The following is a 276,626-nucleotide window of genomic DNA, read 5'->3' on the forward strand; positions in this document are numbered from 1 at the left end:
ATTATCTACCCTATAGAATACCTTACAGAATAACTGGAAGGTCAGTGGTGGGACCAAATAATTCATACAGAAAAATACAAGATTCATGGTGTGGATTTCTACAGCTTATATTATGTGCAGTTGGTGAGGTTAATATGTCATTATGGTCTTGCCAATCTTATAAATAGATCAGTCAAAGCTTCTACGGAAAGTTTTGCCAAGCAGATCTTAAATACTAGTATTTCATAGAACCCTCTATTATGAAAGCTTTAATCTTACTTATGCCATTATTTAGTAATGTACCTGCTAGCAGAGGAAGGGTAAGTATTTCAAAGAATCATATGGGATTTTAACATAAATCTTGTCAAAATTAACGTCAATTTTACTGTTATATCTTTTCAAAACATGCCAGTACAGAAGATTAAGTGTCCACTTCCCATAGGAAAGCTTGCCTTTTCTTTTAGTTGTTTCTGAGTTTTGTTTCTGTAGGCAGGAAGCCGTCTCCTGAACTGTAATTGGAGCCATAACATAGTATTTTGTATTGATTATCCTGTCACAAAGCAAGAGGATAAAATGAGAGTGTGACCATACTCTACATGAATTCGTGAGATCTGAATTCAGGATGACATGCCAACAGAGGATGCAGCCTTCAGTTTTGAACCTTACCTCTGTAAACACTGTTCAAATTAAAAATCTTAGCAGAAGTAATTAATAAATGAAAGGCATTAAAGCTAATTTGAGAGTGAGCAGACTAAATCTTCTAGCAATCTAAGCGTATAGCCTGTGGGAAAAAAATGTTTCTTTTCAGGAGATCTCATGGAAATACTTTTTTTTTTTTTTTTTCATCCGTTATGAGTATTAACTAGTTTAATCACATGTAGTCAGTGTAAACCTCTAATAATCCAATCTACCATCTTGGTGTAAGCACAGACTGGTTGATTAGTGTGTGAGACCCCAAGTATGGAACAGCAGGGACGTGGCTGGGGAGGTTGCGAATGCGCTCAGTGCTCACACTGCACCTCTTGGGCTATTGCGGTCAGCGGCCTTGTAGCACAATACTCAGCAAACCCACCACGGAGCCTGAAGGTGCTCTCCAGAGCATGCCTGATGCTATATGCTAAGCAACTTTGCTTGCAATCAAGAGTATCCAGAGTAGCTGTTTGTAGACAGTCATCTAATCGGACAGCAAATGCCCCGCAGTATGCACTGTACTAATGGACATTCTTGTTCCCGCTCATGAACTGTTGTGGAGACGTAGCCATTTCACCACCCTAATGGATTTTACTCCTACATCCAGGCCCATCTTGGCCTCCTTTGCCCTAATCATCCTCACAAGGAAGAGAAGAAAGACTGAAAAAGCATACCGATGGATCAGATAAGCAGAAATTATAACTGTCTGAAAGATAAAGCCAAGAACTTCAACAGAAGTATTCAAAAAACAAAGTACTCTGCGAGCACTTAAGTGATTCAATGTTTTACAGGGGTCTTCATGTGGAGTATAAAAAGGATATTTACTTTTGGATTTATACTGGCTGCTTGCCTTGAACAGCTCAGGCTTTAACAAATCAAAAATATCTTCATTAGCCTTAAAAGCCTTCAAATACAGTTCACCTGGGCTAACATGGAGCATGAGAAGTAGTCTTTCCATTATTTATTTAATGTGTTTAGAGTATCTAACTGTAAACTTAGTACACATCAAAGTGGAAATAATTTCTTTTCCACCATTCAACCAGCACTTGACTCTAGGACCTCTTTTTCTCCTCATCTTCTTGTTAGGAAAGTGAATTTAGAGCAAAGAGACACCAACATGTAGCTGAACAATTTTCTGTCTCAAAGAGCTTTGGGATATGGGAAGGAGAACCATGTTGCCACTAGGACACTAGTCTCCCAGAAGATGCTGAGCTTTCCTCGGCAATTAAAATTGAACCACTGTGCAAAATGTAAAAAATCATTCACCTAGAGAGTATTGATCAAAATGTCATTTAATTGCATATTTAATTCATGTGCTTTCTTACAGTTAACATTATCAATTTGCTCTGATTAATTAAAGCACGTATTTAATCCCGTAGAGTGCTCTGGTATTACTTATCGACTAAGCCTCAATTAGCAAAATGCAATATATATATATATATGTATACACACACACACACATATGTAACCTATATATTTGGCACTTAGAGCAGAACAACCTGTGAAAAGTATATAGGTTTCTGGTCATTTTTCTATGAAAGCAAATTAAGAGTACCAGGCATTAATGCCCTACATATTATAAGTCTGCCTTCTAAATAACCACACTCTTTCAGGGGACAAAAGGTGAATTTCCATACAGTCAGACTCTCTCCCATCTTGTTCATCAGGGAGGAAAGGACAGAAAGGTTCACTTGGCTGGGGCTCTCAGATGAGCTGGCCAAGTCCCACCAAGCACTGCTAGTTCAGCCTCTGTACTCCAAAATTACATGAAGGAAACCAGAAGCCAGGCCTCAAACAGCTGGGCAGTATGAGGGAGAAAGAAGGGAAGAGCAATAAGGGCTCTTACGCCACACTAAGCACCAATACCTTGAAGTACAGCAGAAGTTTTAATCAAGGTTAATGCTTATATATAGCTCTCACATCAGCTGGGCTTCTAATTTTTTTTTTTTCTTCTTCTGTGAAATAGATCATAGATTGTCTCTGACCATGGACTGGAAAAAGGCTGTTCATTCTAACAGATTCGAGCTATGGTTCAGTGCAAGCTCTGGTGTGAGATACTCTAGTACGAGCCCAGTCAGACACCAGAATCCAGGAGAAAGTGCAAGAAAAGTGAATTTTCACTTTCCAAGATATCAGTGCAAATCTGCCTAAAGACATTTATCTTCAATGTGCAAAACAAGCTAAAGCAAATACCTATCAAGCCTGAAGTATTCTAGGAAAAGTAAAGTTTCAGACTCAACAGGCAGTCCAGATTAAAGCAGATTTTCTTAATTAAGTAATTATCCATATACTTTTGAGTAGCAATACCACTGTTGCACAAATCTTTTAGCATCAAGCCCACACAGCAAGACAGAATACTTGTGTTCTAAGTAAAATGAGTCACAGAAGATGAATTAAGGAATCCAAATTGTCATCTGCAAAGGATTATTTTTTTTCCACCAGAAAAAGGAATCTCAAAAACAAGTAAGATACACTGCTGTCAGCTCTGCAATAAGGATCGGTGATAGTAATTTCAGCAGTTAGGTTTTTAAACAAGTCCTGATTGAGCTTGTTTGGTAGCTGAGGGGAGACAAGGCTGCAGCAGTGGCCTCTGTGAGAAGTTGTCACCAGCTGTCCTGATGTTGCATAGAGCCAGTTCCAGGGGGTTCCATGATGGACCTGCCACTGGCCAAAGCTGACCCTGCCAGCAAAGCCGATGCTTGACACCAGGTCAGTGCAGAAGGAGGCAGGAGGAGCTCCAGAAGCCGGAGCAGAGATTCCCCGGCAGCCCCTGGTGAAGCCCACGGTGAGGCAGGCTGTGCCCCTCAGCCCAGGGAGGTCCATGGTGGAGCAGGTATCACCTGCAGCCCATGGAGGACCCCACGCTGGAGCAGGTGGATGCCTAAAGGAGGCTGTGACCTCTAGGAAGCCTGTGCTGGAGCAGGTTTACTGGCAGGACCTGTGGACCCATGGGGAGAGAGGAGCCCACACTGCAGCAGGTTTGCTGGTGGGACTTGTGACCCTGTGGGGGACCCATACCAGAGCAGCCTGCTCCTGAAGGATGGCAGCCCATGGGAAGGACCCTCACTGGAGCAGTTTGTGAAGGAGAGACCCTGTGGGCGAGACCCCTGTGCTGGAGCAAGGGAACAGTGTGAGGAGGAAGGAGCAGCAGAGATGAAGTGCTATGAACTGACCACAACTCCCATTCCCCATCACCCTGCCCTGCTCAGCAGGGAGGAGGTAGAGGAGCTGGGACTGAAGTTGAGCCTGGGAAGAAGGGGGGCAGGGGAGAAGGTGTTTTAGCTTTGTTTCTGTTTCTCACTATCTCTATTCTTAATAGGCAATAAATTAAATTACTTTAGAGTCTGTTCTGCCTGTGATGATAACTGGCGACTGATCCTCCTGTCTTCATCTCAACAAGGACATAGGGAGCTTTTTCTTCTATTTTCTCCCCTTGCCTTGCTAAGGTAGGGGAGTGAGAGCACAGCTGGGTGGCCAGCCAAGGCCAGCCCACCACAGAACTATACTGTTCACCCATTCCCACGTGTAAACCTAACATTGGACAGTCTTGCAGAGGACATATTTGCAAGCGTCACGCAAAGGATGTTCTCTTTCTACCACGACTACATGCTTTACAGTGCAAATTCTCCAACAAAGGCTTCTCCCCCATGCTACATACCTCATTTTTGACAAAATCAGTTTGTTTTCCTGCATGAGGGTCATTCTAGACTCCTATTGTTACAAAATTTTTAAAAATAAGTAGTTCTGCATGCAAAATTCAGCCCTGCTGGCAATAGCATGGTCTCATCTATCACAGTTAAGATGTAATAAATTGTTTTTTGTTTCGGTTTTCTTTTCTTTCTTGAGATGTGCTCAACTTGAATTGAACAGAACTGACATTTCTAAACCCATGGTCCCTTTTCATTATCTTTGAGGTGCAATAAACAAGTTCAATTAAAACCAAACTTAAAACAATACAACATGATTCAAGGAAAAGATTTTATTTTAGGGCTAACAAGTTGGTAATAAATAAAGGAATATAATAATGTAATAACAGATGTTCTCATGCACTTAACACATACAGTAACGCTGGCTTACACTGCTGCTTGGACAAATTGAGAAGAGGTATTTGGCAATATTGTAAGTTTGAATAGTTTAAAGATTATAGAACAAGAAATTCTTTTTGCTGTTTTTACATTTCTTTTATACAAATTCAAATAAATATTAATACACCTATTTTTCCTCAGATTTTCTGTTCACTTTTAACATGCCTGGTAACTAAGCCACAGTAATATACAACTGCCAAGAAAGAGTATTTATGAATTATACTTATTAATATTCCTAAAAATGTATCATATTTATGTCACATTGTGCAAGCTCTTTAGGTAAAATCAGATTTTAGGAAAAACTGCAGAAAATTTAAACTCATCAAAACATATCCAGTGCAAAGGCCAGTCTAGTCCACACATTATGGTACTGTAATGTAAGCCAATATAATTTAAATAATAAAACATGCCTATATGATTCAGAGGAAGCTGAATATGTTTTACGTTTTAAAGATCTGACATCTAATATGCAGATTCTGCAATATCAGACATTTTTCAAATCTTCATGAGATGGCAAAATAACGTTAAGAATTTATAATAGGCTTTTTTTTTTTTTTTTTTTAGGATAACTCACATTAACAGTACTACAGTGGCCAAAAAAGACAAACTATTATAATAGAAATCAATCTGATTAAAAAATTAAATATTCCAATTAACACTGAAAAAGTGTTTGTAATCATTATTTACAATTCATCAATGATACCAGTGTATAACTCCACACAGTCAAAGCATACCACTTTCCAAGCAAATACCAATTTTTGCATCCCCATTCAAGGATTCAACAGCAGTATGTTGTTTGTGTGCAACATATCAGTTTAAAGAAGGAGATCGATCTGTGGTCCAGAGTAATTCTATGTATGGCCATTTGGTTTGCAAGCAGCGTTTTACAGGTGTGTCGTCAGTCTGTAGCATTGGTTCTTCAAAACCCGTAACAACTGCTGTGCCTTCTACATACATGACCTGTCAAAATAAACCCAATTATGTCAGCCTATGTTTGTTTAAGAACTGAGAGATGATTATTTTCACTAGGTTAAGAGAGGATTTGTTATGATACTTTTTTTTTTTTTTACCACAAACCCAAACCCCATTTACTTTTATATACTTTTTTTTTTTTTTTAGTGAAACGAGGTATGAAATAAATGCCGCCTATCTCTTAGACTCAAGTGCCTGAAAATCCTGATGAGGCTCATTCCTTTTACTATTTACTTCAATAGACTTCTAATACTGTTGCAGTTGCAAAGTTTGACATTATTTTATAAGGACAGTGTTCCTTCCACTTAACTTTATGCAATTAGTTTTCCATAAGATGGAACTTCTGTGGCAAATCTGCTCTATTCATAAAACAATGTTTAAAATGCTATAGGCAGAATCCTCTGAAAACAAAAATTTAGATTTTCTTGATTATGTATATATGTCCAATAGTAAAGATAGACGCATCTTTGAATGCCCTTGCCTACATTTTGGGATATGAAACTGCTGGAGATACCACAGTTAAGGACTTTAAGCTATTCCAAAGTCTGAGTATATACATTTTCTCGAAGAGTCTTCTTACTTGAGGTAATTTTTGTTCCCTGGGCTATTAATGCCTTATAGTCTTCTACCATAAATGCTAATTCAGGAACTAACTTCAAAGCAGTCATGGTGTGTCACGTATACCCCTCCTTCCAAGAAAGCTGAAAACGAAACAGGTAATTTTTGTCCCACGTTATGTGGTTCCAAAAAATACTGATTTTTGATGCAAGTCTGGACTACTAAAATATTTCACAGAAAATTCCAAACATCTCAATTTAGGTGTAGGGTTACTTACAGAAGCTGCAGTTTTTCTGTGTTACATCTCCATTGTCTTTTACAGTTCAGAGCCCACTTCTAGGGATAAGCATAAGCGCTCCATTCAAAACGCTTAAGAGATGCAATCTAGCTGACCCAGTATATCAGCTAAAATATAATCAGGAGCACAAAGCAGTTTCCAATCCCAAGGATACAATTTTGGAAGAAAATTACTGAAATAATAGTTTTGTAAAAAGTCTGTTTCAAGTTAAAGTATTTTGCCTGTAACTATAGTCAGTTTTGCACGCAAGTTATGAGGGACAGATTTATGTTTCTTACATCTTACCTTCTCGTTATAATTAGATTGCTTTAGTCCGTTGTAATGGTAAATGGTGAATGACTCTGAAACCCTAGAGTCCTAGTAGAGAGAAGACAGTTAATTTCATGTGACATATATATCGTGCCTTGACAGTCTCTTTACAACTAGAGAGATGCATTTAAACAGGAAGGCTCAAGGAAGTGGTAAAAATGCACAATTTTTTTAGGTAACACCATCTTAAAGATCTCGTTCATTATACCTTTCTCATCAGAAATAAAAAACAAAAGACGTCAGTAAATTAATGGGTAATGCCCCCAAGAGCAACTCATGATTTTCTGTGTTCATCTGGACACTCTGAACTACAACTTCAGCACTGACCATGTAAAAACTGTCCTATTTTTAAAGTCAGACACCTTACATAGCAGCCATGTTCATGGGTATTTATGACTGTTTGGACGCTATGAAGTTAAGTATTTACTATGGACCAGATTCAATCTCCAGCCCTCCATTTGACAGCTAAAAGCCAAACAGTGCTGCACAACCCTTAACAAAAGGAGTCTTAATGAAGGCATTTAAAAAATATTAGTTTCACATTTCCTTGGTTGTAAAAATTAAGCCGTAATGTTTCAATGACATGTTAAGCTACCAAAGCCTCCAAAGAAGTCTCCTCTCAGCCCTTCTCTTGCCTCCACCAGCCCATCTTCCTGTCCCTGGAGAAAGCCTCTCTCTTCTGCCAGTACAAGCATTGCACTGCCATGGAACAGGCCTCCATAAACCTGCAGAGAGCTCTCACCCAGACCAGTAGCCTCTTCTGGTTTTCCACCTATCTGTACAAAGCATATCCTGGTGGAAGTGGGAGGTAGCATGAGGGCAGGAAAACGTGACCCTGGGCAAAGGGAGAAGAGCACAGCAGTGCTAACACATGCTTCTCAGTGGTGGTGCTATCTTAATGAGTATCTGGAACAGATCGAGAGTTTGAAAATGATTTTCCATTACCCTGACAGATAGTGACTTCCATATACGCTAAACCTAACTCTACCATGACTTTTTGTTAAATTGTCGAAAATTTTACATTATTAGAGATATACATAAAAATAGTTTTAAATATGTTTGTAAGCTTTTCCCGTTGGCTAGCAATTACAGCAGACATTTGTAATATTGATAAAAACAGTATGGTCATTTATTCTCAGAAAAAACACACTCAGATGAACTTTCTGAGCAGGGAACCAGTTCAGTTTCATATGCAAAACAATTATATATTTCCTGAAGTTAACTTTAGAACTACAATGTTGCTACAATGGAGTTTCCTTCCCACGTAAAGCTGACAAGATTACGGACACCTTACGCAAAACGAAGTCTACAGTTTGTTGTGTAATACAAGAAGTTATTGGCTGGTCAGCTGTTTCAAATGAATGCAGTACTTCTTATTAAAAATAACTCTATATTGTTGGAAGTGTTTAATGAATCTCAGAGACAAGAAGAATAGACGATGCTCTGCAGCACTAAAACCATATTAATTACCGGCTCAGGGAAAAATTCTTGCAGAAAGGGACCCAGTAATATGATGCCCAGTCCTTCTGGGTCTAATTTGGTCTTCATGAGGTTTACACTACGACAAAAACATTGAATATAAAAGTATGAGTAAAACATTTCTATTCTTGCATGACTAAGTAACGCAGTGCTACCACAGTACTGTCTGCCAAGTATAGCAATACTATCCTATTTTTAATCGTGACAAATGCACCAGAATGGCATGCAAGTTGCCAAAACACAGTTATTTTAAAATAAGAGTAATCTGTTATTTTAAATTAAATAAGTGATAATTCTGAAGGACTGCCATATTTGGTAAAATAATTTGAAACCCATATAATTTAAAACCAGGTTGACAGTCCAAAAGGCATTTTGCTGTTTGGTAAGCATTCTTGAACTAGATACATAAAACAGTCATCTTTTAAATACAGCTCCATAACTGCCAAACAACCTGTTTTCAAATGGAGACTTGAAAAGCCTCCAAGATTTTCTACATAGATTGTACACTGAAATAAAATTAAGTTTAGCAGATACACTTCTTATTTACATCACGTCCCTGATATCAAGGAAGCCAAAACCAATACATAATGAAAATATTAACAATACCAATCGGAAAGTCTTACTGCATGTACATGGTATAATTTCAGGTCTACAAATGAATGTTGATTCTAATTTTTTTTTTTTTTCTATTTAAGCAATATATTTCTACAGGCATCAGACTGTTTACACATTTATTTGCATCTACCTATCCTTTTTCCTAAGTTACAAGTTGTGCCGTATACAAGAAAGTCCCCATTGGGTCAAACCAACAGAGCACCTTGCTCAGTATCCTGTTTCTGACACTGGTCAATAGCGGATGCTTATGATAAGGTACAACAGGGCAAACATACAGTGATACCCTTAGTTTACCCTCCCTACTTCCAGCAGTCTGCTACCCAAAGACATCTTTAGTGAGAGGCAGTATCTAAAACACAAAGATAAATATATTTTCTTTCCATGAATGCAACTAATTTGCTTTGAACCCTTATACACTTGTGGCATTTAACAAACTCCACTCACAAAATTCAAACTGAACTATGGGTTCTGGGAATAAGTATCTCCTGTTTTGAACCTGTAACCTGATAATTCAGTTTGATGACACCTCATTTTTGTATTGTGAGAGGCAATTAATCATTCCCTATTTATTATGAAACTCTTGTTTTTAGAAACCTCTCTTACATGCCAATGGTGGTCTCTCTTGCCAAGGCTGAATGGTCCTAATCTCGTTCTTCCTTGTACTAATGCCATTCTGTACCTTCGCTTAGCCTTGTTGGCTTCCCCGTATCTTGCTGCAATGTTCTTTTGTAAGATGGAGCGAAACATCATGCATTCATACAAGGGCATAATTCCTAGAAATCTCACTCCATACGTCTATCACTGAATATCCATTTAAATCTAAGACATGTTTCCTGAATGGTAATATTTAGTTCACAGCCCAACAATGTATATATATATCAGGATTGTTTTAATTCCCGTGCAGTTAATCTACGGTTACTGTATTGAGACTTCTCTGTTACCCTATCTTCCAGTAACTTCTGCTGCTGTTCCATACCACTTTTAGATCTTGAATACTTTTGTATCAGCAGCAAACTATCATATTAATCCCTACCTTCAAATCCTCACTGGTGCCGTGCCAAACTTCACAGACCTAATACAAATTCCTGTAAAACTCCTCTAATGATCTTCCTCCATTAAGATAAAAATGCCATTTTTACCCTTTGCTCCATTATTTATCTACAAGAAAACCTTCCTTCTTATCTCGTGTTTACACGTGAAACATTTACATGTGAATTTTCCCCAGAATGGTCTTCAAATCCTTTTCTAAGTACCGCTGTTCATTTGTCACCTTCTCATTCTGGTACTGTGGCACCAGAATGGTTTACAGTGTTATGTAACCTGAAGTAGTTCAGCAATTTCTTTCTGATGTTTCTTCAGAATTTTGGTGGGTTTACTTATCTGGACACTTCAGACTCTTAAGTTGCTCTGACCATCCATAAAAAGGCTAAAGTGTGGAAACCTCCCAGCAACGTTCCCTAGTGAAGGTGAGAACGACTCCCTGGTGTCTTCCCCAGTGAATACGAAGAAGAATTCACTACACTTTTCTTACTGACTTGGAAAACGTTTTAATATTGTGGATCACCTATCAGAACTACAGACTTCTTGCAAGTCTCCTCATTCTGAGCGGCTTAAAGAAATAAAGAAATACTATCAGCTTTCATTTTATAACTTTGCAAATTAGTCTTCAGTAGATTTTAACTTTTTCTTATTTTGTATTTACTGTTTGTGTTCCATAAATGTAGACTCTTCTCTTGTTTTTTTCATGTAGGCACTACATTTTCCTTTCAGAAGACACACTCTTAGCTTCCCATAGCTGCCTCTTTTACCATTTACACCTTGAAACACCTAGGTCTCTTTTGTCGGAGGCTGTGAGCAGAAGGTGTCTTTCTAAGGTCTTTTTGATTATTGTTGCATGCAAGCATTTTATCAAAGGACAAATCAAAGTGGCTACCACTTACGTGTCTTCATTTTTAAGTAGCTTCCTTTCTTGGTCCTAACATTGTACTAGCAGTAAATTATTTGGCTTCCTTTTGTTTCTGCCTCAATACACACAGAATACGATATGCAATTCTTAAGAGTGAATCTGTTAAGGCCATTGGAAGAATAATTTTAAAATTCATAAACCTGAATGTGATATCCTATAAACTATGTTAATTTAATATTCAAGAAAATAATTCACTACTCAAGGGAAACTACAACTGAGGATTTGTAAGATACTGGACTTCAATCCTGCTATTCCTCATTCTTACTGCTCTTAAAGTACAAAATATAAGGTAACTCAGTAGCTGTCTGAAACCTGCTCAAATTCTTGAAATGCTGTAACAGAGCTGTAAAAAACCACTGTGTTTGTAAACAGAACCAAGGCAGAAAGTAAAGATAATTTTGAAAATGCACTTAAAAGTATGTAATAAAATTAAAGCAAGCTATATACTAAGTAATGAAATACAAGAACTGTTTAAAAATGCAGAGCCATACAAAATTTTTCAGTATGGACAGTGTACAAAATTAAATCAATTAAGCTGGAGGGGAGATTTAATAAAATTTGATTCCCGTGTGTTTCAGCTGAGGCTTTTTCATTCAGCAAATAGCTAATGCCATTCCACGTTACTGATACTACAGCAGAGCTACCAAAACAAGTGTATGTATGTGCTTCAGGCACTTCCATATGAAGTCTAGCATCTTAACTGAAGAGATTATGAATGTTGGGGTGATGACACTGATGGCCTTTGTACCATTATGGCTGAGCACTGCGTGGGAAAAAAGGCCTTCAGCACTGGTCAAACAGACAGATAGGATAAAATGTTTTAAACAAAGCTACACTTAGATTGACAGATGTACTCAAATTGATGCCCTGAAGAGTATTGGATGGTTTTTAGAAACAGAGCAGAGAGAGCTGGGTTCTCAGATGTATTTACTAAAAGACTAGGAAAATTTCTGAAAAATCACATGCGATGGCATTCAGTACTGGAATGGCTAACCCACCTAATTCACATCTGCTCTACAGAGTTTTCCCCTCTATAATTCTTAAACTTTGAGCAGGTCTGGCCGTTATTCATCTTGAAATTCTGAGAAGCTTAAAGCCTTGGATTAGATTATCACAAAGCATTTCCATTCAGTTCTTGAACTAAAAAATGTAAATAGTACACTTGGAAGTAATGCCTTTAGTTTTACTTAAAAACAACCAACCAACCAGAGAAGTCTATATGGAATTTGAAATGCATTATTTATACTTGTGTTCCACATTAAATAGACAGGACATCCAGCAGCATAACAGAGTAGGTCCTCAAGACAGTAATGTTAGACAAAATTTTTATTTAAGAGATGATTCAAGACTAAATATTCCATGGTCTCATCATGGCTTTTCAATATAGCAGACCTTCTGACTAGCTCTTCCTATGTCAATTTTTATTCAGTGTGCTGTGCACAATAAAATAGGCCCGGGCTATGCCACAAACACCCTGAAGGCCAAACAGCCAAATGGAAGAACTGCTGAATGCAGAAAGAGGATTTTTGCAGATTTATTGAGGCAGCAGAACAAAAAGACCAAAAGAAAGCTTCTCAGACCCATTAAACTAAGGCTTTTTTCTTTCCCTCCCTTTAAAACATCTTTTGCAAATTTCACCACTTACTGACACAATATGAATGCTAGCTTTTTTGTCTTGTATTTTCTTTTGTTTTAGTTTCCCGGGAGTCTTTTGATTTCAATTTTCACTCCTACTCTCCACAAAGAACAGCTCAGTGAACTCTGTTGTACCTTGCAACATTTGAAAGGACAGAAAATAGCATCAATCGAATTTCAGATGGCTGTGGTAAGTAAACTTGCAGTTTCCACAGCCAGTCTACAGGAACAACCAATTTAGATCCTAAGAAACTAGACTGTATGTTTACAAACCATCTTTTGGAGATGTAAAAAAGTTCAAGCACATAGCTCTCCTTTCTGGGTTAAGCATTTATTGGCAAAACATGGTAAGTTTTGACACCAAAGGTGCCATTGAATATTGGTCCTGTCTGTCCACATAAGATCTAACATAAATTACTTTTTCATTTGTTTTTACTAATTTTTTAATTTGTAATTAAAAATAAGTAATTAAAAATAAGTATTTAAAATAGAGTTTTAACGCTAACCCTAGGAATTAAGGTGTCATTTCTGGAAACAAGCGACAATTATAAACACTACTGAGTGTTGGTGGAAACAAAAATGTAACCGAAGCAGTTTCAGTTTCTAATTCTGTAGATACATCCAGTGGTGATTCAATGCTAATCTGTTTCTACCTTGATTGTTTGGCTTTTTTGTCACAGAGTTTCACCCTCATTAACATATAGAAATATATTCAGACTATCTCCTCAATATATAGTAATGCAGTAGGTCTCAGGGTTTTTTTGGCTTCTAGTTATCACTACCAAAGTTAGAGACATTTTAATTTCAATTCCTCACATTTAAAGCTGACTTTAAACACTTCAAAATATATGCCCAGAATGAAAGCTAGAAAAAAATCCAGAAAAAACCCTAAATTAAAATATGTCGTTAATTGAATCCAGAAACCCCCTAAATTATAATTAATATGTGGTTAACTGATACTTCTGTAGTATCTCAATTTTGTTATACTTACTATTCAGGATCTGAAACAAGGTCCAGAGCCTTCATTACATCTTCTAGCAGAGTGTCAGGTATAAAACCATTATCTGAAGAAGTAGCAAAGCTTCATATTAGGAAAAGAAACAAAATGCTTTACAGGAGTATAAATTCTACTAAAAAATACAAATACTGCATAGCTTTATCTCTAAAATTTTCAAACAAATGTTGGAGTTCTAGAAGGAACATAGTTCTCTCCCACTTAATGAGGGCTGCAATACAGAAACTACACATTTATCATTCATACACATAGAAGCTTAATACTTGCTAAGAATTCAGTCTCTTTATAGCAATCTCCATCTCCACTACATACTTTGGGATAATAACTGTACATTTTTCTACTTTTGATTAATTAAATAGTACCTGAACATTAGACATCCTCTGTTTTCCAAAACATAAGAAAATATCCTGTGTATGCCACATATATTCAAGAACAAAATTTCATGAAGATTGCAATCATAGTGGATCAGTTACTTTATGAAAATGTAATATAACAGAAATCAAATATACATTTAAGCTTTATGTTAATTAAAAATAACATTAGAAGGTTATAAAGCTTATGCTCCAAGAACTGTACTTCCTAGTGCACAATGTTGTACTTCCTTTAGTACAGAATTCTCAGAAAATTTCTTCATGTCACTTGTAGATTGACTACTGGATTGAAAATTTCTTAAGTACTAAGTATTTCATTCTTCTCTTATTCAGCTAAGGTATAAACAGCATATTACCCCAGCATGAAATGTGAAATGGATTTAAAAGTACAGTATTTAGAACAAATTTTAGAAAATGATGGTCCTATTTTTTAAGAGATGCCCTACACAATGCAGTATTCATTATTATTTTGAATTTGTCTCTACTGAATGTTTCAATTAAAAAAAAAATATTTCAGCAAGAAGTACAGCCCTTACCCTCAGGGTCATATGTCTGGAAAACCCTTCTAGCTTGTTCTGAAGGTGCTTCAGGAGCAACAAGGGCCATATCCTTGGGGTAGGTGGGATGGGGAGAAAAGAAAAAAAAGAACACTTTCAGAATATTCTTAATTCAGATACAGATTACTATGGAAATGTTTAGCCATACTACATAAGGTTGGACCTTAAATTAATGAAAATTTAAATACAACAGAAGAAAAATCACTGTAATTTGGTAATATTGCTGATGGTGATGTAAAACAATCAAGAAATATGTTAAAAGATTATTCCACAGACTTCTAGATACATTTTACATTGAGTCTTTTCATTAAGATGTTGTGGCACAGAAGTTAATTGGAGACTACAGGTATTATGTGGAGATTTAGATTTATAGCATCATTCTTTAATAAACACACATACATGTACCAGTGAAATGTTGTTATTGTAATGCTTTTATATGTCTGTGACTTCTTTAACCTCAAATACAATCATGATCCCCAAAACATATATGGAGGCACATGTCTATCTCCTGTTGTAAAACCAGCAAAAAGCATAGCCCTCTGGTTTTAAGTCAAAAAAGTCACTATGAAAAAAGTGAACCTGATAAAGTTATTAATGAGAAATACAAGGTGGCATAAAGGGTAAGAAATGCAGACACCTTTTAGTTTAAAAAGATACAAAGACTTACTGTTCAAACAGAACATGAAACTCCAAAATAGAGCTCCAAAAACTGCTCATTAGGAGTACTTAAAATCCTACATCTCCTCTTGCAAATTTGCAAACATCTCTGTGGTGTTTCTCACATAGAAAGTAAAATGGAAAACTTGCTCGGAGGGAAACACTGCATTTGGTGATATTCCCTTCATAGTTGTTCTTGCTATCAAAGTGAAAAGCTAATGTTACCTTCTATGCTATGAAAAGTAAACACAAAATCCCAGAAATAGCAGCATTGACATTACTCTGAATAACATTAAACCTTGGGAAACTTTCTTGTTTTCATGTTATATTAAGTAAATTGATTTGTTACAAATCAAAAAGTTACCTTAAACTTAACTTAAACTTAAAATTTATAATTAAAAAATTATATTTTTATTTCCAGTTCAGCTCAACTTTGCTTTCTGAAGATGACAGATTTTTCTTGTAAGAGAAAAATCACAACATCCTCTCATTACAACTGTATGTGCTAACAGTGAACTTTGGTCTAAACTGGCAAGTCTGTAGTACTTTATTTTAAGGAGGGCACAGAAAAGAAATCAGAAAATGTAGAACTGAAATATGCATAATGATCTACTATTCTTTTAACACATTAAGAGAACTGCTTCAGGGAAAGAACAGAAGCAAATCATATATTTGACCAGAATTCCACTCTTACTCTGTTTCTCCTAATATCTAACTCCAAATCAGCCAAGAATTTTAAGTATACACCTAATGGCATCCAGCATATACTTAAAAACTTTTCTGAATTTAAGCCAGCTGCCTAGGACACGCCAATAGGGATAACATGGAACACAATATACACCTAAAAATAACAGGCAACAGTTTTACTTTGAACAGATGAATGACGCAGCTATTATGGGTTACAGAGCTCTCCTCATTTCCATGTACAGGAGAGACAAAAATTTGGTATTACACAGGACTATAGAGGAGACACCTGTGAGGTCTTCCGAAGCTCTAGATTGCCAGCCTGTTATATACTTGCACTCCTAAGGGTTACTCCATTGCCACTTGAGCACAATGCAAACATCTACATTATGAAGCGATGCTGTGCATGGAGGGAAAGAGCAGGGTTCAACTTGCTGTGGTGTATTAAGGAGTATCCACATCACATCCTTCCTGGCAATGAAGTTTGTGCCAAACATCGATCCTAGATGCACACCATGCAAGAGCAGAGGCAGTTGCTGGAAGCCCTTGCATCCACACTGCAGGTAGGACACTTAATTGCATACAGCAGGATTCCAAGTCTAGGTGCAACGCCAATTTGCACCAAAAAGAAGCTCTTTAACATGCTAAATTACTAATATAGGTGGATCTAGTGAATAATGTCTGCTAGAATTCTCTCAGTTCCTCAGATGTGATAGACTTAGGAGGACTAAATCACTTCTGGCTCCAGCCTACTGCCTCTCTTGCAGCACAGGTGCTACCTTTCACTGTGACTGGACTGCAGAGCCCATCTTCAGGTCACAAGCAGGCTTGCCTGCAGGTAAACAAATGCCTGTATTATGTGACTTCTCCGATCATCCTGTACCCGACAGCTTCAAGTGAGAAAGCATACAGAATTTCCTTTGTCTTTCTAGTCTCTCCTAGTGAGAAGAACTTGTAAATTGCTTGCTTAATATACTGGAAATATAACCCCTGGATTTTTTAATTAATTCAGCACCATTAAAATGCAACCTTAAGGATCCATAAATATGACTAATTTGGAAAAACCTCACTATTTAATGAAAAATATTCCTGTGATTTTAGAAGTTAATAACTTGAATACTTATAGAAAATCAATACTTTAACAATGTATCTTTATGTTTACGTGTTCTAAACTTTGTTTAAAAGTACTTGCAGATAAAGACTACACTGCTTTAATGACATCTACAGCTCAACACGTTTAGTTTCATGATGCCAAACAATGTATGAAGTTGTGCAGTTATTGATTATATACTCTTACAACACAAAAGGGTCATACATACACTGTAAAATTTGATGGTATGTGACCAACGCTTAAATAATTTGGAATACTCCAGAATTGTAAAAGTTTCATTTGGAGGGGGTCAGTATTACAAAACATACTAGAGTAAGAGTAGATTTCATTATCGATGAATTACAGTAAACTACTGCAAGCAGTTCTCAGTTTAAAATCAACGATGCCAGAGCATATAAAGCTTATTAACAGCAAAATGATCAGTGATTTCAATATTCAGGATTTACCTCTAAAAAGGGGATATTTTTATGGTAGGTTCTTATTAACAAATTGGCAGCTCACGGAGCCAGTGTAACAAGGAAGAACTCTAAAAAATTCTACAGTATGGAAGGATATAACCGAAGTAACTTCCTGTCGCACAGACATATTATTTCAAATGCAAGCTACATAGTTGTACTTTGGTTTACAAATATGCAGTTCTTTTCATAAAATCTTAACAAAATCCAAGAATAAAGACTATTGTTTGTATTGTCCTCCCTCCCTGAAAAACTGTCTTGTCAATGTAGTACTTTCCATAGTTTCATGTGACGCAAAACAGGTTTTTTAAAGTAAGTCTCCTGTAACTACTAACAAATACTTTTTTTGATAGTCCAATTGCAAACAGTTTAATTTTCCAGGTCCTTAGTTATTTCAGTGCATGTTTACATGGGAAGAACTTAAAGAATAAGTCACTGAATGCATTACCCAATATTGAAAATTCTCCATGTCTTTCAACTGAAATGTTAAATATGGTAAAGCCTCCCAATAATTACATATTAATGCTTTTTATTCATTAAATGTGATTTACTGATGCTCTAAGCAGGTCATTTCAGGAAGAAACTTTAAAAAGTTATCTGCCTTGCAGAAGTGACCAAAAAAGCCACCCCTCTTATCTTCAAAATAATTCAAAGTTTTCACTATGACTGTTGTCCTATAAATAGTTAAACATTCAAGATTTTAATCAGGTATCTGTAAATCACATGTATCCTCTAGCTTTGCATGTCATTCATTTCCAGTACCCAGAAAACTTTAAAAGTTCACCTAGTCCATATATTTGTACCTAGGGGGAAAAAAAGCAACATACCTCCTTCACACAGCAAAGCTGAAAATGTGACAAAGATCTAACAAAAACGTACTTCAGCTGCCCAAGCTGGTATTTTATTATATGTGCCAAAACATATCCTGCACTGCAGCCTCATGAATTGCATTTTGATGTATCCCATACACTGAAAGTTCCATATAAGGGAATCTCATCAACAGTTAATTATAATAATTATTTCCAATACTAAGTACAACATGTCCCAAAAACGTTTCACTTGTTGGCTCTTGTGATACACAAACAAGTCATTTTATATTACTTTGAAAAGTTATTCTCATCAGTAATACCAGTTATTTTAAGATCCCATGTTTATCCTCAGAAGCAAAAAATACACTTCATAAGTTTTAATGAAAACATTCCAGAAGTTTTCATTCTACAAATCAAAAGCAGAACATAATGGCTAAGCCCCACTGAAATTCTGGCTATGAATTTTAACAAAGATCCTGCCCTGAAAGACCTGTTGCCCTTGAAAAAGAAACCTGTTCACATATGGACTGCTTTACAGTTCTACACTACCGCCATTGAGAGATATGTTTAACAATTACGTACTGTAGTACTAACTTCTTAGAAATTTGCCTAAAGATAATATAGAAACACTGATAATTTATCAACTATTTCAATTGCTAGAATTTAATCAGATCTGCAAGAACGATGATTATTTAATCGAGACTTGCATTACAGAGAAAAGTGTGTATTTTGCAAACCTATAATCAGTGGCTTTCAAGCCTGCGACTTTTCCAAAACGGTTTCCTAAGAAAATAACATTGATGGGATCTCTGAAACTGATTCCCACGTCTCCAGCTGACTGCTGAATCCATTGCTCAATTTCAGCTTTATTCAGAGGGAACAGAGTCTTACAACTGGTTGTTGAAACTGGAAATCCCACAGGGAGGAAACGTACAGGTGTGTGTGCCCACCGAGAGGGAAGGCAGAACCCTGCCGTGAATCGCTGTGCTCAGCAATAGGCAGACGACCACTCAGCTGCTGGCACAAGCCCAGACCCATGACTGCATGCCTAGCTGGTGTTGGATGGACCATTGCTGGAGACACGCGGTGGGTTACCACTGCAGGTATTGGTGTGTGGGGCAGAGGGTGAAAGAGAGCTGCAAGACAGAGATGGAAAGGGAAAGAGTATAAAAGCAGTTAAGAGAAGGTGTAGGAGACAAGCTGCTGGAAGACAGGCTTTCAGATGGTCTGCTCTCACAGAACACGCTTTGACTTGCAAGCGCTTCCATATGTAGTTTTAAATTAACATAACAAAGTAGTTGCACTCTTCACTAACCACCCAAGAGAGCAACATCAGATTTCTTTAAAGAACATTATTTTATTGAAGTCCACATCAGGGGCTTCAGAGCTGGCAAAACATTTGGTGAAGGTACAGACAGTTCTGACAGGTGTTAGGGAAAGAGGTGGCAGAAAGAGACCAAACCAGAAATCCAAAAATCACTTGATAAAAGCACAGGTCCAATAAAGAATAGAATAATAGACTGACTTAGTATAGACTTTTGTTTATCTCTTCACTCAACTGAAGTCGACATTTGAAAGGAACTGCAGTTGATGTAGAAGGAACAGATTGCTGGGCAAACTAAGATGAAATTTTGCTCTACCTAGGACGGTGGAAAAGAGTCTATTACACATTCCTATCATTTATGCTGGAAAGGAACAGAAATCCTCATCCAGTGACAGCCATCCACAATACAGTGTTGTGAAGATTTTTTGAGTCTGGAGGGATCATGTAGTTCGATCACTGTTCCTGGCCCAGATGTAATGGCAGGGACTCTGGTCAACTTACAGAGGCCCTGGTAACAAAACTGCCCCAGTCATGTCAAAACCACTGGGGTCCTGTTCTGTTTTACTCTGGTAAGTAAAGATTACTCAAGGGGCAAGTTAAACTGGTTGAAATACAACATCTGCTTCTTCAACCACACGTGCCAGCAGAAACACAACTAAGAAAGAAGTCTCAGTTTTTATCAGTATGGGAAGTAAAAAGATAAACTCAGATCAAGCCTAACACCGTGAGACTACCCAAGTGACACTTGATGCATGGTGGAGAGGTGCAAGAATGTCATTCGCTTAATCTCCCTATAGAGTTGGTTCACAAATAAATTTTATTTTAAATGTCAGTAAGGTTCTTTTAGAGATTAACTTTTGAAAGAAAAAAGACACTTCATCCAATCCTACTGATGTACTATATAACTGTATCATCACTTGGATGCAGGAGTCTTCCACACATGACCAGAATGCATTTCAAACCGGATGGTGCTCTAAAATAAGAATGTGAAGCTTCAGTTCCTCCTGTGGCTGTAATCCATTTGCAACGAATCTCCAGATCCATGAGAGACACATCCAATATCAGTACCCCAGAGGACAGAGACACACAGAGGTTTCTTCTTCAAATGGTGAAGGGACCCTGCTACCAAAGGCAGAACTAATGAAGTGCTCTTTACAGCCTGAGAAATAAAACCCCACTTAACCGAGGGAGAACAGACTGAATGCACCTTTATTTGGAGGCAAAGAGCAGAAGTGCCATACATATCACCAGATATACAAATGAGGTTGTGTGTCCTAAAGGTGTCAGATACCATTTTACTTGCAGAGACTGGCTAGAAAGTGAACCAAAGAATAAAATTTAACATAGACTGGTATCGGTTCACAAGTAGGAAAGCCATTATCAATACAAAAGTAAAAATAGGTTCGAAGTCTTGCAGTGATATAAAACGTAGTTGTAGATTCTCACAGAGTTTGAAAAGACTGAACTGAACCTGGACATTGCTTGAAATTAAGTAACAGTTTTCTAGCTTTCCGTAGGTCTTCCTAGGAGCTAGTTATCAAATCAAGGAAAGAGGGAGTCCTTAAGATCTGAAATGTGAGGCTGTTATTACTGTCATACAAAGAACTGAAGAGGTATGGGGAAAGGCCATAGATCTTGTTTCCTCCTAGGCACCATTGAATAGATGCTGAGAGTGCCGAGGTATGCAGTTACTGTTCCTAAAAATACTCACCAACTCATCTACTGTCAATTTAGGCAGACTATTGTGAAGGGTCCTAGAAAAGGGACAGAGCTGGAGAATTATGCTGTGGCAACAAATCAAATCCTAGAGCCCTTACCTGTAAAGTCCATACTAAAGCATTTGATGTTATTTGATATAAACGTAGTTTGAAAGACTACCAGTCTGGCTCTGAACAGAGAGATGGCTAATGAAGACTAACTAGTTCAAGGCTCCCATTTGTGTTCAGGGACACTAGGTGCGCCAATAGTTTGGAAGGGCCACTGCCCACAGGTGTTGCAGCGATGGAAGTATCCTCCTCAGACTGTTTACAATGTGCTGGCCGGTGGAATATGAGATTGCTCTGCATCATATTATCTTCTACTGCAGAAGGCATTAAAAAGTGTCAACTGGAAAATACCTACAAAACACTTCGAGTAAAAGATTTTCCTGCTTCAAGGCTGTATACGAAGGAACTGAAGGAAAGGTCCCTGACTTAGCCATCACTATACAAGAGCTCTGCAGCCACAACTGTTTCCACTTCAGAATGGCAGGTGTCAAAGATCATATACTGTATCATCAGCCTTGAAGAGGGGCTTGGTCTATCTGGGATTCAGAAAAAGCCAAAAGAAGATCCTTTCCTTGAATGAGAGCTGGAAAAGACACTAAAGGAAGCATGCCACCCCTAAGCTAGCAGAGTTCTTACCATGGGTCTGAAAGTAAAATACAGGTCTTCTAATTCAGACTGGCAAGAGATGACAGAGTTTATCTGAAAGTGTTCATCAAAGGGTGGAGGTGGTGGTGGTGGAGAAACATTCATGGTAAGCTATGTTTCAACAAGGTGGTTGAAAGGAAGCAAACTGACTCTAGTTGTACTCTGCCTTGTGAGTAAGAGTTGAAAGGATTGGATTTACTTTACAGTATCTGCAGTACCCTGCTGGTACTGCAAACGGAAGAGAGTTCTCAATAGAGCAGAATGAAAAGCTACATATGGACTATTTATTCGAATCCTTTTTCACTTTCACCCATACTACTCAGAAAGGAAGCCTACTTGATCCAAGGGCAAGGTAAGGCTGTGGAGGAAAAGCAAACACAAATCAGAGCAAGAATTAATAACAGAAAAATCTACAGTGAGCACACTGTCAGCCTATCCATCTGGAAAGCAGAGCTTTTAACATGCACTCAACCAAGTTACGGAAACCACAATATACGCTCCATTCCTGTGAGACAGGATGGTTTCATGAGATGGCCAACAAAAAAGCCACAGCATTGCAGTTTTTCAAAAACAAGAGAAACTCAAACTATAGTGAATAAATGTTTAACAGTTGCATTGCCACAAATGTTAGTGTTTTAGTTCAAAACATTACAAGGCGGCAACAATTCACTTGTTCACATGTGAAAAAAAATCCCACACTTCTTCACCATGCTCCCTGCTTTGATGGGCAGATTACAAGAGATTACCGTAAATCAATAAAGATTAGGTATATAGTCTTTTTTTTATTCAGTTACTAGCTTGTTTTGCTCATCATCACAGGACAAAATCTTTGTTTTGAAAACAAATACACATTACTGGAATTATAGACCAGGAGTCAGCAAATTTGAGTTTACTGGAATTTTTATCTAATTAGTAAATTACATATTACTCTCCAGTCACAAGTCTTAATTTGAACAGCTGCCCTTTCATGTTACTTCTGTCTGCCATATTTGGATATTTTATTTTTGAGGACAGAATACAGTGCTATACAACCCCCAAACTTTATTTGTAAAAGGAACCAAACTGGAAGTGGGCAAATTCCATGGTTTATGACTTCCAAAAGCTTCACAATATAAGTCACTCAGGATGAATGGTAGCTTCTATTATCATGCTGCTACTTTTATACTTAAAAAAAGTAGTATCTGTATTAGATACTATTTCTGTATCTAATACTATTTCAGCCTACAGACATGAAATGTCTGCCCTACAACCCATAGTGAGCATTAACATACCAACTGTTTGGTAATTACAAATCATGAGGTGGGAAATGAACAAGTATGACAGGAATACTTGGTAGCAGAGTTGAAAGCCAGTGAAGATGCACTGCAGAAATTAAAATCTTACTAAATACAATTCTCACAGTACTGAAAGCTGTACTCCGTGTTGGAAACCAGCTTCAAGTGTTCAGTTTCCCACTTAAAACATGTAATTCTCTCTTGGGATGATGAAAAACCTTGTGGTTTGCTTCAAACCAGAATGATGAAATGTTTTTGAAAATGAACCAGATTAATTGTTTTATAAACTCAAATATGACAAAAATGTTTCTCAAGGACAATTATTAGCCTGGTTAATTATTTAACAATAATATTTTCAGGCTTTACATGTGAGAAATATGAACTTTACGAAGTAATTAAGAAAATATATTAATAATGCCATGTAATCCACTTACTCTGTACTGCTAAGTAGTATTTTAGGGAATCTTAACATGCACATGTGTTGGTACATGCATGCAGAAAACACTAAATATTCACAAACTTTACACACTTTCACATATTATAAAAATAATGTTTCTTTTCATGTTCATATTTGGTTTTGGTATTTCAGGTAGCTAATTCCAGTAGTAGCAGAACAGAGACAACAGCCTCTAAGAAACACATTATGTTTATTCCTTTAATTAATATAAAACTTGTGATATTTTTCTCCTTAAAGCTGTCTTATACAGTAAAGCCCATCCTCAATTCACACTGATTACATTAGTTTTCTTAACTATGCATAGGCAGTCATGGACTTTGTACTTGTGAAGGATGACATCAGATGCTGTATACAGAGTCACTCGCATGTTCCCAGGGATTCAACAGCTGCCACACGCATTAAGGTTCTGTGGATCAAACAACAGCTAAAACCTCAACTGATGCCAATGAGTTTCCTGACATTTATAAAATTGCCTAAAGTCTCCTGGAAACATATAGAATCTCTACACAAGTTCAGTCTCTCACATCACTTGTTTATTAGGTAGTCAGGGAGTTTTGCAAAAATCTGAGTTTGGCATAAATTTTCAGAACAGCACTACAACAGTTACTATTTTAGAGAATATTTTTATTATTGAAACATATGTTGTCATGCTGGCAGTCTCGTTCAGTGTTTCTAGTTCCCTTCATCTATCTCAGTAGGGTTTGGGAACATGGCAATAAAGCAGGCTGAACACAGAATAATAATAAAATAAGAAGTAATCTTCCACTTCTCAAGGATACACAGTGAGCTGCTCAGAAAGAACATCTGGCCTTCAGACATTTTTTGGGGGGGAAAAAAAAATGCAGAGACAAAAAATGGCCACAAAATAATTTTCTTGTTGGTTAGCCTAAGAACACCTCACTTTAAAATCTCTTTAATAGGCATTCAATAACTATATTGAATGCCAGGCCAGGCTGGATGGGGCTTTAAGCAACCTGGTGTAGCGGAAGTTGTTCCTGCTTGTGGCACGAGTATTGGAACTAGATGATCTTTAAGGACCCTTCCAATCCAAACCATTCTATGGTTCTATACTTAAAAATCTCTATTTAATAAGCTCTGTAATACATTTATGACTTCAGGACATATTTCTTTCCAGGAAGAGAAATTCTAAAGGGGAAGAAAGAATGTGAAGAATCAGTCTAGAATAGGTATTTAAAACAGGTGACCACTGATTAACAGCCATTCATAGAGATTCATTTTCTTAAACAGAAGACATGATGGGCATACCTCATACGCTAATCCTGGAACTGTCATTCGGTCAAACAGTGAATATTAGATTTCCAATTTTAAGTCTCACTAAAAATGGGTAAAATAATAGTCCCAATATCATTATCTAGTAACCGATTTCTGCAGCTAGTAGGCTGCAATTAGATGATAAGATAAAATTAAAAGGAAGGTGGCTTGTAAAGAATGGATGGCACAAGCCTGGCATTATCAGTTTAGGATTTCTACCTATTACCCCATATAAGGATACATGGAATATGGGGAGAAGTTGTTCATTCTACTTCCCTATCAGGTCTCTTCATTGTGATATTACAAGCATACTGAATTCCATATTTTGGAAGACAGTGGGTTAGATTTTGGGACTCTTAAAAAATTCTATGTGGAAATGACTGAATAAAATTTATCCTTTAAAATTCCATTTCTGGAGTGATTTCATGAAGACAACCCCTGACCATGAATATACTATTTGCTGTACTAAATTTGTTTATTTACTGACCCATCTTGGTTTAGAAACTTTGACAATCATGCATATACACTTGTTGAAAAAGCACAGAAACCAAATACAGCTTTTTTCCCCGTTCATGTGCTGAGGCTGCCTCTTACGACTAGAACAGCATCTTTCACCACTGCTTCATCTCCTGCAGAAATACACAGTAATGCCAAAGCCTGGTGTGAACACTAGACCATACCACTGCATTTATATACTTTCTGGAAAGGAGTATTCTACTGCACAAAGCTAACACCTTGCTATTCCATTCTTCACTTGATGCCTGATTAACTATTAAGAAAGCTAATATTTTCTTACCTAGTTGTTTGCATACTATTCAATGATTTGTAAACTAGCAGGAAATTTAAGTGCACTAAATGTACTGAAGTCAAATTTGGGCTAAGACTTTAGAAGGTCTTTAAGGAACTGAAGAAGTTTATGTCTCTCCCCTCTATCTACTCACAAATACTGAATGGACTACAAATTGATTAGGGTGTAATAATACCTGCTCCACTATCAAGAGTGTTCAAATACAAAAGGATAGCAGTATTATTTTTGAGAAATATGAAAAATATCCAAATACATGCAGAAAGCTAAAGTGAAAAATAATTTTGAACACTAAAAAGCCAAAGTATAAACATCAAAATGAGAAAAGGGCTTTTGAAGCAGAGTTGTATTTTTCAGGCCAAAATCTACTGTGAGCTAACTGTTAATGCATACACAACTTGGAAGCCATCAGACACTGGAAGAATTCTAAGTTATGCTCTATAATATACAGTAGCAATAACCCAACAGCAGGAAGGTGTCTGTAAATCAATTACGCAAAGACATATATATATATATAAACAATACCTAATTTCAGAACATTACCGGCAGATTGGAATAGCTGCAAACATAGCATGTGCCAAATGCAGAATCAAGGCAGCAACTGGTAAATGTTAATGCACCAAGTGAGGTCGGTATGCTTTGTGACCAGCAGAAATAAATGAATAAATAATAAAAAAAAGGAAGGTAGCATAAGAGAACACATTATATTAAAAAAGGTGTGTTTAAAAAAACCTTCAGATCAGTACTCACTAGATAACTGTATCCTATTGCATTGCTATCTGGGCCATAGCATGAACAATACTTTGCTATTTAATATAGTCGAAAACAGAGTAATTGTGGCAGAATTGGTCAGGACTTGTACCTGTAAAGGCCAGCACACCTGACTCGTGGAAGAAGCAAATGATGGGGGAAAAAGGCATCAGCATTTTGTTTGTCACTGATTTGGAATTAGGAATAAATTTTATGCAACACTTCTCTAAATATCAACTTGATTGATATTTAAAAACTGCAATACTATTAAAAAATCTATCAATTTATTCATCATATTTTAACAATAAGCCAGGATGCCTATTCCTCCAAATTTGAAAAACAGAATATCTACCCGTCATGTGGTGACTCAGGCCCAATGTCTTCTCTATTGTATCAAATATAGCTGGACCCAACATTGGTTTCACACCTAAAAGGGATACAGAATGATACAATGATGTTCTCAGCCTTTGTTTCTATGCAGTATGTTGAATTTCAGAATTTGATACAGTGACTTATAAATTATAAAACTGCATTAGCAATGTCTTTGATGCACTTACTATTTGCAAGCCACTCTGAATATACTACCAAAAAAGAAAGAAAAACCTAAAATGTGTTTCTTTAAAAATCAGCCTTTCATTTGATAGGTTAACATACATACAAACTAGATGTTGCTTATATCCTCCTTCCTGAAACAGCAGGCTATAATTCCTTCTAGATACTAATAAGTACTCTTATGGGGTAGGACACAACCCATTATCTTCCAGTCACCAATTTCAGTTTACTTATGAAAGTTATTCATTGTAATATGAGGAAAAGGAAAAAGTAATCCTCAGGATGGCTCTGCCAACAAATGGACAGTAAATGACTCACCGTTTCTATACTGCTTTTTTTCACAGCAGTTGCTTTACACACTCACCACTACAATCTATTCCACTAAATATACAACTAGCAAACTTTCAGAAACAATGTACCATTTAAGTTATAGTCAAAATATTGTTTCATGGAGATGACTGCACATTAGTCTCAAGTATGTACCCATAGCCTACTGCTAATCTTTAAAAAAAAAAAATCACACAGAAGTTTGTTTCTTAACCAACTGAAATGCAAACTCAGCAAAGTTAACAGAGCATACACTTTAAAGCTGAAGTTGGAAAACTGAATAGCTGACTTATTCTAGAATCACTTTTCTTCCTAATTTATTTAAATTAGACTTGAAATTATAAGGTTAATGTGATATTCATGGTAATTACTTAAGCATATTTTCTTTGCACATTTTCCAATTCACAAGTGTGCCTACTATATATTAAATCGAGAGCTTAGCAGTTCATGGGAAATTTCTTCATTTTTCATTTGTGGATGTAAAAAAGGTTCTGTTTGTTGTGCTGGCTTCCTTTCCTTCCTTCTTTCATCCCTCCTTCCTTCCTTCATTTCAAAGTGCATCTCATGCAACAAGTGCTACTGTTTTATTTTGCATTTGTAGATAGAAATTTTGCTGGATCAAAAATCCTACTGAAACTGCTAGAACTACTCCTTGCACCCCTTTTACAGGTTTTCATCTAGGCTCAGAAACAGTTTGCAAAGTCATTCTCTCATCTACTTCAGCACAAAACCATATCAAAATGTGTAACATTTCAGGAGAAAGAATTCAGTGACACAAAAATTGGTCAACCCGCACACAAAAAGTAGTATCATCTAAACAGCCCTACTCTCAACTACTTCATACATAAAAACCTCCCACTCTGAAAGAAAACAGATGGATGAGAAGTCTTTTCGCAAAAGGAAATAATTTACTTATTTGCTTAGGGGCATATACAACTACATTTCATGGTCTGTACCAGCCAACCATGAACAATGTCCTTAAATGATCATTGTGAAAGCTGTATATAATGGAATGAATGTTTAAAATTTTCTAAAATGCTAGAGAACATATAGATATGACTAAATGGCAGAAATTAGTCAGAGAATTGGGGTGAACACAGCAAATACCAATTATTTGAAATTTACTGTCCTAAAATAATTGTTAGATTAACATTCAGTCTTATGTTTCTCAGTTTAATGACCTCTACATTACAATTTCTATGTCTTAACTCTAAGAGCAAATAATGCAAAACCTCATGACTGAGTTACCTCTTTATGATCTGAGGAGTAAGTCCTCATAATTGCTACTCATTATTATGGGATGCACAGCACTTCTAGCAAGAGCCACACAAGCATTACAGGACCTTTACATAATTCCTAGATGTTGTCACTTCAGAATTTTTCCCATAAATTATCAAAATGCCTACCAGTGTCCAAAGATTCATTTCTCCATTGTTCAAAGACATCAACTTCTTTACCACGCAACTTCATGAACTGGAAGACCACCAGAATGCTCTGTAATACTTTTCACATGCGATTTCCTCAGAATACATGGGTGTATTATTGTACTCCAGTCTTGATAAAAGTCAATCACGTGATCTTAGATTCCATAGATATGGCTTTCTCTTCCTAGCTCAACATTTTTAGTTACTATATTAGGCTAAAAAAAAATAAAATACAGTCTGTATAGCTGGATCTCCACTTCAAGGTCTCTTTGTAACTGTATGGCAGGGACTGAGATTGCACTCCATCCTTCTAATAATACCTGGAAACCTCCAAAATCCTGAGGAACTAGAGTCCTACCTGACTTTGGAAGATGGAGTGATGAGCCCGTATCACCAACCCTAAAAGCAGAAAATCCAAGCCAGGCACCCTAAAATCCTGAAAACTTTAGTATAGTTTCATAGCTGTTTTTGATTTAGGATGTAATAACCTATGTCGTAATCACAGTGTTTCCAGTCTACCACATTAGAATATGATTTGGCCTCTGTAACATCTGTTACTGGATTTCTTACGTCACAGTGATCTATGAGCCCTAACCTTCTAGCTCTGCAGACCAGCCTCACCTGCTCACCACTGACACATACACCTCAGTCTTCCCACTCAACTTTTCTATTTTTCTTTGCATATCTCTGCTCCTCTTGGAAGTCTGGAGTTCTCCAAAACATTTCGTGGGCCTGAAAGGATGTCAGGGAGATGGCAAAACCAGAATTAGTTCTTTATGTCTTGCATCGGAAAGGGTATACCTGACTTCTTTACAACCTTTTCTTCTTTCCCAAACCTTGGGCAAGACATGAAAAAGAACATGTTCTGTAGAGAGCTGATATAGCCACTTGGAGGAGCTTTGGTTTCTCCACTACACAGTTCTTTTAGTATAGCTGAAGTGCAGACCATCAAAAAATAAGATACAGACAGATAAGATTTTGCTTGCAGCTATCACTGCTGGCTGCTCGTTCCAGCAATGTGGGAAATGGGAAAATAAAAGGAGACAGAAATGTTTCTCCTGACCTAAGCCAAAAATTTTATGATGGCTAAAGTTTCTCATGAAAGCTACCTCTACTTCAAGCAAAAACTACATTCCCAATGAAAAAAAAATTGGAAACAAATGCAAGCACTTTGTAAATGCAGTGCTCCAGACCTGTTATCTTTAGAGAAAATAAAGCCTTTGGGTAAATTGGTGTCATTAACTTGTTTCATTACGAACTAATATGCCATCATACACTGTTGCATCACATATAAAGTTTCTTTTACTACAATGAAAAGTTTATAGAGAAATTCTATAAGTTATTTTGATAAATGCTGGTGTGAAAATCACTTACAGGAATGAAAAAAGCCCAAGTTTTCCCACAGAAAACCTCCCAAACAAACAATAAACAAAGAAAGTGCCTAGAGTGCCTGTTCAGAGAGAGAAACACACCTCTATAGCAGGAATAAATTCATCCGCAAGTAGAATTTGAGCAGACCCACAAAAAGCAGAATAAGATTTCACACTTATGCTCTGCAATCTTGCAAGGCTAGAATAGGATAGATAACCTTACAGAAGTATTTTATTTTGAGGTGCTCCCTGCCAATTATGAAACCTCAGAGTTGGCCTTTCTGCCAGGGAACGGATTTGGACAAAGCAACCCTTTGGAACTACTGCATTATTCAGAACAATTTAAATTCACTTAGCAATAGCATTTACACTATGAAACTTAAACCAATTAGTAAAGTAACTTCAGATGTCTTTGGGGGTCAACAGATCCCATAGGAAACATCCTGTTCTAACAATCATTTATAAAGGGGTCCCCCTGCAGAAAGGAGCTCTTAAATTAGCAGCTAATAGAAATATTTGTAGATTCACTGCTGATTTAGCCAGGTCAGAGCTATTAAGAACAGATCAGCATTTGTCTCCCTGCTCTTAATCAGCACACAGAAAATGTAAACCTACTTTAGCCCAGAAATTTATTTCTGCAGTTGCCTCACACATCTATACTGTTTTTATTAGATATCCAGACTGTCCCAACCAGAACCAATTCCACTTACTCATGGAAACTAAAGACTCTGAAACCACGCGCTCTGTAACCATTTCCTGAAGTGGAATTCTTCAAAATCCAGCTTTGATTTCTTCTCTCATAAAGAAAAGACTTTTAAGAAATTGATTACCTGTGTTGACCTGTCACAGGAGCAAAAACGAAAGGAAGGGCACTGATATTTTGCACTACCTTCCTAAAGTAGAAGAATTCCTAAGTTAAAGGATAAGTATAATTTATTTGGATATATGTAGGTTACTTTTGCAGAGACCAGAGTTGTTAACACATACTAGTAATGGTTTGATTTCTACAAACGCATCTCATTTTCTTTCACAGCCACTGACACTCTCTGTTGGTGTTCTGAGATTAAACACTGTACCCAATAACACACCCCCTTAGCCCAGTTCTGGTAAACACCACTGACCCAAATTCAGGATCTCCTATAGCACTGTCAGTGTTTGCTCAGGTGACCCTCTGTTGAACTTTGATGAAAAAGATTGTTTAGGAAGAGAAGTGAATGCTCTTTATTCTGAGAGACAATACTATCAAGGATGCTGAAGAAAAGCCTTGAGAATATGTAGAACAGGTTACAGTGATCAAAGTTACAAAAATAAAAAAAATGTAATCTGAAACCCTAAGTACAGTTCCAACACAGCAGAACAGGCACATTTTCCTTGAAAAGCAGTAATTTGTAACTTATTCAGATGTCTCGGCCAGGAGTTTCCTCTGCTTATCCGATTCTTCAAGCCTAGAAATACTACAATGCCGTAACTGAAAATGGATAGCCAATTCTGTTGTGGCCTGTGTGCTCCAAGACCTGGGAACAAACTAAGGGCGTATTTTAAAAACTTATACAGCTCTGAAGAGTCCCCATAGACAGTTTCAATCACCTGAAGTCAGTCACCAGACAGACACTCATTCCATGCTGTCTCTTCACTTTCAGTAAGTCTGAATTCAAACTTCAAGACCATGTGAATTTGCATGCCAGCAGACAGTATTTAGAAAGTAGCTATTCACCTGCTGTCATTCTTCCTATGGCTTACACTGACACATTTTCTTGTTATATTTCAGCCCGTTTATATTATTTTATATACTGTCTGACCATGCTCTGACATTCTTAAAAATTCTGAATAGTCTCACCTTGTCATAACTTCCTTATGTTATGGGTATCATAAAAATAACCAAGAACTGACCACACAGCATTTGATCCAAAACATCACAGCTTTATCCCTACATTAAGTGATTTAGAGCTGCCCTACTTCTCACACTCTCTTTTCCCTACAATAAAAAACCAAAACTGAGTGTAACTATAAAGTTGGGATTTTAGAGAACATTGACAATACTGTCTGCCTTAGCACCACCTGCCAGAGCATGCTGGGGTACGTAGTGTCAGATGAAAGCTTCCTTGTTTGTTCTTGTTATTCACTGAAAGGGAGGGGAGGGAAAGGCAGAAATGACGGCTGCTTGGATTTAGTTGCCTATGAAAAACCCATAGTTTTTCAGGGAAAAAATCTACCTTATTGCACTCGCAGAGTCCATGACAACTAGGAGTAACAGCCACCCTTATTCTTTCAGTATACGTTAAATTTGGACTGCTGAGCATTAAGCAACTTTCTGGCCTTATACACACACAGTTCATAATTGAAAGAAAATATGCTGGTACTAATTATGGTTCCCTTCTAACATTTGTCCCCCCTCCCAAGTATTCACAAGTTTTTTCAGCTCTATTATGATACACATAAGTATCAGAGTTCTGAAGAACTATTTTGGTAATACAGATGTTCGTATGCTCTTTCCAACTTCACTACATACTCATCTGCAGAACAAGCTGTAGTGTTTTTGCTCAATACAGTCTCCTATAGAAATTAAAATATGGAAGATGTGAGGTGAAGCTTAATTTCAGAAGATTCTATTTTCTTTTGTCTAGAAAGAACACTTCCACCGGAGTGAGTGATAGCAGATCAAAGCATTGTAATGAGTATACTCATGTTTCCATGTTTTGCATAGATTATCCACTGCATTTCAACTCGTTGTGTCTGCACAGTTGCCTTCAAAATATCTAACTGTAAATAACTGTTTGGCTGGTGACAGGTCAGCTAAGTCCCAGGAAGAAAAACTACTGATATTCTCTTCAATAAAACATGCTTCAACCAAAATTGCTATTTTAAGGAAGAAATTATTTCTTCAGTTATTTCCTTCTACGTCCAACTCCTTGTAGTAAAATGAGGCTAATAGCATTTCCGTACATACCAAATGAGTTTTGACAATCAAGATGTGGAGGTGAAGAACATGCAGACAGAATAAAATTTATAATATTTTAGTAATGGGGAAACTGCTGACCCAGTGGTAGACTTCTGTTAAAATTAGAAACTGACTCAGCTGTCACTGTTTAAGGCTATTTCATGCACCAGCAGTTACAAGAGAAGTTAAGCCCAATTACACACTTTAGTTAATTTTTATATTTTCACTTTAAACTGTAAGTGTGATCTTCAGCCCAAAGATGCTGTGCTGCATTTTGCTCATTCATCAAAATCTACCTAAACAGTAGCAAGTTTTAGAATGGCAGCTATGGACAGATTTGTCTATTTTAGAAAGTACAACTCAAAAACATTTCTTAAAGTCACAGCTACAGCAGAATGGTTCACATTTACAGTAATGCAAAAATATTCTGGTAGACAGTAATAGATGTCTGTAGTGTTTAATTCAAAACGTTCTGAGATAGATAAGCAAGGTGGATGGATTTTTCATTCCACATTTAACAAAAGAAGGTTTATTAACTGTACTCTGCATCAAACGTAAAAATCCGAGCGAAGCGCATAAATACTAAAGAACCCCAGCAGCCAACTCTGAGTAGGGTCATATGCATAATTTCAGTAAAAACTTTTGCTTATCAAACCTCCATGGTCAAGAAGAGTCCCCAAGATAGCAATGAAGATTCTGTTCCATTCCCCAATTTCACCATGCTACCTGTTCATCGTGACAGTAGCATAGGAAGATTGCTTTTTTCCTAGGTTTCTAGGCCCAATTACTCAGCTAATGACAAGTGACTACTCTTCTGCTTTGTAAATTGCCTAATGTTCTGTTTAAACATAAAGGTTTAGGCTCCTGTAAATCATATGCATCTTGAAATAATTAAATCTGTATTTGTTTTGGTTCCCCCCCCCCCCCCCCCCCCCCCCCTTAATCTGCACTGCTTTTGGCTCCAGAGTCCATTTTCCTCTTTTCATTCTGAAGATTTCTTTCTCATGTAATCGAACTCACCACCAAGTTATATCCTCAGTATCAAGCACCATCTAGGAAACTACACACACTACTTTAACAACTGTATGACTAGACACTAGCAATGAATTCAAGTTTCTTTCTGTAGTTTTTGGCATGTAGCTTCAACTGACAAAATAATGGACTGTTGACACAATTCATATTTCCACCGTGGCTGACATCTCTGCTCCACCTAAAATGCTCACCAACCTTTAGTTTAGGAAAGGGTGAGGTCAGATATGCAAATTCAAGGACTCTCAGAACTTTTACACACCTTCAGCTCCTGCCCTTTTTAATAAAAAAAATGTCTAGGAAATGCTTTGCCAATCCCATGTTGCTTCCTTTTCCTGCTTTTTAATTCCTAAGATATTAATCACAAGCTGCAGCTTTCCATAGCCTAAGTGGGGTTCAGTGAAGAAGGAGGAACCAAGTTGTATTGGAGGCACCAGTGCTGATGCGCGGTTACTTTAAACCCAGCAAATAGCCCTCAACACTATAAAAGAAACTGCACTAGAAATGGATTTCTACCTGGAAATGGTCACTGTACACACAACAGATAAGAAGGTGTAATAACATTCTGGACAGGTACACTTGATTTGAGTAACAGTGATAATGCCTATTTGCATCAGACTGCTATCTATACAGGGTACTGACTTCAATGGTCTAATTAAAAAAAATTATGGATAAAGTTTCAAAATTGAAATAAAAAAACTACTGGAAAAGACTTTGTGGAGACAGCAAGGCAGAAAAACGTTCACTGGTGGATAAGGACTTTTCCATTATCATGGAATAGGGAAGAAAGAGCACTTATCAGACACAAGGGATTCAGGGAAATTCTAGTATAGCATTTGCAACGGAGTCTGCAAAAAATATTCAATGCACAACACAGGCTAATTAAAAGGATTTTTAAAATTTAAGTTTAAAGGTAAAGAAATACTGCTACACAAACTTCCAATGTATTGTGGGGGTTTGTTCTTATAAGAAGAATCTTAGGTTTTGTGTCTTCTTTTTGAAGATTAGGCCAATTTTTCCTTAAGGAAATTAAGCCACTCAAGAAATTATGCCTTTAACTTAGTCATATGTTCTGGTACTTATTTTCAAGATTTATACCTAAAATATTGATTCATTTATAAGATATTACGTAAAGTTCATTCCTAATAAGTACTAATAAATACACTAGTAAGTACCATCTAGTTTCAATAAATATTTTTAATCAGAAACAAGTATTTCTATAGAAATAAAAGGAAAACTTACAATCTTCAACTAAACAGAAATTCTCTCCTCAGAAAATTTGGTCTAAGATTTTAAACTGAGAACTCCTCTCAAAAGCATTTTATATGTTCCACAGATTACAGTACATATCTAATAGAATAAAAGGAATTATCATAACAGACCTGATATCTATTTTTAATCTAGAACAACAAACCATGGCTGTAGATTAAAAATTGTGGAAGTACTGTCAGGGAGATTAAACTACTAACAGGCACCTACACATAATTATTTCCTTTTTATTTCTCTCTTGCACTAAAAGAAATTTAAGACAGTACTTGTCCCAATTATGGTGTTCTAATGCGTACCCTTCCCCCAGCCCAATAAATCTAGCTAGAACCAACAGACCACTAAAATTTATGAGATACCACAAAAACATGTAAAAAACTCTGCCTTCAAGGGAAGGCTTAATTAAAAGTTTTGGCGACTACATGTTTACATTAAAGCCACATGAAACTCACATTATAGCAAGATCTGAACTTTGCATCTATGTGGTGTTTTGTTTATCTGTCTGAGGTTACCAAAAATCACATCTAACATACCTTGGCAAAAAAGACTGTGAGGTGTGTTTCACTGCCAAGTATCCAAATGGGAAATTTTGGAGATTTCAAATAGGAGCCAACCTAAAAAGGTACAACAAAATCAAAACAAAGCAAACCCAGAAAACTCATGTAGCTAATGATCAAATTAATGATAATTCAGTTAGTAGAGTCCCAACTGCTCTTAAAACTAATATAAAACGTTCAATAAAACAACAACAGTGTAAAATACTTGGATGATAATTTTGATCATTGATCCGTGTCTGACTTGGGCAAGCAACACAGCTTATGATAATTAACTGAAATAAGACATCAATGAGATTGTGGTATCAACAATAGCCCTTACTTCAACCCTGGAGACAAGCTTCAAACACTGCAAATGAGTAAGTATTTCCATGCTTAACAATAGTATAATTGGACACTAAATGAGACAGAACTCCACTTGACTTATTAGCTTGTTTTGGAGGAATCTATTCAGAACTGACATTTATTTAATAAATGAAGGGCCAGTTACAGTTAGTACACCAACATCCTGCACACTACATAATCCTCTTTAACTCTGAGCTAAGTTAAAGAGATTCAGTAAAGACTGAGAAGCAAAGAACAAACAAAAAACCTTTTGAGATTAAGAGCATTAATGTTGCTTCAAAAGTAGTATTTGGAAAGCATAAAATTTCTCAAATAAAAACCTTAAATCAAGAAATTTTATGTCACAGCATCAAATAATGCTTACACAATAAGATGGATTTAACAATTTTATGATATACCTGTCCTAATATGGTATTATATTCATTTTTAATTTGAGCATACTTTAGAAGTTCTATAGTATCTCCAATTGTACACAGTAAAGCTTTTAGTAATAGTGCCAAAGAAGCCCACAACATCTTAATGGAACAAAAAAATGTAAATTATGTAGAAAACTCTTTACCTTACAATACCTTAGAGATTCCATCAATGTCAAAAACCCTACTGTTGCCTGTTTATGTATACCAAGGAGTTCTGTTGAAAACAAAACATAGAATTTATTGAAGAAAAATCTGCAAAGCCTACTTTAATTGGTCAAATAACTACAATTTTAAGAGTCATGCAGTTTTAGCAGCAGTGGCAAATCATCAAGGTATAGTCAAAAAACTACAAAGGTTTAATAATTTCCCACTCTATAAAATAAGAAGGGCCAAATGGATGGTTTTAGAAGTTTACTGTTGACACCCTGTTTTCAAAAGTTGCCATTACTCATTTAGTAAATGAGTACTTGTAACTTACACCAAAATTATTCTCAGAAAAAATTAAGAAAAACAGCCATCTTGAAGGAGAACCCCCCCACATATATACATATATATATTATACACACACACACCCCTCTTAAAATTTTTCTTAAAGAGTTCCCTGGCCATATTTATCTGGTAATTTCACATTCTGAATAATAAAACATAATCTTGCAAATAATAGTTCTGTTAGTAGGAAAGAAAGCATTCACTCTATTTGATTTTTGTAGTGACTGCCAATTACTGCATCATACAGCTCTCCAGCAAACACAGTTGTCAGGAATAGCTGAAATATTTATGTACTACTGATTGGAAGAGCGCTTATAGAGCATTATTTGGAGCTCTCTAATGAAGAATAAGTACTTCAATATTCAAGCTCAGAAACTAGTTATATGGATTTGAAGACGCTCTGGGCTTACATATGCATCTTTTAACAGTGCAAGTACCATATGCTTGGACCAGCTCTGCTAAGTCCCCAAATGCTGCCTAAACAAAGAGGAGCACATACCTGATGCTGCAAATATACATGGGAACATACACCATGATCAATTTAACAAGATCTGTATTTCTTTTTTTCAGAGAACATTGACTTTCATATTTAAAATTTCCCTCTAAAACACTAAGTCTCAACTATACTTTTTAACTTTGATCATTCATGTACAACAGCATAAAACTATGACATCTTTATCCATGGGCTAAAGCCTACAGGACCATAGCAAGTGAAATAAACTTTTAAATTTCAAAGATTTCTGAACTTCCAGAAATGAACTCTGTGTTTCATTGTAACTCACAGCACTAGGCATAGGGGCATGCTCCCTTCACCAACTTCAAGCTCACCACTGTGAATTTTGCAACAGTGCACAACAGTTACTATAGTAATGGTTTAACTTTTTCCGATATTGTTAAGCAAAATAAAACCCAACTCCAAAACCCCAAAAACTTACAAACACTAGCTTGTTCACCATGTTTGTGGCCTTAAGCCTTCCTTAAGAGTTGTCAGCCATACATATTAAAAGGCTCTTTTTGCAGTGCAAAATTATTTGATCTTGAAACTGTACTTTCAAGGATTATCTTCAAACTTGCTTGGAATTAAAACATTTGGGGGTACACTGGTAATATTTTGCTGAAACCATCTTTGAGCAGAGGGCAAGAGAGCTAGTCCAATTAAAAAAACTAGTGAAGATCCTTCAAACTAGGGAATAGATATTGTTCAGAAATAGCGCATTCATATGTGCAATGAGGGGAAATAAATGTAACAGAAGTAAACAATAGCACATTAAAGAAATAATTTTGACACACCACACATTTTAAAAAAATCATTAACAAAAGTCAACGTAAAGTTCAGTTTGCTAAACAAAACCTTCAGATTTAGGAATTGATGCTTACGACAGAACAGCAAAGACATATATAAATAATATTTACTATTCAGAAAAAAATCAGACTTAAGTATTTTGTTCCCCTGACAGACAACTAGATGAGAACTCCGATAACTAGAAAGCTGGGATCCTGGCTAAGACAGTAGCTGCAGACTGTGAATATCCTGAATAACTAATAGGCAAGCTGCATGCATCATTCATCTAAAACCTATTAGGTTAACTTTAGCCTGTAGTCATGGGTCTATCAATACCTCCTTCAGAATTAGTCAACAGAGAAGACAGACGCAAAAGCAAAAATCATTCTCAGATGACTTACGAGGAAACAAAGGGAGACTAGCTGCACTAAATCGTAGTTCATCCTTGTGAATATCCTCATCCCACAGAAAGAAAAAGCAGGCCTGGAAGAGATCTCATAACATCAAAGATCACCGAAGAAAATGAATATGTATGCCTCTTTTCAGAAAGTTAGATTCTCTTTTTTTGAAAATTACTTTTGCAAAGTACTCAAATTTCTAGAAAGGGAGAAAAACGGAGCCTTTAAAAAAAGTCAGGCCCAAACTAATGATGGTTTTAAACTGATGACATTGCTACAAACTGTAGCAGGACGGCACCACCTAGCGACACCGTGAAGCACCACCAATCCTCAGCACAAAGAAAAAGCAACTGCAACATTATCTGTATTCATATTAAATTGCTACACTTCACGTAAGAATGGCAGTCTTTAAAAAGGAGGAAAAAAATAATCTAATTCCCCATATCTTCGTCCTGTAGATAATTGTGGCAAGAGAAGATACTAGAATAAGGAGAAAGGTTTAAAAGGAAATATATAGGTAGTCAAAAGAAGAGGTATAATTTCATTGGTATTTATAGCAGTGGTGGCCAAGAACAATTCCAGTTAATAACTCCTACCCTATTTGGAAAATATGCAATACTGTAAGAGACAGAGCTCTGACTAACCTGCAAACTACCTGGTAATTCTTCAAGTTTCTAATTCAGTTCTTTGTCACTGATAAAGTTACTGATATTATCTTTGATACGATTTAAAAATAATTTTCGAGATTTACTTATTAATTAAAAATTTCTTACCTAAACAGCTGAACAAGAGGTAAACTGGCTTTGCATAACTTCTGAATAAAAATGTCAGGCAAGTGCCATTTTGAACATTCAATTTAGTAAATGTATTTACTTTTGATAATAGCATCACCTATCTAGCATTTTTTCTGTTCCTGCATTGAGGCTGAAACTTCTCACTGTTGCTGCATTGCTGCCCCTGCAAATATGCCATGAACCACATCACATCCATTGCTTTCTGCAGTTCTATAGCACCACCATGCCCAGGGATACCTTTCCTGTCTCTCAGTTTCAGAAATTCACCTACTGATTACACCTACTCACAGAAGTACCTGATATTTCTTTCCATTATGTTTACACATGGGAAAAATCAAGCAGCACTGCAATCAGCTCTGTGCGATACTAACGTCAGACCTTCAAACTTGTAGTTGCTTGGCCAGGGGGATTTAAGGTAAGTGACCAGCAATCAAACCACAAAAACACATAAAGCCAACTTCAGAAAATAGTCAGCAAACTCATTCAGTTCTTGTTATTTTGACACCTGCAATCCTTCTACATGAGAAACTCAAAGCCCTAGCAGAAAGGGAGCTGAATGCTACCCCCAAAGACAGTCAAAATACAGGAGAAATGACTGAAGGAGAAAAGACAAAGAGGATTGATAGACATAGGCAATATGACAATGTATCCAAAATTCAGTCTTGCCTAAGTAGTTGTGAACAGTACAGGCTGTTCTTTGTCCTTTTTGATAAGCTACACAAATCACTTTGTAATAGATACCGATTATAGACTTAAGACTGTGAATAAACTGGTTTTGACTGTAACTATCCCAAGGACTTGAAGAAAATGGAGGGCTCCCAACAGTAGTTAAGTCCAATTACTTGACTGGTAAAAAAAAACCTAACAGGATACACAATACTAGATCCTTCAGATGTACTAAAAATTATTTACTGCTCCTCACCTCCCTGAACAAGAGACACTTGTCTCCATGGGAGTTCTGGTTCTGGAGCTCTAGGGCAGAACTGGCTGAGAACCTAAATGTGGAATATTACTGTATGCAAAGACAGTTCAGTATTCTCAGGAAAAAAAAAAAATTCCAACTTTGATAACTAACCAATGAGGTCTACTAGAAAGATAATCTGAAAAACAAATGGAATACACTGCAAGATTTCAAAAAAAGATATAATGAATTGCAGAACAATGAATTATCCCTACGTAAAGAAAAGTTGCATGAAAAATTCGGCTTGAGTGATCATAGTCTAATAATTCAGTTTGATCATTCATAATCTAAAAATTAAAAAGAAAATTAAAAGTAACAGAGAACATACGGATAAAAATAGGAAGACTAATTATAACAAATTTCAGTTAGAAAGGGGGGATAAATGACAACAATGTTCTATACATGCAGCATGAATCTAGGTAGGAATTGACCAATAAAATACAAAACGAATAAAAGTATTCAAAGCAGTCTGCTTTCATTTGCAAAAAGGTAAATGATGTCATATACTCAAGATTAACAATGAAATAATGCTATCAGCCATAAAACCATAACAAAATTGGCTAAAAATCTGTTAAGATAGACATGTTCAAGCTTGAGGATCCTAATTAAATTCATTATATATACTTAAGTAGGGAGACAAAATAATCTCTGAACCATTAATAATTACTTTATGTATCAAGGATAAAGGAGGTGTCAGTAGACCAGAAAAGGGAAAACAAGGTACTTACCCTAACAAAAAACAACAAAAAAAGCTAGAGGAAAAACCCAGAAGAAAAGATGATTTCAACCTCCAAAGGGTCTTCAAACAAATTAGTCAATTTGCATGCACAAGGAAGGACAAAAAAAAAAAAAGGCAAAAAAGCAGCCCATATAGGCTCATCAATAATAGACTGCAGTAATCCAATCTAAAGGCCCTGATAATCTAACAGACAGGAGTGAGAAGACTTTGATACAATATCCAAATGACATTCTGGTAAGTCTGATGTTGAAGTATAGCCCGTATGGAAACATAATCAAGTGGAAGGCTAAAAAAAGTCTCAAAGATTTTACTACTTGTTCATTTTCAAACCAGAGTACTTCGATTCAGGTCTTGCATGGATCTGTCTTGAACCTTGGTTCAAGTCAGTATTTTCAGTGATCATTTAGATGATGGAAAATCCTTGTAAAAAATGTGCTGATGAACCTGAGGTGGACTATAGCAGTGGGAGAGAGGATGTGAACACTTCCAGAATTCAAAGTGTTTGTGCTTTCAGATCAGCTTCTCTGTAAGATGAAATGCAAAAAATCCAAAATAATCTCAATGGCCCTCTATTGGGACTCCATCCACTATATCGATGTCTTCCCTGCACTGGGGGAGCCCCAAACCAGGCACACCACACCAGAGGTGGTGCCGGTGATGTCAGACAGAAGGAAAGAGCCGTCACTTCCCTCTGCCTGTTGGCTGTCCTAATGTAGCCCACAATGCAGCTGGCCTTCTTTGCCAGAAGGGCACACTGATGACTCACGTGCAGCTCACTGCCCATGAGGACCTCAGGTCCTCTTCTACAAAGCTGCTTCCTAGCCACCCAGTGTGGCCCTGTGTTATTGCACAGGCTTATTCCATCCCAGATGTAGGACTTCAGTGAATTTCACAAGGTTTGTCTCAGCCCATTTCTCTAGCCTGACGTGCCTGCTCTGAATAGTGATCCTGCCTCCAGTGTATCAACCAACCTTCCCAACTTGCAGAGACTGCACTCCCTTCCATCATTCCAAGTCATCAGATACCTTATAATTTCAAGGTGTAGCTGACAACCTTGTATTCACTGATAAGAGCATCAGAGATTTTGTGCAAGTATGTTTTATATCCCTTTGAGGTCTGCTTAAATCAAAGGACAGTAAACAAGGAGACTATCAAAACAGAAATAGAGCATATTCCAAATCAGCATCTCACACTATGTAAAATTATGAACAAGTATAAACTAGAATCAACTTACTCATTCCTGAACATTCTCTGTCTCCATCCCACACATTAGAAACAGCATGCCCCGTTAATAGGAGGTTAATCAAACTTTGGCTATATAACAGAAAGAAATAGCTTATTAAAAGGGACATACAATTTATTTCTAAAAAGCAGTTAATCTCTTACAAATTAAAAAGTTTTGTACCACCTGAACAGCTAAGCAGACATTGTCTAACTATTGCTTTAATTAGCATGTATTTGTAATTCAGTGATGCTAGTATGATCTCCAATCTTTCAACCAACAACTTGATACAAGAATGTAGCCCTGAATGAGAATTATTTCTGAAAACTCAGCAGTAACAGAAGCATTTTCTCAGAACTGATGCACTAAATGGAGTAAGCAGTGAAAAGGCATGTTATGTTAAGTGTTGCTTTTAGCTATTTTAGTTATAACATGACAAAGATTGTTAAGTTACAGAAACATAAAAAATTAGCCCACTAATTTAAGTGGTAGCAAACATATTTTGCAGCTTACCTTCCATGACCATAAACAGGGTCTATCAATGGCTCAGCTGCATCTTCAATTTCATTTTTAATGTTTTCAATACCCTGCAGAAAAATTACAAACATTTTTGCCCTCTTAAGGAATGAATTGTAACATTTACAGCAATAGATTGCAATAGCAAAACATTAAAAGGCTGATGTCCTTATATGAATTGATACCTAAACACTCTTTTTTCATTTGATAAGAGATGTTAGGGATATATAAGGAAGGATGTTTCTAAAATCCGTAATTCTCCCAGATCAGAGGGGGGGGGGGGGGGGGGGGGGGGGGGGGGAAGATACCATTCCATCCATTTATCTAGATTTGACTTAGTTTGTTGGTTTAGTGTTCACCTTTTACAGAAAAAGGATTATATGATCAAGCTTTCTCTTAACAAAGAAACAAAACACACACACAAAAAGTCAAACATCCCACAAACCTTTGTCAGTATTACAGAATACAAAAAGAGCAATACTCCAAATCTGTTTGTCCACACTGAATATTGATCCCAAACTGCATCCTTCAGTTCAGGGAAGCTTTTGAATGCTTGTTTGCTAAACAAAAAAAAAAAAAAAAAAAGAAACAAAAACAAACAGACCCAACAGAAAGGGGGAATGTATTTAGATGAAGCATTAGAATAGTATCACAAACTACAAACAAGAACTAATACCTAACATGAAAATGTCCAAGTAAAAGCAGATTAAATCTGCTGTTACATACAGAATGACACAGCAGCTGTTCTGGAGCTACTATAACTGCCACAGAGCCATTAGTATTTACCCGTCAGAAGAAGACAAATAATTCTGGAGCAATGTGCAAAAATTAACTTAGTTTTTATATGCAAACACTAACCATAAAATTCCATACACCTGTGAAAGAGTTGAGTGGCTTGAACCAGTAATTCTACAAAACACTGTTACTGAAATTGCAAATAGACTATATGTCACCAAAATAATGTTTGCATTACGTAGTGTTCTGAAAGACACTCGGTCTATGAACAGCAGAAAAAAAAAGCTTCTACTTAACCAGGTAAGACTACCGTTCAGGTTTTCAATGTAATTATGACATTTCTCATGAGAATTTGATTTTGCTAAGACTAGCTTTGGAAAGAGCAAAATGTTCACAATCACGAGTGGTGTATTAAGATTTGGGAAAATATCTGGTCGTATAATGGGGTTGCTGCCTGGACAGTAAGGTAATGCCAGGGATGATGTTTAAAAATAAAAAAGTAAAATAAAAACAGAGGAAAGGAAAAGATCCATCAAGATTCCAGTGAAGTAACACATGTTCGACTGCTTGAGATATTTAGAGCTAGCTTTACTTCTAATAGTATAACAGAGATATTTAGTTCTGCTTTTCAGAACACAATTTTTATTGAGTAATTCAAACTAGATCGCACTTTCTGCTTATCTTACACAAACTTAGGTGTATTATTTTCTTTTTGATTTCTTGCACACTTTCAGTAACTCTTGTTTAAAAAAAGAAACAAACATCTGCAAAACTGTATTCATAGCTGGGTTTACTCTGGCTAACACTTGAGATTTTAAACCACCTTTCATTACCAATAAAGTATACGCGGCATACAAGGTATGCAAGGCAAATTCAGTTCTGAAATCCATTATTCAGCTTGCTCTAAAGGTATATGCCAGAGCATTCATTTCCAGTGAGAAAGACTGAGAAAAACTGGAATTGATACCATGAGTCCAAAGATGGAAGGGGTGAGCTGGAGGGAGGGGAAGGGCAGAAATTAGTGTTTTGATCAAATAAGCTTACAAAAATTTTATATTCTCCTCTTGTCTTCTTTCCTCACATGACAATTGGTTTAAAAAGCAAACTATAATTACTACTGATACAACAAGCAGTAGTTATTTCAGTTCTAATTAGAAACATTTTCCACCTCAAGTGTTTTTTGCAATTCTGTTGCTCTTTATATCCTCTTTGAGGATTTATCTATATTAACGATTACAACTGTTCAATGTGAAAATAAAAGGCTGTTACCTTTAAAGATAAACTCACTGGAACTGTAAGCTCTGTATTTACACCCCAGCAAGAGAACAACATTTAAAGTACGAAACAAAAAATCAGCCTTGTATATGAAACATTTTTATAGATGTTTCTTACAACGTCTCAAATCAGGAAAAATTACTAGATTACTTTTTTTCTAGTAGATGTGTCACAAGTATTTCAGATAGAATCACCTCTGAAGACTGTGTATAAATATTGAGGATTAACATTTAACTTAAATGTGAATCTTAATTAGCTGTGTTCATATACTTGAAATACAAAATTTGGCCAATTTCGCACATTACATTGCTCCAGTTTTATTTTAAAGCCTAATGCTCATGCTCAAAATAATATTCTATTTTAAATGATAAAATGCAAAGAAAAGCCACCAAAATCCCCAAACCGGAACTTGAAGCCTAAGTTTAACCTGATGTATAACACACAAAAAGTTCCTCAACATACCCCTTTCAGGGCTGTGAAGATCACTGTAACTTCAAAATACTGTATTTTAAATGTTCCAACATATTACTTACTGAATTAATGCATGAAATCGCTCAAAGCCAAGCTCTTCGACAGCCAAGGCAGCTATACACAAGAGACACTTTTCAGCACTACACATGGCAAAAAAATGACACAAGATACACACAGCAAGCTAGTATACTTTCAAGCTTTAATTATATTTTTGATTTTTAATCCTCCCTTGGCATTTAGATTTTTTAACTGATTAGTATAAACTAATTTACCACAACATTAAGAATCCACTATACCAATTAGTGAAAACATTTCTGTTTGGACTAATCAATTTATTAAAAGCACAAAGCTACTGGAGTGTGTAGCCTTGAAAATATTTTGTCAAATTACTAAGCTGTTGATTTTGTACCAAATGTGGCTGTCACAAAGTCATCAGGCATATGCATACTCTAGATATAATTTTGCAGGTCAACAAGTGAGTATTATTTCCTAGAAAAGCAAGCATGATTATTTGGATCGCTTTATCAACGTAGGTAAGCTGTATTTTTTCTTCAAATATACATTCTGTTACTGAAATTTTGGGGGTTTGTGTCATTTGTGTGTGTCCCCGTCCCATCCTCTCCCCTTAATGCTTATTTATTACAAACAAAAGTAGAATTATTCTGTAGTATTACACATCCTGTTTTCAAATAAATTCTCTCAGTTGTCCTTTAATAATGGATAAACAGCCTTTCAAATAAGTGTCACATCCAAGACAGAAAAAAATACAGCATTAGTGTCTTCCCAAGTTCAACACAGGCTTTATACCTTTGTTCCCCGCACAACAATTCCTAATCAAGAAGATGAAATGAACTTATAAAATTTTCTTTTACCAACAGAAAGTTATACTTGCCAGTTGTGCAATTATCAAATTCTATAGACATTCAAATATTAAGACTGTAGCAGTTTTAAGTGCTGTCTATGTCCATAAGGACTTTATCTTCCTGCTAGTAGAATAATAAAACAAATACAACCCAGATAGATCTGCTTTCTGATAAGGGCCATTTAATACTGAATATTTAAATAATGTCTGATCATCTATCTACCAAGCTTTCCTGCATATAATTAAAGACTTGAAGCCATTAGGGCTAATACTACTGATCATTCTTCCCACAAGAATTCCAGAAAGGACTTTTTATGCCCTTTCTGACTGTATTTTGGAAGATGCACTGGATTTGCCTACATGCAAATACAAGTGATTCCCATCAATAGAATACTTTCATTTTCTACTTCAGAAATAAGACAGCAGTAGTCTTAAGAGCACTAGTTTTCATCTTTTGAAAAACTACAAGGAATTGCTAAAAACTAGGTTACCAAGAGCAAAACTAGACTTAAGAAAATTTATTTTTAATAAATTTTTTAAAAATATCAATCTAAATTGCAGAAAATGCTACAGGAACTAACCCTACTCCAAGAACATATTTTTGTAAGCAGAAAGTTAGAGGGACTAAATCATATAAAGCAATCTTTGAACATGGGAACTTCCACTACTATAGCCAATGCATGGCCAACAAGTCACTGGTATACACCACAAAAGCAGATGAAAAGTGCTATTGCATTCACTAAGTGTGCTCGAATCCACCTTTTGTTCACACAACAGGATGACAGGCAGTTTCATTCTGTTACTACAGGACAGAGTGAAATAGTAAGAGAACTACTATTTGAAACAAAGGGAAAGTAGTAGAAATCCTAAAGAGAAGCATAGCTATACACAAACCAAACATGGCTAAACAAAGACAGTGCTTAGTGGAGAGGAAAAGAACAAACAGAATAGAGCATGAGGCTGTATGAGAAATACAATTCTATAGAAACTCTTTTAAAATGATACTCTCATCGTGCTGTGTCTAATAGTATTTCATGGTTTTAAAATAAATATATTCCCATACTCGGTTCCCAAATAGCAGCAGCCTGCCACATGGAATTGTATCTGTAATACTCCTCCACACACATATCTTATCACACATATCCTACCAACTATGACAATGCCTGCTTCTATTTTTGATTACAGCAACCAAGCAAGAAATAAATGTATTCCTTTGCCCTTGCAGTAACAGAACACTGCATTATTGACAGTACCTTCTCCTCATCTTTGCCCCAAGCCTAACCAGGCAAGAAACTGGTCTATAGTTAAATAGCAGGACATAAAAAAACCCCAAACAACCCAATCAACAAACCTAACAAATATGCCTTCAATCAGGAAGTGTATTGCATTATACATACAAGGTAAAATACTGTTTGAACTATAGAGTACATACAAGAGGTATATTCAGTGTCTAGCAGGGAACATAGAATATGAACAGTGAAAGAGACTAATGTTGCTCATGACAAAAGCAGATTGTTCATGGTAAACGTATCCTGCTCTTCCTAAGAGCATTCCATGGTATTAAGGATAATCAGGCAGAACTTGTAGGCTTGTACAGAAATATGAAAAGTGTAGATACATAACAGAATGGATTAGTTCATTAAGTGTCAGTGTTTGGGAGTAATTATTGAGTGTGTGTTTAAAAAGACTTTCTGCTGAACATTTTCTACAATTAAAAGTTCTTTAGGATAAGGCAATATTAATAAACAGGGCAGTAAAAGCCTATTGATAGCTAGGTTCTGCTTTACTTCTTCTTCAAAGGACCCTTCATAATATTAGCAAGAGCTTCAGAGACAATGGAAAAATTCACAGAAACTAGGAATTTCAGAGGTTAACACTGCCTTATCTTGTAAAGGAAGACAGGGTTTTTATTATTTTTTTTAAACAGAAATGTTGTAGATAAAACTTTCTGGACAGTACTTTTTCTTAATTAAAAGAAAAAATGCTCACTTTGGAACTCTTATGTAGTGACCTTATGCTTTTTCAGTTAAGTTACACTTCCAATTATTGTTTGAGCCTTCTAAAGCACACAGAGCATATTGATAGAAGCAGACGAAGACTGCTTGTATCAAAGAGCTCCAGCACTACTAATTGCTACAGCAAGCTGCGCATGTATAAAAATCTACTTGTACAATTCTTACTTTGTAGTTATGCCACAAACTGCCGAATAACATATTCCTTCCATCAAAAGATGGCACCTTTATAAGCATGTTCTCATGTGAAGTTTTTCATACTTCTTAAGGGACACATTGGGAACAAAAACTAAAAGAAAGAGAAGCTTATCTTTTAACAAGTTAGATATCTCCCATTAAAAGATTAATAAATATACATCTCTATAATCATGTATGCACAGATAAAACTTTCCATGTCACTGACTCCACACAGCAGTTAGATACGACTGGATGCAATATTTTAGTGCAGCAATGATGTTGACCAGATCCTTGATGTCAGTAACTACTGAAAGAATCAAGAAATTTGCAAAAAGCAGGTAACCAAAAAATTCTAACCTACAAAAAAAATTCTGTTGATCTACTATAAGTTGATTTGATTAAGTTGTTTTGGTACTGCATAGAATCAAACAAAGAGAAAAAGGCTACTTGTCTGTAACAGGGGATCCAGAATATTTTAGAACAGATAAAGCACTGCAGAATTTCCTACAAAAGCTCTTCTGAAATACAGCAACAAGTGACAAGTTAAAATACTCTCCAGCGTTAGGAAGTATGTGGATTTTTCCAAATTAAAGACACAGCAGGTTCTAATAAATTACAAAACAAAATTTTAAAGATTATGGAAGTTGCTCAGATTCAAGAGGAACATACATGTTAGAACTCCAGTGACAGACTGCACATTCAACAAAAAGGATCAATACCTCTAATTACAACAGACAAAAAACCATCTGTTGCTAACAGAATCACAAAGGCAAAAATCACAACCATATAATAATAAAAAGCAGTGGCCCCTCAAAAAACCCCTACATAATACTTCACTAAGTGATGGGTAATTTAGTATAGAAATACATCTTACAAGGTTGTTCCTCTTGGCGACTAGATTCCGCAGGACCTTCAGAAATACTAGCAGTTTCTTCAGTTGTTTTTCCTCTTATCCATGTTGCCAGAGAGTATGACTCGGAATTATCAGAGCAAGCCATTTCCAAAATATCACATAATGTATGACAGAGAAGGTTCTTCTGCTCCTCCTCTGAAAGATCAGAAACCTACATGAGTTCAACTGCTGCTAATCTATCTTATATAAGCTACTAGTATCTTTTTTATACATTAATGTTATCTAAATAATTGAGTTAATTACTTTATTAATTATTAATGCTAATTGCTGTTTGACTATACTGGACCAAATAATTATAAAGCTGTCTTTAGAAAAATGCATTTTAATATTATTTCTAATCCATTCCCTTTCCTAATACTAGATTTCAATATTTATAAAACACAGAAGTACTATAGACAGGCATAGACCTCAAAAATGGGAGTTTAGCAAGTATACACACTGTATGCTTCATAAAATGGCACGCTAGCACACTTAAACAAAAAGAAAGTGCAAAATACTTCACAGTCTTTGTACCAGGATATGCTTTACAAATTATTAAACCAGAAAAAATAAAGATAAAAGAAGATGTCTCAGTACCTGGACAGTCTCTCCAAGTAGACTTTTCGCTGGTAAAAAGCCTCTTCAAAAGGAATGCCTTTGTTATCAAAGCATAAAATAACAATAAAATACAAAACAATGTTAACTTTTACATTATGTCACAAGCTCTATACCAAAGCATTTTTGCATGTTATTAGGAGGGTTTCAAGCTGCTCATCATTCAATAAGAGACCCTGAGACTGCACTGTTTACTGACTTTTCCCATTCAAACGAACTACAAAGACTACCTCATACACCTATGTTCACCATTATTGAGTTTGAACCTTAAGTACACTTCAAATACACAGGCTGCATATTTACATAAACATCTCCAAACTCACAGGACTACAGCAATGGAGGCACAAATATTTTGCAACATAACTGAAGAGTAGTACAAGACAACTCCAGTCCCACAAAGAAACTCCTGTAGTAGTTAAAAAGCCCACCTTCTCTTAACCATTGCAAGTCATAATTTGCAGAGCAGAATAAAGAAAACCTACTTGTCTCCTTATCTTTGTTTTGTTTTCCATTAACACTAATGTTGCAGTTAAAAGACATGCTTTAAGTCAACAATCTTTGGGAAGCAGACTCCTGTCTAATTACTCTATTAGATGCTGTTCCAGGCATCTTAAGGCAGCACCTTAAAACCAGCTGTTTCAACTTTCACTTCTTCCTTGACAGACTCACCCTGTTCTCTCCCCACAGATGTTTTGCACACCTTTTAGTAATTCACAGCAGCACTAGGCACTGCAAGGTCTCCTTGATCCCTTCTTCCTTCCCTAGCTGGGACTCAGCTCACCTTTAAACATGTTTTAACTACTTAATTTCAAAGAAGTTGAACTACATATAAAACTGGAAGACCACTGTCTAGAAGAACATTTCATATGGTAAAGACCTGGCACTGCCTTTAAGGAGCTGGCTGGTCCTGTTCCTTACTCTCTCCATTCCCCCCAAATAAAAGACTTGTAATTCTAACATCAGAGACCAGACACTCTACATCTGGTTTTAAGATCACAGAACTACGTTACAGAGTGTAATTCATAATAAAATATTTTTCTATTGATTGTTTACAATGTAAACAAGTGGCACTCCTTCCTGTGGTACAAGTCTTTTGGTAGGAACAGCATTTAGAGTGTCCTGAAGTAACCATAACAGAGGTTTTATGACTACCACATTACACACACCAGAGATGCAAACAATTCCACAATTACACACACCACAATGCAAACAATGTCACTTGTCTGACCCAGATACCTTCCAGTTCATGGTCAGATTAACTCTGCTACGTAACTTTAGTAGGTACTCTATCAGTGGGCAACACCTCAACTCATACCTAGGCATAAACAGAACTTTATCTGTGTGTAAGAGAAGTCAAGAGCAGTTTAACAGAAAAAGTAATGTGGCCCATGACAATGTCTGACTGCCTCTACGGGGTGCTCCTAAGAGAATGAAAAGCAGTTGCAGACTGAACAAACTGCTGTAGCGGAACAGATGCAGCCTACAGGTCATGTATCTAGACAGCAGTCAGCATGGCCCCAGAAACAGTATTTCAAAGAGCATGCACATAGCCTACAAGATACAATGGAGTAAGAAAACAAAAAAAATCACAATCACACTTGGTTGAGTGTATCCAAAGCACAAGTGAAATCCTAAGCACATATCCAGAATAAAATATGGTTACTTGACATACTTTAATTATTCTGCTAACTAGGACTTCGAAAGTGTAACGTTTCTCCTTTTCTCAGCAAACCTTGTTAGGTTTGAAAATTGATTACTTCAAATATTTCCAATACAGTTAGCTAAAGCAGCTATTGTGACACAGATATTACACTTCTCAAGGACAGGGAATTTGAGAGACAAGAAAGGATTACGATTGCATTTATATCTGATCTTTTACTTCTTTCCTTTATTCTGCATTCCCCACTTCAAACTTACCTCTGCTTGGATCAACCTTCTGCATTTAATCAAGTTACTTCTGTAAAATTACAGGTCAAAATCAGCCCACCTCTGCATTTTTACTGAGGTTTTTTCTCTCCTCCACACTAATTTTGACATCAATATATAACTGATCTGCAATTTTTTTTTAATATTTTCGTTTCACATATATAGACAAAAGAACAAAATCTGGGCTTACTAATTTTGAACAATTACTGTAAGAAATGCACCTTACCTGTACAGGTGCAATCACAGCACAAGGGCCACCTTCAAATTGTTCTAATGCAGTTGATTCAGATTCACTAAAGACAAATCCTGTCAAATGAAGTAAGACTGTATTTAGTGAAATATGTAAACAAGCACATGTTTACATATACTCCTTCCCTAACAGAAATGACACGATTTATTCACCTTTAAAGAGTAGATAAGTTTAAGATTTTTTTTCCTATGAGAATGCAACAGAATGTGCCTAAACTCTCTGAAGAAAAAAAACTGTCATGAATACAGGTCAAAGCACAGAAATGAATTATTTAGCTCAGCAATGAAATCATGACCATGAAATGCCAACAGCTGGGGTTTTAAAGGATTTTTAACAGTAAACCTGTCACTAGAGCACGTGGCTGCATGTTTAAACCATAGTTTTTATTTTATTTTGGTTTATTTCTTAGAAGTCAATTTAATCTCATGTCTAAGTGATAATATTTTGTCTCACATGTAAAAAAAGTTACCTTTGAACCTTTGCTGAACATGCATAATACATTTCCTATGCCTCCCACTGATCTCATTTTTGGCCTATCAGTGCTTACTATTAAGCCTGAAATATGCTGAATAACTCAAATATTCACTTGTAACCACTGAAGCAAGCCTCATAGTGTATCTTCTGTGAAAGAACGCCATTATTTACTGAGATGCAAGATCCCCTATTTTCTCCTTCCATCTTTAATGTATTTGTATTTCAGAATTACATGTAATACAGCAAATGCTTTAACAATTACTGCAGAATTGTTTGTTAACACCTCGCCCTTAAAGTTTCTTCAAGATATGATGATTCACAGCTTGCACTTCTCATGGATAAATGCATATACATGGACAATTACCTTGATGAAGCTGACACATGGCAGGTTACTCACAGCAATATTTTGCATTATTTTTTTAAGTGCTGAGAAGATTGTGCTAAAGTGACTCTAGTTCAGTGTGATCTAGAAACCACACAACTGTAGTCAGCAACCAACCAGCAAGCACAAGCTAGTGGGGGCAGGGAGAAAGGGGATACATGCATATTTTCACAGCAGTGTCAGTCTCAGCAGAAAAAAAAAAATAATCAATGCTTCTTGCCCACAATTTCTCCTTTTCTGAACTCTGTATCATTACATGCTGCCATACCAAAGGCATTGCTAACCCCTGGATGTGAATCTGAACTGGTGAAATGCATCGCCCTGGTGCAGACTGCCACACTACTGCATGACAGGTACATCATCCCAAGCGGCACAACAGAAGACTACTGCATGTTCTGTAGGCCATATTTCATCACAGAAATTACAGAAAGTTGTTCAACAACAGCGTGAAGATTTTTTTTTCTTAAGATGGATCAATGTAGCCATGTCGCAGCAATCTCCAAACTATCAGGCTTCCTCCTCTTTGTTCCCAACGGCTCACCTTTACCGGTGTCTGATCCAGATCCCCAGGCTCTTCCCGCCTATCTCAACGTGATATGGATCACAGGCTATCCCCACCTGTCTCCACTACATTGGGCACCACCGTCACCACTCAAAACTTCAAACATCCCCCTGGCACAGCCACCACTGCTGTTGCCACTCATTACACCCAGGCTCATAATCTGAAGGTCCTCAAAAGGGGGCACCAATTGTCACTGCACTCTCCAAACTATCCAGCTGCAACAAGGTCTTTTACCGACTCATACCAACATACTCTTCGTGCCCACCCCTCTGCTGCCTTCTCCTAGTTGCTCCTCATCCCAGGCTCACATTCCCCCTTTCTTCTCTCTGCTTCTTCCTCCTCTCTCTTCCTCGGCTGCTCCCTCTTCATTAGCTGCCCAACCCCTTAACAAAACCAGCCACAGCTGCACATCAGCCAACCCACCACCCCTGAAGCCAGCCCACAGCTGTATATTATCAATGTTAATTAATGCAGCTTCATTCCTCTACACAGCCATATTTCTTAAGAAAACCCACAGGGTTTCCCCTGTTTCTGACAGAAGGCTCCACCTGTTTGGTTTTTTTTAACTCAATGCACAGAAGTACATTATAAAGATGTATTTTATATCCAAAACCCAGATGCACATCAAGCCTACATACTTGGATCCAGCACCACCAAATGAAGCTCCATTAATCCATACTTCAACCAAAGTTTGTCCTAGTGTCTTTTCGTTCCCCTGTTAACATGCCCTAATAAGAAATATCACCAGTCCTTTAAACTTTCTGAATTAGTTCGTGCAGGCTTATCATATTAAAAGGTAAGTCTTCCTCTACTTTGAAGTGTTACTGCATGCCATCTGAGCACATGGCAACAATAGGGGTTTTTTAGTAGTCTTAATGATTTAGCCACTGCTGATAAACAACATACTTGGATGTGGTACCATTAAACCACACTTAAGAAATCTTGAATTTGTTTCACATTCTTCAGTCTTCTCATTAGAAAGCATGAACTGTCTCAGCTTAAGCCTGCCCTATTTTTCAAAATTGCTTCCTAAAAATAAAGAAAATTGAGTGTGTTCCACCAGAGCGGATAAAATTTGAGACAGACAATGCAAAATCGCTATTACACAGAATCTGACAGAACACAACCATAGGAAAAAACATCTAGAATACCTAAAGGAACACTTAATTTCTTTTCACCTGAATACTGCTTAATGCTTAATAAACATTATGGTTCTAGAAGCTGTTAAGCAAAAAAATGGGCTTTAGGGTTTTCGGGTTTGCTCTCTTTTTCAATCCTTATACAAAATCTGAAGTCAGCTCAGGTAAAATTTCAGAAACCAGAAGTCTGAAGTCCATCTGGGTTCAAGTCTACCTCAGCCTGCAATCACACCTACTTACCTTTTTTGCAGTCCACAAACAAACACGTCTTGGGCAATATCTACAAACATCCATCAACCCCACACTCTTCCTTATGATTAATAGTAATGCCCTGGCCACCCTTTAAGCTACCAGCTAAGACCAGCATCTCTGATCCAAACTAATTTCTACTTACTCTCACTCTTAACAAATCATATCTACCATGCCGTTTTTTTCACTCAAGATAAAAATTCAGAAGTAAATTAGATGTAAAGCAGCCAAAATAATCTTTTTTTTTTAATTAACCTGCCTGCCTTTTATCCATGAGTATAATTATCATCACTTACCTATATGAAATAAAGTCGTATCATTATCATTCATCTTCCTTGTCATTTATAACCCTATTAAATGCTCCATTGACCTCATTTTTCCCACATCACTACTGTTGTACTGCTTTAACCTTTTGAGGGGTGGGGAATGGATCTAGATTCCTGTTGGTAGTGTACTGCCCAATATTTTGAGTTATAATGACTAAGATACTTCCAAATCTGTCTTTATATCCTTTGTCCACTATTATCACACAACACAAAGTTTTGTTCTCTTTATTTCCCCAAAATCTAGCATTTACCAAGGCCCACACTTCTTTTCTTACACCTAATTCTTAGCTCTTCTACATAGTTTGCCAGAACGCATGTATGACTTGGTTACTGACTCTTGCTTTTCATCTAATACTCCACATCATGTTCCAAAGCACTATAAAACCCATTCATTCTTCTATTATGAGCATCCCACCCCCTTCCTGCATCTGTGTTTCTAAAAAAAAATGTGGTTTTTTTCACATCCAAGACACTTCAGACATTAGTAACACTGTCGTTTTACAAACGCAAGAACCAGCTCTAGCTGAATGAGGGAGACAAGGGTGTGTGTGCCTAAAGAGCATCCAACATTAACCACATTAGAAAAAAACCCTTGCTCTCTCCCTGGTCCAAACTAGCTACAAAGATGCTGCGCTATTCATTTTTTTGTACTGTTCTCTGCTGAGCTGGTCTCTCACCATGGAACTGCACTTTTTCTCTATCAGGCAGTTTTTGTATCCCAAAACACTAGAATAAACCATTATTATGCAAGTACAAGGTTTATAGCACATCTTAATGTTTCATCCTTTCTTCAGAGCTGGTTGTAGAATGACAGACATTTTGCATATAGGTTTTTGCATGGGTTTTCAAAGTGTATCTTTATAGTGAAATAAAACTGAAGGTTTCTTTAGGGGGGACAGGGGGACAGGGACGGGACACAAACCACCAAACCATCAAAACAACTTTTTCCACAGACACAAAAAGAAAGGAGCCTTTACTACAGCAGTACCACACCAAAACTCCACTTAGTGGGTTGTAGATAAAGAGCCAGGAAGTCCTGGAAGAGTTTGAGGAAAGTATCCAAATTACCTGGCAGGCTACCACTAAACTGGGCAACAAGCTGCCAGAAAAGAAGGTAAGATTCCAACGCTTCTGCCTTTTATCACGCTTTTGTAAAACAAACCAAAAAAACCCAAAGGAGCTCTATGAAACTCCTGAATTTTGACTGAAACTTCTGAATCTGTACGCTGGTAAGAGCCTTCTATGTGAGCACTCCTCAAGACCTTTTGTTTTCTTTAAGCCTGTCAGCCTCATCCGGATTCACTAGCCCCACAGCCTTACTTTAAGAAAGGACAATGTCTTTTCAGATATTCCTTTTTGGGCCCAGACAGTAGTAAAGAGTTTTAGGGTTCACTATTTAGATAATTGTGTTAAAGGGCATTTCAAATTCTTACAGCTCTACGCAGTAGCCACCATGCCTGTTAGCCAGAAAATACAATCTTCTTGACAACTTAAGTTACAGGTTCACACCCCATTTTTTTCACATTAAATGGTATCTTCTGGTCTCCTTCCAGTTATAACAGTGCTGAAAGAGCTGTTACTTACTCATAATGACACAGTCTCTCAAAAGACTGTATTCCTGCCCCAAAGCCTAACTTTTCACTCTGCAAGCTTCACAAGGTTTTGCATCCTCCAGAATGAATTCACTATTTTAAGACAACTCTGCATTATGGAAGTAATGAAATAAACATCTAGATCTAATATGCAATAGAAAGGATTTGACAGTCTGTCTAAAACAGCAAGATGTGGTTATTTTAAGACAGCATTGCTACTCCGACATCAATAAGCCACTCCAAGTTTAACCCCAGCCGACAACGAAGTACCATGCAGCTGCTCTTTTCTGTCCAAAGACCAGTGAGAAAACAGCTTAGGTAATTCTGAAAGGATGCTGTGCTCAAACCTGCCAGGCATTCAGAGTTGCGTAGACCTGATGCTGCATGCCTTAGGGCTGATCTAATGAGTGCCTTTATGAATGGAATTTGTCTCTTGGATCAATGAAGAAAACCACTCCTAACATGGGTATGTTCAGTTGTCCTAACTCCTTTTTTTTTGTCATCATATCTATGCCAGGAAACACTGAAGTGCAGACCGAGCCTTTGCACTACATTCCTTTGTGTCAGCTTTGAGGATTCTGGTAAATGGCACCCACAAGGTTCAAACTGCAAATTCTGCTGCAGTCATTAACAAAAACATTTCTGTAAAAAAAGCACAACACAAAACCCCAACAACTGCAACAACAACTTTGTGGCCATGCCTTTGTTAAGTCAGGAACCTAAACAATACATTTAAAGTTGCAAATGAAGCTGAGGGAATTACCATCACTAACTTCAAAAGCATATCCACATTAGGTAGGTCCATTCTGCTAACTGCCTGAGAATCAGCCTGTCTTCAGTTTTGGCCAGATGAATTTGATGGTTAATGATTTTGGTGCATGATGAGGATTCCTAGAACACCACTGTCTTTACTGAGAAACTGAGTGGTTCAAGTCTTACATTTCTCAACACCCTCCATACTCTATACTTTTCTTTCCAAATGTAAATTATAGCTCTCAACTTCCCAAGGGCTTGAGAAAGGATCGGACAACATTCAGAAAGTATTGGAAATAAATACCAGTGTTGGTACTACACTCTAAAGAAAAAAAGAAACCAAAACCACAAAAAAACCACCCGAACACCAAACTAGTTGTTTGATTCTTCCTATATATATAATGTGAAACAAGGGGTCTACCTTTTAAACTTTGAAGTGTTTGGAAATAACAAAGCTTGAATTCTATCTTTGGGGTTTGTTTTAATTTTGATGAGTCAGTGTTGACAAGACTCCTTTACAGTAGATAAATTATGCAGAACTTTTTCAACAAAATAGAAACAGAAAGTTGGATAAATGTATTATGCTGCTACACAATGTAAGGGACTAATCCTGACTTTTTTTAATTCCCAGCACAAAGCCCCCAAACAACACACTAACTTATCACCATGTGGCTTTACTTCACAGAATTGACTGTATTAAAGAGCATATAGAGAAGGGAACAGATATACTACACAGCATAGTTTACAAGACTTCCCCTAAAGGCAGATAGGAAATAATTGTTCCTTTCTAGGAGCCACGAAGAACACAAGAGGCCTTTTCCATCAGTCTTCCACAGGATCACAAGTGTGGAGCATTACAACACACACTTCAATAAATTTTGAAACTGCTAAAATTTCATATACAATCTTGAAAATGTCAATTCTATTAATCTAACATTACCAGTTAGAGAAATAATTAAGGTTTTCAACACCAATTCTTTTTTGTGACTTTGCAAAAACCTTGTACTGAAACTACAACATCATACCAAAACTTAAGAGATATTTCAGAAAGTAATTATACTTCAATAAAAGTAATCAATTCACTAGGAAAAGTAATGGCTTATCAGCTCTGGTTAAATTCTAAAACTTAGAAGGAATTTTGCCTTCCCCCCCCCCCCCCCCCCATTATTTCTCACTAAATTATTTGAACACAGACTAAGGTAGGGAAAAAGGTATCAGAGTCTGGCAACGCACTCTGTGTCCTGTGATGGGAGAAGCTTTGCAGCTCCCAAATCAACATCACACATGCATCTAATGAAACTATGCAGATGACAAAACTCACACTAAGAAAAAAAGAAAAAAAAAAAGAGCAGCAAGGAACAGAGAACACCAAGAACATCCTTTTGTTTCAGCCAATTTTACCCTCAGACCTGAACACATTAATTTTGTTTTAAATCTATAAATTCTACTATCATATTAGCAGTGGTTTTATTATGATCTTCATTACTAGAACTCTTCAATGGCCATAGTAAGTTATAGACAAAGCTATTATTCCCTTCTTTCAGCCAGGACAGCTACACAGACTGATTTCTTGCATATCATTTTTATCGGAAAGTCTCTGTACTACACCTTGCAACTGCAGTTTTGAAAGAATACCAGTAAGTCTCTGTCAAGAAGAGCCTATGTGTAGGCTGAGTAATTTAAATGCAGAATAAACATCTTAGAAATACACCAGGTTCAAAGGTTATTGTTGTTTTACCTCTTAAGATACCATGCTGAAGATGGTATACACCTGCTTCAATTGCCAAAGAACCTGTTTAAAAACGCCCTGTGAATCTGTCCCAAGCCTGTCCCCCCTTTTGTTTATCCGTGACTCCCACATTCCTGCCAAAAAAACACCCCAAACAAAACCCCCACTTATGTTCATGTTCACATGAGCTATGTAAAATAATGGCACAAGATGCTCTAGAAAAATATTTAAAAAATACATTTCCTTCCCTACTCTTTTAAGTTCCGTTGAAGATTTGCGGCAGAAGACGACCAAGCTGCAAAAACATATTATTTAGCAAGTGAAACTGCTGCATCATTTTCCCCGTGGGCCACACGCTGCGCTGTCGGAGGCGCGGGAAGGCGAACGGCCGCCGCTGCCTCGGGCCGGGCGGAGGGGCCCTGCCTCCCCTCAGGCGCCCTGCGGCCGTGCGGCGGGGAGCCCGCGGGCGCGGCGGGGGGAGCCGGGTGCGCCCGGGCAGGTGGGCCGAGCGGCGGGGCGCGCCGGGGAAGGGCGCCGGGAAGGAGACCGGGCGGGCACCGAGGCAGGGGAAGGGCCGGGCCAGGCGGGGAGCGGGGCCGGGGCGCGGCGCACGCAGGTACCTTGCGCCCAGCGGCAGAAGATGGTGTCGGCCAGCCCGCGGGGCCCGGCCTTTTTGCCCCACACTAGGTGGATAAGCTCCTGGCCCGCCTCGGACATGACGGGGCGGCGGCGGCCCAGCAGCCGGGCGGGCGAGGCGTCTCCCGGCGGCGGAGGCGGCTCTGGCAGCCGCTGCCCCTGCGCAGGGGAGGGGCCGGGCCGGGCCGGGCGGGGCCGGGCGGGGCGCTAGCGCAGGAGGCGTGGCCTCGCCGGGCACCGCGAGGAGTGGCGCATGCGCGGTGGCCTCTACCCGCTGCCCCGGCAGGCCCTGGTGCTTCCGCGGGCGCAGGAAGCGGCGCGCGGGGGTGTGGCGGTTTGGCGGGCGGCGGCGGGCGCCGATCGCTGCGGCGGTTTGCCCCGCCCCTCCCCACCCCGCCCCGCCCCGCCCCGCCCCGCCCTGCCGTGCCGGAGCCTGGCGGGGAGGCGTGCCGCGCGGGGCACGGCCGCTGGCCTCACGGCGTGTGGTGGTGGGGGGGCAGCCGTTGGGTGTAGCGGTGAACACACGGGGCAGCCCGCGCCGTCAGGGCGGCCCGCACCGCCAGCCGCCGGGGTGCGCGGCCGGTGCCTCCAGCTAGCAGCTGCCCTTGGCCTTCCCCCGCCCGCTGGCGTTTGGCCCTACCGCGGCCGCCTTGGGCCCCGCTCGGTGCGGGCTGCCCCAGGAGCTGCTTTAAACAGTTGAGCGGAACAGAATGGCGCTGCGAGGAGATAGCGGTGTTGGAGAAAATGGCCTTTTAAGGCTTAGTGTGCAGCACGCAGCAGTGTGTGCAAAGACTCCTGATGTTGCATCTGTGCTGGATATACCGGGGTATCCCCAGGAATTCATTGTCATAACAGTACAAGTTACTTTATGTATTGGATGCATAGCGTCTTGTAGAAGCACTAACCTAACATAAAGTGTAGTGCTTGCATATATACACGTAATATTGTTACTGTTCTGGAAAGAGCTCTTTAGCTGGCAGTGCCTATATTCATACAGTAGTTTGGAACAAAGAATGAAAGGTAGCTGCGTGGTTGACATCCCCCAAACTTGTAAGGATTCAGATGTAGAAAATAAATTTGGTTTACCTAATCTAGTAATAACTTTTTTTTTTCGAGTAGAGAGTTTAGAAATAGAGACTGAATGCCTCTTATCAAAGATTGCTGCCATTTTTTTCTGAAATGTAATTATCATTCAAATGGGAACTTCATGAAAGTTTTGTGGTCAGTGTCGTGCAGAAGATTAACGTAGGCTTTTAACAAAATTTTTCAGAAGGGTAGTAATCATTACCATTGACAAAACCAGATTAAGGATGTTCTCTTAGAAAAAACATTTCAATCTAAAAGTTTTCTAGGTGAAACTATTGCATATGCTACTTGGAATTCTACATGTGGTGTGCAGATGAAACAGCTGTGACATTTTGTCCACCCACTTCATCATATGCTTAACTACTTTTTTGCAGATGGAGCATATATTGAAACTGTTATAGGTGCAATCATTCTGAATTAAGTATGAAAATAGCCAATATCGGAGTCTTTATAAGCTTTCTGACATGTCATACCACAAATACCCATGAGGATGGTGTGGTTGTACTTTTGATTTTTAAGAATTTTCAAGTACTTGCACAACTAAGCATTTTCTGAATAATTATTGACAAGCCATCAGTTATCTCCAGCATTCATTAACAGAATGGATTCTGGATTTGCATAAGTAATGCTTAAAATGGATACCTTGATTTTTAGCATAAAGAATAACTCCGAGTGGAAATAACTTCATTAGAAGTAAAGGCATCGTAACAACAAATTAATGTTCTGTACCTACTGTAATAAAGGCCATCATGTTAATTTTTGTGTGTTTTGAATCAATTGTGCAGTAAAATGCAAATCTTCTAGATGCAGTACTTTGAGTTTGATACTAGGTATAGCAGGCTTGAAATTGTAAACATCCCATGAGCAGGAGGAAACTATCAAAGTATATATATTTTAAAGTGTGTTGATTATACATTTGAGATATTTCAGACAAGTATTTATATCAAAATGGTGTGATGATGCAAGCATAAGCCAACTAGCTCCACAAAGTTCCGATTAGGCACTGATAGGAAGGCTTTATGAGGAGGAGGACAGAAAGCTGCTGGGCTTGTTTGAAGGAAACAAACATTGTCATGGATGCTTGGGTGCAATCGGAAAAACAATTCAGTGAACAACTGGAGAAATGAGGGGAGAATGCACTTTAAAATAAGGATGCTGAACCTAAAACTGGACAATGGTCACTGCTGTATGGAAGAAGAGTTGGATGGCACCACCCAGAGGCACCAGAGGGCTGGAAAAACTCCTCCACCTACCTCTGATGCTCTGGATTATCATTTGCCTGTTGTCGAAAGGAAGTTAATTAGGAGGAGAGTGCCCATTGATTTCATGGGTGTAAACAGGTATTCACACTGAAAGGAGTATAAGGAAAAGCTCAATCACAACTTCAGGAGTTGTGAGCCAGAAGTGCTGCAGTTTAGTGTGCTCTAAATAACCGCAACAGATTTACTTTCTCATCACAGAGTGGAAGAATGCTTATCAACCATGGCATCTGTGATTACGGACCCACAGGTGAGCTAACAGCTAGTACTCCTGCAAAGTCTGTCATGGTTTAACCTGAGTCAGTAACTTAAGTATTATGCAGCCACTTGCTCTCCCCCACTGCCCAGCCCCCAGAGGGGTGGGGAGGAGAATCAGGAAGGAATGTAAAGCTCAAGCATTGAGGTAAGAACAAATTAATAAGTAAAACAAAATAAAATAGGGAAACCCCACAATAATAATAATAACAATTGTAATGGAAAGGAAGGAGAAGGGGAGAGGAATGAAATCCAAAGGGAACAGAGAAAAAACCCCAAGCAATGCACAACACAATTGCTCACCACCTGCTGACTGATGCCCCACCAGTCCCCAAGCAGCCATTGGCAGGCCCTGGGCAACTCCCCCCAGTTTATATACTGAGCATGACACGCTACGGTATGGAATATCCCTTTGACCAGATCAGGTCAGGTGTCCTAGCTACGTCCTCTCCCAATTTCTTGTGCCCCTCCAGTGCTCTCGCTGGCAAGGCCTGAGAAACTGAAAAGTCTTTGACTTAGTATAAACATTATCCAGCAACAATTAAAAACATCTGTTATCAACATTATACTCAAACCACATCCATGTCACAGCACTGCACCAGCTACTAAGGAAATTAACTGTCTCAGCTGAATCCAAGAGAAGTCACAACAGCAAGTTAAATTGAATCTGTATTTCTAGCCTGCCTTAGAATGACAAATAGCCGCATATTGGTGAGGCTTTAGGCTGATGCCCTGTGTTGTGTAAAAATTATTTTTAAATGTTTTGCCAGCTACTGGCTATTGTATACCTCTGATATTGCTAATTTGCTCCATATAATTGGAATGCAGATATGAGGAAACATGTCTTCAGCATTACTCACTATACTGACAAAAGCAAAGACAGTAACAAGAGACACAAGATGTAATGCAATTTGACCCATCTTAATTTGGTTGGCATACAGCACACCGACTCCAATATAGACAAATAAAAATCTGAATCTGGGAACAAGGGAGCAATCTTGGGCATATGTGCCAACTGGAATAATCTGCCATGTGCTGGTTAGGAAAAGCATTAGGAAAATACCACTTAAATCATTAGCCTCACTAATACAAATCATAAAAGGCAAACTGTATAGTCAGCTGTAGCAAGCAACACTGAATAAAAGCGAATGAGACTGGATGTCAACAATTACGACTTTCGATTTCTCACTGATCATCTTTTAAGTTTTGGATTCATAAGCCAGTGATACGTTGCATATGCATACCAAAGATTGTGTGAATTTATGTAGGTAGTTGGGTTGCAGTTAGTGAGGAAGAAACTAAAGAGAAGGATTAGGAGAGAAGCATATGAAAAAACCTGGTACTTTGGACTTAGGAATGTACCAGGCCTTCTCGTTTTTCAGGTTGCTGCATGTGTTCATGGGTTTGTTCACTAAAGGAAGAACTTAGAGCTCCTTTGAGTCTAATACCACGTTGGCTTGTGTATACAGTATCTCAGAAACAGAATGTATGTGGATTGGAGTTTGAACTCTGAACAAAGAATGTGCAAATCAGCACACTAATACATGGAAATAGTATTTTCTAAAATTATGAAACAGTGGTATTTAAATCATGTTTCTGTGGACTTTGGCATGTATGAACTGTACTGTAAAGTCACACTTTGATGGAAGATAATGGAAGATAATGGAAGATAATGGAAGATAAAGACCTCTGCCTGTTGGGTCTTTACCTCCTTAAAATGTTTAGAGGTATGCAAATCAAGGAAGGTTAAAAATCACTGCTCTACAGCATTGCTTGAGTATGTTCTGAGTAGTATACACAGAGCTGAACTATTTCAAATAGTTTCTATTAAATGCACGTGTTTTCCCCCTTTTTATAATGTTGGACTGCCATCATGTGGTTAGTTTGGTGACTTAACATGCACTTTTAAACTGCAAGTTTTCTTTTTTCCTCTTAAATAATATGCACTTTTCACTTTCTTCTTTTTCTTTGAGAAATGCTCTTAATTCCCTGTGCAGGGTAGTTTGGTAGTTTTTGGGTTTTTTTAGGAAAACGTAGCAACTTCCTTTCTCTCCCTTCTATCTCTAATCCAAACTCACTTGGTTTACCTTGATTTTGTTGGTTTCAGCGTGTAACATCTTAGAATAGTTCTCCACTTACACAGAAGAAGGTAAAGAGCATAATCATATACTATGTAAGTGTGCAGCCCCTTTTGGTTTACTTACTGTATTTTTAAGCATTAAGCCTACTTATGAAAGTCTTTGGATTAATTGAGAGTTTATGGGTTTACTGCTATGAACTATTGACAGACAGCAATACAAGTTACAGACACTGTACATTTTTGCCAGACAAATCTGAGTAAAGTTCATCTACACTGAAAGGGCTTTATTTTACTTGTCTTTAAATATGCATTGTCTGGCTTGAGTGGTAGGAAAAGCAAGTATATTAATAAATGCCAAGCTACTCTAGTGCATTCAGCAGCAAAGGGAATCATGATGGTGTCTAACTAAATTGTTCTGACATTAGTGAGGAGGTAGAATTGAGTATTACAATTAAAGTTTTCTACAGTCCCCTGTTCTGTTGACTCCCTTTTAATTACCTACACCACCCCACCACCCTCCAGCCAACAAAACAAAAATCACAGCATCAGGTCTGTATATAAAAACATGTTACCAAGAACGTGAAACATTGTGCTGGGCTAGACAAGGCCATTGAACCAAATCACAAAAGTGTTTAGTTGCCTAGCTGTTGTTTGGATACCTAACTTCCTACAGGTACAAATATGTCTGGACTAGTAAAGAGAAAATGGACAATTTCTTGGTAGATATTTGCTCTCAGAATCTGCCAATGAGACAAAACAAGCTACTGTTTGTCCTGATTGTGTTAATATTTGGGATTGATATCCTTGTGGAATGGGAAGGAATTCCTGGAGAATTGTACCTTTCTGTGATAGGTAATACAGCAAGTTAAAAGTGACTTCTTTCTTGTGTCTATGCTGTATGTATTATCTTAATGCTATAGACAATTGTTTAGTTTTAGGTAAGCTGTTAAAAACTGCTGGAGCTATAACTCCATCATTTGCAGAAACACAGATGAGTGAATACCCCTATAATCATGGTACAAACTACATCAGAACATAATGATTCTACTCACTGTTGCATTTCATTTAAGACTTGTAAGTGTGGAAAAAAGTATGATAGAAAATGGGCTATTTTAGAAATGGTCATCTATTCACTTTTTGCAAATTATCATGGCATTTTCCCATTGCTTAAAGAGTCTTTTTGTCTCTCCCTAAGCATGCTGAGATTTTCTGTTATTTTCAGATAAAATGATCTTACAGGTAAAATTTACACATCCATTATCCTTGTATGGTCACTCAGTGTATGGCTCATTGTAAATGGCTTTGGATTATGGACTGCAATTTTGGGGGGAGAAAAAGGAAAAAATTGCCATTGTAATTGGCACAAAAAAGTCTGTAATTATTAAGACTATTAGGGATATAATTAAATTAAGAATGTCAAGTAACAACACAGTGATGCTAATATTTTATCTCTGGCATTATTAGTTATGAGTGGCTCAGATAAGCTTAGTGCGACATGAATGGGCTAATAACTTGCTGTGCGGTCACTGCCCTCTGCTTAATTGCAGTTTACCTTGCAGTGACAATGCACAGAAGAAAAAAAGAGCTAGTAATGCAGTTACATTTTTTAAAGGCATATGCAGTCATCAATTTCAGTAATGTGAACTACATTTCAAACTGAAAAGTTATTTGAAACAAAAGACTGAATTAGTTGTTTTCAATAAGCTGAATTCTAATATATTAATATATCAATATAATAAAATATTAATTAATATTTTGGTATTTAGATTAGTTTTACTTTTTGTCTTGGAGAGATTGGGCAAAAAGTTAGTTTTACTGGGATGTTTTGTTTTGAAGCAGGTGATGTGTTGGAAGAATGCAGAATGGAGAAGTGCTTAGATTGCTGACAGGAAAAAATGAGGATACTCAGCAAGTGGTCTGTACTAAAGGGACAGGAGCCTCATTCTCTTAAAACCATTTGCCCATTTAAGTGTCTTGCTCTCTAAATTCCTTTTCTTACTTTCTTAGGTTTTCTGTTTCAAATTCTTCTTTTCTAAAAGCCTGACACAGTGGTTTGCCTCTCTTTATGTTCTCATCTCCTTTTCATCTACCATACTTATGTTTAATGACACTTGCCTTTTGTTTAATTTTCTATCCTTAACCATTATTTTGTCTCCTTAAGTATTAATATAAATGTTATTGCTTTTTTATTCTTGGAACCTTCTGTTTCTTCCTGTATGACATTTTGTCCTTCAGATCTGTTATGAAAATCCATTATTTCATCTCTTTTCACGGAGGTAGCTAAAGTCCCATCTACTTTCATATTGATGTCATTTCCGCAAGAGTCCGGGAGTTCCTTGGGCCTGTAACATATCTGTGTCTGCAATGCATCTGCAAAATTATCACATAATCATGACATTTTAAGAATATACAAGGAAAAATGCAAGGACAAGAGGTTCACAGGGAGTCACCATGTTGGGAATGATTATTTGTTCAGAGGAGATGCTGGGCAGTACTGAGAAAAGTACCCATCAGATGAGAAACCTTAGGGAAAGGGACGTTGTGAGCAAGTTGCTGTAACTTCAGAACTGGTTTGAGATGGGTCTTTTCTTTCATCAGAAGGTGAATTCCTACTTCCCCTGTACAGAATGTTATCATCACACCAAAATAAATCACAGGATTTTATACATCATTATGGCTTATGTATAGCTTATTGTATAGACCGTAAATGTGCAAGTCACGCACTAAAGCTAAATGTTTTGAAGAATGCAACCAGTGGTTGCTTCAGATCACGGACATTAACTGGTTTACCGTATTTGACTAAAAATTCTTTGCCCGCTAGAGGGTGCAGCTGCTCTTAGAATAGCTAGAACAGCGCTACTTCGTTTAACTAAACTCAGTGTAACAAAATCCTTGGCACAATCCTGCGGTTAAGAAATTAAGGGTCAGGGAGCTTTGCTGATTTATAGCAGCTGAACATCTGCTTTGGAACACACAGAATGAAGGATTTCAAATTTATGGTTTCCCACAACAACCATGACTTGTCCCTGTTTTACATACTGCTGGCATTTTTACTGGCAACTTTTGTTCTCAAACACGTAAACCTCTTTATTCTTTTTTTTTTTTTTCTTTTAAATTCCCCATGTACAAAACTATGCTGAAAATTCTCCCCCTTTCTTACTTTCTTTATAAAAAAAGAATAAATACTAATAAAATCTAATGCCCTTTCTCCTGTCATTCTAAGTAGTAATTGATAGGCATCAGAGCTTCACAAGTTGATTGTGATCTAGAACTGTCTAGATGAATTAGGAACATATCCTAAATACCACATTCATCTCTCAGTTAAAAACTGTGTAGATTAATAGGAGCATTTCCTCAATACTACGTTCCCGAGATAAAATGGTTTGAATGATTCATGGTCCTTGTGGACCATAACTGCAAGTATTAGAAAGGGTTTTCTTTAACATTTTGCCATTAGATGGAAATAAGTAAGTTTCCCTGTTATGTATAAATTCAGTTTTCTTTGGGTTTTGTGAAATTACCAATTCCAGAAAGATCTGAACTATTAAGAGGTGGGGTGGGTTTTTCCTCTTCTTACTTCCCTTTTACCCTTTTGAAATACACTAAACAGCTTTAGGAATGACATGCTCTTAGAAAAATATATGAACTCCTGAAAAGTAAGGCAAAGAAGAAAACTGCTCATTCAGCACAACAGTGGGACTACTGCTAACACTGCTGTTAAGGAAAAATTATCAGCAGATAAATCTAGAGTATTAAGGCAACTCTCATCTTAAGATGGCTGGCTGTGGAAAACAGAGGAAACAGTCTGATATTCCAGCATCTTGTTGGATCACTTGAAATGATTGAAGTTTAAATGCTTGTTATTCAATTGTATGAAACTGGTAGTGTCAGAGCCTGTTCTGCAATTTGACATATGGTACATCCTTGCATAGCGTTATACAAAACTTAGCATTACATGAAGTGCATATGGATGAGTTTCAAAATCCATTTGTCTCTACTATCACCTCACCAATTTTTCTGTTTTAAAAATCATCATGAGTAGTTAGCATTAGTATAATTTCAGTGGCATGTACAGAGAAATCCTAGGGCAGCAATCCTCTCTTTTTTTGATAGCCTCACTCTGGAGCAGTGCAACTGAAAGCAAAACTCAGGAGATTGTCAGGAGCTGTGAATGTAAGGCTGTGCTACCATGAATCACATGACGACAGAGGAACATTTTGGGCTTGGCACCTTTTTCACAGGACATTGAAAAGAAAAATCGATATACAGCTCAATGTGGCGAAAATTTCAACAAGCTATATGTATTTCAGTGAAGAAATCTGTTCATTTCGGGCAATTAGTGTTGAGGATGTACACCCTAAATCTAGAAGCTCTGAGCTTTCAGTGTTGTTGAATTTGCATGAGAAGTTGCTACACGGACAAAGCAAATGAAAATCTTGACTCCTTTTTCTGCATTTCAGAGGGCATCATGCTTGCAGGGAGCAGAACCCTTTCAGAACAAAATGCAAGGCCAACAGGGAACTGGTTATGGCTTCCCAGATTTCTGGATGCTTTTTTTTTTTTTTTTTTTTTTTTCTAGTTTGCACCAGTTGGTGAGCAACTGGTTCCTGTGTACTCTAGCCACTCGTCTGTAATAAGCTTTCTTTAGATTACCTATATATTCTCTGTGCCATGTGGTCTGAGAGGAACTGCCTTCCATTCTGTGATGAAATAACTAGCTGAGCAGATAGGGAAGAGCTGTGGATATTGTATACCTTGAATTTAACAAGGGCTTTAACAGTCTACTTAGTGTTCTAACAGTTAAACTGGTGAGCTATGGACTGCAAAAATAGTAAGGAAAATTATCTCAACCACTGAGCTCTAAGTGTGGTGGTCAATGGTACAAAACTCACCCGGCAGCTGGTTATGAGTGCCTCAGGGATGGATGCCAGCCATGCTTGTTTTCAGTAACAACTTGGATGACTGGATAGACAGCATCCTTTGCAAGTTTGCAGATTATGTGAATTGGGAAATGTGGTCACTGGAGGGCAGGGCTGCTGTTTGAGGGACTTTGTCAGGCTCCAGAAATGGGCTGTCAGGAACTTCATGAAATTCACCAAAGGCAAATGCAAAGTCCTACATCTGGGGTGGAATAAACCTACACGACAGCACAGGGCCGCACTGGGTGGCTAGGAAGCAGCTTTGTAGAAAAGGACCCAAGGTCCTCATGGACAGTGATTTGCACAAGTCATCAGTGTGCCCTTCTGGCAAAGAAGGCCAGCTGCATTGTGGGCTACATTAGGAGGAGGATAGCAAGCAGGTAGAGGGTTCTTTCCCTCTTATCTGGCACTTGTGAAACCATGTCTCTAGTGCTGTGCCCAGTTTGGCCTCCTCAGTACAGAAAAGACACTGTCATAGTGGAGCAAGTGGAGATGCTTAGGGGGCTGGAGCACATGATGTACAAGAAGAGTCTGAGAGTGCTGTTTGTTTCGTACTACGGCTAATGCAATGGGAACAATCGTACTGCTGCATGTGACTGCCTAACAGGGGGATATAGAGAAGACAGAGCTAGACTCTTCTCAGAGGAGCACAGTGGAAGGTCAAGAGGCTGTGATCAGAAGTTAGAACATGGGAAACTCCATCCCAGTGCAAGGGGAAAACCTTTTGCCCTGAGCGTGGTCAAACACTGGAACAGGTCACCTGGATAGGTTGTGGAATCTCCATCCATGGAGATACATGAAACCTGACTGGTTTCATGCTGCCTTTAACAGCTCAATCTAAATGGACCTACACTGAGTAAGGGGGCCAGTGGTTCCTTCCAGCTGACACGATTCTAAGGGATTCATTACACCGTACTCATTGAATGCATATAGGCTAATGCCAGTAAGAGAGACTGATCTCTATTCATATTTTTGAAGTAGAAGGTACAGGTGAATGAACTTAGGTTTTACAGAGGACAATATAAAGCTGAAACAATTAAAGAAGAAATTACTTATAGATTTTCATTTGTATAGTATGTTACTTGAGTCTTAGAAGTGCGTGAACAGTATTATATTTATTCCACCTTCTCTGTGTCTTCTTGATATTTCATTTTATATCTTCTTTTCTCTCATGAGAACTTCCTGGGAATTGCATTCACTTTCTTGTTGCAGTTAATCACATCATTTAATTGTTTGCACATACTGATGGCGATCCATATGAAACCTAAATTTTTTGCTCCTCCTGATCTAACTGGAGGGATTTTATGTAACTTCTGATTCCCAGGGTAATTGTATTAATTATTATTATGGTTCTGTGTATTCCTGCTGCTGGGAGAAGTTTATTAGTATTTTTTGAGGGCTCATCTTCAGTGGAGATGTAAAGTCATTTTACTGAAGCTAAACTGTCTTGGATCAGCAACTGTGTACAGAGATAGTGTAATATATATATTGAGTGCTTTGATTAACAGCTTAGCAGTTTCATACTTGAATTGAAGTCTCTTGGTGCCTTCCTACCCCATTACTAGCTAGAAAATTAATAGGCTTTGAGATTTCCCCCTCTGACAGTCCAGTATTTGAAAGCTTAAGAAAGAAAGGTTTGTATGTAGGTGGTAATCTGTTACAGGTCATCTTTGTTCCCTCAGACTAAGGCTCCAGAGAGGAACAGCACCAAGACAAAAACAGTGTGCAATGTATATTCAAGTCTAAAGTCTGATTTCAGATAGGTTGGCTGTTGCACATTGATAATTGATCTGTTTCTAGCCTTTGTTTTCTCTCTTGTATTATTCCCCCCTCCCCATGTTTATATATTTCTTGTATCAAATAATTTTATCCAGAAATAAATGTTATAGAGACATTATAGCCTCACTATGGGATTAAATACAGACAGTTCTGGGTGAAGATGTATAAATCATAACAGTGTACTCCATCAACTTCCATTTTTATACCCATAAGATGAGGCATAAAGTACAGTTTTTACCTTGTAAAATGAAGAAAAGGAAACAGTAAGAATTTATTGCACCCAATAAACAAAAGGAAAGAAAGGGAATGGAATTTAAGAAATAATGTGCTAACTCAAAACAATCCAGAGATGAATATAAAATATATACGCTATATATCTAAAGCTATTCATTGTAATAAATAACATAGAAAAAACATTGTAAATCATGGGACCTAGTTTAGTTTCCATGCATTGTTGTTTTATGCAAGATCAAGCAGGCCTTACAGGAAACTACAAAGCATTTTTTTGTAATGTACTCCTTTGAACTGGGTTTGTGTAGGTAAAGACTATGACATAATAATGTGCCAAATGTTTCTCATACTGCCAGATGTTATAGCTACCTTGCTCTTTGCCTATAGATCTTGCTATAACTGGTCTTTAACTCTCTTTGAGCTTCTTAATAGGCATGGTCTGCAGTATTTGATTTTCCAGCTTGACTCTTACATTTTGATGTGTCAAAATTAATCTTTTAGAATACTGAACGGAATTAGGATTCAGTGCAAAAATTTGTTATTGATTTGTTGCAAATTAGGTCAGGTCTGGAAATATCATCTCCTGCAGTATGTTTTTGGAGTATTTTTCAAGTAAAATTTAAAAAACATTTAAAAAGCATTTTCAGTAAACACCTTGCTAACTCTATTGCCAGTAAGGTTTTCACAAGTGTGAAAAATACATTATCATCTTATATCTAACTACATTCTAAAGAAATACAGTAGTGCCAGTCTGTGTAATCAGAATCTTAAACTGAGAGAGGCCCAAAGCTGGATAGATTTTCAACAAACGGTTTTGAAGGGCTGCCATTTTTCTGTACTTACCTATGACTTGTCAACAAAACTGTGTTGTAGAGTATTTTTCGAGAATCAAAGCAAAACAGTTATCACTTGGGGGGAATTTTTAAATTAGGTCCTATATATTCACTTTTTATAACAGTCACACAAATACCAGTAGTATTTCCCTAGATAGAAGACAGTCTTTTTCCTGTTTCAGAATAAATGGTATAAAAAGCTTGTTTAAGGTGATGTTGGAAATGTTTTGATGTTGAATGTCAAGGACATCATACAAGTTCTTTTCAATGCTTGTCCAAATTTCTGTTAGTATGAAACTCGGCAGGAATGCCACTGCCAGACCTTCAACCTTGTGACATCTTAAGAATCTGGCAGAAACTTGCCAGATGCTCCTCCAGCAGCTCACCTGGAAGACCGAAGGTGATAGAAACTCTGCTTGGCTTTTTGAAATATAAATCCCTTTCCCAGTAAGTCAGCAAGGATTCCCAGTGTTGAATGCTGTCTTCATCTATGGAAGTTTTGGATACAAATGCTTCTTCAGAAACATCAACAGCCAAACAATGAGAGATCTGCTTTATTTCGCATCTTAAGCTAACTGAGAAGCTTTACCGAAATAATTGCTGGCATGATAACTTCAGCTCCAACTACAGCATCCAAAAGCTTCTCAAAGCCGTACTGTTATGGTAAAAGGAAAAGCCTGAAGATCAATCACCCAAGACACATAATCACCCTGAAATTGTTAATAACTGCCAATATCTGGTTTTAAGCTGGAGAAAGCAATAACCTACACAACACTAGCTTCTTTATATATTTGTATCATGTATGTTTCTAATGCAAAAACTAATGAAAAGTATACGGTTCACTGAAAAATACATTCCTCATTACACCTCATTTTTCTAAATTCTTTACTAGGTGTAAGAGAAACAGTTATGTAATTGTGAAAAGGAAAAAAAATCCCACCCCTTTATTCTAATGTAAATGTAGCAACATTTTTTCACATTGAAGGAGAGAATAGAATTACGTTGGTCAAAAGAGACCGATTCCATCAAAGAAGAAAATAGCTGTAAGACTTAAGATACCTCCAAAATCGGGGAAAGAAATGCACGAAACCTGAAAGCCTCATTAGCATCTTGTTAGGAGAAAAATAGGTTACTAGTGTAAAGGTAAACTAATTGTATGTAAAGTAAAGGTAGTGCTGTGGGCTGACCCTGGCTGAACACCAGGTGCCCACCAAAGCCACTCTGTCACTTCCCTCCTCAACTGGTCAGGGAGAGAAAATACAATGGAAGGCTTGTGGGTTGAGATAAGGACAGGGAGATCACTCAGCAGTTACTGTCATGGGCGAAACAGACTCAGCTTAGGGAAATGAGTTTAATTTATTACTATTCAAATCAAAGTAGTATAATGGGAACTAAAAATCAAAACTTAAGAACACCTTCCCCTCACCCCTCCCTTCTTCCCAGGCTCAACTTCACTCTCAATTTCTCTGCCTCCTCCCCCCAGGTGGTGCAGGGGAAGGAGGAATGGGGGTTACAGTCAGTTCATCACAGCTGTCTCTGCTGCTCCTTCCTCCTCACACTCTTCCCCCTGCTTCAGTGTGGGGTCCCTCCCGTGGGAGACAGTTCTTCATTAATTTCTCCAATGTGAATCCTTCCCATGAGCTGAAGTTCATGAACTCTTCCAGCGTGGGTCCCTTCCACAGGCTGCAGTCTTTCAGGAACTGGCTGCTCCAGCATGGGTCCCCTGCAGGGTTCACAGGCCCTGCCAGCAAACCTGCTCCAGCACGGGCTTCCCAGAGGTCACAGCCTCCTTTAGGCATCCACCTGCTCCAGCGTGGGGTCCTCCACGGGCTGCAGGTGATACCTGCTCCACCATGGACCTCCCTGGGCTGAGGGGCACAGCCTGCCTCACCGTGGGCTTCACCAGGGGCTGCCAGGGAATCTCTGCTCCAGCTTCTGGAGCTCCTCCTGCCTCCTTCTGCACTGACCTGGTGTCTGCAGAGTTGTTGCTCTCACATATTGTTACTCCTCTCTTTTGCTGCAATTGCTGTTGCACAGTAACTTTTCCCCCCTCCTTAAATATGTGATCAAAGAGACTCTACCACCATCACTGATGGGCTTGGCCTTGGCCAGCAGTGGGTCCGTCTTGGAGCTGTCTGGGATTGGCTCTATTGGACGTAGTGGAATCTTCCAGCAGCTTCTCACAGAAACCACCCCTGTAGCACACACCCTCTACACCCACTCCCCACCCCCCCAGTCTTCCCATGCAAACCCAATACAAATAGTTATGTTGTATTCTGTAAATGTTTTTAACTGTATTATTTGTTCTGGACGTCACAAGACATGTTTTGCACATTTTTCAACCTGTCTTAAGCATGATTTAAGGTTAACAGAGCATTCCTTACCCAAGCCTCTAAAGAATCTGTGAAGCACAGCCATTTGACATATCAACAAGTGCCCTATGTACCCAGCACATCCTCCACAGTGCCTAAAGTTTGCAGACATGTTCCTTTTGTTCCCCCTGCAGCGAACAGGCAGAGAGCAAGAACCACAAGTGTCAGGGGAAGCAGAAGTCTTTTCCAGTGACTGCTGGTGACACTGAAGGGTCTCCAACATGCCATAAGGTACTGTTGTGCAAGCCAAAAAGGTAAAGATCATAGGTGTCTCTTTTTATCGCTTTTGTTTCACTTGAATTCCTAAACAAACAAAATATATGCAATTATTCTTTTGATCTGTCTGCACGTCTTTCTTTCCAACTATCCCTAAAAAATTTTGAATCCTGGAAATGAATTTCAAACAATACATTCAGGGTGGATCTGAGGTTTTAAAGGTCATGAATTTTGAGAAGTTTTGTGAAAACTGCTATTTGAATAGAGATTTCCTTCACTGACGAAAAGACAAAGAGAATTTACATGCATAAGTACACGTGGAACTGCTACACGTGCAGAAACAGAAACTGGCTAGTTGGTCACCGTGTGTGATGCCAGCCAGCCGCTGCACCTTTTGCCCAAGTAAGCATAAGCTGTAGCAGGCAGCTTATCTTAGGGGTGTAATAGCTAGGAGAAAAGGGTTCATCAATTCTGTTGTTCACGAAAAAAAATTTGTTATATATTCTTATTATATTTCAATGTTAAATTTTATGATTATAGTTGAAAATATTGATATAACAGACTAATGTATTCCTTGTTTTGCAATTAAGTTTAACTACTATATTGTAGTTATACATATATTTTTATTTTAAATAACTTTTTAAAAATATGATTCTCACAGCGGGGTCCTGGCCTAGTCAGATAAGCACTTTTAATAAAATAGAAAGGCAACTGTTTTTTGTTGTTCACAATTCATATGATATCTTCCCTAAGAAAGTCATATGCTTTTTTAAAAGTGCATTTTTGATCTGGACAGCTTGATTATTTTTTTTAAATCACTGCAAACACTGTGACTTATTTCAAGTATGACTACAGTTCTCTGTTTTGTATAAAGTTAATTTGAACAGAAACTTCTTTAATCAGGAGAAGGTAGATGATTTAGTTTTGTCACATGCAGAACTATAAACTGTGTAATGTTATACTCTAGAACTTTGGTAGATATACAATACAGGCTTTAGGGACAATTTGCAGAATGTATTTGTCTAGGATAAAGTTAAACTATGGAGAAGTTAATGCAATCTATTTATAAGTTTTCTTACTATTAAAAAAAAGAAGAAAAAACAAGATGTTCTGCTATCGCTATTAAATGATTAAGTAATTTACACTGCAGAGATCCACTGCCAAACTTAAGTTCTCAAACAAAACCATTGTTTTTCAACACTGGGAGAGTACGTACAGCTCCTGGCTTCATTCTGTTTTGATGAAATATGTCATTGATAAAAGAGAGTTCAAGCTTCCCTAAACCAATTAAAATGTTTTTGCCTCAGGTGGTAAATAAAAGCACATGATAGAACTAAAGCAGACTGGGAGAGTGGTAATCAGTACAGTAGTTCAGTATTGAACAATATTGAACACTGTAACAATAACACATAATAAATCATTTTGAAAGGTACATTGGATATATTTTTTTCAAGGACAAATAAAGTATACTCACAAGGATCAAAAGGACACCTTAGTTATTTTTATGTTCTATTTTAGAAATTATTGACAGTTCCTCTTTAAAGTAGCTTTATCTTGCTTGACTGCAAAATATTTATGAGAATACTTTTGGGTATGGGTCAGTTAGATGTAAATATGTTTTATTGAAAGCTTTTTCCTTCAAAACATTATGCGACTGTAATGTTTCATTTTTAAGAGCACTATCTTGATTTTTATACCTCAAATATCTTGATCTTATAAATGTGAGATGTATTCAATCCACTTATGTTTGTATCATGCAAGCCAATGATAGAGTTCAGCTTGTGTTGTTGCTGTGCCATCTTTTCCTTTATACAACTAATTCATTAAAGAAAAAAACATAATGTTTATGAGAAAATTTTACTAAATACATAACCATATTCCTGGCAATTCCAGCAGACTCAGTATTTCACCCAGAAGGATCAACAGGGATCCAGACAGACTGTTCTTTCCATTTTTTCTGCAGGATCCTATGTGAGGGGTCAGTTCGATGCAGTTCATTCACTCAAGCCCATGAAAGATAATGGTTAACAAACAGAACGGCAAAGTATGCTGAAAAACAAATATTATATGTTTAGAATAGGAATTATTTAAGCAATGAGGCAAAGTAAAATTTGTAGTATGACTTTTGTGTTCTGACCTTGAAACCAAACTTTATTTTTTTATTTTGATTAAATTACTTTTTTATTTACATCATGTTCTCAAATATAACTTCCTTTAATTAGATTATGTCCTAATTTGGAATAATTATTGTCCATTTTCAATAAGAACTCATCCATTTTTGAGAACTGTTTGCATCTGCTGGTGAGGTGTACCCATTTAAGAAAATGAGCTTACGTTGTTTTCCCTTGAGCTGTCAAACTTTCCTTATTTGAATACAAGAGTACTGAAATACTCAGAGACCACGAGCACAAACCTTTACAGAGCTTAGCTTTACCCCAATCTCTGCAGCGGGACTGAGCTCTCCAGTTTTAAAGCAAGCAAATCTTTTACTTATTTCTTGCTTGCCTAATCACTAAAACTGTGCTTTGTTTTCTTGTAACCACTTCTGGAAGTTCTGCCATTGTCTCTCTTCCCCAGAGATTGTGGAGGGTTTTTTTGGGTAATAGATTTCTACTGTGATAAACCAAAACTGACATTCTAATCTAGATTTTGTGTGTCAGTAGATCATTTTTAGAACTATAAAATTCTAAATCATACAGGAAACATTATAAGCATCTTCTTGTAAAACTGCAGTTCTCTGTGCATGTATGACTTAATGAATGATTGGAATATTGTATGGTTTTACCTTCAGCTTTTTACGAGCTACATTTTTGTCCCCTTTGCCAAAGAAATTTTTGAGATGAGTTGCAGGGAAGAGGTGAAATGTTGAATAGATGAGAAAGCTCACCCAAAGTGTATTTTATTCACAGAGTTTAGTAGCACTGGATGTTAGTGACTGTCTGCTGAGTAGAAAACAAGCTACACCTCATCACAAGCACCATCAGTTGCTCCTTAGAATGCTCTTTTCTTCCACATTTGAGGATATCCTCCAGAGGTTTCTGAGACTATTTTTATTGAGGTTTAATCTGGTGCAAATATTGTCCATGTGTCCATTCATACATAAGTCACTGTCAAGCTATATAAGCAATGCTATCCACAGTGTTTCTATTTAAAAAGAAGCTAGAATGGGATGAAAAGCACCTTGTCCTATTGAAAATTTTTTTTAAGCCAAATGAATTTAATATTTCTTTACTGTCCAAAATTTAATATAAAATGCCAGGCTCTCCACATTAAAATATAACTGGGATGCTGAAGATAAAATCTGGAGGACCCCCGATTAGCTAAAAATTTGTTGAAGTTGACATGGAGTTACTTACGGTGTCAGCATACCTAGAGCCCCTGTGGGAATGCCTTAGATTTGGATTAAGCTCTCAGTGGGCAGAAGTCTTCATCAGAAGGCAATACACATGCTGGAAATGTAAGTGAAAGTGAGTTTGATTAGCTTTTGCTACTGCTTTGGAAAGCTAAGATTGAATTTTCTCTGTTTCCCAAAGGACAGTCAAGGTCAAGGACAATAAATATCCTTTGAGAAGGGAGTTTGAAGAAGTTCTTGGTGCAGCACTGCACTGTGTGGGATGCCCTGTTTCTATTATGTGTTAGTTGACTGCTCAAGATAAATATTTGCTTTCACAGGAAGAAAAAAGCAGCAACAAAAATATAATATTCATCATTTGCAGCTTTAAAAAGTGCAAGATAATACCCTTTCCCTTTTTTTTTTTTTTCTTTTTTTTTCCCCCAGTTACACTGCTTGGGGACCTGAAAAAGGGATGAAAGTTTCAGTATTCTGGGCACAATATGGAAGACAATCATTGTCCCAGAGAGTTTACCAGAAAATGGCTACATGTTCGATTGCCAAAGAAGTAAGAAGGAGTCAGTGGACCCACTACCTTGGCATTCCAGAGGGCCAGCTTTGGCCTGTTTCAGAGCCTGGTTGACACAGTCTCTTGGGAGACAGTTCTGAAGGGCCAAGGGGTCCAGGGAGCTGGACATCCTTCAAGAATGCAGTCTTAAAGGTGCAGGAGCAGGCCATCCCCATGTGCCAAAAGCCTGACTGAACAGAGCTTTGGCTGGAACTCAGGGAGAAAAGGAGAGTTGGAAGAGGGAGCAGTCAACTCAGGAGTACTATAAGGATGTCACAAGGTTATGCAGGGCAAAGATTAGGGAGACAAAAACCCAGCTAGAACTCAGGCTGGCCACTGCCATAAAGTATAACAAAAAATGTTTTTACAAATATGTTAAAAACCAAAGGAGAGCCAAGGATAATCTTCAGCATTTATTGGATATGGTGAGGAATATTGCCACAAAGGATGATGAAGAGGCAGAGGTGCTTAATACTTTCTTTGCCTCAGTCTTTAACAGTAAGACCAGTTACCGTCCAAGTACTCAGCCTCCTGAGCTGGAAAACAGGGACAAGGAGGAGCAGAATGAAGTCCCCACAGTCAAGGAGGAAATGATTAGTGACCTGCTGCTCCACTTAGACATGCACAAGTCTATGGGGCCGGATGGGATCTACCCAAGGGTACTGAAGGAGCTGGCAGAGGAACTCACCAAGCCACTTTCCATCATTTATCAAGAGTCATGGCAAATTAGAGAGGTCCCAGAAGACTGGAGGCCAGTGTGATGCCCAGCTACAAGAAGGGCAGGAAGGAGGACCCAGGGAACTACAGGCCTGGCAGCCTGACCTCGATGCAGGGGAAGGTTATGGAGCAGATCAGCCTGAGCACCATCATGTGGCACAGGCAGGACAACTGGGGGATCAGGCCCAGCCAGTGTGTGGTTATGAAAGGCAGGTCCTGCTTGACAAACCTGATCTCCTACAACAAGATGGACCCACCTAATGGGTGAGGGGAAGGCTGTGAATGTTGTCTGCCTGGACCTTAGTAAAGCCTTTGACACCATCTCCCACAGCATTCTCCTGGAGAAACTGGCTGCTCAAGGCTTGGATGGGTGTGCTCTGCGCTGGGTTAAAACCTGGCTGGACAGCTGAGCCCAAAGGGTGGTGGTGAATGGTGTTATATCCAGCTGGTGGCTGGTCACAAGTGGTGTCCCGCAGGGCTCAGTATTGGGGCCAGTTCTGTTTAATAACTTTATTGACAATCTGGTTGAGGGGATCGAGTGCCTCCTCAGCCAGTTTGCAGAGGACACCAAGCGGGGGGAGTGTTGATTTGCCTGAGGGCAGGAGGCTCTGCAGGGGGGTCTGGGCAGGCCGGGCCTGTGGCCGAGGCCAGTTGTAGGAGAAGTGCTGGGTCCTGCACTGGGGACACAACAGCCCCACGCAGCGCTACGGGCTGGGGAAGGGTGGCTGGGAAGTGCCTGGTGGGAAATGACTTGGGGGGGGTGCTGGTTGACGGTTGACAGCACATGAGCCAGCAGTGTGCCCAGGTGGCCAAGGGGGCCAGCAGCATCCTGGCTGGTGTCAGGAAGAGTGAGGCCAGCAGGGCCGGGGAAGTGACTGTCCCCCTGTACTCAGCACTGGTGAGGCTGCACCTTGAACACTGTGTTCAGTTTTGGGCCCCTCACTTCAGAGGGGACCTTGGGGTGCTGTAGCGTGTCCAGAGAAGGGCAACGAAGCTGGTGAAGGGCCTGGAGCACAAGGCTTATGAGGAGTGGCTGAGGGAACTGGGGTTGTTTAGTCTGGAGCAAGGGAAGCTCAGGGGAGACCTTATTGCTCCCTACAACTGCCTGAAAGGAGATTGTGGTGAGGTGGGGTTGGGTGTCTTCTTCCAGAGAACAAGTGACAAGACAAGAGGAAATGGCCTCCATTTGTGCCAGGGGAGGTTTAGATTGTAGGAAGCATTTCTTCACTGAAAGGGTGGTCAAGCATTGGAACAGGCTGCCCAGGGAAGTGGCTGAGTCACCATCCTGGATGTGTTTAAAAGATGAGTAGATGTGGCACTTAGGGATACAGTTTAGTGGTGGACTTGGCAGTGCTGGGTTAACAGTCGGACACGATAATCCCCAAAGTCTTTTCTAACCTAAATGATTCTATGATTCTAGACTATCCTGAGGAACTCTTCTGCATATCTTTCAAAGTTTTGTGGTCGCAAAGTCTGATTTTTCAGACCATGTGCACAGTATTCCTGTGGGTTCTCCCCTATGAATCACAAGAGAAAAATGTTGCTGTTTTCTGAGCTGTTACACAAAAGTGAAATCCTAAAAAGACATAAAGCTTATATGAGATTCATTTTACTATGCCATATTTAATGTACATTTCTTTCAGTTGCAGTCCTAGCTTCTGTCACCAGCACTCACTTCAAGACATTTACTCTGTCATGTGCCTCCCCCACTCCTGCGCGAATAGGTCTGGTAGTGAGGTTCCCACTGGTAAGACGGGTGAGGAAACTAATGAAGGCTGCAGGTTTTACTTTTTTTTAAAGGTTATTTTTAGGAAATCATCTGTCTGTATAGCACCAGCAGGTGATTTGCTATTTCGGATGCTATTCTGGTTTTCCACAAACCATTTTGCACCAACTAAGTGGTTTCTTGCAGCTTATTCCAGCTCTATTTTGTTTACTAAAAACTGGAAAGATAAATAACCTGAATCTTAAAGATTCACAAGTGCCAGATATATGTACATATTAAAGTTATTCAGACAGTATGATTTCCTTCAGTGCTTTGTAGTGTAGCTGTTCTTATTTAAGGGTGATGATCTTAATTGTGCTGTATTTCCCATTTTTCTTTGTTCCCATTCATGCTCTTAGAAGACTGAAGAAATATTCTGCTCTTACCATAATATATACCCTTGAGAAAACACTGAAAAGGCATGTTTGTTAAACACTCCAAGCAATATCCAAGCATTGATGCAGCTACTTTGGCCATCCCATACTTACTGATTTTGCATCAAAAAAAACAGGAAAAAGAAAGTCAATCCAAAGTGCTATTAAAAGTACACCTTAGCAAGCCCACTCTGGGCAGATATAAAACTTCTAACCATAGCTTGCTATATCCAGACCTCATTGTTCCTCAGAAAACCATCTCATGTAGCTAAGCTTTGGATTCTTTCTCTTTGATCAAACTCTCCAAGTGCTTTATTATTTTGTTGGTTATAGAATCATAGAAGTTTGGGTTGGAAGGGGCCTTTAAAGGTCTGTAGATGAATGAAGGCAGTGGGTTGATTAGCATTGATAACATGCAGCTGTGGCCTTGCCTCGAAGGCAGTGGGTCGGTTGACATGGATGATGTGCAGCTGTAGCTTGTTCCAGCTAAGTATTTAAATAGCACTGAGGAGTGTGGGGTGGGTGGGAGAGTGGTAGTGTGGTTTGGTTTCTGGGGGAAGGAAGAAACAGCATGGGTAGTAGAATCTGGCTGATGGTAAAAGCCTTATTGCAGCCTATTAGTTTGTTTGTGCTGCAATAACTGGTGCCCTGTGTGAGGCAAACTGAGTTGGACTCTGACTACAATTGGTACCCAGTGTAGCTGAGACAAGTGGGAGAACCTGTGACCCATAACAGACACTGAGAGGTGAGCTGTTGACAACTAATCAATATGAGTTGTTCATCTTAACTCAAATGGCAACTTTTGGTGCCCAGCATGGGTGGGGACTAATTGATGTGGGTGCAGAAGAAGAAAATTCTATGTTAATAATGCTTATAGATATATTTGAAAAAAGAAGTATAAAGTATAACAAGAAAGCCACAGCTGCATACTATCAATGCTAATCAACCCATTGCCTTCTTTCCTCTACACAGGTCATGCAGTGAGCAGGGACATCTTCAACTAAATCAGATTGTTCAGAGCTCTGTCCAACCTTGCCTTGAATATTTCTAGGGATGGGGCATCTACCACCTCTCTGGTCAAGCACCAGTGTTTCACCACCCTCATTGTTTAAAAAGTTTCTTCCTCATACCTAGTCTGAATCTGCCCTCTTTTAGTTTAAATATATTACCTCCTGTCCTATTGCAACAGGCCCTACTAAAGTCTGTTATCTTTCTTATAACCCCCCTTTAAGTACTGAAAGGCTGCAATAAGGTCTCCCTGGAGTGTTTTCTTCTCCAGGCTGAATAACCCCAATTCTCCCATCCTGTCTTGACAGGAGAGGTGTTTCATCCCTCTGATCATATTTGTGGCCCTCCCCTGGGCCTGCTCCAGCAGGTCCATGTCTTTCCTGTGCTGAGGGCTCCAGAGCTGGATGCAGCACTGCAGGTGGGGTCTCACCAGAGCAGAGTAGAAGGACATAATCCCTTTCCTTGACCTGATGCCCACTTGGCCTTCTGGGCTGCAAATGCACATTGCTGGCTCATGTCCACCTTTTCATCCACTAGCACCTCCAAGTCCTCCTCTGCAGGGCTGCTCTCAGTACCTTCATCCTCCAGTCTATATTGATGCCGGTGGTTCCCCCAACCCAGGTGCAGGACCTGGCACTTGGCCTTGTTGAACCTCATGAGGTTGACATGGGCCCAATTCTTAAGCTTGTCTAAGGCCCCTCTGGATGGCAACCCATCCCTCAGGTATGTCAGCTGCAGCACTCTGTCATCTGCAAGCTTGCTGAGGGTGCACTTGATCCTGCTCTCTCTATCATTGATGAAGATACTAAACAGTACTTATTCACTTAATTCTCATGTTTTACAGAGCAGGACTTGGTACCCCATGTTCTGGGATGGGAACAGGGTAGCTCACGGCCATCTTTATGCTTCCACTCTCTTTCTATGTCAAATCCATTGCAGCTTTAGAGCAGCTTAGTCACTTTGTTGATTTGACTTCTCAAGAAACATACTTTCGACCTGAAATACCTGAAACATTCCTATGCTTGTGAAGAATGGAAAATGACAGTGCTGGCTTCATGCTACATGAAGTTTCACAAGCTTGTGGAATTCCTCTGCTACCATCTTTACAAAAACCAATGTTTAAGTGCAGTCCGGATTATTTTTCACTTGTTCCTCACTGCTTTATGTAATTGTTACAGTGCTGACCTCTTCAGTGCTCCTGCTGCTTCCTGTCCTGATGCTGCATTTGTTTTTGCACTGGCCAAACCTTCCTCCCTCCCTCTGACTGGACTGCTTACTTGACATGTAGGTGAAGAAGACACAGTAGTGGAAAGAATCCTTCTATGTCTCTTGTTTGACTTGAGCAATTGGTCAATGAAATATTTCTTTTAGAAGTTGTTGAGGGAGTCAGGTGTCTTGTTATCATCCTTTTTATTTACAAGGAATGCTCAAAATGACAAGAATTAGAAGCCTCTTTCAGGTAGTACTTGGCATAACTCTTGCTGGGCTTTTTTTAGTGCTATAATCCCAGTGTTGTTCAGGACATATTGTTGATTTATTGATTCTTTCTCTTCATGTCTTTGGTCTTTTTGCCTCAATTGCACCAAGCGATATTCTGCAAAAATCCCTCCACCTGCATAATTGATGCCCTTTTGTCTGTCATATATGCTTGCTCCTAAGTTGACACAACTATTGCTTCACATTATGTTGTTCCATGAAGGAATTCAAAGGCATTTTACAGCTCTCTTTTTCTGCCTACTAAGAAAGCACTCGAGTGATCAAAGTCAAACCCTTCCTAGAACAGTAATCTAAGTCCATAGTGCACACTAAGGTGCATGGTTGGTGGGATGGATTTAAATGTTTTAGAGTAACCTAATTTTAACAGAAATATCTGATAAAAAATTGATACAGTGCTAGAGTTGGAACAAATAGGAATTAATGAACAAATCAAGTTGGAGAGGTAAAATAATGTAGCTTTTGTTTTTAATTGGAAGATAAGGAGAATAAACAAAGGGAAGAGTCCCATGTCCTTAAAAGTTCCTAGTGGATATTAGTCCAGATCTACTGAACGAAGAGACCAAGACACTTGGAATTAAGTGACCTGAAAAAATCTCACACATGTAAATTTGTAAGTATCACGCTCTTTGTATCTTATTCCAACTGAGAACAGGAACAGATGAAAAATCAAGTTTCTAGAATTTATTAGCTACTAAACTAATTACTCTATCATGTGGATTCCAAGGCTTTGTGATACAAAACTGATTTTTGTTCATTTTGAGTATTTTGAAGCCATGTGCCTTTGCCATCACCTCTGATAAGTTTTGGTGTTGCTGTTTAGTTATGAACTATATTTTCCAACAATTCACCAGGAAAGTGTGCTTAAATGGTTGCACTTGCTGCATTGCTAAGTGCAAGGGAGTGTATGCTTTGAAGCCTTTTTAATGTTAGCAAAGATAAGTATGTCACCTGGGAAAACATAACTACTTGTGGTTTAACCCCAGCTGGTAACTAAGTACCACGCAGCTGCTTGCTCACTTCCTCTCCCACCCAGAGAGATGGGGAAGAGAATAAAAAAGGAATGTAAAACTCGAAGGTTGAGATAAGAACAATTTAATAATTGAAATAAAATAAAGCAACAACAATAATAATATTAACAGTTATAATGAAAGGAGGAAGAAGGGGAGAGGAATGAAATCCAAAGGGAAGGGAAAAAAAGAAAACGAGGGATGTACAACACAATTTCTCACCACCCACTGACCGATGCCCAGCAGTGATTGGCAGGCCCTGGCCAACTGGCCCCAGTTTATATACTGAGCATGATGTCCCATGGTATGGGATAGCCCTTTGGACAGTGTAGCTGTCCTGGCTATGTCCCCTCCCAATTTCTTCTGCCTTTCCAGCCGTCTTGCTGGCAGGGCCTGAGAAATTGAAAAGTCCTTGATTTAGTATAAACACTACTCAGCAACCGCTAAAATCAGTGTGTTATCAACATTATTCTCGTACCAAATCCAGAACAGAGCACTGCACCAGCTGCTAAGAAGACAATTAACTCTATCCCAGCCAAATGAAGACACTACTCAAATATTTCATGGTGGGGTCTTTCTGCCTCAAGTCATACTCTCAGGAGAGAAATAACCTGAATTAACTCTGCAATGAAGGCTAATAGCCTGCTTGAATAGAACCTGCGGCCCTTGAATTTTATTACAGAGCTTTTATTTCTAGGCTTTTCTACCTCACTTTTTTCATAGAGTAATGTTATTTTTCAGGTGGAGGGGAATGAGAAGAAAAATACTAAACATTGTTAGCATGTTTTCTTCATCCACTTTTAATCCCATGCTCCACAAACTCAAGGAACAATTGGAATATCTCTCTGGCTTTAACTAGTAATTTTTGATCTAAATCCAACCATCACTGACATAAGCACAACTCTTACTCCTCTGTAGGAAAAAATGATAATGAACGTAGCACTGGACTCAAGTACTGCATACAAGCTTCGTTTAAAGAAATGTGCAACAGCTTAAGCACAAACAGTAGCAACAAAAACACCTAGAAGAAATGGAAGAAGTATGGCTATGCCATTCTCCAGAATTTACAGAAATTGGCTGGTTTTTATCATGTCGTGTACCAGAAATGCCTGGAGTATTAAATATCATGAGATTTTAGGAACAAAGAAAATGGATGAGATCGTTGTGTATGTCTGGTAACAACAGTAACACAGAACTGTGCTATTTCCAATTAACAGTAGAATGATACTGAAATATATTTCATTAATACACAGGTAAAGGGGTTTTACTGCTAATCAGAATGAATTGCTGCATTCAACACAGAGCTGCCACAGGTCTTTAAATTGCTTTTGCTTGCTGTATGGATATAGCTGAACATAGCTTAATACATTTTTTACATGATGTAATTTCATCTAGCTCATACAATGTCAGGGTAATAATAATGATATTCTAATATTAATGCAAGCACAAGATATACATATTGATGAATAATGGTCATATGTTTTTGGATCTCCTTGCCAACTCCTATTAAAGTGACAAATAATTGCCATTGCTTCAGACAAATGGTACAGGCTCTGTAGTCAAAAAGCACATTAGGGACCCACAGCGTCCATTTGTTATCCTTTGTCAGGAAAACATGGTTCTTTAATGAAAGTGAATGAAAGGACACTGATTGAGGACAGTGACACTAAACCTCTTTCTCAACAGGAGCCATGACATGAGTATTAATAAGCAGATTGAAAGGTTAAGACTCAGCTTTGAAGCTCTGGAAGCACAGTAGAATCTGAAATAACTACCCCCTCATAATATGGGGAAAATCACAGTGTAAAATGCATTGTATAAACCTTCTGGCCACAGGAGGCTAGAGCGAATGGAAATTGGTTCCCAGACAATTCAGGCAAATGCCATTTAAAATCTTAACCCAAATATATTTTTGTTAAAGTCTTGCTTTTAATTCTGTCTTGATAAATGATCCCTTTCCTTCTCATTATCCCCTCCCTCTTCGCTCCCAGTACTATAAAAATGTTAAGAAAATCAACCCAGGCCTTTCCCGAGCATTAGTGAGAGTAGTTGAGAAAGCAAGGGCACAAAGATGCAGCCTGAGTTAAGTGTAAAACAGTGACCTAAGCAATACCTTTAGTAAAAATTCATCATTTATGTTATTCGGAGAATAAAGAAATATCAGTATAAGAAAGATTTCTGAATGCATAACATGTTATGGTGATCACTTATTAATTACTGAGAACCTAGGGGAGCCAGTCGTGGTCATGGAAGAGTCTGAAACAAGCAGTCTCTGATCCTGCTGAGCTCTGTACACGTGTGGTCCCCACTGGAGTCAGTGGTGCAAGCAAGGGGGCAATGCAAATTTGTGTGTCTGAACAATAGTGGCTGGAGCTGCTGTGTCTCTGTTGATAAGGTTTTGCCCCTCTGAAACTGTATGATCTGCACAAATTCCGTAAGATCACTGTCTCTGACCACCTTTTGCCGGTTTATGTTCTTGTTATAGTCCCACTTTTCTATGCACAGAAGATATCTTCCAGGAATTTGATGGTTTTGGTGTTATAGGAAGAAGCCCTGTAATGCTAAAATATAATTCTCTCCGTGCCAACAGCAAAGCTGGGCAAAATGCCCAAAGTTTAGAGGTGTTTGAATGCAGAGACTGGGTCTGTTCATCACAGAGGTGAAGTGAGCTGTGATGTTCACAATTAGATTTCAGTATATTCAAACAAGGTTAGAAGAGTCTAACTGAATGTCTTGCCTTTTAAAGATATGACAAAATGGCAGACCATTGCACATTGAAGAAATGCATTTAAAACCAGGTTTAAATATATTTAAGTGGTGGTAATAATTCCAAATGAGTTTGAAATATTTGGTTTCTCTTTAGGCAATGCTAATAAATGTGTGGGCCAAGGCTATACCAGCAAATTAAGAGGCCCTAGGACTATTTTCTGATGTAGAAGACAACAGCAGGGCATAACCCATGTCCATATTATTAAATACTTCAAACAGGTTGCCTCCATGTGTGCTTATTGAGACTGCTTGCCAGCTTGTGGTAACTCCTAAACTGTGCTTACGAGTTGACTGAGGCAGCTAGTTGAAAAAGCGCAAACTTACATCATGGACTTTTCTAATAATTGCATGATAGAAGAGTTCCATTGTTCACTGGCGATGTTTTGTTTAATGGTGTATCTGTAGGTAACAGATGGATTTCTTCAGTAAAGAGTCACTGAATCAATACAAGTTGATGTTATTTCATATTCCACGTAGGGAACCAGTGGAGATTTTAAGGTTGAAATGGCCCCAGAAAATAACCTAAGCAGTCACTGTGAGATGATTCAATTTAAATTAAATATAAAGAAAATGTAAAAGTAATTTGCATTGGTCTGATCAATGGAGAGCAATAGCAACATTTTCTATCAAGCAAGGGGCCACCATCTGTTGGAAATAACTGGGGAAAAAAAGAGTAAATATGCATGTACTAGTGAAATTATGGAAATTCTCAGCTCACTGAGTCTTCTGATAAGCTACACTGCATGTATGTTGGATCCTGAAGCTTTCTCTTGGACCTCACCATTAATTCGTTCCCAGTGGAAAACCAGGTGTGTTATTAGCTAGAAGGTATAGTTCACTCTAGGAACTGCTTCTTATATACAGATAGGGAGAGCTCAGGCACGTTTAACTTCCTTTGCCCTCTGTAGCCATCAACCTTGTTTCAGAAACCCCAGTATGTCTCATATATCACACATGTCCAAACAGCGTCCTTGGTCTGACATTACTCTGGTATAATGCAATTCAGTTTCCCTTTTATGTTGGGTACCTTAACTGGAAAGCCACAAGAGAATCTGTATTAATTCTTTGGGCCACAGGAGTATCATGCAGGTACCACATGGGACCCAGCTTAAGTGCTGTGTGATTTAGACATAGTTGGTGCTCACTAGAAAAAAGGCTGCCTGTCCCAAGCAGTGGCAGGCATGAGTAATTCTGCACCATTTGTTGCTGTGTCCTCTGCTGTTACCTGTAGTAGGTACCTTAAGCAATGTGGACACAGTCTTAAGTCAGTGCGAAGGGTAACTCTGAAATCAGTTGGATGCAGTTGACTGTGAAAAGTAAGCAGTGTTAGTATATGTCAGGTGAAATGTTTCTAAGAAAGAAGGAAATGTGAATGCCGTTTTATAAGGCCCTAGTGAAATCTCATCTGAAGTACTGATAAAATTCTGCTCACTAATCTACAGTAAAGCTGAAATCAAGTACAAACAATTGCAAAGAAAAGTTGCTTGGATGACCAAGGAGCTGGAAATCGCAACAGGGTTTTGTTAACCTTGCAAAAAGTTAGCTGGAAAAGGATGTGATTGCTGTAATTACATCGTAGTGGACAGAAGGTAGACAGAGGGATTGAGAATTGCCTAAACTCAAGGGCATTTTAACTCAAAACAAAGGAGTATAGATGAGTAAACATATGAATAAATAAATTTAGGGTAAAATGTAAAGAGACATTGCAACCTTTAGGAGATACAGCTTGTGAAAATTTTGTGTGTGGGCTGTGGAAACAAAACACCTAGTTTTTCAGATAGGGCTTGAAGAATATAGGAAAGGAACCATATGACTTGGTACTTAGGATACCACAAGGCTGAAGGTCAAAAGATTGTTGCATGACTCTCTATTTCATCTATCTCAAATGTTGTAGAAATCTTGTTCATATAAAGCATACCAGTGTTACAGTTTGTTAGCTGCTTTTTTAACCTGTAAGAATTTAAATAGTTTTCATTCTTGAAATAATTTCTTATTTTTACATTGAACAAATTACCCATATGATTTCAGTGCCTAGCTCTATCAAGTCCAGGGTAAAATACAAATACCTTAAATGAGAAACTGGATGAATACATTCAGAAATGCCTCACTAACATATGTATGCAGAGTGTATTTTCATATAATAGGGTCGTGCAATTTGAACCGCAAATTTTTAAAATTTAGCTCATGATATGTGGGTTGTTTGAATAGAGTATCTTCTGCCTGAGGTTTTTCTTTTGTTTTTCTTCATTTCTGATCTGCAGTGAGGCTTGTTCTGGCAATGACAGGAGGGACAAATTGTTCATAGATCTTGTGTGCCGTTCTTGATACAGTATATTTTCAGTACTGTAGTTCTCATGTGCAGTGTTAGAAGTAGTTGAATGTAGAGACAGAACGCCAATATCTTGGTAAATAATGGACTTATTTTTCTTGCTGATAGTCTGATTTTTCTGGAGGTCCCTCCCAGAATCCCAGGCCCTAATGAAACTGGCCTCCATGATCCAATAATGGGCTTGCGTTGTGACTAGCTGTATTTTTTCATGGGGGGAGTCAGTTTTGGGAAATTTAAGAAATCAAAGTGGAGGATCTGAGGCTGGTTATATTGCACTGGAATTCACTGCAAAATGCTTTTTACATTATTATACTATAATAGTATATACTTTTACAATTTCCCTTTAAAAAAACAAGGGTTATCTTTATGGCTGTGAGGTGAACTCATTCAATGGTGAATTCAATTCAAGAAATATTCTGAGGCTTTAAATAGACCATAGCAGTCACTAAAGACATTCACAATACTGGTTTCATATCAGTTTTATATTTACAGGATAATACACATGCAAAATGTGTATTTAAATGTATTTTTTATTTATTGTTATAGCAAACAGCATCAAAAATTACAGTCATGGAAAGCAATTAGAAATGTATCCATGATTCCCTTTTCATACCTGAGAACATAAAAAATACCCTTTTCCCTAGTTAGACAGTCAGTTAGGCTTTTAACCAGTGTTTAACTCCACCACAGTTCCCCTTTGTGCTTATGTCCCTTTGTGTAGTTAGTGCCTGCTATTATATTTAACCTAAATAGCAGCCTCACTTACGATAGTTGTGTTCAGACATTTATTATTCACAGCTTATTAGAGTGGGAGTTAAAGACAGATTGCTGTAGTTTTCCATTTTTCATGGAGGTTAGGCAAAAATATTTCCTAGTGTAACCAACACAGAGTCCCACTATGGGAGATACCATCACCTCGTAAACTGTGGGTCCTGTAACTAGACAGCCCTTTTACTTCATTGCAGCTTGGGAAATTCTCCATCAGTTGAAAAGATAAGAGCATGCACATAACCATACACTGTTTTTCATCTTGGATATCATCTCCAGTGATGACTGTAAAAGTTTCTTGCCCCAGAAAAGCAGGAATATTAAAAGCTATGGGCAGAGCCTATCCTTGACTAAGCACTGCTAGCTTCCATGGAATTTTGTGGGTGGACAGTGCTTTGTCCCCAAGGCACCATCTTTATGAACTGTATAACAAATTAGTAACGTGAGCCTTTAGCTGAACTGTGTTACTCCTGCAGCAGAGAGCTAATGAACCTTACTGTATGATTAGATACAAAAAATTTCAATTTGTAAATAAGCAAATAATTAATTCTTAAAAAAACTATTTCCCAATGCTATTTTAATGGTTTAATTTTTGCACTTACTAGCCAATCAGGTTTAAAATTCATATAAAGGTAGCTTTTTAAATGCAAAAAATAGTGTCAAAATCAAGACTCAATATATTTGAATACAGAATCATAATTTTTTCTAACCAAATTTTCTAATTAATCACATAAATTCATTAAAAATATAAATTTGTTTCACCTCTCTTTATTGGAGAAGCCCAGTTCAACAGTGGCTGAGTAATGCCCAGCTTCTCAGAAAGATTAAGGTGTCTAAATATCTTTGAAGTTTGGGCAATAAATGCCTTAGTTTAAATGTGCAAGGAACTGAACAGTCTTAATTTTGCCCATGTTTACCATCATCTGCTTTAATCTTGCCATGTCTGAAATGAGGCTGCTTACATGCATAAGTAAAGCCTGTACCTAGATTAAATGCTTGCCTGAATTGGGATCAGAATCTTGAATTTTTACTTGAAGTCAAATGCTTTCGGTGTCCCATCTTGTTCCTACCTAAGATATGTTTTTTCCTGTGATTTCTGAAGGAATACAATCAGATACTCTTCACTGAGTTGAAATAATTTATACAAAAAGCATTAATTCAAGTCCATGACTGGGACAAACCCAGTGATTTTTTGGGGTGGATTTTGAGTGGATGGAGAAGTCAACACCTGTTTCTACTTGCGAATGAAAAGAGAATCCCTTGAGCTCGTCTGCAGAACCTGCTCATGTACACGCAGTCTTTGCTCCAAGTCGGAGGGTGCTCTGCATGGGAAGATAATGAAGGTGCCAGCCAGGCTGGATGGAACTGAATAATTAAAGAAGCTTGTAAAATATGTTGCCATCAAGTGCTGGAGGATATGGTCCCGCTGCAGGAAAGGAACTGGCTTTTATGTATCTGAGACATTTTTCAGAAGATATTAAGAATGAATATTGGATGCATAATTAAGTTTTTTTGAAGGTATGTTAGTACATTAGAGGCAGATCATGCAATAATTACTATTATCCTACATTAACTATACTTTGATTGAGCAGTTGTGTTACTGCTTGTAGTGTTACTGCTTATATTTCTGCATCTCTAGTTGATGTTTTTCTAGTATAAATGTATTTTAGAAAATGGAAGATTATAATCGCTCTCTACATGCAGTGTGATTTTTTTTTTTATTCTTTCTTTTTATTTTATTCCCTTTACATATTCTTTCCCCCTTGAATTTAATGGGAACCATACACAGAAGCCAGGCAGATAAATGTACTGAAACCTTGTTAGCATTTAATCTCTTTTTAGATAAATGCAAATATTGCTGTTGATGGTGCTGAGGCCTTGTCCAGCAGTCATCTGAGGAACTTGCTTATGCATTTTTCACGGTGTGCCCGTTACTATCAGTTGTTGAAGATTGTGATCCAGAATATTCGTTCTTGACGAAAACAATAGAATTAAGCCACAGGGCTTCAGAAAATTGCTTTCATATTCAAGCAGTGCTACACATATACAGACACCTTGCTGATGATTTTCCTACCCTGAAGAAAATATATTGCTGCTGCCACAAACCTGTCTTTTGGCACTTTGTCACTTACAAGTGATGATAAAATTGCAACAAAGAGACTTCTTTTTAATCTCATAGGTCATCGTTTGTACTCTGGACAGTCCTCCCTTTGTCCTCTCATTTAGTTTAGATAAGGTGGAAAAATCCTCTTAGTTTCCTCTAAACTTCTCTTAAAAATACAAAATCCAAAGAGTCAGCCCCAATGTACCCTCAAATTTTTAACCTAACTACTTTTTTCTTCATGTTTCTTTAGATCAAAAGCTCTGTGTGGATTTTAAATATTTTTTAGGCAGCTGAATTACAAGCAGCCTTTTTTGATTTATAGATTTGCATCAAACTGTAAACCTTAAGAGAGACATTTAATCCCTTTAATCTTGTGAGAACCCTAGAATCGTGATAATTTCATTGCTGAAATTCTGGCCATTATAATCACCATTTCTTACAGCTAAACAACATAATTTTTTAAATTCAGTTACCAGATTCAGCAATTCAAGGTTGCAAAAAACTTATGACTGATAGAAAGACAGAAATATTCTGAATAAATCCACGTATGTGTTTAATATTTTGGAGATACATGGTATGAAGATTTTGTAACATTTGTACAAACAGCAATTTATCTGGCTGTTATTTTTGATTTTTTTTTCTACATTTACTGTGAGATTTTTCTCATCTTTTTTGTCAGCTTCTTCTTCAGCTTTGTACCTGTCTGTGATATAAAAAGTCTACTGCCATGGGATTTTGATGCAGCAAATGCAGTAATTTTTCTCCTGTCTGCGCTCTTCCAGTTTGAGTCTCTTCCAGTTTGAAGTATGGAAAGACCAAAGAAGAAAAAGAGGCTTAAAATCTCCTGAAAAGGGCAGCAGAAGAAGGTACACTTGCAGTATGCTTTTCCTCTGTCCAAGCTGTACATCAGGCTTGTCTGTTCTTCTCCTGTACATCTGACCGCTGGTATCCAGGAACAAGATAGGGTAGGAATGAGGGGGAACCAAAACTGGTGTCATGCTTTGTATGTTGGGGTTAAACATATTGTTTAAAAAACCTCAGGGGTGTTATCAATACCTAGGACAGATACCCTACATTTTCTCTCTTATTTTGGCCCCCCAGTTACTGCCAAGAAGAGGCTGTGGAAGCATCAGATGTTCCCTAGGATGAAAGAGTCAGCTCCTGATATTCCCATTGCACACAAGGGGCGTGAAGAGTGTGTCCAAAGGAAGAGAGAGACAGACCCAGAAATTCAAAGTTTACTGATATGAGTACAACCTCCAGAAGCCCAGGATGTTCACAGTTCCTCCTATGAGAAAGCTAAGCATTAAGAAATACAGAACTGGACACTGAGGTGCCTAAATAACCATTAAAGGCCAAACCCTCTGTAAGTGTCCAGGGAGAGCAAACCTCATCACTCTGGATGAAGGGATCCTTGTGCTCAAACCAGTCACTGATGAGGATAATAAACAGATTACTTGTTTACCTGGATTTGGCCCCTAGGAATAGAAATGTCCTGGGCCTCCTGCCAGTGTCACCTTTCCTCATCCTCTAAATCATGTGGATTCACCAATATAAATGGCAAAAGCAGAATTAGCCACAATAAGCATTCTTGCTTCTTTGTGGGACTCTTCACAACACGGGTTGAACTTGAGAATAATGAACCAAAGTTATCTGGTTTAATTATACTGCTAGAAAACATTCGCAATAAGTAAAGATGCATGGCTAAATAGCCAAGTTAATAAAATTATGTTTTCATTAGGTAAATTGCCCTTTTAGAGTTACTAATTCTTTTTCATGCTTATATTTGCCTTATTAATTTTAATTTTCTACTAGGTGTTTATAGAACTAATACATCCAGACACCCTTTCCCCGTTCAGGACTTACCCTATAGTAACCTTCAAAACTAGTGGCTTAAAAAAAAAAAAAGATTTAGAATGGAAACAGATTTCTATGATATCCTGAATAACTGCAATGCTTAAGAATACTGATGCAGAAGTATCCAACCTAATTTTCACAATCAAAGAAACAGTTTACAGTGGAGAACAATATTTTGAAGGAATTATTAGGCCTGAGATGTTTGGACTGAAGATATCAAAAACAATTCCTCAAAAAAAAAAGTGTAAATGTTGCTATTCAAAGTAATTTCTCAGTATAATTATGTCACAAATAATTATATAAGTGATAGGATGTTTCTCTCAAATTCTTTTAGTACATAAGTCACCTCTTCCTAACCTTATCACATAAGATTTTGCAAGGGTATCATAAAAATGTATGTTCTTCCATGTCAAAAATAAATTTTAAAAGGCAAGAGCAAGAGGATTTCCTCAACTATAGACTATAAAATAGAAGCAGAAAATTATTGAAAAAAACCTCTCCAAAATGATGAAAAGCATGAGCAGTTTTAAGGCTCTGGTGGATGGAATTTTCTCAAAATTTTAGGAGGCTTTCAGTGTTAGTGCATTTCACAGCAACCACTGGTAGCTTCTGAATTCATATTTTAAAGCTGTATTTATACCAAGGGCTCAATTCTGAACTCAGATACAAGCTATTTTACCCTTGTGAATGTAATAAAATTAGTCACACTCTTGTTGTGCTTATACAGGGCTGCTCATGTGCCCATGGCAAACTCAGCAGCATGGCTTCATGCCTGTGCTCTGATGTTCAGCCCTGGCTGCCCTGTCTCACACAGACCTCCTGTGCCAAAAAAGGGACAATGCACAGCAGCTGTCCTGATTCAAATGGTATCTTATACTCAAACATCAAATTAATACTTGGCATTTTGCCTGTATGTAGTTGCTAATGTTTTTATTCAGTTATTTTTATTTCTGCATCAATCCTCTGGTATTTAATAATGTCTCTCTATTTTGTTATTTTCCTGTTTAGTGAAGCAAAGCTTCTCTATTACAGTCCTGAATTTCCACACTTGGGATCCCTGTGGTAACCCTGGCAACCTGGTTAGCAGGGTGGGCTACAGCTTCAACTTCAGCACCTCTTGCTGAACAAAGCAGAGCCCTTTCCTCCAAGCTGCAGCACAGCAGCAGCAAGCTACCACCTGAGCTGGAGCATATAACTGTGCTGAAATATCACCTGGGCTTTTGGCTGAGGCTGCAAGGCTGATGCCTGCAGGCAGCTTTGCATTTGCTTTTGCATGATCACATAGTCCCCTTTTTTTAAAAAAAACACTATTTAGATTAAGCTTGTAATGTCATAAGGTGCTACCACATGGTTCTTCATCAAGATAGGTGGCAGGGCTGAGCCCAAACACACTTTTGAGATTCTGTCATTATTAGTCATACTGAAAACTATAAGGCAAACTCTTTTAAATTCTTTTTCAATCCACTAATTAAGTAAACAATTCTGTCTTTGCTATAGACAAAAAGTTTTAAAAAAGGAGGTATTTTCTATCCTATTCTATATGTTTCTCAAGCACTCACCCTGTTAGCATAATTCATAATTTATTCACATAATATATATTATGTTCTCCAGTATCCTCTATTAAATTATACATCCATAATGAAATTAATATGCACCATAGAAATCTTACCTGATTTTTTTTAACAAGTATTTCCCAAGACTCCTTCTGCCCATTTCATATATGTATATTTAAAAAACATTATAAACATTATTAGGAAGGAAATTTTGGACTGATGGACATAAAATATGGGCTGTCCCTCGCTTGAGGGAAGTCAGCATTTGCAGTGGCTTCAAGAGGGTTAAAATGGTTACATGGTTAAAATTCCTTCAAACTTCTGTAAATTTTTAAAGCATAAATTCTCACTGCAGTCCTGTGTTTCAGACAATCCTGCTAAGTGTTCCACAACTTACCTCCAGTACCTTTCCATTTTGTAGGTTGCTTCAGTTTTGTTGCTTTCCAGGGTGCTAACTTTAGTATGTTCACATTTCTGAGAGTCAGTATAGTTACCTTTTTCCTCTAGATCTAGTATTTCACAAAAGATACTCCTCCAAGAAGGTTCCAAAAAAAACCAGAGCATTCAAAAGAATAAATGTTGTTTGCAGAATATCTAAAAATTTTGAAACAGATCACTCTATTTTTATGTATGTTAGTGACTTAATTTACTCTTTATTAAAATCCCAGGGGACAGAAGTTTGCTTTTACTTTTACTCTTCAAAATTCAGCATGTGAAGTACATTGATTTATTGATATTAGTTTAACCAAGCCAAGAACTTGCTCAAGTATTGGAGCTTTCTGTGACAATTGAATTGAAATTGATTTATGACATCAGATTAATGAATAATTTCTTCTTGATATATTGTTGTGGATGGGAAAGACTGAAGTGATAGGCTTACTGTTAAAATTCCAATGTCGCACAAACTTAGGACAAAACTGGAATGAGAAAGGGACAAGAAGAATTAACCTCAGAGTTGTACTTGGAATTAGGTTTGAGACTGGGACTAAGGCCTGTGTTTGTAGTTTTACTCCTTTGATCCACTGAGACCCTGTGTTGGTTTAAGAGACAGGTAAGCGTTGCTGGCTATAGCAGTTATCTATAGGGTTGTGGGCAGTGTTAAGGTTTGTTATATTTGCTTAATATTTGGATTCTGCTTATCTGCTACACTGAGGATGAGGGCTGGGACCCACCGGGTCTTACATTTTATGTGCTTGTTGGGTATGGACTTTTGTCACAAAGTCGTGTTAAAGATAGGGTTAGATGTAGGTCAGTAATGGAAAGGAGTTGCACCTTAGTTTATTTGGACACATGGAGTATGCAAGTGTGGCCTGCTTCCTCATTCTTCTAGATTTTTAAAAATTTATCACTAATTAATGCTGTTCCAAGGGTCAGCAAGATGCAGTTTAGGCTGCCTGCGCTCCAGGCCAGCTTGGACGCCATGTCACTGGTAGCTGTGAAGGGGCCCTTCCAGGAAGGTCTGCAAAGGAACCTCAGCCATGGATTGTTTGTGAACAGAGAGGGACTTGTGGGTGGTGTGATGGTCAGAGGCCATCTTGGGCACAGTGATCACAAAATGAGTTTTTAGTTTTCAGAGAAGTAAGGAGGGGATCAGCAGAACCACTGCCTTGGACTTCCAGGGGACAGACTTTGGCCTGTTTGGGATACTGGTTACTGGAGTCCCATGGGAGGCAGTCCTAAAAGGGCCAAGGAAGGCTGGATATTGTTCAAAAAGGAAGTCTTAATGGCACAGGAGTAGGCTGTTCCCCCTGTACTGAAAGACAAGCCAACAGGGAAGAAGGCCACCCTGGCTGAACAGAGATTTGGCTGGAATGCAGGAAAAAAAGGCAAGTTTATGACCTTTGGAAGAAGGGGCAGGAAGCTCAGGAGGACTACAAGGGTGTTGTAAGGTTACACAGGTAGAAAATTAGAAGGGCCAAAGCCCAACCAGGACTTAGTCTGGCTACTGCCATAGAAGGCAATAAAAGATATTTCTATAAATACATTATCAACAAAAGGAGGGCTAAGGAGAATCTCCATCCTTTATTAGATGCAGGGGGAAGCATAGTGACAAAAGACGAGGAAAAGACTGACAAAAGGTGACAGCCACCTACAAGAAGGGCAGGAAGGAGTATCTGGGGAACTACAGACCTGGCAGCCTGACCTCGGTGCAGGTCAGCAGGTTTTGGAGCAGGTCATTCTGAGTGCCTTCAGGTGACACGTGTGGACAACTGGGGGGATCAGGCCCAGCCAGCACAGGGTTATGAAAGGCAGGTCCTGCTTGACAAACCTGATCTTCTACAACAAGGTGACCCACCTAGTGGATGAGGGGGAGGCTGTGGATGTTGTCTGCCTGGACCTTAGTAAAGCCTTTGACACCATCTCCCACAGCATTCTCCTGGAGAAACTGGCTGCTCAAGGCTTGGATGGGTGTGCTCTGCGCTGGGTTAAAACCTGGCTGGACAGCTGAGCCCAAAGGGTGGTGGTGGTGAATGGTGTTATATCCAGCTGGTGGCTGGTCACAAGTGGTGTCCCGCAGGGCTCAGTATTGGGGCCAGTTCTGTTTAATAACTTTATTGACAATCTGGTTGAGGGGATCGAGTGCCTCCTCAGCCAGTTTGCAGAGGACACCAAGCGGGGGGAGCGTTGATCCGCCTGAGGGCAGGAGGCTCTGCAGGGGGGTCTGGGCAGGCCGGGCCCATGGGCTGAGGCCAGTTGTAGGAGGTTCAACAGGGACAAGTGCTGGGTCCTGCACTGGGGACACAACAGCCCCACGCAGTGCTACAGGCTGGGGAAGGGTGGCTGGGAAGTGCCTGGTGGGAAAGGGCTGGGGGAGTGACTGTGCCTTTGTACTCAGCACTGGTGAGGCTGCACCTTGAACACTGTGTTCAGTTTTGGGCCCCTCACTTCAGAGGGGACCTTGGGGTGCTGTAGCGTGTCCAGAGAAGGGCAACGAAGCTGGTGAAGGGCCTGGAGCACAAGGCTTATGAGGAGTGGCTGAGGGAACTGGGGTTGTTTAGTCTGGAGCAAGGGAAGCTCAGGGGAGACCTTATTGCTCCCTACAACTGCCTGAAAGGAGATTGTGGTGAGGTGGGGTTGGGTGTCTTCTTCCAGAGAACAAGTGACAAGACAAGAGGAAATGGCCTCCATTTGTGCCAGGGGAGGTTTAGATTGTAGGAAGCATTTCTTCACTGAAAGGGTGGTCAAGCATTGGAACAGGCTGCCCATTTTACATCCATTGTCATCCTATTTTTTCAGGTGTTGATCTTCATGCAGCAATACTAATAAAGTCAGTTCCCAGTGTCTGTGAACTCCAGCTTTACAGCTAATAGCAGCAAGGTAAAAAAAATACCCTTTGGCCCAAGTCCTTTTCTGAGTCACTGTTTTTTTCAGGATTATGTAGTCATAAGTTTCTATCTACATTTTAAAATCTAATGAGAACCCTTACTAGAGCTAATCATTATCTGGGCACAGTTAATTGGAACAGAAATATTAACAAATCATATGCTTCTTGCTCTACTGGAATTGATTTGAACATCAAGCCATAAAATTAATACGTTTCTGTGACCCTGAGCCCAATTCAGTCCTAACCCTGAACTTAAAAACAGCCTGGGACACCTCCGCTGACACAAGCACAAAATATAAACTCTTTGTTTTCCTCTGAGCATCAGCCTTCACCCTAGTTCTGAGTCCTGAAGGAGCACTTCAGCTTCTTTTATAATAACTGCCCCAACCCCAACAGTAATTGCAGCAATTCCAACTTTACTGTTAAAATACAGTGCAGGTCAAAGTTGTATTTGCACCTTTAATGAACTCTCAGGCACAGACCATCATGCTTTAGTCAGAATACATTTCAAATACAGGATTTTTTTCTGTGTTTTATTCACTTCTAGGCTCTACTTCTCAAATACTGCATAGTAAGAGGCTCAGATGGGGCTTTGCTTCACATCATTCAAGAGCATACTTACATGATCTTAGGTAATGTTACATATAGTACTGCAATAGCCTTCCTAGAGACAGCGGTAGGATTACAGATTAATGTAATCACGGAATGTAAAATGCCTCACAGTTAGAAACTTCTGGAAACAAAATACATACAGGGTGAAGCATAAAATAATTCTAGTATTATCAACTTCATAATGATGACACCTAATAACATTTGTATTTCAGTCAAATGTTTATAATGAGGAGAGCTAGCTTTGCAGACCATTAAGCTGACAATTAGTGGATATGCAACTGCAATAGAATGTGCGTGGCTGCAGTTAGCTCTAAACTTACCAGCTCCTTAATGGTCTGATCAAAATGGCACAGAGATCAGGAAACCAAATACAGCAGAAGCCAGAAGAGACAATCATTTATTAGATATGTTAAGTTCATATAAAAATTACATGACTTTACTGACAGTAATGTAGAAAAGTTTGGGCTTTTTTGTGTTTCATTGCTCCAGTGTGTTTGCTTTCTCTGCCAGGCTTTGCAGCATGGGCTTTGTTCCAGGGTAAGCAGTGTAAGTCTGGCTCAAATGTGCAGTTTTCCTACTGTTTCTTTTCCCTCGGATATTTAGCTTTTCAGGGAACCTCCAACTCTTGCTATTTCAGTATGAGAATAGGACAGTTCATCTGAATAGTATGACTCCTGTAAAACTGTCGTATTACTGATTCCTACAGTAGGTTTCGTGTTTTCTGTGTTGACAATCTTCAATCACTGAAGTATCAGGACACTTTAGTATTAAGAGAGAAACTCCCTGTAGTAGTTTATTTACAGATGATGTTTTTATTTCCTTAACAGTGTCTGGAAAATTTGGTGCCAAGATTTGGTAACAGATTGTCATTCAGGGCATAATAAACCACCTGTAGCTTGCCAGTTTCTACAAACACCAATCTGGGGCGATCCATTGTACTGGTATATCACAAGATCTTTTAGAACAACAGTGCAAAACACCTCGTTCCGGATACCTCTGTTCTTTCATTGTAAAAACCCGCAGCACAATCAGCCATGGAAAAAAACATGGCAGAACTCTTAGATCCTGTGCGTTCAATGTGTAGGGAGTTCATGAGGTGATACTTTTGGAATACAAACTGTGATATACAGCCATTGCTTTGAAATGTTAGAGAATAAGTTGGGAGGAAAAATATAAATATCCACTGTCTTGGGGTGCCAGAAGGCATGAAAAATCACCACCCAATAAATCTTGTTGGGTTAAAAAATGAGTTTGTGGCACCTCTAGGACTGAATACACAAGATTACTTGATTTATGGGGGTTATGAAGTTATCTGGTGCCACTTGAGAAGCCCAAGGCAGGGAGCTGTGCAGGTGGAAGGATAAATAGTGATTATATTTGATTTTCAATACTGAGATAGAAAGGAAGAAAAAGTTCCATCAAGCCTCAATCACTCTTTGAGACCCTGTTCTGAAAATATCTTTCTACCAGATATAACAGCATTTGAACAGTTTCCAGTACCACATCAGGGTGGCCCTTTACTGAAAAAGAGTAATAGCCAAAATCTAAATGTTTAGTGGAAAACTGGATTTCCAAGCAGGTAAATTAGGGGAAGTTTTTTCTTCTGTGAGATTAGGATGTTTAGATCCTGATGTAAGTGGAGGAGAGTTCTCCAAACCCACAATCAGGCAGTTGAACAAGGGAAGAATTAGTTTTTAGATTTGAAATGTGTGTGCATGTCATTGGTAAAGAATGATCAGATTTGGCCAAATCCTGCTTGTATTACTCTTGAAAATAGTTCTAGCACCTAATTAATGGGATACTAGACAAATGGTAGTCAACATAAGCAACTTGATTATCAAAACTACTGTGCAAAAGAGTAAGCACTTATTTCCTGTTTGTTTATTGGGAACATTTCCCCACTTTAAGATGCCATTAGCATAAAGCAGCAAGTTCATCTATTGGAGATGATCTAGGTGTAGGTACTGCTGCCCCGAGGCAGGGAATGGAGTAGAGGACCTCTGAAAATCTTGTTTTTAATGGTTACTAAAGCACTGGAAGTACAGCTTGGTTCTGTTGAATCTATCAGTCTCTTTACAAAGCAGATAGACCTGGTAAATCACATTAATTGAGATAAAAACTAGGTAATGATTAAGGTTTATTTACTGGGAAAATAACTGCATAGTCTTGTGCTTGAATTTAGGCACCTAAACAAAAATGCTCGGTTATAAGAGATGCTGAGTGCCTGAAGCTTTCCCCAACTCTCGTGGGAATGCTGGAAAGCAAACAGTAAGGGAAAACCCAATCACTTTTGTTTAGATTTCAGGTTTTACCTAAAAGAGTTTATTTTCCTTCTTCCATTTTCCCACCTCCTGGAACAGAAATTGTTTAAGAGCCTTAGATTGAAAATGTGAATCATTTGGGCAAAGCTAATGATGGAAGCTAATGAACTGGTTTCAATTGGCTGTGAAACTGCTGTACCTTGTCAAATATAAATTGCAGATGCCATAACTTCCCTCAAAACTTTTTCCCTCATTCCCTCCTTCCCTCTCTCTCTCTCTTTCTCTCTTTTTCTCTCTCTCTGCCTTTCTTTTCTTTCTCCTTCCTTCCTCCCTTCCTTTCCTTATTTCCTTTCCTAATTTATCCTTCCTTCCTTGCTTCATTCCTTTTTTCCTTCCTTGTCTTTCCCACTTACATCTTTCTGCTTTCCTTCCTTTTCAATAAAAAAAATATTTCAGTTACTTCTGAAAACAATAATAAGGGATAAGGAAATAATTGCCCCAAATTTAAAAAGCTTCTTATGTTTTTTTTCACTGTAATCCTTCAGTAAGAACTTGAAACATAAAGGTCCACCGTGTGTCAACATGGGCCACTTATTTTGAGCTAGGCTTCCCAGAGAACAGTTAATTAAATTTTAACTTTGCAAGATGATTTTTTTAAAACATCAACAGCATTTTCTGTGAAAATTCTACTTTAATAGAGCATGCTGAGTGGCTGCACAACTGTGTGCTGGGCAAATAACCCACAAGCTCACTCACTCACTCTCCCTTCTTCTGACTGAATGACTGGCCTTATACTGTCTGCTGCTGTTGCCATCAAGAAGGGTTTTCCCTGCAACAGTTCCCTCTCATGGGGGGGCACGGGCTTTACAGGAAATGTAAGCATAAAAAGTTCTTGAGAAATGAGTGTTTCCACTGCTGTTACTTATGCAAAATGTAGGTTAAGGAAGAGAACTGAGGTTTGCAAAGAGCATGGGCTGAATAGGCTGAGACTGATCAGAGCTAAGGTGAGGAAAAGCAGATAGCCACAGGGCAGATGCAGAAGGATGTTTAACTTTACTCTCCTTTCTAAATTGAAGCTGAGCCCACATTTGGGAGAAAACCTTGTTTCAAGACTTTGTAGGCAAAATAACTTGTTCTTCCTCCCCGCCCTGGCCCTCATTAGATGTCCCCATAAGAGATCACAAGCTCAGCCAGGAAAAATCTGGGTTGTGAATATGAAACTCTCCTCCTTACTAAGGAACTATTTGGGGCCAGTATGATTCTCTGGACTAAATCCCATTTTGCCAGGTTACATTAAAAGCATGTAAATATGAAGAAATTTCATAAAAAAGAAAATTAAAGTGAATATTGTAATTGCAAAATACAAAGCATACTTTATTATGCATTCTTTCACTGTGTATTCATATACAATTTTGTTCTAACACATTCTGATTTTTTTTAGAATTCCACATGTGGAATACACTTAGGTACATTTAGTTGAGTAGCTGCTATATCTTTTTTTAAACCAAGTGTCCCAAGAAGAATGAAATTTTCCTACTAAGCAGAATTAAATTTTCCTTTCAAAAACACACCCCAGGAACCAGCCCTCAGTCAAAATAAAGCTTGATGTAAAATGGAAAATCTCTGTTATTCCTGAAACTATTTAATCAAATTTAGTACTAAACTTTATTAAGCAATATTTTTTTTTTTTGTAATTTAATAGACTAGCAACTTAGAAGTGTGCTGTACTTCCAGAAGTTGTTAAGAAATCTACTTGTGCATCTCAAATAGTTCTGGCAGGTAAGAGCCAAAGTGCTGCTCTTTCTGTGGGCACCTATGTATAATTGTGTAGTGGACTTCCACAGGAACAACATGGCATTATTGAAGATTTCTATTGAAAGATTTATCTTATTCTGTTAAAACAAGTCATTAGATTTATCTCTTTCAGTATCATAGGTCTTCATTGAGTCAAATAAACCATATTTTGTTTACCAGCCTGGAAAGATATAAATGCTAAATACTCTTTAACTTTATTTTATGAGAGTGAATATTATATTCCTCTTTCCAGTGACCTTTTACTGCCTTGTGAATAAAAAAATAATTTACCAGACAGAAATAACAGCCAGAGGAAGGTGGGATTTATGAGCATGCCAACTCCACTAAAACCAAAGGATAAACATAATAGTCTCAGAATAAAAATGGTGAATTATCTACTGCTCTATTCTCAAAAGTTTAAAATAACTTTTCTCAGAAAATTGGAGCTTTACTCATGTCGTCATGGCAGAAGTAAGAGTGCCTGTTCTGTTTCTTCCTTTTTTTTTGTTCCTTGTATCCTAATGAATCTAAGAAATAATTAGATATTTTCTATGTGTAAGAAATTAGAACATGAACGAATGATCCATCCAGTCTATAATACATCATTAAATACATGAGCTGCAGAAGATCTCTAGATTCTGAACACTGCATATGTTTGTATTAGCCTAGCAGTGTTAAGTATTTCTATGTTGCAAACAATTGCATGAAGTCTACAACTTTTCAATCAAGTTTCCATGCAGGAATCTGTTCGCTCTATAAGATCTCTGATTTTGAAATGCAGTCTGCTTTGAGAAGTTACTGTAAAATGCAAACTTTAGTTTCCTGAGATCGCCTCTCAGAACTTAGTTTTACACTACACAGAAATACTATTTAGGCGGCATCATGCTGAGTTCCTTACTGAAATCCAGATAAACTAGTTCTTCTACACTTTAAGAAATTGTTATCTTCTTGAAATATGTGGTTAATCTAGTTCAATAATCTCCCTTTGCATTTTACCCACTACCCATTTATAGTTAAATCTGATTTTTCTTTCATTTGAAATTCTCACTGAAGTCATGCAGATGGACAGATCAGACTCACAGGTATATAGCTCATTTTATAATTTCAAGCATTCCTTCTGTTCTTAAATGTAAGAGGCTGGCAGTAGTAGTTTTATTACTTTTTTCAGTCATACAGTGCTGCACTGGCATTGACAGATCAGTACAAATGTTTGGCATTTATGTCATGTATTTGTTCTTGAAAACTTCTAGGATAGGAAACAGCTTGTTTTGCCAGCTTAGTTACATTTTGTACTTTGATTCACTTTCTCTAGCCCCTCAGTTACCTGATGGGATCCTTTGGAAAGGGAGAAGAGAGGAAGAAGGCAGAAAGGTGGGGGACAGCAGCAAGGCATCCCTTTGCAAGGTGCCAACAACCCCCCCTGTCTCAGGAGCCTTCAGGCTACAGATGGGACATGAAGGGGAAGAGTAAAAGGAGAGGAAAGAAGAAACCCATGCAAATTTAAGGAAGAGATGTAGTTTCGGGGGAGTCAGGAAAACAAGAGAAAATAGGGTAGTCTCTGTCTAAACTAGATCAGGGCAGGGAGCAATACCTACTGCGTAAGGGTGAGATGGATGCTTCCTCTCAGGAGCGGATGGTTGAAAGGGAAGCATAAAGCAAAGCACTCTTTATACCTTGCACATTCCCAGTCAAGTTGTAGTCTCCAGGGTACCATCTGTGTCCTGTTGACTTGAAACTTGAAAATGTTTGGGATGGAGTACAGGGATATCACATGCTACTATAGTGTATCAGGTGAGGACTTTTACCCTTTTTCTCTAAAGGTTTTTAATTTATATTAATTTTATTCTTATTTAAATTTTGTTCCTTATTTTATGATTCAGATCGGTTTTCATATAACCATCAAAATAATGCTTACTGATGAAATTTCACAGTTGCATGCATTTCCTAAGAAACATTTTCTTCTGTAAAAAAACCCAAACCACTAACTTGGTTATATCCAGTCTGGAGACAGTGCTCAGCCGTAACTGACTGAAGACGTAAGCCAGCAATGTTGCTGGAGTGGGTGGCCTTTGTTCCCTGATACTTTCAAGGGACTTTGTAGGGACTCCCATCATTATCTGCTTGGTGGAAGACTGAAATGAAAGCACATCTTTGCATATTACCTTTCTCAAAACCAGGCACAGGCACCTCTGAGTACTACACAGAATTTGCTAGCTTTTCAGCTGCACAAAATAACAAAGACAAAACCTGAAGTGAATCATGATTTTTCTTTTTGTTCATAAGATCAAATGACTATTCTACTGCCCTAAGATTTCATAGATTTTATGCTAAATTAATGACAAAAATATTTGTGAAGAAACTGTCCATTTTGCACCTGTAATAGCATTTTCTTGCAGCAGCAGCAGCTGTGTCTGTTCTATGTAGATGACAGGCTGACAAATGGAAAGATTATTTCTGTTCCTTCTTTCATTTGACAGTCATAAATCTGAAAAACGTGGAATAGATTTTTTCGTGCATCTTATAAGATTTTATAGGAAGATCCAAGATGGCAGAGAGGGCACAGTTCCAGAATATAAATTAAGGTCTGTACTGGTACCACCAGCAGTCACTCAATGTGATCTGACAGTATCTCTGTCAAATCGATATACAATGCTTTGTTGAACTAGTGGAGTAAGTGGATATGTCTGATAAAATAAACAATATGTTGTCCATGCCATTGACATGAATGCTTATTTAATAAGATCATTTTGATTCAAAGTCAGTTTTCATATTTATACTATTGCAAATCCTGCAGAAGCCGTTGTGTCAGCCATGTGTATAACCTTATATTCCATAAAGATGCAGATCTATTCAGCTTTGTCTTGAGGTGTGTATATAGTGCTACCATATTGATAGTAAATACTTGGATAATTTATATGCACCCTGCATAGGCAGACACTTTATCCTTTCTCATCAGTGATACAAAGACCAAACAAACTGGATGCTGAGTTATTGGTCAGCTCAGGTGCTCTTTGTCATGAGGCATTTCACTTGGTGTTGCTCTGGAGCCAGCTGATTTTGGGGCAGTAATTACACCATGGACCTACAGCTCCGCAGGTTTTGCTTTTTTTTTTTTATTTTCGGTGCAGCAGTTCCAATACCAAATTTTCCTCAGACATAAAGCTGCTAAATTTAAGAAAAATATAGATCCTTCCATATATATCTGTGGCAATTCAAAGGCAGTGGATTAAGTTGTATTTGTTCTGGTGAGCAGCTAAAGCCAGGGAAAATGTCACCCTGGACCACATTGCAAAGCACCTTCAGGGGACAGTGGTGTCAGTAGAAGCTGATCTCTCAGACTGCTGACACAATTAGATTGTAAAATCCTTGCTAAGCCTTAAATGACAGAGCTCATATGTAATTTTATTTAGCTGTTCTGATGACTGCCTAAATAATTTTTTAATGTTAAACCTTTTTTATTCTATCCTTTTCTTCTTCTTTTTATTCCTATACATACATACAAGCACAGGTACTCTTTAGTCAATTGAACTATTAAGATTATGTAATCTGAGGGTACTTTAATGTCATCTTTTAGTGCATGAAAGGTCATATTACAACAAGGATTTATGGTTGTCTGGTTACCCTAAGAAAGGCCTGTTATTCATAGTGTAAAAATGAAAGCCAGGCTGTGGCAGGTTCTGTTCTTTAGCTGTGTGATGATTTCTCCATCGCTGTAAGCCCTTCTTATCTCTGACAGTCTAAGAGATACTGGTTGCTGCTTGAGCATGGGTGTGCCACATTATTTTTTTATGCAATAGCTGGATGTAGCAAATCTGATAGGTCTTTCACTCTCACTAGTACTGCTTCCACAGAGCCAGGACTGTCCTCTTGCTAACTTAAATGTCCTGAAACCTTTTCTTCTTTTCATCTTCATAGGCAATGAAAATTGCCTCTTATAGGGGATCTGTATAAAGACTGACCCCTCACTTCAGAGACCTTAAGCAGGATCCAGGATTTGTGCACATGGAGCAAGCCTCAGTGTGTTTGAAATTATAAAACTATAAAATAACTGTTCTAACTTGGATGTAGAAGGCCTGCTTTGGTATAGCTCCCTAGTCTTCCTTAATATGTGAAAGAACAGCCTAAAGTGGAGGGGGCAAGCCTGTGCAAGTGGGCTGATGTCTTCAAATGTGGTGAGTGGGAGGTACAAAGCTCCCCATGTGCCTCCCCTCTACCTCCTACTCCCTATGTTCAGCATCCATCTCCAGATGGAGTGAAAAAGGGAAGAAGCAGAGAGGTCGCTCCGTTCCTCCTCCATAGTGTGGCCGCCTTCATAGGATGATTCAGGGAATCATCCTTTTTCATGCATTCCACCCTCTGGCAAGCATCTTCCCCACAGAGGATGCCAGCAGCATTTCTACCTCCAGGAGGAAGGAGATAAAATTGTAAATAACATTTAAGAGTTAACTATTTTTGGCTAGTTGCATTGGCTGGAAGTCCTATTTTCTCCTTCAAAAATTTGTTTTGTGTGATCTGACTGAGGCAAGTCAGGGAGAGAACACAGAAGACATTTCTAAAATTACAAGTGCCACAGACCAGAGAACAGTAGCACAAGTGATACTCAGGTATAATTAAAAATGGGAAATCACAAAGGGCAGAGTGTCTGCCACAGTCACAGTGGCAGGACTCCCATGCGTGCTGCAGCTTCTGTAAGATGGAGTGAGCCTGTGCTGCAATTCGGATGTGCCCCATGGCATGAACATCACACCTCCACCAGGCCAGCACCATACCAAACCAAGCTGTGACAATGTCCTCTGAGCAAGGCAGCAGCACTCTTTTTATCCTGACCTAAAAGAGAAACATTTTTGCTCTGCTCTGTGGACAAATGTGCTGAGGAAAGGCTTCTATCTGGTTACAGTCTCCTACAACCTGGTGTCTTTCTGAAAAGACACCAGTGGGTTGTGGATGGGCTCTACTGCTGGTCCCAAGTTACTAGCCAAAGCATTTTGTGCCATGGCTGTTCATCATTTTCATCTTTGCATGCTCCCAGATCTGGATACTTCATTGGGGTTTTGTTTGTTTGTTTGTTGTTGTTGTTTTTAAAATAAATGCATCTCTGTTGGCTGGTACCTCAGGTTTCAAAGCAAGCTCCCAGCTCACAGGCTGCAGTTGCTCCTATATGTTCTCTTCAGTTACCTGCCAGGTAGCAGCGCTGCACTGATGTCTGGGCTTGCACCACACCACCTTCTCTGTCCCTGAAAAAAACCCTAGGTACACGAATCAGTAAGGAATAGATTTGTTTGAACCTGATCTATACTGCATGCTGTGTTTAATTTGTAGTCTAAATATAGTTTCTGAATTGCTCCTTGTGCTCCCAGGGTCTTACTTGAGAAGGAAAAATGTGGTAGACAATAAAGGGAAAGAAGGTCTTAGAAAGCTTTTACTCATTCATAATAATTTTTAAGAGAGCACTTCACTATACTTATGGTTACAAAATCACTATGGAATTTCCCTCCTCCACCAAGGGGGATGCAAAGAGATCAGGTCTTGTCTCTTGCTGCTTCCTCTTGAGACTTCAGGTTTGGTAGATAATGCTATAATGATTTAACTGTCTAATTTGATACAGCACAAGGTTTTTATCACTAAAATATACCAGTGCAACACAAACACACACGTGAATGCAGCCCACATGAAATGCATTTAGTATCAGTTAAATATTTAAGTGTCATGAATTGTCATTATAAATAGAAAATAATGGTAAAGCTATTCTAGTTCTAGTAGTGGTTCTACAAAATATGATTCTTAATCCTGTGCTGTTTAGCACTTTCTTTATTAACAATTGTCTGGGAAAAAAAAAATCCTACTAAAGTTTGTAAATATTCCCAAAATCATGAGAGAAAACAACAAATTTGCTCATATTCATACAGCTATGTTCAATTCAGCCCCAAATATCAGGGACAAAGACTACTACATTAAAAAAACACACTTCTAGAAACAGAAATTCTGAAAAACATCTTGGGGTTTGGAGCAGATGATCTGTTGCTCAGTGCTGTGTCAAGAAGAGCCGATGTAGGTAAACAAAATGATGCTAAGTAAGGAGGTTATAGTGGGGAATATTTTGTCACTGTCTCTTGTGATATGAAACCTAGAAGACAGGATAGGAAAACTGTGTGGCATATATATTTTTTTTAAGGATTATTTTTTTTAAATGCTCCATATTTAAACTGCTACACTCATTGGCATGCAATATTACAGATACCAAAAGCTTATGCTAATGAGACAAGTTCTTGTAAGTACCTTCCATGGAGCACTCCTGAGCACGGAGGTGTCTGTGTTTGTCATAAAGCTGAAGGCTGGTAGAGGAGTCTAGAAAATATCACTCCTTTCCTTTTTTAAACTTTCCCCCAGTCATCCACCACACATCACTGTCAAAGACAAGCCATTTTTCTAGATAGACCTTGGGTCTGACCTAATACAGCTAGTCATATGTTGTTGTTCCTACTACTGCTCTATTTACCATCCTGACATATGATCAGATCTCTAATATTGTGTCCAGTTCTGATGTTCACAGTCCAAGAAGGTAACTGAAAATTTGAAGACTGTGAGAATATTTTAAAGCATTAGGAAACAAGTCAAATACTAAAGTATCTTATTGTATTTCTTCCAACAAGGGCAGAGCTAAGGGATAGTTTTCTTATAGTCCAAAAGTATCTAACTGGGAAAGGCCAAACTCTCCAGCATGTCATGCATGGTAGTAGGATTCATCTGGCTTTATGTCTATACCTGAGCTGGTCTATCTAAAAGCTCTGTGTGTCAATACAGATGTAAACAATACTCTAGGTGGATAGTAAAGCACAATTCATCTCAGTCTGGAGTAGATGTCTAAACCAGTTTAGATGAATCACTCCCTTAAAGTTTCTATTTGCTTCGCTGTCTATGAAAGGCATCTACTGGGGCTACTGCAGTTGCAGGCCTCTGCTGAAGGTGCCCAGAGCTGGTTGAATCTTACTCCTGATGTCTATGAACTGATTAGTAGAGATCAGTAAGAGTAGTGGAGCACAGATTACTGCTCAGCGTGATTAGCAACTGGAACATATTATGAATGACTGAGATGGCTCTGCTTTCAAAGACTTTCTAAAAATTAGGGTTATGCTTTATTTCCTAGAAAGTATGCCCTAGCTGAAACATGGCTGCTGGCCTTGTACTAGAGGACTCCTATGACCCATGTTGTACTGGACATCAGGCTATCAGATCATGATTCCTCCTGGCCATAAGAATCTCTGCCTTCAATCACTGCTAATGAATAGTGACATGTTTTCAATGCCTTATTAAGTGGCTCTTGATCAATACAGATGTGCCATTTACCTGCAGGGGTTTTCCCACAATTGTTAGCTGCTGCTGCTGCTGGGTTTGTTTTAAGGGATGTAATGTTACAAATCAGCTTATGAATCTCCGACATGCTGAAGTTTTCCATCAGCACCAAAGGGCAGATTTAGCAGTGGTTCAGAGGGTGGTAGACTTCCTCCTTAGCGCTCTGCTCCATGCTGTGCAGCCAGAAGCGAAGCTGCAGTGTAGCACAGCCCTTTCTATCAATATCATGGCAACATCCAGCCCTAGCCAAATTTATCCTTGTATCACTTAGTCTGCAGTGAAAATGGCTGAATTTAAAGCTTGGAGTTTAAGGACAGTCTTTCCTGACTCAGTCTTTCCGGTCACTGACAGGTTTACCTGTAGTATAGGATGCCTTTATAGCCAACTTTGCTATACATGAAGAAAAGATAATTGTGTGTGCATGGCTATGCCATGAGTGTGTTCTATGCTACCTTTGTTTTCATTAAGTATAATGACAAGCAAACACGTTAATTAAACTTAGTGTTCAGAAATACAGTTTTATTTTATATTGCTGCCATTTGGGATGACTAACCAGGACTTGCACACTGTAGTTGTGTTCTTGGGGTAGCTGGTATGAAATCACATTATGAGTCAATATAAATACAACAACAAACCCACTTTTGACTAGTCTGAATGCTTCACCAACTAATTTTGTCAAATCTATGACATGCATAGTAGTTTCTGACACTCTCCCTTCATTATTATTAGTGCTATTAGAAATCCTGCACATTTAGATTTTACTAGGGGGCTGGTCAAGAATGGCATGGGGAAGGGGGCATTGAAGAATATTACAAAACCAGAAGAATCTTTCTCATGGGCTGAACAGTGATCAGTGTCACTGGTAATAATCACTGTCTAATCTGATTTGGTTTCATCTCACAAATGAGCACAGCTGTGAAAGCTATACCTGAAAGGCTTAAATTCCTGGTTCCTAAAACTGGATCTCCAGCTGCAGGTGCTCAGGCATCTCTAAGGTACTATCAGCAAGCCCAGTCATAAATCACAAAGACTTGCTGTTTACCACTATGACTGATCTCCAAAACCAGGATCAATGCAGCTCATTCCTGAAACCTGAAAACAAGTGTATATATAAGAGAAAGTGTCAAGAAAGACAATATTAAAAATAAGGTCAAACTTTAATTCACCTTGGTTCCCAGAACCATTCCGTAAAGCCTCCTGATAAGAATAATTTCACAGCCTGTGTGGATTGCATTACGCCTACCCTTAAACTGAGTCCTTTAAAGACAGATACTGACTCATTTTTATTCTAAAAAATCTTTACTGTGGTGACGTCCCCTCTTATTCAATAAGGCAAATGCAGATGAATCAGATGTAGTTTTCAATGGTATTTTTGCTGCTAGGTGGTTCACTCCATGTTTTGCCCCAGTTTTGGGCAGTGGAGGGGCATCTTTTTGCACTGTTCCAGGAGAGGCTTGGAGAAAATCAAGCACTTTGAGGCAGCGATGCATAGAGCAGTCTATATTCTCCAGCACAGGGAACTGCCTTGTTGTGGGGAGAAGGCAAAATCAAAGCTTCTGCCAATCTAATTCCTTTCTCCTTGCACAAAGTAAAGTCATTACTCTGCAAAGAAATATCGCTCTCCCTCTCACAATCTGGTCTTTAACTCCAGAATCCAGCACTGAGACACAGGAGGAATTCTCACAGCCTTTGGCATCTCTTCGCTGTGTGCCAGCTGAACCACAATTTGTTCCTTCCTGAATACATCCTGGAACTGAAGGAGCAGACTGCTATCATCATACTGTTTAAGGTGAGATCAAATATCGTTCCAGCCCAGTATCCTGTTTCTGAGAGTGGACAGCACCAGACGTTCTGGGAAGAGCATAAGAAAAATGCAGACTACAATGACACTTTCCCCGTGTGTTCACCCTGACTCCAGAGATTTGTGCCTCACACATTTCCTCAGCTAGAGCCAAAATCTGTTCAACGCTTTTCTCCGTAAAATGTTTGCAACCAATACTGTATGTTGTTCTCCCTGGAGTTTATCCTTAGGGTAGCGATGCCGCTGTAAATCCAAAGTGTCTAGTGTTCATCTGGTTGCATTACATTCTCCACCAGTTACAACAGAACTGGGCTTTCTCCTGGCACATTGCCTCTTTTTCACTGGCACAGCTTGAAACAGGAATCTCAATAAATGGGCAGGCAGATCCTGCTCTCTGACAGGAATCACTAACAGCATATTTGTATAACTTTGCTAACTTTCATGGAGCTGGACTATATTTTCACTGGACTGTGTCATGTTTCAAAGCTGAGCTAGAACAAAAGTTTTTGTGCCTGTTACAGTTTTAGAGTAATGCTGTGCAGGCATGGCTGGGTAGATGGGCAAAGGAAACATTCACACCATATTCTGGTGCCAACTTGAACACTCAAGAAGTCTACTGTAGCCAAGAGAAAGAGAAGGCATGTACCTCGTCTCTACAATTATCCTACAGAGATCAGCCTCCTCATCTAGTTTCTAAACTTGGAGCTAAAATTCAGGCACATGAACACCCTCCCCATTACTCCAACATTTTCCACTTACCAATTTTGATTTAAAAATAAAACTAAATGACTAGATCTCTGACAATCTGCAGTGGCCCAGCATCTTGCCCTGAAGCAATTTCAACTCTGGCAACAACAACAGAACTTTCAGGAATAAAAGCTCTGACTGATTTTCTAGTTAACTTGATTTATTGTAATTAGCTTTACTTAATTATACATACAGCTGTTCTGCACCCTCAGCATAGCTCAGGGGACTGTTTAAAGTGCTTAAGTCTGAATGTCATGTTTTAGCACAGTATAGAGCACAGCATTCTTCTTCTCAGGATCTGGTGGGAGGGAAGGGCATCCAGCAGCCCATCTTTCTTTCCTTTCACTCTCCACACCCTTTCAGCACACCCTTTTCCCTCGCTCCTTTTCTTCTTAGGCAAGGAAGAGAGATCTGTTCCTTTGCCATACCTAGCCTGCTCAGTGCACTGAAGGGCTGCAGGGATCACCACTTCACCCCTCCCCAGGGCACATTTGTCTCCAGTAAGTTTCACCCAGTCCAGCCAGAGGAGGAATATGCCTCAAAGACAATCTTAACCTTGACTTTTCTGCTGACTTTACACCACTGGGATATGGAATTGTTCTTTTTTTTCCTACCACAGATAAATGGTGGAAATATTTATGCTATTGAATACCATTGTGCAAGTCTTGTAAGAAGACCTTCTTTAACGTAAAGCCTCAGAAGGACTTTTTCCACCCTGTTCACAAAGTATTTCAATGCTCCTAAAACTGGTTAATGAATTCACTGTCTAAATCACCTCAGTGCAAAAGGCAGCACAATTTCAGCAAATCAAGCACTTACATAAACAATCACCTGGACTCTTCCACTAGGTTTGTATTGTTTATTAAGAGTAGGTAATGACAATATTTGAGAGAGAGTGGAATTTTAATCTGCTTTTCTATCAGATGAGACTACGCAAGGTCACCTTCACTGCGGTTCAGATACTCGCGTGTGCACATACCCTACACAGATAACCAGTGCTGTCCAGTTTTGATTGTATTGTCATTTTACTTACCGTAACTTATTTTAATTCTTTTCCCTTTATTAATCCAACAGAGTTTTGATATCCTTATGTTTACGAGTTCTTTACTGTTTTGTCAAACTTTTGCAAGCAAGATGTAGAAGGTGCCAGAACATCTTGGGGATAATTACTCTTCAACTAATTTGAAGCAGTAATGATGATATTCTAGATTTTTATGGAGCAAATGTTTTATGTTTTATTAATTGCACTTGTTCTTTCCTTTGGTATTTTTCCTGATGTCTAATAGCCTTTCAGGTTTACTGTCTAAACTACTCCTATGCTGCACATCTTGTACCCCAAAAGGAAGCCTTTATGATAGCACTGTAAAGCCCAGATGCTGCCCTTTGGAGAAAGAAAGTATTTGTGAAGAAAACTTTAGTCAGAAGTGTGTTTACTACTTGTGATGGGGAACGTCTGGCAAATTGTGCTCTTTCACAAACCTGGGTCTCAATGTATGGATTCTGCTTGTCTAACACAATCATGTTTGTACCACCATCCTAGCCAGGTACCTCAGAAAGTCTAATAGGTATAATCAACAAAATCCCTATGCCTTTTCTCCATACCCATCTGCTGTAGATGAATGAAGGCAGTGGGTTGATTATCATTGATAACATGCAACTGTGGCCTTGCCACAAAGGCAGTGGGTTGGTTGACATGGATGATGTGCAGCTGTAGCTTGTTCCTGCAAAGTATTTAAATAGCACTGAGGCTAGTAGGAGGGGGGTTGGGTTGGAGTAGTGTGGCCCTGCCTCTGGAGGAAGGAAAACCAGCATGGACAGTAGAATCTGACTGATGGTAAAAGCCTTGTTGTGGCCTATTAGTTTGTTTGTGCTGCAGCAATCTTCCTCTTCCTTCTCTCTCTTGTTAAATTCCTCCCTCACTGCCAAGAGCATGGGAGTTCTGACTGAACAGCTGGGTAATTTTGCTTTGTGTTGGGAATGTCACATCAAAGGTTTGAGGCAGGGAGGGTGACCTGGCAATGAGCAGAGTGGTGTCCTGGAGGCTGTCTTAGAGTAATGTAGGGGCAGAGCTGTGGCAGAGCTGGTACCTCCCTGGGAAGGAATTTATTTACCCTGTGTTTTGCAAATGGTTGTAAGATTTTGCATGTAAGGACTGAGGAGCATGTAAGGTGGGGGCACCTAAGTTTGATTATGAAATGATTAAACAATTTTGTAAAAATAATTGAATATTTATATACCACTTAAAGCACCTGAATCTGCCTTTCCAAACCTTCAAATCAGTATATTAAAGGGGAGCTTGTTGCTGTATTCTTTATTTTGTATAAATCATCCCTATCCTCCATGCATTGTAAGGCACAGAATACTGCATTGGCCTTGGCACTCACATCACTCTTGGGGAAGCACCATTTAAAAGATGGGAGTAAAACGCAGAGTCTGTGGCCTCCACATGTTCTATCAAGACGTTTGTGGTGGTGCAGGGACATGCTTTCAGGCTTTAGATGCTCCTTTGACTATTTTCTCAGTACTACTGACTGGTGAGGCTGGGGAGATCAAGTTATAGCTTCTTAGGCAGACTAAGGCATATTTTAAAGTGAAGGTCAAATTCTTTTTCCAATGAAGTGTTGGTTATTTCTTCTATACCTTGCAGAAAAAAGCATAGCCCTGCACAACAGATTGCCTAGCTGTCCTGCCATGCCCCTGTGGGTCCTTGTTTTGCAAACGAACAAAAACACAGAGGCAGATATATTCCTGACTTCTGCTCAGGATAATTTCCTACTTATCTGGAGAGGCTAAGAGGATGTGGGTTATAATCTTTTCCATGATTTTGGTTGGTGTTTTGTCACATACAGGAGTCCTAAAGTCAAGTAAAAGCAGCCTTAGCTGCCAGAGGGTTTTGCAGCACAGAAATGGGCAGCAGGGCTGTGTGACTGTTATGGTGGGGGGCAGGAATATTTACTGACTTCTTACTTTAGGGGCACCTTTGTGCAATTCCATCTTTAAAAAGCTGTTGGAAATGGCTTTTATTTCTTACCACTGAATGTTATTTTTTCCCCTTTCTTTGCTATTGCAGGTGGCCTGTGTCTCATGAAGTAAACACTATGCTCTTCATCCATGGTTCTCAAAGATGCCTGCTAAAGCCAATCAGCATTCTTAACATCCTCTTTAGCTGGGGCTAACTGAAGCATAGAGAAGGCTTTAATTACAGGGATTGCCAAGTAATTAACTGGCAATCTGAAAATGGTACCCAGAAAGACCATGTCCATCTCCTATAAAGGAGGGCCAAATGAAAAGTTTTAGAGAAGAAAGTTAAGTCTCATAGAAGTCAATCTTCTTCCTCCAAATATAAAGATTCAAATACTGAGAAATTAGTTGCTTCACTGGAATTTGTTCTAGACCCTCAAACTCACTGTTTCCTTGGTGTCTGCACCAACTGTCAGGGGAAGATCTCCCCCTTTCCAATATTCTTAAACATCCAGCTGCCCAGGACTGGGGATAAGAAACCAGAGTCAAATGAGAAACCAGGAATAGCAGAGGAATTTGTCACTGAAAGTAAGAGTAATTCATTAGTGATGTATCAACTGACACTTGTAAATTTACATCTGACATTTGACTGTTACCTCATTCTCCTGGGCACCATTTCTGTATTTGCTGTATTACATCCTCTGATACTTAAAGAGTAAGGCTCACATTGTCAAAGGGGCTGAGGTACAGGTGCTGGTAGAATAGATGCTTGCTATTGCCTGAGAAGTCAGGGTCCAGCAATGCAATTCCCAGAGACAACTGGAGGTTAAGCACTCTAGGATTACATTCATGATGCCTAACGTACCCAGCTGGTCAATAGGGAATAACGCAGAAACTCTGAGAGAACTGCTTTAGGGTTTACAGTCAAGAGCCCTCTCTGAACTTAGGTACACACAACTAAGTTGTCCCTTGGATATATGCATCTATCTCAGCCTTTTCTTTGGAAAGGTGAGGGCAAGAGGAGAGGTGTGAGAGGTTTGCAGACTTACTAGCTGTAATGACTCTGTGCGTCTGAGCATGTTGTGCAACACTTAAGCTAATTTTGCCATTTCTATTTTATGTTTAGAATGTGTCCCACATCTTTGAGGATTCCCAGTGCTTCCAAGATTGAGACAAGACCCACAGCAACACAATCCCCAGTGCTGCAAAGCTCCAGCCTAAACAATAAGGTACACAGCGATATTCCTGGGTAGAAGATTTTCAAATTGGCTGTTATTCCAAACAGAAGTGTGTCACTCTGAAATCGGAAATTTCATATGGAAAAATCATGTGATTTTGCTAAACTCTTTTTGCCCTTAAATGAGTAAATTTGTTGACTTCCTGTAACAATAAAAAAACAAATATGTTTTTAAATCATGAAGTAGGTAGATATTGGAGGAAAAACCTAAACCCAATACACAAACATCTACCTACTGTTTTCTTGTTAATGGACTTTATAAAACCTGTTGGGCAAACACAATCCTAACTAAATAATGCTGATTGTACTTCTTCCCAAGAAGAAATAATTGAAAAGAATCAAATTATAAATTAAATTAATGGTGCCCCAACAAAGCAAATGGTGATGAATAGAAACACCTTGGTGTTGCTAACACTCGCACTAATGTGAACTGGTCAGTGTATAGGTATATATTATTTTTTTTTCCTTTTGCAGGCTGGTTCTTTGTGTTAAATCTGATGTTAAAGTGATAAATTAGGGAGAGGAAAGTTGTCTAATGAGCAAGTAGACAGCAATATATCAAAAACCCCAAACAAATCTAGGCTGTTACCAATCTGTAGGGGTTTATTTGGTGTTCTTTTGAAGGTAGAAAAGCATACTTGTCCTGAAGATGCAGTCCAAAATATACAAATATGTTATGTTCCTTTCCATATATGTGCATTATAGACATACATATATGCATATAATCTTTAAATACGTCTAGAAGTCTGTAAGACTAGAAGGACAATCTGTACACTTGATCAGTGGAACAGTTTGCAGTTACTTGCCTATGCATGTTTAAGTATGCAACTATACATCTGCATTTCTGAAAGTGAAGCCCTTCATGTTGTGCATGATGTATAACCCACTAAAATCAATAGGGAAATGCTTATTTATTTCAATGAATATTCGATCAAATGCTTAATTTTCTTAACTTTCAGGTAGGATGCAGTTTCTCTAGGGAATATGTTTAATCACAGGCAAAGCACCCCAATAAGTGTCTTCATCATTTGTTCAAAAAGACAATGAATAAAAAGGAGACACTATTTTTTTGTCCTACAAAAATTCAGAAATGTTGAAAAATTAAACCATATGCATATCAGAAGTCAAAATAGTGAGAATTTTCATGAAGTAATAATGTGGGTCAAATTTTCATTTCTGTAGTTTCAAATACTTCATTTTGCTTCTGAATTGTGTTTTAAGTAACTTAAATGTCAGTATAGAAGTAATTTTGAACTGAAAATCTGGCATGTCTGTTTCTTAAATAGTAACTTTAGAAGTTTTGTGCTGTCTGTGTAAATATTATTTTCTTTTTGTAAGCTAAAATACAGACCTTTTCCCATATTTTTGTTTGAACATTTTTCAGCAAGAAAACTGTTTATTAAAAAAAAATCACTACTAATTCTGTTGCACATTCTGCAGAGTCCCCACAACTAGCAAAACTAGGAGCATTTTTCCTTTTTTCCTCCTATTCATGGGTGAATTTCCTTGAAGTGTCTCTAATCGTTAGTGATGTATTGCATACAAATCTGGGCATAAATTTCTCTGCCAGCTGCCTGCTGAAAACACCCAGCAAAGACAACTGAATGAAGATGATGGTTTGCCCCAGTGCTTTCAGCTCCGTGTTTTGCTCACCATCCAAAAGATCCAATCCAGAGGTTTGATGCCTAGGAATTTTAATGGTCTTTGAATACCTGTATGAAAATCATTACAAGAAGAAAAAATAATTAAATTCTGACTCCCTGTGCTAGTAATGTTGCTCTGAAACAAAGCCTGTCCTTGGCATGATCTTTCAATTTTGTATTGAGTATTGTTGCTTTTCTTGATGGGGATCCCATTTTTTTCTGACTTTTTTTTTTTTGCTCTGTTTGGTTATCATAGGAGAACCCAGCTCTTTTTTTCAGTCTTATCTTAGGTGGTGTACACCAGACAAACCAACCTTCCTCAAGCCAACTGCAAGGCTTTTCTTTGCCATCCCCTTAGCCTAGTGCAAGAACATGATTAGGTAGTGGCAGAGAGCATTTCTGGCAGATAATACCCTAGCAGACAGCTGTGTAGGTAAACTTATGATGAAAACTTCAGAGAAATGGAAGATAACCCCCTGTGGCTGCAAAGTACCTTCTTCTCATATATCTTACAGACTAAAAATAGGTTTTTGTGTTTATCTACAATTTGTATTTTTTTATTTTCTGTGGGTTTCCTATTAATAATGGACAATAAGCTAATTAAAAAATCTGTGTGCTTTGGCTCACTTATAGCTGAGTTAGCAACTCTGGCTACATGCAGAGATGACTGGTAGAGCTGCAGGCCCTTATTGCCAAGGTCTGCAATATATTTTTCCTTCACTGGCAGTGAGCAGCTTTTCTTCTTTAAAGTTTCTCAGTAAAAGTCTTATTAATCCAAACTCATGGAAAGGGAAAGACACCCAAATAGACACCAGATGAAAGCATCAGTGAGTCCTGCATTTTAAAAAAATCCTGATTTTTTTTTTCTTTTTAATTAAAATATTCCCTTTACCCAAGTGGTTATTCTTTTTAAAACTTTAGTTGTTGCATCCAAATTTCACCTTTACCTTCCACCTCATGTTTTGTGCTTCTCCCCAGTTACCATAGGAGTGAAAGCTTTGCCATACCTCTGGGAGTTGGACAAAAGGGCTGCATTTCTCAACAGAAGCCTGAGTCTCATATGTTAAAGTACCATGTTTTACCTGCCTTCAAAATCAGCTGAAGTTCCCTTGGAAATTTTCCATGGTCGTACAGGAAATCTTTGGAGTACTTGGTGTTACATGGTCTTGTGCATGTTTGAGTGCAGCTTGTTGTCTGGACAGATGATATCTGATCTTCTTAAAGATTAGCAACTCTTCTAAGATTTTTTGTGGTTTTGGGAGGAGAGGGACCAAGAATACGGACTTACTCATATCTGGAAGGGGAATATGAACCCTATGCTTTGGATAGCATGAAGGAGCAGCCTACCATGAAGCAAAGGCTGGGGGACATCTGTGGAGTACAATCAGGGAGCATTTGCAGAGGTAATGAATCATGAAGTAAGAGATTAGATTTATTTACCTGGAGACTGTTTTCTTATATTTGCAGAGGTAGAGCTTCCGTCTGGAAACACACATTAATGTTCTAGCTGACCTGTAGTTTTCAGTTGTAGTAAGAAAGTAATGAGCTTTTTGATTTCTCAGGTACCATAAATTGGTTTTTGCCATTGGGATACTGCAGCATTACATACAGTGGGTCTGAAGACTAAGTATTAAATTTGTTCAGTGTCTAAGAGCAATAATACAGCAGATAAGTGGTGCAGGAATGTATATTAATCAGCCACCCCTATTTCAAACATTTTCATCATACTTGCAGTTTGCCCTAGGTAAATCTAGCTTATTCACATGGTTCTCATTAGCATTTCCTGTCTTCAAGAATCCACATGTGAAATGATTTCCTTTTTCTCCAGCTGCACCAGAGGAAAAGTTTGCATTCAATTACTGCTAGAGTATTTGCCACTTAAAACTAAAGTGCTCTGTTGTGCTGAGTTGAGTCATCAGTAAAGGGTATGCAACATCCATCTTGTAACCAACTGTAGTCAGACCCTTTAATTAATGGCTTGGGATTCTGCTTTGCCTTTGAAAAGGATAAAATCTAATTGCAGTTCAGATTAGGCTGTCTAATGAACATGACCACAAAGCAATTGATCAAAACTAATAGGGTGAATAGTTATGCCAACATTAAGTAAACCTCTTGTTTGTTTTGCATAAGTAACCTAAGGAAGCATTGCAAACATTATTGATGCATTATTTACTTTGCTGGAATGTTAGCCAAATACTTGCTGTGGTTCAAAGACAGAAACTCTAAGCCATATTTTCCTAGTACTAGTAATACTGCTCATTTGTCTTCCATTTAGTACAATATTACAAAGATGCTGTTCTGAGAGCTTTTTGACATGGCAAATCTAATTTTAATTCAGCTATTAACCTTGTTGCAGGCGTATTCTACAGGTTTAACTTCACACATGAAAACAAAACAAAAAAATAATTTTCTCCTATGGAGTGTTTTCTTTTTGTTACTGAAATCAAGCCTTGTCTCCTAATTAGGCAAGTTGGAGATCAAAAGATAAACTTTCAATTTTTCAGTATGTTCATGGTGTACTTGTAGGCAAGAATTAGGTCAGAGTATGAAATCCATGCTCTAAATGGATGGTAAATATTTCAAATTTATACAGTATAGAATTTAGTTTAAAGTTCTTTCTACTCAATCTTTACTTAGAAAAAACTTCTATCACCTGAGCAAGGGTTTCAAGGTAAAGCCCTGTACAAAAAACATATAAGATTAACTCTTATAGTGTAATTACTCAGATATAAGACTCTTATAGTTACATACATTCAGATTTACAAACAAAAGTCCAAGCTCCTCTTACATTTTTCTGACATGAGGCAAATTTCTTTAACATTAGACAAAAATTTCAGCATTATTCATGCAATATAATATATATCATATTGTATGTAATATTGTATAGGAAGGTCAGTTTAAGATAATCATAAAAATCCTTGAAACTAGAACAATTTCTTGAAAAGTTATGCTAAACATGTGGCACTTTCTTTAAGGGTAAGGAAAAGTTATTTAAAGAAACAAAAGAAGACATAAGAAAGTTTATTAGACTAAATATAAATGCCATGAATTGGAATAATTTCCACAGAATCACAGAATGGTGGGAAGGTACCTCTGAGATCTTCTAGCCCAACCTCCCGCTCAAAGCAGGGTCAACTACAAGTTGCTCAGGGCCAAGCCCAGTCAGATTTTGAATAACTCCAGGGATGGAGATGCCAGAATCTCTCTGGGCAGCCTGTGCCAGTGTTTGACTGCCTACAGAATAAAAAAGCCTTTTTTCTTATGTTTAAGCAGAATTTCTTGTACTTCCATTTGTGCCCATTGCCCCTTGTCCTGTCACTGAGTGCTGCTGAGAGGACTGTGGCTCAGTCGTCTTAACCTCTTTACTCCTTCCCTTCAGGTATTTGTACACTTTGATAGCATCTCCCCAGATCCTTCTCTTTGCAAGGCTGAATGGTCCCAGCCTCTCCTCATGTATCAGATGCTCCAAGCTCTTCAACACTCCTGTGGCCCTTTTCTGGACTCTGTGGTGTGTCCATGTCTGTCTTGTACTGGGGAGCTCAGGGCTGGACACCACACTGCAGAGGCATCTCACCAGGGCTGAGTAGAGAGGGAGGATCACCTCCCTTGACCTGCTCACAATGCTTTTCCTGACACAGCCTTGGAGCCTGTGGGCAAGTTTTGCCTAATGTTCAATATATGCAAAGGAAATGTTAGCATCTAATCTAGCTACCCAAAGATGTCTTTGTAATCAATGAGAGAAATAGGAACATCTATTGGAAGTAGAATGAATTGAATCCTAGAATTCTGTATTTCTTTCTATTGATAGTAGAGGGAATGTAAATGACTAACTCGTATTGGAAGCCTACCACTAAATAAGAGACACTCGACCCCTAAAGTACAACTTAGAATTTATGAAGTAAAATCCAAGAAGGGGGTCTGTCCTGCCTAAACATGTGGCACCTATTTCCATCTATCTGTATTTGGGAGTTAAAAAAAAAATCCTGATGTCAAAATTTACTAAGGATTACTTTTGTTTGGAAACATGATCAAAGAAGAAGAAAGTACTCATCTTTTATAGAAGAACCTGTTCAGCAGAGCATTCACCCAGATGGTGGAAGAAAGATCCTACTCCCTGGAGAAGTTCAAACCTCTAGCCCTACTAGCCAGAAAAATATTTGAATGACTACCATATAACCTGGTTGGAGCAGAATATTTTCCAATGCGGTAAAGCCAAATGACAGTAGAGCAAAGAGATGGAAAAATTCAGTCAGCTAAAGATCCTGATTTTCTAGCTTTTGCATAGGCATGAACAAAGTTTGTAAAAAAAAAAAAAAAAAAAAATATATATATATAGTGGCATCTTGGTATATAACAACACTTGCATAGGGAATCAGATCTCTCAAACATGACTGCCATTTGCCAACTGGTGGTGACAGGAGTCTTTGCTGCAGGAGTCCTTGCAGCAGTGTCTTTGTGTGGGTTGAGATTCCCAGAGCTGCTGCTCTGCTCACTTCTAATCTGGTTGGCTCATAGTCCTGCGTGACCACTCCAGCACATGATTATCTTAAGTAGATACAAAACAACTCTTAAATTAACCTTTTTTTTTAAAAGAAAAAAAAAATAGTATGTGACCATTTCTGTAGCTGCAAGAACAATTTCTACTATTTCCAAGTGTCTTATCTATGTACATGTTTCTGTTCTACTCCAGAAACAGCCTGGCCATTTCTAGGACACTCCAGCCAGGATGCTAATCAACACATTTGAGCATACAAATTGTTGCCTGGGGAGAATCTCCAGCACTGCCTGAAATTCCCATCTGGAGAATTCCTGGTGCAATCAAACATTTTGCTGTGGAGGAGCTACATTGAGCACCCATTTCAAACCAGTCCACTGTCTCAAACCAGCCTGTTACCTTACTGAGACAAATGACTGGCTGTGGGGTTCCTGACTAGCCAGGGAACGAATGGCTGAAGCATGCACAGAGGCACAGCCCTGATTACCCAGCTAGGCCACCGTTATAACTACAGAACAAACTCTATTTTCATACTTCTAACTCACTTATAACTAATGTTCCACGGTTCTTAACACATTGATTACCAATGAAAGGACTGTCCCATGACTTGTCCATGCTAAATGCATGAGCCATCCTTAGAGCAAGGGCCATGGCCCAGAATTTCTTTTCTCAAGAGCATATCATTCTGGTTTCCTCCCTGGGAAATGCATTTTCTGAAGCACAGTGATTCATCCTAGTAGGAGCAACAGGGCAGTTCCCATTGTGCTTGCTTCACAGCTTGCTTTCAGGGCAGTCTTTTGCAATGTAGTATATCTAGTTTGAGCATTACTGGATACCACAGAATTAAAATGTAAGACAAATAACTTTACTAGTCAGATGGCTTTAAGGGAAAACTTTTTCTTTAATTCTACAACTTTCCACAAACAGCTTTCCATCTGAATGTCTCCCTCATCCATTTAGGCAGAAATGTGTTGCTCTGAAATGCAGAAATTTCTGCAGGAATGCCAAAAATAGATAAACATCATTAAAAGCTCCACATCGTACAACTACAGTTCCAGCAATGAAAGAAATCAATATATTTCTCAAAAATATTCCTATGGCAAATAAAGGCAGGCTTTCTTCTTGTTCTGTGGCCAGACCAATGTAGAAATATTATTTTTTAATTATGCAAAAACTGCAATGAAATTGCAAAGGAAGCCAGTAAAACAAACATAGAAATAACATTTTGTTGATGTTAATTTCAAGGCTGTTCACTTTCATAAATAACTATTTCAAAATATGAAGACAAATTGATTCATTAATGAGAGAGGAAAAATATTGCAAAAACATGAGACACTATGCTGTTATGAGGAGGAGATAAGAGGAGTGATGAGAAGTAATATAGATTTTTTTTCATATACAACTGAAATACAGACTTTTTTAAGATCCCTGCAAAAAGCAACCCATGCAAAGTGAATCAGAAAAAACATTTTCCTTTCACACTAAATAATGCTAATTTCTAAAATATAACAGAATAAAAGCAATGAATCTTCATAGTAAGAATAGAATTGTATAATAGCTTAGTTAAATAACAAAATTAATATATGAGCAATAAAATCAACATATGCTGTACCTCTGCACTCATGTTAACTAACTACTTGGTTGTTGTTACCTATCTTGCAACAAAATAGAAATAGTTTCACCATTTTCTCATCAGTCCTCAACTAGATATGTGCAGTATCAATAGCAATAACAAGCAACTTACCTAACAGTTCACACAAAATTAAAGTCCTCTTTTGTGTAAATATAAAACCCACACCCAGCCTCAATCAGGTTGGGCTTTCACATGGCCCGGTAGGGTCACGAGCCATCCACTGTCTTTTCAGCGTCGTGTCTGATCATAAACCTGGGGAGGGATGGAATCATAGAATCATTTAGGTTGGAAAAGTCCTTTGAGATCATTGAGCCCAACCATTCACCCAGCACTGCCAAGTCCACCACTAAACTGTATCCCTAAGTGCCACATCTACACATCTTTTAAACATGTCCAGGATGGTGACTCAGCCACTTCCCTGAGCAGCCTGTTCCAATCCCTGACCACCCTTTCAGTGAAGAAATGTTTCCTAACACCCAATCTAAACCTCTCCTGGCACAACTGGAGGCTGTTTCCTCTTGTCCTGTTGCTTGTTATCTGGGAGAAGAGACCGACATGTCCTCATCAAAACCTCCTTCCAGGCAGCTGTAGAGAGCAGTAAGGCTCCCCCTGAGTCTCCTCCTCTCCAGGCTAAACACCCCCAGTTCCCTCAGCCGCGCCTCATAAGCCTTGTGCTCCAGACCCTTCACCAGCTTCGTTGCCCTTCTCTGGACACGCTCCAGCACCTCTACATCCCTCTTACAGTGAGGGGCCCAAAACTGAACACAGTGTTCAAGGTGCAGCCTCACCAGTGCCGAGTACAGGGGGACAGTCACTACCCCAGCCCTGCTGGCCACAAACAGCGCTGGTTAGGTCATCTCTTTCCCCACCAGAGGCTCTATTTTCACACTTTTGCAAATACCTCTGACTACACGAGCTGTCTCCATTCTGACACAAATACCCTGTTTATTGAGTTTAACATTTTTGTCACTACAAGAACATGCCTCAGTGATCTCGGATGAGAATCAAGACTACTACCTTTAAGTACCCACATCTGAAATTCAACTTGCTTTCAGACTCGCTTGCAGGAATGAGATGTTCTAGCATTCACAAATGGCCCAAGAGACAGATAACATATTAAATGAATAATTTTGAACTCAGTAGGTGGTATGTTTTATTTCAAATGTGTCTTAAGCCTAAAATATTAAGCTTCCCACAATTAAAAAAATGATTCACATATTCCAAATAACATCCTAAACTTTACTTTCAAGAAAATTCCAAATATTTTTCAAGCTTTAATTATGCTTTAATATATTATTATAAAGTAGTCTCCAAATACATAGAAGTAATTTCCAAGTAATTTCACCATCCAGTAAAATGCAAATTGCATGGCATGACAGAGTTGCACAAGTGTCTAGGACTGGGGGACTCAGAAGATAAAATCAGCATAGAATGCATCACTTAGGGACAAGACTTTCCCAAGTTGGAAGACTGTTCATGTTGAGGTGGAGTTATCTGACAGATAGCTTTTCCCTCCCCAATTCCCAGCATCAAGAGACATAATAAAAGAATTCTTATAACTTTGTAACAGAGATGGGTCTGGCACTCTGCTAGCTAGTGAGGTGTCCCCAGGACACTACAAGAGCATAAGTCTCCGACTAATAATTTACTGCTGTGACATCTATGCACCTGGGAACGCATGGCTAAGTTTTCATAATTGTGAAATACATTCTTGTTTTGTATATGGATCAGTGTGCTCAACATAGCAACAATTCAGACTTTCAATGCTCATGATTCACTGTTGCCTGCTATTTATTCCATCCCTATCTCATGCTCATAATTGTTGTAGATATTAAAAAATACATTGTTGTATCTTTCAGTGAATGATCAATGTCAAATAATTTTGCTGAAAAAATGTGATATTGCTTATATGAGGCTCCCAGATACTTGAAGGTGGAGTATGAAGAATAAGATTAGGATCTAACAGAGATTTGATCGCTGTCATCTCAACAACAAGATGTTGACAGCTAGAATAAATAACTTCTCAGGAGCAACTTGTTAAACTGGGTTAAAAGAGGATCTGTAATGAGTGGCCCACTGTAATACCTCCTGCCAATCAGATTATATTTTATTACTCAGCTGAACTATACGGCATGATTCAGTTTGTGCTAAACTGAAGGGGGTCACAAGATACAAACACTCATATTTCCTGAAAGCATTTTGGCAGAAAATGTGGATAAGAACAAGAGGATGCTGGTGTCAAGAGAAAAGAAAAAAGGCTTCAGGAGAGTTATTTAAGGCTAGCAGAGTGGTCATCTAAGGCCAGGTGGCCACACATTGCCATCTAAAGATGTCCTCTGTGCTTCTGTGGCACACATCAGGAAAACCTCTGAAAGTATTATATATACATCACTTCATACTGACATGAAATTTCCTTGAGCGTAAATTACAGGGCACCATCAGCCACCTCAAGCAAGTAAAAGTCCTTCCAGAAAAATGCATGAATGGAAAAACTTCAACTACTCAATTCAAACCCACCCAAATGACCAACAAGAAACAAATAGTCTTGGTCAGAAAAGGGTTGTAGAGCCAGAACAGGAATGGTAATTTCATAGCAGTACTAGTGCTAGTCCTGGAGAAATTATACTGTATCTTGTAGTTTAGAACATTACACCTACTTTTATAAACTGACAGAGCATATAGCTAAAAGGAGCTACTAGCTCTTAACTAATCTTTTAATATGCAGCACCGTCTGTTTGTAAAGATATATTTATATATTGTAGTCAGTGTACTTTAGGGTTCTTACTTGTAGCTGGATGCAAAGACGTTCTGCAAGTGTTTTCTCCAGCTTTCAAATTGCTGTATCATTCCTCTCTGTGTTCTCTTTCAAATCAATTTATAAGTATGTGGATATCAGGACTGAATGCAGATTTTCCTGATTATTCTGCTCATATTAGGTCCAACATCAAAATCAACACTCTTCTCTTAGTCAATGTCCCCTCTGTAAGAGAAGATATTTGCCCTTTCCGACTCAGCCTCTCTGACTTTGGACCCCCAAAAAGGCTCCCAAGTTAAGGCTGAAGAAGAAGGTACCTTCCTCTTCCACAACAGCCTGGTGCTCAGACACTCCCACTGGAAGCAGAAGATTAACTTTTGGTCAACGTGGTAGGTTCAAATTCATATTTTCAGGGTTTTTTTTAGAAACTGCTCTTCTGATTGTAGTCTAATTTGAAATTTTGGTCCCCTGAAGCTGTGCTGTTGCATTGCAACAACAACAACAACAAAGAAGACTGGGAGGTGCAGAAGAGTGCTTGGACAGCACAGCCTGTCTCAGCATGGCAAGTCACAGCCTTACCAGGAAGTCTTATGTTCCCATCTCTCCTTCAACAGTTGTCTGTTCCACACACATGGCTGTGTATACTTTTTTATTAATTAAAATGCCTGGCTATCCTGTCTCATTGCTGTTTACCATTCCACTGGCATTTGTATCAACACCGGTGTTTTTAGCAGCGATTTTTTGTGTAATCATGGATGAAATCATTAAGCAGTAAGTAAGCAATGATCCGTGAGGAAGTTCTTGTAGAAGCAAAGCCCAGTCACCATTGTTAATAATCCATGCACAAGCATTTTAGGAGATCAATCCTTGAAACTATTTAATATGTGCTTTACTACTAGAGTGGTATTTTAACCTTTTACATGTGAACGGTACTCCCCACCCCCCCAGTGTTTTTGGCTATGTGAGCCCATCTGAAATACCTGCCTGCTGAAACAGCACAAGAAAACTCAAAATCTCAGAATAAGTCTGTATATTTTGATGAGGATCCCACTAGTATTGTTTGGAGCTAGTGGTGACTGTGTTGCTGAGGCAGATTAAAGAGCACAGCACTTGACCTCATTTTTGCAGCTACCATAAAGGCAAATCTTTACCAAACTTGTTAGTTACTGAGTTGCATGCCCTTATCAGCTGGTTCCTTTCAGTTGCATTTTATATCTTTCTTCCCCTCATCTTAACCCATTCATGTCAGAGATGATGTCTAATGCTCTCAGCAAAGCCCATCATGTGTTTGAAGCAAAATTGCAAAATAAATGAAAAATACTTCTTGTGCTATCTTTCTTGCAGTTTTGCTAGGAGTTAAAGAAAAGGGAGGTGAGATGAGAGACAAGGAAACAACGTCTCCAGTGCCTTTTGTTTCTCACAGATCACAAAATGAGAGGATGGGTTAGGGAATAGATGAAAGATTTAAATGTTGAGAGGCAAATACAAAAAGGATTTTCTCTATCAACCTGCATGCAATGCCTTTGAAATCCTTTGTTTTACTTTAGCTTGGAAAAACAGCTGATTTGTAGTTGAGCTTACCCCATATTAACAGGCACGCTGGCATTGACTTGAGGAAGAAAGACTGAGAATCCTCTTCTGTCTCAGGCAAGTTATTAAGATTCACAGTCAATCTTTGCAGGAAAGGAAAACAACTGTGAACAGCAGAGCTGACTTTGCCGAAGGACTCTGGGCTGTGGTGGTGCCCTGGGGGCAACACGTTCGGGGCAGACGTGCTTGTCTGTCACCAGTCAGCATCCTGAGGGACTCCTGAGGAGCAAATTCAGGACCAAGGGATGGGAAGAAAAAAAACCTATTTATATAGGAAGGCCATGCCAGAATAAAGCAATCAGACCTCACTCTTCAGCACCAGGGTTCTCTACAGAGCTGCCTAAGCGTATTTTCTGTGATGCCCCGCAGCTTTCCAGTGCTCCCAGTGCACTAGGGCTCAGATGGCAGCAGCTGCTCATAAGCATGTGAAACCAATAGGAAAGGACAAGTAACTTCCAAGGACTTCACACTGAATTTCTAAAGGTTTGCATCCCGCTTTGACCTTCCCCATGAAAAGTCAGAGGGATAACCCTTTTCTGAGAACGTTTTAGTCAAGTGCTCCTTGCAGAACTGAGGGGTATTATAGACTTGTGATTAGCCTGGGCAAAGCCAGAGTAGTTTAAACTTTAGTGAACTTACACAGGTAATCTAGACTTTATAACTAGTCTGGGTTTTGTAAAAAGTTTTCTTTAAATTTAGAGTTAAATCCTCTAACTCATTCCCGTGAATAGACAAACTCGAGCTACCTTTTCTGGAACTAAAATTTTATCCTTCATTGCGTTCTTATTATATTTCAATAAAGAATTAAATTATCAGGCATTTATTGACAAATCAAATCTTTCTGCCTAGCACTGAGACACTTGTGTACATGAAACTCAACTGTATGCATTACTTACCCCCTTGTATTAAAAGAAGTCCCCCTTCCTGTGACCATAGATGTGCTTTTTCTCTAGCCCTTATCCTATAAGCTAGGGCAATTTCCACGTTCATTTTACAGAAATTCAGCTGAGGAAACTTGGCCAAGGTCAAAGAGAAGGTATGCAATAGAGGAATTGCATGAAATCCTTCCAGACCCAGGTTACCACTCAGGTTGTCCTTCCTTTCCATCATCATATAAATCTAAACTGGGAGACACAGCTGGTCCCTAACCCGCGTATCCACATGCACCCTCTACCCGTACCCAGGCAGTACCTTTAGTAGGGAACTCATACAAGCAGGAAAGGAAGGAGTCACATAGAGCTCTAGGAGCCTCTCCACTCTGGATATCAGAGGGTGGGATCTGCAGGCCACAATATGGAGCACACTTGCACAGCTGTGGAGACTTAGCACTGCCTCTTAAAGATGTCAGGCTGTTACAAATTTGCTAATTTGCAAGTCACTATTATGTGCTGCATTTGAAGTGAGTATATTAAGCATCAAAAGTGCAAACTCCATGACTATGCAGTAGCCTAAAGGAAAGAAATGATGACCAGCTAAATTTTTCTTCATAATTTTATGGGGAAAAGCCTTGGGCTGTTTATGAGAACCCTCAGAATTATTTTGGCATTATATTGTTTTCATCTTGTTTGGTATTAGAAATGAAAATGCTTGATTAATCCACAAAGTGAATGCTGATCCACATACAGATAGATGAGAAGGATTGGAAGTGTCCTCCTTAATTACAAAAGTCCTTCTCGCTGCTCAGTCAGCTATATCATGTAATTGTTTTCATAAAACTATCTCATTTCATCTTAAAATGTCTTAGAGGTTGGTTGCGTTCCTTTCCTGCTGTTTCTGCAGGAAGGCAATTCAAGAGCATAATTTTCTGATGGCAGCTGACCCCACTAGTGTCCAGCCTGAGTTTATCCCCAGCTCAATATTGTTCATAGACTGATAATGCCTGTTAACTTAAAGAGCTCTTTTTTTTTTTCCTGATTTCTTCTTTCCATGTTGTACCCATAGAGAGTGATCACATTCCATCTCAACCTAGATGTTGCAGGACGCAGCAAATCAAATGCTTCAGGTCTCAGGCTTTTAATCCCTAGCTGTCTCCTTAGTAGTCTTTCTCCGTATCTGTCATATGTTCCGTCATTGCTCCTGCACAGAAGTCACCAACAGCCACTGTAGTGTTCCAGATCATGTCTTGCCAGTGCCTGGATGGATGTTGATGTCTCCCTGATTCTCCTGAATATGTTTTAAGCCAGTTAGCCCTTTTCCCCACAGGTCCATTGCCACAGACACTTCTATAGAATTTGTGATCATCTGCAATACCCACGCCTTCCTCTTCCTCAATGATTTCCAAATCTGTCACACTTTCCACATTTTTCAAAACTTAACCTCTAGGGGGAAAAAAATTGTTTTAGCTTATAAGTGCATGATTTTGCCATGTATATGATTAATTTCATGGCAGTTCTTAAACTCTAGTCTTCAAGGTCCTCATGACCCTCCCTGCATTGACAATTCTTTTTACTTTCACGTCATCAGAAAATGTCATCAACATACTCCTCTTTTTCATATCAGGGTCATTAAGAAAATATTAAGCAAGATCCATGCTGCAGGTGATCCTAAAGGTCCCTCAAGTATCATACTTCTTCCCTCAAGATTAACTTTTGCCGTCTCCTATTTGCTTCGTTTCCTATGTTCCTTAAAGTCCTGCTGTTACCAGCACCGTTCTATACAGTTGCTTCTGTGGTGCTTTACTGAAGATCAGATGGATTAGACTGCCTGCAAGTCATTTGTATGGAAAAGTAAGTTGTTGAGGGAAGACGATGGGTTATTCTCATGGGATCTGGTTTTAGGATATCAGAAAAAAATTGGCAATCTTATGGTGACTTTTATCCTATCTTCTTTCTACAAGAGTGAAAGCAGCCGTGTTCTGGATGATGCCTTTGTATAGCCAAGAGCTCTTCCACCACTTCCCACTTTCCAGCAACTGCACCACCTGTGTAACACCAGCCAGTGCTTCTGGGAGGAAGGACACAGGATCCCTTAATTTCTCTCTCCTGGCCTGATAAATCCTCATCTGTTTACCTCTGAGTCCTTGATAACACCATTCTCACACCTTGTTCTTGAAAACTCCAGACATCCAGTACTCTGGGATGATTATGAACTGTAGCATCATTGCTGGGATTACTTTTCTTCTGTCCTCCCTTTCCTAAAAACAGATACCATATTTGCTGGTCTCCAGTCTTCTGATATAATCCTTGGTTTTATGAGCTGGTCAAAAGTCTTTTTCTACAATTTATTTTCTCAAAATGTTGGAAAGGCTTTTGGTATATCTTAATGAAAACTGATGACTTGCATTCATCAGTCTTTAGGCCATACCAAATCTATCTTTAATTGTTCTCTCCCACTCGTAATGCATTGCAGCCAACTTCTTTTATTTTTTTTATTATATAAATCCTTTACTCTTTTGGTGGGTTTTTTTCCCCAGTTTCTTTGGCAGTTCTAACTCAGTTTCATGTTCCAGAGAGTCTTGTTCTATTTCAATACTTTCTAACACCTCAGTTTTACTTACTGATCACTTCTTTCTTCCTTTGCTTATAGTCTTCTTGTTTAGCCCTAGTATTTCCCTCCAGGTCTGCCGTTAGGTCTGCAGCCATTCTTTCCAAGTTTTTTACCTCTAGGCTGGTATACACGTTTTGGACATTTCTTTCTCTGAGATGCAGAGAAATCTGACCCTCCTCTTACATACCAGTTCTGTTGTTTTTCAGTTATTTTGACATCTTTAGTTCCCACAGTTAAAATTATCCCTTTTGAAATGGAGAACCTTAAATACAGAACTTTTTCATTGTTGATACTATTAAACTGAGATGCTAGACGTAAGATATCCCACTAAATGATGTTTGTTTGGGAGGTAATATTAATTGGCTGTAAACTTGCCATGGGAGAGAAAAAGTAAGGCTAATGCAGCACCGTGACTCACCTCTGTACCTGTCCATCCCTGGATTCCACTGTCCCTCTCACATAAATAAGGGGCAGCAAACTGGTTGAGCAATGGGGGATGTTTTTGTAGCAGATATTACGCGTTTATTCATGGTTTTCTTCTTAGCTTGCCCTGTAGGAGCAAAGGTAAATCAGGGTACCATTTTTTAAGGAAATGAAGCATTTAGAGGATGAGCAACTTGATACAGGGAAGGAATTCAGTCTACCCTGATTTTAGACATAACTCAGATCTCCCAAGGCAAAAGTCCTGATTGAACTAGCCTCACCACCCTGGCTTGCACTTCAAATAAATACATCCCTGAGAAGAAAAAGTTCAAGCCAATGTTAGACATGGATCACAAGCTGAGTGTCAAGGATGATCAAGCTCTAGAAAATGTGATGTATGAGGCAAGAGCAAATGAACAAGAGCTGTCTAACCCAGACAATGAGGGAATAAATGATAACAGTCTCAACACAACTGCAGCGAGTAAGGGAGAAATCTATACAGGAGTAAATTGGAAAAGAAATAATGAGATTTAATTGCTGCAAGAAAGTTTTATCCCATGCTAAAATATATATCACATATGTGTGTACCTAAAAATAGATAAGAATAGATTGGCAGGGAAATCTGCAACACCTCCATTATTGGAGTTCCCTCAGAACACATTAAACAGATTAAACTATCTTTTCTCACGAAGGGCATGGTTATCACTGATTTTTCCTTAGGGATGATGAACAGACCACATGAGCCTTGGGGAGCTTTCCAGCCCCATGACCCTGCAGCAAAGACTGAGAGGGCTAGGAAAGGTCTGGCCTTTTTTCCATTTGCTCTTCCATCCTTTCTCTACCTACAGACTGTTCACCAAGGAAGTATGTAAGTCACTGAAATAAATTCAACTTTAACAAAAACAGCAGTCTGGGTCTTAAACTTGGCATATCCTGCTTTGATGAGAAAACATAGTTTGGCGAAGGCCAAAACAAAGTTGTAGGAGCAACTTCTTTTTGTACATAGTGGCATAAATAGTTCTTTTTTGCTATGTATGATACCAGCTGGAACTCATTTTATTTCCTAAAAACTATAGGATTTATTATCTTAATCTTGGTAGATTACCATTTTTATAGTGCTACTTGCTCCCCACTTCCCCACCCCCCCCACCCCTTCCCCCCCCTGTGTAATTCAGATGAAGGACAGGACTTTTTCTGATAAATTTCCTATCACTGCCTCTATTCTTCCTCTCTCAATTCATTTTCTGGGTAATTTTAGCTGGCCTTTCTAAAATGGCCTTCATTACTATTAATCTATGTCTTCTACAATATCTAATTACATACAGCTATCATACACATGAGTTTGTGTGAAAGCCTTTTATATTTAAACTCTATAACCCGACTCTATAATTAGAGCCAGCAGATCGTTTTTATCTGTCTGCCATTAGTTTCACCGTTACCAGTTCACCAACTTGCAGCAGTCAGCTGCTCCATCTCTGGGCTGCAGGCTGTGGCAGGATGGGGCCAGTGAGGTCCTGCCTGCATCACCCCACTCCCACAGGCTGCTCTTCTTGTCCTTAGGACAGACAAGGAAATTGCAGCTTGGCCTCCCCAGAGCAAAACAAGGGGCAAAACCAAGGAGGACCAGAACAGGTGATTTTTTTTTCATAGGTCTCCCCATGCTGTGGTATATTTGTGTCCTACTCCCATTCAGAGCCTTTTAACTGTAATTAAAAAAAATATAATTACCATTTCTGTTTACACTTAGGGATTTAATTAAATAATAGTTTTGCAATGGTAAAATGTTTTAATCCAAGGGAATTTTCTATAAAAGAATGAAAAATTGCTTTTTGTGGGAAATGTTCACCATTCTTTCTCTCTCTTTCAAAAGTAAACATTCCAGTCTACTTTAAATGTTTGTTTTCCAACAGTGAACAAGTTGAAAAAATCAGTCATGGATGCACTGGTAAACTGGGAAGTGCCCAAAAATTGATTGAGGATAATCCAGGATAGAGGAACAAGAATGAAAAGAAACTTAGAAAATTTAAACTTGTTGTAAATAAGGCATCCTTTTGATACACAGAACACAACTTTTAGGGCAGGGAAACATTAAGAGTCTTGCAATACACAAAATGGATGCTAAAAGGGATAAATAAATCAATTGTTTAGCATGGGGAAGGATAAGATGACATTGGCTTAATTTGCAGCAAAGATTTACGTTTGACTTTAGGAAAAACTTGCTACTTACAATAATAGAAAATTACTGTTAAGGGCTACTCAGAGAGACAGCAGAATTCCCAATGAAAATTTTAAGAACACATTTCCAGAATGTCCTCCTCGGTATGTTTAGTTCTGCTTCTTTGTGGAAAGATAACCTGACCTAATGTCGTGTCAGTTTGAACTATCTTCCCTGTATAATTTCAAGGAGAGCAAAAAGAACCTGAGAAAATCTTTCTCAAATTTTAGTTTCAGGTCAAATTGAATTATTTTATTTTTTTCTGATTAAAAGTAAAAATCTTGGAGAATTTTTGTGAAAAACAGATTGTCTTATTTTTTTCAGAAGTTTTAATGGTGATTCTCTTTCAAAATCTCTAATCCTTTGATTTATTTCCAAGAGAAGGAAAAAAAAAAACCCTCTTAAAATTTCAGCATGAGAGCCTTTTTACCCAGGCTGTAAATGGAGGTGAACTTCTCTTTCTGGGTTTTACTGCCATGGGAGCCTGGGAATGCACCACACATTTTGACTGATCAGCGTGACAAAGTGCTTTTCTCTTAGTCCTAAGACTTATACTGCAGGAAGAAAGTCTCTAGCAAATTGGATGGAGACAGCAGCATCTCTTCCAACTTGGCACCACCTCAGCCAATTCAGAAGAAACGGTAAAATCCATCAGCATAAGGAAAAAGGCAATTAGTTGGCCACCTAAAACGAATAGAAAGCTACTTCCTTCACAGCTGGAGGCACACACCACCATTATTTTGGAGATTATGTTGGGTACCATAGGGGGAGAGGTGACAAAAATCAAACAAAAATAGATTGATCTGTGATTTCTTCTGCTCTCTGCAGAATAATTCCCTGGAATTGTAAGCAGCCACCCCAGAGTACAGGTTTTCAGATGCTGCGTGTGTTGCAGCCTGGCACTCGGTGAGTGTATTCTTCCTCCCAGTGCCTGCTGACAGGTCTGGCCCTGCTACCATCTGGCTTGCGATGTAATAAGACCAAATGAAATGGAGCTTGAAGAAATTAACATTCTTTCCTTAATCTATTAATAACTGAAAAGTGTTGATTTTGGTGACAGCTAGATACTTTATTGTGAAGCAGACTGGTTAATTAGAAGCATCGTAATGAAGGTTATATTGGATATGTGTATCCCTTCAGAAACACACATATTTTTAATAAGGAGAGTCTGTTTTTTCGCACAGACTTAAACAGTCATGGAAAATGCTATGTGAGAAAAAGTCAACAAAATGAAAAAAAAAGACAATTTTCTTCAACTCTCCTTTACTGCTTTTTTGCTGTGCAAAAAGTCTGTCTATTTTGAATATGGCTACCACTAAAAGCCGTCAGCATACAAAAGCAGGCATCACGCACATGCAGATCTCTGCACCTTTGCCTCATTTTCAGAGTCCTGAGCGCGATCTTCCCAGCCGGAATAAGCACGCAGACAGCCACCTTACTTAACAAGGAAAACCATTCCCATTTACCTGACTTACCTCTGGTCACGAGCACCTCATGGGTTCATTTGTGTGCTTCTGCCACTGACAGACGCAAGACCTAGCTGACCTGCAAGTGTTTCTTAATTGTATTTAAAGCAGGTTCACATGGATTTGAAGCAGTTCAGATTAAGTCTATAGGACCTTTGGATAAATTGGAAGAAATAGAGGTTTTTCTTGATTTAATTAAATATATTTTAAGCCAATCTAAAGCCACACTGGTGCAATTTTGAATTTAGCCATCACCTTCTGGTATCTTGTTATTCTAGGAGTAGCTCATTCGCATGTCAAGGCTTTCAGATTGAGGAGCTGGCTGTTAAAAATACCTTCCATTTTCCTGGCACAGTTATTAACTAGTACAAGTCAATGCTTGTAAAACTGGTGGTTGTTATTTTAAATATCGGCCTTTAAGTAAATGTCTTCTCATTACCACTTCCCAAATGAATAAGGTAACACGAGTGCAGGCACAACTGAGCAGTTCCAGCATCTCCGGTGGACCCCTGGCATTGCCGTCTTTGACATTTTCCTGCGTGCTCCATCTCCGAACACTGTGCTGTGGTGTCAGCTGCCGGGGTTAACTTATTAACCGTGCAAAATGGCAGTTTTTTGCTTTTGATCCTTGAGCTCATGCTCCTGCAGTAGCTAAAATGTCTTGTTAAAATTTGTTGTTGTTCACCACAAGAGATGCACAGGCATTCAGGCCACTCCTCATTTCTCCTCCATCTCTGCACTGTAATGCTTCACCCCCTCTGATTCCACACCTGTACAGGCTTTGCTCTGATTTCTGCTCTCATTGAAGCTCCCACACACCTGCAATCATTTGCTTTCTCTCCACCTCTCACTTCTTCCACTTCTCACTCCAGCCCCTCCCCAGATTCTCACTTCCCCATCCTGCAAATATTGTCAAAAAAGCCAGGGGATGTTTTGGGGACCTTAGCAGCCCCTGCCAAGCCCCATGGGGCACCAAGTCTCCCAGTGGGTCTGCAGCCCCCGTCCCACCCTCATCATGCTCAGCCCCAGTGCTTGGTTTCTCACTGTTCATCTCTGACACAAAATGGGTTCAGCAGTACTAATCAGAGGAATATATTTGCACAGCACCCAATGCCCACTCGGACCAGGTTCAAGCATCCCCAGTGGCTCTGCACCAGGTGGGCCAGTGGGTCCCAAAGAGACAACACGGGCCCAGGTCTGTTGAAGGCTGCTTCTTCCCAGTGGTCCCTTCACCCTTGTACTGGCACAGGCTGCACTGCCCCTGGAAGGGCCAGTGTGGCCCCTGCCCCCTGCCATGCACTGCTGCTGGTACTGGTGCACTGCAGCAGCATCTTCCTGCTCAGCAGAAGCTTAGTGCTGGCTTTGTTAAACAGCAGTCTGTATTTAAGTAGGGGAAGCTTAGATTTTAATTGCTAAATTTGATCAGAGAACAGCTTTGGGATTTTTGTGATATTTATCACACAATCATCTATTTCTTTTCCCAAACAGCTGTTTGCATCAATATGTTCAGATTTAGTATCAATAGATTCAGATTTAGTATCCCTAAATACTATTTGATTTAGGAGGGTAACAAAGTGCTCTTCAGATTTGCAACTGCAGGTCTGCTGGCTTGTGCAAAATAAGCTGTAGTTTTCCTTGGGGCTCTTCTTCCACTCCCACAGGGACACTGGCAGCTGAGTTGTATGGCCTCATGGCACAGGGGGTGATGTTAGGGGTCTCTTTCCCTGGGGAACAGACAACAAAGTATACTTGTGTTACAGTAACGATATCAACAGGTAGGAAAATGCAACAGCGGTATCACTAGAATGACAGAAAAATATGTATTTCTCTTTCCCATCCTCTGAGTGTTTGCCTTTTATCCTCCACATCTCCAGCTTCAGGGAGAAAATGTGGGCCCAGCGCTATCAACTGGAAACATCTGCAGTTAAGGTCCTTTTTAAGTTTTTAGATGCCTAAATGAAAGTATTGGCCTGATTTCCAGGAGGGCTCAAAACCGCTTAATTTTATCTTTGTACTCCTGGAAATTAGGTATCTCATTTAGATGTCTAAAAATGGATTTACTTTTTTAATAATAATTTTTGTTTAAATACATCCTCCCAGGAATATCTCTCTTAGATATTAGATATACTACCATTGCAATATCTAAATAATAGCAACAGCATCAAAACCCAGAGTGTTTTACTCCAAGTGGAGAAGGTGTTTAAGGATGTACTAGTGACTACACTACCTGGAAGAGAAAAGCAGGTTTCAAGAGAGCATATGTGGAAGTGGACAGCTGAACTTTTTGGCATGAGAAAACTAGAGACAAAAGACCTGAAGTTTTTCATATATTTTGTTACTGTCGAAGAGACATTACAGCTCCATCAATGACCTCTGAGTAAGGATACTTTTTGTCCATAGGTGGATCTTAATTTCTGTATTTGAAGAGAACACTTCATTTTTGAAAAGAAGAGAGTGAGAACCTGAGGACATGGAACCAGAGAACCTAGCAAGTGCTGATGAAAAGAAAAACAGGAAAAAGCAACCAGTTTACAACTCTACCCTGGCTTTCTTTCTGTACTATGGTCTCCAGGAGATGTAGTGTTGCCAGAAAAGTTCTGTGGGAGGAATCATCCATTTCCAACCTTCCTTTTTTTCCCTTAGAGCTATAGTTAAAATACTATAAAACTGCCATTTGTTTTGGAGAGTTTTGCCTGATACTGCTTCTAAGCTGTGACTTGCACCACTGGTATCTTGGTAGAACATGTTCCTTGTGGTTTAGAGTAGGGTTAAAACTAAGCAAAGCCCACTGTAGGATCTCAGAGCGTAGTTCCAGAGTTCTTACTCTCAGCTTTGCCAAAACCGTGTAATTTGTGTAATGTCATGCATATAATACCTAATCCTGCAAGTGATACTCAAGGAAATAGTACCACTGACAACAGGCATCTAAGTTTAGCACCAGATTTGAAGACTGGCACACAGTCAATAATGTAGTCCAAAACTGCTGTCCAGCACTCCTAAAATAATAGCCACAGCTGAAGACTGTTGCACACCCACCAGACGTTCTACAATAACATGCCGGGGAGGTGTTCCTGCAGTAATCTTGATAGTCAGTGAAAAAGCAGAAAGAAAAAAAAAAAAAAGGCAGCTTCCAGATATAAAATATTTTGAGACTCCATTCAAGCTATTATAGCTATGCTAAAACTGGCCTTGAAAATTTTAGACATGCTACTCACGGGCATGAAAAAACATTGTATCACATACTAAGTTGAGTATTGTTGATGCATTCACAAATAGCCCTGAAAAATTAGATAATTTAATGGGAAAAAAAAATAGCGAACACTTAAAGAATTACATGCAGTGCCATCTGTTGGCTCTTTTGTTCTGATTCCATTGAATCTTTGCACATACATTGAAGGTTACTGTTACTGAGTTGCATAAACCCAGCGTGAGTAAACAGAAATGATTTATTTTGTGAATTTCCAAGTTCAGAACTTGTGAACTGCAGCATTTAGCCTTGTCACTGATTGAGCTGTTTTAGAAAGCTTTTCATTAATCTTACTTCATTGTGTAAGTTATTAATTTTAAAGGATTTGTTGCTATGTGTTTTCATAGTTCAATAAAAAATGAACAAGTTGAAGTGGAAAAGGATATGGAGCAGAAGGCCTGTGCCTTTAGGGACTGACACTGGTTATTAGACACATATCTTAAGGAATCCGAAATTCCTCCTGGCAGGTGTATCATAAACAGGGAGCTGCAACTTATGCTCTGATGGTGCTGAGCTGCTTGGCTATTATAATTAAACCTACATTAAAAAAAAAACCCTCCTGCTGTTCTCCTCTCCTTCTGGAAAGGCTAACAGTTTTCTTCAAACAATTATGACAGTATTTCTAGCACCTCTGCATCAGTTTTCAGGATATAAAAGTCATGTGCTTCTTTACATGGCCAGACTGCCAATCTAGCAGAAACAGAACAGGGAGCAGCATTCACCATTAGATATGGGGATTGATGGGAAGAGCAAGGCAATGGCAGGAGTGATCTCTTCTTCTAGTTCTAAGGTAGAGTGAAATAGCTACATGACTCTTTTGGTAAAAGGGGAAAAAAATCCAAACAAGAAAACCGTGGATTCAAGGCCATCACTTTCCTGGGTTGATCAAAGACCCATGTGTCATTGCTATGCCATATATTTAACTCACAACACGGGGGATGGGAAAGTCAAAGGTGAAGCTTCCCCAGGAAGTGTGGCTGCTTTGGTCTCTTCCCCCAGATGATCCCAGTCTCCAGTTTCAGGCTCTCTCTCAGGCTGGTTTCTGCCTTGAGTTCAGTCTCCCACATGCTGCTGACTCTGGATCTTTTCACAGTCTTGTTCATACCTTGTCAGTAAATTGCACCCTTTCCCACTCAGTCCCATTTTCATTCCTTCACCTCTTCTCTTCCTCTCAGTTTTCACCTACCTGCAGACTCCCAGTTTACTCACACATGCCAGAGTATGCATATTATTATTGAAATCGTCAGGGCATTTAGAAACTGAATTTTAATAAACCTCTACTGATCCTATGCCAAGTAAATTTTCGAACTGCATTTTGGGCAAAGGTTTGACACATACAAATGGAGCTTTCTGGCTCCCCCACGTTCCTGCTTGGGGCACTAGAAATTTTCAGCCCCTGAAATGCATTAACTTCTGTGAGGGGGCCAGCTTTTCTACAAACAGTTTTTGGCTGAATTCTCCAAAACCATATTTATTCTCCAAATAGTCATAGACAGAGCACTTATGAGTGCTTACAGCTTTGAAAAGTTATAAGCAACCAAGAAGAGGGGCTAAAATGGGAATCAATACCAAATCCTAGCTACAGCCAATGCTGGGATCCTGTCTGTAATAGCACATGCCTGGGTAGTATCTATACAGCATCCTGTCCACCTACTGCTTCAAGAGGTATTCAGCCCATGTCAGAAAATACTAGCACTTCCAATCCTTCTCCAGCCAAGCCTTCCAACTGTAAATTCCCAAAGTGCACATAAATATTTATAGTTAGCATTCATAGTGCTAATTGAAATATTAGTAGGACATACCAGCTGCTTCATCTATCAAAATACTGACATTCATTATCATTGGTTGGCAGAAATTTCAGGATTATTTTTTTTATATATAAACTTGGTGACAATGAAAGCATACTAGTGGAGTTGAGAGTGTAGGGAAATGGAGAACTAAACATGAACTCTAACTCTATGCTTTACCCCTGCCTTTCTAAAAGCTTTAACTTCAGAGCCAAAGCCTGGGCTTGGTTCCCTGGAAAGGAAAGGACTAGCATCATAATTTGACTTTTTCCAAATTCTCTTTCTCAGCTGTGCACAACCAGATATTTGAAAAAGTTTACGCTACCCGTATGGCTAGGTGTGCAGTTATATTAGCCAGAACAATGAGAGAAATGGAAAAAGAAAATCTTGGGCAGCCTTGAAAGATGTTGCTTTAAGGAAGCTTAACTCAGTCCCTTCAGGGTGAAGATATGTTTTATTCTATACATTGCCAATTTGAAGTTACACACCATTTTCTTAATTGCATATTCAAATAATTAAGAAGCACTGCTGCTAGTGTTGACATCACAAAGAAAATTAATGTAGGATCTCACTGCTTTTGGAAAGATTTGGAATGTTACTACATGTATAACTTTACATATATTAATAAGAAAATAATGGCTATTTTAGACATTTTATACAATATAGGGACAGCAGGTGCAATTCCATTATTTTATTTATGCAGCCTGATAACAAGTATAATCTTCCTTCTTTGAAAGACTGGCTATATAAATGTTATCAATCTTCTAGTGGCAATCTTGCATACCTAAGAGGACCCTTTACAATTTAGACGTCCCTGTCATAGGCATTGTACAAACAGAAGGAAAAGGTGGATCCATGGAAAACATAAATGACAACCTTAGTCTAAGACAAAAGACAGTAGGTGGCAGGGTAAAGAAAAAATATCTTTTTCCTTATAGTGTATATTAGAAGCTGAATTGGCCATTGCCATGGCTACCATGCTGTGATTTCAAGGTTGATCTTCTCTTAGCAGTTTGTTAACTTTTCATTTTATCAGTCCAGACATTTATGCTATGTACTCATCATAGTAGTGCCCAAGAGAGTTGAAGGCTCATCACAGCCTCAGTAGCCAGCCTTTGGATACACACATGGAGGAGCACTAGACAATCAAAAAGCAGAGATTTCATTCTCAACATCCTATTAGTATAACTTCAATGGTGATGGACTCTCACTCAAGAGTGACATTAGAAGGAGTATAAGATACTTGTGGCTCAGCATCCCTCAGAAACAGGTGGAAGATTGCCAGTTAATCCTTCTTTACTGGTTAACTAGAAAAGTTCCGTAAAGCTTGGAAAATAAACTAGTTATTTGGTGTCTTTGACAGTCGCCATATGTCCCTCGTATCAGAACAAGGCACACACTGGACACAGTGACTCTGATCCTGAGTGTATTGTTTTGCTGCATTAGACCTTTGTACTTTGTTTTTGGTGTTACTTCAAATAAAATAACACAAGTGAGAAAGCAGAGGAGTCCCAAAACTCCCGTGACACTGGAGTGAACTCTGCTAGTGGTGGGACTCCCCGCCTAGGCCTCTTTCCATGCATCTGCACAGGTGGGCTCTGTCACACACCAGCTGAGTGCTAGAGCTGCCTGGAAAGTTTCAGCCACTCAGTTTTGTCTGAAAACTCTCATCAAAGACAGCACTTAGAGGGAAAGCATATAGTTTCACTGAGGAAGGTCTTTCAGGTTTGAGGTAGAATTTTTAACTGGAAAGAAAGCTTTTCTCCCCAGAATTGGTCATTCAAGGCATAGAAACCATGGTTCTCTTCCCTGCTCTACCCGAAGTACACAGAGGATTTCAGCCTGCATTTCTGTGTTGTTTAGCACCCTAAATGCTAGTCATTGTTTATTTCAGGCTGGGTCAGTTTATTGTTCTTCAGTGTTTACAGTGCTTTATGTTTCATCCTGCTATGAAAGGGTGTCTTTTTTTTTTTTTTTTTTTTTTTTTCAGCCAGAACATCAGTCTGCTACTACAACTTACTGAGGCCATCAAAACTCTACCATCAGATTTTGTCCTCACAGCACATCTGTAGGAGTTAGGAAAAAAACCTGTTTTTTTAAGGTGATGGTGAAACACAGCATTGGTAGTAATGTCTGTCCAAGGCCACTAAGGAAGTCTGGAACTAAAGTAGTATTTCCTGCTTCCCCTAACCATGAGGCCATTGTAAGCCACAAAACTTACATAGGGATGTATAAAGATCTATAGCGACTCCAGATTTTGAAGGAGCTAAATACCTCAGTAGCCCTGGCCTGAGTGCTTGAACTGGACAACCTGTTGCTGAACATAAACAGCTTGCATGCATTTGAAATGGAGGCTTGAAATCTCCAATTGCAAAGACTTCTGCAAGTAGTTCCTGAAATTATGAAGGCAATATGGTCGTTCATTCTGAAAATACAGGAGCTTCGGTTGTCTTTATTATTTTATTCCCTCTCATCTTTTCTAGTTACCCTTAAGTAAATTAAAACTAGTGATTTGAAGATCAGAGACAAAATTCAATAATCTTTTCATTGAAGTTTGAAACATCTGTATAGGCTTTTCCGCTTTCACTTAAGCTGGTTTCATTTTTAATAAAATCTGGTCTGGAGAGTGAGGTTAGTAGACACTTTGTTAGCAAAACAGCAGCTTAACAGCTGGGGAAGGCAGATCATCAGCTGCCTTGTTGCTATAGAGTCTTTCTCTGGCTGTTTTGATATTCAAGTATCATGCCTTCATATTATGCCTTTTAGGAATATTTCTAAGACAAGCTTGCATCATAGTGGATTAAATCAACTCCTGCCAGTTTTTTCTCGCTATATGTAACAGCATATTATTAATTAACTATAAGGCATGAGAGCTCTGACAGCTTCTGTAATAGAAGAGAGCAAGTTCCTTAGGGCTAAAGGCTAAGGATTTCATTCTGCAAAGAAATTCACGACAACGTAGTGCTGCGGTTTTGTACTTTTTGTTTCATTTTGCAGTAACAGACTCTGCATCTCAATTCTGTAATCCAGTTCATGTTAACTGGACCAAATAACTGTATGGACATAGGGCACTGCTTAACTTTAAATGCAGCATAGAGCTGAGGTGTACATACAAAATGGAAACAAAATGTAAGGCACAGAACAAGGAAATAACTTACGGAAAACTAAGACTAGGAACAGTCTTGAGGTATGATCTGCTCCCTTCCTTCTCCCCCACGGCAGGACCAGCTCTGCCTTTGCTGTTCACAGCAGCTGGGCTCAGAGCTCCCCAGCCCCATCGGTGCCCTGGCCTGCTTCCGCTGCTTCCTGCTGCCTCGCTGGGTCACGGCCATTATGAAATTTAACCTACTGTCTCACTTCTGGGTTTTGTGCTAGGAATTAAACTAATTGCTTTTGGCAATAATCTACCCCTGTGTGATACTTCACCTGCCGCAGGAGGAAATACTCAGAAATGAAAGATTTTAGGTGTATAACTTAACAGTCCAGATGCATGGAGCCCTCCCTATCGCTCTAACGTGTGGTTATATATTCTGCCACAGGTTAGCTGCTTTTGCTAGGTTTGCAATGGCTCTTGTAGCAGTGTCAGTACTTGGTAGACACTGCCAGTGCTGTGTTTTGCAGTCACGTAGTTATTTTCAAACACATCACTCCAACAGTGATAGTGCATCACCAATTAGTCTGAATGGCAGCTCACATTCCCAGCTGCACTGATTCAGTGCTGTACCACTGCAAGTTTCAGAATCATGTTTTTTGCCGTTCCCTTTGTTCTGTGTTCTTTTTCATCCAGGCAGTTCTCCATAAACCAGTTGCTGCTGTAGAAACTTTCGCTTCGATTGCAGCAATTCCAACCACCAACAAAAACTATTTAAAAAAAAAATAAATCTGTATGGGTCATATATCTCCAGTGGGATAATATGGTTCTTGAAAGACCAAAGGAAATTTTAACCTTAAAAAGGCATGCTATAAGATTTATTTCAAGAACATTAACATTATACATCTTGAACATGTTTTAAAATATCACACTCACTGAACTCTTAATCACATTTGAATATATAATGATGATGCCAATATTTTGTAAGTTATTATAAAAATAAACTTCTTCAAAGATCTACAAAGTAACCATTGACAACCGAAGTTTCATCCTGTTGAGTTCACTGCATCAGTTTGGGAAGAAAATTTTTCCAGGCAATCATGTCTCAAATGCACTGTCTAATTAATCTATTAATATTAAAGGCAAACAGTTGCCAATCTTGCAGTGCAATTTCACCCCTTGTGCATTCTTTCTATAGCAGAACCATTATTTCAATGCAATTAAACTCTTTGAGTTTTTGCAATGATTTATTAATAGTAATTTGTAATACAGCAATTGGTTGGTGCCCCAGCAAATTATACATATACCAAGGATATTGCTAAGTTTCAGAGCTTTTATTCTAAGATTAATGTAAAGGAGGGGTTGTGGGAGACAGAGCCAGGATACCGTAAACATGTCTTTTTATTGCATGTTTTAAAATGCAGTGTGCTCAAGGTACAAATGATTTGTGAGAGGAGTGGTATTGAAGTTCCTGTATATGAGGTTTCATGCACCAGAATATAGCAAATAGTCTTTTAAACATACTTTTGTCAAAGACAGGAACTCCCAGATGTTCATATTACATCCCAGGTTTAAAAGTAATTTATAAATGTTTAGATAATGTAGAACAGAAAAGAAATTCATCAAGTATCCTTCAATAGATACACAAAGGAGTTTCCTTTCCATCTGGTACAGCCCAGTGATTCCCACTGCAGCAAACTAATAGTGCATACGGTTGCTTTTTTGAACTTTTCCCTCCAAGGATGAAGAAAAAAAAAAAAAAAGAAGGGAAAAAAAAAAAAAAGAAAAAAGACAACATCTCTTTGTTTCACCTATGTATTTATTATACCACTGACCATAAAAGTCCTGTATATTGACTCAACAATAAGAAGCTATTCTGAATATAGCTTTCCTGCTGGTCTTTATAATTTGAATGACTGATGCATCTGCCACAGGTATACATTTCTTGTAACCACATATTCACAGGCACAATTAGAATTACATATTTTGTAGTTATACTTGGAAGAAGTAAATTCCACATAACTAGTTGAGGGTAGTGATAAGGGATTTCTAACTTCCATACTGATGGTACATGAGACAGCCAATACCTGGGGTTTTTTTAATCTTTACTTCTTTCTTGTAAACTTTGCTCCCTTAATAGTTGCTATGATTACCTGTAAATCCCATGAATTTCCTTACTAGATCAAACAAACACCAAAAACCACTGAGCTTTTTAGACTTTTTAAAATTTCATTTGAAGCTTCCTTTTCCCCAGTATTTCTATACAGTTACATGGAAGAGAATTAAAGACAAGGTAGATTTTTCTGATGATGATATTCTGAACTGAAGCTTTAGGGAACACTGTGTATTACAGGCTACATGAAAAAGATGTGATACTTGGCAACACCATTTTTGTTTCATTACCATCACTTCCAAATGCAAGGAAGCTGCTCCCAGCACCGCTAACATTTACTCCTCTGGAAATCACCCAGTCCACCATCCTTCTCCAGGCTGCAAAGAAGAAAGGTGGTATCTGGAAGCAGTGATGAAAGCTGGCTGTTAAAAAGCACGCTCTGATCAGAGATTTGTTTTGAGTCAGGTGGCAAAATAAGTGTCTGCGAAGGAGGCAGGCTTCTGACGAGTCTGTGGGCAGACCTTGTTCAGGTGGTGGCAGGCTGCAGATTCTCCGCCAGCTGGTCTGGAGGCTCTCTGGAGCCACTGGAGCAGAGCAGCTCCTCTTCTTCAACGAGCTTCTAGCAGCTTTCAGTTTTACACGGGAATGAATAGGAAGAGAGCAACTACTTCTGAGCACAGAACAGGAGAATCCTCTTCTTTTCCTGGCTTAGGTAAAACAAGTGTCTCCTAGACTTTCACACTTCTCCATAGCGTGTGGCTAGGATCTTCCCCTTAATCTGTTTTTACCATGTTGTGGTGTAATGTTACTGTTGTCTGGCCATTTGCCTGGCCCTCTAAGCCACACAGTACACGCACAAGATGCCACTGTAAAAGACAACCATTACATATTTCCACTTCAGGCCTGTAGGCTGGCTTGAAGATGCAAACACCTCCTTTATCACACGCCATAGCGCAGGGTGTAATATACAGCATCGGTACTCCCTAGCAACAAAGTTGGAGGAAAAATCTTCTTATTTGAGGTTCAGAATTGGAAAACACAGAGAGCAAAAAGCCATGAACATACTGTGAAATAAATCTTCATTTTTTGATGAATTTGATGATATTTGATGAAATCAAATAAAGCTTATATTTTCAAAATTTTGTGTGTTTCTTGCCATCTCACAAGAGGAAGGCAATCTTTGAGAGGTAGCTGGGGGCAATACCAGTGGGGATTTGCTCCTGCAGTACTGGTGACTGGACCATACATGGGTCTATTTCAGGGACTACACACTGTATCTAGCAGAGTTTTAGGTTCTCTAGGGAGTAATCAGCAGTGAGGGTGCATATGAATGTGATTATGGGGACCTCAACATACCATATGTTCTACAGGCTCGATGTACGGGAAAATGATTTCCTAATTGGTAACACATATCTGAAACAGCTGCTGTTTTAGAAGAAGCAAATCCATCACTTAGGACTCCCAAGAGGAGTCAAATCATCACTTGATACGTCAAAGTGTTGGATAAACTTTTCCCCGTGAGGCAGAGTCTAACTGCTGCTGTATTTGATCCAGACACCTGACTGTCTTTGTAAATGGAACAAAGTGGTGCATGCCAAAATTAAACGGTGATTCAATCTAAAGGAAATAGGGATTTCCAGTTTTCTTGAAGGAGACATTGTGAAAGATAGAAATCTTGTGACAGGAGATACCCCATCATTTTCTGGGTAGGTGGGACATGCAAACTACTCAAGCTTGAAAGAAAGCTTTCTTGAAATAAGAGTACAAAACCCATCACTGTCAACTGAGGAAACCACTACTATTTCTAGAATACCAAAAAATGCCTATAGAAGATTGCCTCTGGCATAGTTTTGCTTAAGCCATAAAATCAAACCTGTTCTGGTCAAAAAAAGAGCCATCTCTTCAAAGTGTTCCCCAGATACTGTTTTGTCTTCTGTGGCATTCAGCCTTCAGCAGTGAACAGTGTATGTCTTCAGACTTTGGTCAGACCCTGTGAAACCCAGATAAGCAAGTAATGCAGAACTTTACAGGAAACCTTGTCCTCTTTCCAATTTGAAGACGAGGCCAAAGTAATTGATCCACCTGTATATGGAATTACAATACCTAAAGCTGAAGTTAAGATGAGCCTATAAGACATCACAACAACACAGCAATAAACTCAAGGTTTCTTTTGCATGCTCGGTCAAGAGGATCTAATTATGCAGCGACAGATTCTTTAATATTCCTGAAAAATTCTTCTTTATCAATGAGGAAGCCTGCCATTCGAGCAACGTTTTCCCTTTCAGGGCCCATTCAAAAAAACCCCACAAAATAATAATAAAAAAAAACCTAGGCAAAATTCTGGTTGAAGACATTCCTCATTTTATTGGGAGCTTTGCTATAGATATATATGAAAGGTGTTCCTATATGATGGTGATGGAAAGTAATTTAAAACTAATAGAATGCAAAGCTGGAAGGGAGCTTTGAAGAAGGGAAGTGAGGCATCAAGAGATAAAAAGCATTCAGCTCTTAGTACAGTTACCTTGCTTTCTGCATTTTGGATGGCCAGATGTCAAACAAACCTGCAACTGTCACAAAAAGGAGAGAAGTGGGCAGAGACAGACAACTCTTTCCACTGCAGCACTCTGGATTTAAGAAAGCTTTGGTGTATCCAGGGGATATTGGACAGACCATAAAGGAGAGGAACTGAAAGAAGGAAGGAAGACAGAGTTGAGGGATTTTGAGACTCACAGTTATAGATACAGATATGTATCTATATAATACACCTATCAATTTCAATAAGCAAATGGCATAGGACAGAATTGGGGTGCTGGAAGAAAAGGAAAAGGATTTGAAAATTTAGAGTCTTAGAGCAACTGAAAGGGAAAGAGGGAACAGGTAGCCCATACGGCCCAGACTATTGATTGGTCAGGTACTATGGAGATTAATTGGAAGAACAGAAAGCGACAGAAGCAAAATCTTCCTGGAATTGGAGAAGCAAGCTAATTCTTGGTCCAGAAAAAAATTAAAATGTCCAAGCGGATGCAAATAGTAGCTCTGAGACTGGTTCAGGTTGCTGGAAGCAAGAGAGGAAAGACCTATGCACGAGAAAGAAGAGAGCAAAACAGAGATGAAAAGGAGATCTCTGAGCAAGTTAATTTTAAAGATTTCAAGAAGCTTAGAGACAAAGTGGAAAAGCAAGATGAAAAGACAGTTGGGAAAAGCTTGCTTTGTGTTTACTGGGAACACTGGTGCTAAAAGCTGAACTGACAGGCAGGAGAGGAGATGAGGGACTGAACAGAAGGAAGTGATTTTATGGCTTACAGGAACAACTAGCCAGAGGGAATAAGAAGTCTTAATTGATGTAAGGTCTTCTAGTTTAATTGATGCAAGGTCTTCTAGTTTATTCAGAAAAAAAATGCAGTATTTTTCCTGTTAATTACTAGGGACACTTCTTGAAACGCAACAGCTTGTTTTAAAGAGCATATGGTAGGGGGTGCTAGGCAAATGCAGCAGACAATGTGTTACTAAAAGAAGAAGATCTCTTTTACATAAGAAGACATATGTAATCCAAATTTATCCACATCGTATCATCAAAATGGGTATTTTAAATCATGCCGTCTATAATATTAATATTCAGACTGCAATTACTCAGTAAGGTATATACAATCAGTCCTTTCAGACATTACATTAAGATGCAGCTTGAATCTTAGATGTATAGAAAAAGATATGGGAAGGGCAGCCAGGAGATTGCTATGATAAGTGATGCTAACCTGGCTGTGATAAGTGATGTGCTAACCCAGCCTGATCACATGCTGAGGCCAATAAATGGTCCTGTCGTCTGGAACCTTCTCGAAACTCTGCAGCCACAGGACTTAGTCCTTTTACATAAATATCCTTTTCCTGCCTTCCTCAAGCTCTCTTTGAATATGTGCTCATAACTTAAATTTATTTTTCAGTAATGCTATTTTTATGGCATTAGGATTTTATATCTCTGCAACATGGTTCTCTTACTGTCTCGTTGCCACCTTTTATCAGCTGCCTCCCAGTTTTATATTCTTTGGCACAGTGTGAAGAAGTATCTGATCTCCCCTTTCTTATCTCCACCCAAATCCTTTTGTAGATGAGCCACAGGGGAGAAAACTGGCAGCACTCTGCAATTTACTCATAAAATTATTTCTGTTTAAAATAAAATTTTGTGGTTTATAATAAAGTCACAAATGAACCGTGTCACAGAATGGGTGAATGGATTTTATTAAAATCAAAACCTAATTATGAATGCCCATCTTAGCAGCATCCTTGAGGGGGAGGGAGCGCTGAAGGAAAGGATATGGGGGGCACTGCCTGGCAACAGGGATGGTATGGGAGGAGAGGGTCCCACAATGGGGTCTGCTCTGGGGACAGTCATTGAGACTGCTGGCTGTGTGGGCTGGGTAAGGTATGGCGCATGTATGAGCCCCAGATTAGCTGGGATGGCTGAAGGGTGCCAGGGGGTCTGAGCGAGAGGGCAGGAGGGGCTGGCACAGCCTGCAGCTCAAGGGGCTCTGTGCTGGCAACAGGTGTCGGCAGCAGCACCCCTGAGGAAAAGTGGCTTCCTTGGCAGCTCTGTGTTCAGGTGACTGGACTGATGCTATGTGTGACCTCCACTCTTCATGCAGGCTGCAAAAGCAGAGTTGGGACGAAGAGCACAGTCCCACCTGCATGCTTTGGTTTTGCAGGGGAACTGAAAGAAAACCTGCGAGCATTGCTCTGCAGCCAGCTGGGATGCCAGCCCACAGGTTGCATGGCAAAGATGGTACAATGCACTTAAACCTGAAGTGGATTTGGGATGAGTATTTTAGGTGCTGTAGATTGAGAATGGATGACTAATATTTCCTGTTTTAAAAGTAAAATCAAAACAGAAGTCATGGCAACTTCAAAATAGCAGTAAACCCTATGTAACCTGAAGAAAAATATCGCCTTCCCAGTTTTGAGTCTTGTTGCTTCAATAATAGCAGATACTGTAATGCCTCTAATGAGCGAAGAGAGTGAGCGTTAATGTTGCCAATATTATCATTGTCATTATCTTTCTATAGGCTTGGCCCCCTTGGCTCCTTTTTCATGTGCCTGACACCTCCTCCTCCTCCTGATTGCACTGTTTCTGCCAAAGGAGCTAGCAATACATACAGCTGCTTGTAAAGAAGAACAAGTTCAAAAATGCAAAATTTTCATGAAGGTGAAACATACGTATCATACCAAGATAGTACTTCAATATCTATCCACTCCGGACTTAGCTGAGAGTGGTTCAAACAGCCCTTTATTCCACATCAAGGCTAATTTGTATAGCAGTATCTACCAAGACACTATGTGTAACGCTAAGAGGTTACACCCACAACCAAAAAATCATTCACAGCATTCCCTCTTTTTCACTCTCCTGACACATCTTCCTGCAGGATGTTGCGGTACAAAGTACTTTTTCTTTATGAGTGGCAGTTTCCATACCAACCTTGCTTTCTTAAGCACACTTAAAGAGCTGAGATGAAAAGGCTGAGGCTGAACCTGACAGCAAGTGCACCCTGAGCTCTTTACAACTGTGGGTTTGCAGCCCCTGCACATGGAGGTGTTCATCAGGAGCACAGCTCCCCCATAAAGCTCCTTGTGCCAGATTAGGTGTCTGCATCACACGAGGACAACTAGATATGGATGAACGGAAATCACTACTGAATGAGGGGAGACCTTATAATAGTCAATAGGAAATGCTAAAAAGAGAAGAGAGTTTCTTCCTGACTTAGACATCTGTTCCTTCTCTGGCCCCAGACTCGAAAAACATATGTGAGATTCACAGACCAACACTCTGTCACTTAAATCATCCCTTTGGGTACAGGCGACCAGCTCCCTTTGTTTCTTTAAAAAACATAGTCAGTAGCAACATCATTTTATCAGCTAGTCTGGTGTTCAGATCTGAGTCCTTTCCAGCATGAGGCAGATCAAGCTCATTTCCCAGCAGACAGGGCTAAATACCGATCTGTACGGCATACGGGGATGAGCCTCCTGCCTGCTACACGTTCCCTACTGTGCAAAAACAGTAGGAAGGTTTTTATGGCCAGAAGGAGAGACCATAGGAGAAAGCATGATGTCGTAAACCTGTAAAGACAGTATTTGATTCGGAAGGCCTTCAAGCCTTGCCATAACATGAGTGAAAACACATGCATTAAGTGGTATTAAACAGCTGTCATGCAGTCGCACTGCATAAAAGAAACAACACGGCAATCGAGAACAAAACTCCAGGAAACTTTATGAAAAGCAATTTCTATAAACATCTGGCACCTCTGCATCCCTGCTTCTGAGCAGAAGACCTCTCACTGAAGCCTTTTCTCCTATTCTAGCTGCTATTTCCATCTCATGCCTCTGACCTTGTCTCACATCAAAGCTATCTTTGCAGTTTGCCTTTGGCAGCCCATTTCCAGCCCCGTTCCAGTTAGAACTCTAGGCTTTCTCTGTCTTTCAACCCAACCCCTTGTCCATTTATAGGTGCTTGAACTCCTTTGCATATCTGCACCTTTGCTTCTTCAGTGATAAATACTTTGAATTTTAACTTTGGCGTCATGAGTCTGGAAAGATGTTTTCTCACTGTCTCACTGCTAATTAAAGCTGGCTCACTGAAGGCTCTGATCCACAGTCCCAGGCGGCTCCTGTCCCTTTCTTTTGGTACACAGTTATTTTCCAGGTGATTAGCTAGGGTTTTTTTTAAAATGGTTTTCAAAAGCAATGTTTGCTAGGTACAGTGCATTAAATCCACCCATCAAAACCGCGCTCATTATATTTTTAAGAGAAACTAATTATTAATCATGCTAGTTAAATTATTCATCATAATTTTGAATTGGTCTGCCACTTTGAAAATAAACAGCTTGTTTTGTCCTTTAAGCATGTTTTAGAACTGCATTACTTAACACCCAGCTGTAAGCCTGAGTAAAAATCAAAGAAATAGAAATCTGTAGGCAGATGTTGCATTTCAACATCTATTCCCACACTTGGCTCTGAAAATCTTGTGTGCAGAATTTACTTTCCTTGAGATGATTCAGTTCATAACCAATGACTCAGCATCAACAATTATCCCAGGGCAGCGAGGCAGAGTTCATGCGTCCTTTGAACTGACTCAGTGGATCATTGATCCCAAAAGTCACTCACTGAAGGCAACAGGTGGTTGGACAGTGTTACAGGAATGGGTTTATTGATTCAAGTCCTTAAATAAAACATTATGAAGAAAAGACTATTGCAAAAGATCTGCAGATTATCCAGCAGGCTTGTGGTGTGCATCTGACTCCTGATATAAAATATGCATGGTACAAATGCCGGGGGAGTCTGGTTCTTGTCATCAGGATTGTGTCACACAACAGCAACAACCCAAGCAAGGGAAAGATGTGTGTGAATAGTATGTTTACACAAGTAGGTGACTGAGCATTAATGCTGAGTTCATTCATTTTACACCTGCTAAAAATAAAATAAAAAATCTATATTTCACATTTAGCACAGGCTGAATCTTTTAATCTGTTTACACCAATTTCATATTTCCAGCCATCTCAGCTCTCACTGACTATCTAGGCTCTCCCATGCCATCTCAGGGCAAAATCAAACAGGTCAGTCGTGATTTAAAGCTGATTCTGCTCAGAAAGGAAAACTCATACAATCAGGGACAATCACAAGGTGATTTAAGAACCTGCCACCTCCCAGCTGAGCTGAGCTCCCAGGCTGTGTGATATTGGAACCAGTTAGGTTTCGGCTCAGAACGTCTGGGACGCACATGGGTGACATTGGTTATCTGTCTGGCTCTTCCAAAGATGCACAGAGGATCTGCTGAAATCGTCTCACAGCTGCAACCCTGGACTGTTGTCTCCCTTAGCACCCCAAAGGCCAGGTAACTGTTGAGGCTTAGTGCTGGTGAGCTTTCTGCAGCAGTCTGCCTAGCTGGGACACGAATGCAATGCCTCTGTAGGGCTGCACAGCTCACCCAAGGTGGCAACAAGCTCTCCAACTGCTGCTGCAGCTCACCTCCCAGTTGTATCAGGAATCACACGTTGACATGGGTTGTGGAAATGATTCCCTCGTCTTGGTGGCCCCACTTGCAAAAATATTTTTGGGAACGGTACTGACTGATAAAAATATGCACTATGGTCTATGCCAAGACAGTGGCAAATTTGCTATAGCAACATAGTATGTCTGATGGTTATGTTATTCTGAAGCCTCAGCTGTGGGCCAGGACTCCTTCACACTAGATATTGTACAAGCCCAGACTGAAAACTGTCACTGCGAATTTGCAATTAAAGTAAGTGATTTGATGAATGATGATAGCCTCAGTTGTGAAAAATACTGCTTTTAGAGTATAAATCCTATTTTTATCTTCAGTTGTTTGCTAAATATCCAAGTAAACCTAGAAGTTCCAGAGCAACGTGCTTTCTCACAAAAGATTTTGACTAATTTCTGACCTCCCTTCTATCTCTGCCCTAGAGGTGCCCTAACGAAGTCCCAACAAAGAGCAACTTTAGGAGGCTTAGAAAATCTCAGTCTTTGCAGAATATTGATGTTTGCAATGATGTTTCACTGTGAAATAAAATAAATTCACATTTCGAGTGTATTTGTTATTTCCAACCTGTTCATATATGACCATATGCTTTCTCTTCTACAGTGGAAGAGCCAAAACATAACTTCACATAAGAGTGTGTAGGTTAAGGATGACAGAAAAGGTGCAATGAGAAGCAAGAGGGTGCAGAGCAACCCCATGGGGACCACAGCTGCCTTCTGCTGTGATGGAATGTCTCCAGAGGCACCGGAGGAAACCGTTTCATAGATGGGCCTTCCTGGAACACGAAAACCTAGCAGCATCATGCTGACACAAAAAATCTGGTCATTCCTAAAGAACGGATTTCCATATGATATGATTAAATCATGCTGTGTATTTTGTTTATTAATGCTTTGAACGATTTTCTTATTTAGCTTACTTATGTTGGATTAAATCCTCTTTCCAACTAGCAGTGTGAGTAAACAGCTGGAAACTGAGGTTTTCTTCCCTCTGGTGGGAAGAAGGAAGGACTCCAGACTTAAAAGTGTGCAGCTTCTAGCTAGTGCAGTGTAGATGGGCCCCCTAGTTTCATTTTGCATACTTTTAAATTATCAAATTAGTCCTGGTTATGTAGCTTGAACTTATATGGTCACCTAATGAATCTGAACATGATATGTACATCTTAGACAGCTATTTACACATGTGCTGAATTTTGTCTTTAAAAGGCCTGGTAATGTGAAAAAGATTGATACAAAAAATATTCATTCAATTTGATAAATACGCCTCTCTGTTTCAATCCTACAATGATCTCAGGTATAAGGTAAATGGTTATATAAATAAATGTACCAAATTCCAATGGAATTTATTTAATAACATTCACATGTTTTGTTTAGCATTTTTATGAAACCATATGAAAAATGAATGAATGCTCAAACTAGTTTACATCACTCCTTAGTGATTAATTACAGCATAAACACCGTGATTCTTCTATGCCAAAATAGAAAAAAATGCCTCAGAGACATATTTAATCATTTGGATCTAGTAGTGCTGTTTATTCATTCCTTTTTGGTCCATTAGAGACTAAATTAGATTTGATTCGCTTACCCTGATTGGCTTAATTGTACCAGTTACAGATGAAGTACAAATAAAACCATAATAAATCCAGCAGATGTTTAACCTGCTCAACCAAGATCTTTAACAGTCAATTCCAATCACAATTTATCCTCAGCAATTTAACAAGACCCTTAGGAAGTTGATCTGATTTTTCTAAAAACCAGGCACTTTATTTCTGTGTTGCCAAAACAACACTGGTGCATCATACTTTAGGTACAGATTCTTTCACAACATTTTTTGTGATCCCACTTCCTCCTGTGCCCATCTGTGGGGGAACAGCATCCCCCACAGCTGGGGGGATTATAGGAGCTGATGTAAAAGTAAATCACATGGCTTCTGCCCAAGGTAAAAGCACGAAATGTCACCAGTATAGAAAACAACAATTTCAGAATAAAATTATAAAAAATGTGGTTTAATGTCTTTGACTTAAAGATCTGAAAATACTTACATCTAATGCATAATGGACTAAACTGCAAGGTTCATCAGATCACAATTTAAATTGCTATGACCTTTAAAAATACTATTTAATATGCGCATGAGAAATTCTAATACTAAATACCATATCTTAGTCAAATTGATCTTTCATGTGGTATTGAAAAACCATCTGTACCTATAGAACTAAAAAGGACAATATACACTAAAAAAACAGTCCGTGCTGGAGTTCGTTATGCCCCACCAAACCCCACCAGGGAATAAAGTAGCTTATTAACATAGAAAAATGTCAGTTATTTTAATTATAATGAGAGGTGAAAGGAATCCTCTCTGAGTGTGAAATTACTGCAAAGCCATCCATTGATCCCTCCGTTTAATCAGTCTCCCGAGAGCACCGGGAAGATGGAAGAATATCTGATCAGTGTGGAAGTGTCAGCCTGGGATGAGCTTTAGGCACCAGAGTTTCATATAGCGGGATTTCCCCTCTCCACTCCCAAGCCTGGACCACTGGCTGGTTTCACCGCCCGCCCCACTGAAGCAGGTTTACCCTCCCTGTGTAATGCCCATGGGACGACCAGAGGCTCCCCAAACCTTTCGGTTAGGTACCCTGACCAAAGGCTCAGCACACAAACACCAGGTCTTGGTGAAGAAAGCAAAACCAGAGCCCTCGAATCAGCTACTACAAGGCCATCCAAGGAGGCTGAGCAGGCCACTGTCCCTGGGATGAAACCCACTGCGGTGGGTCAAGGAGAGGTCCCCCCCTCCCCAGCCAGCTCAGGCGAACCAAGGGCCTATTGCTCGCATGGGCATGGGACTTATTTTGGGGTGTATGGGGGGAGAACTGCGTAACACTCATGGGACATTTTAAGGGGACTGAATGCAAAACTTTCTATGGGACATTTAGGGGAAGGAACAAGGTGGGAAAAGAGAGGAGTCTGGGTGGCTTGGGATCCAGATGACCAGGGAAAAGACCCACTGGTACTGGCTGCCTCCATCATCTCTCTGCAAGAGCTTGACTTCGTAGACAGAGCCTGCTTACTGCTCATGCAGGTGCTATTAGTGTGAGGAAATTAGATTTCTCTTCTCCCTGTTGTAAAATCTTTTGCTCCTCCAACCAGCAGCAGAGGATGATACTCAGCAAACAGTTGAATATACACCCATACTGAAAAAAAAAAAATTACAATCAAGGTGTAGCCTGGAATATGTTCTGAATATTCTGAATATCGAACAAATCTGTCAAAATCAAATTCTGTTCGTAGATAATTTGTGAATAGCAGCAAAAGCTAAAACCACAAGTAAATGTTTGACCTGCATTGTTTATGCTGCTCTGTCAGCATCTGAATTATCAAGCAGAAATCCTACCTAGATTCCTAAATGTGAGATCCAAATTTACTTGCCCCAAGACAGGTCTGATCTGTTCAGAGGAGGCTGAGGTGAGCTGGTCATTGTCAGGCATGTATATGCCTTGCTAATGTATTAGCACTACAATGAGCACCTCTAAGGTTGATTTGTCTTCATTACAAACCAGTTTTATGTTTTAAACCAAAGAAAACCATGCAACATGTCTGATTTTTCTTCTTTTTCATGTGTATGCATTATATTACACTTGATTATTGTGAAGTCAGAATTTTCAAAGCATTTGAATTATTTACCACCTACATTATTTTCTGCATTACTCAGTTTGCCATGAAAATTGCCTGTAGATTTAAACACACTCTCTAATAATGTTCTCTTATTGTTATCAACTTTTTAAAAGTGTTTACAAACAGCATCTATAGTTAGAACATTGTCTAGTTTTGGCTGGCATGGAGTTAATTTTCTTCACAGTAGCTACTATGGGGCTATGTTTTGGATTTGTGCTGGAAACAGGGTTGATAATTCAGGGATGTTTCAGTCCCTGCTGAGCAGCGCTCACACAGAGCCGGGGGCTTCTCTGCTCCTCACCCCACCCCACCAGCAGGTGGGCTGGGCTGGGGGGGCACAGGGGCTGGGAGGGGACACAGCAGGGACAGGTGACCCCAGCTGAGCAAAGGGATATCCCATACCGTATGGCATCATGCTCGGCACGTAAAGCTGGGGAAGAAGGATGGAAGGGAGGGAATGTTTGGAGTGATGGTGTTTGTCTTCCCAAGTAATGGTTATGCGTGATGGAGCCCGGCTTTCCTGCGGATGGCTGAACCCCTGCCTGCCCGTGGGAAGTGGTGAATGAATTCCTTGCTTTGCTTTGCTTGTGTGTGTGGCTTTTGCTTTACCTATTTAACTGTCTTTATCTCAGTATACAAGTTTTTCCACTTTTACTCTTCTGATTCTCTCCCCCATCCCACCAGGGGGCAGGGGGTGCAGTGACTGAGCAAACGGCCCTGTGGAGCTTAGTTATTGGCTGGGGTTAAACCATGACAAACATAAAACTTCTTAATGGAGCCTTGAATCTCTTAATATTGAATTAGACATCTTACTCAAACTCCATCCTTGCTTCAAACTGTACCACTTTAAAAACAAGGAGCCCTTTATTAAAACAGTATTCTTACACCAGTGGAGCAATATGGGAAGCTGTGATCGGAGCTGACAGTTGGTTTACTCTTACCATTTGATCACAAAATTTCAGTGCCATCTGTGGGAAGCCACACAGGCAAATGTGTCATCACATCTAATAATGAAAAGAAGAAACAGACAGAACGTGCTGTAGAAACAGACTGCTTTAATTACCCCCTGTATAATGCTTTGTAATATTTGCAGAGGAAAAGTCCTGTGCGGACAGGTTGCTTATGCAAGGGACAATGTCATGACAACGGCAAAATGAGGTTTGACCTTGGGTATTATACCTGAGCAATAGCCAATCTGTAGGTTCAGTAGAGAAAACCTGTTAGGTGCATGGTTAGGGTATTGCATGCCTTGCAGACCCCTGAATTTAGCAAAGCCCGGCATTCCAGGCAGCGACTCATCTCTGTGCTCCGTGAGAAAGGCAGTGCCCAGCTGCATGCACCAGCTGGCTGCCCTGTGCAGTTGAAAGCACCCACCACATGTGATAAGGGTGGGGGGACCCTCCATAGCTTGTGGAGTTTGAGTCCTGCTTAGGAAATAAAAAGGCTTGTGCTTGATTTTTACTCTAAATGGGGATCTCCAGCTGCAATGAGATGACTGGAAATATGTGCACACCTGCATCCCCCAGTGCCAGCTGGGATGAGGTATGGTATAAGGACAGTATCTGGGGGACTCAAAGTACTCTGGGGGGATGGAATCCCAGGGTACGGGGTGATTCAAGCACATGAAGCTGCTGTGAAGGACTGGCCTGTGCTGATGGGTAGAATATAGGCTCAGTTTTGGAGAACAGTTTGCTCCTGCACAGGTCATGACGCTGCTATGTGTGTAGTTTGTACCTTAGCAAAGAGACGGTGCTATGCTGGTTTATCCTGACTGCATGCCCTGCTTCCTGGGTATTCTGGGATGACCAAGAAGACGATGGCTTGTCACGCTGGTTCACAGAGCTGCTATGGGATGGAGGAGAGCAAACCTCTCGTTTCTGAGTGTGGTCTGGGCACAAGGACACAGCTGCACTGCAATTTGTGGCAAACGCCACCTGACGATGACCAGGCAGGAGGGAGATCCTATAGCGGGGGGGGGCTCATGCTGGTACACTGGGGCCCGCTGGGACAGTGTTTCAGATGGCTGGGGAAAACAACTCATGTGGTCCTCTCCTGCAAGCCAGCCCCCCGTTCCAGCACCTGCTCAAGGTCCCAGACTGCCCCTTGGCCTTTCCAGGGCTTTTGTTTCTTCCTCATTCACATCTAAGTCTCAAGTTCTGCTGCACTAACGTTTGCAGGAAGGTGGTGATACCACCGTTACTCTCTTTATGTTCTTCAAGTACTTTATCCTTTCTCCACTTCTGTAGAGGTACCCAGGAGTTGTCCCCCCCGTGACAGCTCAGCACAGCACTGGTGGTGACATCCAGGTTTGGCAGCTGGAGCTTGCAGCCTGCAGAGACCCCCTGCTGAGAAACGGGCTGCAGGCAGGGGGTATATCAGCACTGCCAGCGTGGCTCGTACTGCACCCTGAGCAGGAGGAGGCAGGCATGGCTGGAGTGCAGCTCATACCTCGTACTGGGACCCAGCCCTTTTGCCAGTTCAACACCTGGAGTTAGAAGAGGAGGGTCTGTAGTGCGGCATGGAAGTTTGTGCAGAAAGGAAGCTGAGAGCTCTCAGGAACTGTGGCAGGGCAAGCGCATTTCCCATTCTGGCCACCTTGTCCCACTGAGAATGACACTGTAACACTCTCAGTTTACAAAAAAATTACCACATTCATAACATTCCTGTGTGACCAAGCGTGGCAGCACTATGCATGTGTGCAAAATCGGACTAATTTGCTATCCTTGAATGCCACCTATAGGTTACTGTTTTCTGAAATGATCCTAATGTAAAAGCATGGAAGACAGAGGTCAAAATATAGTTCTGGATCAAAGCTGCACTGTATTCTGTGCACTTACTTTGATTTTTGTAAGGTCACTAGTGACGGTGTTGTGCTCAGGACGTCCATTGCCTAATCCCAGTTCCTCTCTATCTGATTTTCCAAATCTTCTCACTCATGGTCATAATTGCTCATTTATGAAACTATCATTCAAAGGTTACTCTTTAGCAGGAACCCAACCCTTTGGATTTATTGCTTATTGCAACAAAACCTTTAGTTACAGCACAATACTGCCACGCAGCATCCCTTGGAAAGATGTCACAGGGCACTGCAACAAATGAGTTTCAGATCATTAACAGGGAAGTCAGTGATTTACAGCAACTGTGAGTCTGGCCCTGCTTTCTGATATGAGACTTTGGAACAGCATGCGTTTGGCCATTTGCTTTACACTGTGTCCTTTCCGTTTATTCACATTTTCCTAATTGGAGCAGAAACTTACAATTTCTGAGCTCTGTAATAACACAAGGTTCCTTTGGGAATCAGTTTATTTGGGAAGTTTTTGATAAAATAAATTAAAACATCTAGAGATGGGCAGTTCATTTCAAAGAGGATTTATCTTGCAAGTTGTTGAGCATGACCTGCGCTGTGCTCGTGGCCTTCCCCCTGCACAACACCTTCCAAGGAGGGTGCCCCGCGCCCACCAAGATCGCAGTCCTTACCCCAGCGCTGGCTCAGTGATTCAGCTACAATGATTTCAGAACATATTGTAACCTGTTCCTAGTATATGCCAGCACGTATTTGGACAGTGTTGCTGTCTAAGCATTATGGGACACCCCAGTGTGATTTCTATAACTTCCTTGAAATGCTTGGAAAAAGAGGAATACAGATTTTCTTTGATTTTTTTTAGGGAGCTTTTAAAAGATGTGGATGAGTAAGGTATTATTACAAACATTTTCGTTCTGAGCTCTTCACACCTGCATGTACATAGTGTATGGGAGTAGCTGTATAATTTAGCAAAGAATGTTTATTTTATTGCACTATAATGTCTTCAGGACAGTTACAATGAGGTCAGTGCAGAAGGTGTTTGATTTGAGTCGCCGCATCTCCAGCATCACATCAATTTAAACCGACAATGTAATAACGGAAACATAACACACATTAAGAAATTCAGTTGATGCAGGAGGTCCTCCAATAGGTCTAGGGACCTAAGATGCCTCCTAAAAATATTTCCAGAAGTACATGGTCATTCATTACAATACTGTACTTAACTGATACGTGTAACAGCAGTAAAACCCAGCTGCCTCATACAATGTCAAATATATTTTTTTAAAAATTTAGATTAATTACCACAGTCCTTCCTCAAATCTTTAGATGATTTCTTAGAGAATACCTGAAAATGTGTATGCAAATAGCTTGAGATCCCTTTATCGTACAATCTAACGAACTGTTAAATGTATGAGCAAAAGTGCATAATCCTGTTGACTGAGCCTTTGTTGCTAAAGTAAATGCTCAATGGATCATTGCAAGCACATCCTTACCACACAGGCTGATAGGTTTTCTAAAGTCCCTGTTGCCTTCAAATCCTCCTGAAAAGACTTGGAAAATCTTTGATATTTCTGTAAGTTTTGGCTACAAGGGTAAATTATGTGCAAGTCATATAATACAGTAACAAAGGCAGTGGTGACCAAGAGTAAGCTCTAAAATCAACATAGCCTGATAATACTGGTATTATTATTATTGCTTTATTATTTCTTAACTGAAGTTACTTGCCTATCACTTTCAAATGTCTTTTAACTGTGTTATAATAATTAACAAATGCCTTTGAATAGAAGTTTGAGCTACTGAATTGCTGCAGTCTTTCATTTTTTATCACGTGCTAAAGATGCTGTTCAAGCATCTGTCCACAGTAGCAGGCTCAACTGCACATTTGCTCTCACACAGTCAAGAGAAGGCAGTATTTTCCTGACAATGACAACATTCCCAGAGCCATCTAATTATTTTTCCTTTGTTAAGTCTCTCCCAGGAGGTACAAACAACTTGCAAAAAAAAAAAAAAAAAAAAGCACTCAAGGTACCTTCTGAGATGACAAAGCTCAAAAAGTTAGGAGAGACATGACTTTTCCTACTTTTTTCCTCATTTCAGTATGTGCAGTGTTACTTAGTAGGGCCTCAGAAACAACGAGTCAGAAAACAACCCCCTTAAAATTATCCAGAAGTGTTCAGAAGAAATTAATGTTTTGCAAAATCCCAAGCTGTGCCATCTCCAGAGACTTCTGTAATGACTGTTCTAGAGGAGAGGAGAGCTATGTTCTCCCTTGGTCTTGTTCGTGAAAACATTGCTCTAAAAAATTCCGATCCTCAGCAACAGGGAGTCTGGGCAGGTCCAGCCTCTCCTGCTCCTGATGGTGCATCTCTCCCCTAATGGACTTTTTGGGGCAGCAATCACTTTATCAGGGAGGACTTCACTGAGGGCTCCAGTGTAGGGCTAGTGAGCAGCCACAGCACCAGTGGTTGCTACGGTCTCCAGATACCATCTCTTTGACACCAGAGCCCTTCCAAAGTGGGATGAAGAAGAGAACAAAGCGGTATCATGGGGGGGTTCCCTGCAAGGGCTGCCTGTTGCCATGGGAGAGGGTGGCCACATACCTCATTTTCAAAGACATACACATAGAGAAGCTTCTCCTGAGCCAGGAACAAGCTTGGCTCTGTCATCCCTGCGGGATCAGGGATGCGATTAGGACTCTGCCAGTGTGTGACCTGGTAAACTGGATGTTGAGATAAGAAAATGCGCTCTCATCCATTTCTGTCAACAAAGGCAGGATTTGGCATGGCTAATGACAAAAATCTTCCCTCTGAACAAAACAGTGCATTTTTATGATTCTGATGCTGGCTGTAATTCAGCTTTTCTGTATGTCAGTTGCCAGCAACTTCTTCAGACGAATCAGTTTCTGGTCCCTAAACTGAGGCAGACAGATGTTAACAAAATATCTGTGCAGTACTTAATTCCAAATACTATAAAGACAGCTTTCTTGGATTTACATTCTGTCAGGAGGACTGGTTGACGCTGTGCAAAAAATTGCCTTGGAAACAAAAGGGGCAGAAAACATCCCCTCATTCCATCTCAGACAGAAGTCTTTGGGACACTCACATAAATCATATTGCAGATGCTTTTAAGTATCTATGGGATTGCATATTTATTTTTGTTTCTACGTGATTCAGAAAATGTTAAATAAGATTCCAAATGATATTTGCATGGAAAATTCTAGCACAGACTTTTGGGCAGAAGAGCCTTTCAATTCATTTCTAGTACATGGACAAATAGTAAACAAAGCTTATTCAGCACCGAGCATCCATCTAGGTTGACAGATTTTGCAAGCATCCCACGAAGAGTGGAATCCTACCAGAATACAACTGTGCCAAGTTAACTTAGTACATCACAGAGGCCAGCATCTGCAAGTCCTCTTCCTACTGCCATCAGATACAGAAAGCCTTGGTGCTAGGTATTACATTTGGAAGAGTACTTTGGCCTTTCCACATAAAACATACTGCTTTGGCACAGATAGCTGGACCAAAGATAAAAATGCACACTGACATTATTTTGTTTAACCTTCTAGGGAATCATTCACAAAAGAGTATAAACAATTCTGTAGGGGAAACCTGAAGAATTTGGCAGCAGTCTTAAATTGCACTCTGCCTTAGTAGTTGCTTTTCCTGATCATTAGCCTGAAATGGAAACATCGTGGGAATGATTACCCAGTCCCCTGGATGTACTTTCGATGACAAAGAGAGCTTGAGCCCAACAGGAAAGCAATACCATTTTTTGGAATAGGAAAAAAAATATACACTAACATTTGCTGTATATGAAACAAATGCCTGTTTATAATGATAAGTCAGAATGTATGGATTCCACTTTATATGTCCTTAACAAGAGTTCAGTGACTATTAAGGAAGCTATTATTTATTCTTAAAATACTTTAAAGGCACAAGGGCAAGCAGCTGGGTGATTCCAAGCAGGTTAGCCAAGAAGCTTCTGCAGTACAGCTGGTGTTTGCAGTGCAGCCACCTCCAGCTGAACTGATCACCCCAGCTCCCCCACAGGGGCAGTGGAGAACAAGGCTTGACCTCCAAAGCACGCTTACGGCATGACTCACTCAACCCCTTCCACAGTCAAAACTGGAGCATCAAAACTCCAGCATTGGAATAGGCTGACCAGGGAAGCGGTTGAGTCACCATCCCTGGAGGTATCTAAAAGACATCTAGATGCGGCACTTACAGACACGGTGTAGTGGTTGGCAGTGCCAGGTTAGCGATTTGACCCAATGATCTTAAAGATCTTTTCCATCCTAAACAATTCTATGTTTCTATCATTCTAATCAGAATTTGTCTTGCTGCAATGTGAGGCTTCCTTTCACTGTTCACCTCTGAGAGGAGTCCGACTGCCCTCCCTCTAACCCTGTCACATAGCTGAAGACAGTAGTTGCATCCCACTTCATGTCTCTCCTACAGCTGAACAAACGCAGCTCTTGGACGTCCGTGTCAGGATGGGTGCAGCTCGCACTCCGCTCCCCAGCTGGCACTGCCTGCCTCTCCCTGGAGCAAGGTGAGCAGCTCAGACACAGCTAGTGACAGGCAGCAGCTTTAACGCTGTCACTTATCAACTATACATCTGCAGCTAAAGCGAAACATGTGCCTAACCCTGCCTGATGAGCGGGGCAGCCTCTCCTCCCACACGGGCTGCTCTAAGGACACATAACAGCAGTGAGCGTTGCACTTAGCTACAGCCAACTGAGCATCCCTATTGAGACATTGGGCAGGTACCGCTGATAGTCTTAAAATTAACCAGCCACTGAACTGACATTTTGAAAATATCCAAAAGTTCATCTATCAGGAGATGTTTCCGAGAGAAAAAGGCAAGAGAGGTGTAATGGCAAAACACAGCTGCTAGTGTGACTTGAGTCAAACTGTAGCTGTCATTGCCAGCAGTATGACTACGTTCACAAGGTAGGTAGTTTTAGAAATAAAAAGATTTCACCAGAACAGATAAGTGCTTTTTTAAAAATGGCAGATGCTATTTTAGCATTCATATGAGAAATGTTATAAATAGGTAGTTTTCAATATAAAGAATGTAAACCACAAGAGAAGACAGCCCCTGCTTATGCTGTTGCCTGGATTATCTGTGCTGTGACTTTGCCCCAGAATGAATTAGCTTTATCAAGGTTCTTTAACCTCCAAGAAGCCCAGAAACAATGTTGAAGATGATATAGGGATTGTCCATGGAACCTTCCCTCTCAGGTTCCCTTTAAAATCATGATGGATCATTCTTCTTTTTATGTGTTTATTACATCATATTTTACATGAAAGGCTGTAGGTGGGCATCGGATAAGATGCAGAGGGGGAGAGACACACAAGCAGGAACAGACAGGGATGCAGTCTTGCAGCTGGCCCAGCATTGTTTTCTTGGATGGGATGGAAAGATGCAGGCTTTTCCCAGGTACTCAGAAGGGTATCGGTACAGCTGTTCCTCTTCCTCTGTACTTTCACTCTGTCTAGAAAGTTTTCTGTTTGAAGTGTTCCATTTTTAGCATTAGGGTATTCCTCCCTTTTGGGGTGCTTACTTTAAGAACTTTAATCTCAAAGCCTTGGTCCATTTGTGGCATGTCACAAGAGTACTCTCTCCTTGGCACCACACTAAAGAATCCATTGATTGACCTGTGCATGAAATGGTGCTAGATATTTTAACAAAAGTGTATGAAAATTTTATACAGTATGAAAACAATCACAAGAAAGCTGGCATATGCTGGGTGTCTCATGAGGGATTTCATTTTACCAAGCAATTCTAACTTTTTTTTTCATTTGGATATTGCAAGAAAGATGAGTGCCAGGGATAAAATTAAATAGAAGAAGGCAGTAACTTAGCACTCTGGGACATGGAGGACAAGAGGTGTTGCATATGGGAAAACACATGATGAGAGATTCATGGTGTGCTGGAGCTTTGCAAAGCTTTGCAGGCACAGCCAAGAAAACTCAGATGAGAAGGAATGGACAAAAGGGACTCAGTGCATGAATCGTAAGGGTGTAATGAGGAAAAGGTCAGAAGCCGAGATCGTGTTAACCAACTGGGTAGACTGAATGGAAACAAAATCTCAGGAAGTCCAGACTCAATGACAAGACAATGTGAGTTGATGATTTGTAATTTTAATAATGCAAAATTCAGTAAATAAAATCTTAAAATAAGCAACTTTAATAATTCATTGCAACGTTTACTATTTTAGGACTGTTATTTTATAGCATATTTGATTCAATTGCTGAGTGTCATTGTATGTCCTTTCCTTGAAATCATGCCACAACTTAGACATCACAGTGTTTTGTAAATGGCTAGCTAATTGTAAAGTACTTCTGGGGTTTTCAATAAACCAGGACCCTGTCTGTCACACTAGAACACCAGCTTTGAACTAAAGTTACACTTTTGCTCACCAAGGTTTTATATTGCCTCAGGTGGCCTACATTTCTAGTAGTGCTTGTACTATAAAATAGCAACTTTATGTAGGTTTGAATATCATTTAGAACCTCAATAGTTTGTATCTTCAAAGCACTGTGTAAATATTAACCATTGTATACATACCTTAACTTCACTGAATGACGCTTGTGTTAACTGCGGGAGTTAAGAGTCTGAGTGAGGCTGCATCAAAATTTAGAGGTTACGCTGTGTTTATCTTTGCTATGTCTGTGAAAGCACTTGTAGGTGCTTTTGGTAGAGCTGAAAGTCTTGCATGCAGAAACAAGCTTCACCAAAATGTATGGTTATTTATGATAGCACTCTGTTGTACTAGATACTGCACAATGACAGATGCATACATATGAATAGGTAAAGTGTTAATGGTGGGCAAAGGATCCAAAAACTAAAAGGCATTACATGGCTGACTGCAGGCTTGTTAGCTGATCCCAAGAAATATCATGGGAAAAATTGAGGATGACATATATGTTATTGTTAAGGACTGGTGTAAGTACAATCTAAGACACAAGTATAAGGAACACTAACAAAACACTTTAATGAAAACAATAGAATCCTTGTTAAATCTAATTTTTAAATGTTAGCATTTAACAGTGAAATATTGCTAACATTTTTTACAAGTTTAGTTAATAAAAAGTGAAAGCTGATATAATACACTTAGATTTCTGCAGGTTCTTTTACTTGATGCAGTGTGACATCCTGATCAAAAACATTTAACTGAACTACTGAAGCACATACTAAAAAAGATTAAAAATTGGTTAACGGATGAATCTCAGAAAGCAGTCATTGATGGGGTCTTTTCCAGGCTCAAATGTGCTCACCTTTTTACTGAGCGGTAGAAGCCATCAGATTACTCCTACAGCCCTCCAAGGCTTAGGAGAAGACTAGCTAGCTGAGTTTCTCACTGTTACAGAAAGGAACTCATGAAGGCCCCTATATGTGCAGCCACGTACTCATATCTACTCTCTTGTTTATCTTACGCTGACATTTTTTAATCTGACTGATTCAGATTTCACAGTGCTCAGGGCAAAGTCTTCACTCCTGAGTTGAAACCGAACCGTCTTTTAGCCAGTATCAGGCTTTCTGTTAAATTCAGTGGACTTTAGCTAAGGTCCCCAGTGTGATATCCAGACAGTCAAAATTCCACCAATTCCTTGTACCTAAATAGCGGTGAAAGCCAAACTGCCTGATGCCCCTGAGAACCTCTTCAAAGAAAAGCACTAGGCACAGAGATCTGGGTGAAAACAAGCCCCCACGTATTACTAGCGCTGAGGGTAACTTCCAGCCGCAATAAACAGGTAGAACGACAGTAGAACAAATATGTACACCTTGCCCTGTACAGCAAAATACTCTGCAAACTTTGGGTGAAAACAGAAGATTTTGGCATTGCTACATAGATATATATAAAATTGTGCAGACCAAGGCCTTGTGCAAACCTGAGCAAACTGCTCTCCAGAGCCCTGCTCATGAGGTTAATAGCCTCATAGCTACAGCAAGTGCACAAACTGGGATGACAGATGCAATGGACACAGAGAACTAAAATGTAATTAACATCACATCCATGATATGTGCTTACATTAATTGCCAGTCTGATTGTTGCACTATATAATCCATGAAATAAATTAAGGGAGCCTGAGTATAAACAGAGAGATTTTATATGGGCACCAGTAGGCATGAAAAATAAATCAGAAAAGCAACAGTGATCACACAATGCTCTTTGAGCCTGTGGAACAGAAGCAAGAGGTTTGCAATTTATTATGCAGTTAAGGAGGCAGCAGGAACCCTACAATTCCTGCTGTGAAGCTGCAGAATTGTCCTGCAGTCAGCAATTTAGTCTGAACCATTTTTATTAAAATACCTTTTTGTGCTTTGCAACCTAACTTCTGCTGGAGACAATAGGTTTGAATTTAGAGTGAGAAGAGACTCCAGACTGCAGTGGAGAGCTCTGCAAGCTCAAGAGGACAGAGCGCTATTAGCACTCCAGCAGCTCCTCACTGAGGGTGATTGTATTGTAATATGCTTTCTTCTCCTGTAGGGGCTGATAAATATATGTATATATAACAGGTCCAAGACGCATGTTTCTACCATCTTTAAAGTCTGGTTTCTTACTGTGGCAATAGCTTGCTTTCTGTTTAACACGGGCAACTAAAAAATTGCTAGAACATGGGCATCTTTCCCAGTCTCTTTAAACATACTGCCTTTAGAGGAGGGATGAGGCTTTAGATGCTCCCACTACAAACAGCGTAAGGAGCTCACTCTGTCCTGTGTTGTAATAAGCTTGTTGTGGCTTTCATTTGACAAGATTACATACGTGCAAATCTCAGATAACATAAATTGTTTTAGCTTGACCTGACATTTATAGCACAACTCTGTCTTGTTGGTTTGGAGTGCAGGGAAGAGGAATCAAACAAATGGAGGCTCCATTTCAAAACTTCTGTACGTCATGGGTCTTTTTTGGAAGAATCCTGAGGAAACAGTGAGGTTCCTATTTAACTGTTACCAAGCCTTTGAAAATACCTTAAGATTTCAACAACGATTGAACAAATACATTGTGGTCCAGACCTGTAACTTTATGGCATAAAATACCACGCCAGTGAACAACCAAAGTAACATCAATAGATGGGTGTCAGAAGAGGTCCTCCAGCTCTTTGACTTTCTGAATTATAATGGGTCTTGACAGTAATTTTGAGATCCAGTCCAGTGATGCAGCATAACATAAGAATGCAAGACTGGTATTACTGAGGCAGGCCACGGGTTTGTTGAGCACTGCATCCTGCTCCTGGCTGTGGTCAACAACGGATGAATACTAAAGCAAGGGAAGCAGGCAGTTATATTCCCCCTGAGTTCTCTCCCTGAATCCAAAAATTGTAACTCAGAGACTTTCGGAACAAGAGGTGTTGCCTTTCCATTTAATGGATGCTGATGGATTTTTAATGAATTTTATCTAGTTGCGTTTTTGACACTGTGTAATTTCTTAGTATTCACAGCATCCAGACTCAAGGGGTTACGCAGATTATCTGCATAGTATGTAAAAAACACCTCCTTTTTTTTGTTTTGAACTTTCTGCTTGCTGGTGAAATTATATGCATCTTAGATCTTGTAACTGGATGTGTCAGAGCCATAATCATTTCCCATTAACCCTTTGTGGGCTATTCCTTATTTTACAGATCTCATATGTCCTGAAACTATTTTTTCCTAAAGTATATAGATCTTCTTTGAAATAGCTTGCAAGCAGAAAGCGATGTAAGCTTTAGCTTTCTAGCAGGATAGAAAGAAATCATCACGATCTTCAGACATCATAACAAAATGTGCATTGGCCATAAAACATTTCAGCAGCTTTTCTTGTCTTTCTCCAAGACAAAACTTTTCATCCAAACTACCATATTCTGAGCGATGCAACATTGTTCTTCCAGATTGTGTTCTGCAGCTGTATGCAAACAGGCTAGTCATCAGAGTTCTTCCTCCCATCTTCAGCATCCTGTACACAAATTCCAAAGAGTAAATGGTCTCCACTGACCCATATATGTTATCATAATAAGGGATTGCACAGCATGCTTTTCACATCAAGGCAGTTCTTTAAAGGTTTGGTTTTTTTCTGAGGCTGTGCTTACACAAATAAGTGGTGTTTCTTGGGATGGTGGAATAACTACCACATTTCAAACATCAGCAAGTACTACGGGAAGTTCCAATACGAATAAAAACCTTAAATCTTACAAATCTTCAATTCATACTGACTCAGCATTATCTTCCATTTCCATCATTTACAGGAAACAGACAATTATGAAGTTTCTAAGCATGCTCAGTGATCTTGGGCCCATTTCAAAACTGATTGCTGTCTTTTCTAGCCAGTCTTCTTTTGAGTAACACAGGGTTATGATGTACAATGATCAAGTATACCTGGAGAACAAATCGGTAACATGAGTGTCTTAGCTCTGGAGTTTCTCTCCAAACTGGCTGCAATGCCTTCAACCACAGATCTTTGCTCCTCCCTGACCACAGGGATCATCATCATCAGAGATGGAACTTCTGTTCAGCTTTCAGTAGCCAGGAGGTGGAGGCGTGAGGCTTCAGCGTGGCCCAACCCAACCCAGGCCACAGGCCACTTCAGATGATGTCTAGTAGAGATCTATCTTCCGAAAATGAAAAACGTAAAAACATGGAAGTTTTTAATGGATCATAGAGACCATAAAGCCCCTGAGCCAGCACATGCTTCTGAATTTGCTGCACAGACATATTTTGTGTGGTCAGCAGAAGCCAGTACTTCTTGGGGGAAAACACTGCTGGAGAAATGGTGCGGGGAAAGGAAAACAATATAAAATTGTCTGCAGCCAGCCCTGCTCAGACAATATGGATCTGAATTTCAATTCACTGTAAACAAGCAGGCCATCTCCGAGTGTCAGCAGTTTTAATGTCACATCATCCAATCAACACAGGTAGTGTTCTGGGAATCAGAAAACGCTACTGCATTCATGGGAGAGAAGACGTTTTGTCTTGTTTTATTTATTTCCTTCTACTAAACTGTACCCCACTTACCGTCTTGCTGATGGTAAAGATCAACACTCACTGTCTGGCATTGTTGAATAGTCTTTCAGCACCACAGTGAGTTCACACCTGCTTCCAGACTGCTGTGCAGAAAGGAGCAAATCATTCTCCCGAGTGTGACATTTCTTCTTCCACAATGCAGTCTGAGTGTGCCACTGGTGAACACATTTTTTTAAGGTGAACTGTCTATTTGAAATCACAATCTGCTTGAAAATACTGAGCTAGTTCTTTAGCTGCTGAAGACTGGCAGAGATCCATTTAATTCAATGGAGACATGATAATTTGAACTAAAGAGCTGACCCTCTGTGCCTACCCTTATTATATTATTATTATATTAGACAGATTGCAGATAATTATAATCCTGCATGTTTCAGTTTATTGACACTGTGTCTCTGGGTGCACTCTCTCAAAGGAATTTAGCCAGTCATCTGCCATTCACTTCAGTTACAGAAATGCACATACAGGCTCCCAAATTAAAACCAAAAAAGCCCAACACAAAAATAAAAGACTATAAAACCACAGCAACTGGCAGGGAAATTATAGGCTGGTCTCTAACATTTGATCTGCTTTCAACTCATTGTAAAAACATTGCCTACCGAGCTGGCAAGATTTGAATGACTTCTTAAAAGGCAATTCATGATCCTTGTCATGCAACATCAATCCACACACATAAGCCCTGTCCCATTCAGTTCTGGACCCGGGCTGCTCTCAACACTCTTCAGACTGTAAGGTTTCTTCTTATTTTCATTTCTCAAGAACAGATGTCTCCCGCCTGACAGCATATCACTGTGTTTGATCTGTTTGCTCTGGGAGAAGGAGGAGGTAGAGAATCACAGACTTGCCTCCTGCTGCCCACTGACCTTAGTGCCACCAGCATGGAGCCTCGCCAGCATGGCACGGCGGGGCCATCATGTTATGGAGATGCTGCCCACTGCTGTGATGGTGACACTGCCTCATTGCTGCATCGTGCCCTATCTTGCTACATGATGGAGACTAAACAGAGGTAATGTTACCTTCTGTCTGGATGTTCCCATGAAAATTGGAAGGGAAGGGGGTTTTGCAGTCTGTGTGATCCCTCCATTTTGTTTGCTTTTTCCCCCTGTGTATTCATTTCACCAGAAAAAGACTGCGACTTTGGTTTAACAGATAAGTCTAAACCCTCTTTATGTTGTTGTTAGTTCTTGCCTGTCTCAGAAAGGGAAGGTTTCATTTCATCCTACATTGTTAAACAGAAAGTTGTGAACTACACTGCACATCTTACAGTGTATGGCAGGAGAGGTACTACAACAGCCTTAGCACGCTGTTAACACAGACAAACTTAACCACACCAAACTTTACTCAGAAGGCAGACCATCTCATTTCTGGTACCTGAGCTAGCTCACAAATCACTATATTACTGTACATCTGGGATGAAATAACCCCCAGCCCAGGCTGGGGCCAGCCATGGGTGGTGGTGGAGAGGCAGCTGAACCCAGGTCTGCACTGGGCTCTTGCAGCAGGGAAGGGCAGCCACTTGCAGTGTGGAGTTGTGCATGCACAGCACAGCCAGCGGGTCAGGGGTCATACTTATTCCCCTCTGTCTGGCACTTGTGAGACCACATCTGGTGTGCTATGTCTAGATTTGGGTTCACTGGTACAGTGAAAATATTAACAAACTGGAGATTCCACAGGAGGGACATCAAGATTATGGACTGGAAGCAAAAATCAGGAGTCTAAAGAGAGTGGAAGAATTGGATTTGCTCAGTTGGAAGATGAGAAGGCTAAGGGAAGATCTTACTATCTTCTTCAACAGCTCCATAAATATATAAGGATATAAAGAAGATGGAGCCAGACTCTTCCCAGAGATGAAATGTGAAATGACAAGAGACAATGGACACAACTTGCAGCTAAAGAAATTTGACAAGACATAAGGAAAAATATCTTCACAATGAGAGTAAACAAATTCCAGAACAAGTTACCCAGAGAGTTTCTGGCATTTCCATCCTTGGAGATACTCAGAAAGTAACTGGGCAGTCAAGCAACCTGGTCTAGCTTTGAGGCTTGTCCTGCTTTGAGCCAGGCACCAAACCATGTGACCTCCAGCGTCCTCTCCAACCTGAACCATTCTGTGATGTTCTTTTGCACAATAGTGGAAGAAGGGATGTCAGGTGATGCGGGTCTCTGGGAGGCCAATGGACTCCTAAGGTCTAGATGTTACTTCTGAACCTTCCTCCAGCATCATGTGTGGACCAACCACTCTGATTCAGCTTAGGCATCATCAACTCTCAGCGAACCTGGAGACAAGAAATGCTTGTGTTGCATGAGCAATTGCCCACTGCCAACAGCAAGACATTCAGCCTAGCCTAGGATCACTCTATCATCTTTCCCAACTGAAAAACAGGGATACCTGTAGTGAGATAGATTAACTGTATTTGAAGGATACCTGCTCCATAGCTATGGAAGCCATCAGATAGGAAAGGAAAACATCGATGAACAACACATACTAACATCCGATACTGCAGAAACCCATCCATTTTATCTGCCAACTTATCTGGAATGGAAATCGGCTGGGAGGGATTGCAGTTAAATGGGGAATGTGAAAACATGATTTAAAATGTTTGGTAAGTACTTTCCAAGGCAATATTAACATTAATAATTCCTGCTGGCATTTGGACCTCCGTTGTCACCCACTCACTTTGGCATCATATCACACATAAAAACTTTTGCCATTTAAGCTAGTTAGTAATGTCCTCCAATATTCCCACTAGCACTTAACTTTCAATTTGTCATCATTTAGCATTCCTAGTTCATCTGTGTGTGCATTTTTTTAACTTCTTCCATATATGAATAAAGCCACGCGTTGGAGAGGGCAATAAGCAGAATCATTTACAGCCTATGGAGGTCTGAATTTCACTAGACAGCTCTCTGTGTGAATCTGATTCATGAGCTGTAGTAGCACCTCTGTGCAGTCTAGGATCTAGGTGCTTTTTGTCATTTAAAAATAGGAGCCATCCCCTCCCTTCGCATGCATTGAAACTGCTGTTGAAGCCAACAGACCTTGTTTACGGGAGGGATCATAACTGTGGTCACCCTGTGGTACATCATCACGGCTTAGTGGACATATGGCTATACAGTACACCACAACGCCACGTAAAAGCACCCAAATCAGCTGAAATACTGACACATTATTTTGGTGATCCATTGGGGTGATTTATCCATTTCTCACCTTTAAAAATAGGCTATATAGCATCTCCTTGCAACCATGGGAGAGGTATCTCCAGATGCTGTTTACCTTGATCTTGGCAAGAAAAATTGCTAGCAAGCAGTTCAGCGAGGTCAGGCTGACCTCCAACACAGTTGAGGTGCCTTGGCATGAGAGAAGTCTTTGAGGGATCACTGGCCAATATAAGGAACATGATGAAGCAGCTATAGGAAATGTAGCAGTAGTAATATTCCCTTTAAGTACCTAGCTTTTCATAGCTGTGAGATTTTGAGTTTACTTTCTTGTAAGAACTCTAGTGTAACTCTAGGTCAGGAGTGACCAGCTCTCTACAGACCCAGAATTAAGAACTAAAATGAACATCAGTGAACAGCCACAAGCTTTTAAAAAGCACTAGATTTCATATTTTGCTGATATTTTACCATACCTTTATTACAGGAAAACTACACAAAATCAGGAGTATGACTGACCTGTCATTATTGCATGTTTAATTTGATACCTATCTAAATAAATGCATTTTCAGTATATAGGGGGAGTTGAGGACAACACCCTTGATGGTGGGGCATGTGCCTTTTGGAGTAACTGGGGTTCAGGAGATGCTGCCTTGCACTGAGACATGATCCCAGAGTGTCTCTCCACATAGTGCTTTTCCCCATGGCTGGGAAGTGCAGAGGTGCAGATGGCCCCCAAGGCCAGGTACTACCTGTCATGCTCCAGAGATACCTCAGGGGTGGGGGCAGCAGCCCCCAGGGCTCCGTGCATTGCTCTGGGAGCTGCACAGCAAGAGACAGCCACCCAGCTACAGAGACCAGCCCGCCTCCTGGGCTCTGCACTTCTAACCAGGAGCACAGGGGAACCTGAAACAGAGAAAAGGGAGGGTAGAGGGCTGTGGTAGTCTGATCCTGGGGAGATTTTTCTTTCCGAATATTTTTTCCTGTTGGCTGCCTTTTGTATGTAAATATGTGGCGGTTTTATTAGAGAGGGAATTCATGTGTCATTACAAGGGAGCATCCTATACAATTCTTATAGTAATAGACAATCTACAAATTTATGCTGTCTCTCTTAGTTCCTTATGATTGGCTCAAAAATATATAAAATATGCAAGTTAAATATATATATATATATATAAAGGATACACAATCAGTGAGAACATACATCTAAGATCTAGTATAGAGTGGCAACCAGCACAGACTGCAAAAGTTGAAGGGCGTTATCAGTGGTGTGATCTCACAGTCCAGTTTACAGAAAATACAGAAGGGCTGGGTCTGACTTAGCAACGAGACAGACATGGGCAGAAAATAGTTACAGAAAATACTGGTCACTAGAACAAAAGAAAATTCTCTTTTAGTCCCACCCCCACAAACACTATATTCAATGCAAAACAAAAAGATGGAAAAAAGAAGTTATTATTTCAAACAAAACTGAATGCTCAGCTCTAGACCTAAAAAAAGACAGTACTGATATGGGCATACAGAAGATGCTACTTTTCAGGAAGCATTTGCCTTGCTAACACCCTGTCTATCTGTGAGACAAAAATTACACAAACATATGAGGATGTTAAAAAGGGGTTACCCACAGGGGTAAGCACATTCACAAGAGGGGGAGGCTGAAAGTCTGCATTTGCCAGTTACCCAGCACGCTCCTACTTGGTCTCTCAAAATGGACAGTCTCTGCTCCTCTTCTTAAGCCCTTCTCCTGCAGGGCTGAGCCCCTGCCTGGTTGCATCTAACCCAAGTGTGTATGGGCCTGGGGTGTATCCTGCTGCTTGCAGACACCATCTCTCCTAAGCAGTCCCACCTGTGTCCATCAAAATGACACTGCCCTCAGTCAGTCCTTGAGGATTCAGTGATCATTAATTGATAATTAATATCCATCTCCTTGCAAAGGTCTTGGAGCTGCTGTTTCTTTAAAGTCTCATCTTGAATAAAGCATGTTTTCATGCACTCCTCCTGACAGGGAAGATAAAGAATCCACATAGGCAAATTTCCCTTTTTTCCAGTGTTACGTTCTTTGCCAGTTTGGAGGGTCATTGCACCTCTTGACATATAAAGTTCTTCTCACTCTGACCTCTCATCCTTCCTTCCCATGCAACTCACTGCTCCACAGCAAACTCCTTGCCAGCACCTTCTGCAGATGAGCTCTCACTTAGGTTTTCGAGCTACTCCTCCAGAAATGCTTTTGCCCTTTCTGTATCTGTCTCATGAGCAAAGACATTTATTTTCCCAGTCTCTGAGTACAAACCATGGTCTATATCTGTTGTGGTTTAACCTCAGCCAACAACTACACCCCACATGGCTGCTCACTCACTCCCCCGCCTTGGTGGGATGGGGCAGAGAGTCAGTAGAGTAAAAGCGAGAAGGCTCGTGGGTTGAAATAAAGACAGTTAAATAGGTAAAGCAAAAGCCACACACACAAGCAAGGAATTCATTCACCACTTCCCACGGGCAGGCAGGGGTTCAGCCATCCGCAGGAAAGCCGGGCTCCATCACGTGTAACGGATACTTGGGAAGACAAACACCATCACTCCAAACATTCCCTCCCTTCCATCCTTCTTCCCCAGCTTTACGTGCCGAGCATGATGCCATACGGTATGGGAAATCCCTTTGCTCAGCTGGGGTCACCTGTCCCTGCTGTGTCCCCTCCCAGCCCCTGTGCCCCCCCAGCCCAGCCCACCTGCTGGTGGGGTGGGGTGAGGAGCAGAGAAGCCCCCGGCTCTGTGTGAGCGCTGCTCAGCAGGGACTGAAACATCCCTGAATTATCAACCCTGTTTCCAGCACAAATCCAAAACATAGCCCCATAGTAGCTACTGTGAAGAAAATTAGCTCCATGCCAGCCAAAACCAGACAATATCGCAAGAATGACAAAGCCTCAAGCCAAAAAAACATCTTAGGTGACAACAAAGCACATCTAAATCTGCACCCAGCTTCACATGCATTGGCCAAAATCTTAATTAGGGGAATAATAAGCCAATGATACATGCTGTAACCCTTAAAATACAGTCCACTAGCACGGGTGGGAGAATCCAGCCTAGAATCTAGGCATACCCTGGGGTGCTCTGAGCTACTGGCACAATTACTGCAGGTGTAGATGTATTTGTGTCAGCTTTGATATGTGTAACACAAAGGCCATAGCAGCCTGGACATCTGCAGAAGCAGTATAAACATATATGGTCTCTATATAGTTCTACAGGTGCCCAACTACTTGTGAATTTTGTACTGCAGCAACTCTAGTACTGTGGTTGCTTGGAAGGCTGATTTAAAGTCAGCTTGAACATCACTCAGACAGTCTTTTCCCCCAGGTAAGTGCATGCAGGCTGCGTGGTTCCCACTGCTGCTTTACCAAAGATGGCAATTTGCAGAGACAAAAAGGTTATGGTATACACAGTTGGTACCAAGTACAGATGCTTGCTTAACTAAGAATTGTGTTTCCATGTCCCATCTTCCAGTCCCCATCGATGAAAAAGCTCCACTCAGCTGCAGGTCCTGCAGTCCTACAGTAGCTTTCTGCCCTGGTCAGTGTCATCAGTGTTACAAAAGCAGGTTTGGTAGCAGGTATGATTTTTTTATAGGCTGTATCCAGCTCAGCGCAGTCCCAGCACAGTAGTTAAAGATGTCTTTCTGTTACACTGAAGCTCTCCCTTAAGTCTTTTTGTGCCTAACAATAGACCTCAGAAATAGAAGAATTCATCTTACAGCTTTCCCCACATGTGACTATTTTACACTAAAGAAAAGTTGCAACATGCATGCTCCACAACAGATATTCCCCTGTAAATTACTCAATGATGATATTTTTTTCTAAAGTTCTTGAAGAAATAATTATTTTTTTAATGGAATTGTTAATGTCAGAGTTATAATCTCTGATAGCGTTAGAGCTGTTGATGCATGAGGGATAGACTACTTTTCACTATTACATTACCCGCTTTGTTTATAGCAAGATTTAAAGTCTCCAGGAGAGCCACAGTGTATATGTTAATGTAAATGTACACAATTGTATTGGGTTTGCGTGGCAAGGTTTTGGTAGTGGGGGGCTACAGGGATGGCTTCTGTGAGAAGCTGCTAGAAGCTTCGCCCGTGTCTGATGGAACCAACACCAGCCGGCTCCAAAATGGACCTGCCACTGGCCAGAGCTGAGCCCATCAGCGATGGTGGTAGCACCTCTGGGATAACATACTTAGGGGTGGGGGTGGGGGGTGGGGTGGAACCTGCACAAAAAATTGCAGCAGAAAAGAGGAGTGAGAATATGTGAGAGCAACAACACTGCAGGCACCCAGGTCAGTGAAGAAGGAGGCAGGAGGAGCTCCAGGAGCCGGATGCCAGAGCAGAGATTCCCCGGCAGCCCCTAGTGAAGCCCACGGTGAGGCAGGCAGTGCCCCTCAGCCCACAGAGGTTAACAGTGGAGCAGACACCCACCTGCAGCCTGCGGAGGGTTAACAGTGGAGCAGACATCCATCTGCAGCCTGGGGAAGACCCCAGGCCAGAGCAGGTGGATGCCCAAAAGAGGCTGTGACCCTGTGGGCAGCCTGCACTGGAGCAAGCTCCTGGCAGGACCTGTGGTCTCATGGAGAGAGCATGCTGGAGCAACCTGTTTGTGAAGGACTGCAGCATGTGGAAGGAGCCCGTGCTGGAGCATTGATGAACTGCAGCCCATGGGAAGGTCTCACACTGAAGAACTTTGTGGAGGACTGTCTCCCGTGGAAGGAACCCTATGCTGGAGCAGGGGAAGAGTGTAAGGACCCTTCCCCTGAGAATGAAGGAGCGGCAGAGACAACAGGCGATGCACTGACCAAAGCTCCCATTCCCCATCCCTCTTCTGTGCCTGGGGGGAGGAGGTAGACAATTTGTGAGTGAAATGAAGCCTGGGAAGAAGGGAGAGGTGGTGGAAAGGTGTTTTTAAATGTTGGGTTTATTTCTCTTTATCTGACCCTGATTTGATTAGTAATAAATTAAATTCATTTCCCCAAGTTAAGTCTGTTTTGCCCATGACAGTAGTTAGTGAATGGTCTCTCCCAGTCCTTATCTTGACCCACAAGCCTTGCATTATATTTAGTTATACTTTGTTATCCCCATCCAGCTGAGGAGGGAAGCGATAGAGCAGCTTTGGTGGGAACCTGGCACCCAGCCAGGGTCAAGTAATCACAAGAATAAAAAGCACACCAAGTTTTTCATAAGACTGGTAAAGAAGACCAAAGGAAGTCTCATTGCTCAAAATCTTTGGCAAGACACAAAGGAAAATTTTTTTATTATTATTTTGCTGATGATAGGAGAAGAAATCTACTGTAATGTTAGTCATCCACTCACCATTAAGCCCATTTGCTTTACCACATATCCCTCATCTAGTGCAGTGTAAATCTAACTTGACTAGCCCTTCACCCAGCCTCGAAGCATCTTTCTGGAAAATCCTCGTGGTCCAGTCTTCATGTCGAAGCAGGTAGTGTGGCAACTGCTACCTCACAGAAATGGTTGCAGGTTCAGCAGCACCACACAGGAAGAGTGTAAAAAACCCAGTATAGAAAGTTGGCTGCCCAACACTTCACAACGTAGATGGGAAATAAAACCCTTTAGTCCATAAGGAAACAGGGGCTTCTTCCTCCTGTCAGGCTACAAAACAGTTCTCTGACTGGAAATTCCAGCTATGGAAGATTTTTAGAAATAGAGATCAGCAAGCTTACCTGCAGCTGGAGCAGGGCTCCCCAGTTTCTTGTTAACCACTTGTCTTCTCTGAAGTTGTATATTGACTTGTTTGTATCTTTATGGAACTCTGTTCAGAACTGCCAAAATTAATTCTTAGGAGATATGCTTAGGAAATTTTGTCCCAGTAGATTCAGTTCTCATATAGCTTCTACCAGATTATTTCAGTCAACTGAACGAAGTTTTCCATCCTTTTCAATTATTCATTTTTTTTCCCTGAGATGTTATTTATACAGCAGTGTACACAGTGCTTTGCAGTAAGTAGGTATGTCAGGCAAAGAACAATGTCCTCTCGACAGCCCTTGCAGCCCAAAGAAATTAATAAGGTACAGAACAAAACAGTAAAAGGAAGGAGGCAAGGTCACTGCAGTTCAAATATTTCATGGAACAAAAGCAATGGTAAGAACATTTGAAAAAGGAAAAATATTTTTCACATTGGGTAGGGTTTGTTCACTTAACTTCACACATCCATAATGCAGGGACCCATGTCTGAGCTTGTCACTGGAGCTTCGCTTCCGGTGAGAAACAAGTGGGTTTAGTGCTGAGATTCATCTGACTTGGACCCCATCTCTCTGTTGACTGTAACATAGCCAAGCTGACCAATTCACATGTGGATGTCTACATTTAGTTAGATGATTCCAGCCTAGATGCACGACAATGTCTCTTTTAAGTCCTAAATGAAATTTCTCCTTGACAAAGCTTCAAGCAGTGGTTGCCCATTCATTTCTACTGGGGGAAAGCTTCTTTAAAATCCCCTATTCAAAAACACTTTTTTCCTCTAGAGATAATTGCTAGATTAGCTCAACTAAATCAGCTGTATCATAGGCTGCACTCTAAATCAGATGTGGTTTGTAGGAGCCTGTTTTTTAAAAGCTGTCTCCAGATGTTTGTTGTTGTTGTGAATGGATTCCCGCATACACGCATACGTGTGGTTTAAAGCCCTGCCATGCAAAAGGCTGAGTCAGAGCAAACAGGAGTTGACCCGACTTAGGTTTTTACGTGACCAGTCACAAGCTGGAATGGGGTAACTAGAGGGAGGCAGAAACCTTTTAACTGTGTCTGTAACCTGTGGACCACTCCACAGCACCGTGTCCTCAGCCTTCAGTGCTCCCCCTCCTGTTTAACACGGCCACCCACTGGGTGGGAACAACATGGGCAGACACCCAACAGGGTTTTTTGCTTGACGCCCTGGGACTGTGGTCAGCCCCAACCTGAAACTCTCACCTTTGAGGAAGAAAGTGCAATGCAGCACAGAGAGCACAACTGCACCACATGCTGAGCACCTCCAGGTCCCTGCTCCAGCAACGAAAGCTGCGGATGCTCAGTACTTGCTCTCGCCCTTGAGGCTATGAATGCTGCCACTAGAGAAGGTACCTTTTCTTCTGCAGGTGCTGTGCTGGCAGCATAAGCCACTGGCACTGGGAGCCTATGACATTGCAATGGTTTCGCGGCAGTTGTTTCTGAAGCCCATTGATCTGGAATGGAAAGTCCTGCCTCCCATTAACACTGCTAAACCTGAATCGGTTAGTCTCCTATATAAGACGTCCTTTGTTTTTCTATTTAATAATTTCAGTAACTCTGCAATATGAAACTTTTTCAATCCAGTCCTTGTGTGTGGGAGGGTGTGAATATTTCCAGCTCATAGTAATGAATGCTTTGGCACAGGCAGTTGCAGCAGGCATAGGACTGCAAGCACCGCTTTCCAAGCCCAGCGCCAATATTCTTCTTGCTGCACCCCAGTGCTAATGCAATTAGCTTTGCTCTGTGTACGCGCCATGGTGAGGTGGCACAGGCAGAGAGACATAAGAACTCAAACGACCCTGACATTTATCTATGCTTTTTTACATACTAAAAATTAATCACAGTCCTTACATTAGGCTCTTCAGTCTGAGAAAGGCATTGTCTAAAAATCTGAGACACCCATAAAAACACGTTACTCTGCTTTAGTGGCACAGAAGAAGGTACCCTGATCAGTTCAAAACTGGTCCCCCATGGCAGGACATGGGACAGAAGGAGGCCAGTATGGAAGCTGCCTGCTCTTTTCCCCAGAAAACAAAATTTCTCTCAGCCGCATTCAGGAGGAGTTTCAATTCTCCGTCTGTTTTCAACATACATATTGCTTTCCTTTTCAGTCCTGAAGCCAGGCTTCAGTGGAGATCTGGAGCAGCACAGACAGTAAAAACCACTTCTGTTTTGCCTTTTCTGTGACTATCCCATGAATGCATTAATATTGCAGTATTTTTGCTGCATTATGGCAACATGGAACTGTTGATGCCATTTAAAATTAGTCCCAAGTAACTAATGAAGTTATTATATGTTGCCATGGTATGCAAATTAGATTTGCAGCACAAAACCTGTATGTTTAGCCAATCATATTCTTTTTTCTAAAATGAAGCCATACATTTCAAATTTTAAATAAAATGAAAAACATAAGGTAAGAGGAGAAAAAAGCAAAATACCAACTAATGAAACAAGTTGATAATACTTTATTGTGCATGGATTAATTACAAGAAGCACATTCTTCTAAATAATACAGTATATACTAAAACTAAATAGATATAGATGTTAATTCTGTTCTCCATTACAAAGATAGAGCTAATGCCAGGGATTTGAGACAAATATCACTTAACCTCCTGAACCCCAGATGAAGAGGGAGATAGATGTTTGCTTTTGATCATTCTGGTCTTTTCATGATCTGAATCGATAAGTACCCCTTATAGCTTTGAGTCATGTTTCTAATTAGTCAGCCTCTTGGGCCTGGTTTACAAAATAAAATATAAATCAACGCACATTTGTAAATTCCAACAAGCATTCTGGGCCAATGCCATCTCAATAAAATAATTAAAATGCCATCAGCCTGTTAACTTACTCTCATCTGTGCCAAAATATATATACTGTCAAATGCCAACTCATATTTGGAGTGGTAAGGAAAAAGGTATTTTGAAGATATGATAGCTGCAATAAATATGACATAAAATACATAAGTCTTAATAGAACCAATTAAAGCTGCACTTTGTCAATGTAAGGTATTGCAGAAAGAGAACTAAGGAGTACTCTTGACTATGAAGATCGTAGAATAATTTGGGTTGGAATAGACCTTTAAATGTCATCTAGTCCAACCACCCTGCAATGAGCAGGGACATCTTTAACCAGATCAGGTTGCTCAGAGCCCCATCCAACCTGACCTTGAACATTTCCAGGGATGAAGCATCTACCACCTCCCTAGGCAACCTCTTCCAGTATTTCACCACCCTCACATTAAAGAACTCCTTCCTAATATCTATTCTAAATCTACCCTCTTTTAGTTCAAAAACATTACCCCTTGTCCTATCATAACAAGCTTTGCTCTAAAATGTTTGTCCCCATCTTTCTTACAAGCCCCCTTTAGGTACTGGAAGGCAGCTGTAAGGTCTCCCCAAAGCCACCTCTGCTCCAGGCTGAGCAACCCCAGCTCTCCCAGCCTGTCTTCGTAAGAGAGGTGCTCCATCCCTCTGATCATCTTTGTGGCCCTCCTCTGCACCTGCTCCAGCAGGTCCATGTCTTTCCTGTGCTGAGGGCTCCACAGCTGGATGCAGCACTCCAGGTGGGGTCTCACCAGCGCAGAGCAGAGGGGCAGAATCCCCTCCCTCAACCTGCTGTCACGCTTCTCTTGATGCAGCCCTGGCTATGGTTGGCTTCCTGGGCTGCGAGCACATTGCTGGCTCATGTCCAGCTTTTCATCCACTAGTACCCCCAAGTCCTTCTCCTCAGGGCTGCTCTCAATCCCTTCATCTCTCAGCCTGTACCAATACTGGGGGTTGCCCCGACCCAGGTGGGTCAGATGTATATGATCCAGAAAATACTCAGTGAAGCTCACAATTAGCTTCTCTAAAAGTGAAATACAGCAAGACAATTCCACATTACAGAGCAAAATATATACAGTGGCACATTGGGACTTGAATTTTTAAAGACAACAGCCTGTGGGACCCCCCTCACTGGGTAGCATCCAGGAGACAAATTGTCCATTAACAATATGATTAATTTTCTTTTCTTTCACTTTCTGTTATGCTTCGTGTGTGGGACAAATGTGTAAGGACAAATTATCAAAAACAGCCTCTGAAATCCCATCTGCCCCTCTCTGCATTCGCAGCTTTGTGTACATGCTGTTGCTTGCTGCTTCCAACAAAAGGCCAGATTCAGGTCTCGCTGACACCAGTGAAGGAAGGGAGATAGAAATAAGCACATTAAAGTGGAAGCCAAATTCCTGCAGCTCCACAGATGCAAAAGAAGGGACTGGAATTTCCCCATGAAAGGTTTTCAGTGAACCAGTCAAGTGGGACGCGTGCCACGCATCAAAGATCAATTAATTGAACATCTGTAATTGTGAGTAAATGATAAAGTCACCCAAACGAATCAAGAGTACACAAGACTTGACAAAGAATCCTTAAGGAAGGAAACACGAAAGGTATAGAAACATAGAAAATAAGGTAGAAGTACATTTTTTTGCCAGAATAGATAATGCCAAACTATCCTGATATCTGGGTGTTTTTTATGGTAATGGCTGATGAAATGCCCTAAATTTCATTTACCTAAATTTAAGATAATCTACTTATGGTGTCCTATAAGAAACAAGTTGGAAAAGATTGGCATTGGTGTAAGAATCATAAATTTGCTAAAAAACTGACTGCAAGGGTAACGAGAAAAAAACCAGCAGTTACTGATGGAAGTACCGAAGAGCAAGTCTTAGGATGGAGCATGCTTAAAATTTTTGCTAATGGCACTGGCACAAACATAAGGATGCACAAAATGAACTGGGTGCTTCTGATCCCCCACTGGGAAGTGCCAGCATTGTGATAGGGATTCAAAACAGCACAAAGGAAAAACCAAATTACTTAAAGACCTGGAGGAGAGGAACAGAATAGTAACACAAGTGGCATAAAAGTTTTATTAGGATTTAGGAGGAGGAGGCAAAAATATTTCTTTTTTGACTACTCCAAGCTAACAGCCTTAATTCTGTAGTAAAATTTTAGCAACCACCACCCACAGTTTATCTCAGCACTATTAATTTTTAAATCAAAGTGAGATAAAGTGCTCAGCAGAGATCTTTGTTGTTCTGTGTCTGCATTTCATCAGGATCAGAAAAGCTGACTCCCTTTCTGGGCTGGGGACAGTATCCCTGTTTTAAGGCTAGGCTGCAGGAGCTCCAGGGAGACCTGAGAGCAGGACGGGCGCTGGTGCTCCCATGGCAAGCAGGTCTGCGTGGCCTACCGAGCTGCTTCCAGTGAGAACCAAAGGTCATGCTTCTAATATGTGCCCCAATTGTTCAGTGAGCTTTCTTTTTGGCAGACTTTCCTTTTTCTTTTTGGCAAACCGTTGTGCTCTCTGCAGTAATGCCACGGCTTTGATCTGAAAGGCCCAGGGCCCGAGAGCTGGGAGCACTGGAGGGATTTGGGCAGTGCTAACATCAAAATCCCCTCCCCTCTCAGAGCACCTTCAGCACTGGTCCCGAACGGGATTTCCTGGGTCACCTTACCAACATGCACAGCCATGGGGGAGGAAGGGGACGAAGAGGGACATGGTCTTGCTGGAGATCATGTTCATTTTGACAGTAGCCTGTTTAATTCTGCGTGAGTGGTTTTGGGCACAGAGGATCACAGAGGATTTGATTCAAGTGCTGGTTTGCAATTAGTTTTAAAAAATAATTGCAGTAGTGTCTACCAATGAAACCAAGCAGCTTTACACTGGAAGCAGAAGGCTGAAGGCTTGGCACAGAAGCTCTGATTTTGTCCACGCTGATGACCAAGGAATAAGAGACTGCATGGCTACATTCTGCCACTCAGGCATAAAGGCCCATGGAAGTGATATAACAGTCGCTGTTTGGAAGACAGGTAGGTGAGGATCTGCATGAAAAGCAGCACCCCTTATTTGGACAACCCCAACCTGAGCAAAACTCCAAGCTGCAAACCCCTCTGTTAATATTTTATTTATATGAACTTATCTCAGTCACATTAATTCACATATCCTTCCACGTTAAGAAGCTTAAGAATTTCTAACCATTTGTTTGTAGAAAACAATGTTTTGTAAGCACACTAAGAGCAAGAGTATAGTAATGGGTTTCTAGGTCCTTGGCCTTTGGTGGACTGTGTTGTGATAAAATAATCCTGCTCAATACCTCAGGAAGAGATGATATAATCATCTTTATGGGTAATAAAAAGGGCTAATTTCTTTGTTTCATTGTTCTCCTGCTCTGAACTTAGAGAAAGACAGATAACCAAAGGAATGCAAATTACATCCATTTCCAGCTCTCTGGTCTTACTACACTTCATAATCAGGCAAAGCAGAGTTGTCACCCACTCATTACAGAAAAGGGAAAAGAGAAAGCAACGTATTGCTTAATGGCTAATTGAGTAATCAATGTGCTTCATTGCCTTAAAAGACTGTAACACTTAGGAGAACTAGTGAAATTTAGGGCAAGAGGAAGCCTTGCAGTACCTGCTGATTCCTTGAGGACAAGGAGTTGTCAGTAACAAGGAGAAGACAAAAGTGTCATCTGAGTTGTACCTCTCATTTGTAAGATTGCTTAGAGTGGCTTAGACAATCTGTCACAGGGCAGTGATAACTACTAGTCTGAAAACAAATATGGGACAATGTAAAACTGACAAGAGAATAAACTTTCTACAGAGGAAGGATGGGTTGCAAAATACTTTATGCCAAGGCTGCACTGAACATATTCAGCCAGAAAAAATAGAGAAATTAGGCAGCGAAGCTAAATTTATGTTTATTTTTATACTGGTGATAAACACAGATTTAAATAAATATCAAATACTGGCAACACCCAAAGCAACTGGATTTCTTCTTGAGAAGAGGCCTTTTGCCTAATGGAAGATGCTGGGCAGAGACTGTAGGCCACTCCTGCATGGTGGAACATCATTAAATGCCAAATTCTAAAAATCCCAGACCTTCTACCAAGTGCAAAATCTTTATTCCATGGCTGTATTTGCATATGCAGTTTTCTATTACTGTAGGCACAAAATTAGCAGTACAGTTGAGTATATCTTTTGTATCTTATTCCTAAAGATAACTCAGTCTAGCCTGAGGCTAAGGTTTTTGAAACAGTAAAATCACTTCCCATTAAACTAATGTACTTTTCAGCTGTGATTAAGCAGTATAGCAACAAGCAAACAAGAATCTGATGTAAATACAAATATACTTAGTGCAAAATATTAAAAAAAACACATATGTATAACTTAGGATCTTAAGAATTTATTGGGTTTTTTTTTTATTTGTTTGTTAAGTACTTTAGGTGCCCAAGTCTCTGGAAAATTACATCTAGCTATTGTTTTTTGGGTTTTTTTTTTTGTAATGTTTAAATGTTTAGAAGTGAAGCACAGGGAAATGAGAAGAAAGGGAGGAGTTCAGATAGGCTGGTGGTGAGAGCCTTGTAAACACTTGGGAAGATTTCTTTTACGTTTTGCTGCTAAGCTACCAAATTACTCCTGTCACACCAGGAGTATGGGCAGCACTGTGAGGGTGTAGCGAGTGTATGAGGATTGCACATTAAGGATGGTATTTCTGCCTACATGCACTGTATGTAACCATAACCCTGCTGCTGCTTTCAGTCCCAACCTCTTCATTGTATGAGAGCTGGTGGCCAGGAACCTCAAGCACGGGAGAGAACCTATGTCTCAAAGCTCAGCTCTCATTAGAGCTTCCCTTTCGCCCAGCTGCAACAAGCCTGGAGCCCCTTCTGCTCATCACACAGGGATGCCCTGAGACATCAAGGCCACTGCCAGTGGTTGCTACAGGGCCTGGTCGTACAACACTTTTGCTTGGGACCAGCCTTGTACATTTTTTTATAAATACTTTTATTCCTAGAGGCTAAGCTTCCATCATTTGCCCTGGACTGAATAGTAAAACTGTAGCATATCATAAGATAAGTGTTTCATTCTTCAGCAGATGCAGAAATGGCACAGATTTCTCAGATGAGATTGGAGAAATTCTTTGATACTTTAAAATAATTAAAATGGTCTGGCATGCAAATGTCAAAATGGAAGAAATTTAGCAGAAAATGGAGGAGAAATGGCCAGATCTTCCTATTATCACTTGCTGTACATCTCAAAAGACAGCTGATTCCCGGCTCTGTATGGGTTCCAGCATTCAGTGATTTATTGGGTAATTCAGCATTTGCCAGTATGTCTTGTGCTAATTAAATGCATCGCACTCTATTCAGAAATGTCACAATTGATTTGTCTTCTGCAAGCACTGACTTTATTTCAATCTTCTAAAAAAGATTTTATGAGCCCCAGATAACTTATCCTGGCACATTCATCTCCCAGGGCAGCTTCTGCATCTGAGGGCAGTATGGGAAGAAACCAATGGTGAACATCCAATACAAATGTCTCCTTTGGACAGCTTATTTATCTGATATGTGCTGTATATCCAGGAGCAGGTAGCCTATATGGTGAAATCACAAGCTGCTCCCTTAATGTATAAAAACACTCAAACATGACAGAAGTTAATATACAATATTGGCAGATTTTATTGGTTGACAGACTGAGCCAAAGAGCCATGCAGACTGAGAATGCTGTAATCTGTAAAAAGGTGTTTATTTACAAGTGGGTTTGTGACTGAATCCAGCTATTAACTAAATTGCATCAAGAGGAAATGAGCATAAAATAGCTCACTCTAAATATGAGATGCCAAGCCATGCTTAGTATAATATTCAGAGTCTGAGGACTACTCTGTCATTGTAATTCAGTGGTTTCCCCCACACATTATGCATAACTGAATGCTGAGGGTATTTGCTGTATTTGCTGCTCAGTCATGGAGAATACTGTTACAACGTACAGCAGAAAAATGCTTTGTTCTGAGGAAGTGCAATTCATGACACAAAATTGTGGTTGAAATTCAATCAGAATTGAAAGTCTGTGATGTAGGACAAGAAAGAGTGCTTTTCTTGTGGCACAGGAAGAAAACAACCACCTGTTTTTAATGATTATTCAGAGAGCCAGCAGAAGGGTCAACACCACAAATATTTTGAGTATTTTACTAGAGAACAATAGTTTTCTATTACTATTACCTCTGTCCCAGACCCTTTGTTGCTTAGACTCTTCTGTGACAGGAATTGTTGCAGAGAGGACTTGCTGCCTTGATGAGAAACTTTCTGGAATAGGCTCAAATCAGTTGAGCACAGTTTGAGTTTGTCATTTGTCACATTAGCAACTGAATGTTGCATTTGTAGCAGTTTGGTGTGTATAGCAGAGGGAGGACCCTGTGTCTATTTTTGCTGCACAGGCTTCTGCTGCTGGGCCCCAACCAAGGATACCTACTATAAGTGGCTGTCTGAGATACTGCAGCGATGATGACATTTAACTGGAAGACAGTGATTCACACAGTTTACTCCCTGGTGTCAGACAGTGACTCTTTACATGTTTCCTGAAGAAAAGGCAGTGCAATGGCCATGAACATGATCATTTGGCCACAGCTGTTCATCTTGCCAAAATATGGATTGTGTTGAGTAGAACCGGACTTTTGGTTCAAGGTTCCTGTCCATTTGTAAGCCTTTGTTTTCTCTTCTTCACTGGCTTGTGTGGGAAAGTGAGGGAACATGATGTATGAACTGGAATAGTAAGGGAAGCCTTGGGTCCTTTATTTTGCAACTCCAGACAGTCACACTATACACTTCTCCTAAACTCATCATGCTTAGACTGTTGAAACTATGTGAGGCTTTTCCAGAATTTCACACACAGTTGTAAATGTTTTTCTGCTAATTCCCATCTTAAAATACATATTTATTTCTTCTGTGCTTGTTTGATTATTTTGCTTAAATAGCTCTTGTACATTCTGGCTACATATGCATTTATAGAGAACAATCCCATGCACTCCCAGTTTCCACCCAGCCAGTCTGCTAAGCTGTACCAATCAAACGTTTTAATCTCCTTTCCTCTGGTCATCCTGACTCCCTGCACTAATTCTAATTTTAATTCATCTTTTTAACACAAAGATAGCCATTTATTTCCAATATTCAATATTGTATGATGACTATGGGGCCAGATGCGATACACCCAAGGGTACTGAGGTTGCTGGCAGAGGAGCTTGCTGGCTAGCTGAGGAGGTCCCAGAAGACTGGAGGTCAGCCAATGTGACGCCCAGCTACAAAAGGGCAGGGAGGACCCAGGGAACTACAGGCCTGGCAGCCTGACCTCGGTGCCGGGGAAGGCTGTGGAGCAGGTCATCCTTAGCACCATCACACAGCATGGGCAGGACAACTGGGGGATCAGGCCCAGCCAGTGTGTGGTTATGAAAGGCAGGTCCTGCTTGACAAACCTGATCTTCTACAACAAGGTGACTCACCTAGTGGGTGAGGGGGAGGCTGTGGATGTTGTCTGCCTGGACCTCAGTAAAGCCTTTGGCACTCTCCCCCACAGCATTCTCCTGGAGAAACTGGCTGCTCAAGGCTTGGATGGGTGTGCTTTTCTCTGGGTTAAAATCTGGCTGGATGGCTGAGCCCAAAGGGTGGTGGTGGTGAATGGTGTTATATCCAGCTGGTGGCTGGTCACAAGTGGTGTCCCGCAGGGCTCAGTATTGGGGCCAGTTCTGTTTAATAACTTTATTGACAATCTGGTTGAGGGGATCGAGTGCCCCCTCAGCCAGTTTGCAGAGGACACCAAGCGGGGGGAGCGTTGATCCGCCTGAGGGCAGGAGGCTCTGCAGGGGAATCTGGGCAGGCCAGGCCCATGGCCGAGGCCAGTTGTAGGAGGTTCAACAGGGAGAAGTGCTGGGTCCTGCACTGGGGACACAACAGCCCCACACAGCGCTACGGGCTGGGGAAGGGTGGCTGGGAAGTGCCTGGTGGGAAGTGATCGGGGGGCGGGCTGGTTGACATGTGCTGGCTGAACATGAGCCAGCAGTGTGCCCAGGTGGCCAGGAAGGCCTATAGGATCTTGGCTTGTATCAGAAAGAGTATGGCCAGCAGGGCTGGGGAAATGACTGTCCCCCTGTACTCAGCACTGGTGAGGCCCCACTTTGAATATTGTGTTCCATTTGGGCCCTTCACTTCAGAGGGGACCTTGAGGTGCTGGAGCGTGTCCAGAGAAGGGCAACGAAGCTGGTGAAGGGTCTGGAGCACAAGGCTTATGAGGAGTGGCTGAGGGAACTGGGGGTGTTTAGTCTGGAGAGGAGGAGACTCGGGGGGGGGCGCTTACTGCTCTCTACAGCTGCCTGAAAGGAGGCTGTAGGCAGGTGAGGGTCGGCCTCTTCTCCCACATAACAAGTGACAGGACAAGAGAAGATGGCCCCAAGTTGCGCCAGGGGAGGTTTAGATTGGCTATTAGGAAAATTTTTCTTCACTGGAAAGGCAGTCAAGGATTGGAACAGGCTGCCCAGGAAGGTGGTGGAATCACCATCCCTGGACGTGTTTAAAAAGCACATAGATGTGGTGATTAGCAACATGGACACGTCAGTCCTGGTTTAACAGTTGGACTTGATGATCTCAAAGGTCTTTTGTAACCTAAATGATTCTATGATTCTATGACTTTGATACTTTCCTCCTTGTTACTGAAAATGCTTCGTATGCTACATTAGGAAAAAATCTGAGGTTTTCATAACTGTATGATAATTATTGCTTACAACCACCCTGTCATTGAGTAACACACCCCAGTTTTCTTCTCTGTTTTTATTTCAAGCCAATGAATTCCCCGTTTACCTGAAAAGATTGTGTTACTGTCCCTAAAGTTCAATTACATTTTACTCAATTTCCTAACAGCTATTCTATTTTAGTCCTCTGGTTGCACAGTTCCTCATGATATTCTGATCTCTTGCTTTACACCGTTTTCTGGTAGAACAATGGTCTCACTTTTTAGGGCAACATCATACATAATGGGAAAAGTTACAAGTTAGGAATATTGCCTACTTACTAACATTAAACCATTTGTTAGTAGAGAAAGCAAGTTCTACCAAGGGATTCCTTTTTCTCTATTCAGAAAAACCACAAATATGCCTTTTACATGAAAGAGAGGAAAATTACATATACCAGAAGACATCTTTGCTGCAACCATATTTTAGTATTGATTTATTTTTCCATGTTGCTGATAAAGAAGGGTGCCATGTAAGTAAATGTCCATTTACTACTGAAAGGAGCATTTGCTTCTGCAATAAAGGGTAAACATTTGTCTCCAGAAGTATTTTGAGATATCACTACTGCAAAAGGCTGAGACTGCTCACAGAAGGGCAATATTTTCAAAACCACAGTTTTTCATAACTGACTGTTGGAAAGTAAGAATTAGTTTGGCAAAGCCTTAAAAGCTGGTATTTTAGAGCACTGAGATGAAGGAACAAATCTGGCTAATGAAGAGAATCACATCACATATGGAGACTTAGCTGATTAGTAGAGTCATGGAATATGCTTCTATTGCACGAGGAAAACTGTCTGTCAGTTATGGGGTTATGTTGATCCAGAAAGCTCAAATCTAACAGTATCTGGTGTTCTGATAAGTTTTGCTTTCAGCCGCAATTGACAAGCCACTCTTTCAAGTGACCAGTTTTAAGTCATGCAGGGAATCGGTGCTCCAGAGTAAACCCCAGAGCACTTGGTGCTCTTTTGCCAACCCAAGAAATCATGGACTATTTCCACTTACACTACTGTCTCTTTCAACACAAATTTTTACCACCAGGGATCATGCTTTCATAAGGGGCCTCCAAATTTGCAAATTAAGTTTAATGTCCCACCCGTTGTGCTTGGTAAGTCTTCTGCTTTCACAAACTCGTAATGGCAAAGATGTGGTTGAGTGAAATGGCTGAGTTGGTACTCGTCACCTATTGTACATGCAGTAATGAAGGTCATGTGTAAATGTGACCTCCCTGCATGTTTAGCTGGAGACACTGACAACAGTGACAGTTCTTGGTCTGCCCATGGCACAGGTCAGCACTTATGAGGGAGGGACTGCTGGCATCTCAGTCTCTGAAGAAAGAATATCCTCATACACCCTGCTGTATCAGATTTCTCTCATTTGATTTGAACTTAACTTCTTGCTTGAGCCTGTTACATTGCATACAGGGGGGAAAAATGGAGCTTAGTCCAATTAAACGTTCTAATCAGAAGTTAGAGTCCAAATGTACAGTTAATGCCTGGAAGATAGAAGCAATGAATCTTGAATTCCCTGAGCACCTTCTAATGGGACGGTTGCTAATGTAGCTGCTTTTTCTTCTATGAATGCAAAGCTGATGCACTTCTTTACAAATATTTCCCATTCTCTTTCCTGCCAATTCATTCCCATTGGTGTCATTGGCAAAACTCCCATTGATCACAGAGGCAGCACGATCAATGCCTCCTGAACCTGGATGTTTTTCTTCCTTTTTAGGAGATATTTGACAGAGTTTCTTCTTATTAGCACACTTCTTCTGCCTACTTGAAGGTCTTCCCTTCATGGTACTGTCACAAATTAGGGTGGCCATTTAACAGAGGTGAGCAAAAGCTAGCCTCTGAATCTTTCCAGGTGGTAAGTCTAAAGAAAGAGGTAGCTAGACAGGTGATAGTGTGCATATCAACTGGTATTCAGACAAAAAACTGTGTAGAAAGATCTTGGTAGGGAGGAAAGCCTAGCTGCTGACTAGCAGGGCACATGCATCAAAGAAAAGCCTTTTCTTAGACCCCTAGGATACACATGCAGCACAGAGGAGCTGTATGTTAGAGCACTCCAGAGGTCCACATACACAGCACTGCTAGCTCAAGTCCTGGGAGAAGTCTGTCCTTCCTTCCTATTTATGGGATTGCTTTCCTCTGGCTTGGAGAGGGTGTAACATGCTGCTGTGGGCAGTCCAGATATGTTCCTCTTCTCTTCCTTCCCAAACCACTTGCCCTTCTTAGCCAGAAAACAAAGGAAATACCCTTTCTGCATTTCTGCATCTTCTTTTTGTACTCCCTCCCTCTTTGGCAGACCCCAGTAGCTCTGGTCCTGAGTGCAGTTCCCCAGGGCAGGCTGCAGTGTGCCATCTCAACTACGTTTCTTTCCAAGAATTTCCAAGTGAATTTTCACTGGGTGAGAGAAAAACACTGAAGGCAGAGGAGGATTCTCTGTAGGACTATGCAGGGCTGCTCTGCCCTTATTTTTATTTGGACGTCTGTCAAATAAAAGCAAGCATTTGCTGTCTGAGCTGGGTCCTCTCACTATGGCAACAAATGCAGAGTTTAGGGAGCTGGAGCACCTGGAAGGGAAAACAGGTTATGGAGGAATCATGTACTCAGGGCAGTGATCCTGAGCCTGCATTTAATGACTCCTTGACACCCCCCAGCTCAGAGGAGCTGTTGCAGGATCCCACGCGGCGCAGTGCTCTCCCAGCCTCCTCTCCAGCCACCCACGCAGCCACGGTGCCTGTGCCAGGGAGCCTCCTGCGCCGGCTGAGTCAGCACGCTCAGCGCCTAATGGAGAAGCCCGTTTGCCCCAGCCACCACCCAGCTCCTCCAGGCTCTGGATCTTCCCCAGGGTTTCTGAGGAGAAAGGCAAAAGACCCTTCTCCTCAGTCACTCTTGGAAGGCAGGCATTTGTCCCACGGAAACAAGAAGACTACGTTTCTTTAATTTGCAATTAAAATACAGTTTTTCAACACCACATTTTAACACAGAAGTAAAATAAACAATACATTAACAAAAACGTTGTTTGTTAGTTGAAAGAAAACTGCTAAATTCTGCCTTTGCTTCTCGCTTTCTGGAATATGACAGAATCCAGTCAGTCCCTGGGTGCCAAGGATTCAAATAAAAAATATATACATAAAAACAGACAGTTACTTCTAGCAGAAAGCCAGGATTTGTGCATGATAGACTCTAGAATAGATATTACTCAGTAGCTGCATCTGCTGAAAGTCTGGATCTTTCCCTGGAATCCATCATCTTACTTTCAAGCCACAAGCTGAACCGAGGGGTTCCTTAGGGACCATGAGCTCCTATCTGCTGTGAGGGTAAAGGTGACCACAGGTGCTCAGGACAACTGAGACAGCCATGTGCATCTAAAACACTGAAAAAATATTAGCCCTATTGCCAGAAAACTGCCAGAAATAGAATAATTTGTGCTTCTGGCGCATGGACGACCTGCTTCACTGAGTTTATTTAAATTGGCTGTACACATCTAAATGCGCTGCACTTGGCTGCATCTGGCTTCCTGATCAGTTTGCAGCATGAGATATTACATACGGAAAACTGCAAGTGGGTGGCTTGTCCTGGTCAAGGGCCTGGGTTGTTGGAAGTGACCTCAAAAGGCATTGAGGAAACTTGCCATTTCCCTGAACCCTACATGTGTTTCCGCCTTCAGTTCTTCCTCTGTCTGTTGTTCCTTTGCTGGTGGAAATGCTCCATACCAAATTTCTGCACCTGTTACTTTCATAAAATGCCAGAAATGCATTCCCTTGGTGTGAGCGTGACTATGCATGGTGACAGGAGTCTGCACAGTCCTAACCCATGTTGAGAAGACACCCACTGTAGTTGATGGATGAGGTGATTACCACCAGAAGCACTACCCCAAGGAAGGGAAAAAAGCAGCTGAGAGCTGACAACATCCTGCAGTCAAGTGGCAGCCAAGTTGCACAGTATCAGTCTCCCTTGTTAATTACTGTGATTTGGTTCTGAGACAGCTGGAGGTCGGCAAGAAAGCAATTGGGTTTGGTGGAAAATAAAAGCACTTCTGGGGTGTTATCCAGAAAATTCTTTTGAGTACTTACCTGGGCAAGGTCAGGGCCTAAACTCCACCGTTGTATTTGGGAAAGAGTTTAAATGGAGGACGGGTGTTATGGTGAGTGCAAAAAAATCCCTCTTTAGTGTTGCCTGTGACTGAAGTTTGAAAGAGAATTCACCCATGCAGCCTGGACAGCAGAAAGTGGAAAACACATTGGCAAGCTAGACATTTGTTTCTCTCTGACTTACTGTGCTGACTCTGGCAGGGAGTATGGTGACAAGCAGGAAGGACAGAAGAGATGATCAGATGTTGCCTAGAAATAAAAACAAAATGCTTTTTTTCAGGAAGCACAGAGAAATGAGTCAAACAGGGAATTAAGAGGAAGATTCAGAAAACAGATCACACACAAACAAAAGGGAAAAAAAACCAGAAGCCATTGATGCTTCAGGAGGAAGAGGGGGGAAACAAACAAGGTGGGGGAAAGGACTTAAATTTTATTGTGGTCCAAAAGAAGAAAATAACTGGCCCTTTGGTAGAAACTGATCACTCAAACCATCCATAGGTAAAAGTGATTGCAAGACGTATCTTGCCACATCCTCAGCTGCCTTCAGGAAATCAGTACATGTCAACTGAAATGACACCAGTGGAGTTTCTGGCTCAAAGATTTCAAATGGTTGTGATTAGCTGGCTGTCAATAGCAGATGTGTAACTGAAGTAAAATCCTTTCTAAAGGGAAGCTGCGAGTGTGTCATCAAAACCAAATCACAATAAAACCCAAAAGGTGGAGGAATCACTCGCATTGACTCAGTGATGTTTGGGAGATCCAACTCAGACCTGAAGACTTGGTTTTTCAAACTGGAAGGAAAAAGATTTAGACCCAGATCCTGGGAAGCCTCATAGTTTTGGGTGTGAGCAACACTTGCATGAAGCTGGACTAGCTGATCACATCCCACTAGAACAGTGGGACTATAGTAACAGTCACATCAGCGAAGTCCCTTGTTTCTGGTATCACACTGCTATCACTACGCATGCTCAAATGCCTTTCAGCAATTAAAATGTAACTTTACATTTGAAATGCCTTGTTAGAAGGAAATGAAGATGGCATGTGGGAGGTCAACCAACATATCCAGCAAAGGAAACCTCCTGCTGTTGTTGGAGAGCAAATGGTGAAATATCACAAAAACCAAAAAAAGCTGCAGCAAGCAAGGTGAGGGTTGATCAAGCACACTGATTTTGGGGACACTTAGAAACAAATCTGGCCACCATGGCAAGCTCCTATAAAGAGTCTGACAAAGCAGAGTCACTAAATGTGACTTCAGCACCATTCCTTGCTGCCTAGAATGGCCCTAGTGAAGATGGCTACTCCAGTTTGGGCTTCCAGAGCACAGCAGCAACAAATTCACTTCACCTTGTACTGCTCAGTCAGTATTTCTCACAGTGTTAGCAATGATTACTTTTCCTCAGTACAGAAAGTCTAACAGAATTCTGCTAATGACAATGACAAGAGACAAACAATTTCTTCTCTCGTTGCTAGTTCACTCCTCTTGGACAGCAGATGGACCTACATGTTGGTGAGAAGAACATGGGCTAGGGGGCTGACCACGTCACATGGGAACTTCATGCAATCAGCTCTGCATGGAGGGATAGTCCCTTACAGGACTCTGAAAAGTCTTAAGAAGAATTTCACTGAACCTAAGCACCAAGCAAATGAAATCAAAAGTGGGAAATAGTTGTTCTTTCCTATTTTGTCATCTTTTTATTTTGCCTTTATGAAGTCCTTCCTACTCTTTTAAATAGTCTTGCTTTAGAGTATTTGCAATAGTTTCAGACCAGATGGAGTCATTCATTGACAAGCAATACTGTATAACAAGTGTCCAATAATTAATAATTAACTTGGCATTTCATAATTTGTTATAAGAATCACCATACACTAATTTACTGCAATTATAAATCCAACAGGCAATTCCAGATGTCTGCTATAGCTTGGCATCAGCTCATGTTCTTAATGTACTTATGGTACAGCATTTTCATTTTAAAAAAGAGCTTTAGCAAAACTTCACAACCAAAAGAAAAGAAAAAATCACCAGTTCTTTTCCCCAAAACCAAATGTATGATAGCTTTTCTGTGTCAGTAGAGAGTGTAGAACTTCTCTTGAGAAATGTGATTGAAGTTTTGTGCCTTTCTGATGGAAACCTTGCCACCACTTCTAGAGCCACAAAAATTTCACTGTGCAACGGCAGTAGGCTCAAGTTTTACTGTCTTAAAGACAAATCGAAATTTCTGGTCCATGGTCCATTTTTTCCATTACAAGAAAAGCCCCCTAAGGATTTTTACTACTCAGGTACAAAGCTTTTGAGCTACGTTGCACAGAACGTACACGTGTGGGCTATTTTCATTGTATTTGGTGAGGTCTTGGAGTCACAGCAGAAGCTCTTTTGAAAGGAGCAATGAGAAATCTGTTCACATAACTACCATGGGGCCCTCATGCTATGTTAGTATGATACCACTTCTTAGGCTATTTTGTAATCAACACATGAACCCACATTTGCACCAGGTTCATGGCCCCTCTTTCAATGGCCCCTCCATGAAGGGGCCCCTCCTAGAAGTAGGACCAGAGTGCATTTGCAAAGGTAATCAACACATATCAGCAAGTAAAGTGGCCAGGGCCTCCTTCCCTTTGCTCTCACAGGAGCATAACTAAGGGAGCTTCTGAGACACAAGGGAGTTTCAAATACTACTGACCACGGTTCACACATTACAGCACAATGCAGTAGTACTGGGTTTAACCCCAGGTGTGAACTATTCCAAATTATTTTGCATCAGGTTAATTCAGAGCTCAGGACAAGTACTCAGAGACACTGAACTTCCTATTCCCCTAGAGATGCATACTGTTTTCACTAACCTATTGGAACTTCATTTTGGCTTATGAACTAACAGTACATATCACTGCAGCAAAGTATCTGAGAATTTTTCAGGCATGAAGGAAAGCAAGATCTAAAATTATGCTTCCAATTTTCTGTGACAGATTTTTGCACATTTCAGATAGGTCTGTGTACACTAATTAGATATAATTAACTATAGTTAATGAAGAAAATGCCTATATGGGCATGTAGATGCAGTGTCTAATTGCACGAGTCTCTGGAAGAGCTCTGATAGCACGTGGCAGGTTAAGTTTAGGCCATCAGGACATGGGCTTTCCCCTTTCTAGAGGGATTCTGCACAAGTGTCTCTGCCATGCCACCACTCCAGGCTCCCCCGCAACAGGAGCTGTGAAGAATGAGTGTCCAGGCCACAGCTAATACACAGATTTGCTGTCGAAATATCAGGAGCTCTTTGCAATATTTGGTGGTGCTTCTTAAAGCTTCATCTCCTCAAGTTAAATAGTTTCAACCAAAAATGTTTGATGTTGGTTTAAAAAACAAAACAGACCAGTACATCTCTCTTTTCCCAACATCTCTGGCCTTAAGGGGAACTGCTGAGAAGACCCCATGAACGTGATCCAAGTGCTCACAAAAACTGAGAAGCTAAATGACAGCTGAAGCTGTATGACTTCTTCTCTCAAAACCCGTGCTCCTGGGAAGGAAGGACCCCTTCTCCACACCACTGGGGGAGTCTTCCCCATGCCACTGGGGAGCAGGCAGCCCTCAGGCTGTGCAGAAAAGCTCCCCTGCTGCAGAGCAAATCCTTCGCTTACCCAGTAACTCTGTGGGCAGGAGCATCCATCCCAGCATCCCAGCATCCCAGCATCCATCCCAGCAACCTGGCTGGTCCCACTCCAGGTCCCTGAGACATAAATGTCTCAGTGTGTGTTTTTTTTATGTCTTGTTTGTAGACCTGGAAGAGCCTTTTTGAATAAAGCCTAGTTTCAGTGTATTCTACCAGTTCAGACAAGCTCTCCAGACTTTGGATTCCAGCATTTTCTTAGTCTACAGGCAAATTAGAAATACATGCACATTTTAGGAGGCTAGAAATCTCAGAGGAACACCTAAAGGGAACTGAAATGCTTTCACAGCTAAGTCACACCAAGGGATGTTACCTTTATTCAAATAACCTTTACATAAGTGATCATTTGTACTGCCTGTGAGATGTCAAAGCAGTCGAGACAATCAGCAAAATGTCAATTCTCCTGCTTTCAACAGACTTTGCTACAGACCCCAACAGAATCCCCTGCCCCTCTGGGGATAGAGTTGTCATGCTGCAGGAGTCAGAAGTGAAGGTGCGGTAGTTAATATCCTGAGCAAGGCACCTACATTGATCTCCAGTCTACTCCTGTTCATATTTCTCTCAGCAGGATTAGATGCAGAAGAGCCTCCCCAAAGACCACTTAGCAGGCAGTCTGTGATTTGAACCACTTCAGGGCTTCTCGATCGGGTTGTTACCGAAGACTAACAACCAACATTTCTCAAGCTGCTCTGCCCTTTTGCTTAAGGTTGCTTCATGCCTGCTAACCAAACTGATATCTCAATCATGGCAGATTAATGTCACTTTGCTATACCCTGAGAAAAAAAAGGGGGGGGGGGGGGGGGGGGGGGAGAAATTGTGTTTCTTCTTTCATAAAAGCCACCATGAAAAAAGTAACCAAGATGAAGTTGCACTGTCTGTTTGCCCATCTGCTCTGTACCCTGTCAGTCAGGTGTTGTGTTTAATTCCTCTTTAGCAAGAGAGATTCTATCCTGCATAGTGAAAGATGCTGGGTAATACAGCTATAAACACTGTCAAGCCTATACATGGGGCACTGAGTGATAAATAATTTCATAGAATCATTTAGGTTGGAAAGGACTTTGAGATCACCAAGTCCAACCATTAACCCAGCACTGCCAAGGCCATCACTAAACCATGCCCCTAAGCAAATTTACTTTTGTCAGAACTACTGAATCTTATTACAAGTTCAGCATTTGCATGTCCTTCTAGTCTACAGTCATGCCAGAAGAGGGAAATAATTTCAACCGTCTTATGGTTAGATATGTTGAACTGCTGTACAAGCATTGAACTTAGCACTCTCTGACCTTTTGTCCTTTGAAAGGTGACGAGGCTGCTATTATGGTGGGGCTGCAAAATGCGAAGTGGAAACTATTTCAGTTTGATTTTTGGAGAAGATTTTTTCATCAATGACAAACCGTCCCTGGAGGTTATTTATATCATCACCTGCTTTTCAACCTCCTTACAAGGCTTATTGTATTTTACAGGATCAGAGATACATGAAACTGCTCTGATTGTCTGCCGTTTCCCTCCCCACTATTTGTGTCTGTGTAGATAAAAATACATGTGGTCACAAAGAAAACCAGGTATGGGATGGTAAGGGGACCTCCACTAGTCCTGCAACCTGGTTCAGAAGTGACAGCTGAAAGGCCTGCTGTGACACACTAAACAGAGAAAACGTCTTCTAACACCTCAGGACTGGCAAAAGACCCAGGGAAAGTGGATGCACTCAAACTTCCACTCTGGGTTTTCATAACTAAATGTGACAACAGCAACAAAGAAACCTCTCCCATCTCTTCTTTTCTTCAAAAAGCTGGAAAGGATTTTTTTGCACGTTGATTCTCATCTTGATTCCAGGAAAGAAACAGCTTGAGAAAGCACATGCCTCCCGTGAAATAACCAAAACTCCAAACCGCTCCTCGCTGTCTGTTCTGTTCCTGGCCTTCTGATCTATGCTAATTGCTAAACTTTGAATATGCACTTGAAATTTTCTGTGGGCAATATGACTCTCTTCAAATAAAAATAGATGCCAGAAATTCTTCTCTAACTGAAATACAGAGAATGACATTTAATGTAAGTGTTTAATCATTATTAATTGCTTTGGTATTCACTGAAATCATGATGGGTTCATTTGAATGTACAGCATCATTTCTGAGAATACTCTGAACAAGTACATACACCAGATCAGAGTAAAAAAAGCATAGTGAAGCCTTCTAGGAATGTTATTTAATCCACAGAGGTGTGCATTGGACATGGTTAAAAATTCCAAATTTGCCAGAAGATACCTTTAAGAAACAACACCACCTATTTTACCCTATAGACAGTTTTGTTGAAAAGCTGAAGCGTAAAATATCATCAAAGCATAATTATTAAAATCATTCATTTAAAAAATCCATGTTTTAAAATATTGTTCACAACAATATTTTTTCTTTAAAAATTGTTCACAACAAGTTTTGTGATAAAGCTAAGTTTTGAATTTTGTTTTAAAAGTCAACCCAAAAAAGAAAGCACTAGCTCTAGCCCAGGTCGACAGGCACCAAGTTATCAGGCAAATTACACATGACCTGTCGGGGAATATGGCATCCCATAGCCTTGCCAAAAAGGCCACAGGGATCTCTTTTGCGAGTGCAGTGAAAACTGGTAGCAATCCTGCCAGCTGAGGGGCACAGAGACCCCAGAATATGGTAAGACAGTTTTCAGTTGTGACCCTTTCTCTGTTAAAATTTCTCAATGCAACCAGTCAGGACTCTCTCTAACCTCTTAACGCAGAGGTCTGGTGCAAATTTCTCCATTTCTCTCTTCTCTGAAAAACCCCGTTAAGATTTCCAAGTTCTTTACAACATCAGAAATACAGTGACATAAGCTGGCAGATCTAGCGAATCGGGCAGGTATAGCCACACAGGGCAACACACAGCCATTTGTTTACAAGTACATGCACACATATGCCATAAATTTAGTTTCAGAATAAAACAAGTTTAAAATTTTACTATTTCTTCTTCTTGTAACTAACACTTCTTTCCACTTTCCTGCTTATTACGTATACCATTTTCTACTTTTCAACCATGAATCCCTTAGCTGAACGGGATCAAACTTTTCAATACCGAAGTTTGCTACCAAGCCAGTCGATGGCATTGCAATTTTACTCAGTTTTCATTGCTGAGAATGGCATGGTCTGGTAATGGGCACCAAACAGAAAAAAGAAAAAGAGCCTGGGCAAAGGGAAGGAAAACAGTTGTTCTATTGGAAAATTCTATCTTGATGATTGGGAAGAGCAAATAATTTTCTTTTTAAAGTTACGTTTCTAAGCAGAGCAGGCTTTTATAAACTGCATAACTATGGCTGCAGGAATCTAGAACAATGGACACTAAGAAATCATGAGTTAAAAATAAATGTTTCTGGGAGACAATAAATCACTTTACATGACAGTTCCTATTCCCCCATTTCAGAAGGTGAGTGCACAGCTGAAGACACGTAGTGGTGAACTTTTGGGTATCTATCCCTATGTTGTACCTTTGCTACCCATCCTGTCACCCTTCCTGCACACTGAATACAATACCACAGTAATGCATTCCTCTGTCATATTAATAATTGTACCTTAGCTTCCATGTTCTACATTTACGTTTGGGAAAGCATAGACGGAGTCATCTGGCCTTTTACATATAAAAGTTGTTATTTTATCTTAATGCAACAGAAGAATAGTTATGATACTTAACCATATACAAAAGTTATTTTGAACCAAGTAGAAAGATTTAAATAGCAAAGTTTATATATTCTTTTACAAAATATAGAGATGTTTTGCTCTGCTGACTTAGAGCAGCTGAAGGAGCAAGCATAATGACATTTTCAAGTAAGAAGAAATCTGGCTTATTTGTAGAAGCAAGGCAAAAGGTGATGGGAGATGTGAATTCTCTTTTTCAAATTAGAGAAAACATTTGAAAATATATGCCTTAAACTCTCTACTTTTACATTTGCTGATAGAATTCTTGATAGAATTGGAGTCATGCTACTACTGTCCAAAAGATCAATATTGGAGTTGGTAGGAATTTTTCTGGTAAAATAGCTTTCTGTCACAAATATGTCAACTGCTCAAAACCAAAAGTCTGTGCAAAAAATAGATGTGCTTCAATAAAGATGACTATGCTGGGGGTGGGGGGGGGTGGACGGGGGTGGACATTCAGAACTAATATTTGCATCCTAGCCTTTTTCCCTCAGATGAGTGTCCAAAATACTATGTTTTCAGTCATTCTGAGGTAAGCAAGACCAGAAACAGAATTTGCAAGGGGAGGTTAGGATGTGCCCACCTTATTTTGTATGGCATGACTTTTGCTTTTAAATGTGAGACAGGGAATAAGCGTCCCCTTTCATTCCCCCATGCACATCTGTCCTGAACACAACATTTACATCTGTCCTGAATGAGAACCTGTCTGATTTTCTCATTTCTCCAGCTTGAAAACAGGTAAACATACTTGGGCCCCAAGTGGAACAGGTAATCAAGAAAACTTTTCCAAGGAGGCTGAAAAATATTTCCTATTTGGACATATTTAATATTACCAGTGGCTGAAGAGCACTTTCAGAGTCTTAAAAAGGTGTTCCAAAAAATGTTCTTTCACAGATAAGTGAAAAAAAAAAAAGCTTGACAGCAAGATAGCTGTCTTCACAATTAAAAACACCAGCAAAACTGTAGCTAAGTGTTTCAAATTCAGTTCAATCAAATGATAAACTGCAACCTGTATGAATCCATCATCAATAGCCAATGGCTTGCTACCTAACTGCATACCCTCTGGCACATAGATGCAGTCTCATAGTGAAAATAAGGCATTTAAAGGTATTTCGTGCAATTTTTTCAAGTCAGCAATGAAATTTAATTCTTTTTTACAACTGGAACTTCCCACAATGGTAATACCCCCAGTAATATGGTCTTCACAGCCATTAAGAATGTGAATAATTATTACTGAAAGAACTGTTGAAAATGCAACTGTAAACCAACAAATATGTCTGAAGCCTTCTAATGCAGTTACACGTGACACGGAGAAACAGATTTCTAGTTGTTAGAGGTGGAGGTAGAAGTTGGGTGATTTAGGCACTAAAGGATATTAAATTGTGGCTCTGTTTGAAAGTTGGTGTTCATTACACAGAAAAATGAGCTGTGATGTGTACCATCATATTAAACATAGAAGAGGCAGAAAAAATTCCCTAAATTCTTACCAAGTTTCATCATTTTAAAATTAGCCCTTTTAAGGCTACATGCTTTTTAAAGAAAATATCCCCTGCCCAGCAATAGGATTTGTAATTGTTCATCAATTCATCAAAACCAAAGCATGTCAGAGGCTCTGGGTTCTCACAGAAAAACAAGAGTGAAAGAAACTGGGTAGATATTTAAGAGGACAGAATAAAGAGAAAAAAGTAGGAGACTGTGTTTACATAAATGTAGATATATATAAATAAATAACAAACAGGGTTAAACTCAATATTTAGGACTGCAAAATCTTTACAGACTTCAGCTGATATAAAAGGTGTGTGGAAATGTAAATATTTTGGGTTTGATTGTCAGAAACATGAACATCCGCAGGTCATTTTTTAGTGTCTAAACATGAACCTCTAATGCTAGGGAAACAAAAAAAATAAGGTTGGAAATATCTGTAATGATTTTGTTTGTGCTTTACTGTATTCTTGTCATCAAAGCTAAAGTAAGTATCTAACCAAGAAGGATGGAAAGGAGGTGAGAGGAGAAGGGAAGGTATGAAAAGATGAAATAACTATCTCACTGTACACATGGACCCTGGTTTCCAGAGTCCTGGGGTAGTATCTAGCACTAGATGCATTGCCATCTTGTAGAGATCCACTTTCACTGATATATTTAGAAGCCATTAGTAGAAAGTACTAGAGAAGTGCAGAGTGTTGTCACTGAAGCAGAGCAACCAAAAGCAATTAATGGACTCCAAGAGCATGAGCCTTATGGAGCAGAGAATTTTGTCTCAGCATTTCAACACCACAATCATAAGTTTGGGTCAAATGACTAGATCACATGTAAATGCCTCCTTTGATTTAAAACCAAGATGTGGATACTTTGCTTTCTCCCTCAGTAAATTGTTAGTTATTGGTTAAAAAACAGAGCATTGTTTCTAATCTGAGTTTGTCTAGCTATTTGCCAGATAATTATTTTCCCATTTATAATTATTCTGTAAGACTTACTAAGAGGCCAAGTTGTAAGTAACACAGGTAACACCAATCTCATGTTCTGCAGTTTAATTTTCAAGTTTAAAATTGCATCTCAAGAAATTGTTACGAGAAGTAGACATTTGTAAATGTTGACATTTTCATGTCTTGTGTGAAAACCTCATGAATTTCAACAAGGCCAAGTGCAAGGTCCTGCACCTGGGCAGCCCCCAGTATCAATATAGCTGGGCAGAGAATGGATTGAGAGCAGCCCTGAGGAGAAGGACTTGGGGGTACTAGTGGATGAAAAGCTGGACATGAGCCAGCAATGTGCTCGCAGCCCAGGAAGCCAACCATAGCCAGGGCTGCATCAAGAGAAGCGTGACAGCAGGTTGAGGGAGGGGATTCTGCCCCTCTGCTCTGCGCTGGTGAGACCCCACCTGGAGTGCTGCATCCAGCTGTGGAGCCCTCAGCACAGGAAAGACATGGACCTGCTGGAGCAGGTGCAGAGGAGGGCCACAAAGATGATCAGAGGGATGGAGCACCTCTCTTACGAAGACAGGCTGGGAGAGCTGGGGTTGCTCAGCCTGGAGCAGAGGTGGCTTTGGGGAGACCTTACAGCTGCCTTCCAGTACCTAAAGGGGGCTTGTAAGAAAGATGGGGACAAACATTTTAGAGCAAAGCTTGTTATGATAGGACAAGGGGTAATGTTTTTGAACTAAAAGAGGGTAGATTTAGAATAGATATTAGGAAGGAGTTCTTTAATGTGAGGGTGGTGAGGCACTGGAACAGGTTGCCCAGAGAAGATGCAGATGCTCCATCCCTGGAAGTGCTCAAGGCCAGGCTGGACGGGGCTTTGGTCTAGTAGAAGGTGTCCCTGCTCATTGCAGGGGGGTTGGAACTAGATGACCTTTAAGGTCTATTCCAACCCAAACTATTTTATGATTCTATGTAAAACAGTTTTCTTTTTTTAAAAAAAAATCAACATTTTATGAAGAAAAAATGTTGCTCTAAAAAACTCATGAATCTCTGAAAACCATTTTCTGTGATGAATCTAGCAAATTCAGGGGCACTCCCCTTTTAAAAAATGTAACTTTAGAATATTCCTCTTGTTTTGGAAATGTTCAGGCTATTCAAGGACTGAACAATATCTTAATATCTGCAAACCAGTATCATCCATAACTTTGACTGTAACTTTGTTCAGACAGCAATTATATAGTCTGTGTCTCTGTGGCCTAAACAGACTCATATGTGTATATAGCATTATTTCAGCATGCAATTACCACTAATTATTTAATATGTCCTCATTACAAGCTGCACTTGGAAGCATGATGACTATACGCTTCAGAAATATAAACTGGGTTTTTATATTGTTTATTGCATAAAAGATTATTTTCTGGAGCTTTCTTGCTTCATAAAATCTTTTGTGATAGTATTTTTTTTTTTTTCTGCTTAAGTACCTTTAAGAGGAGAGATTACGTGAAGGAAAAAATGATAAACATATTCAAGGACAAGAGATTTAGAAAAGGTAAAAATTCTTTGTGGTCAGTCTATTAAAAGGGTGGGAACTAAAACTTTGGTCTAAGATATCTAGGAAATCCTCTTTGTCAGCATCCACTGATTCTCAGACATCTGAAATGCAGATATTTTATACAAAGATGTATAAAATGAGAGTATTCTGAGAGGATAAGGAAACAGACTTGTCATGAAAAACCACATCAGAATGACCTGAATCATACCCAAAATGCAATTTGTTTTCAGGAGAGGAATTTTCTTGAGATATTTCATATTTTAGCTGTTACTCAATTGTGTCTACATTTTTATATCACAAATGAAACCGTTTGCATGTATTTGCTCTCCCAGTTACAGAAAACATCCCTGTTTAGATAATTTGCCTTGGAAAGATGCTAGGGGCATAGGTTTAACCAAAATTAAGCACCTTTCCTACAGTGAGATGCCAAGTTAATTTACACGCTCTTGCATCACATGCCTAATGGCAAAATACACACAAGCTCTAATCTGAAACCCAAGAACTATATAACAGTGCACATCAATATTAAACCATGCTTCAAGCCTTGAAGATGAGAAATCCAAATCCATTACCAGGCATTTTTGGGCAGCAGAAGATATACCTACCACATTTTATAGCACATGCTTACATCCTTAGAACTGTAGGACTACAAGCAGCCTAGACCTAAGACCTTGTCTTGAAGTTATCTACACCAGAGCAAGCTCCCATGAACATATTAAACTGCACCAATTACTTTATGCTGCTTTAATGTAGATCTGATATATTCTGTTGGTTTGCATTGGTCCAGTTTCCTATTGAGGGAAGACACATTCCCTGGTGCTTCAGTACACCAAGACTCAATGCTAACGGATTGATGGCCTAAGAAAAAATGATGTCTCTCCTACTGCAACACTTATATACTGAAAGATTAAATAGCAGACTGCTGAGCCTGGCTCTCCCCCTCTTCTTGACCCATGTGTTCACTGACTCACAATTCAGCTGGTAGAGGATTTAGCAGTGCTTTCACTAACACTTCGGTACCAAAAAAAAATCTCTGTAAGCCTCATCTAGCTCTGATGAGGTCAACTAAGTATAGGAACAAGTTGTATCACTAGACTGGGAATCTAACTCTTAAATCCTGAGAAAAACCTATTGTGACTCTACTGATAATATTATAATGTCATAGCTCCTTCTTGGGTATTTCACTGAAATTGTAGTTTTAAAAATGCTTCTGCTGATCTTTAAAGAAAAGCAAGAAAAATCCTCCTGCTGCCCCTCTTCCAGCCCCTACTGTATATGTAAAAAAAAAAAAAAACAAAACACCAAAGCTTTAATTAAGAAACTAAATCTGGGGGCTTTGATTTCAGTTACGGCACTGAAAACCAGTTTTCCTTCTGTGTCTGCAAAATCGAACACAGATGCATTTGGGAGTATTTGTACTGCTGACTGTTTGACTGGCATCTTCAAATAAATTGTTCATGGTCCAGGTACTCAGGTATAAAGTTTACACAATTGAATTTGAAGTGGAAGAAGCAAGCAAAGCTTGACACCTGCTATATCATGGTTTTAAAAATATATCTCTTTGTACCTGAAGTCCTGTTTGCACTAGGAACGACATTTGCTCATCAGTCAGGACGTTAGCTCCTAAGTCACTCAAACAACACATGAAAATATCCTGTACCCTCAGATGTCTGCATGTTTTCATACACAAAACAGGAGCTGTGCCCTGGACTTATATTACTTTATAAAGTGTTATGGGACGACTTGATCACCACCCAACTTTTAATATTAAGCAAAAGTGATTATCAGCAGAGACCTTTTAGTAAAATAAGTATAATGGACATTGATCATGTGAGATCAATAGAGTGCCTTAGAGCAAGTAGTTAAATTAAGATAGGTAGCCTATTGTCTTCTTCAAGACCCTGTTTAACTGCCTTTTTGAACTCAGGCCTCCATAGCCATCGATATACAGCACTTCTAAGCAAACCATGCAAACACTTTCCCATAGCAAGCAACAGACCTGGAAAAATTGTGTAAGGAAACAGTGACTTGTGATGAAGGAAGACACAGCAGACAGGAGAAAATCTATGATTCCAGCTCTGAATTCCACACAGCACTGCAGTGCCTTCTGTTGAGGCAGTGTGAGCAGGACAGACAAAGACCCAGCCTGCAGGAGTCTGAACTACCTTCTCCTTTGACTGGGGTGGTCAGCTAAACCTCACGTGGCTGGGCAGCATAGCAAACGCTGGACTCTCACTGCTGATACTCTGAATGTCCTCTAGAGAAACAAAAGAAAGTCTCTAGGGCTGTTAATTTGGCACCTTTCTTGAGCATTAAATTCACACAAAAAAATTAAGAGGGGAAAAGTCCCCAACCTAGTTTAGCAGAATGACACTAGTGGTACCGAGTTGCAATAAAATGCTAAAAGTGTGAAGTGACTCTGTTCTCAAAGCAGTCGAAAAGGTACTGTTCAAATGCAGCACTAAGCATAACTAATTTATTCTGGTAGTGTCTTCAGGCTGCCAAATACATTTTCAAAAGAACCCCATTTAAAATGCATCCTTAGAGCAAAACGTACCAGTGTTATCTAATTGGACAGTGAAAGGAGCAGATCGCTGTCTCCCTTTCAAGCAAGAACGCTGCAAGAAAATATTTCTGTTGCAGCACAATAACAAAGCTGTAGGTGACAACTGCATTTTCCTATCAGTTTCAGCCCTAATAGGTCAGTACAATCACTATCACGCTAGGCTTCAGCTTGCTGTGTCAAAAAAATTAGAACAGACAGGCAGCACTTTAAGGCAGTTGATACAATTTACCTTGACTTAATAGGGTCTTTCTGTGGGAGGATGGCTAGGAGTATCAACAGTCCTACAGATATGTTCACACCTTTCTTTGGTGCTTCGTAGTATTGGCTGCTTCATGATATTGGTCACAGAGATATTTAGCTTGCTCAGAAGACTTGTGTAGTCTTTTTTGAATGTAATATCCCAGTCTTCATTCTATAAATATTAGCAGGTTATTTTTTTTTTTTTTAATGTTCGTCAGATACAGTTTTTTCCAGGTTTTTCATGGCTGCTTGCTTTCTACACTATTTAATCTGCAGGCATACTTTGGAGCTGACCTACTGTGTACTGCTTCTGCCATGCTCCCAACAGAAAGACTGACAGAGCTCTACTGGCCATGCAGGAGACAGTCTCCGAGTTCCTTCTTTTCTAGATGAAGCAGCTATTTAAGGCAACTTAGACAAATTAGCAGCAAATGTCCTGTTGTTTTACAGAACATCGTATTTTCCAGAAAGTTAAGAGATGCTTTAATATCAGTGTAAAGGTGTCTTTGTTAAAAGAAGCAACCACTTCTCAGGTTCCCTGAGGTAGGTGGTATGACTTAGAGAAAGCTGTGACCAGGATCCCCACCACTGGCTGGAAAGTTGCTAGACATCAAGGGCTGAGCATTGGGTCTCGCTGAGTCCAAAATATTGGCATGTAACATTGTTTCTGAATTGTAAGTATTCTCTCTAATTTAACAGAGGAAGCCACAATTTGATAGAACACAAGTAGCTGGATCTGGCTCTGCATATTCCTGGCAAACTGGCACCCATATGACAGATAATTACATGAAATATTCATACCAAGTTAACATTTCTGAATTGATAGCTTTTCAAATGGGAAACAGAAATATACCCAAATTTGTGAAACGTGCTTATTAATTCTGATTAATTTGTCCCATCTGTTTTGCTCAGAAAATGATCTCTCTGTAAACATGGGCTTCCATGTATGATTGTTGTCACTGGTACAAACAAGAGGAGGATTTCAGTAAGTATAATTTTCACACCCCTTTGCACAGAAGTAACTGATTATACAATCTGTATGACAGTATAGGAACTCAGGCTTACAGCTTCTGCAAGGCAATTAAATAGGCAAGTACAGTGTCCCAAGTGCAGTGTCTGAGATAATTAATATAATATTTGGAAACTGTAGCTTTTTCTCCTAAAATGCAAGCTCTTCTGATTTATCTATCACTGAGAGAGGAGAAAAAAACACTCCTGTTCATAATAGGAATATTGTGACATGAGACTTGGTATGTTGTCCAACATAAGCAAGGCAATAAATCAAAGAACACGGCAGCCAGATTTTTAAAGAAAGAATGCTTTCAGCTGAAAGAGAACTGTCCTTGACTTTCTTCATCTGAATGTAAAACTAAGATTCAACAGCAAATACGAATAGAAATAAAAACGTACATACAAAATAACTGTAGCTCTATCCTCAGAAATCAAAACATGGGAAAAATGAGAAATTTCTCCCTGTGAGATTTTGCAATTGATGAATGCTGTTTCAGGATACAAGGGGATACTGTCATCTCATAATTTAGACTGCACAAAAATTAACCAGAATAGCTCCTTTTGATGCCTGCTCCTGTTTTTGTGCATGTGTACTTCTGCGTGCATGTGTATGAGGATGCATGTGTGGCTTTCAGTTCTTTGCTACCTTTTATCTTCCTTTTTTTTTGCCTGGAAGATCAACACAAAGAAGGGAAAACTGACTAACGCACCTCATGCTGAAAGTTTCTCTCCAGGGAGAAATGCCTTTGCCCACACAGCACACCATTAGAACCGGTGAGGCTCCACATGGGAGCACAGGGCTTCCCACGTGCAACAGCCTGCAAGATCAGGGGAATTAATGATGCAAAATATTGTCTAATGCAAGCACTTGACTAAAGAGCAAAATAACATAGATCTAAAAACTCAAGGAGCTCCTTACAATGACAGAATAGAAAACATATTTTTTTCTTTGTCCTGTCCTTCTCCCACAAACATTCAATACGAGAAAATCCCTTTTATTGGTTTGCCTGATCTACAGTTGGTTATTCTTGAAGAGCTGTCAGTTTTCCCCTTTCCCCATGGCTGCATCAATTCCTGCACGGTGTGCACAAGGCAGAAGGGAAACATTTTTACTTTCAGAGCTGGATTCTTGTCACTGTTAGAAATTTTGCAACTGAGGAATTATGCAGAGAAAAGGTAAATCCAGGTCACCCTCACTCCAGCAATCCCCAGCTGCTGCAATAGCCCCTGGAAGTGACAGTAGTTAGCCTTGAAATTTCTAGAGCTATGTAATATGGCTGGAAGCAATACCATCTAGTATACAGTTGGTATCATACAAATTAATACAGTGTAAATTCTCCTACTTTGTTGCTCACCCCAGTAGCTCGCTCTTTCCCTTTCAGAAAAGTAGCTGTGCTGATCAATAACTAGAAAATCTGTTAGAACCAGAGAAAATTGTTTGCCTTGTGAAAACTGGTTCTTTCCTGTAAACATTTGCTTTTAAATAGCATGGACTGCCACTGCATCCTAGATTGAGCAAGCCAGCAGAAATTGCTCACCCTGGTTTGACTTGAAAGGGGCAGTCATTTCTGCTTCTATCAATCAGCCTCAAACTTGACCCTCCTCCCACCCAACTTATGGTCAACGCCAAGGGACTGCAGGATCAGGATCATTAAGCAGTGCTGAATGGACAAGTCCTAAAGTGAAGCAGAGGGACAGTCAATTGTAGGCAGAATGCAGCAGATTTATATCCACTAGGTGAAAGAAAAATGACTCCTAAATGGGCTGGAGCAGCTGTGAAACTAGTCTGCCACAAGCAAGGATGAAGCATGGCAATCTCAGAGAAGAGCCTCTTTGCTATCCAGCTCTAAAAGCAATTACCATAGATAAAAGCAAGTTCCTGGCAGGGCAGGCAAATTGACAGGGCTCAGTTCTTAAATAGCAATCTGATCCCAGGGGAGCTTCCAGGTCACTTGCAGACCTACCATCACAGCAGCGTTACTGACTGAAAATATGACAACAGAGTAGGAGTGGGAGAGACTGTCCCTTCAAACACACTGATGGTGTCCAGAAAGAGAGGCATTAAAGAGAGGATTCCACGTGGAGATCACTGTTCTCCATGCAGGTGTTAGGGGAAGGCAATATAGTCAGAGCTGGTAAGAGTGGCCTTCAGCTTTAAAAATCAGAAGTAAAACTCTCAGGCATTTAAATTTTTAATTGAATCCCCTTTTAGTGTGCTAAATCTGATCAAGATTAGTGTTTGGTAGTTAATTTCACGGATCAGAACAATTGTTGCATAATCTCCCAAACACAATTCTGTAAGGCCTAAAGCTGAATTACATTTTGGCTGTGAGTACAAACTCATATTATTTTTTTAATAAAAGAGGAATTAATAATCTATTACATTGTATGGGGAAGCATCTATTTGGTCTAGTGTTATGCATTAGTTTATATCAAAATTAAAAAATTAGATAAAAGATCAAGGTTAAAGTGAAGAGTTAGAGGAAGACTGGAGAAAATGCAGTATCTTTCATTTCTCTGAAAGAAAGTTTTGAACTGTGTGTCTCATGAGCCATGACAGAGAGCAAAAACTGAGAAGACAGAGCAGAGCAAGGAGCTGGACACCGAAGCATGGAGAGATGTATGCTTAGTATTACTTAGAGAGACAGGTGAAAACAACGGGTAAGTGAACAAGTGAGAATAAAAGATCAAGAAGATGCAGTCAAAGCTGAAGTGGTAGCAGATGGCCATACTGCAAGAAGGGAAAATAAAGAAACTCTACGTGTGAAAAAATATAGAGCAATAATATAAGTTTTAAAAAAGAACCCATCACAAATAAAACTTTTAGGACATAGATGGCTGGAGACAGAACTATCAAAGTTTTACTCAACAGGGAGATGGTTAAAGACATCATGTGTGTAACTTTTTCGCTGTCCACGTAGGTTTTTGGACCAGGGTAGCTTAGTGCAAAGTACAGGCAAGCTAAGGCATGCATGGGTGCATCATGATCACTAGGGGTAACCTAGATAGCATTAATAAGTACAAATACTGGAACTGAACTTCCCTTGATCTAGCGCTAACCAGTTTCAGATCCATCTGTTCCATTTTGGATAGCAGCCTGGATGTTTCGTGTTAACTTCATATGCTTCTAAATTGCCATCGGTTGTATATTCTATTAAATAATGTTCACAATTCAACAAATGTCTGGACTGAATAAGGGCAATATTCTCCTCACTAATTTCAAAAAGACTGCTCAGAGAATGAGGCATAGAAGACCTGATCTCATGCTCCTAAATTCACTCCTAGGTTTAAAGAACACTACTTACAGCATCTTTCTGTGCCCAAATTAGCAGAGAAACACATTTAAACAAAATTGAAATGTGGTTTAAGCAAACAAGCCAAAGGCTTGTAAGCCAAATTTTATCTTTTCTTAAACATAAGCAATCTCATGACCTTCAGAGGCCTTTTCCTAAGCAATGGAAATTTGAGGCTATAAAGGACAAATCTTGTTTGCAATAAAGAAAAGGGAGGTAAGGAACTGATTTAAGGAGATAGGATTTGATCCAGTGAGTTAGTGAGAAAACAAAAGTCTAGCATCTCTTTATGGTTTAGTTTGAAACTGTAGAGACATCTCCATTTCAATTCCTCTCATTAAGGAGTCTTCTCATTCTCAGTTTCTCTCATTACAGACAAAGTTTAAAAGGTGGCAACTAACTGGAACAAATTGTGTTTGTACAGTGAATTGAAATCTAGTGGCCCGAAGTTTTCCCCTCAATTACATCCACATGAAAATATTGGTAACTTTGGTATTAATTGCAAGTACAGATGGTACAAAAGTAATTTATCTGCAGCTCTTGGGATTTATCAGAAGAATGAAGGTAAAGTGGCAGGTTGAAGTGACCACTCTTGGTTTACTCATGTGTGTTATCACTGATCACCAGCAGAAACAGGCTTGAATTTTGTGCTACTGAATGAAGTCATCCTAGCACTGAGCTAGAAACAAAGCAGTAGTTGTTTCCAAAATTCCTCCCCATAGTACTAGAAAATGATGTTGAAGTCCACAGTAGTGAGTGAAACAGTAAAAGTCATTCTAACATTTTTTTGTCATGTCTGTAAAAAAATACTTATTTCTTGAAAAGAGATGGAAATGTTTATTTGGGAATCTTTCACTTTCCACCAGCAGCCTGTTATAAATTATGCAGATTGCCCCATCGTCCCATCTTTTACTCTGGCAGTGCAACCAGAGATCTTGTTCCTCTCTTTCTTCTGTTCCTCTACTGTGTAATCACCAACAGTAAGACACCTGCAGTTTGAGATTATATGTTACTGGTAAACCTGTCATTTTCTAAAAAAAGTCTGTGTAGTCATTTGTCATCTAGATTGAGTAGATTTATGTACATGTCTTTGAAAAAATTCCTCTTAACTCAGAGGCGAACATGTGCTTTTTGCTGAAAATACCTCAGAAGCTTACAGACTCCCAGGAATACTTGTCTGCATATTCTTCTCTGGGAAAAAAAAAACCCAACAAAAAAAACCAAAACAACAACCAACAAAAACCACAAAACAAAACAGATCAAACAAAAGCTTGAAAATACTTATCCCACCTTAAACATTAATCAACAAGATAACATGAGAGTTACTGTCACATAACCTGCTTACATATTCTAGACTAGTAAGACAAAGAAAAAACAGATGAAGATGCTGAGGCAATTGTATTCAACGGCTGTAAAGCTATTGCTTATTCTCCGACTTGGTCCTCCAATCTCTCTCAGTTATAAGAAGTAATTTATTCTGCATTATTTCCTTGTATTTTAAGCAGACATTAATTTCAAATATAAAGAGAGAAATGGCATTCTGAAATAATATCAAAAGCTGAATTCTGCGGACTTTCTTAATGATCAGCCTAGCTTGGCTATTTCTAAATACCCTCCGCTAACTCAAATAATAACTGAGAATGTAAGATTAAGTAAGTCTTTAGTCACAGACATTATTGTTCAGCCTTTTGCCTCCAGAAAACCGTAACACAATATTTTTCAGAGACATATTTACTTTTGCGGTTAATGAATAACTTTGTGTCATTTCCAGTTAAGTATTATGTATTGCCTACTTCTTCCAATTTTTATTTGCTTCTTGGAGCACCTGCAATTCAACACTCAGACTGGTACCTACATCTGCAGCATATCAGAATTTTTCAAGAACAGCCATTGTCATCTTTGAATAACACTGCTAAGCAAAAAAACCCCACCAACCCTCCTAAACAACAAAGACACACCTGAAGCCCCTTCCAAACAGTCACGGTTGATTTTAAAACCCTACTTACCATACAATTCATCTCCCACATAAACTGAGTGACTCCTGTCTGTTGTTCTGTCATCTAAGAGCAACAGGCATATGCCAGACTGACAAGCAAATTATTCTTTCTAACCCTCTCAATTTATGGAATCTGTTTGAAAGGCGAAGGGGGGAGCCTTTTTATCATGATCAATAAAGGGTTTCCCTGAAGGATTTTGCATATTTTACCCTTGCCAGCTGAATTTTCTCTGCAGTGTTTTGTATGTTCTGGGGTTTCTATTTATTCATGCTACCAACTTGTAAATTGTGCATTATATTGCATATATGCACAAGTGATGCTTCCCATTTCTCAATGGTATGTGCAAATGCTTATGTTTGCAATGGCCCTTGCGCAAATACTGCCTGAAATCACATTTTGCCTCTTTTTCCTTTCCTTGCTTATTATCTTTCTGAAGAAAGAATAATAGTAATCTGTGGTCTTCAGTCACTAATTTTTATTAAAGCAATCTGGAATTCTCTTTTCTTCAAGTCATACTAGAGGAAAAAATCATACACAGCATCATATTGAAGAAATGCTTGTTTTTGCCTGGAAGTTTGTTTTTCCAGTTAAGTTATTTGGCCTAGTGAATGCTATAATATTTCACTGTTACCACAGCCCCCCAAAAGGAGCTCATTTCAAAGAAGAAAAATATTGCGTTTAAGCTAGTGTAAACATTATCAATTGCTGAGTAAACCAAAACATGGAATGTTTTTTATATCTGCTGTAACACCTGAGTAATTGAGCCCTGAGCAGAAGATTTTGGGCTGGAGATCACTTGGTCCCCAGGGTCCCAGTGAAGCGGCTCAGCTATTTCCATAGTAGCTGGGTGGCAGTGGCTGTCGCAGCTTCATGTCCTGGGAAATCCCACGCAGGTTTGGGACCTCTGTGCACCCTCTGGGTACAGCCCCTTTATGGCACTTCCCTCCAAGTCACCCTGAAGAGCATTCCCTTGCACCAGGTCTGGTGTTGCACCTACTGACCTGTTCTCCTTCCTCTGCCCTTGGAAAAAGAAGAGATGCTACTGAAGGTCATACACTGCAAGTGTTTGGTCTTTATTTTGTGTCTACTGTTAAATACTGGACAGGGTTTACAACAGTGTCCCAAATGGGAAAAAGATTGGTCATTGACTTCAGTGTCCCTTTTGGTCACTGCATGGTGGAGGTGGACAAAAGCACAGGCATTTAGCCCTGAGCGGACTGTAACTTCTCCAAAAGCTACTGGCACAAGGCTTTTCTTTAGTGCAGACCTGGCAAAACAAGTAACATCTCTCCTTTTTGATAGTAAAATGCTTCTCCTTGTTTCTGAACCATGCAATACAGATATTTTAGTTTTTGATGTTACTGACAGTTGCCACTGCTATTTCTATGGCAACATAGCTAAGGGGTTTTGGGGGGGTTTTTTCCCCCCCAATTTCACGAGCCATTTAATGTGGTAACCAATTCAATATTTCTAGGAAGCCCACAGCCCGGTTTTCAGACTTGAGAAAGAGGATACAAATGCCAGATACATTACACAAGGTTGTATATCACCTAAATTGTGAATACAGTGTCATATGTATAGACTCTGCCAGCTGCTGACTTGTTTTCACTGTTCACTACACATTTGGTCTGAACGAGACAGTCTCATTACTTTATGTTTACAAGCCTCTGCTTTGTAGCAGGTTGAAGTCAAGGACATAAAAAATAAATATATAGTTCCTTACTTTGATTTGGACATACTGAAGATTGCTTTAAAGAGAAGCTCATTCTATGTGTGTAAAAATGCAGATTGAATATGGTTTTACTTTGTACCTACCCAAGTTTTAATGCTGCTTTTATATTTTAAAACACAAAAGAGATGTAGAAGTGCAGGCCTTATGTAAAATTCATCGCAAATCTTCAAAACAGGTTTGATATGGCCAGTGACAAATGATGTCCCATAAAGCACTGCATGACTATTTTTCACATAGCTCTCATACATAATTTCTCCTGCATTGATTGCACAGCAATATGAACATGTTGAAATACAAGGCATTATAAATGACAGGCTTTCATATCTCCACTTAATCTTTGCAGGACCCATACTCACTTGACTTCACATCGGAAGCAAATAAAAACAGGTGACACCAACAACTGGAACCATCCCAGTAGCTTAGGTCTCGCCATCTATCCGTACTAATCACTGTTGCATATATCTGTGGTGACTGGCTGCTAATTTGAAAGATCCTAAGTGGTTTGCTTGCTTCATCTTCCTTCATCCTTACTGGGCAGTAACTTCCCTTCCAGTTGAGATCCTAAAGTTCCAGCCTTTCCACACCAATATCACCAGTCATTGTGGACTCTGCCCCTCAGGTCTAGTATTCTCACGATGCTTTCCTTTTTTTAAAAAACAAAAATTCCATTTCTCCATCACTTTCACAAAAGCACAACTTTGCCTTACCTCCTACCTCTCTGAAGTTGTTTACTTCTGCACCCTCCTCATTTTTCATCCACTACCTCCACTTTTGTCTTTCACTGTAAGATAGATGATAGAAGGCCTGAGCTGTGTTGGCTTTCATTCACAGTTTTGCCCACTCACTTCCTGCAGCACAGGATTATCTGGGATCTGAATAAAAGCTAGGATCAGCTCCCGCAGGCAATGAACAGCTGTATTAAAGACAGGCACACCAGAATCCATTCTCGGGCACCGTGCTGCAGCGGTGAGCGCAGCTGAGGCTCTGCACAGCGGGATGTAGGGCCATTGCTGGCCCCAGCCTGGTATGAATGGGGACGGGGAAGGAGTCAAAGCAGAACCAGTTAGCAGTGAGAACAGCAAGTACTTCTCCCAGACAAGCTTTTAGTCCCCTTCCCAGATTCAGGTAACATGTCTGCACAGTGCATAGGGTGGCTTTGCTGCAGCTTTGGCTGTGTGAGGGCTGGAGGAGCTCACCATCCTTTGGGCCTTTGCTACTCATGCTGCCAGCATCTCCTGTTTATCCTTCTATAAAATGGAATGGTACCACGCAGGGTGCTGTCAGCCTTAGGGAAATGAGACAGTTTTGAGATCCTGGGTGGGAAGTGTAAGAACTTGGTGTCAGCTCTGGTTTGACTTCATACTTTGCACTTGTGTTTTTACCCAGTATCACTGTCATCGTTATCCTGTTTGTGGATACTGGGAAGCACCTCTTCACCTTTCCCAGTTATTTGCACTGCAAGGGCAAATTAGAAAAGATCACCTCCTGCAAGCCCAAGCAATTCAGCGCAATTTCCCGAACCCCCAAAGTGACTCAGTGGCTCCCGGCCCCCTCCCTGCTGGGTACACCGGGGCACAGGCAGGGCCACGCGGCATGCTCAGCGCACCGACTCCCGCTTGCCCTCGGAGCCTGCGCGGGCACAAACCGCCGCTGCACCGCACCCTCACCTCGCTCCGAGGGGCAGCGGGCTGCTGGGCAGCGCCAGCCGCGGGCGCGGCCAACGAGCGGGGCGGGCCCCGCCGGGAGGCAGCAGGGCCCCGCCGCCGCCCCCGCCCGCGGGCCGCTCGGCGCCTCCAGCCCCCGGGGCCGGGCCGCGGCGGGGAAGTCCCGCCCCGAGCGGGGCGGGAGCGGCGGGCTGGCAGCCGGGGCCCTGCCGGCGCGGCGGGGTGGCGTACTGCCGGAGGGGTCCTGCCCGCGGGGTGAGCGAGCGGGCGGGCGTGACGGAGCCGGTGCGTCTCCTCAGGCCGCTGAGCCTCTCCGCGTCCTCCCGCGGCCCCGGCCGGGCTCGCCACTAATGCCGGCGCCCGACAAGCGCGCAGGCCGGCAAACTTCGTCGGAGTCTGGCGGCGAGAGCTGCTTGCGCCCCCTCCGCTGCCGGCCCGGGAGGGCGGGAAGCGGCGTCCGCGGCGGGCGGCTGGGGCGGGCGGGCCAGCGCCTGGTGGCGGGGAGCGCGGGTCTGGTGCCGGCGCGCGGGCGGCCGCCGCGCCGTGCGGGCGGAGACGCTGGGCCCGCCCCGGCGGAGGGGGCTGCCGGCGTCAGGCGAGGAGCGGTGGCGGGACGGGGGAGGAGATGGCGGCTGGGGCAGGCAGGGCTCCTGCCGGGCCGCCCGCGGCGGGTGAGGGACACCTCCCCCGTGTGGAAGAGCGCTGCCCGGGGATGGTTGGTGGTTAACCCCCGAGGTCAGGCGGGCCTCAGTGTGTGAGCGCAGCGACGCTGCCGCTGCCGGTGCTGGTATTAAACATTTGTACAGCCATAACGAGTTAACTACTGGAACTAGTACTGCTGTCTTGTCAGGCCCTGAGGGCCGCTCCGTGAAAGAACGAATGCCTGAATCCAAAACCGGGACCTTCAAAGGCTGCCTCTCCATCTGGAAGCACCCGCAGCCCTCGGCAAGATGCTTCCAGAGGTGCTTAAGCTTGACAGGGCTCAGCAGTGAAGCTGCAGGCATGCCTGCGAGCCGGTTGGGATCTGTGCACTATGCGTTTTCTCCATGGCCTTGGGTGTGCTGCCCTTTACAAGACACAGTTGTGGCAGACGCTCTGCTTTCTCCTGCCCTAGCACCAGAGCGGTGAGCTGCCGACAGGAGCGGGTCTGAGGGAGGGAGGTTTAGGTCCCCTCGGCCAAGTGTGCTCCAGCGGTGTAGCCCAACAGTGGCCTTGGGTGTTTGGCGACCCCTCTGCAGCAGGTCTTGTGGTGAACATGGTCCCAAGGCATAGAAGCCCTGTTGGTGAGCAACATGGATGAGCATCTTTTGGCCTGACAAGTGCATGAATGCATATATGATCTCTAAGACACTTGTAGGTATAATCCTTTCTTTGAGGTGTGTCAGATGTTAAGAATGGTGTCTTCTGTATACTAGATGCTTGTAATAACTCTTGACTGAAATGAATTTTTAGCTAGAGGTCACTTGCTTGTGGAAAATTTTGTTTTGCTTGTCTGGAATTCCCCTGTGCTTTATGCTGGATACATTATTTGACATCCCCTGTCGGGATGTGTTCTGTGGTGTTTAAAGGTTGTTGCCTTCTTTCTGCTGGGGGCTCTGTTTCAGTGATGGGTGAAGCAATGCTTCTAATAGGTACTTTTGTATCATTTTGTCAGGTGCTTTGGGATTCTTACATGAAAGACTACATAAATGTCATTTCTAACTATTAATACCTCTCATGTTTTGGAATTTAACAGACATAATATTTGCCATTATCATATTCATTTTTGTGGTTATAATCAAAGGTGGCAACTATGGCGTACAGATGCTTAATTATGCTTCATATAGGTGACCAGTTACTTGCTTTAGACTGGGTAGTAAGTATTTTTTTGAAAAAAAACCAGCTGATTAATAGTTTTCAAGACAAAGATACTGAGTTTGTGTCCTCTCTCAGAAATAATGTGATGGCACGTTTTGTGATACTAAAAGACAAAACAGTGGCAGGGTTCTGTGTCTGGTTCTTGTTAAGATTTGGCAATACCTGGAAAGAAAGTAGGAGGATATGCAGGTGACCTGACAGTCTTGTCAGCTTGTGTGCGTTGCTTGTTCTTGCTGTTCTGCTCTTGCAGTCAACCAAGGGTAAGAACTTAACAGGCATGGTAGAAACAAGAGGTACTGCCTTTGGCCACTGACAAGTGGTATCAAAAAATACTCCCTAAGTTACACCTATGAACTTTAAGCTTTTTGGTAGATGACATTAACTTCTCTTGTGTGGGCTAGTTTCTTATTAGAGCGAAGTGGGCCTTGAGAAGGACGTAGGGCTTCCATTTCCTGACACAGCCATAGAGAACAGTCACAGTGGAAACCGTGAAGGCTTTTTTCAGGGTATTTTTTTTTCCAGTGGGTCTTCAGATTGGTTGCAAGTTTTGGGCTACGGTTGTTTGCAGTAATAGGAAACTGAATTTAGTTCTCTGCGTCTAACCCCATCACTCACTCGTAAAGAAAGTGGTTTTCTGAAAGTGCCTGCTTGTCCCAGTTGCTGCAGTCTGCAATCTTGAATGAGGTACTAAACCCCATCTTCATGCCATTTTCCATTGTGCATGACTTCACAGGTCTCATACGTTCTGCCACAAAGCTGATCTTGGGGTTCATTCATATGAATTTTTCTAGAAGATAATGTCCAGTCATGATCAGGAGGTGGCAATGAACGTGACTTTTGCATTGCTTAGATATGTGTGGTAAGATGGATGATGTCTGTTCTTCAATATCTTAGACCTCCATTCCTTTTTTCTTTATTTCTGCAGGTAAAGATCCATAGAGTGCTTTGATGTGGCTCTTGGTGATCACTCCACAAATGAGTGAGAATGCTCTAACATGCTTACTGAAATGTTTAAGCTCCTGTGAAAATATTTAAGTGTATGTGACCTTAAGTAGAGAGAAAACCAAATAAAGTCAATGAGAATAACAGTAAGAGTAGAGTTAGATATATGCTTGTTTCAAATTTGAAATCTTGAGGGAATGAAGACTGGACATGCATTCCTGTAAAGCACAGACTTTTTTCCTATTTCTTGTCCTAGCAAGAAAGAGAGTATGTGCTTGTAGCCCAGCATCCATGAGAACCACGTATGATTCTGTTTAGGCTTAAGAATACAAATGTATGTATCTACATGTAGGACTCAGCCCATATTTGCATATAGCATAATGTGACTTCAGATCTGATTTTTGGCCTAAAACCACTATGTGTGCATGTAAGATATAATTAATTTAATGTTGGACCCTAGGGGAGAGATTTTGTCTGACCTTTTATCAAGAGTAATATTGGAAGCTGCCCAAAATGTGAAATTCCCTGAAGTTTTTCTCAAGGAGATGTTGATGAAAAAACACTTACGGGGATGTTGAGCTCAGATCTCTCTCAGGAGGAGAAACTTCAATATGGCTTTGCTCAGAGAAGCTTAGATTTGAGACTTCTCTGCACAGAAATAAGGTAAAATAAAAGTCTGACTATTCTGTTCACAACAGCTGAACTTTAACCAAATTGGAAAAAAACCCATACGTGTGAAGTATTACATACTAAGTGGCTTAGACTTTGCCTCTGGGGCAAATCACTGTACACGTGCATACCCAGTCACATGCAGATCACATATGCTTGCTTTGATCCCAAAGGTATGGCCATACAGTGAAATCGATAGGAGAGGCTGCACTTTGTTCTGGTGTGGCTGTTCAACTGTAAGGAAGAAATCTGTTCTATATATGTCTGGCTCAAAGCCTAGCTAGAGTGAGAATGTGACCCTCAAAACATGTGAAGCTGGAAGGTCTATCTGTCTGCCACTAGCCGAGCAATGGAATGAATAGGCAGAATTTTCACTCACCCTTTCAGGTGAACGTTTAAAAGCTGTGCTTCTCGCTCCCCAGTTCCTCCCCCCTCAGTGTGCTTTTCAGAGGTTCTGAGTGCAGGGAATCAATGTATTGGCTTTTCACGTATATGTAATATTGTTTAAAATTATCTTAAAATTTAAGTGACTTCGCTTTTGGGTTGTAGAACATTGCCAGTGCCATAACTGCTGTGATGTGTGTACATGTATATTTTGCTGGGACTTCTCCTTATCATTGTGGGATCATATAAGGCTTGGCTAAAGCTCTCCTAATTTTTTTCAGAGTACATATTGTAACTTTATATAATGTCTTACTTTAAGTATCCAATCTCACTTCTATGGTTTACAGGTTTTTTTGGTTGCTCAAAGCATATATAGAAAATGTAGTGAAAACCAATATTTAGCATTTATTTTAGCTTGGCTTCTTAAGGAAATACATGTTTCTGAACGGTCTGGGGACCAGAAGTAGGCCACAGCACTAACTCAGTATTCTGTCTCCAAAACAGTGTGTTTTGGGGAAAAGTGTGGTAAGGTAGGGATAGGTGATGCTTTTTAAATAGAGTTCTCTAGGTTTTGAATCTGTTGGTCAATTTCTACCCAGTTGAGAGATTACACATATCCGAAATGGTGAGGTTCTTACTTGCTGTATGAAAATACAGCCACCCAAAGATAGGGAACTGCAGGTGCCCCATTAAGGAAAGAGCTGCAACATCAGCTCATGTGGAGTTAGACAGGAGTTCTTGTAGGAGAAAGGCGCTGTAAGTGTTCCCCTCCTCTCTGAGAAGAGCTTTAGTCAAGGCATGAAAAATTTTCTGTGTGACATTGATCACACAAAGCTGTGTCTCAGTGTTGATGCTCATGGAAGTACTAATGTGTGCTGGTTCCCTTAGTACACTTCTGCAGTAGGCAAGGGCCCATACTTTGAAAAGCTGTCGTACTTTTTACCTGATAAAGAGTATGAAGGTAATGAAAAAAAAAATCCACTGCCTCTGAATAGATAAGATTATTTTCCTTGACTCATTTTTCTGAGTTAGCTTGAAGTTCAGCAAATCATGATAATCCATAGCTCCAGCCTGGAAGAGGAAAAAGACCAATATCACTTCTGACCCATGTCAGTTCTGAAGACAGGGAAGAACAATTATGACTTCAATGGGAATAACCTGTGTCACCTTCAGAGAAGCTATCTGCCATTTCTGCAGAAGAGACAGGAATTTGCCTGTGTCTGCATTTTTTCATAGTATTTTTACCCCATTTCCGAATTGTTTCTTGGGCAAAATAACCCAAAAGCAGTATGAGATGTGCTGTGTAACACAGCACGGATACTTGCGTGACGCAGAGACAGCTAGCAGAGCTGTGAGAGTGCCCCTGTAGTAATATGGCATCACGGGCTGTTGGACACCTTTGCAGCCGTTGACACAGAGGGAATTGCTGGGCTAAATGGCAGGTAAGCCTGCATCTGTCCTGGAGCAGATGCACGTTCAGTCCTATTGCTGCTCTCACCCAGGCAGCTGTGGTGAGCTCTGCTCCACAGCCCTTGTAGCTGCACTTCCCTGATGCTGTGCAGGAGCAAAAAAGCCACGCTTATTGAAACCAGTGTGTGAGACAGCTGGGTTTCAGGCATGTTTGTCCTGTAATTAGTGCTCCTGAATAAATTTTTGGAGAAGATAAAAGTAGATCTGGCACCCATCTGTCAGAGAAGTTAGAAAACTTGCTTGTCTGGTGGGGAAGAGATAGAACCGTGCTAGCAGTATTGATTTCCTTCCACCCTGTAAACCTCTACAGAGTTGGCAGAAGCATAAGGTAAGAGGGAAAGAAGTTCATTTTTAAAATTCTTCCTGACATAGTCTACACATGTTCTCTTACTCTCTGCCTCTCCTCTTCCTTTGTCTTGCTAACTTCTTTCTTCATCCCAAAATGTTTACATGTGGAGAATGGTGGGATAACACTGCATAGACTAGCTAATGGTAATTTACTACAGATGTGCATATATTTCTAATGTGGGGCTTTTCCATGCTTTGTAGAGGTTGCTCAAAGTAGAATTGAATGCTGAAGGCTTTTTCTCCATCTTTAAATATATAGCGAACCTATATATATATCTACACAACTGTGTTTTATTTCCTAGGACTGCATAGTTATAAAGGAAAGACCCTCTTACAGTGCTTTTGATGCAGCCAGGGCAGCCTTTGTTTCTGAATGACAGGTGTGTTTAACTTTTTCTGAATATCATAAGCACCTATTGAGCCATTCTTTTGCCTTTTTTGTAAATTTTATGTCACAGCAACCTGGATTTAGCATCCCTGTAATCTTATATTGTAATGTAATGGCAATAAAATGATTCCCATACAAGTCTAGAGAGAATCTGTACTAATACCGTTAAAATGTGCTTATCCAATCAAAACAAATGCGGTGTTAGCATGTGGAAACTGTGTTTATGTGATTATAGTGTTTCAGCAATATGAGATTACTGTGGGAAACAACTAATCCAAACCTAGGGAGAATTCCCATTACAAGACCATTAAAATGACACAATGACTGAAGCGCAAGTTTCAGATGGGAAAAGCAGAAACACAAATCTTGTCATCAGTATTCAGGCAAAACATCTTCTGAACTCAGTGGAGTTTTTACCGGAGTCAGAAATGCAGTACTATAACCTTTTTAGCAGCAAGTCTCTTTACTCTTAACAGTACCTCTAGGAAAAATACTTACTTCACCTGTATTTAATAGTTGGCTAATAGCGAGAGTCATATTTTATGCACCATACAATTGGTGGTTGTAAAGATTTGTCCAGAGTTTATTACAGAAATGTTAAGGTATTGTTTCAAGGCTGTAGTGAAATAATGCAAGTTCTGGTTATATTTTAAAAATTAGCTTTTTTTTTTTTTAATCTGAATATCTAATTTTTAGGAAAAACCATTTATTTCTCTGTTTATACAGCATCTGGAGCAGAGGAGCCTTGATCTGTGCAGGAGCACCGTGGTGATACCAAGCTTAAACTGGTGATTTCCAAAACCAAAATGCCTGTCATTGTCAGATGAGATCGTACCTGTTTATCTTTTGTCATAGGAATTGGCACCTTTCCCCCTCCCCTCAGACTGGGTTAAGATTCAGGAAAGACAATTCACATGTCTTATGTAGGACCATCTAAAATATATTTGTGTTGTCCAGGACTCTTTCTTGGCTTCCTCTGTAGTCCGTGGAATGAGGCTGATATTACAGAAAGTAACTTGCCCTGTCCTATTACGAACATGCAAAATGGGCTGGATGAGTTGCCTATGGATATGTCTTTCAATCTCCGCTATGAAAATGGTCTAGACAATTATTCTGTGGAAGACATACATCATTTTAGATAGCTAAATGAGGTGATATGAATTCAGTCTTTGGTGTATGAAAAAAGAAACTTTCTCAGAATAAATTTCTGTGTAAAGCATGGCATGCATGTTATTAGTAAAGCACATGAACATTGATTTCTGTAGTAACATACATGGTTAAATTAAGCAGCAGTGCTTATTCCATTTAAAATCTGTTTTCACCTAAAATCTGTTTTAAAGACACTAATTAAATTCTGGTTCCATCAGGTGAATCTTGTTAGGAATAATGTATCATTATAGCATAATCAGGGAATGCTGTCTATGTAAATGACAGTAGGGAAGATATCAGGACAGTGCTTTTAAAAATTCCAGTCACAGGTTGTTGGCTGTCTTTATTTTTCATAATTTTTTTATTAAAAGCAGTGGGTTTCTAAAACTGTGTTAGTAAGCAGGCACAAACATTAATATTAATCATATTTTTCATGCAGATAAAATTAGGCCTACTTTAAATGCTGTTTGTGTCAGTTTCCGTTTTTGTGATGCTGAAAATCCCTGGCCTCAATCAAAAGGTTCAATAATAGGCACTGGTTCTGTAAACTCTCTGTGTGCTATAATCTGAAAACTAGCGTTTAAAAATCAACAGATTGGTATCTGCTACAAGAGGAACCAGGCCCTAGAACTGGTCATTTTAGAGGTTTCCTGTAGTTACAAATCAGGAGACAGCAGCCCCAGGCTGTAAGATCTCATGAAGGCAACCATAGGTCTTTGCAGTGGGCAGGCCAGATGAGGGTAATCTAAATTAACTGTGTCAGAAAGGAATTAGTGGGAACCAATGTTGAAAGTCAACTTTTCATCAGAGTAGTAATCTGAAAGTGAACAAAAATTCACATTCAATGACAGTGGCCTTTTTGACTAACTGCACTATTAAATAACTAAAAAACTGAAGTGGAAACTTGTTAAGGAAACAGACTTGTAATCGATTTTTGTCAAGTTTTAGCAAAAGAACTTCAATACTTACACATTTAATTATATAACAAAATATTTATATAGGTTTGTTCTCCTAACTTAATAAATGGATTTGAAAATTGTCAGTTAACATGGGGAAAGGGAAGTGTGTCTCCAATGCAGAGAGTAGTTATCACTCTTCATGCTGTCAGGGTTTTACTGAATACCAGAGTGTAGACATTTAATATTGGGAAAAAGGAAAAAAAAAAAAAAGCAAAGGTAATGCAATTATCTTAGAATTATGTTAGTCTCTTTGCTGCGCATATAAAAATGACTCAGATCATTGAACTTTCTCCAAAATAGTGGGCTGCTCTATAGAGCACCAGCTTCGTTCAAGGATGGAATTAATGCCTGGGTTGGACAACTTAATTGAATTGCAGCTAGCAGCAGTTTCTGACTAAGGCAGGTATTTTGCTTTTAATTATTTGCTCAAGAATAATATTTTCTGAAATAATGCACTTCTCAATTTATTTGGCAAAAAATAAATCATTATATTAATCAGCCAGCAGTCTGTTCTATGAGAGTAATTATTTTTCTGCCTTCTCAAACAAGTCAACACTAGTCAAGAAATGAAATTGATAAGAGAACAGTTCTTCCTAAGTCTGCTTTCACACAAGGCAAGAAGGCAGTCAGTCAGTCCTTACTCTTTCGTATGGATGGCCAAGTTTTCTTATTAAAGTAACTGCCAGCACTACAGACTTCACTAAGGCAGGTGATACCTGCCTTTTGCAGGGGGCTGGGTCACTTTCATACATTGGTACTCTGACAACGGCTGATTCTTGTGAGATGAAAGTATCCCCAAATTTCTTGTGCCCTTTGATATGTAGAGTTCACTGCCCTTCAGATTTCAGTTTTTCTGACATCCTGGTAGATTAACTTTAGCAGTTAAAAGGAAAATGTCCTCAGAGGGCTTCACCAGTAACAAACCCATGTTTATGACATTATTCACTAAAAAGGGAGACAGAAATGGGAAGGACCTCTCTCTTTAATCAATAATGCATGCTCTAGTTAGTCCTGTCCTCTGGACATGATTAAACATGTATTTTGTTTCATAACTGATGATTTTGGTTGACTAGGGATTATAACTGTATATCCTCAAGCCTTTGCAACTAGCATCAGGAAGATCTAACATGAACTGGGTAGCCAGCTATGTTTAATTTTAATAGAGCACATAAACAAAAAAGACTACCCCCACTCCCAAAAGAAAGAAATACCCCAAAATCCCAATGGGGAGAACTGCAGCTAATTCTGCCCTGCAGTGAGTCAGACCAAACTGGCACAGGGCAGATGCCTTTGACGTGAACCAGCTGCAGACAGTAGCCACAGTGTATGTCTTTGTCACATTCATTTGAAGTTTTGGGAAATAACGTCGTATCATTCATGCTAAAGATGAAGAAAAAGTCTCTTAGAAGCTGAGTCATATAAATTGTTAGGTTAAGGCCTGTTCTTAACTGGTAAAATATTTGGCCAATGAAGTTGATGGGAAGAGCACCTTGGCTTCTACCCCACTGGCTGAGGGCCACGCTGTATCTTCAGTAACTGTTGTCAGCCTTGGAAAAGTTGTCCAGGGCTGTTCCGGACCTCCACAGCACAGCTGCCTGCTGAAGTTGAAGGAGCAGGTGATCACCCCCATCCCCGAGCTCCTCATGCAGAGGGGCAGACAAGGTGCCTGAACACAGACTAGCTTCCTCAGCATGTGAGAAGGACAGTGAATCTTGGAGGACACAGATAAATAAACTGAATGTACCAGTAAGGCATATTCAAGCCTTGGTGCCAAGTGTGTTCGTCTGGTGGCTCAAGCTGACAAAATTTGACAGCTGCTGAAGAGCAGAGAATCCTAAATGAACATACAGTGGTTGTTATTAAATAGGAAATATTTATCTTAATGTGATATTGACTGTAGCACAATAAATGATGATGATTTCCTTGTACTGCAATGTGATTTAGATGTGTTTACATTGCTAAAGTACTGATACAAGCACAGTTGCATTAAAAAAAAAAAAAAAAAAAAGCTTTGTTTTTCATATTGACCACTCTACTGGAAACTCTTTCAGAACATTCCAGCAAACACACACAGTATGTAGGTATGTTTGTGAGAGGGAGGAGGAAATTCAGAAATTGTGTAAGAAAGGTTTGCTCATTCTGAAATGTTTTTGTTTCCTTTCTTCTTCCTCCCTAGACACTTTTAAGATCTGATTATTTTTTTCACTTCTGTTGAAGAAAAATGCCTTCCTTGAGCGGGAAAGTGCAGACTGTCTTGGGCCTTGTGGAGCCAGACCACCTTGGCTATACGTTGACTCACGAACACTTGACTATGAACTACAGCAGCTGTTTTTGCCCACCTTCTCCAGGCCAAGAACCTCTGTGTGATGGGCCTATTGAGATGAAGAACTTGTTTTGGATTAAGCAAAATCCCTACAGCCATAAAGAAAACCTTCTTTTGTATCAGGAAACAGATGCTGTGAAGGAGGAGCTGTTGCATTTTAAAGCAGCAGGTGGTGGGACGATTGTGGAAAACACAACTACAGGAATTGGTCGGGATATGAATACTTTGAAGAAACTTGCTGAAGAAACTGGAGTCCATATTGTTGCTGGGGCTGGGTTTTATGTGGATTCCACTCATTCTTCTCAAACACGGGCCATGACAGTGGAGCAAGTAAGTCTTAGCCATTGCTTCAGTGTCTCAGTCATATGAATTATCCCTGGGTGGGTCAAAGTTGGAGTGGAGTTCCAGCAAATAGATGAAATCTAGAAATTTTCAGTGTTAACTTTGGAACAGCATTACTGTTTGTGTCTTATAGCTGGACCTGCACTATTTGGGTGTGCTGGGATTATCTGTCAGCATTTCCAGTTCTTAAGCTCCATTTTCTCTCAGGGACTTGTTATAATGCAACAGTAAAAGGAAAATAAAATACTTCATGTGTGGGCATCTGGTACAGCACCAGTTATCCTGTTCTTTTTACAGTTTTTAAGGAAGGAGTATATTCCTTCTGCCTCTTTTGTCTCTTTTTCTGGCTAATTGCTTCCCAATGAGATCACCCAGAATTCTTGTAGAAAGCATAAATAATTGCAATATTTATAGGACAGTTGTAAATCATTGCTTTGCTCAGGTTGTGTGTTATATGTGTGTTCTTTACCACTTGTCCAGACTTCTCAGGGCAGAGTCTACATAAGATTGTTTGTACGGTGCCTAAGACAATGTGTTAATGACTGAGGTCCCCTGATATTCCTATAAAAATAAACATTCATCTTTTATTAAGCAAATGTGATGATAGGGAGAAGAGGGAAGGGAACTCTCTAAGGCAGGAAGCTGTGGATATGGATGAACAGAACTGAGAATTTTTTTAAAAAATCTGTCGCAGTTTACAAATGAGTCAAATTAATTTTAAAAATCAATGATCAAAACTTGAGCAGTGCTGCCAACCACACTGGACACAATCTGGCCCAAGCTGTATGGAACAGTACTACTTTTCCTAAATATTCATCCATTGCTTGAAGTTTGATACAAATAGATTTCTAGGGGCAAAGGTTTCCTTTCTGTATTTGGTGGACTGTTGGAGACCCACAGATGTCCTGTACTCGGCAGGTAATCAATACTTAATCCAGTCCAGAAGACAGTTACTTAGAAAGGGTTGTGCAGTGACTGATCCATGATAACTGGTGGTTCCTCATTTACCAGTGAATTTGACATGATGGTATGTTTTCTGATTAGACAAAGATAATCTGAGTATTTTGAGAAACGTTCTTCAGGAGAGGAGTAAATTCTGTGTCTGGTTGTCTACAGAAATGGTTGCTAGACTGGTTATACATGAAGCAGAAGGCGTATGAGCATAGGATAAAGTGTTGGACAGAAGCCTGCTGCAAATTGTAATAGCTTGGACTGACTTGTGTGTAGACTATTTACTAAGATATTGTGTGAAGCTGTTGAGGAGACAAGGTGTGGAGTAGAGATAAGTTACAGATTTATTTTAAAATGTATTTGAAAATAACCAAATTAGTATTTGCTTTGGGGTTTTTTGGTTTCCTGGATTTGCTTGCAAACCTTTCTTCTTCCTTTGCTCACTTTTTTTTTCCTTAAAATCATTATTTCCTCAACATTCAGGGCCAGAATTAGAAGGTCATCATCAACGCCATTTTGTGCTGATTTCTGAATGTATACTTTAAGATATATGGCCTATTCTGAAAGCAAAACCTAAAGCTTTTATAACAAACTGCTTTTACTAGGAGATTCTGATGTATTTTTTTGTCTATGAATATTTTAAAAGCAAGCTAATTTTCACCCTGTGAATTTGTCAGCTGAGCTTTGTTCTTGTAGTTCTGAAGTCAGCAGAGCACCGGTTGTTTTATGTTGGCATTCCCACAAGCAGGATTTGCCTTAAACTTGTCTCTTCAGGATCTTTGCCAGCGTTTCTCCCTTCCCTGTCTGAATGACAAGGTTTCCTTATTATCTGATGCCTTGTTTCACAAGAAATCACATTGAACTCTTTCTGGAGCCAATTCAGGAGTGCAAGGCACAGGTTTCATGATAAACGTAACTTTTTAAAAAAAAATAAAAATTAGTCTCAGCCTAAATCAGTGTTCAAATTATATGTAAACCAGTTTTCTTGGCAAACCTGGATGACTGTGTGAGTGGATACTGTTAAATTGATTTGCCTCTGTGTTTATTTTGGCCTTAGCGAATGGCTAGCATAACAGTAGTTGACAGAAACCAGATTTTACCTGCAGTGTTTTCACACACACAACTGTTAATTAAATAAGTTCAGAAAGACATCAGGACTATAACTAGCATGTTGTCCATAGGCCAATTTTGATGCTATTTAACACAAATAGTATTAATAATAAAAAATCTCATTTTCCTGTTCTCTAGCTTACAGGCATTATTGTTGATGAGATACTCAACGGAGCGGATGGAACTAACACCAAGTGTGGTGTGGTGGGAGAAATAGGTTGCTCTTGGCCTTTAACTCAGAGTGAACACAGAGTGCTTCAGGCAACAGCACAGGCTCAGTCACAGCTTGGGTGCCCCGTTATCATCCATCCTGGCAGGAACAGCGATGCACCTTTCCAGATTATCCGCATTCTGCAGGAAGCTGGGGCTGATGTTTCGAAGACAGTCATGTCTCACCTCGACAGGTAAGCAAACTATTCTGCTGTCTTTCTGGCAGTGTTGCCACAACATGCTGGGGTTTTGGGGAACTATGCTGCAGATATCTTGGTTTCTGTTGTGCCCTGGGATCACGACATGAAGAATTATCTTCAAGTTTACTGACTTCAGAATAACTGCTTTTATAGAGCTTCCAGCCCTTCAGTCAGGATCAGCTTTTAGATTCACATTGATAAAGAGATTTTGGTATTTTAAATGCTCTGTTTGAAGCCCTGGGGGCGAGATTAGGAATAACTGCAGCCACTTTTTTTTTTTTTTTTTTTTTAAACGGGAATTCCATTAATTTGTATCCCTGCACAAATACCTGTGTATTTGCAAAGCACTGGACATTGAGCAGCTCTCACCAAATTGGGTGGGAAGCTGCTGGACTTCCAGCCTTTTTGAAAACTGGGCCACTCTTACAGGCCTTACCAAAATCTCACAGAAGCCAATGGAGAACTCCTTAATTTGGCTGGATTCTGGATCAAAGCAGAAGGCAGATCTTTGCTACCAGACAGAAGAAATATTGCTTAAAATGAAAATAGCTGGGGTTTTGATAGTTCTTAGCATAGACCAGAGAGCTAACTTAGTTTTCCTTGAGAGCAAAAAGCAGGAGCCCCATATCAGATATGGAGGGGAATTGGGGTGCTTTTCTCTCTATAGTTTAGAAACACAGCCTCCATACCAAATCAGTTTTGTGTGACCTTGTGTTGCTCATGGTGAGCTGGAAAATGACCAAGCATTGATTAGTTTGGCCAGCTGCTGAAAAATGGAGACGATTTGTGGTCATATGATTCTCAGCAATTGGATTGTTTGCCCTCAATGTGTGTGCAATACAGGCAAGAGCACTGTGCTCCAAATTTCTAGCAGTTACAGGCTGTAAAAGCTTGCAAATCGAGCTACAGGTGTTTTGTATTCACACAGAGCTCAATGTTTTACTTGGGGATTTTAGGAACATAAAATTCAGTGCTGTGAAATTGTATTTATATATGAAGATATATAAATGGTATGAGCTTTCTGTATGTATTTACCTGCATTTCATTGTATCTATAGCTATATTTTTCTCTCCTTTTTAAAGAAAGACTAATTATTTAAATCTTTTTATCAGAGAACTAAGCAAACTGCAGGTGTTTTTGATACAACAATGCCATTTTGATATAACATAAACATCCAGTTGTGGGGGTTTTTGCCTTTATATGCAGTTGTAAATCATTGAATTCAGTGATTTATTGGTGGAAAATAAGCAATGTAAGTAGGAAAACAGTTAAGACAGAGGTGCGGTTTCACTAACAGCTGCTGATGAACAATATGACATTTCCTTGTACTCCTCCTATCATTACTTTCACACATTCAGGTTGGCACTTGCTATAACATAGTCTCTAAACTACTGTGAAGTTTGGCTTAGCAATGTGCATTTAACATTTTAAGTCTCCTCCAGTGAGAAGAATCCATGTGGGAGCACCCCAGTCCCTTAAATGTGAGATAAATTTGTACATAGCTCCATATTTCATGTCTGCTTTTAAAATAGACAGAATGGTAGTTTTCAGGTGGATTTACAATCAAATGATAAAACTAAAATTCTGGCTACCATGTTTTACAATTTAGCACCTTAGAACAAAAGGTATCAAATGTCTGTAGTGAAGCTATGGTATAGATAAAGGCTTGGAAGCAAAAGCTATTGAGTCTTGGCTTTGGCCATTTGTTCGGTATTAAAGTTATAAAGGTGTCTTGGTAGAGATCAGCATTTACTCACTTGAGTAGCTTTTGTTAGAAGACTTGACAGCAACTGTTACAAATGCCTGTGTGCTAATGGTTTCGTGGGTATCCCTGAGGTGATTTATGGATGAAGTCCAAACTACAGGATGCTTCCCTCTGTACCATCTTCTTTTCCGTGTGTACGTGGCTGTGCAGGGACAGTGTTGTACCTGATTCCAGCATGGAGATCAGCAGTTAAAGCTGGGAACTCCTGCTGCTGTGTGCTTTACAAAGGGATCTGATGGCTGATGAAATGAAGCTCTCCTGCTCTTCGTTGGGACGGAACAACCAGAAGCACACCACTAACTATAGTTTTAAAAGAAATTATTCTGGCTGGGATTTTGAAATACATTGTTGGGTGGGTTTTGCCACCTGCGCAGGAATGAATACTCTTGGCTACCATCTCCCTGTGAACTGAGCAGGGCTGGATCTAAAATAAACCGTTGTCTTGCTCTGCACTTTTAAAACTCGCTTGGTGATAAATGTTCAATCTCTATAAACTGTAGCATTTATTTTAAAATACCATTTTTTATTAATTACAGTTTGCAAGTCTTAGATTCCTGCTGATGGCAGGCTTGCTTGAACAAGGGTTTTCTTTCTATCAACCCATCTGTTCCTCCTACTTGGTCCCGTTGTTAAGCCACAGTATTGAAACTGTGACATCAGTCATTTCTGTAGCAACAGACTGTGATGTAATTGTATAGGGTAAAATTACTTTGTGACATCAATATCTGCCATAATAATAAAAAAAATAAACTATTGCCCTTATAGTTAACTGTGCTGTTCTTGTGGAAACTGTTTTTTTTCCTTAGAAGAAAAAAATTGTGTTATGGTTATAAAGATAAAATTATAATATATCATTTGAGTGTTTTTGTTTTCCTTTGGATATGTTATACTCTTGGTAAAATTGTTTCAAAGACAAAAAATATTCCAGAGACCTCTTACTGCAGTTGCCATTCTTTTCCAAATGAGTGGTAGGTTTTAGTAGCTTTGTTCCTTCACTTTCCAAATCTGCTGCAAAGCTCATATCCTAGGTACTCACAGTGCCATTGTATATTTTAGTGAGAGCGTTTTTTTAAGGTGTTCTGGCCAGATCCCAGTGCAAACAATGATGTATTGCTGTTCTAATGACAATCTGGAAACATCACTGTACAGAACAGGAACTAAAGACAAAGTTGTGTATTACCGGGTGTGTGATAGATGGAAACAAGCCCTGGATGTAGCTGTCTCCTGTAACTCTTTTGGGAAAGTAAATCTGTCTTGTGTAAGTAATCCATTGTCTTTTTTTAAAATGTCACTATGAATTAACCTCCTCCTTAAATGTCCTTCCTTGTTAGGTTGTCTGTTGAGAGGGTTAGTGATATCAAAAGTAAGTAGCTTTCCTGTTTCCATTTAAAGATTATCATAAATATTTTCATTATTTCATGGGGGAAGAGTTGGGTTTGTTATGGGTGTTTTTTAATGCATGAGGTCCCAAACGAATGTGAGAAAGACAATGCTGTGTATCAGCTTAAGTTGCATGTGTCAGACTGGAGTCCTGTTTTTCAAAACGGTGAGTTAAATCTTAGATTATTGGGTTTGCTCCTTGCAAGTAGGAAGTTGCAAAATACCTATCCTCATACCATGAGATTTTTTTTCTTCCTGTTTCAATGCTGACTTTGTCTTATATATGTTCTGCAGGACCATATTTGATATAAAGAAACTTCTGGAATTTGCTAAACTTGGATGCTATTTAGAGTATGACCTATTCGGTACAGAATTTCTTCATTACCAGTTCCATCCTGATATTGACATGCCGAGTGACAATGAAAGAATTGCAAGGTATCTGCTTTCATGCCGTTTAAGCTATAGCGTTGCCATTGACAAATTGGTATTATTGGTACTCGTTTTAAGGCTATCACAGAGTGATTCTGCTTGCTGTTCAAAATTGTCTTTTTTTCATCCTAAAATAACAACTTTTTTTTTCTGCTGTCACCATATCTTTAGAGCAGCAAGTGTAATTTCTTTGATCTGCAAAGGAAGATGTAGAATCCTAGTGTTACTTGAGAAGAAGATGAAGAGATTTTTTCTAACTTCATTCTCCATCCTAATTCCGTGCTGATCTGGTTGAATTTTATCATTTACTGCATTTATACAGACTGTAAAAAAGAAAAGGCTGGAGATACTGGATTTATGTTAGGGTTTGGCTTTGGTTTGAAACATAGTATTGGAATCCTAGTGATGCTACTAAGCATCATCTGAGTCTGTTACATCGCTTCAAGAATGTGCTAACTTAGCAAAACTTGTTGGTTGTCATGAGTGGATCTGATCCTGTGCTTCCATCATGAAAACCAGACATTTTTTCTTCCAAGGACTTTACCACCCCTCCCCCCCTTCTCCTTTTGCCCTCTCCCTCTTTTGAAGGATGAGATTCCTGTCTCCCAAGCTCCTCACACTCACAACGTGAAGTTACTTGCCCCACTGGCAGGATACCTCTTCCCTGCTTCTCATCAGCACATGCAGTATCAGCTTAGCTGCACAGCAGATCTGTTGTGCTGTGCTAACACGAGGTATTGCCAAGGAGATGTGTTCCTTGCAGAAACTGAGAGAAGGTAGGATCAGCTGGGAATGGGCATCTCGCTCCGACTCTGTCTGGAGGTGTGATCCTCCTGTGTTTTTTGTGCACAGTGTTTGCGTGCAGTGAAGTGGCAGGTTTCTGAGGGGTGGGGTGCCATCCTGCCTGTGTCTTTTTTTCCTTCCAGAGTCGCAAACAGTTCTTTCATTCTGCTTGATGAGAAAGATTTTATGATCCCTGATCACTAATGAAGTAACTTTCTAGCTTTTGTTTACATTTCAGACATAGCTTCCCTCCCCCTCATTGTCAGATTAACCTCAAAAAGAACCTTCTCTGTTTTCAGACTGTTCTCTTTTTAAGAAGGTGCCGTGGTTACGATTCCACTTACTGCCAAGCGTTTGCTGCTGCTTTTCATGATAGAAATTGGTTCTCTGCCGTAACATGGCTCTCAGTCTTGCAGTCCGTATTTTAAGCTGTTGCAATGAACCCAGTTTTCACACTCAGAATGAGTAGAGTTGCTCCCCTCCCCTGTGCTTCCTCCCCTGCCCTGTGCCACAGGAGGTCAGCGGGTACAGAAGCACTGTGAGGAGTATGTGTGGATGAATGGACCGTGCCTTGGTTAGCAAGTGCTTGTTCAGCCGTGGCAGTTTTCATCCCATCCATGATACTTGCTCAGCCACCAGTGCCTCTTCTTGAGCTCTCTGGTACCTGAGTATTTCTTGTAGCAGGCTGTTCACAGAAAGAAAATACGAAGTTTGTCTTCTCATTGTATGGTATGAATACATGCACTGAGTTAGCAGTCCCCTTAAATGGATTTTGTTGGGCTTTTGATGAATCCACACTGGGCATAGGATGGCAGTGGCGATTGCCTTAGGGTTTGGGGGTATTTTTGTCAAACAGCACCAGAGAGGTAGAAATCAAATTGACCTTTAAATGTGTTGATGAAAATACTGGATGGAAAATATACGTTCAGGTCTTGTCTATTCAAAACGTAAACTTTGTAGTCATGCAGTACCTACTCAAACACTGTTCAACCGTGTGTGTACCTATGCATTTTTGTTGCAGTCTGCTGCCAATGCAAGTAAAAAGCTGATTTTGTTAAGGACATTTTTTCTATAAGTCAGAAGCAAGCACTGACTAAACTTACAGGAACGAGCAAAAAGCAGCAATGAATATGGAATGTAAAGGACTATATGCCTCCCCAACCCATGAAATTAGTCCAAATATGAAAGGATTCTAAGATGTTCAATCAGGCAGGAACTTAGTCCCTCCAGTGTCATTGCTCTTTTTCTTTGGTTGGCTTGTGGCATCTCTGTATTGCAGGCTGGAGAAGTTACTTCTGATGTAATACTATGGTGTACATAGTGTTGTGCACTATATGGCACTTTTTTTTTGGAAGATGCTTATATTTTACCAAGTTCTATCTTACTTGCCTTCTTCCTGCTGCCCATATTAATTTGATCCTGCTACGTGTATCTCCCTCATAACTAATTGTAATGAAAACTGATAGTAAGGGCTTTCAGATATAGTACGGTTACTTATAAGACTATTATTTGCTTTCTTGTTGACCAAAGCACAGTCAGGAAGGTAAGAATTAGAATTTCACAGCGCTGGCAAATGATGGAATTGGGTGCCTTCATGAGAAACAAGCACTTCCAGGTCAGGTCTATCCGTCTCTGCCACTTTGGTGCTACAATTTATCACCAAACTAAACTGAAGCTTAGCAGGAAACTTAAGAGTCATGCAATACAGCAGTTTAGACACCCACCAAATAAATTCTAAAAAATGAGCTGAGCAAGGGGTTAAGGCTACCAGAGTGAAGTGTTGAACAGAAGGACTTGTTGTAGCAGACTTGCTACAAGGAAGTGACCAGGAGGATTACTTCTTTTTCCAAGCGGACTTGTTGCTGTTTTGCCAAGTCTGTTTAGCTGAGCTACTATATTAACATCTCGTACTTCTTGGCATGTGCTAGCACTGTGCAGTGCCTCTTATTTATCTTCTTCTTTAATGAACATCTTTGAAACATGTTTGGATGATAACTGTCTGTATGGAATATGATACTGACAGCTGCAAATTTTTATTAGCCTGGTTTGCTAAATGGGAATTAACTAAACGTGTGGAAGTGTGTGTAATTGAACCAGGCTTCTTAAAGGACCTGTCCCTCAGAGAGTGGTCTTTAACAAACATAATGAGGCTAGCTTTGTGACAGCAGCAAGAACTAACCTGCTGAAAAAGAGTTTTTGTAGAAGTATTACTTACTTATGTATATAAAACCTGTCCCACACTTGGTGATGCTGAAGCTCTTGAATTCCTCCATGAACTTAATAGGACTGGGAATGCAAAGTCACCTGCCAGCTGGATAGTTTTCCTTCTCTGCTTTGAGATGTGGGTGGTATATTTTCAGAGGTGTTTTTTTGGTTTTTTTTATTCAATAAAATAATGTGGTTTAATTTCAATTAAATATATGAAACCTGTCTTCTGAGTACTTAAAAATAAGTGTTTTCAGTTATAGTACAGACTAGCAGTACATTAATGTAAAAATTGTAAATTGTGCTCAGTTCTGTGCTGTTGCAGAGTGAGAACCTTTCACTGATGGGTATGCTTTTTACTTTTGCAGGATTCGTATGCTGATCGATGAAGGCTATGAAGACAGAATTCTGATGGCTCATGATGTGCACACTAAGAATAGGCTGATGAAATACGGAGGTCATGGATATTCACATATCCTTAAATATATAGTTCCTAAAATGCTAATTAGAGGCATATCCCAAGATAAAATCGATAAAATACTCCTAGCAAATCCAAAGAAGTGGTTGACTTTCAAGTAGGAATAATGAATAAATATTCCTATTTTATAGGGAAGCTTGATAAAATTCAAATTTGTTTCAGGAGAGCAGTTATTTTAAAACTTGGCTCTTTTCAGAGAATCTGGAAGTTATTAATTAGATGTGAACAAACTGATTATGAATTTTTCTCTTTAATTAGAACAATAAAATTATGTATTCTCTCTGTATTTTCTCCCTTCTAGAAGTCTGTTCATGAATGATTTACTGGATATGAGCTTACCTGCAAAATCTTTTCAATTGAAATTTTAAAACAATTGTTTCTAGAGAATAATCTAGTCCTATTATTAAATGTTATGCAAAAATATGTTTGAAGGTGCATCATCTGGACTTTGAAGGAAATTACCGTTTTCAATTAATTTCCCTTCTGCAGGGGGTACTTTTATTCCTTATAATATTGACAATCTTCTAATTATCCTTACAGTCTTCAAATAATGCTTGATAAAATGTCTGGGAATTTTAAATAGCTTCCAAAGACAACAGAAGGCAAAAGAAATCTCAAGTAATTCTAAAAATACATTGTTTCTTTCTAGTTTAATGTTTTACTTATTTTTAACTGTAAGTGTAAAAACCATGTGGAAAAACAGATTTTTGAATAAAGCAATTTGATGACCTCTTAAACTTATGCGCAGTATTATTACAGATGTCTTTTTTTAATCGCATTAATTTTTTGGCCTGAACTTTGGGCATTTCACAGCAATCATGTGAAACTTCATGTAGACCATCTTCTTTTTGTAAGGATGCAACGCCAAAAGTCAAAATATATTACATAATACAGTTTTAATGAGTTGTAATAATTATAACAAAGATTGTGATATAAGTCTTTACAAATCAGTATCTCAAGATATGATGAAAAAGGAAGAAATGTTTGCCTTATATGTGCCTTTCACATCAAGTGTGTTCTTTGCTCTTGTCTAATTTTTACCAGGGCAGGTGATTTACCCAAAAAATGGTCTTATCCAGTGGCAGTGGTAGCCCGATTTCAAAAGCTTCTTCAAATTTAACCATATACATCTTGCAGTATTGATCTTTTCCAATAAATACCTTAGTAAATATGCATCGCTAGTTGTAAATGATCTCTAGCCTGGTGCATTACTGTTTGATACTACGTAGAGAATGTCTAGCTACACTGCTGTTGTGAGTGCGCTAACCAATAAAAGCAACAATGGAACAAACAGACATGAAGTCACACTTCTGTTATTAAAATACATTACCTCATAGGAAAAAAACCAGGAGCAATCACTACAATGTATGGATATAGGCTGGCACTTCGTCATAAAGTAAAAGTGTTATTAACCGTTCTGGTGAGATAATACACAAGCAACTGGCAGGACAATGTCCCTTTATAAATCTTAGATGAGTTAGACTGGGGATCCTCTCAGTCAGCCTAGACTAACAGCATTTATTTTGAACGTTTTGACTCAAAACGGAAACAGATAGAGTAACATGTTCTGTTTAAGAAAAACTTCACTCATTCAAATGAGATTTCTAGAGAGATACATCAGACTTTTACTGAGCAGCCAGCACTGAGGAGCTTTTTTGTCACAGTGGCAGACACTTTTGACGTTTTAGTGGAGATAAATCCGAGTTTGTACCCTTAGCACATTAGACAAGGTTGTGTGTGGCAAAGTACATGAAACAGAAATAGTGGGGGTAGCCTCTATTACTCTTTTAACAATTTACAGAAATATTACCCTGATTTTGCCAAAATGTTAAAAATAAATAGCATAACCAGCTGTGCTAAGGAGCTAATTATCTTGCTAAAATTTAGGTTTAGAATGAAATCTGGAAGTTTTAACCTGAGAGAAATAGACAGCCTCCCCTCCCAGAAACAAAACAAATAATAAATCCTTTTTCTGAATAAAATTACTCTGTAGACATTACTGGTATAAGTGATTTTAAAGCAATTTTATAACTCTGTAACTCATAGTACCTGTGTTTAGTTTAATTCTCCAAGCTATTAATCCTTTATATGGATTAAACTTCTTTGAGACTTTATATATATATATATATATATGAATGAGAAAAATAGGTTTTAATACACACTCTTTTTTGCATGTAAATATCTGCTTCTTTCTTTGCATATGTGTTATCATTTTTGGTAATACGCTTATCTGTGTCCATTTCATAGGCACGCCTTACTACAAACTGGTAACTAGCTACCACGGAAAAGGTCTGTGTGACAACATTTTCTCATGTGTCAGATCTCCCATTCTTTTGTGGGAATAATCCCACTAACTTCAGTGAGACAAGACACCCAAGACAAATAAGGTTTTGACCCATTATATTCTTACAAAATTCTAGTTGAACATCTGCAGTATGTTAAGTTGTAACTACTTTATTAAAAATAGTACCCAAGTACAGACTAAGTGCTAAAAGACTGATGAAGACTAATCGCTGCAAAGAAAACACTCTAACTTAGTCTGAGGATGTGGATGCCAGGCTTACTAAATATTTACATAATTAACCATCAAGAATGGGTCTGTAATAATTGTCTAAATATGTATTTACACATTTACAAATTAAAAGCCAAATCCTTTTTCCACTAATATCAATGGGAGTTTTGCCATTGGCTTTGGTGGAATCAGGGATTTGGTCCAATAGAATAATTTGTCAACTGTTACATTTTTCAGAAAAAAGGAGAGAAAAAAAAAAAAAGTGTTTCTTCTATCGTTTTTCTTTTAGAACACAGCTAAGGGGAAGACAAAATTTGAACAACTCCACTGGACTGATTTTAAGATACAAGTCTAATGTAAACCTACAAAGCAGGAACATTGAGTTAAGGCTTGAAGCTGATTGGTTTCTAGTTTTAAGTGGAAGGATAAGAGAAGTACAAGGCAAACAATTCCTTTGGAGAGACCGAGTATATTTTGATTACCTCTTTCTTTTATTGTAAAATCATTCCTCACCACACTATGAGTGGACTCCAAGCATCATTGTTAGCAAGTCACAAGAACCAAAGCTGAAGTATGGATAAAGCAGCAAGATCATAACACATCGAAGTATCATATACACTGAAGAAGTAACTCAGCGTCCTTAGGTGGGGCTTTTTCCTATAAAAATTTGACCTATGTAGGACTTCATTCACATGGACACTAACAATGAGGAAGTATTTGCTTTGGCGGTAGTGGATCACACATCTGTTTAACTTGTTTTATAATTTTTTAACATAAGGTTTCTCTGTGTTGTACAGATGTGAATCAGGTAGCATTTGACTTTTTTTTTTCCCCCCGCTACTGAGGTGTTCAGTGGTTGCTCTCTGCTGGGGTGCTTGTTTCATTGACTTTTGCCACGCAAATCCATTGCTTAGAAGAGCAAGCTTCATTTTTGGACTGGTTTGGTGGGTCTTTTTACTCATTATCAGTCGGCATAAATAATAAATCCAGAAAATGTGCTGTATTTGTTGTTGTTTCCTCCATGTGCTTTTCCTCCATCTAATTTAATGTAAACTTCGTCTCCTGGCTCCAAATGAAGAACCACGCTGTTACTGGCATAGTCGTAGTTCTGATCGGCATCCTGAGCAATCGCACTAGCTCGAACCTACATAAAATACATAATGAGTGGTTAAAAAAAACTCAGATAACTTTTTTCTGCATGGTGAAATAAAAGCATATCCTCAACATTTTATTCAGCATGCATGAGTGGCCACTTCAAATAATGTCTGGCAACATCTATTGCAGTTTTTTCCTATGGTTATTTCTTGGGTTTTGCTATGGTTGTTGCTTATTTTCTCCTATGACACAACACTGAAATAAAGTAATAATGTGCTCCTTTCTCAGTCACCTGATTAATACAACCACTTGCACTCCTGTAGGTGTCTGGAGCCTTTTAAAATATATGTGTAATAATAGCTGGAGTTCAGAGAACTGAACCCGGTGGTGTGCAAGTTTTACCTTAGTGTAACTTTTATTTCAGCAGGACAAATGATTGACATAAGTGAAAATCCACAGTGAGGCCCTACTCATACCAGGCTGGACTTCTTCTAGAGGCAATTTATTGTCATGCTACTAATAGGATCGTGCTGCAAAAAGAATACAAGAAGTACATCACACACACACACACACACATGCACACTCCCATACACACAAGCAGGTAAGGATCCTAGTTGGGGTTTGGAAAAACTGTTATCACCACATTTCAGTAAGCAAACATTAAATTTCTATGTGTTTTAAGAGATGCACATTGGAAAAAATCACAGGTGAGTGATTTGCTTTAAGAGGTTTTGGAATGTACAAGTTATTGTGGACTTTTCATTTGCAACTTTCACTTAAGCATACTTTTTGTTTCCCCATTTATCTCTTGCTTATTCCACTACTGATTAAATTTGACATTACTAGCAAACTGGGAAGTAATCTGTAATTTCAAGATGTATGTTGGTTTCCAGCAGTGAATAGCCTGTGCCATTGTAAGCCTCCAAATCATTTGTATATAATTTGACCCTGTTTGGTAAAATATTTAAACTTACTTGTATGTGATTTATTTCAGCATCACACATCATCTGTTTGTTGCTTGTCTTTGTTCTAGCATAGTTACAGAGCACTAAGTGATTTAGTGGTATTGCAAGCTTGAACTAAGTAATAATGCATGACCTGGTGTACTATATGTGGGATTTTATCTGTTCTGAATTGAAAAAATAGGCTATAATTCACAATTTTCCGTGGATTCCTTTCAAAGTTTAACTGATAAATTTCCGAATTAAATTTTCATGTGATACGATTTCACATAAATATTGAAATGTTAAAAAGGAAGGGCTTCTTCTACCGTGCAGGATCTTATGGCATTATGCAGCTTAAAAACCACAGTACATGGCAATTCTTTATACATCCTGTAAGAAGAGTGAGAAAGACTTAAAAGGCTTGCAGTGCTGTGACAGTCTGCAAATTTAAACTGATACATGGCATGACGATAAACCCCAACTATTTCAGGACTTTGTGATTCCAAATTACCTGCTATTGTTTACAGAGGTATCTATTTTGCTAGTGTTTAAGCAATAATTATTTTAAACACTGGCTATTTCCTATGGATTAATGACTGGCAAGGTGGAGTTGAAGGCTCTGGGCTATTAAACCTGAAAATACGCTTCAAAGAAAATAACCAGCTGGGACTGTTGCTGGTAGTGTAAATGGAAAGGGCAAATGGGAAAGAGTGAAAGGCTATAGATGAGGCAGAAAAACTTCTGCAGAGAACTAGTATCTTGCATACCGGCAAACAAAATGGTTTAAATCACTTTCCAAATTCCCATTTACATCATAATGAAATGCTACTCAGTGTATTTGTCTAAAATGTGTTTCTATGGATAGTAAAGGAGAATTTGAGTTGTGTTAGTGACTATCCTAAGGGAGTCAGCCCATGGACACTGACTACAGCTGCAATGGATATTTTATTTTTAAGATTCTACATAGTACATACTGCCTGAAGAAAAAAAGATTCTGGGTATTAAAAGTCTAGAAACCAAAGTGTAGATCTTGCTGCCCTATGTATAGCAACAAATGTCCTATAAACTCCAGCGTGCTGTTCTTAGAGGTTTTACCTCCTTGTTTGGTTAGCCAGAGCAATTTCTTTGTAAAGCTTAGGAGAACAGTCTCAAATGAATTCTGAGTCAATTGCTGCAAGAGGGTGAATGTATCTCAAAATTAAACCATTAACAGAGTATACATTTCATAAGTTGCATGCAAGTTCTTTCTTCAAGCTATGTTCTCAGGTTGCTAAGCTCTGTGATCTCAGCAGTTCCCTCAAGCTTTGTAACTGTTAAAGAAGACAATGTATTAACACTGAAGACTTTGAGGTTCCACTTACGTATTGCTTAGGAATGTAAGTCAGTCATTCACTTTCCAGTGGTTTGGGTTTTTTCATTGCTAGAAAACACTGGATTTGTAGCATAACCTGTGTCCAACTCCACTTAATGACATCAAAAATTTCTGAGCTTTCTTATAATAGACAAAGTTAATCACTGTCACACCAGTGTATAGTGTTTCAAGTATAAATCATAATCAAAAGGAGGCACTGCTGCATTGAAACTGTGCATCAATTTTAAATAGTTTGTATGCAGGTATTTACCTAAACACTTACCTTTGCACAGATATATACAAATATACACATGGAACCCTTGCCTTTTTTTTCTTTGAATTACTGCGAGTTTCATTTGTCTGATGTCTGGTATGGCAAATAGTTATAGTTGGGAACAGCTAGACTTCGGGCTCAATTTAATATTTATAATTGGGTACTTTTTAAAAAGTACCGGTATGTATTTATTTTTCTGGGTTTGGGAAAATAAACACTTTAAAACATTATAAATAAGGGTCAAAAATAGATTAATGCTGTAATCGCAAACAAAACGGCATTCTCGCGGTGGGCAGTGTTTCCTTTGTATGAAGAAATCAAAGTGAATATATTACGATTTTTACTAGCCCTGGTTTACCTGCTGAGACAATATTTATGGTGGACATTTTCTAATGTAATTAATTGCTGCTGATGTCCTCATTATTCTCTTTTCACAGTACTTCTGAGGAGCCATAAACAAAAGGTTAAGTGGCAGATCAGGTTAATTTGCCGCGCGCCGGTGCTGCCGCCCGCGCCGAGCCGAGCCGAGCCGAGCCGCGGCGCCCCGCGGGGGAGGGGGCCGCAAACGAAGGCGCCCCTCTGCGACCTGCGCGGGCGGCGGGGACACCGCTCCTCGGTCCTACGGACCCCGCGTTGAGCCCGTCAACCCCGCCAGCCCGCCCCGCCGGAGGGTGAACGGCCCGGGGAGAGCGGCAGCGCCGGGCTCCGCGCTCCCCGCGTAGCCCGCTGCGCACCGGGACAGCTCGGGCCGCCGGTGACCTGTTGAACGGCTGCTGCGCGGCCGGTTCCCTCGCTCCCCGCCGCACGGGGTGCCCCGAAAGCGGTGGGAGCACGGCGGAGCTCCCGAAGGCACGGGAAAGCCCGGGCACCCCGCACTCCCCCCCGGGCACCCGCAGCAGGAGGGATGCCGGTACCGCTAAGCGCTGTAATAATTACACCCAACCTATCCGGTACGGAGGAAGCGCAGATTTGCGATGAGCGGCTCCCCGGGGGCAATGTTACAGGCACAGCCCCTGCGAGCGCGGTGGGAACGTTTATCCTAATTAAAATGGATGATTCCTCTGTCTTTCAGACGGTAGCATCGCAAGATCTTTAATATTTCGAATGTTTCCACCCCGCCGCGGAGGGTGCCGGCATACCTCGGGTCGTGCCTCGCTGCAGGGCCCGCCAGCCCGCCCTGGGCCGCCCAGCTCCGGCCGCTACCGGCCCTCCGCGGCCGAGGGAAGCCTCGCTCCCCGCCGGGGCTGAGCGGGTCAGAATCCGCGCCCGGCTGCGCGGGAGCCCGCTCCCGTGACGTGGCTGCTTTCCTCCCTCACACCTCGCCCTTGCCCCACGCAGGACCAGCCGCTCCCGAGCTCACCCGCAGCCCACGGCCCCCCCTTCCTTCCCTGGGAGTTCCCCTGCCCCGGGGGAGCGCCCGGCCCCGGCCCGGGCTTTGCTGGCCCCCGCGAGGGCAGCGCTGCCTGCGCGACCTCCCCGACCGGCCCCCGCTCCCGTCCCGGCCGGGCAGCGGACGGCGCTCCGCGGCTGCGGGGCGGCCGGCGCGGGCTGGGAGCGGGCGCCAGCGGCGCGAGTCCCGGGAACAGAGCGCGTGGAGCCCGCGTTCACCCGGGGCGGCCTCGGCTCCGCGCGGAACGCCCGGCCCCTCAGGGCTCATCAGGAACCTGAGCCGGAGCGGGGCGGCGCCGGGGTCTCCGCCGGCTGCGGAGGCGGGCACCGGCTCCCTCAGCGCCCCCGCGGGCCGCCCCGCCTGCGCACCGCCAGGCTCGGGCCCCACTCCCCCGCCCCGCGCCCGCGCCGCCTCCAGCGGCCGCCCGGCGCCCGCCGCCCGCCTCACGCCCTTCCCGCGCCGCCGCGCTCCGCCCGCTCCCCTCACGGCGCCTGCTCCCCTGAGGGAGCCCGGCTCCGCGCGGGTGCCCGCTGTCCTCACGGCACCCGCTCCCTCAGGGAGCCCGGCTGCCCCCGGCGCCCGCTCTCCTCGGGAAGCTCGGCCCCCGCCGGGCGCCCGCTCCCCTCACGGCGGCTGGGTGCCCCCGGGCGCCTGCTGCCCTCAGGGAGCCCGGCTCCCCCCGGGCGCCCGCTTCCCCCGCGGTACCGGCTCCCCCCGGGCGCCCGCTGCGCTCACGTCCCCGGCTCCCACCTGGTTGTTCTTGCAGAGGTCGGCCCACATGCTGGTGCCGTCGCCGCCCCGCATGAGCACATGGTAGGTGAAGAAGTAGATGCCGGGGATGGAGCAGGTGAACTTGCCGGTGGTGGGGTCGTAGTGGTTGCCCAGGTTGGTGACAACGTCGTCGAATTTGAGCACCTCGTAGCCCTCGTGCTGCCGCTTGAGGCCGGCGTAGAAGGCGATCTTGGGGACGGTGCTGTAGGTGGCGGCGCTGATGGCCCCCGCCGCGTTCAGCCCCGGCGCCCCGGGGGGGCCCGGCAGGCCCTGCCGCCCCGGCTCGCCCTTCTCACCCGGCGGCCCCACCGGGCCGGGCGGCCCCGGCTCCCCCGGGGGGCCGCGGGGCCCCGCTTTGCCCGGCCGGCCGGCCTCCCCCTTGGGCCCCTGGATGAAGGTGGGCAGGGACTGCATGAGGCCGCGGTCGGGCGTGGCCGCCGTGCTGGGCGCCTTGGTGCCGCCGTAGGGGTCGCAGACCATGCGGCAGGTGCCCAGCATCTCGTAGTGCGCCGACGTGCCGGCCGAGCTGACCAGCACCGGGATGAGGATGACCAGCAGCAGCACCATCACCACCCCCAGCGCGCCGGCCGCGATCAGCCGCCGCCTGCTGCCCACCAGCCGGCTCAGCGCAGGGCGATCCTCTTGCCTGCTTTTGGACAAAATCTTGATGGTTGGTCGGGAACCTCCTCAGAGCCGAAAAACCGCCGAGCCCGCGCGAGCTCGGCTCCCCCGGGGCTTGGCCGCCCTCCCGCGGCCGGTGGCGGCGGGGGCTCCGGCGGGTCGCGGCGCTCCGCTGCGGCCGCTGCAGCCGCCGGGCGGGCGGGAGGGAGAGGGAGAGCTGCCGCCGCGCCCCGGCCGCCCGCACTTTTATGCTCCCGCTGGCGATCGACTTTTTTTTTTTGCAGGCTGTGCCAGTCCGAGTCAACTTTTCCAGGAACTTGCCTTTCCTCTCGCGATCGCCCCGCTCGCCGCCTCGCTCGCTCGCTCGCTCCCTTTTGTTGGGTTGTTTTTTTCGCAGAGACGACTGTCCTCAGCGGGGACGCGCCTCCCGGCCGCCCCGCGGCTGCCCCGGTGCCCGCCGCCGAGAACCCGCGCCGCCGCGCCGGAGCCTGAGCCGGAGCCGGAGGGAGAGCGGGATCCTGCCCGGGTGCCACCTGCCAGGAGAGGAGGAGGCTGACGAGCGTGCTGGAGCAATTTATAGGCACCCAAAAGCGCAGGGGAAAGGGGAGCTGCTTTGGCATCTCATTCCAGCATCTGCTCTGCTCTTCCCACTCACAGAGAGTTTGGCATTACTCTGGCAGTGTGGGAAATATATTTTTTTTTTCCTCTCTCCCTCCCCCACCCCTCCCGCAAACGGATGAACAGCGAAATCGTGAGCCTCACTCACTAGCTGCATCTTGCGATGACAGCTCTTTCTGGAGCAGACCAAAAGGAAGAGATGTGCTTAGCAGCCTCTGGGTACCCTTCAGGTCACCGATCGAGAATTAAAAGGTCAATCCACCTCCTGCTTAATGCTTCCCCGAGGCCACCCTGCCATATTAGTGTTTTCTGGGAAATACCGCTTTAAATGTAGGGATGTTTTACAGTTACCCATTGTCCAAGTGGAAGTTATTTGAAAATATACCTCCCACCGTACACAGTAATAGAGATTAGCATCTCTCACAATTTCAGATCTTACTCTTCCCCTCTCCCCGATTACACCCATAAGGCAGAGAAGGAAACAGTTCTTTCTCTGAATTAAAACTGACATACTCATCACCGGCTGCAGTGTTTCCCGGTGTTAGAGCCAGACACCGCTTTGCTAGCGAACTGACACTGAGGGAAAGAGTTCCCTTTTGTTTAGAAGCCTAAGGAAAGTGTGGGGTATATGCAGATCAGCAGACGCCTGGACCTGAGAAAAAAAGTCTCTGGCTTATCTCGGGGGCAGAAAATTGTTTTGTTAAGTCTTGGGGGTTTCTTCCTTTTTTTTCCTTCCTTTTTTTTTTCCCTTCCCCCCCCCCCCCCCCCCGCTTCTGTGTGAAAGGTTTCTCCTCCCGCAAGGGCTGGTGGGCACCTCTGTGACTGAGTGGGAAGGTGAATGTGCAATATTAGTGGCATTTCTCCCGAGAAAATATTAAGGGACTTGTCCTGTTTACAGATACACAAGGTACACAAAGAACTGTTTAAATAAACAAACAGAATTGATTCCTAAATCATACTTCTGTATTCAGGAGCAATGGACGTCAATCAAACGTGGGTGACATTTGCCTGTCAATACGGGGATGATGGCTGGAAAGAGTGTGACTTATTACAGCAAGGCAAGAATCGGAAATGAGCAACAGCAGCAAATAGGACAACAACCAAATAATAGCATCTCCAGCGATGATCAGAGGGCTGTGATCTTGTCTTGGATTTTATTAGCACGAATCCCCTCTCCCCTCACCCGTTCTCTTTTCTTTCTTTTCTATTCCACAACACAATAAGGTCAAACAAGCAGGCAGTGGGAAACAAAGATTCATTGATTCTTCCTTTTAAGCAGAAATGTCAGCAGCTCCTTTTGCTCTTTCCTGAGAGACTCAAAGGCAGTGAGTGTGTCCACGCCACATAGAGATGGGCCAGCCCAGCTCCTTATCTCCCCAGAAAACTCCTGATAAAGCTTCCATTTCCTGCACTTGTAAATATCCCTCCCTGCCCCCCTTTTTTTTTCTTTCTTTCTTTTTTATTTCGTCTAATGTTCTGTCTTCAAAAAAATTCTTTATCTGGCACTGACAAAAGCTAGCCAGTTCCCTCAGCTGAGGGCTTCCCCTCAAGACCCAGGAAGGCAGCTGAACACACTTTGAGAATTATGTTCGTATCTCATCGCTCTCTTCACCCCATAGGAAAGGGCTTTCAGCGCTGCTCTTTCATCTGGGCAGGAAAAATGAAAAAGTTCTGCCGAGAGTGATGAGTCCATCTCAGCCTGTAGCTAGACCCTTGAGGCATTGTATTTAGTCATCCCTAACCCAGGAGGTTTTCGTGACATCAGGGTGTGCGTAAACCTCCATTGCCACGGACGTGTTGCAGATTGGGAAAATAGCAAGTCTCTTACCTTCAAATAAACACAAGCCTATCGTGGTCTGTCAAGCCGTAGTGATGCTGGGTGACTTACTGGCATCAAGCACGCTTTCAGTTCTGTACTGCAGCTATGGTAAGCCTGATTTTTGAAGCGAGGTCCTACCATACCAACTACGTTCACGTTCTTCATAGACAGTTTCATCCTCACACATATTAACAAGAATGTTCATTCGCTCTAATCTCTTGCACACTTTCTCCCAAAGATGACAGCCACAAAAATCACAGCCTAAGTAAGCAGAATAGAGAGAATGGGGCAAGTACTGGTGCTGGGTTGTCAGTGGAGCTTATGTGTTAGCTGGGAACATAACCTGGGAACAAAGTTAGAGGAAATGTAGAAACCTCTTTTTACCATGGGACCTTTGTTTTCCTGAAGTGGTATGTCAAAGCATCGATTCGCTGTAATTAAGGCTTGGGTAGCATTTATGTTATAACATAACCTCCTCTCCTCTAACAGTCGAGACTGACAGTCCATTGTTAATATAACCATTGTACCTATGTGAGCTGCTGCCAGCCTTAATGTGTTAAATTTTCTTTGTATTTTCGAAGCCCTCTTGCAGGCTTGCTCCAGTCTTTCAGCCTGTTTGCTTCCCTTCCTGTTCTCTGGGCCTTTACGCATTCAGATCCGCAGCTGGTGTTTGAGCTGTATCCCCTGCAGCTTCAGCCATTTGAAACAGCCTTCTCACAGCTCTTTTCCTTGCTGACTAATTAGTTAATGTTCATACAGAGCCTTAAAGACGTACAGCATAACATGCACGTCCATTTTACGTGCGTGCCGTTGCCTCAGCACTAAGATAGGGAAAAACGGAGAAAACCATGTAAGAACGTGTCCACTGGCACACAGGGGAACACATTCTGCAGTTGCCAGGCACAAAATGGCTCCTTATGCCTGCAGTGCTAAATTCAAAGGGTTAGCCCAAGAAAAAATACTTGGAGAAAGGGCAACCCTTTACCAGCTACAGTGAGCAGGAGTAATGTGGAAAAAGGCATATGCCGAACAAAGGAGTGCTCAAATGCTGTGCCAAGCTCCATACTGCTTCTTCTCACTCCTATCTGCATCTGTTTTGCTCTTGCTTGTATTTTAACTTTTTTAATACTATTTTAGAGAAGCATTTTGAATTTCAGTCAACTTGAAAATTAAGGCTTTGCTACACTGTACCTTTATAAGCACTGGTTTAACTGTGTATGTAAGGTTAGCGTTTCGACATGGAGGCCAGCAGCATGGCCAAGGAACAACATGCACTCGCTCCAACAGGTAACTGGATTCAGTGCTACAAAATAAAATATATCATAAAAGGGGGAAAAAATATTCATATCAGTATATATGGCTCAAAGATACCATGGTGACATGGTGGTGACATCTTTGCTGCTATCCTAAACCATTGCTGGTATCCTGCTTCAGTTCTGTTCACCCAGTTCGCTAAAATCTCAGGGCTGGCACATGTGTCATGTAGCAGGTCCCAGAAGGGACCACGTCCTGCACCAGTTTTGGTAGAAGCAGGTACAGCCAGCATTAACAGTCCTCCCAGAAACTCGTTTTGGTCACTATGACTGACGACCATCTGTGTTTATAGCGGTGCAAGTTGCTCACTGGATTCTTTCCTAAAACTAAGATTTTCATGCTCATGTAAGGAAAATCAGCCTCAGTGTACAAGAGAAAAAAAGTTGTTTTGCTGATTTTTTTGGAAGCTTTTACCTGCCTTTTGGAATGTAGGAAGTCCTTCTGCAGGCTATTCTCTGTTATTCAGGGATTTAAACCATCTTTGTGTGTGTGTGTGATTGGAAATATTATAGATTATGTTTTATCTCAATTAATAATGCCTTTTGAAGGTCAGCCTCTGAACATGAAGGCAAACAGGAAAAATGATCCAAAGAAACTGTGTCAAGCCTTGAAAGGGTTACAACCACTTTTCAAACCCAAATGAGGGGGGAATTCAGGGAGGGCTGTCACCAAAGTGACAGGGCTCAACAAGGAGAATTTGCAAATAAATTCCACATATCTTTTCCTTTTTAGTTTTTAATCTGAAAAGATCAGTCAAACATGACTGGTTACTTGGCGGGGGGGAGAAATTAAAATGGAAAGATCAGTATCCAAGTCATGTATATCATGTTTTGACTGGTGAATTACCGCAGATATAAAACCATAACTGTTTATGTAAAAATAAGTCTAAAACACATATGGAGCTAATGATTACACATTCAACTGACCAAGTTTAATGATGTAAAATAATCATATATGACACTTGATGATTGCCAACTTAAATAGCAGTAATTAACCATAAAAGATACTCATAACTGCAAGTGCCCTTGTTTATTCCAAAGATTAAACCACTAGTTGCAAGCATAAAAGATTGTTCCTGCAGATATCTCCTCTCCTTTCCCACGTGCCTGCAAGCCCGCTTCTCTCTTTGACTTCTCTCTCCTCCTTGCCTCCCTGTGACCCCGGGTGCCGAATACAAAGCTGTAGTGATGGATGGTACAGTGCACAGTCAACCTTTGGAGTATTTTTCGATAGTGATGCTAGTACTTCTTCTCCAGACCCAATGATGCCTGACCAGTTGATTGCTCTTGCACTGGTGATGGTATAGAATTTCAAGAGCTGTACCTAGTATCAGCTTCACGGTCTCTGGGTGATGCTGCACCCACTGAGATCCTTTTTCTTATCTGTCACCCCTTCCAAGTGGCAAGCCCACGCTTTCCATTGCAGGAGGAGCTGTGAGTCAAGAAGTTTCTAGCAAGGTCACTAAGGGCAATGGTACTGTGGAGGTGCAATTGAGCAATGCTTGCACCAACCAGTAAATGTCTCCTCCACAGACAGCCTCAACTTGGCAACAAGGGCACTGCATTTCGGGAACTGGGTTTCAGAGAATGAGGTTTGTTACACAGCTTCTACCAGCTTTGTTCATAGGAGCCTGGACATCCAGTGCCCCTTGAGACAACGAGACTATCTGCAGCAGGGTTCAGCTCACAGTCTAGGTCAGCTGTATTTGCTGAAAACACCCTTTTTTTCAACATACCCCACCTCTCCCTTCCTGTAGGATGAGCGTGTAAACTCGTCTGCCTCTTTTGATGTGGAAGTCTTGGTTCCTGCAACTGCCCATGCAAGCACATCAGTGGTTGCAATGTTTTTCATACAGGTTTTCTGCCTGACCCCCTGCTTAACTCCCATCTTCCCCAAATCCATAGCAGGTAACTTGTCATAAGCAGGCACACAGAAGAACTCATGATGTTCATTAATAAACCCCAAAATATAGAGATATTCATAAGTGCTATTAAATCAAGGAGTATTGCTGATAGTGAAGGCTACAGTGTCAGCATTCTTATGAAGATGTAAATAGTAAATACAAAGGAGTGGAAGATAAATGCCTCTAACATGGGAGTAAGATTAAACAACCACTTTGCCCCTGCTTAAAACTATACCAACAAGCAAACGCATAAATCATGTTGCACTTGTATTAAAAATTATGTCAGTTGTTAGAGTCAATCAGGAGGAGACTTCCAGGTGATTTGCCCAAGAGTACGATTTTTGTTACCTTTGAAATGGTTATTAGACTGCCAATGCTATTAAAAAGAGATGTTAGGGGAAAAAAGCAAGAGCAGACAAGCTTTTCTGAACTGTCATCTGCAATTTACCCTTCCTCCTCCAATCCTGAAAGACTCCCTTTCCATTGTTCTACCAACCCAGCAATCTTCTGGCGTGGCATACCAAAGTCCTTTATATTCATCAGGAGGTTGATGGATAGGCAACAAGAATGGATAGCTGGGAGTGGAAAACTCAAAATTAAAATCCCCAGAGTGGCAAGATGCCCAAGAGATTTATTTTTTCTTCTGTCATCCCCTCAACTGAATTTCTTTTTGTGCCCGATTATTGATTTCTGAAGTAGTTAATGGTGTAATTTACTTTGCAAATTGCAATTACTTCTGATCATTCATTTTTCTTCCTGTTTCATTAGTTAAAGCAGGAGACTCTTTGATCCCAAACAATCTTCTTTACAACAAAATGGCACGCAGTAGACTTTGGTGTGATCCTGCAAGATGCCAAACCTTCAATTAGTATGGTAGGCAACTGTGCTCAAAATTAGTGGAATTTGGCCTCGTGTTAAAAAAAGCATGTTGCGATGTTGATCTGTAGGTTTGATCCACCACAAATTAGGAATAGCTCCACGGAAAGAAGTTGAAAACCAAGAAGTTAGCTAACACATGTGAGATCATGGCTCCACTTTTGCCTTATATTCAGGGAGTTGCAGAGCACAGGGAGATACAGTGAGTCCCCAAAAGGGGCTGGTGATGCCTGCATAATGAGGAAGGGACCAGGACGCTTCCACGTGGCATTATAGAGGTATAACCCATGCAGAGGAACCATTGTGTATGTTTCCCAGCACAATGTATTGCCAATGCCATTATTAACAGGCTTTACTGTACTGCATGTAACTTTGGGTTTGGTATTTCAAATTTAACTTACATTTGTGCATTTAGCAATAACAACCAAAAAAGGATCCAGATTGGAGAGAAAAATCGAAGTATTTACCACCTTCTGAGATATGCCTGTGCTGTTATGCAATACATATGATTTCAGCTGGACTGTTCTTTCTATACAGCAATAAAACTCTAGTACGCACAATTACTGCACAAATCCAAAAAGCATCAGGTGAGAAAAGGAACACGACTGGCTAGAGAGCGTTTCTACCATCTGGGAACTGAGGTTTTCTGCTCTCCAGGAAGATAAAATCTCCGCTGGAATTTTCCTCTCATGTATTGAGACGTTGTACGTATGTTTATAATATGCAGAGACACACACATGGCCATGCACATGTATGTACACTAATGTAAAATAGAAATGTGTACGTTTTTTCTGGAATCAGAACATTAAAAGCTGTGGTTATCACAATTTGGCAAACTGCTGCTTTCTATTTTATTGTTTAATTGTAATCCCAAAGAGCAGGATAACATACACAATATCCCATGAAAATATTCTCAATCACTGGCGCGTACATGGATTTATACTGAGCTCATTGGTAGAGTGCCAAATGCTGTTTGCACTTAACACGTGTGACTCTGTTAGTCTGGAAGGAGCCCTTGCTCCTGTGTCACTATGCGGCGAAGCTCATTGAGCTGACTTTGGAGTTTCACTACTATTTCTGAGAATAGAATTTAGCCTGGAATCTTCTGTTTAATTAACTTTAAATCACTAATGTCAGTCTTGAAATATCTAAAAGAGGCAAGAATTTTTTATCAAGTGTAATGCCTGGGAGAGAGAATGAAATGGGAAGAATTTGCACCGAGTATCCTGATAAATGCCACTTCTCCCTGCAGTGCTGGGAGGAATCAGGAAAGGGTATGGGAGGAGAGGGCAGTGCCTCTGAGCAGCGTAATACAGCCTGACCAGGAGACTGTTGTGGGCCTGGGTTACAAAGGGAATGTCATTTCTGGAGGGCAGCATTTCTAGCCATAATGTTGCAGGGATAGTCTGTTGAGATAAACATATTCAGGCGTCATTTTGAGAATTCATTTTGAACCAGGCACAACACAGCACAGGGAGTGCGTCTGCAGGAGGAATCTGTACTTCGATGAACGGAGCAGTGCTGCAGAGAAGGTGAATGATGGCAACTTCAAGGCAGCTTTGACCAAATTCTTCCTCCAGACAACTTGTCTGGTAACTGCTCCTCCAACATTTGTCTCCCACCAGGTAGGGATATTAACAGCTTTAAGCACAAACGGAATTGCTGCCAGATTTGTCACTCAGGTTCCTTTATTCAGGAAGTATGGCAAGCAGAAAGCAATATGCTGTTGTTCTGCCAGGCTTGGATGCCATGGGATCCAGTCATCAGAGAGCCCGAGGCTAAAGAATTTGAGTCAGAGTTCCCTCTATGCATTGCATCATGTCCTTAGGGATTGCAGATCAGATTAGATTTTTTTTTTTACACTGGGCAGGTATCTATTCAGCATTTAACATACGTCTTTTAACAGGTTTGTGTTCTTAATTATGTCATTAACACACCTCCTCATTCAATCTAATACAGTTTTCTTAATTTTAAAGTGGTAATAAGTAGCTAGTCTGAAGCCAGTGTAGTAGGTTTCTCAGTGATAACATCACATCTGGGCTTCCCTTCCTCTTACAACGCTTAGCAGACAGGTAAACATACAAGGTTTTTAAAATTTTCTGATGAAAATAAACTGGTTCACCACTATGACTTCAGTATGTTATGTTAGAATAGTGTCCTTCACCTGCCCAGCTTTTGTCATCCGCACAACTTCAGGGGAGTGGCACGAAGGACAGAGTGAGCTGCCCTTGCTATTTCCTTTGCAGGGTTCTCTTTCATCTGCCCTGAGATCTCAGTGCAGAGGATGCTGCTGCCAGAGAACTGCCAGGGGATGGCAAATCCGAAACCGTCCCCAGCACTCTCTTTTGCCTCTGCTCTGGATGGCCATACCTTCCGTGTTCCCGTTTACACAGGTGTTTGTACCAGTTTCCAGTCACCTCACAAGAATACTTTGAATGCCTGCAGGCCCACAGACTCTACCCTTTATTCACTACGCATTTATTCTCCTTGCGCTGGTCTATCTTCCACTGTATAAAAATGTAAATGAACTAATTTCTACTTGCTTCAGGTCAGACAAGCTATAGAACATTGAAAAATATAGGCAAAAGCTGATTTTTGTCACCCTGCAGATGGGTGTGCTGGTTGCCCCCACGACCTCTCCCACCAGACACCTGCTCAGGGCAGAGGGTGCAGCACTTGCTCGCCCAGGTGCTACGCAGGGGCATCTGCAGCACCAGCAGAGAGCAACAGGGAAAGAAGGAAAAGTATTTGCCATGCAGAGGACACTCTCCACCAGGTGATGGCAAGTTCAGGTAAGCTAGATGCTGCAGTTGAGGTACTTGATTCTGCAAAAGGCGTGTGTTTGCCTAGCTCCGCATGAGAACTGTGGGAAGTGGAAGAGAGAGCAAAAGTCTGTGGCTGATCTTGCTGAATGGGACAGATGGAAACCCTCGCCAAAAATAGCTTTGCTAGAAGTAGAACACATGGTAAATTGCATTAATTTTAATAATTGCTTTTTATGCTTTGATAAAAACTGGCAAAGACCTAAAGGATCCTCTACCCAAGATAATTAGCATAGCTCTCCTTGACTGCTCCCCTTTAAAGAGAACGTTGTTTTGAAGCTCTTACAGCTCACAAAATTGAGAAGGATGAGGCTGCCCACTTGTGCCAGGAAAGCAGAGTGCTCGGCTGTACACGGGACCCACAAAGAGAACAGCTTAGCTGCTGATGTATCAAGTAGCTTAAGGCCACTAAAGCAATGCTGAGTTTGGTCTACAAGGGGCATGCTTCTCTGCAGCCTGGCAGCATCCAGCGGCTGTCTGGCCAAAGGATCTTGCAAAGTCACACTCTGAAGGTGAGCAGATCCAAAGTCTTTGAAAAAAAAAATTCAGCAAGAGCTTTTTTTCCAAATGGAAAAACATATTTGAATAAAAAGAGTGGGTGCTTTTTTTCCCCCCCCAGCAAATAGATACACAGTTTCCTAGCTGCTGTAGGAAAAAGGGAACAGGCGACTCGTTTGCCCGCTGCAAAGGGGATTTTTGCCCACCATGGTGCCAGGTACAACTATTGCTTTGCCATGTAAAAAGGGATAATGGGAAGAGCATGACCAAGCTGGGCTAAAGGGCACCATAGCTGGTAAAACACGCTGTGTGTCTGCTACTGCTTCTTACAACAACCTCCGGTCAGGAATTAGGGATGCTTGACTTGGAAAGAAATCCTCATATCAAAGCAAACTCCCCCAGCAATGGTGCCAGGCACAACGTCGAACAGCACCGGTGCCTCACTTACACCAGCCATCTCACTGCCTAACCACGCTGGTTTAGTCTTCTGCCCAACTACAGCTAAAGCAAAACATATCATTCTGGTTGCTGGCAGCGTCCAGGCAAGGGGCTGTGCCAGTGACATGAAATTGGTTTCTAATTGATGTAGTTAATTCAGGCCATGTGTTGTTCAACCAGGTCTAAAATGATATTTAATTACCCGGGGGATTTCAGAGAGCCAGCAGCGCCTGCATTTCTTTGAATTCTCGGGAATACACAATGTGCTTCCTACTCACGGTGCTACACAACTTTGATAGGAATGAAATATATTCTCTTTTACAGCTAAAAAGTGTGCCTGTCAGTCCAGATCAGTCAGTCCAGGATACAGTCACAAACCTGTCAGAGTCAGGTAGGCAAGAGGACATTGTCTCGGAGTGGTATTTGTCCCTGCTAGATTAAGGAAACTCACTGGATCTGCAGTTTTGTCCCCAGAAGAGCGCTGTGTGACTGCAGCTGAACGGTGTTGATTTTCTTCTTGCCAGGGCCAACCTCGGGCAAACAGATGGGATTTGTGCCACAGAAGAGCAGCCTGGGTAGCTCTGAGTGTGTGATAGAATGTATAAATATAGAAATATAAATACGTCTGCACACAACTAATGCTCCAAAAGGACACCTGAGCTACCAAACCACTGATGGTTGGTTTGCGAGTGTGATTTGGATGCACTAGATACTGATTGTTCAAAGTGCTTGGGCAGACAGACTGAAAAAAATCCTGCTAATCTGGGGCTTCTCCAGCCACAGAAGTGAGCAAACTTTTCTCTGTATGAGGAGCCTGCTCCCTCAAGCACGGCGCGGTTTGGCTTTTCCCTTCGCAAGCCGGCACGGAAGCACATAGGCAGGAGCTCAGCAGGGCAGGGGGCATGCTCTTGCCCAGGGAGGAGGCAGCTGCCAGCTGGCAGGTCCAGGCTGCAGCACTCAGAGTGGGGCTGGCACCGGGGGCAAGAGCCTCTGTGTCCCTAAATGCCTCCCTGCCCCCACACGCCCTCCCCTGGCATCCCAAGGGTCTGGTCCTCGAGCATGCGTGTGCGTGTGCGGATTATGCTACTGATGTTATTTGTATTCAGTAATTTTTTAAAGCTCAGTGATTTAGATTGACAAATGTATTCTGATTTCCTAATATTTTTTCTTCACATCTTTGCTGTGTTTTTCCATAAGAATTATTCTGTTCAGCAGCTCAGGAAAAAACAATCAACAGCTAGAAGGTATATTCCACTTCAGATTTTTGCACAGAATTACAATGCCTCTTCTTTTTCCCCTCTGAAAAATGTATTTGTCTTTGTGCTTTCCGCACGGGCACTATGCTGTAGCTCTGTGTTGAACTTGATATTCCTGTACCCCGTGTGTTTTTGTTGGTGTTCCCGTGAGGTGTACCGGGTCGGTCTGCCATGCCAGTGTTACTTGTGCTCCCACTTTTTTCCCTACAGCTGCACTATTTAACAGCCTTTTCACAGAGCACCTCGGAGGCTCGTGATGTTTGTGTTGCTGCAAGTGCACAGTGTAGTCCTCTTCAAACACAGCCATTAGCCCAGAGACACCGTGAGAGGAGCAAAGAACTTGGGAGAAGTGGACATACTTGAGCAACCACTGCAAAAGGGATGAGAGATTCTGGAGCTGCTGGGTTGAAACATTTGACTGCATCACAGGCAGAAGATGAGGACAAATTTTGGACTTTTCTGCAAACCTGTGGGTTTTCACTGCAACTGAAGATGAATGTCTCAGTATGTCAGGAGATGAGAAATCTTAGAAACATCAACAGAATAACAAAAATGCTGCAAGGAGACAGAGCTGATTCAGTTTCTTGCCTTACTTAGTAATCAAAGTTGCTTTTGATAGCTTGCTAGTGAAACAGGCTTTACCATTTTTCTCCCAGAAATTAGCAGCTTTATTCAAATTACCATGAAGATGCCAAAACCATGCAGGCGGTTGAATAACTGCACAAACTGCATTTTAGGACTGACTGAGGGTTCCCAATGCTGATCAGAGCTACCAGTCTGTGCTCGTAGGTCCCATGAATGCAGAAACCCAGCTAGGCACTGGTGGGATTTCTGAACGTGCCCAAGAGAGTGCTATCACGTCTGTACTGGTTGACTTGAGTTGAGCACATTTGTGGGATGGCAGACAAGTCATTCTGCAGTGGGTAATTAAAAGGATTAGCTATTGGTATAGAAAGAGCCTGTATGATGAGTGAGCTTTGCTATCTGGGAGCTATTTCCAGTGTGATGGATGCAAAGTTATTTGAGCATGCTAGGCAGGAAATTCCTTTTTAAAATTCATCATTGACAGTTTTTGTTCTGATGCTATGGATAGGACAGGTAGTTCCTAGAGACGGAGCCTAAATGTCTGCTTAGAGCCAAGTTTCTCAGCTCTACAGAGGGACAGATTTGCCCTGCAAGCTGAGGGTGGATGTAGGCATTCTCTTCAGGAGGGGAGATTCTGAAACAGAGCACTGCTCCGTGCTGAACCCCATCAAAGAGTCACCATCCAAAGGGGAAGAAGGGGAAGAAGAGACGCTGAGACCTACCCTGTAGAAGCCTCTCTGCTCACTGCTAGGACTTGGCTGCAGAAGGAAAGCGTGCTCATTACCAGTACGAAAAAGTTGTAAGGAATTTCATCTGGACCTGAGTGCTGACACTTCAGTGCCCAACTGCATGAGATCACAAAGATTCTCCGTACGTGGTAAACCATAATGCATAATGCGTTTCCCCATTTTTTTCCAGAATTTTGTAGAATGGTCAAGCTTCAGAGAATGAAAGAAATCCAGATCCAAACCTACCTTGACTCAGACACTCTAATTGTGCTGCTTTGACTTCTCCTCCTTGGTTTATTTGCTAATCTCTGCACCAGATCTGCTCTGCAGAATTACTCATATTCTGAACTGCACTCAGCCACCACAGCCCACCTGGTTTAGTGTGTGCACCCAAATGGCAACCCTGAAATGTAATGGCAGCTCATATCTGAGTTTACTTACGTTTGCATTTTCTGTAGCCCACCTGCACATGCAGAAGGGGATGTCACTTCACAGGCTGCCTGAAAGGGGAATTGTGACCGATGGAAACAAGAATGCAGGACGCATACCAGAATACCAAATGTTAGATGAAAGCATTTTGCACTACTCAGAAGCAGTTTAGCATAATTTGTTCTGAAGGAAAGTTCACAAGAACTCCACCAGCTTTTCAGTCTTATTTGAAATTGTGAGGGACAAGCTCTGTGAAATAAGGGCAGGCATTCCTGCTATGGTGTCATTAGCCCTTTTCAGACACCCATGTAAGAGGCCTGGCTTTCAGAAAGGTGGAAGTACTGGGTTTTTCCACAGACAGAAGGAGATTTGTTTTGAGGAGCCCTCAGCCCCCAGCCCTTGCAGCAGGGCAAGTGGCGAGAGGCAGTGGCAGTGGCAGGGAGGGCACCCACCAGCGCAGGCTGCTCGGCTGCCCCAGTGCCCTGTCCTGACCCTGAAGGTTTGCTCCTCTTCATGACGTCTTGATGATGCACTCAGGTGCACCTGCCTTCACCCACTTCCTTGAGAAGTTTGACGCTTCGCCCTCAGTTTCCTATACTCTTTCTTTTTGGAGTGCTGCCACTTGACTCCCAGAAGCCAGGCTGAAGACCAGCAGCTGAGCCTCCTCTCTTGGCTGGTAGTGCTGAAGCAGAAAATACTGACTGAACGAGGGTGGCTCCAAACACAACCTAAGCGTTTCCTCCTCAATTGCACTTACGTTTTTTGAGCATTGATGCTACAGATTAAAATACAGCTTCCATCCTCCCAGGACAGCCACCAGACAACTTGGGAGGCAGGAAGAGGAATGTAGGGAGCCTTGTCAGATGAAAAACACTAAGCCATGAAGCACTGCAAATGTGCTTTGCTCTTTGTCAACAGTTTTGCACCCAAAACAGGTCTGAAGGCTAATATCTGGACGATGATCTTGTGTGGCACCATCAGTCACTTTTCAGCTTAAATTCTGGGTAACCCTTATTACAGCTCCTGCACTGGCTGTCTCCGTCTCTTTTAGTGTAACGTCATGCTTAAGCAAATCGAGCTACTGAAAGACCTTGGAGATAGGAGTTGTGATCAGTGTTTCAGAATCTGAGCCAAATTTTATTTGTTTTCCTGGTAGGAAATGTCTGCCATGGCATCTGTAACCAGGAGAACAGGCCTGAGTGACAAAGGAGATTAATTTTCTTCTTTTAAAGGGTGAATAAAAGGAAAAAGACATTAAGTAAAGACAAGGTAGAAAAATGGTTGATTTGAGAGGCATAATAGATGTGTGATCTTCTTAATAATCCCACAGAAACTGATTATGTCAGTTTACAACTAGTTTAAGGCAAAACTAAAAAAAAAATGATAAGGCTGCAGTCATAACCATCACTTTAAAGGGAGATTATTCATATTATATTACAGGGAGCAGTGAATTACTATAAAGCTTTCCTCATGTCTGCATTGCTGCAGTTACTCCCAATTACTGTCACTCAGTCTTGTAAGGGATTTCTTGCCGCTGTGTTTGCGCCAGCAGCCTCCCTCTGTGGGTCAGCACCAGAGCCCTGGGCAGCCGCAGAGCTGGGTAGCGCTTCCCACGTGCCGCTGGCCACCCCAGCTTGCTGCTGCTGCCCTGGCGTTGCTATTTTTTGGAGCAGGGCTTGGCTGGCCCACCAGACAGGCTTTGCACAGGTGGGGATATGCAAAGAGAGGTCGACCCCATCTCCTGTCACCGCTATCACCGGCTGCATCCAGCCTCTCCTTCATTTGCCCTCCGCCTAATTCCAGCTCTGTCCTTTTGGGTGTTGACCCATGCCAGGGGGCTCAGTGGAGTGCAGGGAAGCCGTCCCTGCACCACCCCTCATCCCCCGGAGAGCGGCAGGCGGCACCGAAATCTCCGTTACGTGTGCTTACGCTTAATCCTGGCCAGAAGCGAGCTGCCTGCCCCTGCAAGCCTTGTGTTTGTGAGAAGGTGCCAGCTCAGTAGCAGCTCCCCGGGGTCGGGCTGGGCTCCCCCAGCGCAGGCTGCTAATCACCCGCTCTTGTCATGGCTTTTTCCTCCCCTTCCCCCGTTGCTGCGTTGAGGAGCTCCTATTAACCTGGCTGATTTGAAGACTGTCAAAAAAGTGCCTTGAGACTCATCCAATTATTCACCCTGTTATATCTCTTCCAGCATCCAAAAGCCATGGGAAAGGGAGAAGGCGCAGCCGGAGGCCTGAGGCCAGCTTTCCTCTGTGATCGTTCCAGCTCGCCTCTCTGAAGGCTCGAGCTCACAGGGGCGCAAAGCCCTTCACCCCTTGTGTCACACCACGAATGGCTCCGGCGCCCTGAGCCCAGCCCAGGTGCCCACGTGCTGGTGCTGGCGGTGGCCCTGGCCACTGGCCGACCTTTGCAGCCCTCCTGCCGCAGCACAGGCTCACCTGCTTGCAGCCTCAGCCCCCTGCCCGGTGCCAGGGCACCTGCACCCCCTCCCCATCTGGCGCACCTCCAGCATGTGCCGGTGACACCCCGGTGCTGCGTTACCTCGGCTAGGCAAGGCGTCTCAGAAACTGGGAGTAATGCACCGTGTAACTGCGAAGAATTACTGTGGAAATGCAATTATTTTTTTGTTGTTTTCATCTGTATCTGCCATATCATGACTGAAAACAGACTCATGCTTTTGGAAAGGAAGTAAAACTCACTCCTCTCTTCATTTTTTGTCTTTTTCTTTGAAACTCCAGATCCTCATTCCCCGGACAGCCTCCTTTGGTTCTGGGAAGATCTGGGCATTGATGGGACAGAAGCAGCTTGGTCCATCCTTCCCTTCCATATTCAGACTTTTAATGAAGGCCTCTTACTAATGACAGTAAAACACCAAAACCCAAGCACTTGCCATAATTGGAGGATTTTTTTGCACTTATGAGTGTGACTGCCTCGGTAAGGACTGTTCCTAAGAAGCATGTGGCACCGATGTGATGTGATTTACCTGGCTGCTCCTGCTGCTGGTGACAGAAGTGCTTTTCTATGCTCTGGTGCTGGAGCCTGTTTTTTGAGGTTTGCTCAGGGACAGAGGGCAGGAGGAAGCCCCCTGGTTCGGTGAGGTTTGGTGTGCAGCATGCACAGCCAGCGCTGCCCACTGTGTGCCCACCGGCCCCAGCCGCTGCCTCCCCTGAGAGGGCACCCTAGAAATGGCTGCTCAGCCACACAGGCCCGAGGGGGACAAGTGCAAGGAAAGGTGGAGTCACAGAGCCGACAGCTTGACTCAGTGGAGAGACCCACTGGCCGGTCCTGAGGCCCTGGCGCAGCACCTTCCCGCTGGCTATATTGTTTTCTTCAATGCTTTTATTGAAGGCAGGAGATACTGCCTGCTGCCATCGAAACACTGCTCAAGCTGGGTGGTCTTGTGTTAACCTCACAACCACCAGCTCAGGAAGTAAGAAATCCTTGTGGATCCAGGCATCATCTGCCTCTCAGTGCCTGGATGCTCCTGGGGACTGAAGTCAAACCTCCCACAAACCCTGGCAAAGAGCTGAGGCCACCCAGCCCCCAGGCCCGGTGTGCAGGACATGCAGTCCTGCCCTCGGGGCTGAGCACCGGCTCTCACTGGCACCATTTGCTGGGGCACATTACCTGTGACTTGCGGTTTTCAGCTCTGATTTTCCCTGTTGAAGTCCTGGAGGGAGCACCAAGGCTCTGCTCTGGCTCTGGCGCTGGCTCTGGCTCTGGCCCGTCTGTCCTGGCTGGCTGGACACGGGGGGAGGCTGAGGGATAACGTGGCATGGGGACACTCCTACAAAAGCCACCTGTATACAGCACCAAGCGTCACTGCGCAGCAGAGAAGAGCTCTTGCCCCCAGCTGTGCTCTTCGAAGGTGAGCTGGGTTCAGCACTGCTCACCTCCTGATGTACGTTTTTGCAGGATTTGTCTTTTACCTTTAATTTCCCAAGAGGGCTTGTGAGTTTCACAAGCACCCACCGAGTCTTGGGGTCCTTCTCTTCCCTCCAATCCCTATCCCAAACCAAACATTCTCCCTCTACCCGTCATCCCCAGAAGTCCTTAGCACCCAGCAAGCTTTTCCCTACATCTAACCCCCTACACCTGCAGTGTTATCCCACTCTTGCTTTTCTCAGGGTCCCCTGGTCACCCTTCTGCCTTGCAAGATCCCAGGCTGTTAAGTAAATGGGGGGGGGGAGCCAGGCTGGGATTTTCAGAGGTGCTGGGTTTCCAGTGACACCTCATAGGTATTCAGGCCACCCTCCTCCTTGCTGACGAGCCTCGTCTACAGAGTTTTCCTGCATAAAAAACTGCATATGTCAGAGAGGAAAGACAAATGACGATAGCAATAATGTGGAAGAACATCCTCTGAACATCTGAGAGGGCTGAATTCATGAACCACTTTTATCAAGGCGTACAAGAGGCACTTAAATAGTAGCTGCTGCTTATAAATAATATTGGTATGTTAAATACGCACATATTTTCACAGTTTTATAAAGTGAGTGTTCTCTGTTTGCTTTCAACTGGAAATCATAAAGTAAAAATCAATGAGCTTATAGCAAGCTTATATTATAGTCCTTGAAGAGTCAACTGACTCTATAAAAATGACTGTTTTCTAACGAAGATATCATTAATTGGATTGAGTTGGCAAAGTTTAAGTGCCTTGTCATATTTTGATTGCTATGCAGTGCTGGAGCTTATTGATTTTATAGAACAGCCTGTAGATAAATGTAATGATTAATTTCATTTGGTCTACAAGAACAGAAAACTTCTATGCAGAACTGGATGCACTATTTTATGATTTGTAACTGCCTGTACCTCGCAGGAGCGTGGCTCTGGCTGTGAAGCTATGACAGGTGGCCTGGCCTTCCCTAATTTATTTACTCGGAAGAAATTCCTTTTTCCTCCCAAACTCATGGGGTTGTTTCTCCCCTCTTTCGTTTCAAGGGCTTTGGGGGGATTATTTTTCAATCTTTATTTCTTGGGTGGGGTGGGTGTTTCTGTTTGCTTGCTGAAAAAGGAATGGTGGTGAACTTTTATTCTGTGTTTGTTTGCAGAGCTGTCAGCTGCCGCTCCAAAACCCTTGTGGACCCACTTCTAGGTCAGCGCTTGCCTCTGGGATGGAGAAGTTGGCTCCAGGCCCCCAGTGCGGAGTCCTGCTCGTCCCAAGGGGCCCCGCGTACTCCCCTGCTCTGCCCCAATGCCTCCCACCCGTGGCAGCTAGGGGCTCTCCCGGAGGAAGGAGCAGAGGAGCATCGCTGCCGGGGCCTGCCCTCGTGGGCTTCCCGCTGCCCCCCAAATCCAGCCCCGTGGGGATGGCCAGGCTGGCTGCCGGGGGTCTGACTGCCCCACGAACGGGGCAAGCCAGGGCTGTGATCCTCATCGCACACATCCCAACAGAGCTGTGCTCCGTGTGGAGCCCGGGAGCTGGTTTTCCCGAGGCTCTGGGGTTATTTTTAGCCTTTGCACTTGGTGCCGCATGGCTGCCTCTGAATTACTTGGTTTCTTAATTGGAGGAGTCGATGTAAAAGCAAAGTGAGGGGAAAGGAAATACCAGCAGCCTCACTGGGGACACCCTGCCGAGCCTGGGGGTGACGGTTGTGCTCGCTCTGAACCGTCTCAGCACATTTTTGTACCAGCAACACGAGCAATTAAAAGGATTGCAGGCCTTCACTTTTGCTCGGCCGGCGTTTGCCTCGCTCGGTGTTCTAATTGTGTTATGGCGCCCGCTGCTGGCAAAGGCGGCGAACTGCACCGGCCATTCCTCCCAACCCGCAGGCAGCGCAGAGCTGCTGGCAATTAAGTTCCAAGCTACACACTGCCGGCAAGTTACCTGAATTTAAATCAAAGTTTGGATTTTTATGTTTGCCCTCAGAACGGATTAGTATTGAATTCCTGATCTACAAGGGGTTTAATGCGCCTCTGGATATCACCAGCAGAGCAGAAATCTTTTAGTAGCTTAAGTCGACCTGAAACTAAGACGGGGAAGTCACTTGGTACGGGCTGGATGGCAGCTGCTAACAGCCTATCCCAGGAGGTACCCGCGCACCTCATTCCTCTGAACCGGCGCTCTCTTCTGCTCCAAACACGGATGCTCATTTCTGTGTGATTTTGCACGACAGGTGTGGTTGAGCAGCTACCTAAAATAAAATAGCTGGATCGATAGGAGAACAAATACATGGCAGCTGAGGGTGCTCAAACCAGGCCACCAACAGTATGGTTTCTAGAACTAAGCCCTCTGAGGGGGTAGTTGACAAGGTCACCAGTTCTCCACGTCACTGCTGTGATCTTACATCCTAAACCATGTCGCTGGAGGGAAAAAACCACCCAGTATGAAGCTAAAACCTACGCTCCCACTGGCAGCCTGAGCCATCCACATCCCAGCACACATCCCAGCCTTGGTGGCACTGCCCTTCCTCCAGCGGCGCCCCGGGCTGCAGGACCGAGCCTCAGGTGAACCCTTCGGCTCTGCTCCCCTCTGGCTGCCCCTGGGCAAGGTGCTGCCGTGCCCAGCCCCACGGGTGGCTCCCTTTGGTCCTGGGGAGCGCTGCCGGCCAAACTTGGGGTGGCCCCAGTGGGTGGGGGGTTGGCACGTGAGGATGACAGTGGCAGGAGGTGTCCCCGCTCCTCAGGCTCTGCCTGGCAATAGCTCAGTGCTGCTGGGAAACCCACTGTCACCAGCCCGAGATTTCCATGCCAGCAAAGCGAAGGTTATCAGAACCACGAGAAGCACAGCATCACCCAGACTCAGGCAGAGGGCAAGCCCCCCCCGAGGGCCTGTAGGACACCAGCCCTTGCAGAGGGCACCCCATTTAAACGCTCACTGGAACAGTGGGGCTATTCTGTCCGGTGCTTGCACGCCACCATCCGCAGGCACGAATCACTCCAGGCTGGAGGGTGCAGCTCCATGCCAGGCTCGCCCCCCTGCCAGCACCCGGCTGGCCACTGCCATGCTCCCCACTCCTCCTCCTCACGCTGGTGGCTGCCCTGGCACCGGGGCCATTTGAAACATTACCCTGAATAACCGAGATGTCAGGAAAATTGTGAAGCTAATCTCTGCCTAGGGTCAGCACCACTCGGCTGGGCACCAGCTGCGTGCTTGGGGCGGCCGGTGGCGGAGAAGCAGGGCACAGCAGGCAGAGAGGCTCCCGCCAGCGGCAAGGGAGCCGAGGTGAGGAGCCAGTGCCATGGCAAAACTGCCCTCCCTGGTGCTTTGCCCCCGATCACACCTCGTCGCTGAAGCTGCCTCCAAACACGTCTATCACACTGCAGGGGTGACTACCGCAGCTGGCATTCGCATGATTACCATGCTTCTCGATCTAAAAATACAGTTAAAATGTTGCTCTTGAGATATATTGTAAAAATGTCAATTTTAAGGGCTTTTTCACCATAGGGAAACAGTTCCTGGCGAGCTGTAATTCAGTTCCTGCTCCAAGGGGGACAGAGACAGTGGTGCCTGCATGCGGCCCTCACAGGTGAGCTGGAAGGGGAGGCGGGAGCTTGGCTGTGCCAAAGGCACCGGCTTCGGTGGCAGTGCTGGATGGAAACCAGCCACAGATACTTATAAATCACTGTGCTTTACAGGCAAATGACTTCTCCTTAGATCAGAGGAAACAAAGTGCCTAGGAGGGGAAGACAATCTAACTTTTGGGAGGTTATCATGGTTTTGTCCCAGAACATCTGCCAGCCCCAGCGTCAGTGCGAGGCAACAAACACATGGCACGAATCTCGGAGTATAAAAGATGTGTCATTGCAAGAAGGAGTAGGAGGAAAATAAAGCAAGTTGACAGCTGACATCCTGTGCCATAATCCTAGAAATTGTTAATATTTACAAAATTAACAACTAATATAACTGATGACAATCTCACTCCTCCTAGTTGTCATGTGGATATTAACAGTTACCACCCGCTCCAAACTGGAAATATTACCCGTCTCCGGAGCTCCTGCTGCTCAGCACGCGTGGGGATGGCGCAGACTCACCCTCCCAGCTCTCCTACCAGCACCAAGCCGTGAGCCAGCGCAGAGCACCCCAGCCTTGCTGGGGCTGGAAACGCCTCCTGACCGCACTCTGCTCCCTGGGAGGGAGCACGGGTCTGGCAGAGCAGAGGGAAGCTTCTCCCTGTCCTCCGAGAGCCCAGCACTTGGCACGGCATACTGCAGCATGGTGGGGCGTAGGCCCGGAGCAGGAGGATGGAGAGGGTACGCAGTGCCTGAGGGAGGAGAGGCGAGGGCCATGCTGGCTCAGATTGTACCTCCAAACAAGCTGCCATTTCAGGAGAAATGCCCATGCTGCTGGTCTGATTTGCCAGCTGTAAGGCTGGCAGCTAACTGATGAACAGATGCTACAGTGTCATTTCCTTAATAGGAAAGACCTGGCTAAACCCAAAATAAAGATGCTTGAATACCAGTGACTCCATGGGAAACATATTTCCAGACCAACAATCATAAAAAGGTGAAGCTTTTAGAATCGCAGTGTTGTTGCCCACATCTTTTCTAAATAAGAAAGAGAATAACAGCAGTGCCCAGTTCTCAGAGCTGAGGTTTTTTGGTTGTGGGTTTTTTTTTTTAAAAAAACACCTGTTAATTGTCCTTCACGACTGCAGGAGGCAATACAGGGTTAACAGGCACTGTAAGTACAAGAAAACTGTGGATGGTGCCTGCGTATGTGGGATTTCTGGCTTCATTTTGCCCCATCCTTATCAAGGAGCATTAATTCCCCAGGCAACTCTTTGCACAGGCACAGCATATTGGTCTTACAGTAATTGTAAAAAGTTTTCTTTGTCAGGGTGCACTGTATGCAAAAAAATCATCAAACTCTTTCCAGTTCATCATATGCAAAATTGAAACAGACAATTGCATCATCATTTTCAAAGAGCTCCCAGGTGCTGGAAAGCTGTAGAAAGCAAATTTTCTTCTCACAGGAATAATTTTCTCCTCTTGAAGTGGCATGTTGTTGGCTGTAAAAGAGGTTGGCCCAAAGAGGCAACCTGAATGAGTGACTGCGAATGCATGGATGGCAAAAAAGTCCTTTTCAAGGCACCCTGAGACCAGAGATCTCATAGTTCACCAGGCCAGTGAAACAATATTGACCAGAGGAGCAAACAGCTGCCTCTACAGAGCTCCGTGCTGCAGGTGGCATAACACAACTGCTCACCTCGCGCAGCGCCCAAGGGCTCACTGGAAAGGGCCTTGGTTTGATGGATCCTCTGGAGAAAGGATCTTGGGGAGCATCAGAGTGACCATCACGAGCTGTGATGCTCATTAATTGGTTCACCACAGTAGGCCACAGCAGTTCCTTTCTTTTAAGTACAATGGGGAAATAAATGTGACCCAATAAAATGAAACAAGTTGTTTTTCAATATTAAAAAAGCAATGACTCCAGAGAACAGATACATAAAATCATCAAACTCACACTGAAACTGTTGTGTTGTTTTCTCTAAGAAGCTGGTACCTTTTTAAAAACACCAAAACATTAGTGTCTTACATCCTAGATCGTTTGCTTTCCTTCCCCATGTCTTTTATTCTGTCCTGAGCCTCTGAAGAGCACTCCTTTCCCTCCCATTTTGTTTTCTGTTTGTAAAGCTTTATACATTTCATTTTTTCAAGATCTTCTCAGATCATCATCTTATTTTTTCATCTTTCTTTTCAAGAAACTTCTTTTTTCCTCCATTTGCCACCATCTTCAGTATAATACTGCTCCCTTTAGGATTTCTTTTATCCTTATCATCTTTATGCCTTTCACTTCTTCTTCCCCAGACCCTTCATACTTGCTTTTGCTTGTCAAAACTGTGTTTTGTCCTCCTTCATGGGGGAAGAAGTGGGAAGGTTGGGTGGATTTTTTTGCTATGAACACCCAGAAATGCTCCAATCAATACTTCGAAACCCTGCAGAGGAGAGCTTGCACAAGTCTTTCAACACTTTCAAAATTTGCAACAGCAGTTAATGGAATTCTGACTAATGCTTGAAAATCGGCAGCTTATTTTAAAGCAGTGCTGTAGCTTCCCACCAGTAATATTATCAGGCCTTCCCCAACAAGCTCTTATTTTTACATTTGAGACTCTACCCCATGCTTTGAAACCCTTGTAGCCCTGCAGCAACTTCTCTCTTCCTAAACCCCAAGACGCAGAGCAGGTGGCGGAGGCAGCCGCAGAGAGCACCCGGATGCCTTTAGCTCTGGCTGAATTCACTGTTCACATCCAGCGAGAGCCGCACGGCTACCCCGCTCGAGCAAACCATGCCCAGGTGTGCCCAGGGGAGATTTCAGGATGGCAGCAAATCCAGTTTAGCTGGAAGTGAGTGTACATAAAACATCTTCAAGCCTGAAAGTAGGGGTCTAGCCATGGCTGCAGACATCTGCTAGGACAGCGGTGGCTCAGCCCCGTGGGCACTGCCATCCTCGAGGGCTGGGGTAGCATCCAGTGCCAGCGAAGGGTACTGGGGGAAGAATCCAGAGCCTCTTCACCCCTTACCAATAGATGTGCCCTTGCTGTTTATTTTGTTCCTAAAGGAATTTGCAGTAGCAGTTTGGGGATCTTCTAACATTTCACTGACAGGGGCTTTTTGTAGCACGATCATTGTCTTCAGGTGCCCTCACATGTTCATGCCTACCCTAGATTTAATGGTGTTCATTCCAGCTGCGGGGCCAGTTTTCACTATTAAGTTCCTAACACGCACGTAACATACTGCCTCCACGGGCCTGTTTCAGTTGGACCTGTTCCCCTAGACAGACCACATAAGAGGTCTGGAAAATCCCCTGCAGAGCTTGCAACAGATAGAATTGACTGTTCCTGACAAGCCTACCATTTTTACTGTTTTCCATCTGCCTACCAAGACTGCCTCATTCTTCTGAAGTACTAAAGACCACTTAAAATGAGTCTAAAGCTTGATGCCAACTTCCTAGCCCTGCTTGCCAATTCAAAAAATCTGTTGCAAAATACACGTCAATACATTTATTCCCAGACTAAGGCAACCATGTATTACTTAAATGCTGGGGTAATCCTAAATGCAATTGAAAGGCTGGTGCTGATAACAAAAGTCTTCAGATACAAAATGGCCTTTCTAGAAAGTACACCTAGCATGAGATATTTAAAACCTTCTCTTCTCTGATTGAACACAACAGGCCTGTTTCGGCAGTCTGGGCATACTTCCTGGCTTGCTGTCCAGATGGCAGTCAAAACTCAGAAACGGGTTGCTCAGG

At 40.7% G+C, this 276,626-nt stretch overlaps 3 protein-coding genes and 2 long non-coding RNA genes across 10 annotated transcripts; 3 read left to right on the forward strand and 2 right to left on the reverse strand.

Moving 5' to 3' along the window:
* Window positions 1–4,633: 4,633 nt before the first annotated feature.
* Window positions 4,634–60,394, reverse strand: MINDY3 (MINDY lysine 48 deubiquitinase 3). Its single transcript, XM_056335394.1, has 15 exons — window positions 60,202–60,394; window positions 52,352–52,431; window positions 50,182–50,239; window positions 49,567–49,740; window positions 45,704–45,755; window positions 43,606–43,720; window positions 43,158–43,231; window positions 42,657–42,736; window positions 36,903–36,973; window positions 35,978–36,058; window positions 14,509–14,581; window positions 13,578–13,650; window positions 8,362–8,449; window positions 6,868–6,939; window positions 4,634–5,714 (listed from the first exon to the last, which is right to left on the reverse strand). The coding sequence occupies exons 1-15, from the start codon at window positions 60,296–60,298 to the stop codon at window positions 5,565–5,567; spliced, it is 1,338 nt and encodes a 445-aa protein (XP_056191369.1). The 5' UTR covers window positions 60,299–60,394; the 3' UTR covers window positions 4,634–5,564.
* Window positions 52,465–114,841, forward strand: LOC130147761 (uncharacterized). 2 transcript variants are annotated; one of them, XR_008821330.1, is made up of 4 exons: window positions 52,465–60,080; window positions 75,166–75,285; window positions 94,164–94,350; window positions 113,888–114,841. It is a non-coding gene; the product is annotated as an uncharacterized LOC130147761 (long non-coding RNA). The 2 variants fall into 2 exon arrangements; XR_008821329.1 differs by lacking the exon at window positions 94,164–94,350 and having other exon boundaries at window positions 59,022–60,080.
* A 3,979-nt stretch (window positions 114,842–118,820) lies between these two features.
* Window positions 118,821–141,359, forward strand: LOC130147555 (uncharacterized). The gene is made up of 2 exons (XR_008821277.1): window positions 118,821–118,974; window positions 141,089–141,359. It is a non-coding gene; the product is annotated as an uncharacterized LOC130147555 (long non-coding RNA).
* An 81,634-nt stretch (window positions 141,360–222,993) lies between these two features.
* PTER (phosphotriesterase related) lies at window positions 222,994–243,938 on the forward strand. 5 transcript variants are annotated; one of them, XM_056334898.1, is made up of 8 exons: window positions 222,994–223,110; window positions 228,828–228,905; window positions 229,640–229,701; window positions 231,322–231,420; window positions 233,198–233,674; window positions 235,886–236,151; window positions 239,597–239,737; window positions 243,088–243,938. In XM_056334898.1, exons 5-8 carry the CDS (start codon window positions 233,243–233,245, stop codon window positions 243,296–243,298), a joined length of 1,050 nt encoding a protein of 349 aa, XP_056190873.1. In that variant the 5' UTR covers window positions 222,994–223,110; window positions 228,828–228,905; window positions 229,640–229,701; window positions 231,322–231,420; window positions 233,198–233,242; the 3' UTR covers window positions 243,299–243,938. The 5 variants fall into 5 exon arrangements, with proteins under 5 accessions (XP_056190873.1, XP_056190876.1, XP_056190872.1 ...); XM_056334901.1 differs by lacking the exon at window positions 231,322–231,420 and having other exon boundaries at window positions 229,640–229,744; XM_056334897.1 differs by lacking the exon at window positions 231,322–231,420.
* Window positions 243,939–246,177: 2,239 nt separating this feature from the next.
* On the reverse strand, window positions 246,178–253,472 carry C1QL3 (complement C1q like 3). The gene is made up of 2 exons (XM_056334903.1): window positions 251,514–253,472; window positions 246,178–246,853 (listed from the first exon to the last, which is right to left on the reverse strand). Exons 1-2 carry the CDS (start codon window positions 252,099–252,101, stop codon window positions 246,674–246,676), a joined length of 768 nt encoding a protein of 255 aa, XP_056190878.1. The 5' UTR covers window positions 252,102–253,472; the 3' UTR covers window positions 246,178–246,673.
* Window positions 253,473–276,626: the final 23,154 nt, after the last annotated feature.

The sequence above is a fragment of the Falco biarmicus genome, chromosome 4, assembly GCF_023638135.1.
Source record: "Falco biarmicus isolate bFalBia1 chromosome 4, bFalBia1.pri, whole genome shotgun sequence".
Taxonomy (NCBI): Eukaryota; Metazoa; Chordata; class Aves; order Falconiformes; family Falconidae; genus Falco; species Falco biarmicus.

Bases quoted from the DNA above. Each gene is read 5' to 3' on its own strand.
- PTER (XM_056334901.1), top strand. From the start codon at position 233,243: ATGCCTTCCTTGAGCGGGAAAGTGCAGACTGTCTTGGGCCTTGTGGAG. The intron at 233,675-235,885 runs GTAAGTCTTAGC...CCTGTTCTCTAG, and splicing joins GGGCCATGACAGTGGAGCAA to CTTACAGGCATTATTGTTGA. The intron at 236,152-239,596 runs GTAAGCAAACTA...TATGTTCTGCAG, and splicing joins GTCATGTCTCACCTCGACAG to GACCATATTTGATATAAAGA.
- MINDY3 (XM_056335394.1), bottom strand. From the start codon at position 60,298: ATGTCCGAGGCGGGCCAGGAGCTTATCCACCTAGTGTGGGGCAAAAAG. The intron at 42,737-43,157 runs GTAAGCTGCAAA...TCTGTTATATAG, and splicing joins CCTGTTTATGGTCATGGAAG to CCAAAGTTTGATTAACCTCC. The intron at 5,715-6,867 runs GTAAGATGTAAG...TTATTTTGACAG, and splicing joins AATCTAATTATAACGAGAAG to GTCATGTATGTAGAAGGCAC.
- C1QL3 (XM_056334903.1), bottom strand. From the start codon at position 252,101: ATGGTGCTGCTGCTGGTCATCCTCATCCCGGTGCTGGTCAGCTCGGCC. The intron at 246,854-251,513 runs GTGGGAGCCGGG...TATTTTATGTAG, and splicing joins ACCTCTGCAAGAACAACCAG to GTTCGAGCTAGTGCGATTGC.